At 38.5% G+C, this 288358-nt stretch overlaps 7 protein-coding genes and 1 pseudogene across 13 annotated transcripts in view; 6 read left to right on the top strand and 2 right to left on the bottom strand.

Moving 5' to 3' along the window:
• The window catches only part of LOC137239531 (uncharacterized), a 114697-nt gene extending 40293 nt beyond the window's left edge, over positions 1-74404 (top strand). Inside the window, exons 3-7 of one of the 2 annotated variants that reach the window (XM_067764950.1) lie at positions 23630-24081; positions 24164-24259; positions 61733-62142; positions 62212-62628; positions 68602-74404. In XM_067764950.1, the coding sequence (XP_067621051.1) occupies positions 23641-24081; positions 24164-24259; positions 61733-62142; positions 62212-62628; positions 68602-69025 (1788 nt within the window). In that variant the 5' untranslated portion in view covers positions 23630-23640 and the 3' untranslated portion in view covers positions 69026-74404. The remainder of the gene's footprint in view (positions 1-23629; positions 24082-24163; positions 24260-61732; positions 62143-62211; positions 62629-68601) is intronic. The other variant, XM_067764949.1, reaches the window with a different exon arrangement.
• A 16530-nt stretch (positions 74405-90934) lies between these two features.
• Positions 90935-92429, top strand: LOC137242048 (putative nuclease HARBI1; annotated as a pseudogene).
• Positions 92353-94776, bottom strand: LOC137242047 (uncharacterized). The gene is made up of 3 exons (XM_067769411.1): positions 93783-94776; positions 93513-93711; positions 92353-93453 (listed from the first exon to the last, which is right to left on the bottom strand). The coding sequence occupies exons 1-3, from the start codon at positions 93848-93850 to the stop codon at positions 93190-93192; spliced, it is 531 nt and encodes a 176-aa protein (XP_067625512.1). The 5' UTR covers positions 93851-94776; the 3' UTR covers positions 92353-93189.
• A 2342-nt stretch (positions 94777-97118) lies between these two features.
• Positions 97119-189829, bottom strand: Ifrd1 (Interferon-related developmental regulator 1). 2 transcript variants are annotated; one of them, XM_067764946.1, is made up of 5 exons: positions 188284-189829; positions 109146-109842; positions 108836-109079; positions 103068-103286; positions 97119-102998 (listed from the first exon to the last, which is right to left on the bottom strand). In XM_067764946.1, the coding sequence occupies exons 1-5, from the start codon at positions 188312-188314 to the stop codon at positions 102915-102917; spliced, it is 1275 nt and encodes a 424-aa protein (XP_067621047.1). In that variant the 5' UTR covers positions 188315-189829; the 3' UTR covers positions 97119-102914. The 2 variants fall into 2 exon arrangements, with proteins under 2 accessions (XP_067621047.1, XP_067621046.1); XM_067764945.1 differs by lacking the exon at positions 188284-189829 and adding an exon at positions 141737-141828.
• LOC137239530 (uncharacterized) lies at positions 105300-106613 on the top strand. The gene has a single exon (XM_067764948.1). The coding sequence runs from the start codon at positions 105453-105455 to the stop codon at positions 106299-106301; it is 849 nt and encodes a 282-aa protein (XP_067621049.1). The 5' UTR covers positions 105300-105452; the 3' UTR covers positions 106302-106613.
• Positions 158329-159954, top strand: LOC137242046 (uncharacterized). The gene is made up of 4 exons (XM_067769410.1): positions 158329-158861; positions 158926-159036; positions 159129-159397; positions 159578-159954. Exons 1-4 carry the CDS (start codon positions 158816-158818, stop codon positions 159686-159688), a joined length of 537 nt encoding a protein of 178 aa, XP_067625511.1. The 5' UTR covers positions 158329-158815; the 3' UTR covers positions 159689-159954.
• Positions 189830-204643: 14814 nt separating the features above from the next.
• On the top strand, positions 204644-249026 carry LOC137239528 (acyl-CoA-binding domain-containing protein 5). 2 transcript variants are annotated; one of them, XR_010949404.1, is made up of 5 exons: positions 204644-204941; positions 205003-205070; positions 241318-241852; positions 243481-244104; positions 247535-249026. XR_010949404.1 is itself a non-coding variant. In XM_067764944.1 (4 exons), the coding sequence occupies exons 3-4, from the start codon at positions 241385-241387 to the stop codon at positions 244039-244041; spliced, it is 1029 nt and encodes a 342-aa protein (XP_067621045.1). In that variant the 5' UTR covers positions 204644-204941; positions 205003-205070; positions 241318-241384; the 3' UTR covers positions 244042-249026. The 2 variants fall into 2 exon arrangements, 1 of the variants encoding a protein (XP_067621045.1); XM_067764944.1 differs by having other exon boundaries at positions 243481-249026.
• Positions 249027-250184: 1158 nt separating this feature from the next.
• On the top strand, positions 250185-268641 carry Cks30A (Cyclin-dependent kinase subunit 30A). 4 transcript variants are annotated; one of them, XM_067764940.1, is made up of 4 exons: positions 250185-260284; positions 262544-262753; positions 262818-262890; positions 266887-267024. In XM_067764940.1, the coding sequence occupies exon 1, from the start codon at positions 256091-256093 to the stop codon at positions 258002-258004; it is 1914 nt and encodes a 637-aa protein (XP_067621041.1). In that variant the 5' UTR covers positions 250185-256090; the 3' UTR covers positions 258005-260284; positions 262544-262753; positions 262818-262890; positions 266887-267024. The 4 variants fall into 4 exon arrangements, with proteins under 4 accessions (XP_067621041.1, XP_067621044.1, XP_067621043.1 ...); XM_067764943.1 differs by lacking the exons at positions 250185-260284; positions 262818-262890 and adding an exon at positions 262178-262428 and having other exon boundaries at positions 266887-268641; XM_067764942.1 differs by lacking the exons at positions 250185-260284; positions 262818-262890 and adding an exon at positions 262178-262428 and having other exon boundaries at positions 262528-262753; positions 266887-268641.
• The last annotated feature ends 19717 nt before the right edge of the window (positions 268642-288358 follow it).

The following is a 288358-nucleotide window of genomic DNA, read 5'->3' as shown; positions in this document are numbered from 1 at the left end:
AAAAAATAAGTAATAACTTTTCCCTCGGATTTACGAATTAGACAGAATAATTCCAGTTAGAGTTATCAACACTCTTCCCATTTTCGCTTAAGGTTTTGTTTAAGTGTGTGCCAAAATTCTAAACACCAAATTAATAAGAACAACAAAACTTCTAAAAGTAACATTTTCATAGAAATTTCTTATTAAAGGAGCTTTATATTTGTATTGTATTTGTATGATATGTACAAACCGTGCACTTAATTATATTTATTTGTTTCCAAACTGCTAATATGTTCTATCGTACACTGTCACAAAACCAGCGTTGGGAGCAATGCAATAAATTTTGAGCGACAATACTTCTCCAACTTAAGTAGGCTGAGATTTTAGGCCGAGCTTCTCTTCCAATTTGCGTCGTGCTCCTCTTGACTTTTACCTACAAATTGGCATGTTTTATGCCGACTCCGAACGGTATCTGCAAGGCAGATGAAATTGCACTCAGAGCTTTTCATGGCAGAAATACACTAGGAGTGCTTGCCAAACACTGCCGAAGGGCGATCCCGCTAAGAAAAATTTTCTTCTAATTGAAAAAACTTGTTTGAGTTTGTTTTTTTGTTTGACTACTTTTAATGTTTTTTTTTAAACTTCAAAAATAGGGGGTCCAGCAAGCACTCGGCCAACCAAAAAAATTTGTTCGTGGGAATTATGTGCTTGTTATGAGCTCCAACATAAGGTACGGTTTGCCAGGAAAAACAAAGGGGTAAGGGGGGGGGGGGGGGGGGGGGGGTATAGCTCCAAGCGACAGAACCGAAACGGGATATGTGAAGAATTTTGTGCTCATGAGTTCCATTTCATGAAAATGAAATGGTATATTAATTTCGTCACGAAACCCAAAATTGTAAGTCCTTAAAGGAAAATAGATAGACCCACCATTAAGTATACCGAAATAATCAGGTTGAAGAGCTGAGTTGATTTAGTCATGTCCGTCTGTCCGTCTGTCTGTTTGTATGCAAACTAGTCCCTCAATTTTTGAGATATCTTGATAAAATTTGGCGAGCGGGTGTATTTGGGTGTCCGATTAGACATTTGTCGGAACCGGCCGGATCGGACCCCTATAGCATATATCCTCCATACAACCGATTTTTCAGAAAAAGAGGATTTTTGTAATATCTTATTCAATTTAACAGATTGAAGATTCAAACTTCACCATATACTTTCGTATATTGCACATATTGTTGCCTGAAAAAATTGATGAGATCGGTCGTATATATAGTATATATATCGCCCACAACCGATTGTTCAGATAAGAAACTTTTCGTAATTACTGCCCTATTTTAAGAGCTAGAGGCTTCAAATTTCAACGTATGTAGAATATATATGGTGGTATATATAGTATATATATAGTATATATATATATAGTATATATATAGTATATATATATTTTTTTTTTCGCAATTTTAGCCCTATTTTAACAGCTAGAAGCTTCAAATTTCACCGAATGCTTACGTATATAGCATATATTGTTGTCTAAAAAATCATAGAGATCGGTTGTATATATAGTATATATCTCATTCAACCGATTGTTCAGATAATAAACTTTTCGCAATTTCTATCCCATTTTAACAGCTATAAGCTTCAAATTTCACCGATTGCTTACGTATATAGTATATATTGTTGTGTCAAAAAGTCGTAGAGATCGGTGATATATATAATATATATATGATGGTATATATAGTATATATATTTTTTTTTGCGATTTCGGCCCCATTTTAACAGCTATAAGCTTCAAATTTCACCAAATGCTTACGTGTATAGCATATATTGATGTCTGAAAAAATCATTGAGATCGGTGGTATACATAGTATATATCTCATATACATAGTATATATCTCATCTTATTCAGATAAGAAACTTTGCGCAACTTCTGCCCCGTTTTAACAGCTAGAAGCTTCAAATTTCACCAAATGCTTACGTGTATAGCATATATTGTTGTCTGAAAAAATCATAGAGATCGGTGGTATATATATTATATACCCCATATAAACTGTATTTTTGTTGCCCCTTTTTTACGGCTAGAAGCTTCAAAATTCATCAAATTTCATCAAAAAATTACGTTTACGTCATATATTGTTGAAATACGTGATTTGTAGTCATAGTTTATACACGCAGACCACAAAAAACCTGAAACTTTGCATCCTCACACAAAGTACCTACCTATTTTTTATTTTATATTTATCTTAAAAATCGTTTAGGTATGTAGATCTGTTCATTATATATTTCTTATCTTATGCATCCGATTATTCGGAGATTACGAACGGCATAAGATTATTGTTCAACCCCATTCATGAAAGGTATGCAGTCTTCGGCACTGCCGAAGACAGTCCCGTCCTTACTTGTTTTTTGACTACGTTTAATGTACGTTCAAAAGTGGGGTGGGGGGGAGGGGGAACCAACTGGACGTCCAGGTTAAAAAAGAACATTAAACGTTTTCAAAAAAACTAGTTCTGTTTGGAACAATTGAGCACATAAATAGCATATAATTCCAACGTTCAAATTTTTTTGTTTGACCTCTCTTTTATAACGAAGCCATGAGTCGTCGTCGGTAACACGCCGATAATAAGTTGATTAAATTGTACAAATAAGAAATCGATAACAAATCTGTACATTGTTGATAAAAAGCCGATAATTTTTCGACAACACGCCGATAACAAATCTAAAAATTTCCGAAAACAAATTGAAGTCCTTTTAATACCATATCTACAACTTTTCGGTAGGTAATCGATAACTTTTTGAAAACAAATCGAACAGTTTTTGATAACACTCCGATAAGAAAATGATAAAAATTCGATAACATGTTGATATTTCTTCGCTAATAAATTTTAAACTTTCAACAAAATGATTTTCGACCTCATTCTAAAGTCATCTTTCGGAAATATTTAATGCACCTGGTCGGCTCCAATAGTTTCTGAAGATGACTTCAGAATCAAGTCAATATATACAGGTATCAAGAATAAAAAACCTGACGAACATATGTTTGTATAAAGAAATTTTGTGGTTTTTACCTCTCTGAGGTTGGAAAGACAACTTTTACGTGGAACAAAATTACCTATTGGGGAAATTGCCGTGAATTTATCTGTGAAACAAAAAAATTTGCCGTTGCCATATTTTCACGTGAAGTTAGCGTGCCACCCTCAGAAAACCACCTTAGAGACCAGCTAGGAAAATAATTCTTGCACACGAATTTGCCGTAGATAAGTGGCATATTTTATAAAGTCGAAAAAAAATAACTTTTTTTATGGTGCACCGCCAACTTCATGTGGCGTGCCACCCGATATTTATTAAAATATTGCCGCGGCAAATTTTTTTGTTTCAGGGATAAATTACGGCAAATTCACGGAAATTTTCCCAATAGTTAATTTTTTTCCACGTAAAAGGTGTCTTGCTAACTTCAGAGAGGTACGCAAAGGACCATCAATGTCGATACTACTCCCCAAAACCTTCACTCCCGAAGGTAGCGTATCGTCACAACAACAACAAAATACTAATTATTGTTACTTTATCGGCCTTCAAATATTTAACGAATAATCTAGACCAAACCAAATATATGAAATGAAAAGAACAAATGATTTTTATATAAACACATATTCGTCAGCTTTTTTATTGCTGATATATCGACTTGATTCTGAAAGATGACTTCAGAATGAAATCGAAAATAATTTTGAGGTTTACTTTTAATATATTTGGTAGAACTTGTTTATTCGTTAATTATAAAATAAACTAAAATTAATCTATTTTTAAACCGCCGAGTTATCCGTCAATCGAAAGTTTGAAATTTATCAGCGAAAAAATATCATGTTATCGAATTTTTATCAATTTCTTATCGGAGTGTTATCGATTTGTAATCAAGAAGTTATCGATTTCCTACCGAAAATTTATCGATATGGTATCAAAACGACATCAATTTGTTTTCGGAAACTTATAGATTTGTTATCGGAGTATTACCAATTTTTTACCGGCGTGTTATCGGTTTTTTTATCAACATTGTACCTATTTGTTATCGATTTCTTACTTAATTGGCGCTCAACCGTTTAATCGATTATGGCCGTTCAACAAGCTGCGCCAGTCGGTCATCCTCTGCCAACCGGCGCCAATTGGTCACACCAAGGGAGTTTAAAACGACTTCCACTTGGTCCATCCAGCGGAGTTGCGGCCGCCCTCTACCCCTCTCCTTCACCTTTCATCCGCATAACATGGCCTAGCCCTCGCAGCCGCTGCGTTTTAATTCGCTGGACTATGTTGATGTCTGCGTAGAGCTCGTACAGCTCATCGTTAAATCTTCTTAGGTACTCGCCATTGCCAACGCGTAGAGGTCCATAAATCTTTCAAAGAAGTTTTCTCTCGAACACTCCCAGAGCCGCTTCATCTGATTTGTCACGGTCCATGCTTGTGCACCATATAGCAGGGTGGGTACTTTACTTTTCAATTGCCTACCTAGTCCAAAGTAGCACTTATTGTCAAGAGTGATTCTTCGCTGGATTTCTGAGCTAATGTTGTTGCTAGTGTTGATGCTGGCTCCCAAATAAACGAAGTATTTTACTATTTCGAAATTATGGCTGCCAACAGTAGCGTGGTTGCCAAGGCGCATATGCGTTGACTCTTTGCTCGATGACAGCAGGTACGTCGTTTTGTGCTTATTCACCATCAAACCCCTCTTTACCGCTTCTTTTTTCCAGCTTGGAGTAAGCAGAACTAACGGCGCAGGTGTATGCCAGTAATTGCACGCTCTTATAGAATATTGTTCCAGAGCGGTTAAGTTCTGCAGCTAGTAAAATTTTCTCCAGCATCAAATTAAAGAAATCGCGCGATCGAGGGTCACCTTGTCTGAAACCTCGTTTAGATTCGAACGGCTCGGAGAGGTCCTCCCGAATTCTGACTGAGCTGATGGTGTTGCTCAACGTCATTTTGCAAATTCAGACATAGCGGCATATAGGCAGCTCCTTTTCGTACTGTCGAAGGCGGCTTTAAAATCGACGAAGAGGTGATATGTGTCGATTATTTTTCGCGGTTTTTTTCGACTTATTTGTAGAATTAAACCAATTTGCTATCGGCGTTATCGACGACGACTCATGGGTTTGTTATAAAACATATACCTACTACTTTACTTCAATATTTAATCGATGAGACAAGTTGATAAGGAAGCCTTTTTCGATCCTGATAGTTTTAATATCAGGAAGTCTAAATCTGTCTCCTTTATGCGATTACCTACGACCGTTATCCAATCAAAGTTACTATACTCCTGTGCACAAGTAAACGCTGTGTATAAAAATTGTCTAGACCCGACCTAAATATAATTTATCTAGGCCAATATACTCAGAGTTACTAATAATTAGAAAGTAATTTCACACTCTTGCAAGAACATCCAAAAAATCCAATTTATTTTTAAGAATATTATGGGTAGTGGGTAGTAAGGATGTTTTATTTGAATGAATGTAAACTCGATTTCTATATTCCTATAGAAGCCGTATAAAACTCACTCAATTTTACGAATATGTGTAAGATGAACTGAGATTTAAATTCATAACAAATTCAGGCCTCATTAACACTTAGAACAAGATCTTGATTATGTCAGCCTTTTCCGAGAAGTGTTGTTGCTCAAAATTTATTGCACTGCTCCCAACTCTGGTTTTGTGACAGTGTACGATAGATCATTAGTAGTTTAGAAACAAAAAAAAAAAAAAAAAAACTAATTAACTGCACGCTTTGTACATATCATAAAAATATAAAAAGCTATCATAAGAAATTTCTAGAATGTTATTTTTCATCATTAAATAGTTCACAACATATTTAAAAAATTCGAAAAAAAAATTTAACTTGTTTTTATGGTGCACCTCCATCTTCACGTGAAGTTAGCGAGCCACTTCTCGAAAGCCACCTTAGAGACCAGTTTCCCCTGCAGAAATTATTTCTTGAACTGGTTTCCAAAGTGGCTCTCGAAAAGTGGCACGCTAACTTCACGTGAAATTGACGGTGCACCATAAAAAAAGTTAATATTTTTTTCGAATTTATAAAATATCCCACTTATCTACAGAAAATTTACGGCAAATTCTCGTGCAACAATTTTTTTCCTAACTGGTTTCTAAGGTGGTTTTCTGAGGGTAATAGATCTCCAAATTAATAAAAATTAAAATTGAATTGATTATTAAGATTATTAAATATGTATAATGAATCAAAACAAAAAAAATATTTTGAATACAAAAATTTTCATGAACAAAAGTATACATGATAAAATCGTATATATTATTTCTAATTGCTGTTTTTATGTACAGGTCTGGACGTCCAGCTAGACCCCCCACTTTTGAAGTTTTAAAAAATCATTAAAGTTGTCAAAAAACCGAATTCTTTTTGGCACTATTGAGCACGTAAATAGCACATAATTCCCATATTTAAATTTTTTTGTTTGACCTAGTGCTTATGAGGGTGTGGGTCTAGCTGGACGTCCAGCTGGACCCCCCACTTTTGAAGTTTTAAAAAAATCATTAAAAGTTGTCAAAAAACCGAATTCTTTTTGGCACTATTGAGCACGTAAATAGCACATAATTCCCACATTTAAATTTTTTTGTTGACCTAGTGGTTATGTGGGGGACGTCCAGCTAGACCCCCCACTTTTGAAGTTTTAAAAAAATCATTAAAAGTTGTCAAAAAACCGAATTCTTTTATGCACTATTGATCACATAAATAGCACATAATTCCCACATTTAAATTTTTTTGTTTGACCTAGTGCTTATGAGGGGGGGGGGGGTCTAACTGGACGTCCAGCTGGACCCCCCACTTTTGAAGTTTTAAAAAAATAATTAAAAGTTGTCAAAAAACCGAATTCTTTTTGGCACTAGTGAGCACGTAAATAGCACATAATTCCCACATTTAAATCTTTTTGTTTGTCCTAGTGCTTATGAGGGGGACGTCCACGCAGACCCCCCACTTTTGAAGTTTTAAAAAAATCATTAAAAGTTGTCAAAAAACCGAATTCTTTTATGCACTATTGAGCACGTAAATAGCACATAATTCCTACATTTAAATTTTTTTGTTTGACCTAGTGCTTATGAGGGTGGGTCTAGATGGATCCCCCACTTTTGAAGTTTTAAAAAAATCATTAAAAGTTGTCAAAAAACCGAATTCTTTTATGCACTATTGAGCACATAAATAGCACATAATTCCCACATTTAAATTTTTTTGTTTGACCTAGTGCTTATGAGGGGGACGTCCAGCTAGACCCCCCACTTTTGAAGTTTTAAAAAAATCATTAAAAGTTGTCAAAAAACCGAATTCCCACATTTAAATTTTTTTGTTTGACCTACTGCTTATGAGGGGACGTCCAGCTAGACCCCCCACTTTTAATGTTTTAAAACACATTAAAAGTTGTCAAAAAAACGAATCGTTTTTGGAACTATTGAGCCCATAAATAGCACAAAATTCTGCACCTATCCCGTTTCGATTTTTTCGTCTGGGGTTATATGCCCCCGCTCCCCCTTGTCACCCCTCTGTTTTTCTGGACAGACCGTAGCTTATGTTGGAGCACATAAATAGCACATAATTCCCACATTTAAATTTTTTTGTTTGACCTAGTGCTTATGAGGGGGACGTCCAGCTAGACCCCCCACTTTTGAAGTTTTAAAAAAATCATTAAAAGTTGTCAAAAAACCGAATTCTTTTTGGCACTAGTGAGCACGTAAATAGCAAATAATTCCCACATTTACATTTTTTTGTTTGACCTAGTGCTTATGAGGGCGGGTCTAGCTGGACGTCCAGCTGGACCCCCCACTTTTGAAGTTTTAAAAAAATCATTAAAAGTTGTCAAAAAACCGAATTATTTTTGGCGCTATTGAGCACGTAAATAGCACATAATTCCTACATTTAAATTTTTTTGTTTGACCTAGTGCTTATGAGGGTGGGTCTAGATGGACCCCCCACTTTTGAAGTTTTAAAAAAATCATTAAAAGTTGTTAAAAAACCGAATTCCCACATTTAACTTTTTTTGTTTGACCTACTGCTTATGAGGGGACGTCCAGCTGGACCCCCCACTTTTAATGTTTTAAAACACATTAAAAGTTGTCAAAAAAACGAATCGTTTTTGGAACTATTGAGCCCATAAATAGCACAAAATTCTGCACCTATCCCGTTTCGATTTTTTCGTCTGGGGTTATATGCCCCCGCTCCCCCTTGTAACCCCTCTGTTTTTCTGGACAGACCGTAGCTTATGTTGGAGCACATAAATAGCACATAACTCCCACATTTAAATTTTTTTGTTTGACCTAGTGCTTATGAGGGGGACGTCCAGCTAGACCCCCCACTTTTGAAGTTTTAAAAAAATCATTAAAAGTTGTCAAAAAACCGAATTCTTTTTGGCACTATTGAGCACGTAAATAGCACATAATTTCTACATTTAAATTTTTTTGTTTGACCTAGGGCTTATGAGGGTGGGTCTAGATGGACCCCCACTTTTGAAGTTTTAAAAAAATCATTAAAAGTTGTCAAAAAACCGAATTATTTTATGCACTATTGAGCACATAAATAGCACATAATTCCCACATTTAAGTTTTTTTGTTTGACCTAGTGCTTATGAGGGGGACGTCCAGCTAGACCCCCCACTTTTGAAGTTTTAAAAAAATCATTAAAAGTTGTCAAAAAACCGAATTCTTTTTGGCACTAGTGAGCACGTAAATAGCACATAATTCCCACATTTAAATTTTTTTGTTTGACCTAGTGCTTATGAGGGGGGGCGGGGGGTCTAGCTGGACGTCCAGCTGGACCCCCCACTTTTGAAGTTTTAAAAAAATCATTAAAAGTTGTCAAAAAACCGAATTCTTTTTGGCACTATTGAGCACGTAAATAGCACATAATTCCTACATTTAAATTTTTTGTTTGACCTAGTGCTTATGAGGGTGGGTCTAGATGGACCCCCCACTTTTGAAGTTTTAAAAAAATCATTAAAAGTTGTCAAAAAACCGAATTCTTTTTAGCACTATTGAGCACGTAAATAGCACATAATTCCCACATTTAAATTTTTTTGTTTGGCCTAGTGCTTACGAGGGGGGGGTGGGGGGTCTAGCTGGACGTCCAGCTGTACCCACTACTTTTAATGTATTAAAACACATTAAAAGTTGTCAAAAAAACGAATCGTTTTTGGAACTATTGAGCCCATAAAGAGCAGAAAATTCTGCACCTATCCCGTTTCGATTTTTTCGTCTGGGGTTATATGCCCCTGCTCCCCCTTGTCACCCCTCTGTTTTTCTGGACATACCGTAGCTTATGTTGGAGCACATAAATAGCACATAATTCCCTCATTTAAATTTTTTTGTTTGACCTAGTGCTTATGAGGGGGGGGGTCTAGCTGGACGTCGAGCTGGACCCCCCACTTTTGAAGTTTTAAACAAATCATTAAAAGTTGTCAAAAAACCGAATTCTTTTTGGCACTGTTTAGCACGTAAATAGCACATAATTCCCACATTTAAATTTTTTTGTTTGACCTAGTGCTTATGAGGGGGGGGGTCTAGCTGGACGTCCAGCTGGACCCACCACTTTTGAAGTTTTAAAAAAATCATTAGAAGTTTTCAAAAAACCGAATTCTTTTTGGCACTATTGAACACGTAAATAGCACATAATTCCCACATTTAAATTTTTTTATTTGACCTAGTGCTTATGAGGGGGACGTCCAGCTAGACCCCCCACTTTTGAAGTTTTAAAAAAATCATTAAGAGTTGTCAAAAAACCGAATTCTTTTTGGCGCTATTGAGCACGTAAATAGCACATAATTCCCACATTTAAATTTTTTTATTTGACCTAGTGCTTATGAGGGGGACGTCCAGCTAGACCCCCACTTTTGAAGTTTTAAAAAAATCATTAAAAATTGTCAAACAACCGAATTCTTTTTGGCGCTATTGAGCACGTAAATAGCACATAATTCCCACATTTAAATTGTTTTGTGTGGCCTAGTGCTTACGAGGGGGACGTCCAGCTAGACCCCCCACTTTTGAAGTTTTAAAAAAATCATTAAAAGTTGTCAAAAAACCGAATTCTTTTTGGCACTATTGAGCACGTAAGTAGCAGATAATTCCTACATTTAAATTTTTTGGTTTGACCTAGTGCTTATGAGGTTGGGTCTAGATGGACCCCCCACTTTTGAAGTTTTAAAAAAATCATTAAAAGTTGTCAAAAAACCGAATTCTTTTTGGCACTATTGAGCACGTAAGTAGCAGATAATTCCTACATTTAAATTTTTTGGTTTGACCTAGTGCTTATGAGGGTGGGTCTAGATGGACCCCCCACTTTTGAAGTTTTAAAAAAATCATTAAAAGTTGTCAAAAAACCAAATTCCCACATTTAAATTTTTTTGTTTGACCTACTGCTTATGAGGGGAGGTCTAGCTGGACGTCCAGCTGGACCCCCACTTTTGAAGTTTTAAAAATATCATTAAAAGTTGTCAAAAAACCGCATAGCTTTAACACATAATTGCATACGAAGTATGCAATGTGTAAAAGATTAAAATATGCAAAAAGAAGGCAATTGGGAAAAACTTTACAACAACTAAGGCATGACGTAGCTGAATGCGTTTATAACCATTTCAACTATCGTAGGAGTGCGAGTTCGACTCCCACTCACGGGAGAAAAGGCTTTGAAGAGATTTACAAGGTATAATCGAAACAGCTGTCGCCTTGTCCGTCCTGATGCCACGTTGTTTAAATTTTTCCCAAATTATTAAATAAATTATAAAAAATTAAAAAATTGCTTCAAATAAATGTTTTCATACATTTAAAAAAAAAAAAAAGCAATATGGGCAATCCCCGATTATTAAAATCATACAAACCGAATTCTTTTTGGCACTATTGAGCACGTAAATAGCACATAATTCCTACATTTACATTTTTTTGTTTGACCTAGTGCTTATGAGGGTGGGTATAGATGGACCCCCCACTTTTGAAGTTTTAAAAAAATCATTAAAAGTTGTCAAAAAACCGAATTCTTTTATGCACTATTGAGCACATAAATAGCACATAATTCCCACATTTAAACTGTTTTGTTTGGCCTAGTGCTTACGAGGGGGACGTCCAGCTAGACCCCCCACTTTTGAAGTTTTAAAAAAATCATTAAAAGTTGTCAAAAAATCGAATTCTTTTTGGCACTATTGAGCACGTAAATAGCACATAATTCCTACATTTGAATTTTTTTGTTTGACCTAGTGCTTATGAGGGTGGGTCTAGCTGGACGTCGAGCTGGACCCCCCACTTTTGAAGTTTTAAACAAATCATTAAAAGTTGTCAAAAAACCGAATTCTTTTTGGCACTGTTGAGCACGTAAATAGCACATAATTCCCACATTTAAATTTTTTTGTTTGACCTAGTGCTTATAAGGGGGGTCTAGCTGGACGTCCAGCTGGACCCACCACTTTTGAAGTTTTAAAAAAATCATTAGAAGTTTTCAAAAAACCGAACTCTTTTTGGCACTATTGAACACGTAAATAGCACATAATTCCCACATTTAAATTTTTTTATTTGACCTAGTCCTTATGAGGGGGACGTCCAGCTAGACCCCCCACTTTTGAAGTTTTAAAAAAATCATTAAGAGTTGCCAAAAACCGAATTCTTTTTGGCGCTATTGAGCACGTAAATAGCACATAATTCCCACATTTAAATTTTTTTATTTGAACTAGTGCTTATGAGGGGGACGTCCAGCTAGACCCCCCACTTTTGAAGTTTTAAAAAAATCATTAAAAATTGTCAAAAAACCGAATTCTTTTTGGCGCTATTGAGCACGTAAATAGCACATAATTCCCACATTTAAATTGTTTTGTATGGCCTAGTGCTTACGAGGGGGACGTCCAGCTAGACCCCCCACTTTTGAAGTTTTAAAAAAATCATTAAAAGTTGTCAAAAAACCGAATTCTTTTTGGCACTATTGAGCACGTAAATAGCACGTAAATAGCACATAATTCCTACATTTAAATTTTTTTGTTTGACATAGTGCTTATGAGGGGAGGTCTAGCTGGACGTCCAGCTGGACCCCCACTTTTCAAGTTTAAAAAATATCATTAAAAGTTGTCAAAAAACCAAATTCCCACATTTAAATTTTTTTGTTTGACCTACTGCTTATGAGGGGAGGTCTAGCTGGACGTCCAGCTGGACCCCCACTTTTCAAGTTTTAAAAATATCATTAAAAGTTGTCAAAAAACCGAATTCTTTTTGGCACTATTGAGCACGTAAATAGCACATAATTCCTACATTTACATTTTTTTGTTTGACCTAGTGCTTATGAGGGTGGGTCTAGATGGACCCCCCACTTTTGAAGTTTTAAAAAAAATCATTAAAAGTTGTCAAAAAACCGAATTCTTTTATGCACTATTGAGCACATAAATAGCACATAATTCCCACATTTAAATTTTTTTGTTTGACCTAGTGCTTATGAGGGGGACGTCCAGCTGTACCCACCACTTTTAATGTTTTAAAACACATTAAAAGTTGTCAAAAAAACGAATCGTTTTTGGAACTATTGAGCCCATAAATAGCACAAAATTCTGCACCTATCCCGTTTCGATTTTTTCGTCTGGGGTTATATGCCCCTGCTCCCCCTAGTCACCCCTCTGTTTTTCTGGACAGACCGTAGCTTATGTTGGAGCACATAAATAGCACATAATTCTCACATTAATTTTTTTTTGTTTGACCTAGTGCTTATGAGGGGGACGTCCAGCTAGACCCCCCACTTTTGAAGTTTTAAAAAAATCATTAAAAATTGTCAAAAAACCGAATTCTTTTTGGCGCTATTGAGCACGTAAATAGCACATAATTCCCACATTTAAATTGTTTTGTTTGGCCTAGTGCTTACGAGGGGGACGTCCAGCTAGACCCCCCACTTTTGAAGTTTTAAAAAAATCATTAAAAGTTGTCAAAAAACCGAATTCTTTTTGGCACTATTGAGCACGTAAGTAGCAGATAATTCCTACATTTAAATTTTTTGGTTTGACCTAGTGCTTATGAGGGTGGGTCTAGATGGACCCCCACTTTTGAAGTTTTAAAAAAATCATTAAAAGTTGTCAAAAAACCAAATTCCCACATTTAAATTTTTTTGTTTGACCTACTGCTTATGAGAGGAGGTCTAGCTGGACGTCCAGCTGGACCCCCACTTTTGAAGTTTTAAAAATATCATTAAAAGTTGTCAAAAAACCGCATAGCTTTAACACATAATTGCATACGAAGTATGCAATGTGTAAAAGATTAAAATATGCAAAAAGAAGGCAATTGGGAAAAACTTTACAACAACTAAGGCATGACGTAGCTGAATGCGTTTATAACCATTTCAACTATCGTAGGAGTGCGAGTTCGACTCCCACTCACGGGAGAAAAGGCTTTGAAGAGATTTACAAGGTATAATCGAAACAGCTGTCGCCTTGTCCGTCCTGATGCCACGTTGTTTAAATTTTTCCCAAATTATTAAATAAATTATAAAAAATTAAAAAATTGCTTCAAATAAATGTTTTCATACATTTAAAAAAAAAAAAAAAGCAATATGGGCAATCCCCGATTATTAAAATCATACAAACCGAATTCTTTTTGGCACTATTGAGCACGTAAATAGCACATAATTCCTACATTTAAATTTTTTTGTTTGACCTAGTGCTTATGAGGGTGGGTATAGATGGACCCCCCACTTTTGAAGTTTTAAAAAAATCATTAAAAGTTGTCAAAAACCGAATTCTTTTATGCACTATTGAGCACATAAATAGCACATAATTCCCACATTTAATCAACTGTTTTGTTTGGCCTAGTGCTTACGAGGGGGACGTCCAGCTAGACCCCCCACTTTTGATGTTTTAAAAAAATCATTAAAAGTTGTCAAAAAATCGAATTCTTTTTGGCACTATTGAGCACGTAAATAGCACATAATTCCTACATTTGAATTTTTTTGTTTGACCTAGTGCTTATGAGGGGGGTCTAGCTGGACGTCCAGCTGGACCCACCACTTTTGAAGTTTTAAAAAAATCATTAGAAGTTTTCAAAAAACCGAACTCTTTTTGGCACTATTGAACACGTAAATAGCACATAATTCCCACATTTAAATTTTTTTATTTGACCTAGTCCTTATGAGGGGGACGTCCAGCTAGACCCCCCACTTTTGAAGTTTTAAAAAAATCATTAAGAGTTGCCAAAAACCGAATTCTTTTTGGCGCTATTGAGCACGTAAATAGCACATAATTCCCACATTTAAATTTTTTTATTTGACCTAGTGCTTATGAGGGGGACGTCCAGCTAGACCCCCCACTTTTGAAGTTTTAAAAAAATCATTAAAAATTGTCAAAAAACCGAATTCTTTTTGGCGCTATTGAGCACGTAAATAGCACATAATTCCCACATTTAAATTGTTTTGTTTGGCCTAGTGCTTACGAGGGGGACGTCCAGCTAGACCCCCCACTTTTGAAGTTTTAAAAAAATCATTAAAAGTTGTCAAAAAACCGAATTCTTTTTGGCACTATTGAGCACGTAAATAGCACGTAAATAGCACATAATTCCTACATTTAAATTTTTTTGTTTGACATAGTGCTTATGAGGGGAGGTCTAGCTGGACGTCCAGTTGGACCCCCACTTTTCAAGTTTAAAAAATATCATTAAAAGTTGTCAAAAAACCAAATTCCCACATTTAAATTTTTTTGTTTGACCTACTGCTTATGAGGGGAGGTCTAGCTGGACGTCCAGCTGGACCCCCACTTTTCAAGTTTTAAAAATATCATTAAAAGTTGTCAAAAAACCGAATTCTTTTTGGCACTATTGAGCACGTAAATAGCACATAATTCCTACATTTACATTTTTTTGTTTGACCTAGTGCTTATGAGGGTGGGTCTAGATGGACCCCCCACTTTTGAAGTTTTAAAAAAATCATTAAAAGTTGTCAAAAAACCGAATTCTCTTATGCACTATTGAGCACATAAATAGCACATAATTCCCACATTTAAATTTTTTTGTTTGACCTAGTGCTTATGAGGGGGACGTCCAGCTGTACCCACCACTTTTAATGTTTTAAAACACATTAAAAGTTGTCAAAAAAACGAATCGTTTTTGGAACTATTGAGCCCATAAATAGCACAAAATTCTGCACCTATCCCGTTTCGATTTTTTCGTCTGGGGTTATATGCCCCTGCTCCCCCTAGTCACCCCTCTGTTTTTCTGGACAGACCGTAGCTTATGTTGGAGCACATAAATAGCACATAATTCCCACATTTAAATTTTTTTGTTTGACCTAGTGCTTATGAGGGGGACGTCCAGCTAGACCCCCCACTTTTAAAGTTTTAAAAAAATCATTAAGAGTTGTCAAAAAACCGAATTCTTTTTGGCGCTATTGAGCACGTAAATAGCCCATAATTCCCACATTTAAATTTTTTTATTTGATCTAGTGCTTATGAGGGGGACGTCCAGCTAGACCCCCCACTTTTGAAGTTTTAAAAAAATCATTAAAAATTGTCAAAAAACCGAATTCTTTTTGGCGCTATTGAGCACGTAAATAGCACATAATTCCCACATTTAAATTGTTTTGTTGTGCCTAGTGCATACGAGGGGGACGTCCAGCTAGACCCCCCACTTTTAAAGTTTTAAAAAAATCATTAAAAGTTGTCAAAAAACCGAATTCTATTATGCACTATTGAGCACATAATAGCACATAATTCCCACATTTAAATTTTTTTGTTTGACCTAGTACTTATGAGGGGGGGTCTAGCTGGACCCCCCACTTTTGAAGTTTTAAACAAATCATTAAAAGTTGTCAAAAAACCGAATTCTTTTTGGCACTGTTGAGCACGTAAATAGCACATAATTCCCACATTTAAATTTTTTTGTTTGACCTAGTGCTTATGAGGGGGGGTCTAGCTGGACGTCCAGCTGGACCCTCCACTTTTGAAGTTTTAAAGTGCTTACGAGGGGGACGTCCAGCTAGACCCCCCACTTTTGAAGTTTTAAAAAAATCATTAAAAGTTGTCAAAAAACCGAATTCTTATATGAACTATTGAGCACATAAATAGCACATAATTCCCACATTTAAATTTTTTTGTTTGACCTAGTGCTTATGAGGGGGGTCTAGCTCGACGTCCAGCTAGACCCCCCACTTTTGAAGTTTTAAACAAATCATTAAAAGTTGTCAAAAAACCGAATTCTTTTTGGCACTATTGAGCACGTAAATAGCACATAATTCCCACATTTAAATTTTTTTGTTTGACCTAGTGCTTATGAGGGGGGGGTCTAGCTGGACCCCCCACTTTTGAAGTTTTAAAAAAATCATTAAAAGTTTTCAAAAAACCGAATTCTTTTTTGCACTATTGAACACGTAAATAGCACATAATTCCCACATTTAAATTTTTTTATTTGACCTAGTGCTTATGAGGGGGACGTCCAGCTAGACCCCCCACTTTTGAAGTTTTAAAAAAATCATTAAGAGTTGTCAAAAAACCGAATTCTTTTTGGCGCTATTGAGCACGTAAATAGCACATAATTCCCACATTTAAATTTTTTTATTTGACCTAGTGCTTATGAGGGGGGGTCTAGCTGGACCCCCCACTTATGAAGTTTTAAAAAAATCATTAAAAGGTTTTTTGACACCGAATTCTTTTTGGCACTATTGAGCACGTAAATAGCACATAATTCCTACATTAAAATTTTTTTGTATGACCTAGTGCTTATGAGGGTGGGTCTAGATGGACCCCCCACTTTTGAAGTTTTAAAAAAATCATTAAAAGTTGTCAAAAAACCGAATTCTTTTATGCACTATTGAGCACATACATAAATAGCACATAATTCCCACATTTAAATTTTTTTTGTTTGACCTACTGCTTATGAGGGGGACGTCCAGCTAGACCCCCCACTTTTGAAGTTTTAAAAAAATCATTAAAAATTGTCAAAAAACCGAATTCTTTTTGGCGCTATTGAGCACGTAAATAGCACATAATTACCACATTTAAATTTTTTTATTTGACCTAGTGCTTATGAGGGGGACGCCCAGCTAGACCCCCCACTTTTGAAGTTTTAAAAAAATCATTAAAAGTTGTCAAAAAACCGAATTCTTTTATGCACTATTGAGCACATACATAAATAGCACATAATTCCCACATTTAAATTTTTTTGTGTGACCTAGTGCTTATGAGGGGGACGTCCAGCTAGACCCCACTTTTGAAGTTTTAAAAAAATCATTAAAAGTTGTCAAAAAACCGAATTCTTTTATGCACTATTGAGTACATACATAAATAGCACATAATTCCCACATTTAAATTTTTTTGTTTGACCTAGTGCTTATGAGGGGGACGTCCAGCTGGACCCCCCACTTTTGAAGTTTTAAAAAAATCATTAAAAGTTGTCAAAAAACCGAATTCTTTTTGGCGCTATTGAGCACGTAAATAGCACATAATTCCCACATTTAAATTTTTTGTTTGACCTAGTGCTTATGAGGGGGGGCGGGGGGGGTGTAGCTGGACGTCGAGCTGGACCCCCCACTTTTGAAGTTTTAAACAAATCATTCAAAGTTGTCAAAAAACCGAATTCTTTTTGGCACTGTTGAGCACGTAAATAGCACATAATTCCCACATTTAAATTTTTTTGTTTGACCTAGTGCTTATGAGGGGGGGGGGGGGGGGGGGGGTCTAGCTGGACGTCCAGCTGGACCCACCACTTTTGAAGTTTTAAAAAAATCATTAAAAGTTTTCAAAAAACCGAATTCTTTTTGGCACTATTGAACACGTAAATAGCACATAATTCCCACATTTAAATTTTTTTATTTGACTGCTTATGAGGGGGACATCCAGCTAGACCCCCCACTTTTGAAGTTTTAAAAAAATCATTAAAAATTGTCAAAAAACCGAATTCTTTTTGGCGCTATTGAGCACGTAAATAGCACATAATTCCCACATTTAAATTGTTTTGTTTGGCCTAGTGCTTACGAGGGGGACGTCCAGCTAGACCCCCCACTTTTGAAGTTTTAAAAAAATCATTAAGAGTTGTCAAAAACCGAATTCTTTTTGGCGCTATTGAGCACGTAAATAGCACATAATTCCCACATTTAAATTTTTTTATTTGACCTAGTGCTTATGAGGGGGACGTCCAGCTAGACCCCCCACTTTTAAAGTTTTAAAAAAATCATTAAAAATTGTCAAAAAACCGAATTCTTTTTGGCGCTATTGAGCACGTAAATAGCACATAATTACCACATTTAAATTTTTTTATTTGACCTAGTGCTTATGAGGGGGACGGCCAGCTAGACCCCCCACTTTTGAAGTTTTAAAAAAATCATTAAAAGTTGTCAAAAAACCGAATTCTATTATGCGCTATTGAGCACGTAAATAGCACATAATTCCCACATTTAAATTTTTTTGTTTGACCTAGTGCTTATGAGGGGGGTCTAGCTGGACGTCCAGCTGGACCCCCCCACTTATGAAGTTTTAAAAAAAATCATTAAAAGTTGTCAAAAAACCGAATTCTTTTTGGCACTATTGAGCACGTAAATAGCACATAATTCCTACATTTAAATTTTTTTGTTTGACCTAGTGCTTATGAGGGTGGGTCTAGATGGACCCCCCACTTTTGAAGTTTTAAAAAAATCATTTAAAAGTTGTCAAAAAACCGAATTCTTTTTGGCGCTATTGAGCACGTAAATAGCCACATAATTCCCACATTTAAATTTTTTTATTTGACCTAGTGTTTATGAGGGGGACGTCCAGCTAGACCCCCCACTTTTGAAGTTTTAAAAAAATCATTAAAAATTGTCAAAAAACCGAATTCTTTTTGGCGCTATTGAGCACGTAAATAGCACATAATTACCACATTTAAATTTTTTAATTTGACCTAGTGCTTATGAGGGGACGTCCAGCTAGACCCCCCACTTTGAAGTTTTAAAAAAATCATTAAAAATTGTCAAAAAACCGAATTCTTTTTGGCGCTATTGAGCACGTAAATAGCACAAAATTCCTACATTTAAATTTTTTTGTTTGACCTAGTGCTTATGAGTGTGGGTCTAGATGGACCCCCCACTTTTGAAGTTTTAAAAAAATCATTAAAAGTTGTCAAAAAACCGAATTCTTTTTGGCGCTATTGAGCACGTAAATAGCACATAATTCCCACATTTAAATTTTTTTTATTTGACCTAGTGCTTATGAGGGGGACGTCCAGCTAGACCCCCCACTTTTGAAGTTTAAAAAAAATCATTAAAAATTGTCAAAAAACCGAATTCTTTTTGGCACTATTGAGCACGTAAATAGCACATAATTCCTACATTTAAATTTTTTTGTTTGACCTAGTGCTTATGAGGGTGGGTCTAGATGGACCCCCCACTTTTGAAGTTTTAAAAAAATCATTAAAAGTTGTCAAAAAACCGAATTCTTTTTGGCGCTATTGAGCACGTAAATAGCACATAATTCCCACATTTAAATTTTTTTATTTGACCTAGTGCTTATGAGGGGGACGTCCAGCTAGACCCCCCACTTTTGAAGTTTTAAAAAAATCATTAAAAATTGTCAAAAACCCGAATTCTTTTTGGCGCTATTGAGCACGTAAATAGCACATAATTCCCACATTTAAATTTTTTTATTTGACCTAGTGCTTATGAGGGGGACGTCCAGCTAGACCCCCCACTTTTGAAGTTTTAAAAAAATCATTAAAAATTGTCAAAAAACCGAATTCTTTTTGGCGCTATTGAGCACGTAAATAGCACATAATTACCACATTTAAATTTTTTTATTTGACCTAGTGCTTATGAGGGGGACGCCCAGCTAGACCCCCCACTTTTGAAGTTTTAAAAAAATCATTAAAAGTTGTCAAAAAACCGAATTCTATTATGCACTATTGAGCACGTAAATAGCACATAATTCCCACATTTAAATTTTTTTGTTTGACCTAGTGCTTATGAGGGGGGGTCTAGCTGGACGTCCAGCTGGACCCCCCACTTTTGAAGTTTTAAAAAAAATCATAAAAGTTGTCAAAAAACCGAATTTTTTTGGCACTATTGAGCACGTAAATAGCACATAATTCCTACATTTAAATTTTTTTGTTTGATCTAGTGCTTATGAGGGTGGGTCTAGATGGACCCCCCACTTTTGAAGTTTTAAAAAAATCATTAAAAGTTGTCAAAAAACCGAATTCTTTTATGCACTATTGAGCACATAAATAGCACATAATTCCTACATCTAAATTTTTTTGTTTGACCTAGTGCTTATGAGGGTGGGTCTAGATGGACCCCCCACTTTTGAAGTTTAAAAAAAATCATTAAAAGTTGTCAAAAAAACGAATTCTTTTTGGCGCTATTGAGCACGTAAATAGCACATAATTCCCACATTAAATTTTTTTATTTGACCTAGTGCTTATGAGGAGGACGTCCAGCTAGACCCCCCACTTTTGAAGTTTTAAAAAAATCATTAAAAGTTGTTCAAAAACCGAATTCTTTTTGGCGCTATTGAGCACGTAAATAGCACATAATTCCCACATTTAAATTTTTTTATTTGACCTAGTGCTTATGAGGGGGACGTCCAGCTAGACCCCCCACTTTTGAAGTTTTAAAAAAATCATTAAAAGTAGTCAAAAAACCGAATTATTTTTGGCACTGTTGAGCACGTAAATAGCACATAATTCCTACATCTAAATTTTTTTGTTTGACCTAGTGCTTATGAGGGTGGGTCTAGATGGACCCCCCACTTTTGAAGTTTAAAAAAAATCATTAAAAGTTGTCAAAAAAACGAATTCTTTTTGGCGCTATTGAGCACGTAAATAGCACATAATTCCCACATTAAATTTTTTTATTTGACCTAGTGCTTATGAGGGGGACGTCCAGCTAGACCCCCCACTTTTGAAGTTTTAAAAAAATCATTAAAAGTTGGTCAAAAACCGAATTCTTTTTGGCGCTATTGAGCACGTAAATAGCACATAATTCCCACATTTAAATTTTTTTATTTGACCTAGTGCTTATGAGGGGGACGTCCAGCTAGACCCCCCACTTTTGAAGTTTTAAAAAAATCATTAAAAGTAGTCAAAAAACCGAATTATTTTTGGCACTGTTGAGCACGTAAATAGCACATAATTCCTACATCTAAATTTTTTTGTTTGACCTAGTGCTTATGAGGGTGGGTCTAGATGGACCCCCCACTTTTGAAGTTTAAAAAAAATCATTAAAAGTTGTCAAAAAAACGAATTCTTTTTGGCGCTATTGAGCACGTAAATAGCACATAATTCCCACATTAAATTTTTTTATTTGACCTAGTGCTTATGAGGGGGACGTCCAGTTAGACCCCCCACTTTTGAAGTTTTAAAAAAATCATTAAAAGTTGTTCAAAAACCGAATTCTTTTTGGCGCTATTGAGCACGTAAATAGCACATAATTCCCACATTTAAATTTTTTTATTTGACCTAGTGCTTATGAGGCGGACGTCCAGCTAGACCCCCCACTTTTGAAGTTTTAAAAAAATCATTAAAAATTGTCAAAAAACCGAATTCTTTTTGGCGCTATTGAGCACGTAAATAGCACATAATTCCCACATTTAAATTGTTTTGTTTGGCCTAGTGCTTACGAGCGGGACGTGCATCTAGACCCCCCACTTTTGAAGTTTTAAAAAAATCATTAAAAGTTGTCAAAAAGCCGAATTCTATTATGCACTATTGAGCACATAAATAGCACATAATTCCCACATTTAAATTTTTTTGTTTGACCTAGTGCTTATGAGGGGGGTCTAGCTGGACGTCCAGCTGGAGCACCCCCCCCCCCCCCCCCCACTTTTGAAGTTTTAAAAAAATCATTAATAGTTGTCAAAAAACCGAATTCTTTTTGGCACTATTGAGCACGTAAATAGCACATAATTCCCACATTTAAATTTTTTTGTTTGACCTAGTGCTTATGAGGGGCGGTTTAGCTGGAGTCCAGCTGGACCCCCCACTTTTGAAGTTTTAAAAAAATCATTAAAAGTTTTCAAAAAACCGAATTCTTCTATGCACTATTGAGCACATAAATAGCACATAATTCCCACATTTAAATTTTTTTGTTTGACCTAGTGCTTATGAGGGGGACGTCCTGCTAGACCCGCCACTTTTGAAGTTTTAAAAAAATCATTAAAAGTTGTCAAAAAACCGAATTCTATTATGCACTATTGAGCACATAAATAGCACATAATTCCCACATTTAAATTTTTTTGTTTGACCTAGTGCTTATGAGGGGGGTCTAGCTGGACGTCCAGCTGGAACCCCTCCCCCCCCCCCCCCCACTTTTGAAGTTTTAAAAAAATCATTAATAGTTGTCAAAAAACCGAATTCTTTTTGGCACTATTGAGCACGTAAATAGCACATAATTCCCACATTTAAATTTTTTTGTTTGACCTAGTGCTTATGAGGGGCGGTTTAGCTGGACGTCCAGCTGGACCCCCCACTTTTGAAGTTTTAAAAAAATCATTAAAAGTTTTCAAAAAACCGAATTCTTTTATGCACTATTGAGCACATAAATAGCACATAATTCCCACATTTAAATTTTTTTATTTGACCTAATGCTTATGACGTCCAGCTAGACCCCCCACTTTTGAAGTTTTAAAAAAATCGTTAAAAGTTGTCAAAAAATCGAATTCTTTTTGGCACTATTGAGCACGTAAATAGCACAAAATTCTGCACTTATCCCGTTTCGATTTTTCCGTCTGGGGTTATATGCCCCCGCTCCCCCCTTGTCACCCCTCTGTTTTTCTGGACAGACCGTAGCTTATGTTGGAGCACATAAATAGCACATAATTCCCACATTTAAATTTTTTTGTTTGACCTAGCTTATGAGGGGGGTCTAGCTGGACGTCCAGCTGGACCCCCATTTTGAGGTTAAAAAAAAGTATTTAAATTTTGAGCACAAAATTTTTTATTTTGGGAACAAATTAGCACATAAATAGCACATAATACCTGGCCTACCAAATTTCGAATCCATCGTGGGGGTCCAGCTTGACGGACCACAATATTGAAAATGACAAAAAAACCAAAGTATCGCTAACTTGATTGATGATAGTTTTGAGTATTTGAGGGGCACATAATAAGTGCTCATACTTTTAGAATCTCCGTCTCAAAAACAACATTCAGTTTAAATTCCATAGCGTTTCAGCGATGCCTCAAAATGTTATCGAAAAATTAAAAAAAAAAAAAATCAAGGGTATCGCTTGAAAAAGTGTAAAAATCTACGTTTTTTACGTTTCGAAGTTCTGCAAAAACTTACTATCAACTTTCTTGATATTTAAAATCATCAGATCGGATAGTCAAAAGATCAAATTTAATGTCCTTGTACTTTTTTCTGGCCCTAAGTTTTTTGTCCGTGTATAAAACCGGAGTATCCAAAAAAGTAAAAGTTTTTGGGATTTGCCCCATATGTACAAATTCATTACCGAAGTCTATGAACGACTCGATGTTTTTTGTGCACTCAACAGAAACCAATCAATACACCTTCCCATTTACCCTGTAATAAAGGCATATAATGTTTTAAACAAATAAAAAATGGTATGAAATATTTCAAAATTACTTAAACTTAACATTTAATGATGTTATTAAATATACGTTTCTGCATTGTTGTTTAAACGGTTATTCAAATTTTAATGATTTTTTATTTTATTTTTTTTTTCATTCTCTTTTACATCTAGTTCGGCATAGAATGCTATCCAATTTTCACAAATTAATGCGGTGCTCTTCGAGCGTATTGCAATCAACCACAACTAGAGGCGCCGCTCTCTCTGGCGACAGTTTATCCACCACCAGTACACTATCCTCACACTTTAATATCAACCATGATGATCCAAATATGGCCACTTGTTCGGGACGCGGAGATTGCCTCAATGGCACATGCCTCTGTGAGATTCGTTATGCGGGCGATGAATGCAGTGGCTTCAATCTCCCCTATTATGCAGGCATATCGGCTGTTTTCTATTTCGTAGCCTTAGTTTCCGTAGTGCAACTTTTTGTTTGTATTATTGCGGAATATCAACGTTTGAAACAACCATCGATTTTGCGTGCCTGTCGTTTGACAACACAAAAAGCTTTATATTTTATAGTATTTGTGGCAGCTTCATTGCGTGGTGCATTTTTCACCACACCAGTAAGTACAAATTACGCAATATATATATATATATTTTTTTTTTTTAATTCGTTTATTTATTTATTTATTTTTTTTTTCACAGCTGGATCTACAACCGCAATGGGCCATTACACTTATGTCTGCGTATTATCCGCTCTTAATGACCTGCGCATCGTTGATTGTTTGCCTGTGGGCTGAGGTGAGTTATACAAACAAAAAATTATTAGAATTCCGGAATTAATTATTTGTTGAACTATGAACCACCTTTTTTTCAGTTCCTGTCGGATTTTAGGTATTTCCATGCTTGTATCCTTTTCTAAAGTTTTCTTTGGTTTTTGCTGTTGTTATGTTAACAGTGTTTTGTCCCATTCACGAGGTGAGACCACTCACAAATCATCATCAAACTTCTGTAAAGGGAGTCTAAGTAAACCAGCAGTTTTAACAGGGTTTCTGTTAGAGGCGTAGTTTCAATATTGCAATTGAAAAGATGGTTGGTGTCAGGAGGGCACATCGCATTCAGGACATACATTAAGTATGTTGGGGTTGCTTTTGGATAAGTAGGAGTTGGAACCTGTTACAGTATATAGCATCAAGTTGTGTCAGTAGACACGAGTCACTACCTCGGTAGTCTGCTTTCCTCTTCTGCAAGGGTTGGATATTGTATCAGTGCTTTGCTCCATTAACGAGGTGCGACCGCTAATAACTCATCATCAAGGTCCTCTAACGGGAGTCTGAGGAAACAAGCAGTTTTAACAGGGTTGAACCATAGGGATGCTGATGTTAAAAGCGTAATTTCAACATTGCAATGGAAAGATGGTTGGTGTGAGGGGGGACACATCGATTGCATGACATATATAAAGTATGTTGGGGTTGATTTTGGATAAGTAGGAGCTTAACCTGTTACAGTATATAACAAGCGTGTGCCCTCGGGAGGGTGGGGCCGTGTGTAGAAGTCCACGAAAGTGGGGAAAGCTTCTGACCGCCATTCACCTGGGAATGGCCAGAGCGATTCTTTTGCATGCGGTTCAAGCAGCTCACTACTGCCGGTCGCTTGCGGCCAAGTATCCTCTGGGTAGCCGCTAAACACCCGTTTAGCGGTGAGCTAATGTGAGAAGGCGACAACCTGGCTAGGCCACTCTGACATAATCGGTTTAAGGGCTAGCCGGGGGAGATTTCATCGGCAGCGTCTGTACACCTCTAGGTGCGGCTGCAAGCGGGCGTCTGTCTTGGAGCAAGCGGCTCGCTATATAAACGTGCCAAGTAATATTTTCACCCCCGCTGAGCGGGTTGTGCGCTGGGCTTGGGACCCGCCACGTAAAACCATACTCCAATGAAATATAACAACAAGCCTCGGATAAATACACTCTCTATTGATGACGACCATGGCAAACGTTTGAAGGACAATGAATTGAGGGCATGCACCTGGAACGTCCGCTCCCTGAATGGGATTGGTGCAGATGCCCGGCTGGTTGATGTCCTCGTCAAAGCAAAATCTGACATCACCGCCATCCAAGAAATGCGTTGGACGAAGCAAGGAAGAAAGAAGATCAAAAATTGTGACATATATTGGAGTGGCCATGCGAATAAGCGCAGTTTCGGCGTCGGATTCGTGGTGGGAGAGAGACTTTGTCGCCAAGTCCTGGCGTTCACGCCTGTGGACGAGCGTCTCGCCGCTATTCGAATAAAAGCAAAATTTTTTAATATATCATTCATCTGCGCCCATGCGCCGACAGAGGAGAAAGACGATGAGGTGAAAGACACTTTTTATGAACAATTAGAACGCACATACGAGCGCTGCCCCCGTCATGATATAAAAGTCGTGCTTGGCGACTTTAACGCCAGGGTGGGCAAAGAAGGTGTTTTTGGCCCTACAGTCGGAAAGTTCAGCCTACACAATGAAACTTCTCCTAACGGACTGAGGCTGATTGACTTTGCCGGTGCTCGAAACATGGTCATATCAAGCACGAGGTTTATGCATAAAAAGATACATCAAGCTACATGGCTGTCTCCTGATCGAAATACTCGCAATCAGATCGATCACGTTGTGATAGACGGACGGCATGCCTCCAGTGTTTTAGATGTGCGAACGATCCGAGGACCTAACATCGATTCGGACCATTATCTCGTTGCAGCCAAAATACGCACCCGCCTCAACGCGGCTAAAAACAAGGAACAAAAAACACAAGGAAAGCTAGACGTCGAAAAGCTTCAATCACAACAGACTGCCAATGATTTCGCAACTCGACTCTCACACCTGCTCTCTGAGGGCACAACTCATCCTGAAGGAATACAGGAGCAGTGGGAGCATATCTCCAAAGCACTTCATACTGCCGCCGAGGAAAAAATTGGTTACCGGCGGCCACGAAAAAACAGCTGGTATGATGAAGAATGCCGCGTTGCAACCGAAAGAAAAGACGCTGCCTACAGGGCTACGTTAAAAGCGAGCGCGACAAGAGGAGTGTGCGAACGCTATCGTGAGTTGAAAAGGGAAGCGAGACGCCTTTTCAGGAAGAAAAAAGCAGAAGCAGAAAGGCGTGAGTGCGAGGAGCTTGAGCTGCTAGCCACCAGGAATAACGCCCGAAAATTCTACCAAAAAATACGGCGACAGACGGAAGGTTTTAAGACCGGGGCAAACTCCTGTAGGAATGAAAACGGCGACCTTGTAACTGATGTCCAGAGAGTGCTTAGATTATGGAGGGAACACTTCTCTGCTCTCCTAAATGGGGGCAGCAATTCACCGCGCAGAGATGAAGAACCCGATCCCGCAATCGATGATGATGGAATATATGTCCCCCCGCCCGATTATGACGAAGTTAGAATAGCAATAACCAGATTGAAAAACAACAAGGCCGTGGGCGCTGATGGATTGCCTGCGGAGCTATTCAAGTTCGGCGGCGAGGAGTTGGTAAGGCGCATGCAGCAGCTTCTTAGCAAAATATGGGCGGACGAAAGCATGCCCGACGGTTGGAATCTAAGTGTTCTTTGCCCAGTCCACAAGAAGGGGGATACTGCAAAATGCACCAACTATCGTGGAATCAGCCTTCTTAATATCGCATATAAGGTCCTCTCAAGTGTATTGTGCGAAAGATTGAAGCCCACCGTGAACCGGCTGATTGGACCTTATCAGTGCGGCTTCAGACCTGGTAAATCTACCATCGACCAGATTTTCACAATGCGCCAAGTCTTGGAAAAAACCCGTGAAAAGAGAATCGACACACATCACCTCTTCGTCGACTTTAAAGCCGCCTTCGACAGCACGAAAAGGAGCTGCCTATATGCCGCTATGTCTGAATTTGGTTTCCCCGCAAAACTTATACGGCTGTGCAAAATGACGTTGAGCAACACCATCAGCTCAGTCAGAATTGGGAAGGACCTCTCCGAGCCGTTCGAAACTAAACGAGGTTTCAGACAGGGTGACCCCCTATCGTGCGATTTCTTTAATTTGATGCTGGAGAAAATTATACTAGCTGCAGAACTTAACCGCACTGGAACAATATACTATAAAAGCGTGCAATTACTGGCATATGCTGATGACATTGATATCATCGGCCTAAACACCCGCGCTGTTAGTTCTGCTTACTCCAAGCTGGAAAAAGAAGCGGTAAAGATGGGTTTGATGGTGAATGAGGACAAAACGAAGTACCTGCTGTCATCGAGCAAAGAGTCAGCGCATATGCGCCTTGGCAACCACGCTACTGTTGGCAGCCATAATTTCGAAATAGTAAAAGACTTCGTTTATTTGGGAACCAGCATCAACATTAGCAACAACATCAGCACTGCACTGGAACATCCACGTCAATGGCACTACGCTACCGACTGTCTTATACCCCAAAATCTTGGGTGTGACGTTCGATCAGGATCTACATTTTGGTGAGCATGCAGCCGCAATTGTACCGAAAATCCGGAGCCGTAATAAAATCCTCAAATCTCTTGCTGGCAGTACTTGGGGAAAAGATAAAGAATCGCTCATTACCACTTACAAAGCAATTGGCCAGCATACTGCATGCAACAGGTCCCCGATATAGGCGCCAAGCCTAAAGACTACTCACTGGAAGAAGCTACTGGCCTGCCAAAATACTGCCCTCAGAACCGCCACGGGTTGTCTTCTTATGTCCCCAGAACACCATCTAAGTAATGAGGCGATAATACTCCCCATCAGGGAGAAAATTGAAATGCTAACCAAACAGTTCCTGTTGAATACCCAGAAACCTGGGCATCCCAACAGACATCTGATTGATGAGCCAACACCGCCTAGGGGGTTAAGGAGTCATCTCCGTAAGCATTATGAGGAATACGGCACCTAAGAATACAGCCGTATGAAGCCAAAAAACACAAGCAGGTCCTCTGTGAACTCCACAAACAGGCGTCGGACCTTTATGTCAGGAATATCCCGGTGAATCCTGTGCTCAAAGAAAAATACCCTAAGCTTGCAGAAGAGGAGCGCACACTCCCTAGGGAAAGTCACTCTAGCTGAACTTCCATCTGGATACTGTAACAGGTTAAACTCGTACCTATCCAGACCTAACCTAACCTTGCAATGTATCCCCCACATGACACCAACCATCTCTTCAATTGTAATGTGGAACCAACGTCTCTAACACCCCTCTCATTATGGTCCACCCCTGTTGAAACAGCAAGTTCCCTTGCACTCCCGTTAGAGGATATTGATGACAATCTCTGATCGGTCACACCTATTGAATGGGGCGAAGCACTGCTACAACAACAACAGACCTCAGAGTGTAAGTTTTTCCTCAGCGGAATTTGTCAAAAGGATTGTAAAACTCTTTATGTACTTTGTTGTTGGTCTTTTGATAATGGTGGTTTTCGACCACTCAAATTCAAGGAATATGGCAATCCAACAAGGTTGGACCATAAAGAAGTTTCTGCTAGAGACGTTGCCTATCTAATTACAATGGAATATATGGTTTGTGTCATGTGGGTACTAATCACGAGGAAAGCATACATCTTGTACGTCAGGGGGATTCTGGATAGTTAAGAGCTTAACTGATTACAATATACAAATTAACTTAGGCCAGGGCGAGATCTTGTCACCTGAGTCTAGTTGCACGGCAAAGACGGTTTTGTGCAGCTTAGGCTGAAAAGTTTTGTCCGATTGCTAGACTTCCACCCGCGGGTATGAAGCGAGGCGAAGCCGAATAGATTAGCAGAAATACACTCCTTCTTCTTCTGCTTGTAGCGATAAGGAGACCCCTCGAAGGTTTTGTGAAGTTTGATGTGGCCACGTTGAAGTTACAAAAAATGAAAAGTGGAAAATTAGCTCTTTAATGGATATCGGGCGCTTAGGGATACACATGCCTGGACATCTTATGTCGGGTAGAACAATAACGGGGAGAAGATAGATCTGGACATGCTTACTAAGAGGTATGAGGTCCCATCGTGGGATTCAAAGGGTTGATAAGCGCACGACAAAGCTTTATAGCTTCAAAGCTCTCGGAACCCAATTGTCAACCTCACCAACGCGAAGAGAATCCTATTACAAATATTGATGTATCATACACATATTTAGCAGGTGAAGCTCTGGCGACCCAAAGTACCTCATGAACTAGGGGGTGGGGGCGGGATGGCCTAGAAGGTTTAATGTGGTCATATTAATCGTTCCCGATATGGTCGGGCTAGTACCTTAATGGTGCCTTGTTACCGGAACATACCGAATCTATATCCTGTAAAGGACCATCAACATCGATAACACTCCCCAAAACCTTCGCGCTCCTTTTAATTTTTTTCTACAAATTGGCGGGATGGGACCTACATGTTTTATGCCGACTCGGAACGGCATCTGCAAGGCAGATGAGTTTGCACTGAGAGCTTTTCATAGCAGAAATACACTCGGAGTGCTTGCCCAAACACTACCGAAGAGCGACCCCGCTAAGAAAAATTATTTAATTGAAAAAAATTTTTTCTAACATTTTGATGTCGGTTTGCCCAGGGCGTGAACCGAGGATACTCGGTGTGCTAGACGGAGCGCGTTACCATCACATCACGGCGGCCGCTGGAATTAAAAGAAAACAAAAATTAGTTACAATAATACAAAATAAAAATAAAATATTAAAATAATTTTTTTTTTGTAAAACAACTCAATTTATTTAAAAAAAGCAAAATAATATTAAATAAAAAATATTAAAATAAATAATTTTAAAAATATTTTTATTTGCCTTCAAATATTATAATTTATTAAATTTTGATGAGCTCGAGGCAGTTTAAAAATTTGAAACAGTTTAAATGTTTGTATTTCTAATTATATTTGGTCGATATTTCGATCTCATACCGTCGGTAAAACATATAAATATCGACCAAATATAATTAGAAATACAAACATTTAAACTGTGTTTCAAATTTTTAAACTGCCTTGAGCTCATCAAAATTTAATAAATTATAAAATAAATAATGCTTTTCGTAAAATAACTCAATTAATAAAAAAAACGCGATGTTATTACCGTAGTAGCTTTAGCAACAAATTATTTATAAATTGTTTATAACAATTGAACAATACTGATATATACCCGTTGGTAAACCCCCGGATAACATTTATGCCAAATTTCAGAGCTCAACCCCTTTAGTTTCCGAATAAAATGAAATTGACCCCTAATGTATAGCCAACCATTCTATTTTACTTTATTTTGTTTTAAATTTATTTGTTGGATATTATTTTATCTTATATTATTTTGTTTTATTCTGCCTTTGTTATATTTTAATATTTTTCCTTCGGTTTATCGATACCTACAGTCAATTTGTGTATATCTTTTGAAACAAGCCGAAAGGCAAAGTTTTTGTTTTTACAATACAAAGGTACTTAATTGTATTTCGCTTCGTTTAAGACAGCAGTTATCGATAAACCGATTAACCCTCGTAGTGCCTTAACCGTTAATGATGAAACCTTGAGTCAAATTGTGCATTAATCTACATTGGGTAGCTATATGAATGCAAAACAATTTAAATTTTGCTTTGTTCGAGAGATAAACACAAAAATCATTAAGTAATCAGCACTGATCGAACAATCGATTACTCGCACATAGAAATTGATGATAATGAATGATAAAACTTCAAGCCAAATTGTGGATCAATCTACAAGTAGGTGGCTGTATAATGCAAATAATCGTAGTAGATTAATCCACAATTTGATATAAAGTTAACTAATAACCATTCAGGGCAAAAATGGGAATTTATCGGTAAACAAATGAACCACCCCTAAATGGCCCTATATCTCCTGAACCAATCAAGATTTTCTAAACTCTTGCTTTGTATTATATAACCACCTACTTTTACATTAATCCACAGTTTGATATAAAGTTCCATCATTAACCCCTAAAGCAAAAATGGGTATTTATCGGTACAAAAATGGCGCACCACCTAAATTGTCCTATATCTCTTGAACCGAGCAAGATTTTTTAAACCCTTGTTTTGAATTATATAGCCACCTACTTTTAGATTAATCCACAATTGATATAAAGTTCCATCATTAACCCTTCTAGGCAAAAATGGGAATTTATTGGTACACAAATGACCCCACACCTAAATTCCCCTATATCTCTTGAACCAAGCAAAAGTCTTCTTTACTTTCTATTTGCATTTTAAATCCACCTACTTGGAGACTGATACATAATTTGGCTTTTTTCAAAAGACACAAATGGACAATACTTATCGAAAAGCCGATTAACCCACTTAGCGTCTTAACCGTTAACGGTAGAGCCTTGAATCAAGTCATGCCTTAATTTACAAGAAGGTAGCTACATAATACAATAAACGAAATTTTGAATTTTTGCTTGCTTAAAGAGATATACACAAAAATCAGTTAGTAGGCGGCTGTGATCGACCAACCGATAAATCGCACGTAGAAATCGTACCGTGAACCTTCAATCAAATTGTGGATTAATCTAAAAGTAGGTGGCTATATAATACAGAACAAGAGTTTAGAAAACCTTTCTCGGTTTAAGAGATATAGAGCAATTTAGGTGGTGGGTCATTTTTGTACCGAAAAATTCCCATTTATGTCTTGAAGCGTTAATGACGAAACTTAATATCAAATTGTGGATTAGTCTACAAGAAGGTACATTTATATTGAAAGTTCAAAAGATATACACAATTTGGCAGTAGTTATCGATAAACCGATTAACCCATGTAGCACCTAGTTTCATATTCTTTGAATTGAATGAATTCATACACGGTTGAAAATTTTGGTTTAAATCTTAAACTGTTTGGTCTACATTTTTTTTAGTTTTAAATGCAGACCTTTCAAAGTTTAAAACGAAACGAGTTCATGTGACTGGTTTTCAATCGAAACAATATGGTTTAGATTTAAGTCCAGAAAATTTACAATTTTCCAACTTCTAGACTAAAACTTAACCCTAATATATTAAAAATGTATCCTCCTATAGTTTGTAATATAGACCAAGAAGGTTTAAAAACGCGGTACGGGTAATACTTTTTGGTTTTAATTTAAAACTTTTCATTGAAACCAAGATATCTTAGAAATAGCTCAAAACTATTTAGTGATTTTAAAAGTAGTATAAAAAAGCTTAAAATCAGCAGTGTACATATTTATTCATGCCATTTTTTTGTTGTTCTAAATGCATTTCCTCATGCTATTTACTTATTATGTTTTGTCATCTTTCCACCAGCAAGCAGTTGCTTTAAACAATCTTAAGTACATATTTATTTGAATAAGTGCATTGTTGATTAGTATGTCAACAACTTGAATTATTTTGGTTAGGAGCAATGATGCACAACGTCAGCAAAGCCTCGCATAGGTTAGGTTAGGTTGAACTGGCCGGTCAATAAAGACCTCACCTAGACTGAATGTGTCCATAGTGTTACCAGAATTTGTTTGACGACCAAACGGAAGAACCCCAATCAGGTGCCGGGATATACGATATAGAATAACTCCGTCCTCTTGGCAAATACTAGTAGTTTTCTAGAACCCACCTTAATTGCTGCCTTCAGATTTGGCAACTCTGCCGCCATTAATAGCTGGAGCCTTGACACACTTCCTGCACTTGCTGTTACTGACGAGGCCTAACTTATAAGCATGTGACGCCAGAAGGCAGTGCCCAGGCAGTATGCCCATCGTGAGTCTTTTTAAGTCTTCTCTCTTCAGAGATATGAGCCACTTTGTGATAATATCGGAGGCTTTGCACATGATCTTAGAAATTTTGCAGCACCGCGATTTTGTCCAAGCCTTTCCTGCTTGATGGATCGTATGCAACTCCTGTCTCCTTTTGATTTCTCCCAAGCGGATTAGGACGTCTATCGTCGACTCAGCGAAAGTTGCACCGTCGTTTGCCAACTCAACGGCATTTTCGTTACCTTCTATCTCTTTATGACTGGGAACCCTGTAAACATGTATAGTCCGACCTGATAAAAGTTTTTCCAATTCTTTTTTTCATTCCAGAACACTTCTTGATGAAGTACTGTGTGAGATTATTGCTTTAATTGCAGCCTGACTATCAATATATATATTGACGCGACTGCAGCTTAAGCACTTCCTCCAGAATTTCCGCAGCTTTCTTCATTGCTATAATTTCCGTCTGAAAACCGCTGCAGTAATCTGGCAGCCTGCTTACTTATTTCTGGGTCGACACAGTAAACAGCAGACCCAACCCCTTCCACTAATTTGGAGTCATCCGTATACACGTGTATAGTATGTTCTGCCATTTCTGCACCCCATCACCAACCCTCCGGCTCAATTGTGACCCCAATATCTCTTACGAAGCTCAGGCACGGGACCATATATTCAGTTTGCCCGATATTAGATGGCATTATACTGCTATGGCCATACAAACGGCCTGCACTAAAGCTGACCGAGGCCTTAAGCCTTGTTGCAGTAGCGAACGCGATATTCTTGGCAATTAGGGTTGGAGGCGGGATGTGCAGAATAGTATGCAATGCTGCTGTCGGGGTACTTTTAGGGCTCCCGTTATGCTAATCATAAATACTCTGCATACGCTTTGCTATACATATGTACGTACTTTTTTGTGTGGCTGTCCACCAAACAATAACCCCATAGTAAAGTATGGGTTTGATAATTTCCGTAAATATCTAATGAGAGAGTTTGGGTGATAGGCCCCTCGTGCACCCTAGCATCCTCCTGCATGCATACAGTGCCGCGGAGGCTTTCTGTGCTCTGTCTTCCAGATGGAGTTTCCACGACAACTTACTATCTAGTATAACTCCTAGATACTATGTACTATATTTTTCTTGCAGTGTTACTCCTCCTTAGGCTTAGTCCAATTGGGGACCTTGTACTTCCTAGTAAATAATACTAGATCGGGGTTTTCCGCGTTGTCGGTTAACCCGACTCCAAATGCCCAGGCATGTACATCCCGAAGTGCCTGATCCATTAGAGAGAGAGCTAATTGTTGTTAGGTATCTTCCGCTTATGATTAAAACGTCATCTGCATATGCCGTAAGTTTGACTGGGCCTCCGTTGAACCGCCTCAGCAATTCGTTTATAACCAGCGCCCACAGGTTTCGTTGCCTCGCACAGACCCCATACTACAGTTTAACATGGAGCCGATCCAATTTACTAAAGCTGGATGAACGTCAATCGAGTTGAGACTCTATTATTGATCTTTTCGAGACATTGTTGAAAGCTCCGGCAATGTCCAGAAAAACACCAGGGCATATTCCTGGTGTTCCAGGGCCTTCTCTATATTAATAACCACCATATGCATGGTGTAAGCATTAGGGGTGGGACTATCCGAAAAAAATTATTCGAATAATAAACTCTTTTATTCGCCAGGTATTCGTAATCCGAATAATATTTATTCGGATTTTTTATTCGTTTATTCGGATAGTACTATCCGGATAGTGCGCACTATTCGGATACTTCGAATAGTAAAATAAAAGACATTGCGTTTATGTTACGCTCATCGCTTGTGCAGATGAGCATGCACATATATTTATACGTACATATATTTATGTGTGTATAGATGCATATATGCATATATTTTTGTTTGTTTGGGGTTGCTTTGTTAATATTCATTTATTTAGTTAAATATATTTACGTAACCAAAGTTGTGCTTGAGGCTTAAGCTAGAAATAGTTATCGCGGTCGTTTACAACTGTATTGATCATAGAACTTTGTTTATTAGTAAACAGGTGTGGAAATGGTAATATGGTAGGGATTTTTGTTTCCCATATACATACATATATACATATGTATGTATGTAAGTTGTATGGAAAATTTTTGTTTTGATATCTTTTGGTTTCTATAAACATCTAATTGGTCACCATTAAAAAAATAAGTTTGTATGTCATTGTCAACATTTTTTGCGAAGTCTGATGGATCAAAAGTTATTTAAGGTTAATAAAAACTTTGGAAAAAAATTTCCTAAAATAAAGTTTGAAGCGATCCATTTTAAACGTAATAAAATTCTAGTGGAATTAGTGACTAGTTTCAAAAACGGCTGTCTGTCTGTTTTTGCCGCTCCTTAAAATTTTGATTGTCCTTGAACGTGTTAAACGCTCTAATATAAATACCCAAATGTGCATATAAGCATATTCTAACATATGTACATATTGTATTCTTGCAGATTCCTTTGAATCTAATTTAAATAACTTTTGATCCCTCAGACTTCGCAAAAAATGTTGACAATGACATGTAAACTTATTTTTTTAATGGTGACCAATTAGATGTTTATACAAACCAAAAGATATCAAAACAAAAATTTTCCATACAACTTACATACATACATATGTATGTATATATGTATGTATATGGGAAACAAAAATCCCTACATTATTACCATTTCCACACCTGTTTACTAATAAACAAAGTTCTATGATCAGTACAGTTGTAAACGACCCCGATAACTATTTCTAGCTTAAGCCTCAAGCACAACTTTGGTTACGTAAATATATGTAACTAAATAAATGAATATTAACAAAGCAACCCCAAACAAACAAAAATATATGCATATATGCATCTATACACACATAAATATATGTACGTATAAATATATGTGCATGCTCATCTGCACAAGCGATGAGCGTAACATAAACGCAATGTCTTTTATTTTACTATTCGAAGTATCCGGATAGTGCGCACTATCCGGATAGTACTATCCGAATAAACGAATAAAAAATTCGAATAAATATTATTCGGATTATTTGAAACGAATAAATTTATTCGTTTATTCGTTTATTCGAATAACGTTTATTCGAATATAATTCGAAAATAATCCCACCACTAGTAAGCATGTTGTGCTGAAGAGAATATATCCTCGTTCATTTTTGATTTTATATACACAATCTATTAATCTCTCTAGGGTTTTGAGTAGAAAAGATATCAAACTAAAAGGCCTGTAGTTTTTGGGTGCAGATGACTGGCTTTCCCCGCTTTCGGTATGAAAACTACTCGAGCCGCTCTCCAAGATCGCGGGACGTGGCTCAGTTTTATGCAACCCTCAAAGATTATTCTTAGCCATTCTATAATCATTCCACCGGCCATCTGCAGAATGGCATGGAATATCCCTGAGCTATAGCAAACGTTTTATTGCTCATTCAATTTTGGCATTTTTCTTCAATCCTGGCACCTCTCGCTCCATATTAGGACTGTAGGCATGGATTAATAACTTTTCCGCATCATCTCCTGATGGGAAGTGTGTTTTAAGTAGTGCCTCAAGGGACTCTTCACTATTGTGTGACCATTCCCCGTCGTCCTTTTTTATCATTCCCTGGACTGTATCTCCTTTAGATAGGACTTTCCTCAGTCTCACCGTTTCGCTGGAGCTTTCTTTGTCGGCACAGAAATTCTTCGATGAAACCCGCTTTGACCTGTTGATTTCACGTTCATAGATCCTCAACAGATCCCCGTATTCGTCCCAGCACTCCTCGCTTTCCGCAACTTTTGCCAGCTTAAACATCTTTTTTACCTACCCTCTAAGAAGACTCAGCTCCTTACTCCACCATGGTGGCTTTGCTTTCCCCTTGCATCTTCTTAGAGGACAAGCTCTATTGTACGCAGTTGTCATCGCCTATGATAAGAAGTTGTTGCACTCCTCCAACTCCTCTACGGTGGCAACTTATTTAGGCTGCCCCAGTCTTCCTGCTACACATTTATGAAATTTGTACCAGTCCGTTGCCGTAGGGTTTCTAAAGGTTTTCGCCTTCTCTACCCGCTTTAGGGGGATTCTGAAGCTGATATGTGCATGGTCTGAGAATAATGGCCTGTCAAGGACTCTCCATTCATATCCCGATATATCCTGCTCAGAGCTCAGTGTGAGCTCATTGCTTGACGTAGGACCAGCATATGTAGGCACACTACCCCTGTTGGCCACCTGTAGACTACTTTGTAGTATGTGACAAAACAGGGACTCACCTCTATCATTAATATCGTCCCCTCCCCCACTCCTCTGGTGGGGCTTCCACGTTATGGGTCATGTAGCAGGATGCCAGGATAATGTATGGTTCCTTCCCTCTATTGCGACTACCGCTAGGTCTGCGGTACTGAGATAGCATGCACGAGTATAGGTGTTTTCTTACCATGACTGCAGCTTTAACCCTGCTCTCCATCTTTGGGTAATAAACGCTGAATCCGCGAGCGCGAAGTCCAGAAACCTTTCCTCCAGATGAAAGCCATGGCTCCAATATCAGCGCCACATCAAACGAACTCTCCTCAAGAGTCTGGAGGAGCCCGCTCGATGCCACTTTATTGTGTTGGAGGTTTATCTGTAAGACTCACAGCGCTAATGAGCTATTTGTCTCCCTCCAAATTATCGGCCACTGCACTCACGCAATGGATTTTTTCCGCTGTTTTCCGAATCTGGAGGTCCGTTTCTTCCTCTCCTGTTCGAAACGTCTTTGTTAGACTCGCAGCATCGTTGAGCTGTTTGCCCACTTCCAAAACCTCCACCTCTACGCCTCTTACTCTTGTCTTTTTCTGCTACTTCCAGGCCCTCGTGGTCCCTTTCCACCTCTCCTGCTTTCAGCATGTTTTGATTCTTCTTAAAGTTCTCAGCATTGATCGTGCACCTCTACCACTGCGCCTTTTCCCCCGGCATTTGCCGCTACTTTCAGGTTCTCCAGTTCCTTTTCCACCTCCCCTGCTTTAAGCCTATTGTGGTTATTGTCCTGAGGGCTCCTCTTTTTAAGGCGCATAAATATACTACCTGTGACCCACGACATTTTCCCAAGCTGTTAGAGACAGATCCTCCGATTCCTTATCAATTTGGTGGATGTAGAACTGGCCCCCCTCCACTGGTCGGGATTCGTGGAGTCCCTTCCAATCCCGAGTTGGTATGTTCGGGTTCTGCCGCTGCAGCATGTTAAGCGTGCCTTCCGCCTTTACCACTCGGGGTATCCAAACCATGGTCTTTGGTATCGTGGGGATCAGTGCCGTCTCTCCCACCTTGCGGCTTCCTGTTTTTGAAGGTCTGGAAACTCTCTGCAGCCATTCTAAAGTCGCGATATTGGTGCAGGTCATCAGTTTAACCCCATTGTGCCGCAGCTGTTTCAAAGGCTGGTAGCGGTGTGTTCGGTTCATCATTTGATCATGCTCCCCTTCTACGGATCTCAACCTTTCGGCTGACATCTGCCTATTTGGGACGCTGCAATCTAGTAGTGCAACAGTCAGGGACTACTTCGCAATTTCGCTCATCTTCTCGGTGAAAACCGGAGTATCAGTGTTAGCTCCCTTTAGTATCATCGATTATGCTGGAGTCTTATTGTTTTCTCCCTTTAGCTTATAAACATTTGAGCCTTTGCTTCTCAAGCCATTATTGCCTTCCTCCTAATGTATTACAGCTTTTGAGGTACATGGCTTTCCAGTACTTTTAATTCTCTCTTCGATCTGCTTGCAGATTTTGAGGTTTGGTTCCTGTCATTCCGGCTAGTTCGCCTCCTGGTTCTTGGACTGGGGCTTTTACCCTCCCCCTTCTGCCTCTTAAAAGCAGGCTTGTCAGGTTCAGCCCATCGCTGCCTCTTTCCTCTCGGGGCTTCTTCATCTTCGATGGGATTGCAAATTTGAGGGTTGCTTGCAGAAAAGTTTTCGTCGGTGAACTATCTTCGACATTATTCCACTGTCTCACGTTCCCATGCCAAGCGTTCGCTCTGATCGTTGGTTGGATGAACCACTGGGCCCAAGCGCTGCATAATTTTTAATGCAGTCCGATATTTTGAGAGCGTTATTTTAAACTCCCTCTCTCGTTTTTCCCGTTCTAACATTAGTTCTTTGTCCTGGCTAGTATGCCGCTGCTTTACCGAGGGCACTGACTACACACTATCATCGCTATCCGCGTCCGAGTCATCGCTGATATCGATTTCCTCTTTCCCGGTTTGCGACACCATCGCCTTTTCTTTCTCCTTACTTTCTTTTAAAATTTTTGAGTTCATCTTGGTCGTACGACCGCCTGTCCACAAGGCGGGCTCAGCGGTCTAGTGTTAAAAATGGGAATAAAAACCGTCCGCCACAACACCGCCCCTTAATGTGGTATGGCCCTCATTACTTCCTAAGGCTGCCTGGTATCGGGAAGGCTCCGTTCCAATACAGCCGAATATATCCCCTCCCTGAAATAGGCATGATCCCCATAACACCTTGGATTAGGGGGTTAGCAGTTCTTGGTCGTCACCGGCATCCCGCCGCCCTCCTATGAAGCGAAACGGCGTAGATGCAGGCCCTAAACCGCTCAGCCCCATAGTCGGGCGCTATGGAGTTCGGCTAATCCCTCACACAAGGTGCCTGCTATAGTGAGGGGAATCATCATTGTCTGATTGGCGCTTAAACACCTAAGGGATTTTGGTCGTTTCGTAAGAAGTCACGCTAGCTATCCCTGTTACGCGATCACTGACGCGAATTGAGAGCACAAAGGACTTCGCCCACCTACCTTTCCCAACTCCGTGGAGGTATCCCCTTCCTTCCAAACCGCAGTGTCGACTAAAATACTTAGTCGTAACGTCTTCGTCCATTCGCATAACATGACTAAAGCAGCAAATCTTTTGGGTTTTTATTCGCTGCTCTATCCATATCTGCGTAAAACTCATGCATTAGACCCCCTTCTACACTTACTAAATCGCTCGGCATCATAAACAGGTTAATAAATTTTCCTGAGAGCTTTTCCAAGAGCCATCTAATTTTCTCTCGACTGCGTCCATGATTCCGAGCCATACATCAGGACAGGTATGATGAACGACTTGTAGAGCGTAATTTTTGTTCGTGGAGAGGGGACTTCACTTTTCAGTTGCCTATTCAGTCCACAGTAGCACTCGTTGGCAAGAATTATTCTCCGTTTGGTTTCTAAGCTGATATTCTTTTCGCTGTTGTTGCTGGTTCCCAAATAGGAGAAGTTCTTCAGAGTCTCGAATTTATATCTGTCAAAAGTAACGTGACTGGCAAGGTGCGAATGCGCCGCTTCTTTCGTGGACAACACACCCACTTTTTTGCCTTTTTATCTAATCCAGAGAAGGTAAAACACACTCAATATCAGCAGCATACGCCAGTAATTGCACGCTCTTATTTTAGATTCTACCATCACGGTATTCTTCTACTGGTATGATTATATTCTCCAGCATTATGTTAAAGAAATCGCACGAAAAGGAGTCGCCTTGTCTGATGCCTCGTTTGGTTGCGAACGGCTCGGAGAGGTCCTTCCCAATCCTTACGAAGCTAATGGTGTTGCTCATCGTCATTTGGCAGACCCTTATTTACTTTGCAGGAAACTTTAATTCAGACATAGCAGCATACAACAAGCAGCTTCTTTTCCCGTTTTCAAAGGCTACTTTGAAGTCGATTCTCTTACCGTGAGTCTCCCCCAGGTCTGAAGCCGCACTGATAAGGTCCAATCAGTTCGTTTGCTATGGGTTTCATTATTTCACACAGTACGCTAGATATAACCTCATACGCGATATTAGGCAGGCTAATCCCACAGTGATTCGCGCGGTTCGCGGGCCCGCGTTTTTGCGGATTGGGGAGAGCATACTTAAATCCAATCTGGAGACATGCGCTGATCCGGCCATATTTTGCATAGGTGTTGATGCATGCTCTTTACCAACTCTTTGCCACAGTGTTTTGAACAGCTGGGCGGGTAGTCCGTCATTGCCTGGCGCCTTATAATTTTTCGCCGGGATATTGCCAATCTCACTTCGCCATAGTCGGGTGCTGGAGTTTAATATACAATAGTGTTTTTCATCATCGCTGGCCATTCTCACTTCGCCATAGTCGGGTGCTGGAGTTTAATATGCAATTGTGTTTTTCATAATCGATGGCAATATCCCGTCGAAAAAATTATATGGCGCCAGGTAATGACGGACTACCCGCCGAGCTGTTCAAAACACTGTGGCAAAGAGTTGGTAAAGAGCATGCATCAACACCTATGCAAAATATGGCCGGATCAGCGCATGTCTCCAGATTGGAATTTAAGTATGCTCCCCAATCCACAAGAAACGCCGGCCCACGAACCGCGCGAATCACTGTGGGATTAGCCTGCCTAATATCGCGTATGAGGTTCTATTTAGCGTACTGTGTGAAATAATGAAACCCATAGCAAACGAACTGATTGGACATTATCAGTGCGGCTTCAGACCTGGGGGGGACTCACGGTAAGAGAATCGACACTCACCATCTTGTCGACTTCAAAGCAGCCTTTGACAACGCGAAAGGAAGCTGCTTGTTGTATGCTGCTATGTCTGAATTAAAGTTTCCTGCAAAGTTAATACGGGTCTGCCAAATGACGATGAGCAACACCATTAGCTTCGTAAGGATTGGGAAGCACCTCTCCCAGCCATTCGCAACCAAACGAGGCATCAGACAAGGCGACTCCTTTTCTTGCGATTTCTTTAACATAATGCTGGAGAATATAATTCTACCAGTAGAAGAATACCGTGATCGTACAATATAAAATAAGAGCGTACAATTACTGGCGTATGCTGCTGATATTGAGTATGTTTTAACTTCTCTGGATTAGATCAGGCGGCAAAAAAGTGGGTCTGTTGTCCAAGAAAGAAGCAGGGCATTCGCACCTTGGCAGTCACGTTACTTTTGACAGATATAAATTCGAGACTCTGAAGAACTTCTCCTATTTGGGAACCAGCAACAACAGCGAAAAGAATATCTGCTTAGAAACCAAACGGAGAATAATTCTTGCCAACGAGTGCTACTGTGGAATAGGCAACTGAAAAAAGTGGAGTCCCTCTCGACGAACAAAAATTACGCTCTACAAGTCGTTCATCATACCTGTCCTGGTGTATGGCTCGGAATCATGGACGCTGTCGAGAGAAAATTAGATGGCTCTTGGAAAAGTTCTCAGGAAGATTTATTTACCTGTTTATGATGCCGAGCGATTTAGTAAGTGTAGAATCTTCTAATCTATGAGTTTTACGCAGATATGGATAGAGCAGCGAATAAAAACCCAAAAGATTTGCTGCTTTAGTCATGTTATGTGAATGGACGAAGACGTGACGACCAAGTATTTTAGTCGACACTGCAGTTTGGAAGGAAGGGGATACCTACACTGAGTTGGGATGGGTAGGTGGGCGAAGTCCTTTGTGCTCTAAATTCGCCTCAGTGATCGCGAAACAGGGATAGCTGGCGTGACTTACGAAACGACCAAAATCCCTTAGGTGTTTAAGCGCAAATCAGACAATGATGATTGTATGCGAGGGCTCCCCTCACTATAGCAGGCACCTTGTCGTTGGTGTGAGGGCTTAGCCGAACTCCATAGCGCCCAACTATGGGGCTGAGCGGTTTAGGGCCTGCATCTACGCCGTTTCGCTTCATAGGAGGGCGGCGGGATGTCGGTGACGACCAAGAACTGCCTACCCCTTAATCCAGGATGTTATGGGGATCATGCCTATTGGACGATTTGCAGGGAGGGGATATATTCGGCTGTATTGGAACGGAGCCTTTCCGATACCAGGCAGCCTCGGGAAGTAATGATGGCCATACCACAGCAAGGGGCGGTGTTGTGGCGTACGGTTTTTATTCCCATTTTTAACACTAGACCGCTGAGCCCGCTTTGTGGGCAGGTCGTACGACCAAGATGAACTCAAAAATTTTAGAGAAAGTAAGGAGAAAGAAAAGGCGATGGTGTCGCAAGCCGGGGAAGAGGAAATCGATATCAGCGATGCCTCGGACGCGGATAGTGATGATAGTGTGTAGTCAGTGCGCTCGGTAAAGCAGCGGCATACTAGCCCGGACAAAGAACTAATGTTAGAACGGGAACAACGATATATGTAGCTTAAAATAACCCTCTCAAAATATCGGATTGCATTAAAAAGTATGCAGCGCTTGGGCCCAGTGGTTCATCCAACCAACGATGAGAGCGATCGCTTGGCATGGGCCCGTGAGACAGTGAAATAATGTCGAAGACAGTTCACTTACGAAAACTTTTCAGCGAGCAACCCTCAATTTTGCAATCCCATCGAAGAGGAAGAAGCCCCGACAGCAAGAAGCAGCGATGGGTTGAACCTGACAAGCCTGCTTTTAAGAGGCAGAAGGGGGAGGGTAAACGCCCCAGTCCAAGAACCAGGAGGCGAACTAGCGGGAATGACAGGAGCCAAACCTCAAAATCTGCAAAGCAGATCGAAGAGAGAATTAAAAGTACTGGAAAGCCATGTACCTCAAAAGCTGTAATACAGGACAAGGAAGGCAATAATGGCTTGATAAGCAAAGGCTCAAATGTTTATAAGCTAAAGGGGATAACAATCAGACTCCAGCTTACTCGATGATACTAAAGGGAGCTAACGCTGATACTCCGGTTTTCACCGAGAAGAAGAGCGAAGTTGCGAAGCAGTCCCTGACTGTTGCACTACTAGATTGCAGCGTCCCAAATAGGCAGATGTCAGCCGAAAGGTTGAGATCCGTAGAAGGGGAGCATGATAAAATGATGAATGATGAACCGAAGACACCGCTACCAGCCTTTGAAACAGCTGCGGCACAATGGGGTTGAACTGATGACCTACACCAATATCGCGACTTTAGAATGGCTGCAGAGAGTTTTTCCAGACCTTCAAAACAGGAAGCTGCAAGGTGGGAGAGAGGGCACTGATCCCCATGATACCAAAGGCCAAGGTTTGGATACCCCGAGTGGTAAAGGCAGAAGGCACGATTAACATTTTGCAGCGGCAGAACCCGAACATACCAACTCGGGATTGGAAGGGACTCCACGAATCCCGACCAGTGGAGGGGGCTAGTTCTACATCCTCCAAATTGATAAGGAATCGGAGGATCTGTCTCTCACAGCTTGGGAAAATGTCGTGGGTCACAGGTAGTATATTTATGCGACTTAAAAAGAGGATCCCTCAGGATAATAACCACAATAGGCTTAAAGCAGGGGAGGTGGAAAAGGACCTGGAGAACCTGAAAGTAGCGGCAAATGCCGGGGGATAAGGCGTAGTGGCAGAGGTGCACGATCAATGCTGAGAACTTTAAGAAGAATCAAAACATGCTGAAAACAGGAGAGGTGGAAAAGGACCACGAGGGCCTGGATGTAGCAGAAAAAGACAAGAGTAAGGGCGTAGAGGAGGAGGTTTTGGAAGTGTGCAAACAGCTCAATGATGCTGCGAGTCTAACAAAGACGTTTCGAACAGGGGAGGAAGAAACGGACCTCCAGATTCGGAAAACAGCGGAAAAAATCCATTGCGTGAGTGCAGTGTCGGATAATTTGGAGGGAGGCAAATAGCTCATTAGCGCTGCGAGTCTTACAGATAAACCTCCAACACAATAAAGTGGCATCGAGCGAGCTCCTCCAGACTCTTGAGGAGAGTTCGTTTGATGTGGCGCTGATACTGGAGCCATGGCTTTCATCTGGAGGAAAGGTTTCTGGACTTTGCGCTCGCGGATTCAGCGTTTATTACCCAAAGACGGAGAGCAGGGTTAAAGCTGCAGTCATGGTAAGGAAACACCTATACTCGTGCATGCTATCTCAGTACCGCAGACCTAGCGGTAGTCGCAATAGAGGGAAGGAACCATACATTATCCTGGCATCCTGCTACATGACCCATAACGTGGAAGCCCCACCAGAGGAGTGGGGGAGGGGACGATATTAATGATAGAGGTGAGTCCCTGTTTTGTCACATACTACAAAGTAGTCTACAGGTGGCCAACAGGGGTAGTGTGCCTACATATGCTGGTCCTACGTCAAGCAATGAGCTCACACTGAGCTCTGAGCAGGATATATCGGGATATGAATGGAGAGTCCTTGACAGGCCATTATTCTCAGACCATGCATATATCAGCTTCAGAATCCCCCTAAAGCGGGTAGAGAAGGCGAAAACCTTTAGAAACCCTACGGCAACGGACTGGTACAAATTTCATAAATGTGTAGCAGGAAGACTGGGGCAGCCTAAATAAGTTGCCACCGTAGAGGAGTTGGAGGAGTGCAACAACTTCTTATCATAGGCGATGACAACTGCGTACAATAGAGCTTGTCCTCTAAGAAGATTCAAGGGGAAAGCAACGCCACCATGGTGGAGTAAGGAGCTGAGTCTTCTTAGAGGGTAGGTAAAATAGATGTTTAAGCTGGCAAAAGTTGCGGAAAGCGAGCAGTGCTGAGACGAATACAGGGATCTGTTGAGGATCTATGAACGTGAAATCAACAGGTCAAAGCGGGTTTCATCGAAGAATTTCTGTGCCGACAAAGAAAGCTCCAGCGAAACGGTGAGACTGAGGAAAGTCCTATCTAAAGGAGATACAGTCCAGGGAATGATAAAAAAGGACGACGGGGAATGGTCACACAATAGTGAAGAGTCCCTTGAGGCACTACTTAAAACACACTTCCCATCAGGAGATGATGCGGAAAAGTTATTAATCCATGCCTACAGTCCTAATATGGAGCGAGAGGTGCCAGGATTGAAGAAAAATGCCAAAATTGAATGAGCAATAAAACGTTTGCTATAGCTCAGGGATATTCCATGCCATTCTGCAGATGGCCGGTGGAATGATTATAGAATGGCTAAGAATAATCTTTGAGGGTTGCATAAAACTGAGCCACGTCCCGCGATCTTGGAGAACGGCTCGAGTAGTTTTCATAACGAAAGCGGGGAAAGCCAGTCATCTGCACCCAAAAGACTACAGACCTTTTAGTTTGATATCTTTTCTACTCAAAACCCTAGAGAGATTAATAGATGTGTATATAAAATAAAAAATGAACGAGGATATATTCTCTTCAGCACAACATGCTTACACCATGCATAGGGTGGTTATTAATATAGAGAATGCCCTGGAACACCAGGAATATGCCCTGGTGTTTTTCTGGACATTGCCGGAGCTTTCAACAATGTCTCGAAAAGATCAATAATAGACAGTCTCGACTCGATTGAAGTTCATCCAGCTTTAGTAAATTGGATCGGTTCCATGTTAAACTGTAGTATGGGGTCTGTGCGAGGCAACGAAACCTGAGGACGCTGGTTATAAACGAATTGCTTAGGCGGTTCGACGGAGGCCCAGTCAAACTTACGGCATATGCAGATGACGTTTCAATCATAAGCGGCAGATACCTAACAACAATTAGCTCTCTCTCTGATGGATCAGGCACTTCGGGATGTACATTGCCTGGGCATTTGGAGTCGGGTTAACCGACAACGCGGAAAAACCCGATCTAGTTTTATTTACTAGGAAGTACAAGGTCCCTAATTGGACTAAGCCTAAGGAGGAGTAACCCTGCAAGAAAAATATAGTACATAGTATCTAGGAGTTATACTAGGTAGTAAGTTGTCGTGGAAACTCCATCTGGAAGAGAGAGCACAGAAAGCCTCCGCGGCACTGTATGCATGCAAGATGGTGCTAGGGTGCGCGAGGGGCCTATCACTCAAACTCTCTCATTAGAAATTTACGGAAATTGTCAAACCCATACTTTTCTATGGGGTTCTTGTTTGGTGGATAGCCACACAAAAAAGTACGTATGTATACCAAAAAACTTGAGAGGGTATGCAGAGTATTTATGATTAGCATAACGGGAGCCCTAAAACTACCCTGACAGCAGGATTGCATACCATTCTGTACATCCCGCCTCCAACCCTAATTGCCAAGAATATCGGGTTCGCCACTGCAACAAGGCTTAGGCCTCGGGCAGCTTTAGTGCAGGCCGTATGTATGGCCATCTAATATCGGGCAAACTGAATATATGGTCCCGTGCCTGAGCTTCGAAAGAGATATTGGGGTCACAATTGAGCCGGAGGGTTGGTGACGGGGTGCGGAAATGGCAGAACATACTATACACGTGTATACGGATGGCTCCAAATTAGTGGAAGTGGTTGGGTCTGCTGTTTACTGTGTCGACCCAGAAATAAGTAGATCCTACAGGCTGCCAGATTACTGCAGCGGTTTTCAGACGGAAATTATAGCAATGAAGAAAGCTGTGGAAATTCTGGAGGAAGTGCTTAAGCTGCAGTCGCGTCAATATATATATTGATAGTCAGGCTGCAATTAAAGCAATAATCTCTCACAGTACTTCATCAAGAAGTGTTCTGGAATGAAAAAAAGAATTGGAAAAACTTTTCTCAGGCCGTTCTATACACCTTTACTGGGTTCCCGGGCATAAAGGGATAGAAGGTAACGAATATGCCGATGAGTTGGCAAAGGAGGGAGCAACACTCGCTGAGTCGAAGATAGACGTCCCAATCCGCTTGGGAGAAATCAAAAGGAGACAGGAGTTACATATGATCCATTAAGCAGGAAAGGCGTCGACAAAAGCGCGGGGCTGCAAAATTTCTAAGATCATGTGCAAAACCTACGATATTAGTCTCACAAAGTGGCTCATATCTCTGAAGAGAGAAGACTAAAGACTCGCCGAAGAAACGGTTGAGCATGTTCTGGGTTCGTGTCCTGCGCTCGCCTGGTGAAGGTTCCAGCTATTAGGGGCGGCAGAGTTGCCAGATATCCAGGCAGCAATATGGCTGGGTCCTAGAAAACTACTTCTATTTGCCAAGAGGACGGAGTTTTTCTATAACGCAAGTCTTGGCACCTGATTGGGGTTATTCCGTTTGATCGTCAAACAAATTCTGATAACACTATGGACACATTCAGTCTAGGTGAGGTCTTTATTGACCGGCCAGTTCAACCTAACGTAACCTATGCGAGGCTTTGCTGACCAAAATAAGTCAAGCAACTGTTTGCTGGTTGAAAGATGGCAAAACATATAATAAGTAAATAGCATGAACAAATGCATTTAGAACAACAAAAAAATGACTTGAATAAATATGTACACTACTGATTTTAAGCTTTTTTATACTACTTTTGAAATCACTAAACAGTTTTCAGCTATTTCTAAGATATCTTGCTTTCAATGAAAAGTTTTAAATTAAAACCAAAAAGTATTACCCGTACCGCGTTTTTAAACTTTCTTAGTCTATATTACAAACTATAGGAGGATAAACCCAATTTTTAATAATTTAGGGTTTAAGTTTTAGTCCAGAAGTTTGAAAATTGTAAATTTTCTGGACTAAAATCTAAACCAAATTGTTTCGATTCAAAACCAGTCACATGAACTCGTTTCGTTTTAAACTTTGCAGGGTCTGCATTTAAAACTAAAAAAAATGTAGACCAAACAGTTTAAGATTTAAACCAAAATTTTCAACCGTGTGTGAATTCATTCAATTCAAAGAATATGAATCGAGGTGCTACATGAGTTAATCGGTTTATCGATAACTACTGTCAAATTGTGTATATATTTTGAACTTGCAATATAAAGGTACCTTGTTGTAGATTAATCCACAATTTGATATAAAGTTTCGTCATTGACCCTTCAAGAAATAAATGGGAATTTTTCGGTACACAGATGACCCACCAGTTATATTGCTCTATATCTCTTGAACCGAGCAAGACTATCTAAATTTTTGTATTGTATAGCCACCTACTTTTAGATTAATCCACAATTTGAATCAAGGTTCTATCATTAACGGCACGACTTCTATGTGCGATTTATCGGTTGATCGATCACAGCCGCCTACTAACTGATTTTTATGTATATCTCTTTAACCAAGCAAAAATTCAAAATTTCGTTTAATGCATTATGTAGCTACCTTCTTGTAGATTAAGGCACGACTTGATTCGAGGTTCTACCGTTAACGGTTAAGACGAAAAGTGGGTTAATCTGTTTTTCGATAACTACTGTTCATTTATGTAGATCTCTTGAACCAAACCAAATGACAAAGTTTTTTTTGTTTCATTATGTAGTTACGTACTGGTAGACAATTTGACTGAAGGTTCTATTGCTAACAATTGAGTCGCTAGGTGGGCTAGTTGGTTTTTCGACAATTACTGTCTATTTGTGTATATAGAGCGGTACGCAGATCACAAGTAATTGCTCAAGAAAAATTTAGCCTTCTTTCTTCTGTGAAAAATAGTAGTATGGAAGTAATTTTAACGTTTAAAAATCCACGGTGAATAGTGAAACAAGCAAGAAGAAGAGCACATAAACAAAAGGAATGTAAAGAATGTCACTTCCCTTATAAGTGCCCGTTTCTCCTCCGCCGTGAAATTTACTATGCGCTTTTTGCGTTTTGGTGCTGCAGCTATTGTTATTTCCATTTTTGAAATAAAATAATACTTATTTATTGCAGAAAAATTAAAAAACCGTGTGCTTACCTAATTTTTCCAGTTTGTTTACCTCTTTTCTTCAAGAAATATATGGCATTTGACATATTTCTTGCGGAAACCGGTGTTGCCGTATGCAAATTCGATGGAAAAATAGTAGTAAAGTAGCGTACTAAATTTCTTATAAACTGCGTACTACCTCAAGAAAATTTACCCCAAGGAATTTTCTTGAGCATTTCTTGAGCGTTTTTTTATATGGAATTTTTACTTTCTTGTGATCTGCGTACCGCTCTTATCTTTTAAACCAAGCCAAGTAGGTGGCTTTATAAGGCAAATAAAAAGTTAAGAAAGCTTTGCTTGGTTCAAGATATATAGGGCAATTTAGGTGTGGGGTCATTTGTGCACCGATAAACTCCCCTTTTTGCGAAGAAGGGTTAATGATGGAACTTTATATCAAATTGTAGATTAATCTAAAAGTAGGTGGCTATATAATGCAAAACAAGAGTTTAGAAAATCTTGCTCTGTTCAAGGCGGATTGGGAAATTTAGGAGCTGGGTCGTTCGTATACCGATAAATTCTTATTTTTGCCTTGAAGGGTTGAAGATAGAACTTTATATCAAATTGTGGATTAATCTAAAGTAGGGTGATATATAATGCAAAACAAGAGTTCCGAAAATCATGCTCGGTTCAAGAGATATAGAGAATTTAGGTGGTGGGTCATTTTTGTACCGATAAATGCCCATTTTTGTCTTGAAGTGTTAATGATGGAACTTTATATCAAACTATGGATTAATCTAAAAGTAGGTGGCTATATAATACAAGAGTTTAGAAAATCTTGATTGGTTAAGGAGATATACGGCCATTTAGGAGGTGGGAGATTTGTTTACCGATAAATTCCCATTTTTGCCCTGAAGGGTTATTAATGAACTTTATATTTAATTGTGGATTAATCTACATGTCTAATCTAATCTATTATTTGCATTATACAGCCACCTACTTGCAGATTGCTCCATAGGAATGTATGCAAAAAATATTTTGCCGCGTTGTGCATATATTTAATTGAACAAACCGACATGCCATACGAAAACTAGCACTTGAATTTTTTTTTTACTTGTATGAATTTTTAAGCGGGGATTGCCCTTATTGCTTTAAATATATGAAAACATTTATTTGAAGCAATTTTTAATTTATTTAATAATTTGGGAAAAATTTAAACAACGTGAGATCAGGACGGACAAGGCGGCAGCTGTTTCGATTATACCTTGTAAATCTCTTCAAAGCCTTTTCTCCCGGGAGTGGGATTTGAACCCGCACTCCTACGATGGTTGAAGTGTTACAAACGCATTCAGCCACGCCATGCCTTAGTTGTTGTAAACCTTATCACAATTGCCTTCTTTGCACATTTTCTTTATTCATAGTCCATACTTCGTATGGCATCATATGGTAAAATTATGCGTTGGTAAGGCGGTTTTCAAAGAAACTTGGTGTTTTTTTTGTTCTATTTATAGAACTACAACGAATTAACCAATGTTGTCTATCTGTATGAATTTTAAGCGGGGATTACCCTTATTGCTTCATGGACCGGCCAGTTCAACCTAACCTATGTATGAAAACATTTATTTGAAGCAATTTTTAAATTTTTCCCAAATTATTAAATAAATTTTTTTTTTATATTGAACCCCAAAATTTTTAATGTGCTAGTTTTCGTCGAGAACGTTGTAACATGAATTAACGGAACAAAGAAATAACGGAACGTAGCGCAACCAAAGGAAACACATGGCTACATGCCATAATAGAAATCGAAATATGTAGCTCTTTGAACAAATAAGAGAAAATTCTTGTAATTGGTGATGGTGCTATAATTCATAGAAATGGGCCAAATAAATCGAAATATTATAAATATAAGTCAAAGCGTAAAAAAGAAGATAATGAAAAAATGTTGTAATAATGTTTTATGCTTTTTTCGTGTTCATAGGTGTATATATCGGAAGAAACGGTTTATTATAAAAGGAATGCAATCCTTAACATTTCTGCATGCTTTTTTGTGAAACATTTTTGCTTCATAAATAGATAGTGTGGCGAATGTTAGCATCACTATGCTGTTAGTAAATAAATGCACAACAACAATAAAGCAAGCAGCCACACTTGTGTACATGAACACATCAAAGTAATCCTTATACACATTTACATAGAAGGCGACGAAGAATATTAAAGCAAAGAGAATGTTTCACATACACATTTGTAGTCATCAGCTAAGAGCAGAAGTTGTTACTCACACATACACACGCATATAGCTAAATAAACAAGTATGCGATACAACTGTTCCATGTTCGTGGAAAGTCTAGACCTTAGGAGAAATATGTGAACGAGGCAACAGAGAGTATAAAAGCAGCGCAAGCTGAGGAATAACTAATCAGCTTGATTAAAACACGCTATTGTGAAGTATGATTGTACTACTCCCAAAGTAGACTAAATAAAGATCATTTTGCAATACTGAATATTGGAGTTATTTATTCGACAGTTCAGCGATTCGAACGTTAGCAGAAGTTGTATAATTATCTGAATTCGTTACAATAGATTAGATAGTTAAGTGCACTTGTACTGATAGGTAAGTGCATTTGCACCCATTTGTTTATGACGAGATAAAATTTGAATTATTATTATTATACATTTAGGCTTAAAATACATTTATACCGATTAGTAGACCATAACAATAGGTGATATAAAGTTTATCAATGTTAGGTACAAATAGAACAATGATAACGGAACGTTGGAGTGCTAATTCTAACAGAACGGAAATATGAATCAAAGAGTGATTCAATAAGAATAGCTCGATATCAATACAGTTACATAGGGACCTGCGGTTCAGAAGTACTTCAAACAAAAGTTGAGTTTGATCATATAATATCTTGTTGGACGGCCATAACCGTTTAAACAGTTAAGCGCCACTTAAGTAAGTAAAAATTAACGGAAAGCAAAAACGACGAATATGAGCCTTAAAAGGGAGAGCTCGATCTCAAGCGGGAAATTAAAGGTCCAATGCAGAACAAGAATTTTAATTTCAAGGAAATATGAATAATTAATTAGTTTCAAGGAAAGAGATTGCAATTGGGTCGGTACTCATACTTAACAAAAAAGATTATTGACGACCTGGAACAATGTCATGAAATCGCGGAAGAGTATCTGGGAGGCTTGTAACACGAAAGCTAGGGATCGGCTTTATACGGTCCCGAGACCCAACATTATGTAAACGAAGCGTTAAGAGGTAGGTTCATGGAGCAGAAAATATAAAGCGGCAGAGGTTTTACAGCAATTGTGCTTCAAAAAATCAGAGCTTATAGCAATTCATTGGTGGCAAACAAGAAATATGTGGCCTATCAAAACTTTATTTTAAACAGCTCTGGCTGGCCGTGGAAATGTTTAGACAAACATGAAATGGCAGTATGATCAAACACGACAGTCATGAAGGGTTGCGAGATTCTAAATCCTTTTTGATTTAAAATCTAACTTCAAATCAAAGATACTTTGTATTTTTTATTTGACTGGGCATCCAAATAAAAAATATTTATTTGTTATTTGATTCTTCAGCCAAATCAAAGATACTTTGTATTTGATTCGGCATCCAAATCAAGGATACATAAAAAGTCACGAAATGACCCCGACGGGATCCCGAAGATTATCCAGAAATGATCCCTGAAGGGTCCCCAAATGATCCCGAAATTAACCTGACGGGATCCTCCACCGATTCCGACATCCATTCAGATATGATGCCGGAAGGGTCCCCAAATGATCCCGAAAAGTCCCGAAATTACACCTGAATAGACCCGAAATAACTCCGACGAGATCCTGGATGGATCCCGAAAACTATCCAGAAATGATTCCGACATAGTCGCGAAAAGTCCCAAAATGGCCACAACGGGATACCGGACGTATCCCGAAAACCATCCAGAATTGATTTTGTTTTTGTTGTAGCAATGTTGTTGTTGTAGCAGAATTGATCTCTGAAGGGTCTGCAAATGATCTGGAAATAGTCCCGAAATTACCCCCACGGGATCCCAGACGGATTACGAGCGGAGTGAGGCTGGGGCAGAGAGTGTCACTGATTGCTTTGAAAGCCCTCGAGTTATTTGACCCATTGAGTTTGTAATATTGGTGAAGGTCAGTATACTTTAAGTTATAATATGTAAAAATTATTAAAAAGTAATTCTTCGAGGGGTCGTCGACCGCCTCCCTTTCCATTTTCAAAAAATTTTGGTAGTAGTGCAGTTTAGGGGCCCCACCCTAAAGTTGGGCCAAGATTTCGAGTGAGGCGTTTTTACGTCTAGATTAAGAATCCGAAAGCGGAAGTTAACTTTTTCCACCCGTTTAAAAGTTATTCGCGAAAAACTGGTTTGTCTGGTACATATTGCTCCCGCATATTTACAATCTTTTAAGCGCACAAATCATTTTACTTTTGATATTTAGTATATTAATATTGTGACGAATATTAGCAACACTAAGGCATCTCTAATCCGATACTAAGCAGTCACTTGTATCTACATAAACGAATCATTATATCTACACATATGTACATACAAGAAGCGGAAAGATATGCACAAAGTCATGCATACATCTAAGATACTCACAAAAGTATGCAATCATCGGTGGGAGTATCACTCACATATACACGCCCATATAAGAAGCTATAAACGTGCATCTGAAGAACGTGTCTATAGTAACTAAATAGTAAATTCTAGAAGAAGAAACGCCTAGAAGTATGCGAACGAGGAAATCGACGAGTATAAAAGCAGCACAAGCTGAGGCATGAGCCATTCAGTTTGATTTAAGCAAGCTATTGGTTGTGAAGTATCAGTGTTATTGTGAAGTACTTTAATAAAGGCCATTTTGCATTATTGAATATTAGAGTTATTTAGTCAACAGTTTAGCGATACGAACGTTAGTAGAAGGTTGTAAATAAGCGGAATTGCACTTAATTCGTCACAATATAATCTAAATTGCACGAATTAACGAAAAAATAATGTTAAATTTCACTAATTTACTTATAAAATGTCAAAACAAATATTACAAAAGATTCTGTCGAAATGAACACACATGAAAATGCACAGTGTTGCCAGCTCAGCAGCGATGGAAATTATTTTTGTTGTTCTCTGTTAGGATTAATACAAGGCGGTGGCGGCTCAACATAAATGCAAATAAACATACAATTACATTGTTTTTGTAATTCACTGAATAATTTGAATTTAATATATTGAAAGAGAACACGTTTTTAATTTATCAAAATAATGTGACGCTGGAAAATATTTGGAATTTTCATTTTTATTTAGGAACAGTCTTCTCTTCTCCCCTCTTGTATTCTCTTCTCGTATCTTCACTTCTCTTCTCTTTCCTTCTCTTCTTTTCCCTCCGCTTCCATCACGCGATTTTTAATTGCAAATTCTTTCTTGAAAAGAGATACCAGAGCTTAAAAAAGTGAAAATTTGGAATAGCTTTTTTCGCCTGCGGCGCTTTTTTGAACACTGTAAAAATTTTAGTTTACCTTTAATACCAATTTGGTGTTTATATATAATAATTCCAGAAATTATAATATTAAAACCGTGCTGGTTTTAGCAAAGAGAGGGAAATTCATTCAAAAATTCTCTCTGAAAAACAAACCATGGGACTAATTTCTATACATTTCATGGTTTTAAAATAAAACTAAAATGGTTTTGGATCTATCCGTGTACCGAAATAGATTTAATAATAACTGGAATTAAAGTTAAGTCAAAATAGAATTGGATGTAGTACATTATTGGTATTAAAATAAACCCATAGTTGATATTTTAATGCTAGAGAGGTATTGAATCCAAGGCAAAATTGTACTGGATTTAGTACTTTTTTGGTACTGAAATAAGCCCATAAATGTTATTTTAATGCTAAAAAGGCATTGAATCCAAATCAAAAATGTAATTGAATTTAGTAAATTTTTGGTATTGAAACCAACCGGGAGTTTTTTTAAACGTACACTGGTCAACAAAATTATAAGCCCATGCATAGTCCTCTTCAAGTAAAATTTAGAAGAAATTCTACCGAAATCTTTGAAATTTGATATTTATTAAAATGAGTATTATTTTGAAGAGTGCTGAAAATAAAAACCCAATTTAATTATTTAAATAGAAATGCATGTTTTATTTATATAAATTATATAAGTAATACTAAATTTATATATAAGTATAACTAAATTTTATTCTATTATTTCACAGGGCATTAACAAAAACATTTTCGAATGTATATTGTGGACTTCAAATGGTCTTACATTTTTTAGGCTATATAAACCAACTACTTCTAAATATTCTGTTGAAGAAATTTCATAGCACTCTAAGATGGAATTAAATTTCTTACTGACAAAAATTTCTAAACTTAAGTAAATTTCATTCTCGATAAGATATATTTTTTTTATTTGTCTGAATGTAAGAATTAGGTTTCTTTTCTTAAATTTAACATAAATTCTGGCCTATCAAAATATCCATATTTACATTTAAACTTTTTTATTATTAATATCTGAGGCATTTTATTTTTATCAAATGTCTTAGATAAAAACTTCTGTGCACTTAAATCTAAATCTTCAAAAATTAAATTAGATAGTGGATCACAAATAATTTCATTCTCAAATGCCATACTTTCCCATTTAATACTCATTTTTGTTTGATATCTATTAGCAAAGGATTTATATATATTTTTGTAATTATTGATAACTGAATTGTTCTGCGGATTATAGAATAAATCCTGATATTATTTTTAAGGTTAATAGGAACGTTTTAGCGCAGTATTAAGAGTATTATTTTGTACTTACAATTCCTCCAAACTTCCTGTTAGTAACCTTATAAACTGGAAAAAGACGTATCACTGATTCAGCTAGTGCAATTTTTTCCTCACGCTTAGGGTAATTTCCACAATGCTTTCGTAAAAAGTTGGTACACTCGCGCACTAAGGAACATCGGGAGCTGTCACTTAAATTGTTCGTTTTTTTGTATTCCTCAAGAATGCAAGAGAAATCTCCACATCGGAGGTAGTTTTGCAACTCCTGGTGAATACTATAAACTTTGGCATTTATTCTTATACTTACCTCGTGATTTAAACTCTTAGCAACTGGTGGTCCCTTCTTTGGCAAATTTTCATTTATTTCCAATAAAAACTAGCTACAGCTTTTATATTGGCAAATAATTTCCACAAAAATTTCAGCTCCATCGCGGTCTCTCAATGTTATTGCACAATCGATATTAATGTTTAATTGCTCCACAACTGGCAAGAAATACAATTTACTTTTGCAAAATTTCATTAATTATTTACATTACTTACTTGATACAATTGCTTCGTTCGTCGAGAACTCTGGACTTTCAGGATTTGTGATTTTAATGAAACGCAATTGTCCCTCGTGTTAATTTTCAGAAACATCGTGCACATGACGCTTTCCCAATAGTCGGACAAGTGATACTGGTTTTACTTTTAAGCCAATAGTACTAATGTGCAGAGTGCAATGACGAGGTTCGAAATTGTCCCTAAAGGAGAATAGATAGATCCACCGATAAAAATACGGACATGATCTGAATTGATTTGAGCATGTCCGTCTGCCTGTTCGAAGGCAAACTAGTCCCTCAATTTTGAGATATCTTTATGAAATTCGGTGAGTACATATGTGTATTGGTTTCAGATTAAAACTGTATCGGAAACGACCGGGTAGGACCACTATAGCATATGGTCCTTGGCGGAGCTCTCTGGCCTCGTCATAGCTGATCCCCCTAGCCGAGCCGATTATGCTAGGCAGCTTGGCTAGGCCGATCAGTCCTAAGTAAAAATAACAAAATTTCTATTGGACCTGAGATTTTGCGAAGTTATAGACTTTCAAAAAACAAGAACACACCATTTTCGTACTATGCAAAAAATCTTCTGTTTTTATATGCAACTGCGAAAACGGGTTTCAACCCATTAAATATCTTCGGTCACCCTAACACCCCGCCTTATTTATTCAAGAAGTAGAGCTTTATTAAGATTCGTATAGTACTAAAATTGATATTTGCAAAAGAAAGGCTTGATGAGCACGGTTTAGATCACATTCGCAATTACGGGTTTTATCGAGTTGCTCTTTCTGGATCTCACAAATTCGATAAAATAAAGGCACGTATTTTAAGTCTTGGGCTTCAAAATATTTCCAGGTCAATGATAAACTTGGCCCTGAATGAGAGAGAAAAGGGATACCGATGGAAGTTGAGACCAGTAGGGAGATCAGGTTACAGGAGGAAGGAAAAGGTCGCAGCTCGAAATCGCATCAGAAACGTCAACAGGTGTTACCGAGCATGGAGGTAAGGTGCAAGTACCTACAAAAACAACCGTCGACGTTTTGGGATAAAGCTGACGTGTAAGGCTAGACATCTCCATCTAACACACCCAAAATAATAAGAAGTCTTTGATTTGGATGCCGAATTAAATAAACAATAAAAAGTATTTGTGATTTGGCTGAAGAATCAAATAAAATATAAAATGTGTTTTTTATTTGGATGCCGAATCAAATAAAAGATAAATAAATATAAAATAAAAAAAATTTCAAGCACATCCTTTATATAAATAGACAAAAATCAGGGAAAAATGTCTCCTTATATAAAGACATATTCTTGCTAAACTTTGATTTTTAATTTTGACATAGAAATTCCAAAAATATTTATGAGAAGTAAAAATATAAAAGTGGAGCGCACATTACTTGGACTGAAAAGTTGGTAGGAAAGGAGATAAATATGTTTGCAATTTCTATGTATTAACCTATCTGTTAAGTTTTACGCTTGTAGCTCAATGAGAACTTACATAAAAACCAATCCCAAAATTCCCTCCGTTCCGTTTGATTTTTCTAAATATCTCAGTCCGTGCACCCCTAGCGAAACTTTTTGTATTGTGTCATCGGCTGTCATCGACCTCTGAATTAAGCTCTAAATTTTTAGCCTCTAGCTCATCGAGAAGTTACTTAAACCACGGTTTCAAATTTCCAAATTATCTAATTTTTTTCGATCCGTGCGCCACCTAACGGATTTTTTCTCCTTTTGTTACTTTGTCACGGTGTCTTAACCTGTCTCTGAGGTTTCATGTTTGTAGCCCAATGAGAAGTTACTTTAAAATCGATCTCAAAACACCAAATTTCCAAATTCTTACCTAAATATTTCGATCCGTTCGCCACCTAACGGAATTTTTTTCTCCTTTTCTTAAATTTTCTCGGCGTCTTATCCTATCTGTGAAGTTTTGCAGTTGTAGCTCAATGAGAACTTACATAAAAAGCAGTCCCAAAATTCCCCCCGTTTCGTACGATTTTTCTAAATATCTCATCCCGTGCGCCCCTAGCGAATCTTTTTGGATCATGTCATGGCTGTCATCCACCTCTGAATTAAGTTTGAAATTTCAAGTCTCTAGCTCATCGAGAAGTTACTTAAAATCTGGTTTGAAAATTTTCAAATTCTTATCTAATTATTTCGATCCGTGCGCCACCCAACGAATTTTTTCCTTTTGTTGCATTGTCACGGGGTTCTAACCTATGTGTAAAGTTTCACATTTGTAGCTCAATGAGAAGTTACTTAAAAATCGATTGCAAGATTTGTATGAAAAGCGGACAAACATTCAACCGACCTAATATAAAGGAAGTAAAAATACATTTTATTTTTGGATCGTGATTCATTCGAATAAGAATCACGCAACCCTGCAGTCATGCTTCCGACTTTCTCCGTCTATACACCTGCCTCTCCTCTGGCTAAACCTTTTCATTCTCTCTTATTTCCACTCCACTTTGCATTTTCTAGTCTACCTTAATCGGCCCATTCAACTTGCCTATCCTTTTCATTCTTCCGTAAATCTTCCCATTTTTCCTCTTACTCTTCCTGCTCTTGCTCTTATCCAAGTCATCACTATTACTAAACCTCTTTTTGCTAATGTCTCTCAAACTATTATCCTTATTCTTACTTTTACTCTCACTCTCCCTCTGTGTATGCGTGGCTTTCGTTATCTGATGCTGACATTGTCGTTGTTGCAGCAGCTTTTGTTTATTAGTGGCAGCGTTGACAGTTTGACGACGCCGTTGTCATTTTGACGATTTTCAACTAGAATGACGCTTGGACGATTCTGTTACGAAAAATGACGATTTAAGCCTGCCTTCTATGTAAGATTTATATTAAATATTTAAACACCAATAAATAGATCCAATAATGTTGATTTTAGAGGGACACTACAGTAATAAATATTAAAGTGATCAACTTAGCTCGTGAAAACGTCGGAGTGGTGATGATATATTTGCCTCCGCATTCCACTCATAAAATGCAACCGCTAGACAGTAACGAATTAAAGCGTTTTATGAGAGAAAAGTTACTAAATTCCAAAGCGTATTAAAAGGTTCAGACTGGCCACGTCGCAGTTAACGGTTTCAGATGTACTGGTATATACCTATTCGATCGAAATGTTTTTACTGATACAGACTATATTGCTGCAAATGATATGTATGACCACCTAACTGCCGAAAACTCTGAAGTTTCCGAGCAAAATAATACAACTTCGGAGACTGGACGTACTCTTACTTCACCGACATCTAATACAAATCGAGTGACTTCTCCAGAACCTGTGGTATCAATCAGTAAAGGAGTCATTTCACCATGGAACCTTCAAAAAACCAGCAGCGAAAAGCTAAATGTGAAGAATTAACCAATGACTCCGAAGTAAGCGTCGCCTACGCAGAATCGAACCAAGGGGACTTTGTTGAAAAGCCTCCAGACGGAGCAATTTGCTCCTTTTGCGAAAAGTTATGGAAGGACGAAAGAAATATATCAGAATGGATTGCTTGTTTACAGTGCGATACGGTTTGGGCTCATAACGTCTGCATTCCCAAAAAAAATCTAATTTTTATTTGCGAGACTTGCACAAATTGAAGTTTTTAAGCAATTTTGATATTTCCAATAACTTATTAATTTTTAATATCTACGAGCCAAGGAGGTATTTTATTTTATCTTTTCAGAAGCTATTTATCTTTTATTAGTAAAATTGGTAAATTTTAAAAGAAGTTATTTAATATTTTCTTTAGTAAATTAAAATTAGCCTACGTTTGCGTACCACATTACCCGCCAATTTTTGGGGAAGCGACATTTCGAGCTCACCCGAATTTCGTCTTATAAATTGTAAACTGTTGGTGGTATACAACTTTTGATAAAGTACGCTATAGATGATATTTCACAAAACAAAATGTGACGAAAAAGAGGTGAATTGGACTTTTGGTTAGGCCAAAATTACCCAAAAACTAAACGCTATACCACAAATGCCGCAGTTCCTCTATTTTTAAGACATTTCTAAGGTTCCTCCAGAAGTTTTTTGGAAAATATCAAAAGAGCTGACTCTACATACGCTTTTTTTAATTTATGTGCATTCGTTGCAGATCTAATGTGCTTGCCACACCCTTCAGCGAATGTAGAACGAACTTTTTCTAAAATAAATTTAAACAAAACAAAAATCCTAAACCGTCTGGAATCTGATACATTAAAAGGAATATTGCTAGCCCAAGATTATTTAAAATTGAATAACTTTTCCTGTTATAATATTAAACCGCAAATAAATATGCTAAAAAATGAACGCGAAAATGTATAACTAAGAAACTAAAATGATATAGGAGGTTCGATTCGAGCGCAAAGCAAAAAAATAATAATTGTTAAAATGACTGAAAACAAGTACCTTTTGTATATAATACAAAATTTATCTTTTAAAACGTTTTTGTTATTTATAAAATAAAACGAAATGAATTTAAAACGATTTTATATGTTGTATGTGGCAACAAAAAATAACAATCAAAGGCGCTTCTAAAGTTAATATTGTTGAATGAAATCCGGCGGTCTCATTTTGGTTTCCGGCGAATACAGTCGTACGTCCCCTGGTAATAACCAAAATTCGTCCTAACTCAAGTTTGGTTGTTATTGGTTGTTGCCATAGATATGACGATTCTTGACGATTTTGTTTGATTAGTGGGGAAAGTTTAATAAATTCCACGATGTTCTACTTTTTCCGAGAGAAGACTTTACTTTCAATTGCCTACTCAGTCCAAAGTATCATTTTTTGGAGTGCACTACATTTTTCGATGATTACTTACTAAAATATCTGGCAACCTTAATTATCAAAATTTTTCTCTTTATCTTCTATTTACAGATCTTCCATCTACGCGACATTCGTTGGGAGCGTTCACAATTTTTGTCCAAAAGTTTTCTTGGCTTTGTCGCATTCAACGTATTCCTCTACAGTCTTTTCAGCATTGAAGTATTCTCTTCACTAGTCATCAACGATCGACGAAATTATGCGCACATTTTTAATGGATGTTATGCTGTCTTGTTGCTAATTGTGGTCGTATTCTTTTTAATTTATGGCGTCGAGGTGTATTTTAAGCTACGTGGTGGCTTTGTCTACGATCAAACTGGCAGAATACTCGGCCCATGCGATGCAATTGTAAATGCCTCACAATTACATCAATCACGTTTAGGATTATTATCGCAAGCGATTATGCTTATTGTGATTGTTGGTTTCCTAACATCGGAAACTTTGGGCGATTTCTGGAAAACTAAGTAAGACTAGTATTGATTTTTGAAAGTTTTTAACGCGAGACTAAAATGTTATTTCTTTAACTTTTTCAGAGTACCAGTTTATTCGCGTAATTGGCATGACATTGTCTTCCGCATTGTAGAAATGGGTGTTGCTGTTTGGTTTCCTTGCTGCCTGTGGAATTCAATGGCACCTGAACAGTTGTGGATATTAAATCCACGTAAATTGCTGTCACGTCAAATCGACCCATCAATACCGACTACATCAGCTGAAAGTACATCACTCTCACCCGAGGAAGGTCAATCATTTTTGACGAAAAAAGACTGTTGGATTTGTTATGATAGTGACAAACCTGAGCCACTTATACAACCATGTCGCTGTACTGGTGATGTCAGTTCGGTGCATCATGAATGTCTCAAACGTTGGTTAGTTGAGAGCTGTAGTACATCCGAAGCGCAGCTGTCGTGTAAAGTGTGTGGCTTCCCATATGAAGTTGAGAAATCGAAAAAGTAAGTATTGAGTAGTGTTTAAAACATGTGTGATTCCAAATTCCGGAAAACGTTGTTGCTTTGCTCGAATGAATAAGTCCGTAGTGTTACCAGAAGTTTGTTTAACGACCAAACTGAAATCAGTACCTATGCTTTAAAATAACTCCCCCTCCTCTTGGCAAATACTAGAAGCTTTCTAGGACCTATGCCACTTGCTTCTTCTAGATCTGACAGCTGTATCACTCTTAATAGCTGGAGTCATAGCCTGGCACGGGCAGGGCACGAGCACACAACGTGCTCGATCGTTTCCTCCTCCAACCCGCACTTCCTACACCTGCTATCAGTGACCAAACCTAATTTAAGGGCATGTGACGCCTGAAGTCAATGTCCAATCAAAATACCCGTCATGAGTCTACAGTCCTCTTTTTAATGGTAGAAGCAACTTTGTTAGTTTGAGGTTGTAAGACCTACACATAATCTTCGACACTTAACAGTCCCGCGGTATGAGGCAGATAATCGACTATTTACACAATTTTGTTTCAGTACTTGAACATTTCGTATTAAAATCTTTTTGTCGAGTTTCAAGGGTACCGATATTCAAATCCTTAGATCAGTAGCATTCGTATTTTTATCCGCTAGTAAAATTATATATGTTTGATGATAAGGAGAATTCATTCATTCATTGACTGTTCTTTAGATTTGCCCTTGAAATGGCACGGATTTAAACGCAAAAGCATGAAAAATATCTATTTTTGTAGTCGGTTTTTAGGTAAACAGATTTCAGCTTACATAATTTTTAAATTTCGAAAGAATAAATTCTAAATTGCGTCTTAAAAACTTAATATAACACGGATAGATATTATCTGCGACGTTCTGCACAATAAACGGAGACGCCCCCACACGTATGGTATGAAGCTGTCACAGTTCGCCGGATATTTCAATCGTGAGCGCAGAACTCGTAAACTGCGTCAACTGGCAGCCGATGGTAACATTGCCATCCAACCACCTGCCTATACATATTTCGCTCGAGCGTACCGGCGACTTCATCGTCACAGAAAAACGCAGTTTCATAAACTTTAAAAAAAGAAAGTGGGGCGAATACAAATCCTTTACAGACAGCCGCTTTGCTGCCCTCCCTATCCCGACTGATGCCCGCCAAGGGGAGCGTGCTTTCCGCAAGGTCACTGAATCCGCCTCGGCACGTTTCATTCATTTAAGACAGCTCTATCCTGGCGACCCCCAAATAAGAGAAATAAACCAACGCATCAGATTGCTTGTGGATGAACACAAGCGGGCGAAATGGGAGGAGCACCTAAGCGGTTGTAACCTCTCTGCCGGTGTAGGTAAACTTTGGTCCACCGTAAAGTCCCTATCGAATCCGTCTAGGCACAATAACAAAGTTTCCATCGCCTTTGGCGATAAAGTGCTGTCGGATGCGAAAACATGCGCCAAAGAGGTTGAGGATGCCATCGGTCATGCTAAACCATCCAAGGCAGTGGGCCCAAATGCCATAGCCATGCCGATGTTTAAAAGCCTAGGGAAAGAGGGTTTCAAATATTTAGCACATGTCTTCAACCTGCCTCTTTCCACCTTTGTTATACCTGAGAAATGGAAAATGGCCAAGGTGGTCCCGCTACTAAAGCCTGGGAAACCAGCTAACATGGGAGAGTCGTATCGCCCGATATCTCTCCTATCGCCAGTAGCAAAGACACTTGTAGCCATTTTGCTTCCCTACTTCAAAGCAAATTTGGAGCTAGCCTGTCATCAGCATGGCTTCAGAAAACTCCATAGCACCACCACCGCACTAAATGCCATCAGCACCCAGATAAATTGCGGTTTAAATCAAAACCTCCGCCATAGAACAGTACTCGTCGCGCTAGACCTATCAAAAGCTTTTGATACGGTCAACCATGGCACGTTACTGCAAGACCTGGAAGGGTCTACCCTTCCCCTATGTCTTAAAAGGTGGACCGCAAATTATCTGGGTGGTCGGCAGTCGTCGGTGCAATTTAGAAATGAAACAACAAAACCAAGAAGAATTAAACCAGGGGTGCCACAGGGTGGTGTCCTATCCCCACTGTTGTTTAATTTCTACATATCTAAGCTACCTTTGCTACAAGAAGGAGTTACTATCGTTTCCTACGCCGATGATTGCACAATAATGGCCACAGGCCCAGGCCCACAGATCGATGAGCTTTGTAACAGAATAACCGGCTACCTCCCTGATTTCTCCAGTTTTTTCGCCTCGTGAAACCTGGCATTATCACCGACTAAATCCTCCGCGACCTTATTTACAACATGGACGTCCCAAATGTCGACCATTTTGAACATCCACGTCGATGGCACTACGCTACCGACTGTCCTACACCCCAAAATCTTGGTGTGACGTTTGATCAGGATCTACATTTTGGTGAGCACGAAGCCGCAATTGTTCCGAAAATCCAGAGCCATAATAAAATCCTCAAATCCCTTGCTGGCAGTACTTGGGGAAAAGACAAAGAAACGCTCATTACCACATACAAAGCAATTGGCCAGCCGATTGCGTGCTACGCGTCCCCTATATGGTCGCCAAGCCTAAAAATTACCCACTGGAAGAAGCTAGAGGCCTGCCAAAATACTGCTATCAGAATCGCCACGGGCTGTCTTCTTATGTCCCCAGAACACCATCTACATAACGAGGCGAGAATATGGGAGAGAAATGAGATGCTAACCAAACAGTTCCTGTTGAATACCCAGAAACCTGGGCATCCCAAAAGCCATCTGATTGATGAGCCAACACCGCCTAGGGCCTTAAGGAGTCATCTCCGTAAGCATTTTGAGAAAATACAGCACCTGAGAACTCAGCCGTACACAAGCAGGTCCTTGGTGAACTCCACAAACAGTCGTCGGACCTTTATGCCGGGAATTGCCCGTCGAATCCAGTACTCAAAGAACAGTACCCAAAACTTGCGGAAGAGGAACGCATACTCCCCAGGGAAACGCGAGTCACTCTAGCTCAACTTCATTCTGGATACTGTAACAGTTTAAACTCTTAACCGCTTGCAATGTGTCCCCACATGACACCAACCATCTCTTTAATTGTAATGTGGAACCAACGCCTCTGACACCCCTTTCATTATGGTCCACCCCTGTTGAAACAGCAAGTTTCCTAGGACTCCCGTTAGACAACTTGTGACAATTTGTGATCGGTCGCAACTATTAGGTGGAGCGTAGCACTGCTACAACAACAACAACAACATTTGCGGGCCTCTTCTTCTTCATACGAAAATAAAAAAAAGTTCAGATAGCAAAACCTTTTGTTTTGAAATTCTGACTAACCCAAGCTATAAGCCATTTTGAATGACGCGGTATTATTATGGAGAATTCTTTTCCCTTTAGAGATTATAAAAAATCAGATGCGAAGGAAAAATGAACTTCGAAATTCGCCAAAAAAATTATGCTTTTTCCCAAAAACGTTGTTCTCTATGCCAAACGAAAATGTTGATTTGCATTTTGAAATTTTAATAACTTTTCAAAAAGTTAACCTTCTCCTTTTGCACTGCTGTTAAATTTCCCAAAGCTTTAAATGCGAATTAACTTGACTTTCGAAATACCAAAAGTTTTAATTTATCTTTCAAAAAATATTAGCTCTGATAATTTTTATAAAAATTTTTATAAAAATTTGTTTTCGAGCTCTAGGCCAAACAAATTTTTATAAAAATTTACAAAATAAAGGCCGAAATAGAATAAAAGTAATTAGCTCTGATATTTAAAGCATTTCTTCCTTATAAAAATTTAAAAACAAAAATCCAGATATACAGCCCAATTCTAAACAAAAATTTCGTGCGAGTTTTTTCCCTTCTCCCATTTCTCGTATTCGAAATAAAAATCCCTTTCCTCCTATTCTGAACAATGTTCGAAAAAGCGGAAACCGGTTTTGGGAGAAAAGTAGATATTATGAATGTGAGGGATAGGGAGATTTCTCTGCCATTTCATAGGAGTTTTTCACTTGTTAAATTAAAGGGAATGCATCAAAATAGTTAAAGAAAATTGGTTCTCTTAAATTTGTGCTAAAATATGTACGTTCTACTACAATATTCTTTATTTAAGTCGAAAAGTATATATAAGCAAAGGAAGAGCTCTTGGTATATTTGATGCAGCCATCCAGAAATTACGCAAGTATTTTTTAAGAAGGCTTAAATAAATTTTGGCACATGAAAGACGAATTCAACTCGACTTGGCTGCCAGAAAATTGCTTTGCTGAATGGAAGCAGGCAACTCCGGCGGATTTGTGTTATCCCGCCGTGTTCTTATTATGCTTCTCTGTTGATGTTGCTGTGGCACCAATTCATTACTCATTTCAGTGAATACCACATGAAATGCAATACTGTGCATTGTTTATATTTTATTTCTTAATTTCAAACAAATTCGCAACAATAATTAAACTTTTCTATTTTTTAAACAAAATAAGAAATGCGCAACGAAATTTCAATTGACAAAACAGCTGACTTCGAAAATTCGAAATTCCTATTCCCCAATTATTGTACTCCCAAGGAGAAAAGAATTGGAGGATTTTTTCCGCGGGAATAAAAAAATCCGCGAGAACAAAATTCCGAGGGAATATTTAGAACTGGGCTGATAAAAATTTCGTTTCGAACTTAAGAAAAATGTATTTTTGTTCCAAAATAGTTTCTGAAGAAAACTGCACCTTTAATAAGAAAATATATTTCCCAAGTAATTTTTGCAAATTTTTTTCCACTTCAAATTTGGAGAAAATAAGATCTCGAACTTCCAAGAAAAATCTTCCTTACCTCAAAACATGTAGATTTTGACATCAGAGACCAAATTCGAAAAAACGTTCTTTACCCCAAAAATATGTAGATTTGAATCCGAAACAAAAATCTCTTCGAAATTTCGAAAAAAATGTTCTGCATTCAAAGCTTTAAAATTTTCCAATAAGAGATCGAAATAGAAAAAGTGATTCCGAAATTAAAAAAAAAAACGTTTTTTACACCAAAACATGTTGAAAAAAAACGTATTTGTCAAAAGTTAAAATTTTGACCAAAAACCGTTTGAATACTTTCGAAAACTTTTTGAGCAAAATAAAAGCTGGCTTTCGAATTTTCTTTAAGTTTAAAAGCCTTTATGGAAAGATGTTAAACTTTAAAAATGCCATTTCATTTATAAAAATATTCAAAAAAATATAACCTGCAACCTTAAGTCCGATTTTCGTTTTCGAAAATAAAATAAAAATGTAAATGAAAAGTTTAATTTTATCGAAATTTCGAAAAAATCATTTATTGCACTTTTCGTCATGTCAAGGCTTTCGAGAACCAAAAAGTGTACTAGAAAATATTTTAATTTCGAAAACGCAAAACTAGATATACAAGAGTCGAACATATTGCGCTTCAAATTACTGACCAAGAGGTCGTTTCAACACTTCTTTCAAGAACTTGTTGAGCAAAATAAACCGGCTTTGGATTTTCTTAAGGATCAAAGCCTTTATGGAAAACAAACTCTTTATAAACGCCATTTTAATTATAAAATAGTTCAATTCAATATAACCTGCAACCTTTAGGTTCATTTTCGAAAATAAAATAAAAATGTATAGAAAAGTATTATTTCTTCGAAATTTCGAAATTCTAAAAAAGGTTCCACTTTTTGCCAAGAAAATTATTCTGAGATATTTTAACGGTTTTGTTAATTTTTTCGAAAGCTTGTCATTAAAGAAATGTCGAAACGGATTTTCGAAATATCGAAAAAAAAATGTTCAGCACAAGACTGCTTTTGAATAACCATTTATTCAGTTGAAACTGTTTGCCAAAAAAAGTTATTCTTTGACACATTTTAACGCTCTTCGATTTCGAAAATTGTTAATTGGAGACTCTTGTAAAATATTTGTCCTTGGCAAGATACAAGCAACTAAACTTTTCAGAATAGAAACCAGTACGTCATTTAACAAATGCTTTCGAAAATGTCTCAAATCAATATTTATCTTTCTTATGCACTTTTCAGGCTCGAATGGGAGAAAGGTTTCAATATGCAACATTGGTCTAAAACAGTCATTCTAATAACATTGATGTGCGTTGCTGGTGCTAGTGCTTGGGTGGTCATACAACTGTATGTTGATCCACTTGTACGTGTACTCACTGTTGGCATTGCTGTGCTCATTGGCTATGTGTGCATTAAGTGTTTGGGCGAGAACACTGTGGTGGCATATCAACGTGCCAAAGTCAGCTCAATTAATATAGTGACCAAATCGGAAATGGAAAAATTACATACCATTTGTGAAGATATAGGTGATCGGCTGACAACAACTAAAGCTGCAGCGACGTACGCTACTTCAGCACTATCAACATCAACGGCATCATCACTCACACCATCAACATCAGTTTCAGTATCACCCACAACATTAACGATAAGTACAAATGTGCCATGATTATAACCAAGTGAAGAGAATATTATGCAGTCGGAGAGTGTGTGCTTGTTAGATGATGGTGAGGAGCAACAACAGCAGCGCCAACAGCAATGGATGGAGTTTGAAAACTTGCAGGAGAGGATATCAGAAGCAAAAACGAAGAAATCACCACCGAATACGATTATTACAGTTACTAATATTTCATAGAAGAAACAAACTGAGCATGACTTGAGCATCATTTGAAAAATATAACAGAGGGTGCAGGTAAATTTGTATCAGCTGTGCAAAGGAGAGAATTAGCGCGCTGCTAAAAGATCAATCAGTAAGAATACATTACTGCGTCAATTAGCAACTAATTAATTTATATGAATATAAAAATCAAAAATTAAGTGCTACTATGATTGGTTCAAATAATAATGTAATCAAAATATTCCGAAATTTCTGGTTTACTTGGAGGTCCATAGAAAATATGAGATTTTGAATTCTGATGATCTGTTGGAAAAAGTTTTGAAACAATTTCTTTTTTCGAAATTATATATTCGAAACTGTTTTTAATTTCTGAAACTCCTGAAACTCCCTTCAAAAATCTGTTACTCAACTAGCATTGCACTTTTCGTCATGCAAATGCTTTCGAAACCCAGAAATAGGGTATTGAAAGTGTACAAGAAAAAATTGTAATTTCGAAAACGCAAAACTAGATATAAATGAGTGGGGCATATTTTGCGGTGCAAAGGCGAGTATCTAATTTTTTAAACAACACATTTATTTTCAAAATTTCATATTCGAAAAACTTGTTAACTTTGAAACCAAAATTTTAAAGTTCGTTACTCAAATAGAACTGCACTTTTCTTCATGTAAAGGCTTTCGAAACCGAAAAATCTGGTATTGAAAGTGTACAAAAAAAACTAATTGATTTCGAAAAAGCAAAATTAGATATACAGATGCGAACATTTGCGCTGCAAAAGCGTTTCACTAAAAGTATTTTCAACGTCTCAATTCGTTATGCAATTATTTTTAGTAGTAATTGAATGTACATTTCAATACGATTACTAAAACAGCGAAGGCCAAATCGTAAAAAATCGATTCTCATTTTTTTTTTTTTTTTTTTTGAAAACTAGCACACATTTGATAGTCTATGTGAGTTCAAAACTCAATTGAAACCACCAAAATTGGAAAAATACCTAAATTAAATTAAGAGCTGTTGTTGTTCAGGAAGTTGCCTAAAAATAAGCTGAACAGAAAACATTAAATTCGAAAACTGCTAAGATCTAAAATGACTTTACTAAAGCTGTAACGAGTTTTTTCAATGGTGTTATCAAAATTTTTAAACCTTCGATTTGAAAAACATAAATGTCAAAAATTCTGCTAAACTCACATAGTCGAACTTTACAGCCTATTTTACAGTAATATTATACTGATGCTTATAAGAAGCATGCTTTCAGTAATCTTCCAAAAAATGTTCACTTGGAAAAAAAATGACTTAAATTTCGCATATATACACCTCTGCTTGCACACATTATATACTTGTAAGTAATTACAAATATAATAAGTACAATTTTCTAAATTTAAATAAATTGAAAACTATTTTGTTTTTGAAATGTTATATTAAATTAAAATCATCATAAATATAATTATGGATAAAACAAGTTCTAAATTTTGTCGAAATTTTAAGCAATAAGTACAACCTTCTAAAATGAATTCGAAACTTCATTCGAAAATCATGTCGTCATTCATATACACATAATATATTTATTTATAAAATAAGGTAACATCATTATTTAAATATTACTATATCTTATATATCAAAATATCTTAGTGTACATGGAAATAAAAAAAATTTAAAAATGTATTATATGCCAAATTCTTAAAATCATAACAAGAGATTTATAAATTCAGGATTTGTAATTTAAAAAAAATTGTTGTGTTCTCAAATGTAAAGAATTCACAAATTTCAGAAAAAAACGGTTTTCAAAAAAAAAAAAAAATTTGTATTGAAATTATCAATTACCACCAGTTCATTTGATTTGAGAAATTTATAGCACTTTCAAATTTTCGTTGAATTCAAAAACCTTTACTTGGCTTATACATTCTGAATTTATAAATTCTGCAATTTAAAATATTATTAAAGCCATGAGCTCATAATACATAACAACAACAACATAACTACATAAGTCATTGTGTACACACGTTTTTTTTTAACAAACTTGTATCTATTCTTAGTTACTATGCAAATGCTATTTTACGAAAGCGAAAACCTAACATCAGTATCATTATAATTGAGATTATTTAAGAAAACTGCACCATAATAATATATTATTTAAGATATACATATATACATACCTAAATAGTATGCAGTGCAAAAGTAGAAAACCAACTGACTTTAGAAACCGTCATAATTATGTAAAAAAACTGCGACTTAATAATGAGATCGCATTTAGTTTGAGAACACTATGTTTCTCCAGTTTTATTTGGATAAGAAAGACCCTACAAATTTGAGAAGGCGCGTGTTGCGAGAGTTACTCTTCCATTCGAAAGCAATATATTTTGTGAAAACTCATAAAATTTCGTAATTTTAGTTTATCAAAACGTGTGTTCTATACTATTAAAAAAAACTTCAATATTAAAGTTAAAGGTTTTCAAAATATCAAATTAAAAAAAAAAAATTATAAAATATGCAACTTGTAACTTCGAAAACCCTAAGGCAAGGCGAATCCAGTATCAGGTGTTGTTATCCCAACAGCTGATTGCTTTTTTTATTATTTTCAATACAACTCATTGTACTTTAATATGTCAGTTAATCGAAATCAATTAAAATTTTTTTTACTTGACATTCTTCTGCACGGCGAATTGGTTGAATTCGCTTTGCCATCTCCTGGTATGGATTCGCCTTGCCCTAAGGAGATTTTCGACGAAATATATTGAATAGGTGAGTTTATCCACTCGTTATCGAAGTGGACGACGATTTTTGGGACTTAGTACGCATCGCGAAACTTAACTGAATAAAATTTATTTTGCACTCATAAGAGAATATGAATCCAATCGTTCCCTGTTATGTCTATACTATCCTTAAACTCAATGGCAATATCTGCAGCAGTTTTAAATGTGCTCAGAAGAGCTATCTTGATGATATCCTTATCATCGCGTTCTATGGCCTTTCGTGGTTATCCGCTTTGAAAATGATGGTATTAAGTCTCCGAGTCTATATATTTCATTCAGAATCTCCTAAGGGCTGATTCAATTAAATGTACTTCACCTACACTATTCTCATTTCGGGTTATTTGCGGTTTGTAGACATTTATTTAAATTCATTTTTTAAGGATATCACAATTAATTTTATTAAATATCGTTGCTCCTAAGAAAACTGCTAGGGGCTTACTAACTTTTTTGTCTTAACATATCACCAAATGAGCTAAGGTATTACCAATATTGGCCACAAGAACTAAAAACGTTCTTTGCTAAGCTGTAGTGACCGTAGAAATACTGTAACAAGGAAACAATTTTCGTCGGGGTTTGTTTTTGACCGTAGATTCAATTTCGAAACAAAAATCACTTCGAAATTTGAAAAAAAAAATGTTCTTCATTCCGAAGCTTTAAATTTCCAATTAGAGATCGAATTAGAAAAAAGTAATTTCAATATTTAAAAAAAAATTAAAAAAAAAAGTTTCTTACACTAAAACAAATAAATTTTGAAAAAAACGATGTATTTGTCAAAGTTAAATTTCTGACCAAAACCCGTTAGAACACTCGGAAAAATTTATTGAGCAAAATAAAAGTTGGCTTTCAAGTTTCGATTTTCTTTAGAATCAAAAGCCATTATGGAAATATGTTAATCTTTAAAAACGTCATTTCAGGTATAAAAATATTCAAAACAATATAACCTGCAACTTTATGTCCGTTTTACGTCCGTTTCGAAAATAAAATAAAAATGTAGATAAAAACTATTACAATTAGTGTTCGAATAATTCTGCATACCGGAAAAGCAAATATATCTGAAAACTTTTAAAACGACTGATCCCGCTTTTCAAAATAAAAGCAAAAAAAAATTGATTCAGAATTTTTTTTATTTTTAAAGTTTTATATTCAAAAAAATGTTTAATTTCGAAAAGTCCTACAACTAAAAAATGTATTGCTCAAATAGAATTGCACTTTTCGTTATGTAATTTCAAAAACGGAAAACTAGATATACAATAGTCGAATATATTGTGCTTCAAAGGCGAGTTAAACTACTGACCAATTGGTCGTTTCAACCCTTTTTTAAAAACTTGTTGAGCAAAATAAACGGCTTTGGAATTTCGATTTTCTTTAGGATCAAAGCTTTTATGGAAAACAAAATCTTTAAAAATGCTATTTTAATTATAAAATAGTTCAATTCAATATATAATATGCGACATTGCAATTTACTACATTCGAAGAGATGTATTATTATAGCATGTTTTCACTATAGGAACATAGTAGAGTTACAAATACGTTCCGAGTTTTATGAAGCACATGAAATTCGAACTCCTCGAGCAAATGCAATACCGAACGTGTTATAGGATAGGGTCTTCGTAATCTTGCTGCATAAATCGTTTAAAATCATCACATTATTTTCAAGAATAACACATTTATAAGAATATATACATACTAACAAACGTAAATACGCATAATACATAGTTTATTTAGAAATACATATTATATTTAAGTCATGTTTTAAGATAACGATAATTAACATTAATTTGAATATACAAATCAAATGCAATACACACCACACCGTACACAGAAACTTATATATATTAAAATTACAAAAAAAAAAATAATTGTAATTAATTTGTAAAAAAATATTGTGATAGAATTCAGTAAAAAAATATATGTGTATATGCATGTAAGAACTTTTACAAAATAAAAGGATGAAAAAAGGTTCACTCTATTTTTAATTGGTACAAAAGGAATAAGAACGTAAGTATAGTCACCGTTACTACACTCTAGCGTAATGTGGGAGCAAGGTACGTGGTATAGTTGATATGACCGAAATCGCACAGAAACTCAAGGCAAACATGCACGTAAAAAAAAAAACAAGTTTATGAGGATATACACAAACATGAGAAAATGTGTGATTTTTATTACTGATACCAAAAGTGTTTACAAAAACAAAGCACGTGGTTAGGTATTCAGGTTTAAATTGAAATTAGTTTCTTTTTAGGGTTTTGTTGGTTGTAACATCTTTAATATTAGTTGGCTAAATTTATATGAAAAGCAAGAAAAAAGTTAAATAATTTAAATAAAGTATAGTTCAGTTAATTAAAAAAATCACATTAACTACAAAAAAAAAAAAATAAATTGAAGTTAAAAAATAAATAATATAAAATAAAAATAAATGAAATTTAATAAACGGAAATAAAACAAAATGAAATGTATGATTTAATAATCGGGGATTGCCCGTATTGCTTTTTTTAAATGTATGAAAACATTTATTTGAAGCAATTTTTTTTTTTTTAATTTTATAATTAATTTAATAATTTGGGAAAAATTTAAACAACGTGACATCAGGACGGACAAGGCGACAGCTGTTTCGATTATACCTTGTAAATCTCTTCAAAGCCTTTTCTCCCGGGAGTGGGAGTCGAACTCGCACTCCTACGATAGTTGAAATGGTTATAAACGCATTCAGCTACGTCATGCCTTAGTTGTTGTAAAGTAGAAAAAAAAAATAAATAAAAATATGATAAAAAAATTTTAAGGACTACCTTTATATAAATGGACCAAAAAATAGGAGGCAATTTTTCCTTTAATACAGACATAGTCTTGTTGAATTTTGACTAAAAAACTTTAACAATAGCTCTTGTAAAAGAATTTAATTATCCAATCAAAGTTAATATATTCTGTGTGCAAAGCGCGCTGAGTATAAAAATGAAAAAACATAAAATAAAATAAATTAAAATTAATAAAAAAAATAAAAAATAAAATTAAATGAAATTTAATAAACGGGAATAAAACAAAATGAAATAACGTAGGAAAAAAAAAACAAAAAATAAACTTTCACGTTGTTTAATTTTTTTCCAAATTATTAAATAAAAATAAAAATTTAATTGAATTAAATTAAATAAAGTTAAAGCAAACTAAGTTAAATTAAGCTAAACTAAATTAAATTAAATCGATGAGTTATCCGTTTCGTATCGAAAATTTTTAGATGTACATGTCATAGAAAATGATCGATATTTTATCAATATTATCGGATTGGTAAAAATTTTTTATTGGAGTGTTGTCGAAATATTATCGACTTTTTATCAAAAAGTTATCGATATAATACAAAGGATATCATTTTGTTTTAGGAAACTTGGACCTAGTTTACATAGGTATAGCGAGATTATCTTCATTGTCGTACTTAACTCCTAAATGTTAATTATATAACTAGATTTTCCATATAAATTTTACGCTTGGACAATCGGTAATTAGGATAAAAATTTTAGATGTGCGGGTTTTTTTATAGAAAAGTTCCATCTCTAGAGTGTTATCTCTAATTGGAAGCACAAAATAAAAAAGAAAGATTATCTATTGACGATTTACTGCAGATTAGAGCATATATAAACGTGATCTTATAGGTTTTTATCGGAGTGTTACTAAAGTTGTTGTCGGCGTGTTTTGAAGAAGTCATCGATTTCTTAGCGGAGTGTTACCACAAACTGGTAACATCGGCCCGTTACCGATTTATTACCGACGACTCATCGGTTTTTTATATTACAGATACCTTTAAAATTTTAATATAAAATCGATGACAAATGTGTAACTAACTCTTCTATGCCAAGAACCCTTCTAAGAAACCAAAAAGAGACCGATGACTCGGCAATAACAAGTTCTTACAAACATAAAATTCTAGAGAGTGAAAGAAAAATATAATCAGAACTAAAAATAATTTTTACTCAAATAAATAAAACTCAATTGACCGCATTCAAAAGGTGGCGACCGACGAACTAGACAAGGTTCCTAAAAAGGACATTTCCGACTCATTTCACAAATTGTATTAGAGTGCAAAGAAGTGTATCGAAGTAAAAGGAAAGTAAATATATTGAATAATAAAAAATAATTTTCTTAAAATGTACACTGGTTGTTTTTATTTTGAAAAATTTCGGTTATTTTTGGAACAGAGAGTGTAGAAGCCTTAAACTCTAGTTTGACTGCTATGCGTTCAGTGAGTAAGTCATTGCAAAGTGAAAAAGCAGATTTGCAAACGTGTGCTTTTTTGTACGGATCGTTAGAAAATAGTTTAGTTTCATTCCGTGAAAAGTTCAATGATTTCGAGGAAAAAACAAAATAATTATTACCTGGTGTTGCTTATACAGAAATCATAAAACGTAATCGTCGTAGAAAAAAACAAGCTAATGACGGAAATGATCCAGAGTTAGCCGATGTATTTCCTAACACAGAAATAGCTCTTCGGATTTTTTTAACATTAATGATCACAAATTGTCCTACCGAACGATCCTTCTCTTAATTAAAAAAATCATAGCTGCTGAAAGAGCTACAACGCGAGAAGAGCGACTCGAGATGTTAGGTATACTTTGCATTAGGCCCCGCTGAGGGTTAATCCGGCTCGGAGCCGATTACAAACCGATAAGTCGACGATAGTTATTTGTTATCGATAGTAAACCAATAATAAAACCATATGGGTAGTTACCAATCACAAATCACCTAACCAGATTGCGCATTCACGAGTTGAAAATTGGTTCGTTCTGAGCATCTACGTCACAGTTGACTGCTTGAGCGAATTAAAGAAAGAGAGAAAAAAACAAGAGCGAAAGGAAAATGACATATGAATTGCCAATAAAAACAGCTCATCTTTTGTTTACATGTGCAAAGCGCAATCTTCTGTGTGTGATTTGTGGTTACCAATAAGAAAACGACGAAGCTCTTCTCAAAAACCTCGAAACTATTTGTTTCTGGTAAGTTTACCTCTGCTGTGGGTTAACTTTAACCCCCGAGCTCTAGTTAACTTAAAAACACTAGTTTCCTAGACGTACACCTGTATGCTTACACATCGAACTTTAAGAGTACTTGCTACTGATGCCTTCTTTTTGGTAGAGATTAATCCGTAAGCTAGCCTCCAAATCATAGATATTGGCTTTCGAAATTAGAAATTGTACCCACCCTTTAATATGGATATTCGAGGAGATTTGAGGATGCTTTGCTGCAAATTAGCAGAAACGGAGTAAGCTTCGTGGCCTTATCTGTTCACCGTGGTACCAACTTAAATAGCTTAGGTCAAACTAATAAGAGGACATAGGGTTTTGCGACGGCTGCCATAAACACTCAGGTCTGAGAACGAGCGCATTTCAAAATATCAGTAAATCGAGCGGTTCATGATATCCCGTTCTCATCCCTACTTTGACCTCTAAGAGTGTCCAATTTACCAGGGTTCTTTAAAGTTTTTCAGTTTACACAATTTACACTTTGTAAATCAGGCAAGAAAAGCAAGTGTTCTAAAACTATGCCACAAATTTCAGTTTTCTTTTACGAGTTTATTTCTTTTAATAAAATTGTTAACGTTTTTGTGGAAAATTTGTGTAAATCTTGCATTTAATAAAAAAAATGTCTGCAAATTTGGTGTAACAAAGTTGCTTAGCGAATCTATAATCGTCTTGGATAAAAGGCAACTTAACATATTAAAAAATGTCTTTAGAAACAACATATCAAAATGATTTCCGACCCTATAATCTTCGTTATGGGTTCCTAAATTATCCGAAATTCGAACAACAGCTAACCAAACAATATTGTTACGAATATTAGCAAAACTGAGGAGTGCTGCCATCTCCAGGCCGATGCTAAGCAGTGACGTGAATTCACATCAATAATTCAATCATTATGTATCTACATAAACGAATCAATAATTGCGTCTACACATATGTACACATTCCGACGAGCAACATTTACATACAAGGCAGCGAGAGATGAGATGTCACACACCGATGAATTTACTTATACGCTTATGTGTGTGCCGGAGACTGTAAACTACAAACACATGCATATATCTTATCTGAGTTGTCACAAGAGAGAGCAATAATTTGTGCACGTAGTTGTGGCTGGCGATTTTGTAGCCGAAACAACTAGTAAGTTCTGGAAATCGAAGAGCCTAGAAGTATGCAGCGTAAACTATAAAAGCGGGGCAAGCGAGTAAGAAGAATTCAGTTTGATTTGAGTTGTCAAGCAGTTGCGATTAAGACGCTATCTAGCGATCAATAGCAGTATTATTTTGAATAGTAGAGTTTCATTGAGCTATCAATCAGTGTGGTTATTAAGCAAGCTATTCGTTGCACAGTTTGAGTGTATTGTGAAGTACTTTAATAAAGGCCATTTTGCATTATTACAAATTGGAGTTATTTATTCAACAGTTTAGTGATTCGAACTTAGCAGAGGATTGCAAATAAGAGGATTTGCAAGTAAATTCGTTACAATTGGTGTCAGAAGAGGAATTGTTGAATAAATTCCGAAGACTTCGAATAAACTTGGACATGGCAAAGTTAAGTGAATTGAAGATCCCGCAACTGAAGAAGGAGTTGGAGAGCCGTGGATTGAATACAAGCGGCGTTAAACTCGAACTTCAGGCACGGCTACCAGAGGCAATGGAAGCAGAAGGAATTGATGTGGAAGAGTATGTCTTTCATCTTGATGGCGAGGAGACAACAAAAATTGAAGAGAAAAACGAAACATCGCAGACGGTTACCAGTACAGACTTGAACATGATATTGGCTGCAATAGCTGCTCAAACATCGACAGTAACAGAAATGGCGTCGCAAGTAACATCACAATTGGAAGAACAGAAAACGTATATGTCATCACAGATGGAATCCCAAGAGACACGAATAACATCGAAGATGGAAGAACAGAAGACGTATATGATATCCCAACTGGAATCGCAGGAAACTCGTATAACATCACAATTGGAAGAGCAGAAGACATATATGGCATCCCAGCTGGAATCACATGAGACACGTATTTCAGAAATGTCGACACAGATTACATCAAAGATGGAAACACAACTGAAAGAACAAGAGGCGCGTATATCATCAAAACTCGAAGCGCGTATGGACGAGAAAATAACGCAGTTTGAAGAAAAATTCGAGGCAGAGGTGGATGCGTTGAGAGGTCGTATACAGGAATTGCAACTTAATCGGCCGGCTGCTTCAGCGAGTAATCCAAAGGTAAAGACACCATCCTTTGACGGTTCTGTTCCTTTTCAGGTCTTTAAGCTACAGTTTGAGAAGACCGCAGCAGTGAACCAATGGAATGCTGAAGATAAAGTTGCAGCTCTGTTCGTGGCACTGAAAGGTCCTGCCGCGGAAATCTTACAGACGATTCCAGAGTATGAACGGAACAGTTATGAAACATTGATGGCTGCTGTAGAACGACGTTATGGAAGCGAGCATAGGAAACAAATATTCCAAATTGAGTTGCAAAACCGTCACCAAAGAGCGAATGAGACTTTGCAGGAGTTTGCCTCGGATGTTGAAAGGTTAGCTCATCTCGCAAATGCGGACGCACCCGTGGAATACACTGAAAGGGTAAAGATTCAGAGCTTTATAAATGGCATACGGGACGTCGAAACAAAGCGAGCTACATACGCAAACCCAAAGCCAACATTCGCAGAAACGGTGTCACAAGCTCTGATTCAGGAAACAGCGTCGCTTCTGTGTAAGCCAGTTTTCAAAGCACGCCGTGTGGAAGTAGAAAGGCCAGAGTGGGTAGACGCAATATTGGAGGCACTGAAAGGATCGCAAAAGCGAAGTGAAAAAGTTATCAAATGCTTCAAATGCGGGAAGTCCGGTCACATAGCACGTCATTGCGATCTTGGTCTTAATAGTTCCAACAATGTGGGTGGCCGTAAACGCAAAGCTGGAGGAGATGAGCAAGAGCGAGTAAGAGGTAGAGAGCTAGATCCAGCTATTGAATGCCCTGTGATATCTGTGTCGCAAATTGGAAGGAAATCAAGCAGTCTTACCGTCAGAGGGAATGTGGATGGCAAAGCACGAATACTGACTGTAGATACGGGCGCATCTCATTCCTTGATCCAATCTGACTTGGTCAACAGGAGAGTAAAACCGTTACCTGGAGCAAAGTTGCGTACGGTCACTGGCGAGTATAACCAAGTTCAGGGAGAAGTGATATGTGAAGTATTGATTGGGAAGGTCATGGTCCTACACAAATTTGTTGTGGCGGAGATTGTTGATGAAGTTATATTGGGAGTAGATTTCTTGGTTGACCATGACATCAAGATCGATATGCAGAGAAGGGTGATGCGTTATGAGGACCAAGATGTGCCACTTAACTTTAGTTTGGAAAAAGGGTTCAGCAGTAATCGGGTACTGGTGGAGAATGCTCGACGAAGGCAACGAAATTCAAAGGTAAAGGTTGATGGAATAAATGGGCCAAACAAATCAAAACCGAAGGTACCTATGAGAGAAACACTGGTATTGAAAAGCCCTAACGGACGCACTAAAATGACTGAAAGAATTTTTCAGAAAGAATGCAAGGATGGTTTCAAGCCAGCGCGCACTTTTGTTGGGAAACGTCGGAACGATACTGAGTATGTGAAGCCAATCCGTCAAGAACAAGCTCTACAAAGTAGTTCTTCATTGGCCAAGCAACAGAGTGCGAGAGAACGATCCAGAATAATGAGTAGTAAGATGGAACACAGGTACGACAGGGAAAATAATTCGGAAGGTTTCCGGAATGGAGATTTGGTACTGTTAAACAACCCTCACCGGCAGAAAGGTGTTCCAGCCCAATTTCGGTGCAGTTGGGAAGGCCCGTACAAAGTTGTGAAGAAGATCAGTGATACCATCTACCGCATACAAACACTGGGAAACCACGGATTAGAAGGGTGGTACATTTGGAGATGCTAGCGGCGTTTAGATTGGGAGATTTGTCTGATCGGGACGATCAGACTTAGGTGGAGGGCAGTGTTACGAATATTAGCAAAACTGAGGAGTGCTGCCATCTCCAGGCCGATGCTAAGCAGTGACGTGAATTCACATCAATAATTCAATCATTATGTATCTACATAAACGAATCAATAATTGCGTCTACACATATGTACACATTCCGACGAGCAACATTTACATACAAGGCAACGAGAGATGAGATGTCACACACCGATGAATTTACTTATACGCTTATGTGTGTGCGGGAGACTGTAAACTACAAACACATGCATATATCTTATCTGAGTTGTCACAAGAGAGAGCAATAATTTGTGCACGTAGTTGTGGCTGGCGATTTTGTAGCCGAAACAACTAGTAAGTTCTGGAAATCGAAGAGCCTAGAAGTATGCAGCGTAAACTATAAAAGCGGGGCAAGCGAGTAAGAAGAATTCAGTTTGATTTGAGTTGTCAAGCAGTTGCGATTAAGACGATATCTAGCGAGCAATAGCAGTATTATTTTGAATAGTAGAGTTTCATTGAGCTATCAATCAGTGTGGTTATTAAGCAAGCTATTCGTTGCACAGTTTGAGTGTATTGTGAAGTACTTTAATAAAGGCCATTTTGCATTATTACAAATTGGAGTTATTTATTCAACAGTTTAGTGATTCGAACTTAGCAGAGGATTGCAAATAAGAGGATTTGCAGCAAAATCGTTACAATATAATTGGCGAACTCAGCCCAGAAGAGATTTGCCTTGGAGACGACATATTGCTAGTACAAACTTAGACGAACAAATAGCATAGAATGGATTTCGATGCCCAATACGCAATACATGGATCCACGATTCGCCACAAAGTCTGAGTTTGAGAGTATGCAAAAATGCTATGAAAGAGAAACGAGTGGAGCTCGAGTGGTGACGTCTCAGGGATCGCTCAATGATCATTATAACAAAGTGCGTTTCGCACCATGTCAGTTCATTTATCCGAATGATAAGAATATACCAACCCAAACCCAAGTTGATTTCTTTCAAAGGACGAATCCACCACATGTGCCAAGTGTTAAATTTTCAAGTCCTTCGTAGTACATAAAAAATTGGATTAATAAAATATGTAGATCAAAATTTCCTCTTGTGGTGGTGGAGACTGAAAAGCCTAATCTGCTTCATGCCGATCATGTGGTATTTGTTTATTGGTTCAAATTTTTTTTCTTTTTCGAAATAAAATTAGATGTTTGTGTGAATGATGTAATTAAGCTTCCGAGGCTCAATTCAACAAAAAAAAGCCCTGTCACAGGCAACTGCAGCTCAATGACAATCTTCAATTCGGAGTTAGGGCGTGTACGAGCTTCAGTTTTTGCAGCAATGTTACTTTTAATGACAACGCAACACGTTCTTCGGCAAAACTTGATCAGCTGTGGCAACGTCGCGTGTTTGTTGTATGAACTGTTGAAAATCTATTGATCGTCACCATGGCAAAGAGGATAAATAAAATAAGAGCCGTCACTCGTTATTTTGTGGCGAGTATCTCGCTGGAAATTGAAAAAATTGATGCCGAATGTTTTCTGAGAGGGACATTTTTAATTGTCTCGCATTTATCCATGGCGTGTATGCCCCTTGTGCAACTGTGATCTTTGGAAAGAGAATTAAATAAATTAATTAAATACAGTCGAAAAATAAACACAAATACCCCACAAAAATGTATAGAAGACATTTATAAACATCTCGCCCAAAAAAAAAGTAGCGACTACCTCTCAGTATACATCGAGTAAATGCCAAAAAAATAACGAGTGACGGCTCTTATTGTATTTATGTATATGCTCTTCTAATATAAAAATAACAACCTTAATCAGAAGATCCCCCAAACATCTAGACAGTTGAATTCATGATGTATTACTAATGTCACCAAGTTATTATTTACCAAAATATATCAGGGGATAGACTAGCCCAGTGGCATTCGGCCTAGAACGATAAGATGCTGATCCGAAGCGAGCTGGATTCATATATTCTAAATTACAATCTTTAAGTGTAACATTCCTGTCATCTTAGTGTTCTGATTTTTAGGGCCAAACATACCACTGTTTAGCCGAAGTTTTTTCAAAATAAGGTATAATACGACAATTTTGGGGTTCTTGTAGGAATGAGAAAAACATTCTTCGAAAGTCTTCACTAATACTGTACAGGGGAAAATCCTTGGTTGAATATGACATGAATGCAAATAGTTTGTTTTAACAAAATCCTTTTTAAATTTTTTTGGGAACAAATTAACACATCGTTAGCTTAATGTGAAAATGTGCTAAGTCACTTTTTTTGAAAAATTGTATTTTAATGCAGTTTTAAAACTGAATTCAAAATACATCGATCACAAAAACAAAATATTTTTATTTTTCATTTTTACGTGCTGTGGGCAATGATGTGTAAATGTGCTAAGTCGTCAGTTGTTAAAAAGAACGTGCTAAGTTAACCTGTCAATAATATCAATCTGAATTACTAGTCATTTCTTTGTGCGCGCATGCTTTGTTGTTGTTGTATTAACGATAAAGACACTACCCGAATGCTTTGGGGAGCCTTACCGATGTTGATGGTCCTTTGCGTCTCGGTAACAAAGCACTATTAAGGTACTAGCCCGACCATCTCGGGAATGATGTATATGACCACATTAAACCTTCTAGCCCATCCCGCCCTCCCCACCCCCTAGTACCATGAGAAGCTTGGGGTCGCCACCGTGCGTGATGGTAGCGTGCTCCGCCTACCACACCGTATGCCCTGGGTTCGCACCCCGGGCAAAGCAACATCAAAATTTTAGAAATAAGGTTTTTAAATTAGAAGAAAATTTTTCTAAGCGGGGTCGCCTCTCGGCAGTGTTTGGCAAGCGCTCCGGGTGTATTTCTGCCATGAAAAGCTCTCAGTGAAAACTCATCTGCCTTGCAGCTGCCGTTCGGAGTCGGCATAAAACATGTAGGTCACGTTCGGCCAATTTGTAGGGAAAATCAAGAGCACGACGCAAATTGGAAGAGAAGCTCGGCCTTAGATCTCTTCGGAGGTTATCGCGCCTTACATTTATTATTTTTATAATATAAAAGCAACTTTAAAAATGTTCTTTATGCTCATTTTAGTTGAAACCATTATACTTCTTGAGTTTTCGCCATCAATATGTATGAGTGTATACAATGTTTTGTTATTGAATTTAATTATTTGTTTATTTTAGATACTAGTAAATTACGATACTTCTCTATGTTTAATGTGATAATTTAACCTACATAACCCTCTGTTATGACTTTTGTTCTTTTTTACATTGCGATTTATCTTTTTGTTGTACTATAAAAGATCCTAGATCTTATTGTACTAATACTATTTTTGCAATAAATGATGATGATGATGATAATTGAGACATGCCTTTGATGTTTGATAAATGCTTTGCGCTAACCATAATCTACTTCAATTCTTACATGTCGATAAATACATGCTTTCTTACAGACTAGTTAAAAATAGAAAACAATTCAAGCTTAAACTTATATGAGCTGTTATTAAAATTAATAACACTACTAAATCAATTTGCTAAATGTATATTCCTAGTTATAGGTTCATTCATTCATTCGTTTTATGAGTTATTTCGATAAATAATCTATTATGCCGAAAAGATGACGCAGTGGAATATTTGGAATGGACAAATTAGATAAATCAGAGCAACTCGTGCTAAAGTTTATTACATTATAGGCAATTATGAGTGAGATAAAAGTTCTTCTGTCATGCAAAGCCTGAAGACCAAGCAATTTGGAGGCCGTCTGGTCAGTGAAGCATACGTAAAGCAATTTTTGTAAAATTTTTTTGAACTTTCTCAATTTATAGGAGTTAGATTCATAGAAAGGATTCCATATTATTGAGCAATAATCTAGACCACTTCTGACCAAAGATATATAGTGACTTCAACGTCATAGGATCCTTAAAGTCACTGGTATTACGTGTACTGAACTCAACCATTGCAACAAATTTTGAAACAATAGAGTCAATGTGACTAGAAAAAGGGAGTTTGGAATCAAAAATTACACCCAAGTCTTTACTCTCTTGACAACGATTAAGAGATATTTAGCACTTAGTTTGTAGATAAAGTATGTGGCAGTTGTCTTTATGGAATAAGACACAACACAGCATTTGTTTGAATTTAAAAATAAATTATTGTCTGCGCACCATCCTGCAAAAGAGTCCAGATCAGAACCATTAGAAATAGTTTGAGAAATAAATAGTATTTTTTGTGAAATATATAGTTTTAGTGTTATATTTCAATCGCTGAAGGGGAGGAGTGATGGGGAAACGTATTGAGTAAAAAGTGCTAAGTCAGGAGAAAAAATTTGTTTTGAGTGCGGAAATTGTGCTAAGTCATAAAATAGCTGCTGGGTTAGCATACATGATTTTTATTTTTTCTTTTTCAAAGCTTCTCCACTCAAAAGTATTGCAACTAAGGTATCTTCATTCACAGTTTAAAAAAAAAAGAGGTTATTTCCATGGTTCAACTATATACAGGTTGGCTCATCTGTAAAGCAACAAAATATGTCTGATCAAATTGTCAAAATCTGTGTATTGGTGTTGGTGCGAATGGTATGGAATGGAAATATAAAACTTAGCAGTTTTTGTAAGTGTAAGTAAAATGTTGCCAATGTGTTGGTTTCATTTTGAGTTTGCCATCTCCTTTTGACAATCCCTTCGACCATGCAATGACATAAATAAAGTCAGCTGATGAGATGAGCCAACCTGTACATAATTGAACCATGGTTATTTCACAAATTATTAATTTTTTTTCGTCTCGTGTAAAATTCGTAAAAAGTGACCTAGCACATTTTCACATTAAGCTAACGATATGTACATATATAATGATAATATCAAAAACATGGAAGTATTAGTTTAGCACGACCTTACGTATGGAAGAAAACACCAAAGATACCTTAACTGATGAATTTTTGTAATTAAATCCAGTAAAGGTCCATCGATATTCATAGTTTATGTCAAAAAAGTACTAAAAGTGGCATATGACAGAACAAAGAAGAATTTAGAACGAGACAATTGACGGCTTACTTCACCTGGTTATTCCACCATGGGCGGAACCATACAAGGTGGCAGCACGGGACAGCTGATTATAAAATTTTTTTATTTGATTTGATACATCAACTTCCGGCGTAGTACGATTTTTGACATTTTCCATCGAATTTACAAAAACAAAGTACATGGAACTTTTATTTATGTTTGAGGTATGTCACCATGCTGCCACCTTGTATCGTTCCGCCATGATCGTCACTAGCAAATCAAACACAACATAAAAATGTTTACTGCGTTATTGGAATAAGCAACATTACATCAATTAAGTAGCACTTTAGCAGTAGTGCTGTTATTATTTGGCGGCTCGAACACACCCTTAAATATAGCTGTTACCTGTTTGCAGTGAACAAATTAGTTTTTGAAAAACCCGCACAAGGTCTGTTGATCCTACCTTAAAGAGTAAAAACAGCTGACCATTTAATAATTTGGACATTTGAGATAACTACTAATGGTTCAGGATAAACGTGTAACGCACTTCTTTATTGATCAAGTGTACGACAATTTTATGTGAGCTATCTACTGGACTCCTGCCTTACATTTAGGGTCAGTGTTGATGTGATTTGGCATGATCCAGTGATTTTCTAAAAAAACAGCGTGCACTGTCACTTTTTCTGCCTTTCCTCAATGACAGACGTCTTAAACGAAACTCAGTTTGACACTGTCGAGGTGCAATAAAGTGCTAATCAAAATACGGACCAATACGGACCAATACGTACTTCTGTAAGTAAGTGACGGCACATCCAACTGAAACTCAAAGAATATCTCAGGCATTACTAAGACTCACAGGAACCTTATTTAATCCTCATAGAGTGAAGTAAATTTAAGGACTGATATATTGTTTATGCGTTAGATACCTAGTCAGGTAAACGTAGGTGATTCAAGCGCAAAAAAAAAAAGCTTTTAAGGTGGACAAAACATGGCTTAACTATGAATTATGGTTACAGTCAGCCACATAACTGTTGATATATATAAATTCGAAACTGTGAAGCACCACTCCGTCTGCTGAGAACCAGCATTAACAGTGAAAACAATGTCTGCTTATAAATCGAACGGAGAATAACTCTTGCCGAAAAGTGCTGCTTGTTTCACTGAGTGAACAACTGAAAAGTAAAGTCCTCTCTCGACCTGTTCTGATGTATGGCTCGGAATCAAGGACGATGTCGAGAGGAGATGGAATAGCTTTAAGAGTGTTCAAAAACAAACGTTCTCCGGAAGATGTCCTCCGTGACGCCGATGGCGAGTATCGAGCGAGAAATAATGATGAGCTGTATGAGATTTACTCAGATATCTGGACAGTGTAGCGAATAAAAGCCCAAAGGCCTAGCTAAGTCATGGTATGCGAATAGACGAAGACGCTCTCACCAAGAAGGTATTTCTATCTACACCCTTATTTGGAACATACGAAGGGAGAGACCTCTACTGAGTTTAAAAAGGCATTTGATCTCCCTTGGTGCTCTCAGTTGGGGTCAGTTATTACGAAACAGTGATAGATGGTGCCAAAATCGCATATGCGGTTAAACGGCAATTAATGATGGTGGTTATGGTATCAGGAGAAGTTATATACAATCTATATAGAACACTAATCGATCAAGAAAGTTTGGCAGAACAATGAACAAAACCAGGCGATAGGCATGTATTCGCTTCCAGTTGGACACAACGAGTACAAACCCCAAAATATCTAAAGTTAACTATGCACGAGGAAAAACTTCACACAATCCTAGTAAAAAAAAATTTTGTGTTATGTAGACCATGATAGTAGGTAGTTCCATTTAGTGTGACATTAGCCACTTGACTTTTACGGGGACAAAGACAATTTCACCAAAAACAAGCTACCATATTGAAAAATGTTGCCAATTTTTCTAATTTTGATGGATTTCATTTTAACGAAGTCGACTAAATTACTTTCATAGTTATTTTAAATAAAAAAGAAAAAAATGAGTCTTGGAAATATTTTAATACGAAATATCAGCCAAGAAAAGAAGGTTTTTAATAAGTTTTTCGAGCTCCTGAAAATTGTTTTGGTGGAAGAAACATGGATCGAAGTATGCAAAGCAAGTGAATATAGCGTTCTTAAGTGTCCGTACGTTTGCTCAGAACATTTTACAAAACATACGCGTTTATCAATTGCTTGCTCAAAGGAGGTCCTTATAAATCGACACCGCAATTTCTTGATAAATTGGCTACAAGTCCAAATTTTTTATTTCTTTATTTTTTGTATAATTCAAGCGTTGCGCTTTAGGAGGGAATTGTCAAACCATTTTTTAAGGAGAACATTACCCTGTAGCTCTGCAGGTTAGCCACTAGTTATGAGAGTGTTTTTGCCTGTTGTACCAGGGGTCACCTTGGTCACCGCCTATACACATTATGTGCCATTTTAGCATTGACATAGATGTGCAGACTTTGGAGGTACACTTTTTCTCAACATTCCTTGAGAAATATCCACTGTAGGGGCATGATAATAGGGCAATGCTAGAACAACAGGTTTTTTTGTGTATTTTTTTTTCTGTCTACGGGTCAAGCTGCCATAAATATATGAGTCATTAACCAATATATGAGTCATTATCCACTATTTTTCAATCAAATTGCATGTTTTACTTTATTCTCAATCGATATATATACACATAAATCGTGCTAAGGCTTATTATTATTGTCTCAGATGACCATTGCGTTTTCATCCTAAAGGAAATTTCCATCTCGAAAAACCACAATTTCGCCTTAAACAGTAACGGTATGGCAACGCTTCTGACAAAACAACAACAATTATGAAACTTCAAAAATCCCCAAATACGTCAAAAAATTTTGAGTGGAACTACCTTCTTTTTTGTATCATGATGTAGACCTAAGTAAACGATTGACACAAAATTCGTTATGCAAATCCGAAAGCGCAAACTGAAAATTTTATTTCTATCGAGAGATAACTATTTGCAAAAGAAATTGAAAATTTTCGTACGGTTGTTGTAATTTTGATGATGTTGTTGTACCCACAATAAGAAATTGTAAAGAAATGTTTGCACGGATATAGTTTTTATCTCGAAACCGGTGTTGGACCCACCCGGGGTAATTTTTTACAAGCGCGGCCGAAGGCCCGCAATACAGAAAGGTGTTCTACGCAAAAATACTATAGATACCGGTTTCGGAGCGGTGCGCGCCAAAATTCTCAGTTTTTTTCGGCTTCGTGGTCCTAGGTCCAAAGCGCACTTTTGACACCTCTCCCGATATTTTTGGAATAGTTTTAGCAGTTGTAAGCTAAAGAAAAGAATTACCCTCATTTCCACGATGTTTGGAGCTAGGTCTGTAATCTGAAAAAGTGCAATCCAAGATGCAAGACATTGGAGAGTGCTTTTAAAAGAACTGAAGCAATAATAGTCATGCTATAAATATTATTTTAACAGATGTATATTCCTATGATGTAATTATTCCATTTCATTTCTAAAAAAATATCAAAACCAGAAATCATAGTGCAATCATTGTGACAATCAAGTAAAAAAAAGTGATCAAAATCAAATTTTGGCCAAAAAATAAAAATTTTTCCATGTGATACTGAAGTCGCCCCAATATAGACGTACCAGATTATAGTTAATTCCCGAAATGAATGTATCACTTCAATATTTTATAAAGAAAGCGCAATGTGCAACAGATACAACAACTACAAGAACTGATTATATATCACATGATACCAGGAGATATTAAAATCTTGAAAAGGCAGATCCGCAGTTAGTGAAGGAAAAAGAAATTTTGGAACACAAATGTACTACGCACCCCTATAGGAAGCAAATTGAGATTTGGAAATAGAAACTCCATAACAGAAACTGCGAATTTTGCCTTTACATGTAACACCCGAACAATATCGAGGCTTTAACGATAATAAAATATTGAATTTGGATGCACGAATTTCGAATCGATTTTACACAACATCTTGTATGAAGAGACGATACCCAGAATTGCATAGAAAAATGAGCGCAGAGAACGAAAAGCTTTCTTGTCATTTTATATTGTGAAGAATATTGGCATCACTAAGTGAGTAAGTACAAACTACAAATATACAAGTGTATGGCTTGTAACCAAGCAAGAAATTCAGGAAATTACTAGACCTTAGGAGAAATGGTTGAACGAGGAAACCGAGAGTATAACCAAGCATGAAATTTGCGAAATTACTAGACCTTAGGAGAAATGGGTGAACGAGGAAACCGAGAGTATAAAAGCAACACAAGCTGAGGCATGACTAAGCAGTTTTGATTTAAACACGCAATTAGTTGTGAAGTAAGAGTTATTGTGAAGTACACTCAAAGTAGTCTAATAAAGACCATTTTGCATTATTGAATATTGGAGTTATTTATTCAACAGTTTAGCGATTCGAACGTTAGCAGAAGGTTTGGAATAAGCGGAATTCACCGAAATTCGTTAGAATATGATATTGACAGTATAAAGAATTTCGGCATTTAAAAAAAAAATCGAAGCTACTAGTTGTGGATACAGGAGGGATAAGGGCTAATGCAGAGTTTAAATTAAGCATGGAAATGTGCAAGCCCCCTATTGCGAGTGTCGATCGACAATGGATCCTGTCGTCGTCTTTATATTGTGCAAAATTACTCGTTAAAGCTTTGGGCCACTAAAAATTATAAACTTAAACGAGATCTCTGACTTTTTGCTTTACTTATGCATACAACATTAATTTATTATCAGAACAATCGGTTATTGATTAGCGGCCGACTATTTCCGACGATCGACACACGAAATAGGGGAAAATGTTATAAGCTTTGAGTTTTACGAAGTCAGGGGGCCTACTCTGTATTGCGATGCGAAAGGCAGTGCGATGCGAAAGGTAATTGGAACTCTGTAGCGCTATCGCATCGCTAACAATGTCGCTTTTTTATTTTTCGCTAATTTTTTGCTTGAGTATGCATCACTGACCAAACGTCAAAGAAAGAGAGCAAAAGAAACAAGGCGATTACAATTTCGGCAAACGATTAATTTTTGTTGAACAAATTAAAAAATGGATTCTGTAGCATTATGGGACGATTTAAATGAAGAAAGGATTGATAGGAGGATTATAAGAGACAACTCCAACATTATGAGTCTCAGCGATCAAAGGTAATTTAAACGTTACAAAATTACTCATACATATACTATTGCTTTATGTTCTATTCATTAGTTTTGTGCAGAATTTTCGGCTTAATAAGGAAGCCTTTTTGTATGTGCTAAATAGCATTAAAAGTGAGTTGAAAACTCCACGGAGAGCAACGGCAGTTCCTGAAATAATAAAAGTTTCTACAACGTTGAAGTTCCTTGGTCAGGGTGCATACCAACACTTGATTGGCCAAGACCGTCACGCAAGATTAGCACAGCAAACCGTTTCGAGTTGTATTTTGGAAGTTTGCAGTGCAATTGAAACGATATTGTGTCCAAAGCATATAACTTTTTCAATTAGCAATCGCGAAAAACAGGATGCCAACCGTAGGTTTTATGCTAAATGCGGAATTCCGGGTGTGATCGGAGCTGTGGACGGAACGCACATCCAAATGATAAGGCCATCAAAAGACGAACATCTATTTTTTAACCGAAAGCTTAAGCACAGCATAAATGCGTAAGTGTATTTCGATTAAATAAGATTACTTTTATTGTGCCTACATGTTTTGTTCTATTTTAGATATGTGATCACAAAATGCAAATAAGAGCGGTAAATGGTAAATTTGGAGGTGCATCGCATGATTTGCACATATGGAACTTGTCCGGTGAGCGCGAATATTTAAGGACTGCCTATGAAAATGGAGATACTGGCCAACGAATTCTCGGTAAGCTTTTTAATATATCGATTTAATGTAATGGTAGCATACACGCATTAACATATTTACTTATGTAATATATAACCCAATATATATACATATAATAAATGGTAATGAATGCTATTCAGCTAAAAATACCTTTATGTTTTTGTTATCTGCAGGTGACTCAGGATATCCGTTGTAGCCATGGATTCTTACCCCATACAGGAACTCTACGGAGGATTCCGACGAGAATTTTTTCAATCAAAAACATTCAAAGGGAAGGTCTCTCATTGAGAGAGTTTTTGGTGTTTTGAAAGGTCGATTTCGATGCCTTTTGGCCTCAAGAGAGTTGCATTATGTTCCAGCAAAAGTGGTGCAAATACTAAATGTTTGTTGTGCCCTGCACAATATTTGTATAATGTTCAATGTTGAAAATTTTCCCAGTTCAGAAATTGAACCGGAAGACGTGACAGTGATAAATACAGAAAACGTGGAAAATTATAGAATGGGAAATATTGCTAGTTGTATCAGAGACCAAATAAAAAATGACATGATTTCCAATAGAAATGCTTTATAAAAAAGTGGTTTAAATTTAATGTTATTTATTTATGTATTTTTACGGCTGCTAAGGCCTACAACTTAAACTACTAAATATAATTCATTATTATTTAAATTCACGTTTTCAGTCTTTTATTTAAGTAGGGGTTACAAAATGTGTATATATATAAAAAGTAATACTATTTATGTATTTTACGGCTGCTAAAGCCTACAACTTAAACTACTAAATATAATTCATTATTTAAATTCACGATTTCAGTCTTTTATTTAAGTAAGGGTTACAAAGTGTATATATATATATAAAAACTAATACTAATTGTATATAAATAACATACATACTCAATGTTTCAGAATCATTGTGAAAAGTGCCCCAAACTATACTTCGGTAATGCACTGTGTATGTGCAGGTACATACGTAAATAAATATAAAATAAAAAGGAAATTTCATTACAAAAACTAAGCCACTTGTAGTACATAAATTCTGTGTATACATATCTTTAAAAAAAAAATTGTGTGTATCTGTTACTACTTTTTGGATATTGCTTTGTTGGCCTGTAACTCCACATCCAACATTTGTTTTTTAATTTCTAATTTGTTTAATTTTATTCTTAAATTTTCACGGTCCATTCTTTTTTTATGGACAAATTGTTCTTTGGCAAACTTTAACTTTTTATTTTTTATTTTTAATGTAATTCTCATTGTTCTGGCAATGTTGTTCAAATTGTCATTAATCGCATTTAGCACTTTTATTGAGTTCCTTTGGTATTCAATTTGGTTGTCCACTTGCTTTTCCAAAAGACTCTGCTTCTTGCGTGGAGTAGGTACCGATCGGCTGCAGGAAGGTTCCTGTTGTTGTTGTAGCAAGAAAGGTTCCTCGTTCTCCTCTTAACTCATTTCAACTGAATCGCTGTCGTCATTAAAAGTCGCTTCCAAAATTTCAGTTGGTACTTCCGTCATAGCCTGAAGCGCACCAAACTCCCGCGTACCAGCTATCCCGTCGACTGCTTGGTTTATCGATAGCAAGTCGCTAGCTTGCTGTTCCAATGGGGTGAGTGCGGAGTAAACAGATGGGCCGCCCCCCGTACCAGCAATATTAGTTTTGTTGCGATGCATTTTGGCCTTCAAATGGACTTTGTAGTCAGCCCAAACCTATAAATTATATTAATCCCATTATAGAATTAAAAGTACACATATATCACCCAACCTACTTTTTTCCAGCCGGTGATATCACGCGTCGGTGGTCCAGCTGCATTTAGTTGGCAAGTTACCCTCTTCCATAAATTATTGGCCGTTGTTTTCACGTTGGGTGTTTTGAGTAACCCTTTGGCCAAATCTGGGTGTATTGCCATGAAGTCCACTAGGATTTCAAATTGTTGCTTTTGTGCCTGTTTTGTTTTTTGAGTTGTCCTATATATTTTTAAAAGAATGTACAATGAATATAAAGATATCAATTTATAAAATCATCAATTAATACTTACATATTTGAACAATGCGAATGCCTATTACTTGTAGCAAGAAAAATGCGAAAATGAATGCTGTTTGACATTCGCTTTCGCTATACAGAGTGCTGGCAATGCGAAAAGGGAGAAAAATTGCGAATGGGCAAAATGTGAATGCGAAAGTCAAAATATGCATGCGAATGTTAAGATACAGAGTACCGATTTTGCGATTTCGCGTATTTTTTCTTTCGCATCGCAATACAGAGTAGGCCCCCAGACAATTTTAAATAATGCAAAACAAAATTCCATGGAGAAATTCGTTAAATATAAAAAAAATGGGATAAACAGTTATAAATACAAACAAATATTAAAATTTCATACAAAACTATAGATTCTACCCCTATAAATCGTTAGCTTACAGCTGGAGACATTGGTGCTTTATCGGTAACCGTATCTGTAACCTTATAACAGCTGATTCGACCAATCTTATGAGAATCAATGCAATCGATTATTGGTGCCACTAAGGTCGTAACCGTATCGTAGCCAACCAATTGGGTTTTGGTTTACCGTCGTAACGATAAACAGCTGATTACGTTAGGGATACGGATACAGCGATACGACATACGGCACCAATGACTCCAGCTTACCTCCCTCTTGCGAGTGTCGATTGCAGTAGATAGTCGAATGCTGAGCGATACACATCGGAAGGTTGAAAATATATCAATATCTGTTTCGTCTACGATAACTTGTAATAATGATCGAAAGATCTCACAATCAATTTGCATAGTAACAAAATTGAATGGAAAAGTTGTAATCAACAAATAGTCGATTTTATTCTGAACAACTCTCCCAATATGGGGGTTAATCGAAAAAGTTGTCGATGCTCTTCCTTTTTTCTTGTTATATACATATATTGTGGCGAATGTTATTAATGTCGAAGCGTCACTGCGCGGTTAGTAAATAAATGCTATACATATACACACATACATAGAAGGCAACGAAGGATATTTCACACACATAACCAGCAGTTGAAGCGAATAGAATATTTCACACACACATAACCAGCATCTAATAGTGGAGAGAATATTTCACACTTATAGACGGCAATAAAACATATGGCTTTACATAAACTACAGATATACAATGTATATAACTAAATAACCAAGCATGAGATACAACTGTTCTAGAAGGCATATTCGTGAAACGTCTAGACCTTAAGAGAAATGGACGAACGAGGTAACAGAGTACAAAAGCAGCGAAAGCTGAGGAATCAGGGATCAGTTTGATTTTAACACGCTTTAGTGAACTACGGTATAATTGTGAAGTACTACTCCCAAAGTAGTCTAAATAAAGAACGTTTTGTTATACTGAATGTTTGAGTTATTTATTTGACAGTTCGGAGATTCGTTAACGTTCGCTGCGAAATAATCAGTAATTTCCCAAAATTTTTTACGATTGGTGTCAGAAGAGAAATTGTTGAATAAATTCCAGAGGACAACAAGGACATTGCCAAGTTCAGCAACTAAAAAAGGAGTTGGAAGCCCGTGGATTTAATACTACTGGGAATAAATCCAGCTACAAATACGACTAATGGAAGCTATGGAATCGGAAGGAATCGACGTTGATGAACACATTTTTCATCCTGAAGTGGAAGAGTCAGCGACTAAAATGGAGAAGATAGAGACTCCGAATCCATTGGCAAATATCAACCGATATGTCAGCGCAGCTCGAAGTACAGGAGACACGTATAACATCCAAGATAGAAACACAACTGGATGAACAGAGGACATATGTACATGGCATCCCAACTAGGATCACAGGAGGCACGTATTTCAGAAATGTCGTCGCAAATGTTATCTCAACTGGAAGCGCAAGAGGATGCAAAAATTTTACAATTCGAGGACAAAATTGATGCCGATAGAAAGGTTAGGAGGTCGTATCCAGGAGTTGCAACTTAATCTCCCGGCTGTTTCAGCGAGTAATCCGAAGGTAAAAACTCCACCTTTTTACGGCTGTGTTCCTTTCCAGGTATTTAAGTTTCAGTTTAAGAAGACCGCAACAGTGAACAACTGGAATACTGAAGATAAAGTTGCTGCACTATTCGTGGCATTGAAAGGGCCTGCAGCTGAAATCTTACATACTACTCAAGAGTACGAGCGGAAACAGTAGCAGAAGTGTTTACAAACAATTTGGATGCAAGGTATGGTGTACCAATGGAGCTACATTCTACATATTCTACAAGGTAGGAATTTTAAATCAGATGTGTTCCAAGAAATGTGTAAGACAGTGTGCATTCGAAAAACACGGACAACTGCATTTCTTCCAATGGTATGGTTGAACGATTCAATAGAACCTTGGAGGAGCACTTAAGTAAAGTAGTGGACAAGTTCCATAAAGAGTGGGATATACACATATCCTTATTCTAGATGGCTTACCGTTCGGCAGTGCATGAGACAACGGGCAAACTCCCACAAAGGTAATTTTTGGCAATGACCTTCGACTGCCAGCTGATTTGAAGTATGGGATAGATGCCGATGCGGAGAGAAATGTAAAGAAATCCACTGTTATCTTGGAAGAAGAGCTGAGAGAGATACACGATCTGGTAAGGCAACGAGCAAAGATTAGGAATGAAGATGAAAGCGAGGTACTATAAAGCAATTAATTCGGAAGGGTTTCAGGAAGGAGATTTTGTGCTGTTATACAACCCACCACGATCGAAAGGTTTGTCCCCAAAATTTAAGGCCCATACAAAATTGTAAAACGGATCATTACCAGCAGCAACACAACAAACCAACGACAATAAAGCATATGGCCTTACATAAACTACAGATATACGTGCATATAGCTAAATAACCAAGCATGAGATACAACTGTTCTAGAAGGCATGTTCGTGAAATGTCTAAACCTTAGGAGAAATGAGCGAACGACGTAACCGAGAGTATGAAAGCAGCGCAAGCTGAGGAATCAGGGATCAGTTTGATTTTAACACGTTTTAGTGAACTACGCGTTAATTGTAAAGTGCTACTAACAAAGTAGTCCAAATAAAGAGTATAACAAACTGAATATTTGAATTGTTTGTTCGACAGTTCCGAGAATCGAACATTAACAAAAGCTGCAAAATAATCAAGAATTTCCCCAAATTCGTTACAATATATAACAAATTTTCTAACCAGTAACCATCGATAATCGGTTAGTGGTCGACTGTCGTTTGTGATAAACACTCGCAATAGGGGAGCAAAATTGTTTATGGAATTCACACTACAAGCCTGTCCGGTGAAAAAAAGTATTGTTGGTTAATATGCTATATTCCACTTCTGATTTTTTTTTGCTAGAAAAAAATAGTATAAACACCCCCATATCAACAATAAATCAAGCTTTTGTGGTTTTTCACCCGTTTGGATTTATCTTTATTTAAATTTGCTTTATTTCAAATTATACAGTTGATTATCCTTTTCTTGCGTGCATTTTTCTTAAATTTTTTATTAGGTAGTTATGTACAAACAGCCAAATGAATAAAGTTATTATTGACTGTTAATTATATTATTATGTTTTCATACATAAATGGGTATTTTAAAAAAGATAAATACATATACATATATATATTGATTATTTCTGTTGTATAATGTTGATATTATAATAAAGGTTGTTAATTATTAAGAAAAAAAAACAATTTTTTAATTGAAAGGAAAATAAAAAAACAGAAACGTAAATAAACATATTTTTGCTTCCTAATATTAAATTTAGATTTACAGCCATAATTGTAAACGAATGCCACTACGGGAGGGTGTAACTAGTATTTTCTTATACTTATGCATATAACTTTTGTTTCAAAACTCTATTTTATAATTTCTCAGTCGTATTTATAAAACGCGAGCTTTTTTTGAGCTTACAAAAAACAAAACAAAAATGTTTTTTTTTTTATATAATCATAAGCCCTTTAATGAAATGTTATTGTTGACTCACTCTACGTTTACGCTCTAACATACATATTTATTATGTGGAATTATAGTCACGAAGGACGAACACATCAAATTGAACAATATCGACTTAAAAGCTAGGTTTCCATACTTATTTCTAATTATTGGTTTTCATTTCAACTTTTTTTAATGAGCTCAAATAAGAAATAGCTTGTATTAAGCATCACAAGTTACTGTGAATTTTCAGCCATTGAATGGCAGTACAAATAAGTTTTATATTGTTTATACTGTAGTATAATAAATTATTTAAAGAGTTAAAAGCTGAGGGTATCTTGGGGCAGAATAAAACGGGAAAATTACTAATATATATCTGTATGTTTGCTGGTAGCTACATATATTTATTTAATATTATAAATACTCTATTTACATACATATTTATGTACAAATGTACTGAATTGAAAATAATATCTTATTTAGTCTGAAAACTATGCTATATATACCGAGACAATGCAAAGAAAATTGAGACTAGAATCAATTTTTAGCATACGCGAACATATGTATATTCAACAAAATTGCTTTAATAATTAAATAAATGAAATAAATATCTAAAAATTAGCATGAGTCAAAATTGAAGACACAATCGGTAAAGAAATCTATAATAAATTTGTATATAGATTCTTAAGTTCAGATTTCTAAACCACCCAAAAATTTCTTAATTTAACTAATGTAGCAAGTAAATGTAAATAATTATTAACAGAGGCTTGACAAAAAAATTGGAAGAGTATAAAAACCAGTTGAAAACATAAGTTATAGAACTCCTCTTTTTGAAATATTCTAGGGTTATTTTGGTATCCTATATACTACTATATATTTACTAATAAAATGACTATTGAACAAATTTTTCAGAATTGATCTTATACCACTACCAAAAACGCTGCTCAAAACGGTCATGCCAATTTAAGCATAATTTAAATCAAGAGCATAATTTAAATCAAGAGCAGGGACCCGTTTCAGAAAAAATCTAGTCCCATAGCACAACTAAATTTCTCCGGACTCCAAATCGTGCAAAGGCCTGCCAAAACTATAATTCCAAACCTAAATTATAAATATTTTTGTTTTCTAAACTACAATTTAATGCTTAGGTAAATATTATTTTTCCATATGCTTAACAAAGCCCTGTCCCCATACAAAGCGCTTTGAGAAGGTCCCACGCCCACTTGTTTTTTGTATTGCTTAACTGAGTAATATGAATATATATTATAAAATATTATTTTAATAAATAATTTGACATATATTTACCTTGTTTTGGCTATTTTATTTTGTGAGTCAAATGTGACTCATGTATGTAGCAAAAACAATTTTGTTTACCACGTTCAATGAGTCTTATGTGAACATATATGACCATATGAAATAATTTGCATGACAGATAAGTTTTCGAGTCACAATAACGGTAAACTGATATATACATAAATGTCAAAAGCGTGTATTAGTGTGACATTAGTGAGATTGAAATATTAGCAACAAACTCGTACAAAAAATATGCACTGGGTGCTACATCAAATTGAAAAATCAGAGAGAATTGGCTAGGAAGCAAAGCAAGTGCATACTGAGTGCATAATGTGTAAAAAGGCCTTTTACTTTGAATGCTATAACGAAAGACACGCTTGATTTTATTAATTTAAATGAACATAAACATTCTCTTTTGTATTTAATTATTATATATTTCCTGTTTCTTTTACCGAACAAAAGGCTATTATCAAAAAAAAATTTCGAAATTTTTTTTCATTTTCCCAAAGTTTAGGTCTTCTGATATACATACGCTCACATAGAATTAACAAATACATATATAACGACTCATTCATAGCATGAAAGCTTCTCTAAGTTGTATAAATAAATGAGTCACATGTGACTCATGAACTTATTCCAATACGCTCTCGTGGGGCACATATGACTCATTGGACAGAGAAGTTGTTAACTATAAAAGATCTCAATGTAGACGCTGATGCGAAATCAATAATTACAAAAACTAATTTGTTGAAACATTTTGTGAACTAAGTGCAACATATGATTACAAAAATTCTATTTTCTTAGATATAAGTTCACGTATATCTACGTTATATTCATAATAACGTAAATATTTTAGTCTATGCATTTATTTTCTCAAGCAACGTTTACCTTTGCCATTTAAAAGCAGACAAACTTTTGCTTTTTGCTGCACACTACAATTTAATAATTTTCATTTCTTAAGTTTTTATTAGTTGTTTTATTAATTTCAGTTATTTATACTTTTAATACTAAATTCAGCAACAAAATATTTAATCAAAAGAAGTTTTAAACAAAATATGTATGTATGTATATATAAAAGAAATTTTTAGGTTTAATATTTTGTGAATTTGTGCAGTGTCAAACTTTTTTATAAATATTCGTATGTACAAATGTGAGATTTAACATATTTTATAAAATTCGTACAACAACTGCACTTGTGTTTTTGAGTTTATAATATTTAAAAACTAAATAAAATTCAACTAGCATTTTTATTACTCATAAGTATGTGTATGATTTCTTTTGCGGAATATTATGTAAGTATATTTTTGTTTTCATATATCCTAAAATAGCTACATTAAATTTAAAGTTTTATTTATAAGATAAGCAACCATATTTATAAATGGTGCACAAGATTTCGTTGCAAGATAAATTTAAGTAAAAAAAATGAGCGCAAATGAAAAATACACAACTTTTTAAATATAACAAAGCATCAACCATTTTCAAATGTATAATTACATCCCAACGCTATTTATATTTATGCAAACGTATCTTACAATTATTTCGTAACACAGCGGTCTTATTGTGTAACTCGATTCGTAAGTCAATAGCATTTAAGACTTATAAAGAAAGTCGCCGGATTTTAAGCAATCTATATTTACTATTCATTCATTAATTATTATTTGAGTTTCAAATAAGAAACTAGAAAATCAATAAAATGAATACGTGCATATCAGTTTGAAACCATGTTACAAAACAGATTCATAGAACTGCTAACAAGCATAAGCGAGATTTTTACATTATACTACGTTTCCAACTCCGAGTTTGCCAGTTTCGACAGACTGCTTAAACACGTCTAAAAATATCTGAAGAGATATCAAAAGAAGTGTTTTAAGCTCGGTATCAATAAACCGAAAGCGAAATTCAAAAATTTCTTTTCTGTCAAGAGATATTTTGCATCAAACAGTTGGCAAACACGTAGGTTGGATTTGGTATAAACCACATATGTAATACTTCTATATCACTACTACTGAACTGTCCAGCCTGTCAAACATTACAGTACAGATATACAAGGAGAGGAGACAAAATCTCAAGGTTGTCGTTAAATTTTTGTAAAAAAGGGGCGCTTAAATATATGTATGTATGTAATTAGCAAATTTAATATCAAAAATGTCGAAGCGTTGTTTTTTGTGTGATAAAAAGAGAGACAAATTTAATAATATAGGCTTGCATTCGTGAGTATTTTGCAGAAAGTGAATTAGTTAAATTGTGCAATTTTTGTTTTAACTTGTTATTGGGCTTTTCATTTAAACCCCAGCTTTCCAAAAGATGCAGAAACTTTCGAGAAATGGGTTGAGGCATGCGGCCTAACCACAAGTGATGATTTGAAAAATATGCGTATTTGTAGCAACCATTTCCAAGTGAATGACTTCAAGGCCGGGTCAAGCAATAGTATAGGTCGATTAATGAAAGTCACATTTCCTTCAATAGACGTTTGTATTTCAAGCCGAAATGTGCGCTCTTCATGTAAGTATATTTAATACTTTTAATTGAAAGTGGGAATTGTACCTTCGAAGGCGTATCCATTCTAGAGGCGTCATCAGGGTCTACTAGTATTCTTAAAAAAATAGCGAGGTAATAGATTTCAAGTTAGTAAATGTTTATGTTAATACGATGTGGAGATTGTCTGCATATGTGGACAATGTTGTGCGTTATATTGCTGGCTATGTTGCTTGGAAGGTACAAAAGAAAATAAAATGTTCCACATGTCAAGGGCAATTGATAGCTGAAGTGCCTTTACTTACAGCGCACAAAAATAAAGGTCCGTTTGTCGCACCATCTGTGGACGTATGTAATATTTGTATAGTGTCAGAGAAAGCTTTAAGACAAGTTCTCAAGGCATGCTCAATTAAGTTTAATAAATAAAATGTTTCAAAATACAAGTGATGCATTCTCCAGTAGTATCATCGACGATCACATAGCCATCGAAAATTTATTTAGCAATGACATCTTTAATAATCACCGGACACAGCTGTGTAAGGAAGCAATAAGTTTTTATTTGGATATTCGTTTGTTTTTTGAAATAAAAAAAGCACGGACGAAGAAGAGTATGTTAAAAAAAATTTACAAAATTGATATTATTTCAACACCAATAGCAGCCAGCCCAGTACTCATATTTTGTTTACTTCATCAAAAATTTACTTCATTAAAAAACTCAAAATAAGTAAAATTTTGAAAACGTTTATATATCGTTTGTTCAAGCTAATTCACTTTAAATTATTTTTAAAAACGTTTAAAGAAATGCTTGTTGCGATGTATGTATAAGTATATTTTTATTCATGTATATTTGAATTTTTTTCATTTCAAAAATATGAATTCTTCACCTTGCTTTTTTTTTTTTTTTTGTTTACTATTTATGTAAATAATGTACTTTGTATGGTTGCAGCCCATGTTTAAATACTATATACATCAAGCCTTGTATTGTATTTGTTGGCGTTTTCATTGTTTAATCGACTAAACTGAGATTTTAGAACAATTAGTATGCAGAAGTTGGGTAAAGGGGATAGTGACCCGTTTGTACCCCTTTAATACTTTTTTTACACACGCTACTACAATTCACTAACACTAACAAAGCCCGCGCATGCGCGGAACATACATTTGCACAGTTTCAGCAAATAATGATTGACAGAAAATTGGCACATTAGGAAGATAAGAAGGTATTGATATAGAAGTATTATATATATGGTATAAACGTAGTATTACTAAATGAATGCCGCAAAAACACAAACACCTACACTTGTAAGCTGAAACTTAATAATAGACTTCTAATGGGTCTGCAGCGTTTTTTGTGGCAACTTCGATCACTCACATAGCCGCGTTCATCTTCGATCGCTTTCCGACATTACCATCCGCTTACCATCAATGTTTTCTTTTTGTTTATTCCAAAATGCTTCAATTTAATCTAAAGTGTATATTTATCAATTGGATTGGTTTAATAATTATAGCTGCAACGTTTATCCCGATTTTTGCCACGTGTTATTGTGCGTGCTTTGAAGGCTGCTGCGTTTAATAAATGCTACAAGAAAAATCGTGGATTGAACTTATTTACTGAACGAATATTTTGCAACACAATTTTAATACTTACGCGTTCCAATTTGGATTGTTTAGTTTTCCCATGCCCATCATCAACAAGTTTAGCACCAAGTTGAAAAATGTCGCGTATAAAATCGTTTTCCTGTAGTTGGCACGTCATACCGGGACCCATTATAGTGCATAAAGCCGAATATTGATGATGTATAGCCCAGGAGTCTAGAAGCAGACATTCAGTTCCAAATCGTATGTTGATTTCAGGTGACGTATCTTCCTGTTTTACCAAGCAAAAATATTCAGTTTTTGAAGAATTTAGATTAAATGAATCTTATGCTGGGTATGAAAGGAATGTGTACTATTTAAAAGCGCTCGCAACCACCTCAATCTTCTTATTATTCTTCCTTAGCTTGTCTCTATATATCGTCATCTATCTTTACTGATAGCTCTTTACCGATCTCTCTAGATTTCTTTCTTCTTGCTTTATTTATTTTATATTGACACCGTTCTTCTGTAATTTTCCGAGCAGTTATTTTATCGTCAAAGCGGTCAGCTTAAACTTTATAACACTGCGGTGCGAAACCAAGCATTTTAAAGACTTCATAAATTGTTTAATACTCCAACAAAGTCCTCCGTGTGGTTCTTTATGCAATAACAAAAACGTACCGGGCTCCCGATAGCTTTAAAAGTTGCTTTAAAGTGCGCCCGTAAGTTCTCACACGAGTTCTTTCTTTGGATGAGGAACGCTGATCACATCCGATATACTAGCTTGCATAGAAAAATAGTCCGCACCAATACAGGTTATCAGGCAAGTTTGCGTATGCATTCTCCGCTTCACTTATTATTATGGTTAACAAAATACTTGCATAACCTTTTTTTATAATTTTTTTTATACTCAGCGTGCTTTGCACACAGAGTATATTAACTTCGGTTGGTTGTACAGGTATAAAGGAATCGAGATAGATATAGACTTCCATATATCAAAATCATCAGTACCGAAAAACAAATTTGATTGAGCCATGTCCGTCTGTCCGTTAACACGATAACTTGAGTAAATATTGAGATATCTTCACCAAATTTGGTACACGAGCTTATCTGTACCCAGAATAGATTGATATTGAAAATGAGGGAAATTGGATGATTACCACGCCCACTTTTTATATATATAACACTTTGGAAAACACAAAAAACCTGATTATTTAGTAAATAATACACCTAGAATGCTGAAATTCGACATGTGGACTGATATTGATACTCATGATAAAAATTTGAAAAAAAAAAATGTTTAAATGGGAGCGGCACCGCCCACTTGTGATAAAATCAATTTTACAAATATTATTAATCATAAATCAAAAACCGTTAAACCCATCGTAACAAAATTCGGCAGAGGTTGCCTTTACTGTAAGGAATGCTTTGAAGAAAAATTAACGAAATCGGTTAAGGACCACGCCCACTTTTATATAAAAGATTTTTAAAAGGGCCGTTGGCGAATGAAATAAGCTATATCTTTGCAAAAAAGAGATTTATATCAATGGTATTTCATTTCCCAAGTGGATTTATAACAATAAATAGGAAAAACTTCAAATTTTAAAAAATGGTCGTGGCACCGCCCCTTTTATGACTAAGCAATTTTCTATGTTTCGGGAGCCATAACTCGAAGAAAAATTAACGGATCTTAATAAAATTGGGTACACAAATTTTCCCTATAGCAAGAAATATTTCTAAAAAAATGAACGAGATCGGTTAAAGACCACGCCCACTTTTATATAAAAGATTTTTAAAAGAGTCGTAGACGCAAATAATAAACTATATCTTAGCGAAAAGAGCTTTGTATAAATAGAATTTTACTTTCAAAATTGAATTATAACATTAAATTGGAAAACACTTAAATTTGAAAAAATTGGTGTGGCACCGCCCCTTTTTGGTCTAAGCAATTTTCAATGTTTCGGGAGACATATGTAACTCGAAGAAAAATTTACATATCGTAACAAAATTGGGTACACATATTTTCCTTATAGCAGAAAACGTTTAAAAGGGTCGTAGACTAGAATAATAACCTATAACTTTGCAAAAAATAGTTTTGAATCAATGATATTTCACTTATCAAGTTTTATTGTAAGAGGAAATGGGGACATTTTTTTTTTTAACGGGCGGTGCCACGTGTTATGTAGAAAAGTAATTTATCGAAATCAAATGTGCTTAGACGTCTTTACTTGTTTTTTTTTTTTTGAAACTGCTCTAACACGAAATTTCAGTCACTCAATATGATTATTTTGTCACTTTACAAAACTCGTATTAAAATTCTAAATACACAAAAAAAAAAACACAATTTCTACTAATTTACTTGCAAAAATTTCTTGTTCTATTAAATAAAAAACTTATAAAAACAGCAAAAATTTTTAGTGGAAAAACAGTGAGTGCTAAGATATTATAATTTCACAAAATGCTAGTCACCACCTATCAGCACGATTATGTGCCACCCTACACCCGGCGCTATGATTTTGTCAAAAAGTTTAACAAAATTGAAAAAGAGAAAGAGGAATGCCAATGTATTGAGACTGCCAACATCGAAATACCAAAAGCAGCACAAGAAAACTGTGAAAGCGCTGCTGAGTGGACTGGCATCGCGCCAATGGGGCGCCTCGTTGATCCACGTATTATACCAACTAAATTGACACCTGAACAAGTTGATAATTTAGCAAAAGATCCAGATATTGATTGTTTTAAAGCACAACCTAATCGTTTTTTGCAAATTTTACGCACCGCATATCCTGATCTTTATGATCGACTCAAACAAATGCCAAAAGATGAATTGAATCGCCGTTTAGAGCGGCAACGCCTTTTTACCACCTATCAAATAGATTATGGTAATATGAAAGAATATCCAGAGGGTATTTATGAGAGTCTCAAAGAGAAGGATGATACAGCTAAGCTCAATGCTACAAAATTATTGCAAAAAGAAGCCGCATGTGATGTATTTCGTGCTAATGTTATGAAAGAACTAGATAATCAAGCTAAAAATCCTACAATAACCGATCCATGTGAACATGCTTATAAACCATTTAAGATTTCATTTACCGATAGCGCGCGCTTCATCAATAGCGGTAACAATTCACATTGGCGCAGTAAAGCATTTGTTACACGCACCAATTTTTCTGAATATATGGAAACAATTAGTCGTAATGGTTGTGTTATAATGAAGAATAACATTCACGATCACAGCAAATGTGGAAGTAATGGAAAGCATTGCCGTCATCCACTTTTGAGCGCTTGCATTAACAATGTGCGTTAAACGGGGAAAGCCTGTAGTCACAACGATAAGGCTAATTCCCATTTTCAATTATATTGTATGCTAATTACGCAAACAGGTATGGTGAAACTGTCAGTGTTGTCACTATTTTCGGAGTGCTGGTGAAAAAATCACGAGCTAAGAAAATTGTTCTAAGGTACTTGGTGGCATAACATAAGAGTGTGTAAACTTTTCACGCTATGTTACATTGGTGTATTCTTCTTTAACTACTCTGCTTTATTGTTATGACAAAAGCAATTTTTTGTAACATTTTGATCTTCATTATTTTCAACAAAAAAATAAATTTAGGGTACAAATTTTGTAATAAATTGTTTCAATTTGAATAACTTTTTTGATAGAGGTGCCGAGGGCTCGGCTCGATTGATTCGTGAGTGGGGAACAAATGTAGTAAACTAGCTTTTTATTTGTCTACAATCCTTTTATGTTATTACAATCCTACCAGAACATATCGCCAACTACAATAAAACTAAGCTTTTGGGGTTGGTTGGCGCCCGAGCAGGAACTCGTGAGTCACTTAACATTTGCCGTCTTTTAGTGAGTTTTACAGCTCCGGCTCACGCTGAATTCTCACGGGAATGCTCTGGATCATTGAGAGACTTGAGAAGCAGATGTCGTGAAATTTTCGCACACGTGACATGTGATAGGCAGATGTCGCCGCTGTTTTTCATTTAACTCATACGGCGAAAGGCTAAGCAGGGACATCTATTTTTGAAAAAGTAGGTATATTAAAGGCCGCGTTGCCAACCTAAAAAGAAGTAATTAACAAATTATCTGGCTCATAAATTGAACCAGACTTCTATCTGGATTTATCTGGCTCAAATCGTTGGTGTTGCATTTACATGCAAAATTATTTAACTGGCTCAGGATTTTGCCACCGCATGATACTATTATGTTTATTTCGTTTATGTTTCTAAGCAGAAGTTTATCTGGACAAATCTATGACTATGACGAAACTTAACTTGTTCTGTTTGTTTCACGGCCGAGCAGCCAGCACTGAACGTATCCCAAACTATGACGAAGGGATCCAATAGTCTTTAATTTATTTCGTTGATTTATTAAGACAGCTCAACTTCGAACTGGATATTATAAACGGTTAGACTCTTACTCATCCAGAATCAACCCCGACATACCCAATATATGTCTTGCTTGGAACGTGTGCCCGCATGACACCAACCATCTTTTCAATTGCAAAGTGGAACCAATGTCTCTAACACCCTTATATCTCTGGTATAACCCTGTTGATATTGATGATAATTTGTAAGTGGTCGCACTTATTTGGTGGGGCGAAGCGCTGCTACAACAAAAACAACAACAACAATAACTAAACTAATCCAGAATGTTTCCAAGATATTTCTAAGTTGAAATTTATAAATGGATTCGACAAAAAAATCGTTCGGATTTGTACAAAAAAATATGTGATTTGAAAGCTTTCGAATCGCATTTCGTTCGAATCGAGTTACATAAGTAGGCCCCAGAAGCTATGCTAATTTTAAACACAAAATTCCCTATTTTGATTTACTAAGAAATATATAAATTTTGAAAAATATAGCAGTCCATTCCAAAAAAAATGTCGGCTGAAGTTTTCTTAAAGGGTCCTATTTTCTTTTGTTGTAATGGTATTGAAATTTCCAGATTGTCTTGGTATTGCAAATTCTTCTTTTTTTTTTGCCGACACCGGAAAGAAGCCGCACCGAATGTTTATGAGCACTTATCGCCGAAGCCTGAATTTTCACTCTTTCTTTGTCCGAATATTTCTCTGGCTGTTTTTCTTCATCTTAATAAAAATTAAACATCAGCTCTGAAATCCAGCGAAGAATTACTCTTGCCAATAAATGCTACTTTGGACTAGGTAGGCAATTGAAAAGGAATCATACTCTACAAGTCACTTATCGTACCTGCTATATGGTGCATGGACCATGACAGCATCAGATGAAACGGCTCTGGGAGTGTTCGAAAGAAAAGTTCTTCGAAAGATGTATGGACCCATACGCGTTGGCGATGGCGAGAACCGAAGAAGATTTAACGATGAGCTGTAAGAGCTGTACGCAGACATCAACACCCTCAAGAAAGTGTTTCTATCGGAATCCGCTTATTGCAGCAGAGGTAGAGGGCGGCCACCACTCCGCTGGAAGGACCAAGTGGAAAACGATTTAAACATCCTGGCTCGACTGGCGCACCTTTTTGGACGGCCATAACCGTTTAAACGGTTAAGCACTAATTAAGTAATTAATAAAAATTCTTAATTGGAAATGTTAATGTTTTCACGTAAGCTTTTGAAAATGTTCAGTTCGTTTTCGTAAATAAACGGAAACTTTTTTTATAAAAGACCACAATGTTACCGTTAACATCCCGGCAATATCAGTTGCTTAATCATAAATCGCAGCTTAATAATTTCACATGAATATTCACAAAACCTACTAAGATTTAGTTAACTTTCTTCTTCCATCGCTACTTATTTCTTCGTTTGAAATGAATGTGCGGTCGTGCAAATATTTGATGAGTGAATGGTCACTTACCTCTAAATAATGTAGCACATCACGGAATGTTGCACGTTGAGCTTTGCGATCACGTTTAGCACGATATTTGTGTGAGTCAGTAGCCAATTGTTTAACAGCATCAATTAAATCACTCAAATACTCTTCCAAAAAATCTTTATCATGTGCACGTCCAGATTCGAGTATCAATGCCAAGGTTTCGCCAGCAGCAATGCGTACATCCAAATGTGGAGATTGCAATAAACCCATAAGTTTTTTTACCGAGCTATAAGCGAAAGAGAAATTATTATTACGATATCAATTTACAAACGAATGAAATTAAAATATTCACGGCAACATGGGTTGTCCATTGGTGATAAGTGATACAAAATCACCAGATGGTATGAGTGTCAATAGCAATCCCCATGCAGATAATGCCTCAGCATGTAAAGCGCCAGCTTCAGCATTCACCGAAACAGGTGTTTTGTCATCGCCACGCAAATAGCTACCACTGAATATGCCTTCAAAGAATTGCATCAAGGTAATAAGATCGCCAATATCTTCGCCACCAAGGAAATTCAACAGACCCAAAGCAGTGCAACATTTAGCGCGTGCATCAAACGAAACTGCTTTATCCTGCACAGTGGTGAGCAGACATTGATTCAATTCTTTTGAGATTTCAACATCACCACCCAATTGCAAAACGACCAACGGTGCCAAACGTGCAGCATTCGATTGTTCAGCACCTTTGCCACGGCGTATAGACTTTTCAATGCAGTCGATTAATGTGACTTTACGATCATCTACAAAATCGGGCATAAAACGATGCATTAGAATTTCACAAATGCTTTGTAAAGCTAGAGTGCGTGTCTGTGCTGATTTTTCAGTAGCATTTTCGAGTGCTTGCATAAATTTCTCTTCATAACGCTCATTTGATGACAACTCATCCGTATCATTTACAGATGAGGGAGCATTGTCCGAAACAAATGAATACACACTGGCATTATCGTTTAAGGATTCATCCTCAGAGTTGGAATCGCCAACACGGCCTGAAATGGAAAATGGGGGAAATTAATTAGTTACTATACAATTACATTACCACTACAATAATATTATTTTAACATAGTAATAATAATTACATTACAATCCTAATTACACTTCTAATTAATGCTAGCAATAAGCAACGAACTGTATAGAAACATTTTACAATTATTTCAGTTAGTTAAAGAAGTATTTGAAAAATAAAATTGCATTACTATCACATATTTTAATTTAAAAGGAATGAAAGATTATTTCTGCGGTTGTCAATAAAAAAAGTAATTGCTCTGCTATCGACTTAAGTAATACTATGTACAAACACACACCAAATTGGCAATTTATACCATTTGGGCAATTTATTACATATAATAAATTGCCAAATTAAAAAAAATTGCGTAATTGTTTGAAACTGCAAATGCAACCTTGTAAAGTGTGTTTATTGAGTAGATTTAAACGTCAGTTACGCTTGGCTCAACTATATGGTTGGCTCATCTCATCAGCTGATTTCTTCTATTTTCTTCATTTCATTGGAGTAGGGACTGCCAAAAGAAGATGGCGAACTCAAAATGAAACCAAAACATTGAAAACATTTTCTTAAAACACACAAAAATTTCAAAGTTTTATGTTTTTATTCCATTCCATTCGCCTAGTACCAACACGCACATTTTGACAGTCTGAACAAAGGTATGCTGTTGCTGCAGAGATGAGCCAACCAGCTATCAAATTACTATTGTGTAAGCTAAATGGAGTTGTGGGAACACCACTCAATTTAAATCCAAATCGCCTCAATTTATTTTTCTGTTTGAACATAGTAGTTAAGTAATACTATGTACAAACGAACACCAAATTGGCTATTTATACCATTGGGGCAGTTTATTACGCAATTTATCATATAACAATTTGCCAATTTAAAAAAAAAATTGCGTAATAAATTGTTTCAAACTGCAAATGCAACCTTGTAAAGTGTGTTTATTGAGTAGATTTAAACGTCAGTTACGCATGGAGCTCTGTGAAGTTGGCACCTGCTTGGGCGAATAATTAAAAAAACCATATCTCATTCGTTTGTCCACCTTTTGTTAAAAAGTTATAACAAAAATTTTTTCCGCTTTCTTGTGCTAAATCGCATGTCCATCGTTTGCCCATGTTGTTGTTTTGTTGTTGTAGCAATGTTTCGCCCCACCTAATAGCTGCGACCGATTACAAATTGTCATCAATATCCTCTAACGGGAGTCAAAGGAAACTTGCTGTTTCGACAGGGGTGGACCATAATGAAAGGAGTGTTAGAGGCGTTGGTTCCACATTACAATTAAAGAGATGATTGGTGTCATGTGGGAACACATTGCAAGCGGGGCATACATTTTGTATGTCGGGGTTGATTCTGGATATGTAAGAGTTTAACCTGTTACAGTATCCAGAACGAAGTTGAGCCAGAGTGACTCGCGTTTCCCTGGGGAGTATGCTTCCTCTTCCGCAAGTTTTGGGTACTGTTCCCCGAGTACTGGATTCACCGGGCAATTCCCGGCATAAAGGTCCGACGCCTGTTTGTGGAGTTCACCAAGGACCTGCTTGTGTTTTTTTGCTTCATACCGCTGAGTTCTCAGGTGCCGTATTTCCTCAAAATGCTTACGGAGATGACTCCTTAAGGCCCTAGGCGGTGCTGGCTCATCAATCAGATGTCTGTTGGGATGACCTCTCTGAAGTTGGCAAGACAACTTTTACGTAGAAAAAAATTACCTATTGGGAAAATTGCCGTGAATTTATCCGTGAAACAAAAAAATACAAAATACAGGGTGGCACGCTAACTTCACCTTAGAGACCAGGTAGGAAAATAATTCTTGCACACGAATTTTCCGTAAATTTGCCGTAGATAAGTGGCATATTATATAATTTCGAAAAAATAAAATTTAACTTTTTTTATGGTGCACCGCCAACTTCACTTGAAGTTAGCGTGCCACTTTTCGAAAACCACCTTAGACACCAGTTAGGAAAAACCACCTTAGAGGCCTGCTAGGAAAATAATTCTTGCACACGAATTTTCCCGTAAATTTGCCGTAGATGAGTGGCATATTTTATAAATTCGAAAAAAAAACTTCACGTGAAGTTGGCGTGCCACCCTGTATTTTCTAAAATATGGCCACGGCAAATTTTTTTGTTTCACGGATAAATTACGGCAAATTCACGGCAATTTTCCCAATAGGTAATTTTTTTCCACGTAAAAGTTGTCTTGCCAACTTCAGAGAGGTGTTGGGATGCCCAGGTTTCTGGGTATTCAACAGGAACTGTTTGGTTAGCATCTCATTTCTCTCCATGATGGGGAGTATTCTCGCCTCATTATGTAGATGGTGTTCTGGGGACATAAGAAGACACTCCGTGGCGGTTCTGAGCGCAGTATTTTGTTAGGCCTGTAGCTTCTTCCAGTGGGTAGTTTTTAGGCTTGGCGACCATATAGGGGACGCGTAGCACGCAAACGGCTGGCCAATTGCCTTGTATGTGGTAATGAGCGTTTCTTTGTCTTTTCCCCAAGTACTGCCAGCAAGGGTCTGAGGATTTTATTACGGCTCTGGATTTTCGGAACAATTGCGGCTGCGTGCTCACCAAAATGTAGATCCTGATCAAACGTCAACCCAAGATTTTAGGGTGTAGGACAGTCGGTAGCGTAGTGCCATCGACGTGGATGTTCAAAATGATCGACATTTGGGACGTCCAGGTTGTAAATAGGGTCGCGGATGATTTAGTCGGTGATAATGCAGGTTTCGCGAGGCAAAAAAACCGAGATCAGGGAGGTAGCCGTTTATTTTGTTGCAAAGCTCATCGATCTTTGGGCCCGGGCCTGTGGCCATTATTGTGCAGTCATCGGCGTAAGAAACGATAGTAACTCCTTCTGGTGGCGAAGGTAGTTTTGATATGTAAAAATCAAGCAAAAGTGGGGATAGGACACCACCCTGAGTCACCCTCGTTTAATTCTTCTTGGCTTTGATATTTCGTTTCTGAATTGCACCGATGCCTGCCGACCACCCAGATAATTTGCGGTCCACCTTTTAAGACATGGGGGAAGGGTAGACCCTTCCAAGTATTGCAGTAACGTGCCATGGTTGACCGTATCAAAAGCTTTTGATAGGTCTAGCGCTACGAGTACTGTTCCCTGCCAACCATGACTACCCACTTTTAACCACTTTCCCCTGAAATTCCAACACCTTCAAACATTTTGGTGTCAAAAAATTCAAGTTTTTGGGATATTTTTGAGGGTGGAAAAAATGTCCCATAAATATAATGAGTGCGAATGAAATGACGTTTACAAAAAACGCAAAAATGGGAAATAAACAAAAATTATTTGACGTGCCATTGTCGTTGGAAATTTTCTAAAATTCAAGCGATATATTTGCAATTTTGATTGAAATTATTAATTATTTGAGTTTTAATTGTGAAAAATATCAAAAAAAGTGAACAAACGGTGAAGCACTCTTGCTTTTCATAAAACAATAGTGGCACGGACGACCATATTTCTAAGAACTACCGTTTTCATCGGCGCCATACAGTAAGTACTCCAAAAAAATTTGTATTATCCTAAATTTATATATTATTATGTCCAACATAATATAGAGATGCAACTGCGCTGATGCATCTATATATTATGATGAATACCAAAACAAGTGAAGTGCTAAGTCCCTGACAAATTTCAGGAAGATTTTATGGTCTCATCATAAAATATATCTGTACATGCGCTGGGATATATATATGCATAATGGTGTATATCAAAACGGGTTCAGTGCTAGGCCCCTGACCAAGTTCATGAAGATTTCATGATGTTATCATAAAATATATATATGCATGCGCCTGTACATATATCCATAATAGTGTACATCAAAACCAGATCAGTGCAAGGCCCCTGACAAAGTTAAGGAAGATTTTATGGTGTTATCATAAAATATATATATGCATGCGCCTGTACATATATCCATAATAGTGTACATCAAAACCAGTTCAGTGCAAGGCCCCTGACAAAGTTCAGGAAGATTTCATGATGTTTTCATAAAATATACATATGCATGCGCCTGTACATATATGGATAATAGTGTATGTCAAAACGGGTTCAGTGCAAGGCCCCTGACAAAGTTCATGAAGATTTCATGATGTTATCATAAAATATATATATGCATGCGCCTGTACATATATCCATAATAGTGTACATCAAAACCAGTTCAGTGCAAGGCCCCTGACAAAGTTCATGAAGATTTCATGATGTTATCATAAAATATATATATGCATGCGCCTGTACATATATCCATAATAGTGTACATCAAAACCAGTTCAGTCCAAGGCCCCTGCCAAAGTTCAGGAAAATTTCATGATGTTTTCATAAAATATACATATGCATGCGCCTGTACATATATGGATAATAGTGTATGTCAAAACGGGTTCAGTGCAAGGCCCCTGACAAAGTTCATGAAGATTTCATGATGTTATCATAAAATATATATATGCATGCGCCTGTACATATATCCATAATAGTGTACATCAAAACCAGTTCAGTGCAAGGCCCCTGACAAAGTTCAGGAAGATTTCATGATGTTATAATAAAATATATATATATGCATGCACCTGTACATATATGCATCATAGTGTATGTCAAAACGGGTTCAGTGCAAGGCCCCTGACAAAGTTCATGAAGATTTCATGATGTTATCATAAAATATATATATGCATGCGCCTGTACATATATCCATAATAGTGTACATCAAAACCAGTTCAGTCCAAGGCCCCTGACAAAGTTCATGAAGATTTCATGATGTTATCATAAAATATATATATGCATGCGCCTGTACATATATCCATAATAGTGTACATCAAAACCAGTTCAGTGCAAGGCCCCTGACAAAGTTCAGGAAGATTTCATGATGTTTTCATAAAATATGTATATGCATGCGCCTGTACATATATGGATAATAGTGTATGTCAAAACGGGTTCAGTGCAAGGCCCCTGACAAAGTTCATGAAGATTTCATGATGTTATCATAAAATATATATATATGCATGCGCCTGTACATATATCCATAATAGTGTACATCAAAACCAGTTCAGTGCAAGGCCCCTGACAAAGTTCAGGAAAATTTCATGATGTTTTCATAAAATATATATATGCATGCGCCTGTACATATATGGATAATAGTGTATGTCAAAACGGGTTAAGTGCAAGGCCCCTGACAAAGTTCATGAAGATTTCATGATGTTATCATAAAATATATATATGCATGCGCCTGTACATATATCCATAATAGTGTACATCAAAACCAGTTCAGTGCAAGGCCCCTGACAAAGTTCAGGAAGATTTTATGGTGTTATCATAATATATATATATGCATGCGCCTGTACATATATGCATCATAGTGTATGTCAAAACGGGTTCAGTGCAAGACCCCTGACAAAGTTCAGAAAGATTTTATGGCGTTATCATAAAATATATACATGCATGCGCCTGTACATATATGCATAATAGTGTATGTTAAAACGGGTTCAGTGCAAGGCCCCTGACAAAATTCAGGAAGATTTTATGTTGTTATAATAATAAAATTTTGATGTTGCTTTGCCCGGGGTGTGAACCCAGGGTATTCGGTGTGGTAGGCGGAGCACGCTACCATCACACCACGGCGGCCACCTACATGCATTAGGTTCACCTGATTTGTAATCCCGTCGGCATCATTGCGGGACCCTTCCGTGATAGTTTCTGGATGATTTTCGGGATTCGTCCGGGATCCAGTCAGGCTCATTTCGGGACTTCGGGATCCTCTCAGGGTCATTTCGTGGCTTTTATGGATCTTTTGGAGACCCTATCAGGTTATCACCTTATTATTTAATTCTTTTTTTTACTCTATTACAAAAATAAAAAAATTAGACAGAAAAACATTTTTAAACATAACTTCATAAGCAGGCTAACGTTAATAGCCCATATATTTCTAAACAGATAACTTTATAATCAGGCTAACGTGAATAGCCCATATATTTTATTTTCTCCTTGCGGACGGGGCCGCGGATAAAGACTAGTAAAGTATATATTATTAATAGATATATTTGTAGGCTTCATTACTTATCCTTTTTAGAAAGGAAAAGCTGATTACTTAAAAAATGATTTAAAATTAGTGCACTTAAAGTATTTTGTTGAAACAAATGCATACATACATAAAGAAAAGAGAAAAATTGGGCTTTAAAGAGAATTTTCCATTGATTCCAACGGTATATTTTTTTTGTTCTGCAAATAGAAGCTTTGGGGATAATTCTACGTCAAACGTTCAAACCATCGTTTTTTAAAATTGAAATATTTTCAAAACTAGTTAACGAATTTTAACATGATTACAACTCCAAAGTAGCTTCTAAAAATACCTTCGAATTGATATATATTTATTTAACCACTAAAATCCCCATTTACTAAAAAATTGCAACAAAAAATAACTTTTTATTTCCAGTTCTTTTGAGCAGCACACTGCAGAAGAGCACAACAAAACAGGATAACACCTTTTGGAAGGAGCAGGACCTAAGGGATTGCCAATGGACCCCACAACAGGGAACTAGTAAGTATTATACTTTTTCAAAGAGTAAATTTTTGTATTTTGGGATTGAATATAATTTTTACTTTAAAGAATTTGATTTTCTTGAAAGTTTAGAGCGAATTTCAGAAGATGTGGGAATAGATGGGCTTAAAGTTTTCAAAAGTTCTAACAGGGTATTATGGCCAATTTTGGGCCACGTTGTAGATTTCCCCAATTCGGAACCATTTTTGATAGCTTGTTATTCTGGGATGAGTAAGCCCAAGATCTAAATGATTTTTTAAAAGAATTTTGCGAGGAGACAGGCACTTTAGCTCAGAATGGGGTGGAATTGGGATCTATACAATTGTTAAAGGAATTTAGTGTTAGGCTATTTACTTGTGAAAAGAAAGGGTAAATAAAGCCCGTCTCTGAAAGTTATGTTGAATCAATAATTAATTTTGTCTTTTATTTTTTCTATTTTTCCAGCAGCAAATATATCTTAGGGAGCATAAAGAACAGCATGAAAACCACTTACGGTGATATGGATCTGCTGAGAACGGAGAAGATATTTTTTTGCATATTAGTTAAACTTATATAGCTAGAAATAATGTTAAGAAATTGTATAAAGTTGTAACGAAAGTGAATATTTTTCACTCATTGTAAACGAGTAATTAATGCTAGTATATATCAAAAGAAAGGTAATTTGATTACTTTTATTTCGATGCTACTATCGTTTAAATCTATATCCGATTTTTTAAAATTTTTGGAAAATAAGAGATACATGTATATAGCTAGGGAAAACTTGGTAAAATTAGGTAAAGTTGTAAGAAAAGTGTATGTTTTTTACTCCTTGCAAATGAGTTTCAAGTTTAAGCATATACCAAAAGAAATATAATTAAATTATTGTACTTTTGATAGTACTGTCAATAGAATCAAGAAGTTGTATCCCAAAATTTTGTATATTTTAGAAAAACACCTCTGTAGTAAGAAATTTGTTTGCAAAGTTATACAAGTATTTTTCATTCATTTGTTAAAAATAACTGACTGGCTCTCTGATAAATATCAAAGTTTATTAAATCGAGTGTGTTTAAGCCGCCAGACGGCGGCGAAATTCTTATGCGCAGCCGTGCGCGGCGAGTGGAAAGGCGCAAATTCACAAGAACTGCCATCGTCAGCAACGATCCTTTTTCCAACGAGTCAGTCAAGCATTATTACCCGGCAATCGCGGACGCGCTCCTTTTGTATAGTTATATACACAACATTCATATTAAATTCCTTTAAACATATGCGTTTGTTTTTGAAGTTTGAAATTAAAGTAATATAAACTAAATTGAATTTGGAAAATTATAACGTTTTAAAGAAAAACAACCATCTTTTTATTTATTGAATTGGAGTGTAGCGAAGAAAGACCAAGTTTGTTCAGAGTGATCAAAAAGCTAATAGTTCCTTTATTAAGTGATAGAATTAAAAAGATACTTATCACAATAATCCTTAGTTTTAATTGATTTGAAAAATTTAGCTTATCGATTGATTGGTTTTTAATGGAATTGCCCTTTTGAAAGCTCGATACTTTATCAGCTTTGATACTAATCAATTATCGAATTAATTACTTTGATAAATAAACAAATGTCATTTTAATGTCAAAAATCCGAATATTACCCTGTTATTCAAAATTATTTTATTTCAATGTTATTTGTATTTACTTTTAAATGTATATAAAAAATATTATAGTTTAGTAAATACTTAAAAAAAAGTTGTGATTACAAATAATTTATATTTATGTTATTTAATAACTTTAAGACCGTTTTATCTTAAAAAGTATGTGCGATGAAGACAAATTTAATGTAAAAAGTCCTTTTAACAGATGTATTCTTAACATTTTATGATAAAACGGCCTTTAGAACAATTGTAAATGATTTTTTATATTATTAAATAAACGTTTTCATTAAAAATTAAAAAAAAGTTTGGAGATTTTTTTGGGTATTTTGGAGTTTTTTTTAGGTATTTTGTGGCTATTTGGTAAAAATTTTGGGCATTTTTTAGATATAAAATTTTTCCGATTTGGCATCTCTACAAAAATACAACCCTGTGTTATGGGAAATTTTCAGTTAGAGAGGAGCAACTATGCATTTTTCCTTATGGCACTTTGGTATAAGTGCGAGAAGAATGCGCGATCACACGTACACGGCTCGCTCAAGGGGAAAATGGATAAAATCCGCACACCGCCTATACAAAATTATCCATTTTTTTATCCACTTTTTTACTCAGTCATTATCCAGTTTTTGACGCAGTTTTGGTTGGCAGGGTTTCCATGGTGGGGCTTCTGATTTAAACCACAATTTATCTGGGTGCTAATGGCATTCAGAGCGGTGGTGGTGCTATGGAGTTTTCTAAAGCCATGCTGATGACAGGCTAGCTGCAAATTTGCTTTGAAGTGGGGGAGCAAAATGGCTTCAAGCGTCTTGGCTACTGGCGATAAGAGAGATATCGGGCGATATGACTCTCCTATGTTAGCTGGTTTCCCAGGATTTAGTAGCCGTACCACCTTGGCCATTTTCCATTTTTCGGGTATGACACAGGTGGAAAAAGACAGGTTGAAGACATGTGCTAAATATTTGAAACCCTCTTTCTCTAGGCTTTTAAGCATCGGCATGACTATGCCGTCTGGGCCCACTGCTTTGGATGGTTTAGCATGACCGATGGCATCCTCAACCTCTTTGGCGGTGATGGTAATTGGTGACGCGCTGAACTTATGTTTACGTGCGTGTCTGCTGGCCCTCCGTCTATTTTTGTCGACCGTAGAATGCATTATGTACTGTCGGCAGAAAGCGCTCGCGCATTTTTTCGCATCCGACAGCACTTTGTCACCAAAGGCGATGGAAACTTTGTCATTGTGCCTAGACGGATTCGGTAGGGACTTTACAGTGGACCAAAGTTTACCTACACCGGCAGAGAGGTTACAACCGCTTAGGTGCTCCTCCCATTTCGCCCGCTTGTGTTCATCCACAAGCAATCTGATGCGTTGGTTTATATCCCTTATTTGGGGGTCGCCGGGATCGAGCTGTCTTATAAGGTCACGTTCTTTAGCTAAACTTGCGGCCTCCGCCGGGAAGTGGGGCCGAATTTCGGGAATTCTAGCGGCGGGAATAAAACGAGCCAAGGTGGATTCAATGACCTTGCGGAAAGCACGCTCCCCTTGGCGGGCATCAGTTGGGATAGGGAGGGCAGCAAAGCGGCTGTCTGTAAAGGATTTGTATTCGTCCCACTTTCCCTTTTTAAAGTTAATGAAAGTGCTTTTTTCTGCTACGATGAAGTCGGCGGGACGCTCGAGCGAAATAAGTATAGGCAGGTGGTCGGATGTCAATGTTACCAACAGTTGACGCAGTTTACGAGTTCTGCGCTCACGATTGAAATATCCGGCGAACTGTGACAGCTTCCTACCATACGTGTGGGGGCGTCTCCGTTTATAGTGCAGAACGTCGTTTCTTCTATTTGATCCGCTAACATCTCACCCCTACTGTCCACCCGCAAGTTTGAATGCCATAGATCGTGATGGGCATTGAAATCGCCTAAGATAATGCGATTGTTTCCAGTGAGTACGCCGCTGATATCAGGGCGGTATCCACTGGGGCAACAGGTGACAGGAGGGATGTAGATGTTGATGATTTCTAGATTTGCATCGCCTGACCGGACAGATAATCCTTGACGTTCTAAGACACTGTCCCTGGGGTCGATGTCGGGATCAAATATATGATATTGCACAGTGTGGTGTATGATAAACGCGAGGCCGCCTCCATTTCCGCTCTCGCGATCTTTCCTGTGGACATTATACCCAGAACAGGTCTGCAATGCAGATCTTGCTGTGAGTTTAGTCTCTTGAATCGCAGCAATGCGGATGTTGTGCCGCTTCATGAAGTCGACTATCTCCGTGATCTTCCCAGTTAATCCATTACAGTTTAACTGCAGAATTCTGAAGTACATAGGGGGAGACGTCGTTACTCTAGGAGTAAGTGACGGGTGAGGCGCAGACTACTGGATGTCCTAGGACGTGAAGAGCAATGAGCCACAAAAGATTTATAAAAGTTACGTGGACGTCTGGTTTTGGGGTCTAGCCCAGAACAACCTGTCCGATGCAACCATCCCTTACACGAGACACACTGACAAGAGTATGACCGTCCTAAAAAGATTCTTTTCAGGCAGATGCAGCAAAACCATTTCTCAGGACCGGGGTCAGGAGACGGACCCGGTTTGGGTTCCGATACCTTCCCGGAGCAAGAGAATATGGAGCAGTCCCGCTGCAAGGAGCTGCTGGGAGGATGAAAATTTGTGGGAGGGACGCAACATTTTTTGTTTTGCTTTATTGTACTAAATCGTATGTCCACCTTTTGTTAAAAAGTTATTTCAAAAAACAAAAATTGTGTGTGAAGTTGGCAACTCCATTTACGAGTAATTAAAAAAACCAAATGCCATTCGTTTGTCCACGTTTGTGCTGGAAAAATTTTCATTTGTCCACCTTTTGTTAAAAAGTTATAACAAAAATATTTTTTTTTTTTTCGAAAAAACCCCAAAATTTTTTGTTTCGTTTTATTGTGCTAAATCGTATGTACGACAAACGAAAATTTTTCATTTGGTTTTTTTAATTACTCGTAAATGGAGGTGCCAACTTCACACACGATTTTTTTTTTTTTTTTTTTTTTTGAAATAACTTTTTAATAAAAAGTGGACAAACGAAAATCTTTCCTGGACAAACATGGACAAACGATGGGCAAACGACGGGCATACGATTTGGCACAATAAAGCAAAACAAAAAATTTTTGGGGTTTTTTCGAAAAAAAAATATTTTTGTTATAACTTTTTAACAAAAGGTGGACAAACGAAATTTTTTCATTTGGTTTTTTTAATTACTCGTAAATGGAGTTGCCAACTTCACACACGATTTTTTTTTTTTTTTTTTTGAAATAACTTTTTAATAAAAGGTGGACACACGAAAGTTTTTCCTGGACAAACATGGACAAACGATGGGCAAACGGCGGACATACGATTTAGCACAATAAAGCAAAACAAAAAAATGTTGGGGTTTTTTCGAAAAAAAATATTTTTGTTATAACTCTTTAACAAAAGGTGGACAAACGAAAATGTTTCATTTGGTTTTTTTAATTACACGTAAATGGAGTTGCCAACTTCACACACGATTTTTTTTTTTTTTTTTTTGAAATAACTTTTAACAAAAGGTGGACACACGAAAGTTTTTCCTGGACAAACATGGACAAACGATGGGCAAACGGCGGACATACGATTTAGCACAATAAAGCAAAACAAAAAATTTTTGGGGTTTTTCCGAAAAAAAAAATATTTTTGTTATAACTTTTTAACAAAAGGTGGCCAAACGAAAATTTTTCCTGAACAAACGTGGACAAACGAAGGGCAAACGAATGGCATTTGTTTTTTTTTTTTAATTACCCGCAAATGGAGGTTCCAACTTCAAACACGATTTTTTTTTAAATAACTTTTTAACAAAAGGTGGACAAACGAAAATGTTTCCTGGACAAACGATTGGCATTTAGTTTTTTAATTACTCGCAAATAGAGTTGCCAACTTCACACACGATTTTTTTTTTAAATTTCTTTTTAACAAAAGGTGGACAAACGAAAATGTTTCCTGGACAAACGTGGACAAACGATGCGCAAACGAATGGCATTTGGTTTTTTTTAATTACCCGCAAATGGAGGTGCTAACTTCACACACGATTTTTTTTTTTTTTTTAAATAACTTTTCAACAAAAGGTGGACAAACGAAAATGTTTCCTGGACAAACGTGGACAAACGATGGGCAAACTACGGACATACGATTTAGCACAATAAAGCAAAACAAAAAATTTTTGGGGTTTTTTCGAAAAAAAAATATTTTTGTTATAACTTTTTAACAAAAGGTGGAAAACGAAAATTTTTCCTGGACAAACAAAGGACAAACGAATGGCATTTGGTTTTTTTAATTACCCGCAAATGGAGGTGCCAACTTCACACACGATTTTTTTTTTTAATAACTTTTTAACAAAAGGTGGGCAAACGAAAATATTTCCTGGACAAACGTGGACAAACGATGGGCAAACAACGGACATACGATTTAGCACAATAAAGCAAAACAAAAAATTTTTGGGGTTTTTTCGAAAAAAAAATATTTTTGTTATAACTTTTTAACAAAAGGTGGACAAACGAAAATGTTTCCTGGACAAACGTGAACAAACGATGGACAAACGAATGGCATTTATTTTTTTTATTAATCGCAAATGGAGTTGCTAACTTCACACACGATATTTTTTTTTTTTAAATAATTTTTTAACAAAAGGTGGACAAACGAAAATGTTTCCTGGACAAACGTGGACAAACGATGGGCAAACGAATGGCATTTGGTTTTTTTAATTACCCGCAAATGGAGGTGACAACTTCACACACGATTTTTTATTTATTTTTAAATAACTTTTTAACAAAAGGTGGACAAACGAAAATTTTTCCTGGACAAACGTGGACAAACGAAGGACAAACAATGGCCTTTGGTTTTTTTTTAATTACCCGCAAATGGAGGTGCCAACTTCACACACGATTTTTTTTTTTAAATAACTTTTTAACAAAAGGTGGACAAACGAAAATGTTTCCTGGACAAACGTGGACAAACGAATGGCATTTGGTTTTTTTAATTACTCGTAAATGGAGTTGCCAACTTCACACACGATATTTGTTTTTATGAAGTAACTTTTTAATAAAAGGTGGACACACGAAAGTTGTTCCTGGACAAACATGGAGAAAAGATGGGCAAACGAGGGACATACGATTTAGCACAATAAAGCAAAACAAAAGATTGTTGGGGTTTTTTCGAAAAAAAAATATTTTTGTTATAACTTTTTAACAAAAGGTGGACAAACGAAAATTTTTTCTGGACAAACGAATGGCATTTGGTTTTTTTTAATTACCCGCAAATGGAGGTGCCAACTTCACACACGATTTTTTTTTTTTTTTAAATAACTTTTTAACAAAAGGTGGACAAACGAAAGTTTTTCCTGGACAAACATGGACAAAGGATGGGCAAACGGCGGACATACTATTTAGCACAATAAAGCGAAACAAAAAATTTTTGGGGTTTTTCCGAAAAAAAATATTTTTGTTATAACATTTTAACAAAAGGTGGCCAAACGAAAATTTATCCTGGACAAACGTGGACAAACGAAGGACCAACGAATGACATTTGGTTTTTTTTATTTACCCGCAAATGGAGGTGGCAACTTCACACACGATTTTTTTTTTTTAAATAACTTTTTAACAAAAGGTGGACAAACGAAAATGTTTCCTGGACAAACGATGAACAAACGAATGGCATTTAGTTCTTTTACTTACTCGCAAATGGAGTTGCCAACTTCACACACGATTTTTTTTTTTAAATAACTTTTTAACAAAAGGTGGACAAACGAAAATGTTTCCTGGACAAACGTGGACAAACGATGGGCAAACGAATGGAATTTGGTTTTTTTTAATTACCCGCAAATGGAGGTGCCACTTCACACACGATTTTTTTTTTTAAATAACTTTTTAACAAAAGGTGGACAAACGAAAATGTTTCCTGGACAAACGATGAACAAACGAATGGCATTTAGTTTTTTTACTTACTCGCAAATGGAGTTACCAACTTCACACACGATTTTTTTTTTAATAACTTTTTAACAAAAGGTGGACAAACGAAAATGTTTCATTTGGTTTTTTTAATTACTCGTAAATGGAGTTGCCAACTTCACACACGATTTTTGTTTTTTTTAAATAACTTTTTAACAAAAGGTGGACAAAAGAAAGTTTTTCCTGGACAAACATGGACAAACGGCGGACATACTATTTAGCACAATAAAGCGAAACAAAAAAATTTTGGGGTTTTTCCGAAAAAAAATATTTTTGTTATAACTTTTTAACAAAAGGTGGCCAAACGAAAATTTTTCCTGGACAAACGAATGGCATTGGGTTTTTTTAATTACCCGCAAATGGAGGTGCCAGCTTCACACACGATTTTTTTTTTTTTAAATAACTTTTTAACAAAAGGTGGACAAACGAAAATTTTTCCTGGACAAACGTGGACAAACGAATGGCATTTGGTTTTTTTTAATTACCCGCAAATGGAGGTGCCAACTTCACACACGATTTTTTTTTTTTTTAAATAACTTTTTAACAAAAGGTGGACAAACGAAAATGTTTCCTGGATAAACGTGGACAAACGATGTGCAAACGGCGGACATACGATTTAGCACAATAAAGCAAAACAAAAGATTGTTGGGGTTTTTTCGAAAAAAAATATTTTTAAATAACTTTTTAACAAAAGGTGGACAAACGAAAATTTTTCCTGGACAAACGAATGGCATTTGGTTTTTTTTAATTACCCGCAAATGGAGGTGCCAACTTCACACACGATTTTTTTTTTTTAAATAACTTTTTAACAAAAGGTGGACAAACGAAAATGTTTCCTGGATAAACGTGGACAAACGATGTGCAAACGGCGGACATACGATTTAGCACAATAAAGCAAAACAAAAGATTGTTGGGGTTTTTTCGAAAAAAAATATTTTTAAATAACTTTTTAACAAAAGGTGGACAAACGAAAATTTTTCCTGGACAAACGTGGACAAACGAATGGCATTTGGTTTTTTTTAATTACCCGCAAATGGAGGTGCCAACTTCACACACGATTTTTTTTTTTTTTTTTTTTTTGAAATAACTTTTTAACAAAAAGTGGACAAACGAAAATCTTTCCTGGACAAACATGGACAAACGATGGGCAAACGACGGGCATACGATTTGGCACAATAAAGCAAAACAAAAAATTTTTGGGGTTTTTTCGAAAAAAAAATATTTTTGTTATAACTTTTTAACAAAAGGTGGACAAACGAAATTTTTTCATTTGGTTTTTTTAATTACTCGTAAATGGAGGTGCCAACTTCACACACGATTTTTTTTTTTTTTTTTGAAATAACTTTTTAACAAAAAGTGGACAAACGAAAATCTTTCCTGGACAAACATGGACAAACGATGGGCAAACGACGGGCATACGATTTGGCACAATAAAGCAAAACAAAAAATTTTTGGGGTTTTTTCGAAAAAAAAATATTTTTGTTATAACTTTCTAACAAAAGGTGGACAAACGAAAATTTTTCATTTGGTTTTTTTAATTACACGTAAATGGAGTTGCCAACTTCACACACGATTTTTTTTTTTTTTTTTAAATAACTTTTTAACAAAAGGTGGACACACGAAAGTTTTTTCTGGACAAACATGGACAAACGATGGGCAAACGGCGGACATACGATTTAGCACAATAAAGCAAAACAAAAAATTTTTGGGGTTTTTCCGAAAAAAAATATTTTTGTTATAACTTTTTAACAAAAGGTGGCCAAACGAAAATTTTTCCTGAACAAACGTGGACAAACGAATGGCATTTGTTTTTTTTTTTAATTACCCGCAAATGGAGGTTACAACTTCAAACACGATTTTTTTTTAAATAACTTTTTAACAAAAGGTGGACAAACGAAAATGTTTCCTGGACAAACGATTGGCATTTAGTTTTTTTAATTACTCGCAAATAGAGTTGCCAACTTCACACACGATTTTTTTTTTTAATTTCTTTTTAACAAAAGGTGGACAAACGAAAATGTTTCCTGGACAAACGTGGACAAACGATGTGCAAACGAGTGGCATTTGGTTTTTTTAATTACCCGCAAATGGAGGTGCTAACTTCACACACGATTTTTTTTTTTTTTAAATAACTTTTCAACAAAAGGTGGACAAACGAAAATGTTTCCTGGACAAACGTGGACAAACGAAGGACAAACAACGGCCTTTGGTTTTTTTTAATTACCCGCAAATGGAGGTGCCAACTTCACACACGATTTTTTTTTTTTTAAATAACTTTTTAACAAAAGGTGGACAAACGAAAATGTTTCCTGGACAAACGTGGACAAACGAATGGCATTTGGTTTTTTTAATTACTCGTAAATGGAGTTGCCAACTTCACACACGATTTTTTTTTTTAATTTCTTTTCAACAAAAGGTGGACAAACGAAAATGTTTCCTGGACAAACGTGGACAAACGATGGACAAACGAATGGCATTTATTTTTTTTATTAATCGCAAATGGAGTTGCCAACTTCACACACGATATTTTTTTTTAATTTCTTTTCAACAAAAGGTGGACAAACGAAAATGTTTCCTGGACAAACGTGGACAAACGATGGACAAACGAATGGCATTTATTTTTTTTATTAATCGCAAATGGAGTTGCCAACTTCACACACGATATTTTTTTTTTTAAATAACTTTTTAACAAAAGGTGGACAAACGAAAATGTTTCCTGGACAAACGTGGACAAACGATGGGCAAACGAATGGCATTTGGTTTTTTTAATTACCCGCAAATGGAGGTGACAACTTCACACACGATTTTTTATTTATTTTTAAATAACTTTTTAACAAAAGGTGGACAAACGAAAATTTTTCCTGGACAAACGTGGACAAACGAAGGACAAACAACGGCCTTTGGTTTTTTTTAATTACCCGCAAATGGAGGTGCCAACTTCACACACGATTTTTTTTTTTTTAAATAACTTTTTAACAAAAGGTGGACAAACGAAAATGTTTCCTGGACAAACGTGGACAAACGAATGGCATTTGGTTTTTTTAATTACTCGTAAATGGAGTTGCCAACTTCACACACGATATTTGTTTTTATGAAGTAACTTTTTAATAAAAGGTGGACACACGAAAGTTTTTCCTGGACAAACATGGAGAAAAGATGGGCAAACGAGGGACATACGATTTAGCACAATAAAGCAAAACAAAAGATTGTTGGGGTTTTTTCGAAAAAAAATATTTTTGTTATAACTTTTTAACAAAAGGTGGACAAACGAAAATTTTTCCTGGACAAACGAATGGCATTTGGTTTTTTTTAATTACCCGCAAATGGAGGTGCCAACTTCACACACGATTTTTTTTTTTTTTTTTAAATAACTTTTTAACAAAAGGTGGACAAACGAAAATGTTTCATGAACAAACGATGGACAAACGAATGGCATTTGGTTTTTTTAATTACTCGTAAATGGAGTTGCCAACTTCACACACGATTTTTGTTTTTTTGAAATAACTTTTTAACAAAAGGTGGACAAACGAAAGTTTTTCCTGGACAAACATGGACAAAGGATGGGCAAACGGCGGACATACTATTTAGCACAATAAAGCGAAACAAAAAATTTTTGGGGTTTTTCCGAAAAAAAATATTTTTGTTATAACATTTTAACAAAAGGTGGCCAAACGAAAATTTATCCTGGACAAACGTGGACAAACGAAGGACCAACGAATGGCATTTGGTTTTTTTTATTTACCCGCAAATGGAGGTGGCAACTTCACACACGATTTTTTTTTTTTAAATAACTTTTTAACAAAAGGTGGACAAACGAAAATGTTTCCTGGACAAACGATGAACAAACGAATGGCATTTAGTTCTTTTACTTACTCGCAAATGGAGTTGCCAACTTCACACACGATTTTTTTTTTTAAATAACTTTTTAACAAAAGGTGGACAAACGAAAATGTTTCCTGGACAAACGTGGACAAACGATGGGCAAACGAATGGAATTTGGTTTTTTTTAATTACCCGCAAATGGAGGTGCCACTTCACACACGATTTTTTTTTTTAAATAACTTTTTAACAAAAGGTGGACAAACGAAAATGTTTCCTGGACAAACGATGAACAAACGAATGGCATTTAGTTTTTTTACTTACTCGCAAATGGAGTTGCCAACTTCACACACGATTTTTGTTTTTTTTAAATAACTTTTTAACAAAAGGTGGACAAAAGAAAGTTTTTCCTGGACAAACATGGACAAACGGCGGACATACTATTTAGCACAATAAAGCGAAACAAAAGAATTTTGGGGTTTCCGAAAAAAAAATATTTTTGTTATAACTTTTTAACAAAAGGTGGCCAAACGAAAATGTTTCCTGGACAAACGAATGGCATTGGGTTTTTTTTAATTACCCGCAAATGGAGGTGCCAGCTTCACACACGATTTTTTTTTTTTAAATAACTTTTTAACAAAAGGTGGACAAACGAAAATGTTTCCTGGATAAACGTGGACAAACGATGTGCAAACGGCGGACATACGATTTAGCACAATAAAGCAAAACAAAAGATTGTTGGGGTTTTTTCGAAAAAAAATATTTTTGTTATAACTTTTTAACAAAAGGTGGACAAACGAAAATTTTTCCTGGACAAACGAATGGCATTTGGTTTTTTTTAATTACCCGCAAATGGAGGTGCCAACTTCACACACGATTTTTTAAATAACTTTTTAACAAAAGGTGGACAAACGAAAATGTTTCCTGGATAAACGTGGACAAACGATGTGCAAACGGCGGACATACGATTTAGCACAATAAAGCAAAACAAAAGATTGTTGGGGTTTTTTCGAAAAAAAATATTTTTGTTATAACTTTTTAACAAAAGGTGGACAAACGAAAATTTTTCCTGGATAAACGAATGGCATTTGGTTTTTTTTAATTACCCGCAAATGGAGGTGCCAACTTCACACACGATTTTTTTTTTAAATAACTTTTTAACAAAACGTGGACAAACGAAAATGTTTCCTGGATAAACGTGGACAAACGATGTGCAAACGGCGGACATACGATTTAGCACAATAAAGCAAAACAAAAGATTGTTGGGGTTTTTTCGAAAAAAAATATTTTTAAATAACTTTTTAACAAAAGGTGGACAAACGAAAATTTTTCCTGGACAAACGTGGACAAACGAATGGCATTTGGTTTTTTTTAATTACCCGCAAATGGAGGTGCCAATTTCACACACGATTTTTTTTTTAAATAACTTTTTAACAAAAGGTGGACAAACGAAAATGTTTCATGAACAAACGTGGACAAACGATGGACAAACGAATGGCATTTGGTTTTTTTAATTACTCGTAAATGGAGTTGCCAACTTCACACACGATTTTTGTTTTTTTGAAATAACTTTTTAACAAAAGGTGGACAAACGAAAGTTTTTCCTGGACAAACATGGACAAAGGATGGGCAAACGGCGGACATACTATTTAGCACAATAAAGCGAAACAAAAAATGGTTGGGGTTTTTCCGAAAAAAAATATTTTTGTTATAACATTTTAACAAAAGGTGGCCAAACGAAAATTTATCCTGGGCAAACGTGGACAAACGAAGGACCAACGAATGGCATTTGGTTTTTTTTATTTACCCGCAAATGGAGGTGCCAACTTCACACACCATTTTTTTCTTTTTAAATAACTTTTTAACAAAAGGTGGACAAACGAAAATGTTTCCTGGACAAACGATGAACAAACGAATGGCATTTAGTTTTTTTACTTACTCGCAAATGGAGTTGCCAACTTCACACACGATTTTTTTTTTTAATAACTTTTTAACAAAAGGTGGACAAACGAAAATGTTTCCTGGATAAACGTGGACAAACGATGGGCAAACGAATGGCATTTGGTTTTTTTTAATTACCCGCAAATGGAGGTGCCAACTTCACACACGATTTTTTTTTTTTAAATAACAAAAGGTGGACAAACGAAAATGTTTCCTGGACAAACGATGAACAAACGAATGGCATTTGGTTTTTTTAATTACTCGTAAATGGAGTTGCCAACTTCACACACGATATTTGTTTTTATGAAGTAACTTTTTAATAAAAGGTGGACACACGAAAGTTTTTCCTGGACAAACATGGAGAAAAGATGGGCAAACGAGGGACATACGATTTAGCACAATAAAGCAAAACAAAAGATTGTTGGGGTTTTTTCGAAAAAAAATATTTTTGTTATAACTTTTTAACAAAAGGTGGACAAACGAAAATTTTTCCTGGACAAACGAATGGCATTTGGTTTTTTTTAATTACCCGCAAATGGAGGTGCCAACTTCACACACGATTTTTTTTTTTTTTTTTTAAATAACTTTTTAACAAAAGGTGGACAAACGAAAATGTTTCATGAACAAACGATGGACAAACGAATGGCATTTGGTTTTTTTAATTACTCGTAAATGGAGTTGCCAACTTCACACACGATTTTTGTTTTTTTGAAATAACTTTTTAACAAAAGGTGGACAAACGAAAGTTTTTCCTGGACAAACATGGACAAAGGATGGGCAAACGGCGGACATACTATTTAGCACAATAAAGCGAAACAAAAAATTTTTGGGGTTTTTCCGAAAAAAAAATATTTTTGTTATAACATTTTAACAAAAGGTGGCCAAACGAAAATTTATCCTGGACAAACGTGGACAAACGAAGGACCAACGAATGGCATTTGGTTTTTTTTATTTACCCGCAAATGGAGGTGGCAACTTCACACATGATTTTTTTTTTTTAAATAACTTTTTAACAAAAGGTGGACAAACGAAAATGTTTCCTGGACAAACGATGAACAAACGAATGGCATTTAGTTCTTTTACTTACTCGCAAATGGAGTTGCCAACTTCACACACGATTTTTTTTTTTTTAAATAACTTTTTAACAAAAGGTGGACAAACGAAAATGTTTCCTGGACAAACGTGGACAAACGATGGGCAAACGAATGGAATTTGGTTTTTTTTAATTACCCGCAAATGGAGGTGCCACTTCACACACGATTTTTTTTTTTTAAATAACTTTTTAACAAAAGGTGGGCAAACGAAAATGTTTCCTGGACAAACGATGAACAAACGAATGGCATTTAGTTTTTTTACTTACTCGCAAATGGAGTTGCCAACTTCACACACGATTTTTTTTTTTAATAACTTTTTAACAAAAGGTGGACAAACGAAAATGTTTCATTTGGTTTTTTTAATTACTCGTAAATGGAGTTGCCAACTTCACACACGATTTTTGTTTTTTTTAAATAATAAATAACTTTTTAACAAAAGGTGGACAAAAGAAAGTTTTTCCTGGACAAACATGGACAAACGGCGGACATACTATTTAGCACAATAAAGCGAAACAAAAAAATTTTGGGGTTTCCGAAAAAAAATATTTTTGTTATAACTTTTTAACAAAAGGTGGCCAAACGAAAATTTTTCCTGGACAAACGAATGGCATTGGGTTTTTTTTAATTACCCGCAAATGGAGGTGCCAGCTTCACACACGATTTTTTTTTTTTAAATAACTTTTTAACAAAAGGTGGACAAACGAAAATGTTTCCTGGATAAACGTGGACAAACGATGTGCAAACGGCGGACATACGATTTAGCACAATAAAGCAAAACAAAAGATTGTTGGGGTTTTTTCAAAAAAAAAAATTTTTGTTATAACTTTTTAACAAAAGGTGGACAAACGAAAATTTTTCCTGGACAAACGAATGGCATTTGGTTTTTTTTAATTACCCGCAAATGGAGGTGCCAACTTCACACACGATTTTTTTTTTTTAAATAACTTTTTAACAAAAGGTGGACAAACGAAAATGTTTCCTGGATAAACGTGGACAAACGATGTGCAAACGGCGGACATACGATTTAGCACAATAAAGCAAAACAAAAGATTGTTGGGGTTTTTTCGAAAAAAAATATTTTTGTTATAACTTTTTAACAAAAGGTGGACAAACGAAAATTTTTCCTGGACAAACGAATGGCATTTGGTTTTTTTTAATTACCCGCAAATGGAGGTGCCAACTTCACACACGATTTTTTTTTTAAATAACTTTTTAACAAAAGGTGGACAAACGAAAATGTTTCCTGGATAAACGTGGACAAACGATGTGCAAACGGCGGACATACGATTTAGCACAATAAAGCAAAACAAAAGATTGTTGGGGTTTTTTCGAAAAAAAATATTTTTAAATAACTTTTTAACAAAAGGTGGACAAACGAAAATTTTTCCTGGACAAACGTGGACAAACGAATGGCATTTGGTTTTTTTTAATTACCCGCAAATGGAGGTGCCAACTTCACACACGATTTTTTTTTTAAATAACTTTTTAACAAAAGGTGGACAAACGAAAATGTTTCATGAACAAACGTGGACAAACGATGGACAAACGAATGGCATTTGGTTTTTTTAATTACTCGTAAATGGAGTTGCCAACTTCACACACGATTTTTGTTTTTTTGAAATAACTTTTTAACAAAAGGTGGACAAACGAAAGTTTTTCCTGGACAAACATGGACAAAGGATGGGCAAACGGCGGACATACTATTTAGCACAATAAAGCGAAACAAAAAATGGTTGGGGTTTTTCCGAAAAAAAATATTTTTGTTATAACATTTTAACAAAAGGTGGCCAAACGAAAAATTATCCTGGGCAAACGTGGACAAACGAAGGACCAACGAATGGCATTTGGTTTTTTTTATTTACCCGCAAATGGAGGTGCCAACTTCACACACGATTTTTTTCTTTTTAAATAACTTTTTAACAAAAGGTGGACAAACGAAAATGTTTCCTGGACAAACGATGAACAAACGAATGGCATTTAGTTTTTTTACTTACTCGCAAATGGAGTTGCCAACTTCACACACGATTTTTTTTTTTAATAACTTTTTAACAAAAGGTGGACAAACGAAAATGTTTCCTGGATAAACGTGGACAAACGATGGGCAAACGAATGGCATTTGGTTTTTTTTAATTACCCGCAAATGGAGGTGCCAACTTCACACACGATTTTTTTTTTTTTAAATAACAAAAGGTGGACAAACGAAAATGTTTCCTGGACAAACGATGAACAAACGAATGGCATTTAGTTTTTTTACTTACTCGCAAATGGAGTTGCCAACTTCACACACGATTTTTTTTTTAATAACTTTTTAACAAAAGGTGGACAAACGAAAATGTTTCCTGGACAAACGTGGACAAACGATGGGCAAACGAATTGCATTTGGTTTTTTTAATTACCCGCAAATGGAGGTGCCAACTTCACACACGATTTTTTTTTTAAGTAACTTTTTAACAAAAGGTGGACAAACGAAAAATTTTCCTGGACAAACGTGGACAAACGAAGGACAAACGAATGTCATTTGGTTTTTTTTAATTACACGCAAATGGAGGTGCCAACTTCACACACGATTTTTTTTTTTTAATAACTTTTTAACAAAAGGTGGACAAACGAAAATGTTTCCTGGACAAACGTGGACAAACGAATGGCATTTAGTTTTTTTAATTACTCGGAAATGGAGTTGCCAACTTCACACACGATTTTTTTTTTTTTTAAATAACTTTTTAACAAAAGGTTGACAAACGAAAATGTTTCCTGGACAAACGTGGACAAACGAATGGCATTTGGTTTTTTTTTAATTACTCGCAAATGGAGTTACCAACTTCACACACGATTTTTTTTTTTTTAATAACTTTTTAACAAAAGGTGGACAAACGAAAATGTATCCTGGACAAACGTGGACAAACGATGGACAAACGAATGGCATTTGGTTTTTTTAATTACCCGCAAATGGAGGTGCCAACTTCACACACGATTTGATTTTTTTTTTAAATAACTTTTTAACAAAAGGTGGACAAACGAAAATGTTTCCTGGACAAACGTGGACAAACGATGGACAAACGAATGGCATTTGGTTTTTTTTAATTACCCGCAAATGGAGGTGCCAACTTCACACGCGATTTTTTTTTTTTAAGTAACTTTTTAACAAAAGGTGGACAAACGAAAATTTTTCCTGGACAAAAGTGGACAAACGAAGGACAAACGAATGTCATTTGGTTTTTTTTTTAATTACACGCAAATGGAGGTGCCAACTTCACACACGATTTTTTTGTTTTTTAATAACTTTTTAACAAAAGGTGGACAAACGAAAATATTTCCTGGACAAACGTGGACAAACGAATGGCATTTAGTTTTTTTAATTACTTGCAAATGGAGTTGCCAACTTCACACACGATTTTTTTTTTTTAATAACTTTTTAACAAAAGGTGAACAAACGAAAATGTATCCTGAACAAACGTGGACAAACGATGGACAATCGAATGGCATTTAGTTTTTTTAATTACTCGCAAATGGAGTTGCCAACTTTACACACGATTTTTTTTTTTTAAATAACTTTTTAACAAAAGATGGACAAACGAAAATGTTTCCTGGACAAACGTGGACAAACGAATGGCATTTGGTTTTTTTTAATTACCCGCAAATGGAGGTGCCAACTTCACACACGATTTTTTGTTTTTAAATAACTTTTTAACAAAAGGTGGACAAACGAAAATGTTTCCTGGACAAACGAATGGCATTTAGTTTTTTTAATTACGCGCAAATGGAGGTGCCAACTTCACACACGATTTTTTTTTTTTGAAATAACTTTTTAACAAAAGGTGGACAACCGAAAATGTTTCCTGGACAAACGAATGGCATTTAGTTTTTTTAATTACGCGCAAATGGAGGTGCCCACTTCACACACGATTTTTTTTTTTTTGAAATAACTTTTTAACAAAAGGTGGACAAACGAAAATTTTTCCCTGGACAAACATGGACAAACGGTGGATAAACGAATGAGATATGGTTTTTTTAATTACTCGCCCAAGTAGGTGCCAACTTCACACAGCTTACGCATGGCTCAACTATATGGTTGGCTCGTCTCATCAGCTGATTTCTTCTATTTTCTTCATTTCATTGGAGTAGGGATTGTCAAAAGATAGCAAACTCAAAATGAAACCAAAACATTGAACACATTTTCTTAAAACACACAAAAATTTCAAAGTTTTATGTTTTCATTCCATTCAATTCGCCTAATACCAACACGCACATTTTGACAGTCTGAACAAAGGTATGCTGTTGCTGCAGAGATGAGCCAACCAGCTATCAAATTACTATTGTGTAAGCTAAATTGAGTTGTATGAACACCACTCAATTTAAATTTTAATTGCCTAAATTTATTTTTCTGTTTGACATAGTATAATTTACTTGTAATTATAGCTACATATGATTCGTAATTTTATTTATTTATTTATTTATTGACAGCCATATGGCCTATAATCCTTTTCATTTTATATAATTCGTATTAAATATATGTCTTACAATAATTATATAATAGGTTTTTAAATTTCTTCAAATTATTGCACGTTTTAATATCTACAGGTAACTCATTAAACATTTTCAAGCCTTTATAGTACAGATCTAGCTTTGCATTTTCTGTGTGGCAACGTGGTAAAGTGAAATTGTGTCTATCTCTAGTAGGATAGGTGTGTGTATCACTGCTGTAGCTTAAGTTCTCTCTCAGGTAGTCCGGAAGTGCTCCTGTCTTAATGTTGTATATATATTTCATTGTGTGAAAGGAGATTAGTTGCTCTACGTTCAGCCATTTAAGAGTGTTCAGCATTGATGAAATACTTGTGTCGTACCGCGCGTTGAGTATATGTCTCATTGCTCTATTTTGCATTTTTTGCAACTTGTTTATTTGTGAGTCCGATGTGATAAACAAAACAAAGTAATTAAATTTTCAAAGTAATTACAACAATCAAACTCTGTTTATAAAGTGATTCAGAAGGAAATATAAAAGCATACAATTCATTTTACTAATACATTAAGCACATTAACAGTACATTAATGAATTGCAGATGTCGTCAGCCTTACATTAGTCATTAATGTGACTACACACAACAGTTACTCACAGTCAAAATGAAAAGGTACATTTTCATTATTTTGTTCAAGATACACTATAATAATAAAGCGGGTATTCGCCCGAAGCTTTCAGGAAGAATATTTTTGATGTTTAGTTAGTGTTGATATGATCGCTATCAGGCACCGAAACAGTTAATCGATATGAACGAAATTACAAAATCAAACTCGATGAAAAAGCAAAGGAAAATAGGTGAAGAGGAGAGTAGAGGAGAAAAAAGTAATAAAAGGTAGGGGAAAAAAGGAATGGTGAGGAAAAGACGGAAGGGAAAGGTAAGACAAATACTAGCACGGAAACCGGACAGAAACTGGGATCGAAATCAGAACTGAAACCGGATAGAGACGCCACCCAATCCAGATCCGAGATTCTAGCTGATCCTTTTTAGAAAATATGGGATTTTTTTTAGATTTTCCCTTGGACAATACTCACTGTACATAAAGGATTGCATCAAAAACTAAAATTGGGGTTTCAACCTGTTAAAAATAAAACAGTTTGAAATTAAATCCTAGCTGCGCCAGTTCTTGATAAAATGCAAACCAAAACTTAAACTTGACCCGACAACGGAAACGAAACCAGCCGAACCCAGATCTATGGCCAATTCGGAACCAAACTCGAAAACGGAACTGCCACCGGAACCCAATCCAAAGCCGAAATCAGAACCATATTCGTACCAGAAACCAGATGAAAAGATCATCAAATCCAAGATCAAAATAGGACGAAAAACGAATTAAACCAGAATCAAAATGAGAAAACAACAAGCTACTTATAAGTGTTTCTACTGCTTTAGTCACGGCCACTACTTCCGCCTGAAAAACTCGACAGTGATCTGGCAGCTTATAGAATTTGTCTATCTCCGGTTCTGCGCATTATACCGCAGACCCTACTCTTTACATTACGTTAGAACTATCCTTAAACACGTGTTTTGCCTCGCCTGCCATATGAGCGCACTTGTGCCAACTTTCACCTTTATCGTGGCTCTAAGAGACCCATCGAAGCGTAGGTAGGGATCTATGTAGTCTGTCCGTACAATATTCGATAGTCGTTAACGCTATGTTCTTTGCCTCCAGGTCTAGTTACAGGTGGAATGTGCAGAATGGCATACAGTACAACCGCCGGGGTTGTCTTCAGGACTTACGTTATGTTAAGCATTGATAGCCTACATGCTCCCTTTAATTTGTGAGGTACGTTCTGTTTTGTGTGGCTATCCACCAAACAAAGACTCTATAGTAAAGGATGGGTTTCACAAATCTCTGTATTCTACATGCATAAAGTGCCGTCGAGGCTTTCTTCACTCTATCCTCCACGTTGAGCTTCCACGAAACAAGACATATTTTTTTGATTTTTTGTTTTCTTTTCAGTCATTTTTCATCCGGGCGAAAAGGGAAAAGTGTAGCGGATCGACCGACTCTCATAAAATATTGTGAGAATATTTAGTAGTTCTGAGAATCGAATCTTATCTTTTTTTCATACCCCAATTTTTTTTTTCTTTAGACAAAATTTTTAATTTTTTTATGAAACTGCATTTAAAAATACGTACAACCCTCTGGGACTGGGAGTAAAGGATGGAGAATAAAAAGAACTAGAGAGAAGAAAAACCAGGAAAGGAGAAAGAGAGAGTCGAAGAAAGAGAGATAGGGATATATGGAGCAGAGGAAGAAGTAGAGGGAGCTACAGAGAAAAAAGGGAAGAAAGGAACGCTGGAGGGGGAGGGGAGGGATAGTAAAAGGCAAAAAGTTATGCAGCTGAGCCAAAGTTTGAATAGAACAAAGTCTGCCGAGTCTGCTAGTATATATCAGGTATGGGGTTGTGTATTAATGCACCAGCCTTGTGTCATAGTTGAGTGGTAATGCAAAAAATATCAGCCTCAGTCATCTATAGTGGTATATTATCAGCTTAAGCTTAGTCACCAAAAATTTTTCTTCACTCAGCTGAGTGGTAGAAAAAAAATGCACAAGTACTATCACTATAGTGATAAAAAAAAGTGCACACTCAAATTTTTTCATTATAGTGTAATGCACTACCCCCAACTCTGGTATATATCTATACATATAAAGGGAGATCAGGATTTTATGCAAATGGTCTAGCATCATTGCATTGGAAAACTAAAATAAATAAAATAAATGTAAGGCGCGATAACCTCCGAAGAGATCTAAGGCCGAGCTTCTCTTCCAATTTTCGTCGTGCTTCTCTTGATTTTCCCTACAAATTGGCCGGACGGGACCTACATGTTTTATGCCGACTCCGAACGGCATCTGCAAGGCAGATGAGTTTTCACTGAGAGTTTTTCATGGCAGAAATACACCCGGAGCGCTTGCCAGACACTGCCGAGGGGCAACCCCGCTTAGAAAATTTTTTTTCTAATTGAAAAACCTTATTTCTAAAGTTTTGATGTTGCTTTGCCCGGGGTGTGAACTCAGGGCATACGGTGTGGTAGGCGGAGCACGCTACCATCACACCACGGTGGCCGTGGAAAACTGGTTTAGTATATTTGCACGATACACTAACAAAATTCATGACTATGCTTTTGCCACGTCATTGTAAATACACAATTTCGAAACCCTTAGTATTGTAACGATTTTACTGCAAATCCTCTTATTTGCCCTTCTGCTAAGTTCGAATCACTAAACTGTTGAATAAATAACTCCAATATTGAATAATGGAAAAATGGCCTTTATTAAAGTACTTCACAATAACACTTATACTTTGCAACTAGCTGGCTTAATAACCAAACTGATTGATAGCTCAAATGAAACTCACTTTCAAAATAATACTGCTATTGCTCGCTAGATAGCCTCTTAATCGAAACTGATCATAGCGCCTCTACCGCTGGTGCTTTTATACTCTGTGATTTCCTCGTGGCATCTTCTAGGCGCTTCAAGAATTTGCTTAGTTGCCGTCATATAATTATAACTACAGATGCACGTATATAGCTTCTCATATGCGTGTATTTGTGAGCGACACTTCAACAATTACAATTGCATACTTTTGGGAGCATCTCTTCTCTGCTGCGTGTACGTACATATGTGTAGACATAATGTTTTATTCGTTTATGTAGATACATAATGATTGATCTATGGATGTGCATGCAAGGCGCTCCTTAGCATCGGCTTAGAGATGGCAGCACCCCTTAGTTTTGCTAATATTCGTAACAGTATTTTTTTTTAACTCTGAATAGCAATTGAACAACTGTCAATACCAAGGAAAATGTGAAAAGAAAAATTTCAAAATTAGAAAATTTGTTCACGTTCCGTAGCTTACATTTGCTACGACAACGCTTGTAATATCAAATGCACACAACTCTGAACTGCCTTATAAATTTATACTGTACCATTTTAACTTCAAATGACTGTATATCTACTTTTCATACCGAACTCTGAACATCACTACATAATAAAGGGTCCTTTACCCATACTTAGCATAGACTTGACTTGACTTGATAACTGTCACTTACAGTTCTGTTAAATGAACATTGCATGTTACTGATTACTCAAAACTTGCCAACACTTAACTTGACTTAGAAGTCTGTTGAATTTTGATTTTCTATGTAAATTCTAAGTGACTTTTACATTTTGAGTTACCATTTGTTTGTTTCCATTTCATTTTGACATTTTATCATACAAATTAACATTTATTTAAAAATAAATTTCAACCCTGATTATGATGCCAGATTGTATGCGCTAAGTGGAGTATAATCGTGGCTAAGTTGCCAAGTTTACGCCAAGTCAAGTCAAGTCTATGCTAAGTATCAGTAATGGGCCCTTAAGAAAAGTAACCCAGCATACTGAAATTGTGCTATATTTAGAAAAAATCATCTGATTTGCAACACCAAAAGAAACCCACACAACCACATGAAAGAGAACAAACTCTTCTCCAACAAACAAACAAGCGAAAACGAAGAAGAAAACAAGCACGCGGAATATAAGCAACACTAGTGAATATAAAATGTGTGCATTATTGACTTTACGTGCATGTTGCTCAACAACAACAAACCCATATTCGAGAAATGTTTAGAATAGTATGGAAGGTAGAAACGTAGAAACTAAAGAGATGATTATGAATGAATCATCGCCACAGCAACCCACAGTAAATCGATGTGGCGCCTAGAAACCTAACTCAAACTAATGACTGATGTGGCAGAAAAATAGAAGATAAAAAATGTGTTAGGAGGAACGTCAAAAAATTGATGTGGACAATGCCAATAATCAAAGTATTGTTATGAGTATTAGCAAAACTAAGGAGTGCTGCCATCTCTAAGCCGATGCTAAGCAGTGACGTGAATTCACATCCATAGATCAATCATTATGTATCTACATAAACGAAACAATAATTGCGTCTACACATATGTACCATGTACGTATACGAGCAGCGGAGAGTCAATGCACAAACACATGCATATATCTGAGATACTCCTATAAGTATGCAATGCGAAAAACTATAAAATTGTGCAATTGTAGTTACAGCTGAGAAGTTTGAGAGCTGCTGGACTAGTAGATTCTGGAAGCGCCTAGAAGATGCGAATGTTGAAATCAAAGAGTATAAAAGGCGGCAATTGTAGAGGCGCTGGAATTCAGTTTGATTTGAGTTGTGAAGCAGTTTCGACTAAGACGCTATCTAGCGAGAAAGAGCAGTATTATTTTGAATAGTAGAGTTTCATTTGAGCTATCAATCAGTTTGGTTATTAAGCAAGCTATTCGTTGCACAGTTTGAGTGTTATTGTGAAGTACTTTAATAAAGGCCATTTTGCATTATTACAAATTGGAGTGATTTATTCAACAGTTTAGTGATTCGAACTTAGCAGAGGATTGCAAATAAGAGGAGAGTAAATTCGTTACAGTTTGTACTTACTTCTATAAATAGCTCAAATTAAATTGGAAGCGGAGTAACTTCTAACGCCTTTTTATTTTCAACAAATGTATGTAGGTGCAGAAAAAACGGAATAAATAAATAGTAAAACTGAAAATGTAAACAGGTTATATATTAACGTGGATCCATTTGTATGGACGAAAGTTAACCGATATCGCGCCATCGATTTTTCGATAGGATTTGGGCTCAGGAAAATAGGTTCACTACGCATACCCAAAAAAATAAATTTCGAGCCTGGGAAATTTCATTTTTTGACTTTTTTTCGACTTTGATTTTTAAGGTTTTTTTCATGACCTACTAAAAAATGTTCATAGGTATACCCTGTCCGACCCAAAAATGTTGGCGATAACAGTTTAAAAAAAAAAAAAATTTTATTTTCAAAAAACTGTTACCGACAACATTTTTAGCGAACACTTTTGGGTCGGGACAGGGTATACATGAAAATTTTACAATCAAATGAAAATTTTTTAGTAGGTCATAAAAAAAACCTTAAAAATCCAACGCGAAAAAAAGTCAAAAAATTAAATTTCGCAGGCTCGAAAATTATTTTTTTGGGTATGTGTAGTGGAACTTTTTTTTCCTGAGCACAAATCCTATCGAAAAATCGAAGGCGCGATATCGGTTAATAAATCGGCCCAGTCTATTATATATAGCAGCTTTTAAAATTGTTTCAATTTTATAAGAAACTAGCTTCACCAGGCGCACGTTGTAACGCCCGAGATCGAATGGATGTTGCGTTATTTTTTCTGTTTTGTTTGTTGATAATTTAATTTACTGTTCTGTAAATTGAATTGAATTTTGTACGCATATTTTGTGAAATTTTCTATTAAAACATTTTATTCTTGTATCTTATTGTATCTTATTTTATATTATTGTATTGCTTTTACCGCTGATGATTGTTGCTTTGATTACATTCCGAAGAAGCATGACTGGTGAGCCAATTTTCAAAGTTGACATATTGCAGGCATTCCTTTTGGTTCTAAGGAGTATAGAAATTATTTTGAATAATTACAATTTTATCTTCATCTGTAACTGTGTCGATCGATTTATATTTCGTCACTTCACCAGGAAATTGATTTTGAAAGCGATCATTGATTTTGTTAACATGATCATTTTTGGGAGCTAAGATAGTTCTTTCGCATAGCCAACAAACAAAAACATTTTAATTTAAAATTCTTAATTCTGAAATATGAAAAACTTTCGTCTTGATCGAAGGAACCTCGAGCCAAAATTTGGTGATGATTGAAGTATAGCAAACACGTTTTCATAGGGAACACACACACAGAATTTGATTTTTATAGAAGATGTAGATAGACTGAAACTAAACAATTTTTTTAACAGCGGCAGATTACTAAAAGTCCAAAATGCATAACAGCTAAACTCAACAACGCAGTCAAACTTTAGGTGTTAAAATAACTTAAGTTTGTACGGCAGCCATAGTTTTTCCCCATTCAACATTTTACTGGAGGTTTTAGGACTTAACGTCACATAGCTCCTTACCAATTTTTCAGTTTTTCGAGATTTTTCGAATTTCGATTTTTCGCTTTCGCTGTCCAGCATTAATCCTGGTTACTTTAATCGTAGATTACCATAATATATAAAGAAAAGAATACTTAAAAATCATTTTCTTACATTTTTTTGTTATATAAATAAAATTGATAAAAAAAAATTTTATTTTTGAAAATTTTTTTTTCAATTAAATAAAAAAAAAATCAGCCCACTCCGGTATTAGTGGGGATGATTGCAGAATTGATTGAAGTTTTTTATGAGAAAATAAATATGGCGAAATTCGAAAAATCTCGAAAAATCTCGAAAAACTGAAAAATTAAAAAAAAAAAGCTTTAAAACTTTTTTTGTATTTTTTCCGAAAAGTACATTTAAAAACAAATTAAAAAAAAAACGATCCCAAACGGTAAATTTTTGAAAAAGTTATAGCATTTTGAAAACAAAAACGGTGTTTTCTTAAAAATTCATAACTTTTTTTGAGTTGGATGAAAAAATTTGAAAAAATTCTGAAAAACGTCTTTCGTAAGCTAGAAAAAGAAGAAAAACTTTCAGCCAATTCTAAAGGGGTCGGGTTCAAAATTGGTCGAAATGGGATGGAATACCCCATATATAAATAAAAGAAAAATTGCTACAAACTACTTTTATATTTATTACACTTTAAGACCACGTTTACAAATGTAATAAACAACAATAAAACCTCAATAGCATTGTGAATTCATACAAGTGAAAAATATTTCTATTCCTCCATTGCCATACCTACCTGTCAAATTATAACTGACAGGGAGAAGGGCTTTCGCGAATGGCCAGAGAATGGAAGAAAGGTTTGTTTTTTGCTCGCAGGTATTAAATTGAAGCGCCATGAATTGCCCATTTGTGTTCCAAATCAGCTTTTCTTTTAAATTTGAATTTTGACTACGTAATAATGTTAATTTCTAAAATCTAGTTTATAGATTAAATTTGAGCAACCAGTTAAGCAAACATTTTAAAATATGTAAATAATGCAATATATCAGTCGTCTACAAAAATTTTTGAAAAACGCTATTCAGCAAATGATTTATGTAATCGAACAGCGATTAAACAGGTGATCGAGACTGTTTACTATTGTGACGTTTTTTTCAAACATTCGCCACTTGTATGAATTCACAATGCTCAACAGACAATCTACACGTTTACATATGTATGTTCCATCCCTATCTGTCAAGTTTTTATTGATCGGTTAGATAAGCCTATATGTAATTTTCCAGACAGCTTGGAAGGAATCTTTTCCTATCCTACTCCATAAAAAAAAGGTTTCAAGACGTCCATTGAAAACTAACGTGGTATAGCAAAGCTCTTACGCTATCCGTAAGTTATTCGAAGTACTCGTTACTTATCACCTTACATTTTCGATTTCCACATTGATTGATAGTTCTCAGCATGGGTTTTTTAGGGTAGAACCACAACTCACATCTCAAATGGTTTTAGAAAAAATGATCGCACCGACGTTAAATACACTGATTTCAGAAAAGCACAAATAATAGAGGTAGTTCCATTTCTTCTTCTTGGCCGTCATTGCCCCTATTTGACATACAACATAAAAAATAGCGCCTTACAGCCTGATTCTAATGTGGTAACAACTTTCTTCACCACGGCAACTTTCTTCATGTGGTAACTTTTGTACCCTTTTGGTATTCTGCCCACGAAAGTAGCAGGATAATTGTTTACCCACTAACGAGCCGATTCTGAGCGTTACCGGTAAAATAGTACCCAGAACATTATGTAACCGAAAATCGTTACCAGTTCTTTTATTCGCGATTCTGGCCAAAGTGGAAACGCTGTCATCACCGAGGAACTCACCAATGTCTGTGGTGAAATTTAAAAGTTGGTTTTCTTCGCTTTATCCATGGCGGAACGATACAAAGTGGCAGAATGCGACAGCTGAATATAAACTTTTTTATTTGATTTGATACATCAACTTCCGGCGCAGTACGATTTTGACATTCGTCCATCGAATTTACAAAAACAAAGTACATGCAATTTTTATTTATGTTTGTAGGTATTCACCATGCTGCCACCTTGTATGGTTCCGCCATGGCTTTACCGAAAATGTGTCACTTGTAGATACGAGGTTAACGAAAAAACGAGACGATGTGTATATATGTACATACATGCATAAGATTTTACATAGTTATATTGTAATTTATTCTGTGAAAGAACATAATGTAAACAAATATATAATATATAGCAAGAGGCAAAACTTTTTTACTATTATCTTTACTTATTTGCGCTTACAATTCTTTATTTTTCAGTTTTGCCTTTGTTCAAATAAAAATTGAACATGCATATACACATGTGAACAAATATTAGTAATATAATCCGTAGATATTTTTGAGAAGTAATATTGATACGTAAACTGATATTTCCAACAAACACATGTACATACATATATTTAGCAAACGATCACTTCGTTCACAACACATAAAAATTACAAATGTTTACATACATATACAAATATACCTTAATCATTTTACTGTCTGACATTTATAGCCAAACACAAGATACGTTTCTTATCTTAGTTTTAAAATGTTTGCCTACTTGTAAATGCTACAAATGCCCACATCACGATTATAAAAATCAAGAGGCTAGCATTAATCAAATAATAAATGAATCTCTACCATCATACATATAAACAATCACACATACACATATAATTAGTTTTAGGAACATATTTTTAAGATTTTCTTTATAAGCTATTGTAAATATCTTTACAAGTCAGAATTTAAAATATTCTCAAACGACAACATTGCTTTTATTTACCCCTCAACATTTGGTCCATACGAGCCGCCAAATTGAGCTCCAACGAATGTGGAAATAAGCTGTATAATATAAAAAAATATACGAAATTAAAGTGATTTTTAATCAATCGAAGGAATACATCAGCTGTGAGTCGAGGCACAGCAAGGTCAACCGGGCGACCAAACCAATTTCCTCCAACGATTCCTTTGGAGAAAAACAAGTCAAAATAAAAAGTGACGTGTTTTAAATAGTGCTCACTGTTTATTTTTGAATAGTGAAAAAAAAAGTCCTTGAATACCAGATGGACATAAGTGAAAAAGTACTGCAGATGTACAATAATGTTGCAGAAAAAAAAGTAACTAGGTCGAAGGCCGAGGAGGTGATAAAAGCAATAGAAAAGCTCCAAAAAGAATTGGACGCCAACAACGAGAAACTTTTGGCGGATGGCGTTGGCAATGAGGATTATTTCACGCAGGTTAAATACAGTGCCATAAGAATGCAAATTGACGAAGTACTTCAAGGGTTCAAACAATCCCTTAGTGATGAAGTGTCATTTCAACCAAGAAGATTGCATACTTCTTTAGCAGATAACCGCATGCCACAAACACCAACAACAGCAGCACAAACTACAAGCATGGGTAAAAATGACCCAAAAATTTAATTTTTCATGAAGAAAATTCAAACAATAACAAACAAAATGACTGATATGCGCTTCGAGAGCACGATCGGTAATAATCAAATAAAATATTTAGAAAGTTTATATATCGACATCAAAAATGCGTACACAAATGATTTTTCAAAATACTACAATGCTGAAATAGAAGATGCCTATGCCAAGGTAGTTGCAGAATATTTTGCAAATCTGGGGCATCAGGAAAGATGTCTAGTGAAAGAAGAGCCAAAAATAAATTATCGCCCTAATTTGGAATTAGAAAAATTAAAAATTCCAATATTTTATGGCGAGATAAAAGAATGGGCCAATTTCTACAATGTGTTCCAGGATATGGTCCATAAAAATGAGCAATTATCAAGCTCAGAAAAAATGCTACGCCTTCGCCTTTGTTTGAAGGGTGAAGCTGCAAGGTTAATACAACACCTGCAAATATCAACCGAAAATTATGAATCAGCGTGGAGTCTGCTTAAACAAAGATACGATAATAAACGTATTTTATTTACAACACAGTGGGATAGGATAATGGATCAGCCGCCCATAAATAGTGACAATGCTGAAAGCGTAAGGCAATTGCTCGATACTACAAATGAGTGCCTTAACGCAATACAGCCACTAGGAATACAAATTGAAAACGCATATCCATTTATTGCTCGAGTCATAGTTCACAAATTGGACAAAGATGGACTCAAATTATATGAAAAAACGGTTAAAAAGACAAGAGAGGTGCAGACATTATCTGATATTAGAGATTTTCTGGATCAACACTTCCAGACATTGAAAGCTGTAGCCGAAAAGGAGCAAGGTTACAAAATCCGAAAGCAGCAAATATTTAAAGCAAATCACACGTCAACCAACGCGAGGAAACCATTTAGGCAGTGTACTTACTGCAAAATACCAAATCATATCATAACCGAATGCAGAAGTTTCAAGAGCATATCAACGGATGAAAGGCATAAATATGCCAAAGACAATAAAATCTGCTACAGATGTCTGCTTCACAAATTAGGAGAAATTTGTGCTAGTAATATGAAGTGTAAAATATGCAACTTCAGCAGTCATCATGAGCTCCTTCATTTCGATAACGTTCAAAAGAAGGCAGCAATGTCCACAAAAGCAGGTCTAACAACGGTAATTATGGCCACAGCCCAAGTGAGAGCAAAATCTGCGAATGGTGAGCACAAATTATTAAGGGCTCTTATTGATCAAGGGTAACAAATAACATCAATTTCCGAAGAGGCAGCACAGATATTAGGTGTACCAAAGAAAAAAGTGATGACAAAGCTTCATGGTCTAGGAGATGTTGTGGTTGGTGAATCGAAGTTTAAAATTAAAGTGCAAATTACACCACGTTTTCTGAGCCAGCACGTCGAAGAAGTGGATGCCATAGTTTTATCAACACTTACAACTGCGCAACCTGATCAATCCTTCTGGTTCAACTTTAAAAAATGGGAAAACTACACTCTTGCTGACCCATTATTTAACAAAGCTGATAGAATTGACATGGTGATTGGTGGTGATATATTTGGCAGAATAATAGAAAAAGGCATAAAAAACACAATGGAGTTCTTGCACAAGCTACGAAGTTTGGCTGGATTTTGTCTGGAATAATTAAGCAAAACAAACCAAGCAAAGTCACATCGGCAGTAACCAACCTTGAGAGATTTTGGGAGCTAGAGGAAGAACAGGATGAAGAAGCTAAAGTAGAAGACGAAATGTGTTTGAAAAAGTTTGAGGAAACCACTACACAAGATGCAGATGGGCGATTCATTGTGGAAATTCCATTTAAAGATGACATGGAGCTGGGTGACTCTCGTAAACAGGGAGTTGCTCGGTTGCTATCCATGGAAGCTAAATTCAAAAAGAGTGAAAAGCTTTGCAATTATTACAAGGAGTTCATTCACGAATACCAAAACCTTGGGCACATGATAAAAGCAAACGAGAAGGTAAATGGGAAGTATTATTTGCCACACCATGCTGTTATACGCGAGGATAAATTAACTACAAAACTTCGTGTTGTTTTCGATGCGTCAGCCAAAACTTCAAATGGAAAATGCCTAAACGATATCATGTTAACAGGACCGAAACTTCAAAGGGATGTGTTTGATATCATCCTCAAGTGGAGACTATGGAAAGTGGTAATCACAGCAGATGTTGAAAAAATGTTGCGGCAAATAAAAATTTCGGAGAAAGATCAAGTGTATCATCGAATTTTGTGGCGGGGACATCCTTCAAATAATATAGAGGAATACGAGTTGACAACAGTGACATATGGTACCGCTTCAGCACCATATTTAGCAGTGTGTACATTATTTGAAATTGCCAACAAATGCTCAAGTGAAAACAATTGGCTACAAAAAATCATAAGGGAAGATTTTTATATGGATGATCTAATGACTGGTGGAGATACGGTTAATCAATGTATTATGATCCGGAAAGAAATCAGCAAGCATCTTCAGTTATTTGGTTTTCATTTGAGGAAATGGCTATCGAATTGCGACAGTATTACCAAAAATATCACCACTATGGGAGAAAATGAAGCAGTGAAAACACTTGGGCTATACTGGGATCCAAAGAAAGATGAGTTCCAGTTTAAAATTAATTTGGGAATGCCGAAGAAAATAACAAAAAGAAGTATTTTATCACAAATCGCCCAAATATTTGATCAGTTCGGCTGGTTATCGCCAATCACTGTGGTTGCAAAACTATATATGCAAAAACTTTGGATTGAAAAGGCTGGATGGGACGAACAGCTTTCTGATGACCTACAAAACGAATGGAAGCTTTTCATTGACACTGTTAGCATATTGGAAGAAGTGCGAATTCCACGCTGGATTGAAACTAGCATGGAATGTGAAGTAGAAATTCACGGATTCGGCGATGCTTCCGAAAAGGCGTACGCTGCAGTAATTTATGCAAAAGTTGGCGATTCCGTAAAGCTTTTAACTGCCAAAACGAAAGTTAATCCACTTAAAAATCGGAAAACTTTACCAAAACTGGAACTCTGTGCTGCTCATTTATTGGCAAAATTGTTGAATAAAGTGTGCGCGATCATTGCAAGGGATCATAAAGCTTATGCATGGAGTGATTCAACAATAACCCTGGTCTGGATTGCAAATCCGAAGAACAAAGATAAATTTATCAGAAATCGGGTAGAAGACATTCAAAAACTTATACCACAAGTAACCTGGGGACACGTGAACACGAAAGACAATCCAGCAGATGTGGCGTCAAGAGGTATTCCATCTCCAAAATTATTAAATATGGATATTTGGTGGAATGGATCCAAGTGGCTATCGTCAACAGAAGATCAAGAGTCAACAACGATAAATGCATGCAACAAAGTAACGGTTTTATTGACGTCCAGAGACCAAGATTCTTTTATGGACAATTTAATAAACAAATATTCAAGTTGGCTAAAATTACAAAGAGTGGTAACATACATTTTACGCTTTCGTAAAAAGAAAGAAACGCGCAAATTTTCACATTTATCGGCAGAGGAGCTTCAGACAGCTACATTAACGGTCATCCGACAAACACAGAAGAACTTTTATAAGGAAGAATTAAGTAAACTTCTTGATGGAAAAGAAGTCAAGAGTTCAAGCAAATTAGCAAGCCTCAACCCCTTCTTGGATAAAAATGGCATAATAAGGGTTGGAGGCAGGCTTACAAATTCAGAGCTACCTTATAACGAAAAGCACCCAATAGTCGTACCAAAATCAAACTTGGCCGGATTAATTATTAAAGATGCTCATCATGCGACAATACATGGTGGAAATCGGTTAACAGAAGCAGTCGTCAGGCGACAATACTGGATAATCGGATTAAAAAATGCAGTGAAACATTGCATACGTATCTGTTGTAAATGCATACGATTCAAGCAAGCTGCTGCAACGCAGCTCATGGGTGATCTTCCATCAGCCAGAGTGTCGATATCCAGTCCCTTTACATATACTGGAGTAGACTCTTCCGGACCTTTTCAAATGAGGTGTTCTAAAGGGCGAGGACAAAAATCGTTCAAAGGATATGTCGCAGTATTTGTCTGCCTTTCAACCAAAGCTATACATTTAGAAGCCGTCAGTGACTTGTCAACAGAAGCATTTTTGGCAGCACTAAGAAGATTTTTTGGCAGACGAGGAAAATCTCTACACATTTACTCCGACAATGGAACTAATTTCGTGGGTGCAAGCAGATGGCTCGACAAAGACTTTAAAAAAGCAGTAAAACAAAATTGTGAAGTTGCACCAATCTTAGCCAATGAGCAAATTACTTGGCATCTTATTCCCCCGGCAGGACCACATTTTGGTGGAATATGGGAGGCTGGTGTAAAAGGAATGAAATATCATTTGAAACGAGCTATCGGAGACACAAAACTAACATTTGAGGAGATGTCTACTGTTCTAGCACAGATCGAGGCATCATTAAACTCATGCCCACTATATGCCATTAATGATGAAAACGGAATGGATGCTTTGACCCCAGGCCATTTTCTAATCGGGAGACCATTGGTATCGATATCATCTTCAGAAGATGACAACAATATATCATCTTTGAATAAATGGAAGCTGATACAAAAAATTCAGCGAGATTTTTGGAAACGTTGGAAGGATGAATATCTACACACCCTTCAACAGAGAAATAAGTGGAAAACACCAGCAGAAGATATGAAAATAGGTGACATAGTCATAGTAAAGGATGAGAATACCCAACCAGCTAAATGGCCTCTTGGTAGAATAATAGAATGCCATCCAGGACTTGATGGTAGAGTTCGAGTCGCCACATTGAAACTACAGAATAGTACGCTGAAACGACCGATTCAGAAGTTATGTCCGCTAGTTATATCACCAGACACTAATCAAGAAGAGCGAGCGGATGAATAACTAGCGCAGGTACTAACTACATTTAAATCAAGTAAACTGGCAAAGCACAGACCAAGTACAAACATATGTGCACTTCTACTTATGGTTCTGTTTGTATTACACCAATAAATGGATTCAAAGCAGTCAGCAGTCAAACAGGAAGCAATGGAGTAGTTGCTCAACTTCCAGATAACACAGCTATCTATTTGGATTCACTGGGAAAGATGGACGTCATAACTTCAAATTGGAATTTGGTAATCTATTATGATCTCCATTCATATTTTGAACAAATGAATATGATGCCAGGCTGTCTACATCGAATAAAAAATCACTGCAATCTGTTGTCAGATTTCGAGGAAGCATGCACGGTTATATCGCTGTCACTAGGAAGGCGGTATGAAGCGATAAAAAGTAGTCACGATTTAATCGTGTCCAATAAAAGACAACGAAGGGCTCCCTTTGAATGGATTGCCTCTATTTATAATATGCTTTTGGTCTAATGGATGCTGACAGCGAAGAGCAAATAGAATCCAACTTCAGATTACTACTGAATAACCAGCATAACATCAAAGAGAGACTAAAGGCTCAATTTTCAATAATAAATTCCACGGCAAACATAATAAATAAAAATGTAAATGAGGTCAATATAAAAAAAAAAAAAAATTTACAAAAATAACCAGTCAAATCAACAGGTTTCAGTCAGAATTAATAAAAAACATTAACAAAGATAAAATGGCCATCCAATTTCAAATGTTAGTAGCCCAAGTCACCATTTTATTGAGCGAATGTGAGACTATTCAAAAGTCTATAATTGAATTATTGATAGACTTGAACCATGGACGAATTAATCCAACTCTTATCACTCCAACACAGTTGAACAAGGAATTGGTACTGATTAAAGAAAAACTTCCATCAAAACTTCAAATACTTCAAATACAATCTTATGAGAGCAAATGGACTCATAATCGACAACAAGCTGGTAATTAAAGCAGAAATACCACTTATGCACAGCGAATCGTCAGAAATATACAAACTGATAGCGATCCCATTTGAGTACAAAGGAAAAATCATAAAGATAAAACAAAAAAATAATTTCTTAGTATACAACTTCGGGCTGCACTTGTATTTTTTGATTTCTCAAGCAGAACTGAATAAGTGTACTAGAGGTTTAAATAGCCATCTCATATGCAAAGGAAAAACACCGTGGAAATCTGCTTTGGATCAAACCTGTGAACTGTCACCACTTTTAAAAGGCAGCCAAGCAGATTGCCAGTATGAGGAAACAAAGAAAACTCCATTATGGGCAGAACTATACCAAGACAATAAGTGGATTTACAAAGTATTTAAAAATTCCACGTTACATTTAGACTGCGGTAACAGCAAAACCGAAATAATGGAAATTCCAGCCCAAGGAATTCTTTCCATCAAATCCGGTTGCACTGCCAGGCACGAAGGTATAACCATATCAGGTTTACAAATATTTAAAATGCAGAGCACAATCAATACAGAACAGGATCCAATAGCCACAGCCATACACAACATTTCTGAGGACAACATAACTCCACTACAAATCAACAATATAAGCAGTAACAAGGAGTTAGACAAACTCAAAAGGGATATTGAAAAATTGGCCAAAAATGAACTAAAGATAAGCAACCTAAAATTAAAAAATCATAGCGGACATTTGTCTCTAATACTAATAATTTTACTTATCATTTGCCTTTTAATATTTTATGTCATATACAAATGCAAATCAAAAGATAAAATCACTATAAATCTTTCACGTCCACAAACATAAAAATATAACAAGTAAGGAAGGCTAAGTTCGGGTGTAACCGAACATTACATACTCAGTTGAGAGCTATGGAGACAAAATAAGGAAAATCACCATGTAGGAAAATGAACCTAGGGTAACCCTGGAATGTGGTTTTATGACATGTGTATCAAATGGAAGGTATTAAAGAGTATTTTAAGAGAGAGTAGGCCATAGTTCTATGGATGGACGCCATTTAGGGATATCGCCATAAAGGTGGACCAGGGCTGACTCTAGAATGTGTTTGTACGATATGGGTATCAAATGAAAGGTGATAATGAGTATTTTAAAAGGGAATGGGCTTTAGTTCTATAGGTGAACGCCTTTTCGAGAAATCGCCATAAAGGTGGACCAGGGGTGACTCTAGAATATGTTTGTACGATATGGGTATCAAATGAAAGCTGTTAATGAGTATTTTGAAAAGGAGTGATCCTTAGTTCCATAGGTGGACGCCGTTTCGAGATATCGCCATAAAGGTGGACCAGGGGTGTCTCTAGTTGTACGATATGGGAATCAAATGAAAGGTGTTACTGAGCATTTTAAGAGGGAGTGGGCATTAGGTCTATAGGTGGACGCCTTTTCGAAATGTCGCCATTAGGGTGGGCCAGGGGTGACTCTAGAATGTGTTTGTATGATATAGGTATCAAATGAAAGATGGTAATGAGTATTTTAAAAGGGAGTAATCCTTAGTTCTATAGGTGGACGCCTTTTCGAGATATCGCCATAAAGGTGGACCAAGGGTGACTCTAGAATGGTTGTACGATATGGGTATCAAACGAAAGGTGCTACTGAGCATTTTAAGAGGGAGTGGGCATGAGGTCTATAGGTGGCCGCCTTTTCGAGATATCGTCATTAGGGTGGGTCAGGGGTGACTCTAGAATGTTTGTACGATATGGGTATCAAACGAAAGGTGTTACTGAGCATTTTAAGAGGGAGTGGGCATTAGGTCTATAGGTGGACGCCTTTTCGAGATATCGCCATTAGGGTGGGCCAGGGGTGACTCTAGAATGTTTGTACGATATGGGTATCAAACGAAAGGTGTTACTGAGCATTTTAAGAGGGAGTGGGCATTAGGTCTATAGGTGGACGCCTTTTCGAGATATCGCCATTAGGGTGGGCCAGGGGTGACTCTAGAATGTTTTTGTACGATATGGGTATCAAATGAAAGGTGGTAATGAGTATTTTAAAAGGGAGTAATCCTTAGTTCTATAGGTGGACGCCTTTTCGAGATATCGCCATAAATGTGGACCAAGGGTGACTCTAGAATGTTTGTACGATATGGGTATCAAACGAAAGGTGTTACTGAGCATTTTAAGAGGGAGTGGGCATTAGGTCTATAGGTGGACGCCTTTTCGAGATATCGCAATTAGGGTGGGCCAGGGGTGACTCTAGAATGTTTGTACGATATGGGTATCAAACGAAAGGTGTTACTGAGCATTTTAAGAGGGAGTGGGCATTATGTCTATAGGTGGACGCCTTTTCGAGATATCGCCATTAGGGTGGGCCAGGGGTGACTCTAGATTGTTTTTGTACGATATGGGTATCAAATGAAAGGTGGTAATGAGTATTTTAAAAGGGGGTAATCCTTAGTTCTATAGGTGGACGCCTTTTCGAGATATCGCCATAAATGTGGACCAAGGGTGACTCTAGAATGTTTGTACGATATGGGTATCAAACGAAAGGTGTTACTGAGCATTTTAAGAGGGAGTGGGCATTAGGTCTATAGGTGGACGCCTTTTCGAGATATCGCCATTAGGGTGGGCCAGGGGTGACTCTAGAATGTTTTTGTACGATATGGGTATCAAATGAAAGGTGGTAATGAGTATTTTAAAAGGGAGTAATCCTTAGTTCTATAGGTGGACGCCTTTTCGAGATATCGCCATAAATGTGGACCAAGGGTGACTCTAGAATGTTTGTACGATATGGGTATCAAACGAAAGGTGTTACTGAGCATTTTAAGAGGGAGTGGGCATTAGGTCTATAGGTGGACGCCTTTTCGAGATATCGCAATTAGGGTGGGCCAGGGGTGACTCTAGAATGTTTGTACGATATGGGTATCAAACGAAAGGTGTTACTGAGCATTTTAAGAGGGAGTGGGCATTATGTCTATAGGTGGACGCCTTTTCGAGATATCGCCATTAGGGTGGGCCAGGGGTGACTCTAGATTGTTTTTGTACGATATGGGTATCAAATGAAAGGTGGTAATGAGTATTTTAAAAGGGAGTAATCCTTAGTTCTATAGGTGGACGCCTTTTCGAGATATCGCCATAAATGTGGACCAAGGGTGACTCTAGAATGTTTGTACGATATGGGTATCAAACGAAAGGTGTTACTGAGCATTTTAAGAGGGAGTGGGCATTAGGTCTATAGGTGGACGCCTTTTCGAGATATCGCAATTAGGGTGGGCCAGGGGTGACTCTAGAATATTTGTACGATATGGGTATCAAACGAAAGGTGTTACTGAGCATTTTAAGAGGGAGTGGGCATTAGGTCTATAGGTGGACGCCTTTTCGAGATATCGCCATTAGGGTGGGCCAGGGGTGACTCTAGAATGTTTGTACGATATGGGTATCAAACGAAAGGTGTTACTGAGCATTTTAAGAGGGAGTGGGCATTAGGTCTATAGGTGGACGCCTTTTCGAGATATGGCCATTAGGGTGGGTCAGGGGTGACTCTAGAATGTTTGTACGATATGGGTATCAAACGAAAGGTGTTACTGAGCATTTTAAGAGGGAGTGGACATTAGGTATATAGGTGGACGCCTTTTCGAGATATCGCCATTAGGGTGGGCCAGGGGTGACTCTAGAATGTTTGTACGATATGGGTATCAAACGAAAGGTGTTACTGAGCATTTTAAGAGGGAGTGGGCATTAGGTCTATAGGTGGACGCCTTTTCGAGATATCGCAATTAGGGTGGGCCAGGGGTGACTCTAGAATGTTTGTACGATATGGGTATCAAACGAAAGGTGTTACTGAGCATTTTAAGAGGGAGTGGGCATTAGGTCTATAGGTGGACGCCTTTTCGAGATATCGCCATTAGGGTGGGCCAGGGGTGACTCTAGAATGTTTGTACGATATGGGTATCAAACGAAAGGTGTTACTGAGCATTTTAAGAGGGAGTGGGCATTAGGTCTATAGGTGGACGCCTTTTCGAGATATGGCCATTAGGGTGGGTCAGGGGTGACTCTAGAATGTTTGTACGATATGGGTATCAAACGAAAGGTGTTACTGAGCATTTTAAGAGGGAGTGGACATTAGGTATATAGGTGGACGCCTTTTCGAGATATCGCCATTAGGGTGGGCCAGGGGTGACTCTAGAATGTTTGTACGATATGGGTATCAAACGAAAGGTGTTACTGAGCATTTTAAGAGGGAGTGCGCATTAGGTCTATAGGTGGACGCCTTTTCGAGATATCGGCATTAGGGTAGGCCAGGGTGACTCTAGAATGTGTTTGTACGATATGGATATCAAATTAAAAGTATTAATGAGGGTTTTAAAAGCGAGTGGCCCTTAGATGTATATGTGAAGGCGTGGTGGACCAGGTGATCCAGAAAATCATCTGTCGGGTACTGCTAATTTATTTATATATGCAATACCACTAACAGTATTCCTGCCAAGATTCCAAGGGCTGTTGATTTCGCCTTGTAGAACTTTTTCATTTACTTCTACTTAATATGGTAGGTGTCACACCCATTTTACAAAGTTTTTTCCAAAGTTATATTTTGCGTCAATAAACCAATCCAGTTACCATGTTTCATCCGTTTTTTCTTAGTTGGTATAGAATTATGGCATTTTTTTCATTTTTCGTAATTTTCGATATCGATAAAGTGGGCGTGGTTATGGTCGGATTTCGGCCATTTTTTATACCAAGATAAAGTGAGTTCAGATAAGTACGTGGGCTAAGTTTAGTTAAGATATATCGGTTTTTGCTCAAGTTATTGTGTTAACGGCCGAGCGGAAGGACAGACGGTGGACTGTGTATAAAAACTGGGCGTGGCTTCAACCGATTTCGCCCATTTTCACAGAGAACAGTTACCGTCACAGAATCTATGCTCCTACCAAATTTGAGAAGGATTGTTAAATTTTTGTTCGACTTATGGCATTAAAAGTTTTCTAGACAAACTAAATGAAAATGGGCGGAGCCACGCCCATTTTGAAATTTTCTTTTATTTTTGTATTTTGTTGCATCATATCATTACTGGAGTTGAATTTTGACTTAATTTACTTATATACAGTAAATATATTAAATTTTTTGTTAAAATTAGAATTAAAAAATTTTTTTTTTTAAAAAGTGGGCGTGTTCTTTATCCAATTTTGCTAATTTTTATTTAGCACATATATAGTAATAGTAGTAACGTTCCTGCCAAATTTCATCATGATATCTTCTACGACTGCCAAATTACAGCTTGCAAAACTTTTAAATTACCTTCTTGTAAAAGTGGGCGGTGCCACGCCCATTGTCCAAAATCTTACTAATTTTCTATTCTGCGTCATAACATCAACCCATCTACCAAGTTTCATCGCTTTAACCGCCTTTGGCAATGAATTATCGCATTTTTTCGGTTTTTCGAAATTTTCGATATCGAAAAAGTGGGCGTGGTTATAGTCCGATATCGTTCATTTTAAATAGCGATCTGAGATGAGTGCTCAGGAATCTACATACCAAATTTCATCAAAATACCTCAAAATTTACTCAAGTTATCGTGTTAACGGACGGACGGACGGACGGACGGACGGACGGACGGACGGACGGACGGACATGGCTCAATCAAATTTTTTTTCGATCCTGATTATTTTGATATATGGAAGTCTATATCTATCTCGATTCCTTTATATATGTACAACCAACCGTTATCCAATCAAACTTAATATACTCTGTGAGCTCTGCTCAACTGAGTATAAAAACATGTAGTACACACACAGTAAAATAGCAAAATACATACAGTCCACATACATCCATTTCAATAAAAACATACCTAGGCCTAAACGATAATTTTCCCCTCGGCAATATGTTCAAATAAAAATTGAACATGCATATACACATGTGAACAAATATTAGTAATATAATCCGTAGATATTTTTGAGAAGTAATATTGACACGTAAACTCCCACTAAACCAAAGCTTCCGATTTTTTCGGAAATCAGTCTTTTCTAAACAAAGTCGAAAGTCTACCAATCTAGCTTAACGAATTCGCAACGATTGGCCAAACCAGAATCTCCGAAGTTGTCGGATATCAGACTTGTCTGAAGAAAATCTAATATTTTCCGATTTTACTTAACAACTTATCTATTTCGAAAAGAGAAAAACGTAAATAGATGTTTAAACTCAGTAGGCGTTGAAACATTTTTAAATTTCAGATCTTTTCAGATTGTGAGTAGCAAAAAAAGTGTTGTGCATAAAAATTAAATAATAAAATTTATACATATATTTGCTGCAGTGAGTGAAATATAAAAGTAAGTGCGAGTAAAATCATGTCGCGTCAAGCTCAACACAAAAGCATTAAAAGAGAAACAAAAAAATACTGGACTCCATTTTTAACAACGAAACTGAAAATCTCGCTGAAAATGCGCAGAAATATAGCACAGACATTTTTGAAGGCGTGCAAGTCGAAAGTGCAAACAAAATGGACATTGATAGTGATTTTGACTTGCTATCTGTTTGCCAGAGTTCTTCGCAAGTCAAAGAACCAGAACCAGGAAACGAACCTGAGAGTCTAAAGAGTTTCCTCAAGTCTTGGACAATCAGACACGGTATTTCGCAAATACCGGTAACGAACTTCTCAGTAGACTTCATAAAGTCGAAGGGCATGATGTGCCATGCGATGTACGCACTTTGAGAGGAACTTCCAGAGAAACTCAAATTGCAAGCATGGGTAGCGGATCATATTACCATTACGGATTAAAGAATTCTCTCACCGATTTCTTATACAAAATATAAAATTGCGCAATTCGAATACAGACACTTTAGAGTTAAACTTCGGTATCGACGGATTACAGATATTTAAGTCATCAAAGCAAACTGCTTGGCCTATAATGATGAGTGTTTCTAATTATGAAGACGTTTTTTTGGTTGAGATAATTATTTTTGCGTTAATAAAAGGGTCTATATTTTAACAAAAATAACAGCGATCAATAATGACATATGCATCTTCGCAAAGGAAGTTAAAAACCTCCAACGTAATGACTTTGAATCCAGAAGTTGGGTTCTGAATATTTACGAGGCAAATTGGTTGCTAATTTCTGACAACGAAGAGAAGTTTAATCTAACTAACATCGACTGTAAATATCTTTATTTTTATATAGAAGGGTATTCAAAACACTGCTTTATACCACTGCTGAAAAATGAGTAGCCATTACACAAATGTCCCCGTAGAAGGTGAAGAAAGTGGTAAGTTTTATCACATGTGCTCCTATAAACATTTAATTTATGAATGGAATTTATATTTCTGCAGCTATTTACCCCGGCAATGAAGTAGTAATATTAACACAAGAGGAGCAATGCATTCCTTCTTCAATGGGGCAAACTCAAGGATATACGGAGAATATCACTGAGAACAAACCATGTGAGTCACTTATCTACTTATAAAAACTTAACTTTACTTGGTACTAGTGCAGTGGCAGAAATTTTAAGATTTTATTTTTTATAATTTTGCAGATAGCGAACATTTGTTAGAAGTTATTGTAAATCAAAATAAGGAGCTGATAGAAGAAAATAAAAAATTTCGCGAAGTCAACAATAAAATTTATGAACACTTTGCAGAAGAATTTGTCGGTTTAAAACGATCAATAGACAAAACTTTAGCTGCCTTTAAACGCCAACGCACTTTATGTTCCAAGCTGCCAAACCTTCCCTTCAACGATGTGAATGAAATATTGGATTTTGAAAAAATTTTGCGAAACGATGAAGAAATGCGACAGGAATTGGTAAATATGATAAGTAGTTTAGTTGAAAATGTAAGCCGTTAGAGGTTTAGAAGACAGTATTTTTCAACGCCTTTCTCAGGCAATTGAAGTTATTATCACAGGACTATAATCACACCTCTTTACACCCCTTTTAACTACTAACTACATTAAAATGTTTTTTCCCTTTTTTTGGTTCAACAGATAACGAAGTTCGCTAGACAACCGACAGATGACCTCAAAAAATTTATCGTTGCGAACTTGAAATATATTGTTACGAATATTAGCAAAACTAAGGAGTGCTGCCAGCTCTAAGCCGATGCTAAGCAGTGACGTGAATGCATATCAATAATTCAATCATCATGTATCTACATAAATGAAACAATAACTGCGTCTACATATATGTACCATGTACGTATACGAGCAGCGGAGAGTCAATGCACAAATACATGCATATATCTGAGATACTCCTATAAGTATGCAATGAGAAAAACTATAAAATTGTGCAATTGTAGTTACAGCTGAGATGTTTGAGAGCTAATGGACTAGTAGATTCTGGAAGCGCCTAGAAGATGCGAATGTTAAAATCAAAGAATATAAAAGGCGACAGATGTAGAGGCGCTGGAATTCAGTTTGATTTGAGCTGTCAAGCAGTTTCGATTAAGCGCTATCTAGCGAGCTATAGCAGTATTATTTTGAATAGTAGAGTTTCATTTGAGCTATCAATCAGTTTGGTTGTTAAGCAAAGTATAAGTGTTATTGTGAAGTACTTTAATAAAGGCAATTTTTCCATTATTCAATATTGGAGTTATTTATTCAACAGTTTAGTGATTCGAACTTAGCAGAGGATTGCAAATAAGAGGATTTGCAAGTAAATTCGTTACAATATATTTATTGACGATTATTTGGCACGCAAATTTTCATGGACAAATGTCAATAACAATATTTCTGTGAAGGATTTTATATGTATTAAACTTCTTAAAGTTACGTTATTAAACTTATTCAGCAAATTCCTAATTCATTTATGTACTAATTATAGAGTCGGCTATGGAAAACATACCCCAAACAAACTACACTAAAATAGACGAGACTTTGAAAAATTTTTTTAATAGTGCCAAGGACCGGTTCGCAAAATTATCGAAAAGAACAAGTACACAACTTGAGGGAGATAAAAGCCAAAAAATGTAGCTAAAGAATTTTAGCCATTTATCTTTTTTATTTTATTAATTTTTATTATATTTTGGCTTAAACTTGGGTTTAAAAATATCGCTTAATATGAGGAGTGCCATCGAAGCTAAAAGCTAAAAAAAAGTATTAACGCAGCTAAAGAATTTTAGCCATTTATCTTTTTTATTTTATTTTATATGCAATTTTTGAATGGTTAGGAAATCTCTGATTTTTTTTCTCAATATTGAATTCTTATACATATATGTATATTTATATGTAATTTAATTTAAACTATTTAAACATAATAAATTAAATAAAAAAAAAAAATTGTATTTAATTGGATATTTAGATAGATTTCTTTAGGAAATTTCTTCAAGATTGTGTAAGCACAAAGCTTCACGAACTCTTGAGACATTTCTTAAAGATGTCGTAACGATCGTACTTTACGAAATCGGTAAGACATTTCTTAAAGATTTCGTGAAAATATTACTTTGCGAAATCGTTAAGGCTTTCCTAAAAGATTTCGTAAAGAAAGTTCTTAACAAAATCGCTACGACGTTTCTTTACGAAGTCGCGTCAACCCTGTCATACAAATTTCTTTACTACTTCCAAAGAAAATCGGTTCCGATTTCGGCAAATTCTTTAGACACAACTTAACGATTTCGAAAAAAAGTCGGAACAAATTGTTGTTTATTTCCAACAAACACATGTACATACATATATTTAGCAAACGATGACTTCGTTCACAACACATAAAAATTACAAATGTTTACATACATATACAAATATACCTAAATCATTTTACTGTCTGACATTTATAGCCAAACACAAGATACGTTTCTTATCTTAGTTTTAAAATGTTTGCGTACTTGTAAATGCTACAAATGCCCACATCACGATTATAAAAATCAAGAGGCTAGCATTAATCAAATAATAAATGAATCTCTATCATCATACATATAAACAATCACACATACACATATAATTAGTTTTAGGAACATATTTTTAAGATTTTCTTTATAAGCTATTGTAAATAACTTTACAAGTCAGAATTAAAAAATATTCTCAAACGACAACATTGCTTTTATTTACCCCTCAACAGCCGGGGCGTAAAATAGGTGGTAACATCGATGTAACCACACAAAAGCTGTTGTTTTGAAAGAGGCAATACTGAAAAATAAAGAATTGTGAGCGCAAATAAGTAAACACAATAGTAAAAAAGTGTTGCCTCTTGATATACATATTTGTTTCCATGTACTTTCACAGTATATATTACAATATAGCTATGTAAAAACGTATGCATGTATGCACATATGTAGGTATATACACATCGTCCCGTTTATTCGTTAACATCGTATCTACGAGTACACATTTTCGGTAAAGTCATGGCGGAACCATACACGGTGGCAGCATGGTGACATACCTACAAATATAAATAAAAATTCCATGTACTTCGTTTTTGTAAATTCGTTGGACAAATGTCAAAATCGTACTGCGCCGGAAGTTGATGTATCAAATTAAATAAAAAAAGTTTATATTCAGCTGTCCCATGCTGCCACCTTGTATCGTTCCGCCATGGGTAAAGCGAAGAAAACCATCTTTTAAATTTCACCAAAGACACTGGTGAGTTTTTCGGTGATGACAGCGTGACCACCAGTGTTGCCAGGTTAGCCTTTTCGAGACTAGATTTAGCCTTTTTTTGCCTTTAGCCTAGAAATTTTGGGTTTAGCTTCGTGACTTTTTTCTAGCCTTTTTTACTCCGAATGTATTTTTAATAATTTCTAAAATAAAATAATTTCAGTAGTTCCTGTGAACACCTAATACCTAATAATATGAGTTCTCTTTCTTTTTCTGCTGAAAATTCGTTGAAAGTTTCAAAGCCAGATGTATTTTCTTACTTGGAAAAAGAGAAGTATAGTTATTCTTCAAGTCAAATAGCATTAATAGAGCTGCAGTGGCGAAAACTTATAACAATACAATGGAAAAATGTACACTCCACCTTGGAATTTTGGTCGGAAGTCCGAGAACATAAAAATGCATTAAACGAACCTCCTTTTTTAGAACTTGTCGAAATCATATTTAGTTTTTTAGTATTACCACTCAGTAACGCGGAGGTTGAAAGAATTTTTAGTGGCATGAAAATTCTGAAAACTAAATTAAGGAACAAACTAAAAATTAAAATGCTTAATGCGCTGCTTAATATTAGATGCTCGTTAAAACGCTTATCTAAATGTTGTAAGGATTTTGAAATTACCGATGATCTCATATTTATAGTAAATAGCCAAACTTTATACGCAGACTTAAGCTCTTCTGATTCTTCATACGGGGAATATTTTATATAAATAATTAGTTTGTAATATTTTTTTTATGTACTATATACACATATGCAATCATTTAAAGTAATTACATGTGTAGTCAAGGAAAATGTGCCTGATATGTTTTGAAACAAGAAGTTATGTTTAAGTTATGTTTATAAGTCTTTATTTACAAATGTGTAAACTAAAATATAAAAAAAAATTTTATGAATTAACCAAAAAAATTACTGGCCGTTTTTTAGCTTTTTCTAACCTTTTTTTTTGCCAATCTAGCTTCTTGTTTTGTCATCACCTGGCAACACTGGTTACCACTTTGGCCAGAATCGCGAATAAAAAAACTGGTAACGATTTTCGGTTACATAATGTTTTGGGTACTATTTTACCGGTAACGCTAAGAATCGGGCCGTTAAAGTAAAATTTTTTGTTTGCAATTATCCTTGCCTATTTCTTATATTAAGAGCAAGTGGGAAACATCTGGCAGCTGCCACGAATGGATCGATACGATAAAGGGAGGTAACAAAGAGACTCCAGTATACTCATAAATTCTAAAGAGCAGAAAACGCTGCGACTCCGATTGCTTCTAAGAAAATGAGCGAAACGACGAAACAGTGTCAGTTCCTGGGTTTCAAGGGGTTGTGTAGCGCAACCCTCTCAAGGGGTTGCCAGCGCAATACATGGCTTCTCCAACCCAATTGTCAACCTCACCCACACGCGGCGAATCCTGTTTCATTAACATACGAGGCTCTGGCGATCCCAAGCTCCTCATGGAACTAGGGGGTGGGGAGGGAGGGATGGCCTTGAAGATTTAATGTGGTCATATAAATCGTTCCCAAGATGGTCGGGCTAGTACCTTAATGGTGCTTTGTTACCGGAACGTACCGGATCTATATCCGGCAAAGGGCCGTCAACATCGATAACACTCTCCAAAGCCTTCAGGGAGTGTCTTTATCGTTAATACAACAACACCAACAACAACAACAGTGTCAGTTCCTGACTGTGCCGATAATAGATCGAAGGTGTTCCTAAGGGCATATATCTATCGAAGAAAGGAAGATGCTTGCGGGACAAACCAAATAACGCTACACCTCAACATAGTTAAAGGGAGTTTGCGAATGCAAGGGCTGAATCTTATTTGTGGTGAAGTAAGACGCGCTGAACCTGTTGCAGTATCCGATCAGTAATATACGGAAACGGCATTGAAAGGGGCTTCGCCTGTATCTGCCCTCCAAATAAACAAGGAGGCGGAGTATGTGTTTTACCCATAACAAAAAGAAGAGCTAATCAGAATGCCCGAAATGTTGGATTGGGAGTAAAAAATCAATGTTGCGGCGAGTCTTAAAGATAACCTCCACCACGGTGAAGTGGCGTCGAGCGAACTCCTCTTAACTTTTAAGGAAGTTTAATGCGGTGAAAAATTGTTCAGCTTCACTGCCACTATAGCTGAGTGAGGCTGATATTTTTTTCATTACCACTCAACTGTGAGTCTCTGTCTCTGAAGCAGACACAAGAAGTCGTTTCCTCGAACTAACCAACATCGAATTCACCCGAGTAGCTTTATCAGAACAACCACGTTCCGAAGTCGTCTCTGCTCTGTCGCATATTGTGTACATACGACCAAAAAATGGCGAAGAAAATAATTTGCGCAATCAATTCATGAGTATTCGTGTTTATAAATAGTATGTGTTTGTTTTGCGTGGCATTTCGTTTTCATATTGCTATGTGTATTTGGCACAAGGTGATTTCCGATTCAGCTAAATACAAGCATATGTACCAGAAACTACTGCATAGCAACATAACATTGTTACATACATATGTATATTGGATAGGTTAGGTTAGGTGGTAGCTGCCCTGATAAGGAAAACTCACTTGGAGAACATGAAAGTTCGTTGTGAATAACGGTGACGTAGCTATAGCTCTTTGAAGAACTGTTTCGAATAAGACCGATTACAACCTTGGATAAATCCTCCGGAGATCGAAGTGAGTCGCGACCGAAATACTTTCGCATAGTTCTTGCAAATGCTGGGTAATCAAGCATAAAGTGATTCGATGATTCCACCTCATCATCATCCATACAGCTACAGCAGGATGGGGTTTTCAGTATATTGAGAGGTACCGCATGGGTTCTCATTGGACAGTACACTGTCAAAACCCCAATGACCATTGATATATGAGCATTAGTGAACCCAATTATTTCGACAGACCTCTTGCCATCAACTTCCGGTCAGAAAGATCTTGGTACCCTGCAAGTGGTGGTGTCCGCTCAACGCTTGCTGATGGCAAAGCGAGTTCAACCAATTCGCCTTGCAGCAGAATGTCAAGTCAAAAGAAAGCTTTCATTGATTTCAATTAACTGGCATATTGTTTTACCAAGGCGTTGTATGGAAAATAATCAAGAAGAAACAATCAGCTGTTGGGATAACAGCACCTGGTACTGAATTCGCCTTGAATCTTATCAAAAAAAATTTCGAATTATTTTTCAGATTTCCTTCCATATAAAATTTATGAAGAAAATCACACTTCGGAAAAAAAGCTGCAAAAATCAATGTGAAATATTTGAAATTTTTTTATTTGAATTTTATTTTTTTCGATTTGTAAATTTAATAAGGATTTATTTTTAATTTCTGTTTTTTTTTTTAGATTCTTCGATTAGTTTTTTCTTGATTTTTCTTTTTTTTTAATTTTAAAATAAATTTTGAAAAAAAAAATGCCTTAAATTTTAAATAAAATATATTAAAATTACAAAATTTTAATGATGATTAAAACATTTCTCGAATTCTCGTTTTTATTCGAAAACGCTTTTGAAATTGGTGAACATTGTTTTCGTCACGCAATTCATTAGCATTCTTTCTAAAATTTGCGAAAAAAAAATAAAGAAGAAAACTTATAAAATTTATTAAAAGTCTTCGAAAACTTTTTTGAGCACAAGGTCTTATTTAAATGAAACAATGTATTTTGTATTTTAATTTAAGTGTCAATATTCCGACTTCACTCTGAAGTCATCATCAGAACCATGTGAATTTTTTTTTGGCGAAAAAAAAATTTTATAATTTTAACGGCTATTTTTTCGTTCACGACTGTATTGTATACAAATTCTCATGATTTATTTGGAACTGCAAATCACCAATGGCATACAAAGAAACTTACAAGAAACCTGTTTTATCAACACCCAAATCAAAATCTGCAGACGGGAAATATACCAACAAAATCCAAAAAATACTGAAATACCAAAAATGCCTTTCACAAAATTGCAAACAGCTGACTGCACCCAATCGCCGGATAGACAACATCACTTAATGAAAAAAAAACAATGCAACAGCGTTAACACGGGTATACTGAAACAGTCAGACATACTGGCCTTCGGAACGCGGTAATAAAATGCAATTCACACTGCCGTAATTGGCGTTTGGAGCTCTTGTAATTTGCTTATGTGTATGTGTGTATGTTTATTAAATGAAAGTTGCTTGCCTGGTTGTGATTTTGGTCAAATCTTGTTTTAGCTGATGAACGAGAGTTTGGGATTGGTTTGACAAGTAGCTAGGCATTAACGATTAGAGGCCATTCGACCGTAACTTAAGGTGCATGAGTAGCACAATATGTTTTATAGATATTTGTACGAACAATAACAACAACAACAACAAAGAAAAGTGAAATGTAATTGTTGTGGCAGAAAAATAGCTTGGGCATAGATAATGGGCCATAAAAAACGAAAAATATGAAAACTCTATTGCATAAGTGGGGTAATAGCCGAATTAAGTGGGTCATTTACTTATATAATGTTCGACAACACTTTCACAAAATTGTTGGGGAGTTGACATAAAACCGGCACTAATTTGTAGGAACTCAATGTCGTTTGAGCTTAATTAAGTGGTGTTTGTGTGAAAGCTTCATTAGTGCTTTTCTCCAACAAATAAACGTTCTTAAGGCAAATCATAGTCCTGAAAGATCATTTCCGCATTCAGGCTAAGCCGATCGCCCTTTCCAGACAGCCTAATCTCATTCGTCACCTTGGTGAATGAGTGCAAGTGGAAGAAATGGGTGGATTCTAATACTAATGAAATTCAAACCCATATCATTTTCTAATCGTGCTTATTTCATTGGCCATGAGTGTATGTAAATATGAAAAATTAGCTATGTTGTTGTTGTTGTTGTTGTAGCAATGCTCGCCCCACCTAACAGCCGCGACCGATCACAAATTGTCATCAATATCCTCTAACGGGAGTCCAAGGAAACCTGCCCTTTCAACAGGGGTGGACCATAAGGAAAGGGGTGTTAGAGGCGTTGGTTCCACATTACAATTAAAGAGATGGTTGGTGTCATGTGGGGACACATTGCAAGCGGGGCATACATTTTGTATGTCGGGGTTGATTCTGGATAGGTAAGAGTTTAACCTGTTACAGTATCCAGAACGAAGTTGAGCAAGAGTGACACGCGTTTCCCTGGGGAGTATGCGTTCCTCTTCCGCGAGTTCTGGATATTTTTCTTCAAGTACTGGATTCACCGGGCAATTCCCGACATAAAGGTCCGACGCCTGTCTATGGAGTTCACCAAGGACCTGCTTGTGTTTTTTCGCTTCATACGGCTGGGTTCTCAGGTGCCGTATTTCCTCAAAATGCTTACGGAGATGACTCCTTAGGCCCCTAGGCGGTGCTGGTTCGTCAATCAGATGTATGTTGGGATGCCCAGGTTTCTGGGTATTCAACAGAAACTGTTTGGTCAGCATCTCATTTCTCTCCCTGATGGGGAGTATTCTCGCCTCATTATGCAGATTGTGTTCTGGGGACATAAGAAGACAGCCCGTGGCGATTCTGAGAGCAGTATTTTGGCAGGCCTGTAGTTTCTTCCAGTGGGTGGTTTTTAGGCTTGGCGACCATATGGGTGACGCGTAGCACGTAATCGGCTGGCTAATTGCTTTGTATGTGGTCAAGAGCGTTTCTTTATCTTTTCCCCAGGTACTGCCAGCAAGGGATTTGAGGATTTTATTACGGCTCTGAATTCTTGGAACAATTGCGGTTGCGTGCGCACCAAAATGTAGATCCTGATCAAACGTCACACCCAAGATTTTAGGGTGTAGGACAGTCGGTAGCGTAGTGCCATCGACGTGGATGTTCAATATGGTCGACATTTGGGGCGTCCATGTTGTAAATAAGGTCGCGGAAGATTTAGTCGGTGACAATGCCAGGTTTCGCGAGGCGAAAAAACTGGAGAGATCAGGGAGATAGCCGTTTATTTTATTGCATAGCTCATCGATCTCTGGGCCTGGGCCTGTGGCCATTATTGTGCAGTCATCGGCGTAGGAAACGATTGTGACTCCTTCCGGTGGTGAAAGTAGCTTAGATATGTAGAAATTAAACAAAAGCGGGGATAGGACACCACCCTGTGGCACCCCTTGTTTAATTCTCCTTTGTTTTGATGTTTCGTTTCTGAATTGCACCGATGCCTGCCGACCACCCAGATAATTTGCGGTCCACCTTTTAAGACATGGGGGAAGGGTAGACCCTTCCAGGTCTTGCAGTAACGAGCCATGGTTGACCGTATCAAAAGCTTTTGATAGGTCTAGCGCTACGAGTACTGTTCTATGGTGGGGGTATTGATTCAAACCGCAATTTATCTGGGTGCTAATGGCATTTAGCGCGGAGGTAGTGCTATGGAGTTTTCTGAAGCCATGCTGATGAGGGGCTAGCTGCAAATGTGCTTGGAAATAAGGGAGCAAAATGGCTTCAAGCGTCTTTGCCACTGGCGATAGGAGAGATATCGGACGATATGACTCACCTACGTTAGCTGGTTTCCCAGGCTTTAGTAGCGGGACCACCTTGGCCATTTTCCATTTCTCGGGTATGACAAAGGTGGAAAGAGATAGGTTGAAGACATGCGCTAAATATTTGAAACCCTCTTTCCCTAGGTTTTTAAGCATCGGCATGGCTATGCCGTCTGGGCCCACTGCTTTGGATGGTTTAGCGCGACCAATGGCGTCCTCAACCTCTCTAGTGGTGATGGTAATTGGTGACGCGCTGAATTTGTGTTTTTGTGCGTGTCTATTGGCTCTCCGTCTATCTTTGTCGACCGTAGGATGCATTATATATTGTCGGCAGAAAGCGCTCGCGCATTTTTCCGCATCCGACAGCACTTTGTCGCCAAAGGCGATGGAAACTTTGTCTTTGTGCTTAGTCGGATTCGATAGGGACTTTACGGTGGACCAAAGTTTACCTACACCGGTAGAGAGGTTACAACTTCTTAGATGCTCTTCCCATTTCGCCCGCTTGTGTTCGTCCACAAGCAATCTGATGCGTTGGTTTATATCCCTTATTTGGGGGTCGCCTGGATCAAGCTGTCTTATAAGGTCGCGTTCCCTCGCTAAGCTCGCGGCCTCCGCCGGGAAGTGGGGCCGGATTTCGGGAGGCCGAGGCGGATTCAATGACCTTACGGAAGGCACGCTCCCCTTGGTGGGCATCAGTCGGGATAGGGAGGGCAGCAAAGCTGCTGTCTGTTGCAGATTTATATTCTTCCCACTTTCCTTTTTTGAAGTTTATGAAAGTGCGTCTTTCGGTGACGATGAAGTCGGCGGTACGTTCGAACGAAATAAGTATGGGCAGGTGGTCGGATGCCAATGTTACCATCGGCTGCCAGTTGACGCAGTTTACGAGTTCTGCGCTCACGATTGAGATATCTGGCGAGCTATGACAGCTTCCTACCATACGTGTGGGGGCGTCTCCGTTTATTGTGCAGAACGTCGTTTCGTCTATTTGATCCGCCAACATCTCACCCCTACTGTCCGCCCGCAAGTTTGAATGCCATAGGTCGTGATGGGCATTGAAATCGCCTAAGATAGTGCTATTGCTGCCAGTGAGTAAGGCCTCGATATTAGGGCGGTATCCACTGGGGCAAGAGGTGACAGGAGGGATGTAGATGTTGATGATTTCTAGATTTGCATCGCCTGACCGGACAGATAGGCCTTGACGTTCTAAGACATTGTCCCTGCGGTCGATGCCAGGATCAAATATATAATATTGCACAGAGTGGTGTATAATAAACGCGAGGCCGCCTCCATTTCCGCTCCCGCGGTCTTTCCTGTGGACATTATAATATAAAAATTAGCTATATATATTAGACGTATAAAGACGACTGTTGCTTCGTTCTGGCATTGGAAATATTTAATTAAATATATGTACCTACATACAAACCAATTTTTTATACTCAGTTGAGCATAGCTCACAGAGTATATTAACTTTGATTGGATGACGGTTGGTTGTACAGGTATAAAGGAATCGAGATAGATATAGACTTCCATATATCAAAATCATCAGGATCGAAAAAAAATTTGATTGAGCCATGTCCGTCCGTCCGTCCGTCCGTTCGTTAACACGATAACTTGAGTAAATCTTGATGAAATTTGGTATGTAGGTTCCTGAGCACTCATCTCAGATCGCTATTTAAAATGAACAATATCGGACAACAACCACGCCCACTTTTTCGATATCGAAAAATTCGAAAAACCGAAAAAGTGCGATAATTCATACCTCTCTGAAGTTGGCAAGACAACTTTTACGTGGAAAAAAATTACCTATTGGGAAAATTGCCGTGAATTTGCCGTAATTTATCCGTGAAACAAAAAAATTTGCCGTGACCACATTTTAGAAAATACAGGGTGGCACGCCAACTTCACGTGAAGTTAGCGTGCCAGCCTCAGAAATCCACCTTAGAGACCAGCTAGAAAAATAATTCTTGCACACAAATTTGCCGTAAATTTGCCGTAGATAAGTGGCATATTATATAATTTAGAAAAAATAAAATTTAATTTTTTATTATGGTGCACCGCCAACTTCACGTGAAGTTAGCGTGCCACTTTTCGAAAACCACCTTAGACACCAGTTAGGAAAATAATTCTTGACGTTGAATTTGCCGTGAATTATTCGTGAAACAAAAAAATTTGCCGCGGCCATGTTTTAGAAAATACAGGGTGGCACGCCAACTTCACGTGAAGTTAGCGTGCCACCCTCAGAAAACCCCCTTAGAGGCCAGCTAGGAAAACAATTCTTGCACACGAATTTGCCGTAAATTTGCCGTAGATAAGTGGCATATTTTATAAATTCGAAAAAAAAAATTTCAAATTTTTTTTATGGTGCACCGCCAACTTCACGTGAAGTTAGCGTGCCACCCTCAGAAAACCACCTTAGAGGCTTGCTAGGAAAATAATGCTTGCACACGAATTTGCCGTAAATTTGCCGTAGATAAGTGGCATATTTTATAAATTCGAAAAAACAAATTTTCAATTTTTTTTATGGTGCACCACCAACTTCACGTGAAGTTAGCGTGCCACCCTCAGAAAACCACCTTAGAGGCCAGCTAGGAAAACAATTCTTGCACACGAATTTGCCGTAGATAAATGGCATATTTTATAAATTCGAAAAAAAGAGGCCAGCTAGGAAAATAATTCTTGCACACGACTTTGCCGTAGATAACACGTGAAGTTGGCGTGCCACCCTGTATTTTCTAAAACATGGCCGCGGCAAATTTTTTTGTTTCACAGATAATTCACGGCAAATTTACGGCAAATTCACGTGCAAGAATTTTTTTCCTAACTGGTGTCTAAGGTGGTTTTCGAAAAGTGGCACGCTAACTTCACGTGAAGTTGGCGGTGCACCATAAAAAAAAGTTAAATTTTATTTTTTCGAAATTATATAATATGCCACTTATCTACGGCAAATTTACGGCAAATTCGTGTGCAAGAATTATTTTCCTACCTGGTCTCTAAGATGGTTTTCTGAGGGTGGCACGCTAACTTCACGTGAAGTTGGCGGTGCACCATAAAAAAAATTTGAAATTTTTTTTTTCGAATTTATAAAATATGCCACTTATCTACGGCAAATTTACGGCAAATTCGTGTGCAAGAATTGTTTTCCTAGCTGGCCTCTAAGGGGGTTTTCTGAGGGTGGCACGCTAACTTCACGTGAAGTTGGCGTGCCACCCTGTATTTTCTAAAATATGGCCACGGCAAATTTTTTTGTTTCACGGATAAATTACGGCAAATTCACGGCAATTTCCCCAATAGGTAATTTTTTTCTACGTAAAAGTTGTCTTGCCAACTTCAGAGAGGTATAATTCATTACCAAGGACGGATAAAGCGATGAAACTTGGTAGGTGCGTTGACCTTATGACGCAGAATAGAAAATTAGTAAAATTTTGGACAATGGGCGTGGCACCGCCCACTTTTAAAAGATGGTAATTTAAAACTTTTGCAAGCTGTAATTTGGCAATCGTTGAAGATATCATAATGAAATTTGGAAGGAACGTTACTCCTATTACTATATGTATGCTTAATAAAAATTAGCAAAATCGGAGAACGACCACGCCCACTTTTAAAAAAAAATTTTTTTTAAGTCAAATTTTAACAAAAAATTTAATATCTTTACAGTATATAAGTAAATTATGTCAACATTCAACTCCAGTAATGATATGGTACTACAAAATGCAAAAAAAAAGAAAATTTCAAAATGGGCGTGGCTCCGCCCTTTTTCATTTAATTTGTCTAGGATACCTTTAATGCCATAAGTCGAACAAAAATTTACCAATCCTTGTGAAATTTGGTAGTGGCTTAGATTCTGGGACGGTAACTTATTTCTGTGAAAAAGGGCGAAATCGTTTGAAGCCACGCCCAGTTTTTATACACAGTCGACCGTCTGTCCTTCCGCTCGGCCGTTAACAAGATAACTTGAGCAAAAATCGATATATCTTTACTAAACTCAGTTCACGTACTTATCTGAACTCACTTTGTATTGGTATAAAAACTGGCCGAACTCGGACTATGACCACGCCCACTTTTTCGATATCGAAAATTACGAAAAACGATAAAAATGCCATAAGTCTATACCAAATACGAAAACAGGGATGAAGCATGGTATTTGTATTAGTTTAATGACGCAAAATATAACTTTAGAAAAAAACTTTGTAAAATGGGTGTGACACCTACCATATTAAGTAGAAGAAAATGAAAAAGTTCTGCAGGGCGAAATAAAAAACCCTTGAAATTTTGGCAGGAATACTGTTCGTGGTATTATATATATAAATTAATTAGCGGTATCCAACAGATGATGTTCTGGGTCACCCTGGTCCACATTTTGGTCGATATCTGGAAAACGCCTTCACATATACAACTACCACCACTCCCTTTGAAAGCCTCATTAATACCTTTAATTTGATACCCATATCGTACAAACACATTCTAGAGTCACCCCTGGTCCACCTTTATGGCGATATCTCGAAAATGCGTCCACCTATAGAACTAAGCCCCACGCCCTTTTAAAATACTCATTAACACCTTTCATTTGATACCCATATCGTACAAACACATTCTAGAGTCACCCCTGGTCCACCTTTATGGCGATATCTCGAAAAGGCGTCCACCTATAGAACTAAGTCCCACGCCCTTTTAAATACTCACTAACACATTTCATTTGATACCCATATTGTACAAACGCATTCTAGATTCACCCCTGGTCCACCTTTATGGCGATATATCGAAAAGGCGTTCACCTATAGAACTAAAGCCCACTCCCTTTTAAAATGCTCATTAACCCCTTTCATTTGATACCCATATCGTACAAACAAATTCTAGGTTCACCCCTGGTCCACCTTTATGGCGGTGTCTCGAAACAGCGTCCACCTATGGAACTAAAGATCACTCCCTTTTAAAATACTCATTAACACCTTTCATTTGATACGCATATTGTACAAACAAATTCTAGAGTCACCCCTGGTCCACCTTTATGCAGATATCTCGAAAAGGGGACCACCTATACAACTACCACAACTCCCTTTTAAAACCCTCATTGATACCTTTAATTTGATACCCAAAGCGTACAAACACATTCTAGTCACCCCTGGTCCACCTTTATGGCGATATCTCGAAAACACCTATAGAACTAAGCCCCACGCTCATTAACACCTTTCGTTTGATAGCCATATTGTAGAAACGCATTCTAGAGTCACCCCTAGTCCACCTTTATGGCGATATCTCGAAAAGGCGTCCACCTATAGAACTAAGTCCCACGCCCTTTTAAAATAGTCATTAACACCTTTCGTTTGATACCCATATCGTACAAACACATTCTAGAGTCACCCCTGGTCCACCTTTATGGCGATATCTCGAAAACACCTATAGAACTAAGCCCCACGCTCATTAACACCTTTCGTTTGATAGCCATATTGTAGAAACGCATTCTAGAGTCACCCCTAGTCCACCTTTATGGCGATATCTCGAAAAGGCGTCCACCTATAGAACTAAGCCCCACGCCCTTTTAAAATAGTCATTAACACCTTTCGTTTGATACCCATATTGTACAAACACATTCTAGAGTCACCCCTGGTCCACCTTTATGGCGATATCTCGAAAAGGCCCTAAATGGCGTCCACCTATAGAACTATGGCCCATTCCCTCTTAAAATAATCTTTAATACCTTTCATTTGATACACATGTCATACAAACACATTCCATGGTTACCCTCGGTTCATTTTCCTACATGGTTATTTTCCCTTATGTTGCCACCATAGTTCTCAACTGAGTATGTAATGTTCGGCTACACCCGAACTTAACCTTCCTTACGTGTTATACATACATATACATAGATAGTACGCATATAGCTACAAACTAACAGAGTGATTACGACTAAGTATAACTTCACGTGAAGTTAGCGTGCCACTTTTCGAAAACCACCTTAGACACCAGTTAGGAAAATAATTTTTGCACGTGAATTGCTGTGAATTATTCGTGAAACAAAAAAACTTGCCGTGGCCATATTCTAGAAAATATAGGGTGGCACGCCAACTTCACGTGAAGTTGGCGGTGCACCATAAAAAAAATTTGAAATTTTTTTTTCGAATTTATAAAATATGCCATTTATCTACGAAAAATTTGTGTGCAAGTATTATTTTCCGGAGTATAGTTTCACGGATAAATTACGGCAAATTCACGGCAATTTTCCCAATAGGTAATTTTTTCCACGTAAAAGTTGTCTTGTCAACTTCAGAGAGGTATGCTGATCAAACGTCACACCCAAGATTTGTGGGTGTAAGGCAGTCGGTAGCGTAATGTCATCGAAGTGGATGTTCAACGTGGTCGACATTTGGCGCGTCCATGTTGTAAATAAAATAATTTAAAAAAAATTTTAAGTTAAACGGTTTTATTGAAAACAATACTTACATGAAGTAATAATAATACTAAAAGCTAGAAAATAATTAGGTAGGTCCTAGGCACTAGTCATCACACTCCTCATCAATCTAGGGCATTGATCAGACAATTAAATAAAAGCGTTTGACACGTAAAATTTCTATTGATAGTCATAAGTAAGACCAACTGAACCTTAATCAGGTTATACTACGCCTCACATTTTTAGAAATTTTGTGATGACTAGTTCCTAGGACCTACCTAATTATTTTCTATCTTTTAGTATTATTACTACTTAATTGCTTAATGCTTTCAATAAAACCGTTTAACTTAAACATTTTTTTTTATTTATTTTATTATACTGAAATTTCACTAGCAAAATTTGAACTTATGTGCTCCAAAGTATTTTGACGTCTCTTCTAACGGGACTAGAATTTTTTACAGAAATTTCACTAACAAAATTTGAACTTATGTGCTCTAGAGTATTTTGATGTCACTTCTACCGGACTGTATATAATATTTGTCCAAAGAGCCAAATCGGACAGACAAGTACGAGTTTTTTGAATATCTCAATTTTTGCGACACCTAGCGTGAATCTTTTTTACTAAAGCGGTTTCCTTTTCTGTATGTCAAATATGATTTACAAATATGAGCCAAATCGGACCACAAATACGATTTTTGTGAATATCTCGATCCTTGCGCCACCTAGGGGCGCTTTTTTTTCATAGGTCGCTTTATATTCATGTATGTATTACGTGTTCCAAATATGAGCCAAATCGGACCACAAAAACGATTTTTGTGAATATCTCGATTCATGCGCCACCTAGCGGCGAATTTTTTTTCATAGGTCGCTTTCTATTCTTGTATGTACTATGTGTTCCAAATATGAGCCAAATCGGACTTCAAATACGATTTTTGTGCATATCTCGATCCTTGCGCCACGTAGCGGCGATTTTTTTCTTATTATTGCATTGTCATCGGGTTCTGAACTATATTCCAAGTTTCACCACTCCCTTTGAAAGCCTCATTAATACCTTTAATTTGATACCCATATCGTACAAACACATTCTAGAGTCACCCCTGGTCCACCTTTATGGCGATATCTCGAAAATGCGTCCACCTATAGAATTAAGCCCCACGCCCTTTTAAAATACTCATTAACACCTTTCGTTTGATACCCATATTGTACAAACGCATTCTAGAGTCACCCCTGGTCCACCTTTATGGCGATATATCGAAAAGGCGTTCACCTATAGAACTAAGGCCCACTCCCTTTTAAAATGCTCATTAAGCCCTTTCATTTGATACCCATATCGTACAAACAAATTCTAGGGTCACCCCTGGTCCACCTTTATGGTGGTGTCTCGAAACGGCGTCCACCTATGGAACTAAGGATCACTCCCTTTTAAAGTACTCATTAACACCTTTCATTTGATACCCATATTGTACAAACAAATTCTAGAGTCACCCCTAGTCCACCTTTATGCCGATATCTCGAAAAGGGGACCACCTATACAACTACCACAACTCCCTTTTAAAACCCTCATTGATACCTTTAATTTGATACCCATAGCGTACAAACACATTCTAGTCACCCCTGGTCCACCTTTATGGCGATATCTCGAAAAGGCGTCCACCTATAGAACTAATGCCCACTCCCTTTTAAAATACTCATTAACACCTTTCGTTTGATACCCATATTGTACAAACGCATTCTAGAGTCACCCCTGGTCCACCTTTATGCCAATATCTCGAAAAGGCGACCACCTATACAACTACCACCACTCCCTTTTAAAACCCTCATTAATACCTTTAATTTGATACCCATATCGTACAAACACATTCTAGAGTCACCCCTGGTCCACCTTTATGGCGATATATCGAAAACGCGTCCACCTATAGAACTAAGCCCCACGCTCATTAACACCTTTCGTTTGATAGCCATATTGTAGAAACACATTCTAGAGTCACCCCTAGTCCACCTTTATGGCGATATCTGGAAAAGGCGTCCACCTATAGAACTAAGCCCACATTCTAGAGTCACCCCTGGTCCACCTTTATGGCGATATCTCGAAAAGGCCCTAAATGGCGTCCACCTATAGAACTATGGCCCATTCCCTCTTAAAATAATCTTTAATACCTTTCATTTGATACACATGTCATACAAACACATTCCATGTTGTTGTTGTTGTTGTAGCAATACTCGCCCCACCTAATAGCCGCGACCGATCACAAATTGTCATCAATATCCTCTAACGGGAGTCCAAGGAAACTTGCCGTTTCAACAGGGGTGGACCATAAGGAAAGGGGTGTTAGAGGCGTTGGTTCCACATTACAATTAAAGAGATGGTTGGTGTCATGTGGGGACACATTGCAAGCGGGGCATAGATTTTGTATGTCGGGGTTGATTCTGGATAGGTAAGAGTTTAACCTGTTACAGTATCCAGAACGAAGTTGAGCAAGAGTGACACGCTTTTCCCTGGGGAGTATGCGTTCCTCTTCTGCGCGTTCTGGATATTTTTCTTCAAGTACTGGATTCACCGGGCAATTCCCGACATAAAGGTCCGACACTTGTCTATGGAGTTCACCAAGGACCTGCTTGTGTTTTTTCGCTTCATACGGCTGGGTTCTCAGGTGCCGTATTTCCTCAAAATGCTTACGGAGATGACTCCTTAGGCCCCTAGGCGGTGCTGGTTCGTCAATCAGATGTCTGTTGGGATGCCCAGGTTTCTGGGTATTCAACAGAAACTGTTTGGTCAGCATCTCATTTCTCTCCCTGATGGGGAGTATTCTCGCCTCATTATGCAGATTGTGTTCTGGGGACATAAGAAGACAGCCCGTGGCGATTCTGAGAGCAGTATTTTGGCAGGCCTGTAGTTTCTTCCAGTGGGTAGTTTTTAGGCTTGGCGACCATATGGGTGACGCGTAGCACGTAATCGGCTGGCTAATTGCTTTGTATGTGGTCATGGGCGTTTCTTTATCTTTTCCCCAGGTACTGCCAGCAAGGGATTTGAGGATTTTATTACGGCTCTGAATTCTCGGAACAATTGCGGTTGCGTGCGCACCAAAATGTAGATCCTGATCAAACGTCACACCCAAGATTTTGGGGTGTAGGACAGTCGGTAGCGTAGTGCCATCGACGTGGATGTTCAATATGGTCGACATTTGGGGCGTCCATGTTGTAAATAAGGTCGCGGAAGATTTAGTCGGTGACAATGCCAGGTTTCGCGAGGCGAAAAAACTGGAGAGATCAGGGAGATAGCCGTTTATTTTATTGCATAGCTCATCGATCTCTGGGCCTGGGCATGTGGCCATTATTGTGCAGTCATCGGCATAGGAAACGATTGTGACTCCTTCCGGTGGTGAAGGTAGCTTAGATATGTAGAAATTAAACAAAAGTGGGGATAGGACACCACCCTGTGGCACCCCTTGTTTAATTCTCCTTGGTTTTGATGTTTCGTTTCTGAATTGCACCGATGCCTGCCGACCACCCAGATAATTTGCGGTCCACCTTTTAAGACATGGGGGAAGGGTAGACCCTTCCAGGTCTTGCAGTAATGAGCCATGGTTGACCGTATCAAAGGCTTTTGATAGGTCTAGCGCTACGAGTACTGTTCTATGGTGGGGGTATTGATTCAAACCGCAATTTATCTGGGTGCTAATGACATTTAGCGCGGAGGTAGTGCTATAGAGTTTTCTTAAGCCATGCTGATGAGGGGCTAGCTGCAAATGTGCTTGGAAATAAGGGAGCAAAATGGCTTCAAGCGTCTTTGCCACTGGCGATAGGAGAGATATCGGACGATATGACTCACCTACGTTAGCTGGTTTCCCAGGCTTTAGTAGCGGGACCACCTTGGCCATTTTCCATTTCTCGGGTATGGCAAAGGTGGAGAGAGACAGGTTGAAGACATCGCTAAATATTTGAAACCCTCTTTCCATAGGTTTTTAAGCATCGGCATGGCTATGCCGTCTGGGCCCACTGCTTTGGATGGTTTAGCGCGACCAATGGCGTCCTCAACCTCTCTAGCGGTGATGGTGATTGGTGACGCGCTGAATTTGTGTTTATGTGCGTGTCTATTGGCTCTCCGTCTATCTTTGTCGACCGTAGCTGGCAGACGGTGCAAACGGAGGTAGGGACTAAGAGTCTGCTTCCCTGACCTGCACGATTGCTGCCAGAAAAGAGGGGGGGGGGGGGGAGAAGAAGACGGGGGCAGGGGCTGATGCTCAGCATTGCTACCAGCTCTACTACGAAGGTAGTAGTTATGAGTGGTATCAGCTGTTTGAGTTGTTGGCGCCGTGGGGCGCGAGCAGCAGCGGGTACTTGTTGTGGCTTGCTGAGCAGCGAGGCTGCTGGAAGGTAGTGGAGGGGCGCTTAGGCGTAGACTACGGGACGCCCTTGGGCGTGAGCAGCAAGGAGCCACAAAAGATTTATAAAAGTTACGTGGACGTCGGGTTTTGGGATCAAGCCCAGAACAACCTGTCCGATGCAACCATCCCTTGCACGAGACACACTGAACAGAGTATGACCGTCCTAAAAAGATTATTTTCTGGCAAATGCAGCAAAACGATTTCTCAGGACCGGGGTCAGGAGACGGACCCGGATTGGGTTCGATACCTTCCCGGAGTAAGAGAATATGTAGCAGTCCTGCTGCAAGGAGCTGCTGGGAGGATGACAATTTGTGGGAGGGACGAAACAAATTAAATGGGGTCACACTGAAATGACAGTCCTTGGTCGGGAAAAATCCCGAGTCGCTCCGGTACATAGAACCGACTGCCTTGGGAAGCGAAACACATTCCATGGTTACCCTCGGTTCATTTTCCTACATGGTTATTTTCCCTTATGTTGCCACCATAGTTCTCAACTGAGTATGTAATGTTCGGCTACACCCGAAACTTAACCTTCCTTACTTGTTATACATACATATACATAGATAGTACGCATATAGCTACAAACTAACAGAGTGATTACGACTAACGGGCCGATTCTGAGCGTTACCGGTAAAATAGTACCCAGAACATTATGTAACCGAAAATCGTTACCAGTTCTTTTATTCGCGATTCTGGCCAAAGTGGAAACGCTGTCATCACCGAAGAACTCACCAATGTCTGCGGTGAAATTTAAAAGTTGGTTTTCTTCGCTTTATCCATGGCGGAACGATACAAAGTGGCAGCATGCGACAGCTGAATATACACTTTTTTAATTGAATTGATACATCAACTTCCGGCGCAGTACGATCTTGACATTCGTCCATCGAATTTACAAAAATAAAGTACATGCAATTTTTATTTATGTTTGTAGGTATGTCACCATGCTGCCACCTTGTATGGTTCCGCCATGGCTTTACCGAAAATGTGTCACTCGTAGATACGAGGTTAACGAATAAACGAGACGATGTGTATATATGTACATACATGCATAAGATTTAACATAGTTATATTGTAATTTATTCTTTAAAAGAACATAATGTAAACAAATATATAATATATAGCAAGAGGCATTACTTTTTTACTATTATCTTTATTTATTTGCGCTTACAATTCTTTATTTTTCAGTTTTGCTTTTTTCTAAACAACAGCTGTTGTGTGGTTATTTCGATGTAACCACCTACTTTTGTGGGTAAAAAATTATCCGGCTACTTTCGCGGATAGAATACCAAAAGGGTGTAAAAGTTTCCACACGATTTCGTTACCGTGGTGAAGAATGTTGTTACCACACTAGAATCGGGGCGTAAGTATAACTTCACGTGAAGTTAGCGTGCCACTTTTCGAAAACCACCTTAGACACCAGTTAGGAAAATAATTTTTGCACGTGAATTGCTGTGAATTATTCGTGAAACAAAAAAAATTGCCGTGGCCATATTTTAGAAAATATAGGGTGGCACGCCAACTTCACGTGAGTTGGCGGTGCACTATAAAAAAAATTTGAAATTTTTTTTTCGAATTTATAAAATATGCCATTTATCTACGGAAAATTTGTGTGCAAGTATTATTTTCCGGAGTATTGTTTCACGGATAAATTACGGCAAATTCACGGCAATTTTCCCAATAGGTAATTTTTTCCACGTAAAAGTTGTCTTGCCAACTTCAAAGAGGTATGCTGATCAAACGTCACACCCAAGATTTGTGGGTGTAAGGCAGTCGGTAGCGTAATGTCATCGAAGTGGATGTTCAACGTGGTCGACATTTGGTGCGTCCATGTTGTAAATAAAATAATTTAAAAAAAATGTTTAAGTTAAACGGTTTTATTGAAAACAATACTTACATGAAGTAATAATAATACTAAAAGCTAGAAAATAATTAGGTAGGTCCTAGGCACTAGTCATCACACTCCTCATCAATCTAGGGCATTGATCAGACAATTAAATAAAAGCGTTGTACACGTAAAATTTCTATTGATAGTCATAAGTAAGACCAACTGAACCTTAATCAGGTTATGCTACGCCTCACATTTTTAGAAATTGTGTGATGACTAGTTCCTAGGACCTACCTAATTATTTTCTATCTTTTAGTATTATTACTACTTAATTGCTTATTGCTTTCAATAAAACCGTTTAACTTAAACATTTTTTTTTTATTTATTTTATTATACTGAAATTTCACTAGCAAAATTTGAACTTATGTGCTCCAAAGTATTTTGACGTCTCTTCTAACGGGACTAGAATTTTTTACAGAAATTTCACTAACAAAATTTGAACTTATGCTATTGCTGGCCGTTGAATAAGGTCGTCGATGATTTTGTCGGTGACAATGTCAGGTTTCGCGAGGCGAAAAAACTGGTATCGGTACAATGCCTGATGATTCGTTTTGGAGGCCAAAGGCTTTGCAAATATAATACATACAGCTATGGCCTAAATAATTGGAGACGGTGTGATATATGCATGCATCATTATTGAACAGCATTTCTTAGTACAAAAAAAAACTTAAAGGATAAAGCATGGGTATCAAATGAAAGGTGTTAATGAGTATTTTAAAAGGGAGTGTGCCTTAGTTCTATAGGTGGACGCATTTTCGAGATATCGCCATAAAGGTAGACCAGGGGTGACTCTATAATGTGTTTGTACGATGTGGGTATCAAGGGTTGAGGGTTTTAAAAGAGATGGTGGTAGTTGTATATGTGAAGGTGTTTTCGAGATATCCACCAAAATGAGGACCAGGGTGACCCAGAAAATCATCTGTCGGGTACCGCTAATTTATTTATATATGTAATACCACGAACAGTATTCCTGCCAAGATTCCAAGGGCTTTTAATTTCGCCCTGCAGAACTTTTTCATTTTCTTCTACTTAATATGGTAGGTGTCACACCCATTTTACAAAGCTTTTTTCTAAAGTTATATTTTGCGTCAAAAAACCAATCCAATCATCATGTTTCATCCCTTTTTTCGTATTTGGTATGTAATTATGGCATTTTTTTCATTTTTCGAAATTGTCGATATCGAAAAATTGGGCGTGTTCATAGTCGGATTTCGCCCATTTTTAATACCAAGATAAAGTGAGTTCAGATAAGTACGTGAACTAAGTTTAGTAAAGATATATCGATTTTTGGTCAAGTTGTCGGCCGAGCGGAAGAACAGACAGTCAAATGTGTATAAAACTGGGCGTGGCTTCAACTGATTTCGCCCATTTTCATGCAAAGCTTTTAAATTACCTTCTTTTAAAAGTGGGTGGTGCCACGCCCATTGTCCAAGATTTTACTCATTTTATATTCTGCGTGATAAAGTCAACCAACCTACAAAGTTTCATCGCTTTATCCGTCCTTGGTAATGAATTATCGCAGTTTTTCGGTTTTTCGAAATTTTCGATATCGAAAAAGTGGGCGTGGTTTAGTACAATTTCGTTAATTTTAAATAGCGATCTGAGATGAGTTCCGAGGAACGTACATACCAAATTTCGTTAAGATACCTCAAAATTTAATCAAGTTATCGTGTTTACGGACGGACGGACGGACATGTTTAAAGAAGAATTTTAACAGCTATTCTTACAGGACATTGTATCGATCAGCGGAGGCGGCAGAACACATCATTTGGAACGCGATACAATCTCAAGACGAAGGGCTAAGTTTTTCAATCCCTCAAGCCAACAGAATTACTAGGCTTTATCACGAAAGTTGACTGGGATGAGGTGCTTTAAAGGATTTAAGGGCACAATAGACCAATGGTCGCAGTGCTATCCCCCACAATTATCTATCTATCTCGTAAGGAACTTGGAATCGCAAAAACCTCGCCTGCTAATTATGTATACTCACACTTTCATAAAACTTTTTGAATCCCTACAACCGGGGCACCGGGTTCGTGGGAGATTACAATTTTTGTAACACTATAAAGTATGAAATAGCTTTTGGTGAGAGCATACTGAAAAAGAATAACTGGTGTCAGATCATTGCACTGAGCCAAACTAAACTTGTTTAAGGTGGGTATAAAATAAAGGGTAATCCACCCTTGAAATAATGTCGATTTTGTTTGTGGAATGCATTGAAGAGAATACCTTCGTTGGTAAGTCACGCTGCCGATTTAAACATTTTAATACATTTTTTTCGTACGCCAAGGTTGTTGTTGTTGTAGCTATAAGGTTACACCCCGAAGGCTTTGGGGAGTGTTATCGCTGTGATGGTCCTTTGCCGGATACAGATCCCGTGCGCTCCGGTAACACAGCACCATCTCGGGGACGATTTATATGGCCACATTAAACCTTCAGGCCATACCCTCCCTCCCACCACCAAGTTCCATGAGGAGCTTGGGGTCGCCAGAGCCACGTCTGTTAGTGAAACAGTATTCGCCGCGGATAGGCGAGGTTGACAATTGGGCGCTTCCCAAGGCAGTCGGTTCTATGTACCGGAGCGACTCGGGATTTTTCCCGACCAAGGACTGTCATTTCAGTGTGACCCCATTTAATTTGTTTCGTCCCTCTCACAAATTGTCATCCTCCCAGCAGCTCCTTGCAGCAGGACTGCTCCATATTCTCTTACTCCGGGAAGGTATCGAACCCAATCCGGGCCCGCCTCCTGACCCCGGTCCTGAGAAATGGTTTTGCTGCATTTGCCAGAAAAGAATCTTTTTAGGACGGTCATACTCTGTTCAGTGTGTCTCGTGCAAGGGATGGTTGCATCGGACAGGTTGTTCTGGGCTTGATCCCAAAACCCGACATCCACGTAACTTTTATAAATCTATTGTGGCTCCTTGCTGCTCACGCCCAAGGGCGTCCCGTAGTCTACGCCTAAGCGCCCCTCCACTACCTTCCAGCAGCCTCGCTGCTCAGCAAGCCACAACAAGTACCCGCTGCTGCTCGCGCCTCACGGCGCCAACAACTCAAACAGCTGATACCACTCATAACTACTACCTTCGTAGTAGAGCTGGTAGCAATGTTGAGCATCAGCCCCTGCCCCCGTCTTCCCCCCCCCCCCCCCTCTTTTCAGGCAGCAATCGTGCAGGTCAGGGAAACATACTCTTAGTCCCTACCTCCGTTTGCATCGTCTGCCAGCACAGAATATATAGGTTTGCGACATCCGCTCAATGCTGCTCCTGCCTTGGATGGTGCCACTTTCCTAGATGTTCTGGTCTCCGCGACGGCAACCCCTCGACGGGTTTCATCGCGCCATGTTGCCAGGTCGCAAACCCAAATCATCCGGGTACCCCAATGCTTGCCCAAGGGCGCCCAGTCCCATGGCCACAACAGCAATTGCGTCCTGGCCTTCCACAACCTAGGCGTAGTCACCCGTCACTTACCCCTAGAATGGCGGCGTCACCCCTCATGCACTTCAGAATTCTGCAGTTACACTGTAATGGACTAACTGGGAAGATTACGGAGATAGTCGATTTCATGAAGCGGCACAACATCCGCATAGCTGCGATTCAAGAGACTAAACTCACAGCAAGATCTGCATTGCAGACCTGCTCTGGGTATAATGTCCACAGGAAGGACCGCGAGAGCGGAAATGGAGGCGGCCTCGCGTTTATTATACACCACTCTATGCAATATCATATATTTGATCCTGGCATCGACCGCAGGGACAATGTCTTAGAACGTCAAGGCCTATCTGTCCGGTCAGGCGATGCAAATCTAGAAATCATCAACATCTACATCCCTCCTGTCACCTGTTGCCCCAGTGGATACCGCCCTAAAATCGAGGCCTTACTCACTGGCAACAATCGCATTATCTTGGGCGATTTCAATGCCCATCACGACCTATGGCATTCAAACTTGCGGGCGGACAGTAGGGGTGAGATGTTGGCGGATCAAATAGAAGAAACGACGTTCTGCACAATAAACGGAGACGCCCCCACACGTATGGTAGGAAGCTGTCATAGCTCGCCAGATATCTCAATCGTGAGCGCAGAACTCGTAAACTGCGTCAACTGGCAGCCGATGGTAACATTGGCATCCGACCACCTGCCCATACTTATTTCGTTCGAGCGTACCGCCGACTTCATCGTCACCGAAAAACGCACTTTCATAAACTTCAAAAAAGGAAAGTGGGAAGAATATAAATCTGCAACAGACAGCAGCTTTGCTGCCCTCCCTATCCCGACTGATGCCCGCCAAGGGGAGCGTGCCTTCCGTAAGGTCATTGAATCCGCCTCGGCACATTTCATTCCCGCCGGGAGAATTCCCGAAATCCGGCCCCACTTCCCGGCGGAGGCCGAGGGAACGCGACCTTATAAGACAGCTTGATCCAGGCGACCCCCAAATAAGGGATATAAACCAACGCATCAGATTGCTTGCGGACGAACACAAGCGGGCGAAATGGGAAGAGCACCTAAGAGGTTGTAACTTCTCTACCGGTGTAGGTAAACTTTGGTCCATCGTAAAGTCCCTATCGAATCCGACTAAGCACAAAGACAAAGTTTCCATCGCCTTTGGCGACAAAGTGCTGTCGGATGCGGAAAAATGCGCGAGCGCTTTCTGCCGACAATATATAATGCATCCTACGGTCGACAAAGATAGACGGAGAGCCAATAGACACGCACATAAACACAAATTCAGCGCGTCACCAATCACCATCACCGCTAGAGAGGTTGAGGATGCCATTGGTCGCGCTAAACCATCCAAAGCAGTGGGCCCAGACGGCATAGCCATGCCGATGCTTAAAAACCTATATAACTGTCTCTCTCCACCTTTGCTATACCCGAGAAATGGAAAATGGCCAAGGTGGTCCCGCTACTAAAGCCTGGGAAACCAGCTAACGTAGGTGAGTCATATCGTCCGATATCTCTCCTATCGCCAGTGGCAAAGACGCTTGAAGCCATTTTGCTCCCTTATTTCCAAGCACATTTGCAGCTAGCCCCTCATCAGCATGGCTTAAGAAAACTCTATAGCACTACCTCCGCGCTAAATGTCATTAGCACCCAGATAAATTGCGGTTTGAATCAATACCCCCACCATAGAACAGTACTCGTAGCGCTAGACCTATCAAAAGCCTTTGATACGGTCAACCATGGCTCATTACTGCAAGACCTGGAAGAGTCTACCCTTCCCCCATGTCTTAAAAGGTGGACCGCAAATTATCTGGGTGGTCGGCAGGCATCGGTGCAATTCAGAAACGAAACATCAAAACCAAGGAGAATTAAACAAGGGGTGCCACAGGGTGGTGTCCTATCCCCACTTTTGTTTAATTTCTACATATCTAAGCTACCTTCACCACCGGAAGGAGTCACAATCGTTTCCTACGCCGATGACTGCACAATAATGGCCACAGGCCCAGGCCCAGAGATCGATGAGCTATGCAATAAAATAAACGGCTATCTCCCTGATCTCTCCAGTTTTTTCGCCTCGCGAAACCTGGCATTGCCACCGACTAAATCTTCCGCGACCTTATTTACAACATGGACGCCCCAAATGTCGACATATTGAACATCCACGTCGATGGCACTACGCTACCGACTGTCGTACACCCCAAAATCTTGGGTGTGACGTTTGATCAGGATCTAAATTTTGGTGCGCACGCAACCGCAATTGTTCCGAGAATTCAGAGCCGTAATAAAATCCTCAAATCCCTTGCTGGCAGTACCTGGGGAAAAGATAAAGAAACGCTCATGACCACATACAAAGCAATTAGCCAGCCGATTACGTGCTACGCGTCACCCATATGGACGCCAAGCCTAAAAACTACCCACTGGAAGAAACTACAGGCCTGCCAAAATACTTCTCTCAGAATCGCCACGGGCTGTCTTCTTATGTCCCCAGAACACCATCTGCAAAATGAGGCGAGAATACTCCCCATCAGGGAGAGAAATGAGATGCTGGCCAAACAGTTTCTGTTGAATACCCAGAAACCTGGGCATCCCAACAGACATCTGATTGACGAACCAACACCGCCTAGGGGCCTAAGGAGTCATCTCCGTAAGCATTTTGAGGAAATACGGCACCTGAGAACCCAGCCGTATGAAGCGAAAAAACACAAGCAGGTCCTTGGTGAACTCCATAGACAGGCGTCGGACCTTTATGTCGGGAATTGCCCGGTGAATCCAGTACTTGAAGAAAAATATCCAGAACTCGCGGAAGAGGAACGCATACTCCCCAGGGAAACGCGTGTCACTCTTGCTCAACTTCGTTCTGGATACTGTAACAGGTTAAACTCTTACCTATCCAGAATCAACCCCGACATACAAAATGTATGCCCCTCTTGCAATGTGTCCCTACATGACACCAACCATCTCTTTAATTGTAATGTGGAACCAACGCCTCTAACACCCCTTTCCTTATTGTCCACCCCTGTTGAAACGGCAAGTTTCCTTGGACTCCCGTTAGAGGATATTGATGACAATTTGTGATCGGTCGCGGCTATTAGGTGGGGCGAGCATTGCTACAACAACAACAACAACAACAACAATTGGTTTTGGAGAGGCTACATATTGCGCTGGCAGCCTAAAGGGTTGCGTTACACAGAACCTTGAATCTGGTATTTTAGTCGCCTCTTACGACAGGCATACCTACCGCGGGTATAATCAGACCCCCTAACCCGCTGGGTATTACGCCAAGGTCGTAAGTTATTATAGAACACAAGAGGACACATTAGATCTAAAATCGCAGTGCCTTTGTCTAATGAGTAGACATTTGACAAATCAGTCAGTCAGATATGTACACTGGATTAAACTGATTAGCAACAGCGTGTGAAAAAGCAACTCGCGATGAAGTGAATGATTCACTGCTACAACAACAAATGAATGGTGATATTTCACGATGCTTAAAAACGTACCTTTACAGATAAAGAAAAAACTTGTATAAATAAATACACATGTAGGAAATATTGTATAATTCACTCTTTAAATACACTTACCTTTTCCACCCTTCTTATTGCGACGCGGCATCTTTTTGTCTTTATTAGACGTCTTGCGTTTGGATTTTGGTGATAAAGCGGAAATTTTGAATGAATACAAAGAGTCCGTTGTAGAATTAAAAGTTCTCGTAATGCCGCTTGTTATACCCGTGGTTTTAGCATTTATTATATACCTCTTCTTAAACGAAGACCTTGACAATTTTGTGGATGTGAAATATACAAAATTCGATGACAAGGATAGGAACGACGTGCTATCGTTTATAAACCCTATATTAATTTCTGATATCTATGTGGCAGCTGCTAAAAGCGGGTACGATTAAAGATTCCTTAGCTATTTCGTTTGTTTCTACTATGCTACGGACGAGAAACAGAAAGAAAAAGCAATGATGAAGAACTGGCTATTGAGATTAACGTTGACTCACGACTATGAGAGAATTGATGACAGCACGGCACTTTTTTTATACGTTTCACTTCAAATGGCTTAGGTAATTTTAATTTATTTATGTGTGTAGGAAAATTACTAATATTATATATTTTTAACTATCGCTCACTTTTTCACAATTTTATTTTTTAGAAAAATTTGTGAAGTTTGATTTTAGTTTATTTGTTGGTTTACTTAAATTTTTTTGGTTTTGGGTCTCCGAAAGTGTTTATTTAAAGTTATTAATTTGTTTACAAATGGGGCATTAATCTTTGAGAGCTGCACTAGATCAAGACGCAGATATGCAAAAGTTATGATTTTTCCAATTTTTAAAAATAGTGGAAAACTTTTTATATTCTTGTTGTTGCTGTTGTTTCTTAACTTTCGCAAATTTCACTGCACCACACAAATTCACGTTGTTCAATGTTCCCAAGTTGAGCGCGTGTAAATTATTTATACGTTTCGATTCTTGTTGTTGCTCTTCAGCTTTAGTGAATTTCAATAAATGCTTTATATGTTGTAGTTGATATTTTGTTGTTGCAACTAATTTCATGTTTAAAAGCAAATTTCAAGTTATTGATAAATTTCTCTTCTGCGCTGTTGCTTCTACTTAAAAGATAAGCGAACTTTCGATTGTTTTTCACTGCAATTGTGAAATACAAATGGCGATATTCTTCGTATCGACCAACAAACGTGTCCCACCTTGCTTCGTTGAAGGGGCGTTAACGCGAAATTTTCAACAATGGTAGGTAAAATTGTAATATTTGTTAAAATCACACTTTAATTCTCTTTTCACAACTTTATTATAAATTTATTACTTAGAACGATGCAGTTGCAATTTTCTGTTGGAATTTATTGCTGAAAAGGTAATCGCTGTAATGTCTTTTATGTCATCGAAATTTTTCACAAGGTCACCGCTCGAGTCTCCTCGCCTTTCACTAACTTTATACGTTGTGAAATGCGAAAGATTTTGTTTTCCGCCGTTTTACCGTAATGGGGTTAACAATTTTATAATTGTTTATTTGTATTTGCTTAAATTTTTTCCTCAATGATTTATATACAGTCGCGAAGTAAATTTTCAGACGTTGTTCACAAACTCATTTCATTTACACGAATGTCATCTGTGACACGAATGAAGCACGAAGCCATTTCATCAAAGATGACATTTCATCACGCGCTTGATGAAACAGTATGGAATGAAACGGTAGATTTCGTGATTTTGGTAGAGTGATTATTTGTGAAACACTAAAAAGTATCTCTTCGTCAAATTGCCTAAAACATTTCCTTTTTGGAAAATGTATCCACATTTTTTTTATATCGTGTTTTAGATTGCAATCAGCTTATTAAATAAAACAAATTTTCTCCTTTAAATCTTGCTTGAGCGCAGGCCTGATTGAGTTCTTGCTTGATAAAAGTACTGATAAAAACAGTGACGTATGAAAAATATTTTCCGAGGGGCTTTTTAAAAGTGAAACTCCATACCATGGTACAATAACCAGGTAAAAGCATCAGAGTTGCATTTTACATGTTTTTTCATTCGAAGGTGATCATAAAATGTCAAACTTTGTTTATGTTTACATTTTTTGTTTATTTACTTTTGATGTGAAAATTTATTATGTAATTTTTTACTTTAGCTTACAACTACTAAAACTCGTCCAAAAATATCGGGAGAGGTGTCAAAAGACGCGCTTTGGACCCAGGACCACAAATCCGAAAACGGAAATTGAAAATTTTATTTCTTTCCAGATATATTTACAAAGTTGAAAATTTTCATGTGGCTGTTGTAATTTTGACGGTGTTGTGTACCCACAAAAAAAACTGTGGGTAAAGGTGTTTTGCGCTGTTATAGATTTGGTCTCCCATGGTAATTTTTTATAAACGCGGCCGAAGGCCGCCAACGCAGAAACGTGTTCTGCGCAAAATTACCATGGATCCCACCCCGGTTTCGAAGGTACCCGCAGGTCTTTTTTCGGTTTTTCGTTAATATCTTTTGAACGAATTAAAATTTTTATTTTCCGCCTTCGGATTACTAATGCTGATGTCAAAACGCGTCGTTTGACACCTCTCTTGATATTTTTGGTAGCGTATTAGCAGTCGACCCCTCAACTAGACTATTACCTGCGCAAAAATACTATGGAATCCACCCCCGGTTTCGGAGCGCTCCGGTGCCATTTTTCAGTTTTTTGGGAATATTTTTTGACAGGATTCGTCGTCCCGAGTCCAAAACGCATTTTTTTGACACCTCTCCCGATATTTTTGCACGAGTTTTTGCAGTTGTGAGCTAAAGTAAAGAATTACCCCGCAAGATCAAGGAAGAGGAAAAATTGGGAAAAAGCTTGTGGCGTTAGCTTCCCTAAAATGGCTTAATTTTTTCGCTGCATTTTCAGGCCTGTGACCTTATTGTGGGAGCTCAGAGAGTAAATTTGATGCCCAACTTCACTTCATCGCTATATTTACCGTCTTTGATGTAAATATTGTTTCCCGAATGTTGTAAGATAAAAAATATAATATAGTTTTATGTATGACTTAGCAGTGCTAATCAAGAGTTTGTAAAAAAGGGAAGTTGTCTCATCGTCCCCAACGGTCATTGCTACAGTTTTCTACCAAAATATCGGGCAATACTTTCGCCGCTACAATGTGAAGGAAGGACGAAGGATAAATAATAAAGTCCCTTCTACATGTTTGCTTTTTTTTAAGTGACACCGTTGGAGCGAAAGGTCAATACTTCGCACGGAACAGCTGCAGCACACAAACGGATATGCATGATGTACCACGAATAAGTCGTGAAACCCAGACGCAGTAACCTCCCCTAGTTCCAGGGCCACCATTAGTTTACAAAGAGCGAAAATATACTATACAAGTATACGCAAAACGGCCCTTATCAGGGCCACCTCTAGTCAACAAAGAGAAAAAAATGCTAAACTATTATACCTACGAAAAGCGACCCTTATCAGGGCAACAAACAGTTTGCGAAGAGAAAATATTGCTAGACAATTATGTTTTACATGCTATAGATTTACTTTTGGATTATTTATATCATCCATATGATAACAAGAAAAAACTGAAGTATAACCGATACTGGAGTTGAAAACGGAAATATTCCAAGCCGAACTTTTACCGTAGCAGGTACCGATACCAGATACAACCTAAAGCCGAAATTGCTATAAAAGCCTCCTGGCTAGAGCCAGAAGGAAAACCCGGAACCGTAATTGAAGTCAGTACTACAACCGAACTAGTATCCAAAAATTAAACCGAAAGCAAAATCGGTTCCGAACAGAGGAGCCAAAAGAAAGATTGGATCAAAACAACCATGCAATGGCGCTGAACCCGAAAGTTCTGCGGCATAGCGACTCATTTAAAATTTTCAACACAACCGTGCTTTTTTTAATTAAAAAAGATTACATCTAAAGACATGGAGTACATATCCTTCAAAGATATCTGCACCTCAAATACCGACACGACGAGTTTCCAACGTTAAACGTTATTATGTATATATGTATCTTCGATATTTATTAGGTTACTAAGTTACTTAATTTTTACTTTACAAAACACATGAAATTTTAAAATAAATCAGTACTTATTCATGAACATACTATTAACTCAGCATTTTATATACAATCTCATCCCAAATTTTCAACATCTCTTGGAGACAGTATCATTAGTATTCATACATACATGTATTGAAAATAAGGTCCACTACAAAAAACATTTAGCAATAGCATTTTCCAATATAATTTTAATACTACAAAATAACGACCTTAGGCAGATAAAGTAGGAACAATAAAATTCTTAAAAATTGTATCTCACTTTACATTAAACTGCTTTGGAATATAAATACATACACTAAAAGATGCATACAATACAAAACGGTCCCTTATTTATATATCATAAACAAAATTAATGTTGCGCCCATTGGATATTTTTCAAATCAATTGGTTCTAGAACCATCTCCCATAATGGAGACATTTCACGTAAACGTTCGACATGTTTGATGCAGGTATCGGTAATATAATCAACCTCTTCAATGGTGGTAAAACAACCAATACCAAATCTATAAAAATTTAACAATAAATTACTTTCAAATTAACTAAACAATTCAGTACGGTAAACTCGTATACCTTATTGAACTATGTGCCAAATCCTCATCAGTTCCAATCGCACGTAGGATCCAGTGATGCAGAAGTACATGCTGAGGCACTAGACAACGCCACATCTTTTAAGGCCATAAGTAATGATAAATTTAATAAACCACTATACATTTGCTCTGGATCACCATTACATATACCATGTGATAATCTTGAAGTGATGCGATCATATAAACGTTTCGACAGAAAATCTATAAATTTCTTATCATATTCCATTTCTTTGAGTGCAAGATAACATGCAGCACAATTTTAGCTCGTTCAAAAGATATTCCCAAAAAACCGAAAAATGACCCGGAGTGCTTCGAGACCGGGGTGGGATCCATAGTATTTTTCCGCTGGCGGCCTTCGCCCGCGCTTATAAAAAATTAATCTGGGTGGGTCCAACACCGGTTTGGAGACCAAAACTATATCTGCGCAAAACACTTATGTCCACAATTTTTTTTGTCATCAACATTACAGCGCGCACATGAAAATTTTCAATTGAAAATTTTCAACTTCTTTTGCAAATATCTCTTGTCCAACACAAAATAATTTACCTCCGCCTTCTGATTATTGTTGTCGAGGTCAATGCGCGTCTTTTAACACCTCTCTCGATATTTATGGACGCATATTATCAGTGTCATGCTGTCGTATAGAATTACCAAGAGTTGATGCCCTGGAAACGTTGAAGAAGTGATTCAGCTGCTATATGTAAATAAATAATAACAATAAATTAAATATATATCATTTAAAAATCAGCTAATTACCTTTATTTTCCATTAAAAATGCCTTTTTCCTCCTTCCTTCATCAGCAAACCAACTTTTTTGTTTTTTTGTTTTGGCTTTGTTGACGAAAATTACATGTGACATTTTTCTTCTTCCATAACTTTTGACAGAAGAAACTGAAAGAACGATTGACAGTTTATGTACAATCGGCAACAACAAAATACACGGGAGGGTTGCATTTTCGCTAATGCTTCTACCTGGTAATTGTACCATACTCCATACGTAGACGTGACCGAACGGAAAGAGCAGGCAAAAATTTACCACAAATTAGTTCTAAATATTCTCCTGCGAAAAAACCGACCATCTCCATAGTACGTATTTACATACTTCTGAAAGGTCAAAACTGTTTGCGGTTTCGCAGATGCATCTGGTAAATTTTTAATTATAATGAAATACAGCCAATTGATGGACCTGTTATGGATACGCATCTTTGATGGATGCAGTAAGGAAGACGGTCGGCATGATGTTGCGGCGCACAGTGGCTAGTCATTGTCGGCTGGGGCGGGTCCTTGCCAACCTTACTGTTCCTGCGCCATAAACAGAAAAAATGTCATATCATGCCTTTCAAACTCAGCTGTCAAATTTAAAATAAACTGACAGAAGCGCAGAGACGACTCAAAACGCTTATAATTCAAAATAAAACAACATCCGGCCGAACCGGATGTCACGGATAGACCGTTAACATTCAAAGGATTTAAACTTCAAAAAAAATCAAACGCAAAAAAAATTACCGAACCGGACACGGCCGGTTACTAAAGCTGAAATTCAAAAGAACAAAAAAAAAGCTGAAAAGTAAAAGAAAGGGAAAAGGGCCAAATATATAGAGGGGCGCCGCGGGTGGTCTTGCGACGCCCGGTGCTTTATCCCAACCTCAAAATCCATGGCCACCGACGCACATATTTTTCGGTGGCCCCTTACCTGCAGACCTTACGTGCCTTCTAAATAAAAGGCGACGCCAGCATTCACATTTTAAATACTAATTTATTTATAATTCATTTCTATTAACGTATGTAAACAACAAAAAAAATAAGATAATGCAGGTTTCTTAACCGGGGCTACAGCATTGTTGAAATACGAATAGCTAATTACGCTATGAAAATGTGGGTAAATGTGTGTGGTGTATAAAGTGAGAGAAAAAAAAATGATCCAACAGATCACACTTTATTGGGCCGAAATCGAAACAAAATCTAATATGAATACTTAAGTCTGACTAAGCTCGTTCTGTTGGGGGTTCTTCTCTTTTCTCTTACTTTTGCTCGTAATATTTTAAATTATACAATTATTTATGTCTCCTCTTTTTTTTAATCGTTATAAACGCTATGTGTGAGAAAAATATGTAATTAAATGTACTTATGTATTGTAAATATACTACCTACAAAGTAAGAATTTGGTTGAATTTTTTTTTTTTCATTCACATTCACAAAACATATTTTAGGACTATAAAGTTTGGATACAAATTTCGATATTTGGGGCTCTCTTACAAAATTATTATGTTGTTGTAATAGAACTTATTTTTGAGTGTCACAAAATATCAATTTGGTATAATGGCATAGTATAATGAGAATAATATGTAATATGTACTAAGAAAATTTGTTATAAAAGCAATAAAGATAAAATTGTGATAGTACTATGTATTATATGCACGTATATTATTTTTTTCTGGTTGTTCGAACGATATTGCTAGCAATATTAATTCAAATGTATATATATATATATACATATATATATATTGTATTTGTATGATATAAGAAAAAAAAGTTTAAATCTTTTAGCCAATTCGTGCATAATCGACCAATGGCTGCGGCCGCAAATTTTTTTTTCTCTTTTAATGTTTTAAAAAAATTTGTTTCCTGCCGAATTTGTGTCGTTGGTATGAGTGTGTGAGTGAGTGAGTTGGAGGACCCCAGCTCATCCCACGTCTCTGGTGGCAACCCATAGTGCCACCTGGATTGTGACGGGTTGAGCTGGGATTCAAAGTGGCACTCCTCCCTGTCCCACCAGACTGGGGGAGCGGTTCCGAAACCGCTCTACCCACTGCGGCGGAGGCAGGAGGGGTGTCCAGTGAGAATGGACGGGAGGCCTCAACACCCCTAACCAGTCCCAGGGGCGAGCCCCTGGAGACTGCCCCTGCATTGCGGCTGGGCGTGTTGAGACCAACCCGTGTGTGCCTGGTACCGACCCTAGTGGCCCCAACCAGTCTCGGAGGGGGCCTTAAGACCCCCTCGCACTGCGGTTGGGAGCACTAGGGACAAGTATGAATGAATTTATGTGATTTTTCTGTTGTACCCAGTGCCTTCTGGAGGAATCGACCCATCAGCATTCCCATTGACTGTACAAAATATATAACTAATCAATTTTTTTTTGTGCAGCCTTGACTTTTTCTTTTCGTTAGATACGGCTATCTATTTTAGTGTTTATGCTTGCGAGTTTTTTTTGGTATTTCCTCGCGCACTTTTTTTATACCTATATATAATTTTTTTTCATTTTTAAACCAACCCATCGTTTAGGGTATAAGGTGAAGGGGGAATTCTGTCCTTTTTTTTTTTTTTTTGACCCCTAACTGCATTAGGCGGCAAAAGTTTTTTATCAACTACCACATAACAAGTTACATTTTTTTTTCACGGACTATGTCACGCGAGCAGTCGTACGGCCAACCGGGCAGAAATACTCCGTTCGGGAGTGCGGGAAGCTTTCAGGGGAGCCAGAACCGGGGCGGTAATAATAGGGGGGCTTTCTCCAAGGCCAGGCGTCCCTTGGTGGTGCACACCCTAGTAGGTGGACTATATGCAGATCCCGCGGGAACGAATATGGGCTCGGACCTGAATGACCCTCGCGATAAACTGGACAGACCTGGAAGCACCAGTAATCCGAATGCGCCCCTATTAAACGCGCATGATATCTCGGGGCTAATGACCAATGTGTCGACCTACGCTCCAGATGGAGCTGGTGCTTTACCACCTAATTATGGAATGGGAAATATAAGAGAAGCTGCAAGTGACCGGACGAATACTCCAGGGATCCAGAACGAAGCTACTCGTGGAGGCTCGTGGGTGGACGTGCTACACCAGCTGTTCCAGGCTTCGCAGGAGGAAATGCGGAGAGAGATGGGGTCAATCAGAAACAATATGGACCAGCTCAACGCCGCTCTCGAATCTGCGCAGCAATCAGCGAATCAGAACCGGAACGCAAATAGGATGGACCGTCACCCGCTCCAAACAGTAGTACCACCAATGTACCCTGCACCGAGCAGCATAGTAGTGAAACCGCAGGAGTGGAAAATCTCGTTCGACGGCACTGGGAGCGTAGCCGATTTCCTTTTTAAACTGAACACCTTGTGTGAGTGCACACAATGCACGGACGAACAAATAATGGCTAGTTTCCACCTGTTTCTTTCCGGGCGGGCCGAAGAATGGTACTAGCTGTTCACGAAACAAAACCCAAATGCGACATATGCCTTTCTGTGCTACTCCTTGAAAAGAGAGTTTGGCACTTAGAAAACTGACCACGAGATCATGATGGAGATCTCCATGCGAAAGCAAGTGAGTGCTGTGACGTGTTCCACACGGACATAATCTCCTTGAACGCACGCTTAAGAGAACCCATGTCGGAGCTTCTACTGATTGACATAATAAAAAGAAACGTCAACAGTAGCCTTAAGCTGATGCTTTTCAACGCAGATGTAAGGACCCTTCATGGTCTACGCGATGTAGCACGCAGAGGTGAACAAGTGCTGAAAGAAAGCAAGCTGTTGGGAGCCACTTACCCAGGACGGCATGCAAACGAAGCACGCGCGACAACCCCAGACATGAGGAGGGAAAGCGAGGACGGCGAAATTGATCCACAGATAGAGGCGCTGGAATATCGACGCAACAGGAGACCAGACTATTCGGGAATCCAATGCTGGAATTGCCAGGCAATGGGCCACTCCTATATATACTGTGAGGAACCCGTTAGGAATCCTTTTTGTTTCAAATGCGGCCATAGGGGAGTATTAACTCCAAAGTGCCCAAAGCGAGAAGGCGGGGGAACCTCTTTCGGCTTCATAGCTCCCACACCAGCCGGTGCTCGAGGTGTCGTCCCGTGCACCGAACCACAGGGTGAATCTCTGCATGGAGGTGATGAGCTTCCGAGGTGCAGTAGTACCCTGGCAAAGGAACACCCAAAAGTGATAATAACTTACCCTGACAGTACGGACAATTCTAATAGTTCTGAATCCGAGAGTCAAACGTCCTCATCAGCGATGGGCGAACCGACCAGAATTCTGCAACGCCAGCATAGGGACGTCGCTTGCCAAACGCAATTTTCACCAAACCTAGAAGAAAGGGAACATAGGTATGAACAAATAAGACATACCATTTTCGAACAATACCCGGTATCGGACAATATTTTGAAGTGTAGGAAGAGATACCACAGGAGAGTACAGGAGCATAGACTGCTGCAAGCCACCACGTTAACGCTTACAGAGGATGAAAGGCCTCTCGTAAAGGCTAAAATTAAAGATAGTTTTCTTGTAGGGCTGTTGGACTCGGGAGCCAAAGTCTTCATCTTAGGAAAAAATGGATTAGAATTCCTAGAGGATAACGGCTTCGAATATCAGCCCTTACATGCGTTCGTATATACCGCGGGCGGCAACAAGCAAAAAATTTTAGGCTCAGTATCTCTACCGGTCACCTTTAAAAATATCACAAAGGTTATTCGTTTTTACCTTGTCCCTTCACTTCTCCAAGAAGCCTACTTCGGGGTAGATTTTTGGAGAGCATTTGCTTTAGCTCCCGAAATATTCCGTAGAGTGCATAGAGGCTAGACTTGAAAAGGAAGAGGAACTTAACCTCCATGAATTGTCACCAGACCGGAATTTAGAATTACAAAAGGTCATCGAGACGTTTCCTTCGTACGAGAAATTAGGCCTAGGGCAAACTAAATAAGTGGAGCATCACATCGACACCGGTGATGCCGTTCCCATAAAAAGCAAACATTTCCTTCTTTCGCCACCGAGGCAAGCCGAAGCTTTTAGCGAACTAGACAGGTTACTCGAATTAGGAGTTATAGAAGAATCAAACTCCCCGTGGTGTAGTCCTGTAGTACTGGTCCGCAAACCAGGTAAAGTTAGGCTGTGCATAGATTCGAGGAAGGTCAACGCGGTGACTAAGAAGGACTCATAACCCTTCCTCATATCAACGGCTTATTGAGCAGACTAAAGGATACGCATTTTATTAGTGGCATTGATCTGAAGGACGCGTTCTTCCAGATCAAATTGACAGAGTCCTCCAAGGAAAAAACAGCATTCGCAGTTCCGGGGAGGCCTCTGTACCACTTCAATGTAATGCCATTTGGTCTGTGCAACGGACCGCAGACTATGAGTAGGCTGATGGACAAGGCAATCCCTTCGCGTTTGCGAGAGAACGTCTTTTTGTCAGAAGGAAATACGCTACTTAGGGTACCTGATAGGCAGCGGGTGTTTGAAAGTGGATCCGGGAAAAATAGAAGCAATGCAAAACTACAGGGCGTTTATTACCAATTTTGCTGACTTGGCAGGTCCCTTGACCGACTGTCTCCGTAAGTCATCAGGCCCGTTCAAGCTTAGCCCTGAAGCTATAGAGGCCTTCGAAAAACTAAAAGTAGCTTTGAGTTCCGGTCCTGTCTTGGCCCAACCTGATTTTTCCAGAGAATTCGTAATCCAATGCGACGCGTCTAAAATAGGTGTTGGCGGAGTGTTGTTCCAGGTCGATGACGAGGGCGCTGAGCATCCAATCGCGTTTGTGTCGAAAAAGCTGAATAATGCTCAGCGCAATTACACGGTAACCGAGCTGGAATGTCTCGCCGCCATAATAAGCGTGAAGCGTTTCCGACCTTATGTTGAGGGATTACCGTTTCGTATCATCACGGACCACTCCAGTCTCAAGTGGTTAATGACACAAAAGGACTTGAGCGGGAGGTTGGCGAGGTGGTCGCTCTTACTACAAAGATACGACTTTAAAATGGAACATCGTAAGGGCACCCTGAATGTAGTACCAGATGCGCTGTCGCGGTTTGATGCCGATGAGTTGCCTTTCACTACCACACCCGGGGAAATAGATTTAGTCTCTCCCGAATTTAGCAGCAACGAATATTTAGACTTGATTCGGACCGTCACCGAAAACGAGGAATCGCTTCCGGATTTACGAGTGGTGGACGGGGTAATTTTCAAACGAGTTAAATTTCGTAAGGGGGTGGAACGGGAAGAAGACTCGCTGTGGCGATTATGGTTGCCGAAAGGGTTGACTGAGGAAGCAGTGAGACTAGTACATGACGCTAACCGGAGTTACCATGGCGGGTGGCAGAAAACCTTAGAACGTGTTAGGCAGAAGTACTTCTGGCCGCAGCAGGCTAAGGACGTCAGGGACTACGTCCAGCGTTGTGATACCTGGAAATCGGTAAAACCTACTAACCAACAGTCGAGGCCACCTATAGGGAGTACCTTCGAATCCGAGAGGCCATTTCAGCCATTATATTGCGATTTCCTAGGACCGTATCCGAGATCTAAGCGGCGAAATCAATTTCTTTTTATAGTACTAGACTATCTTTCAAAATACGTTTGGCTAAAGCCCATGCAGAGAGCCACCACTGTTAACGTTATAAATTACTTCGCTTCAGAAATTTTTCCAGCTGTAGGGGTCCCTGAATTTATTCATAGTGACAATGGCAAGCAGTTTATCTCGAAGGAAATGAACCAATTTTTAGTAAATTGCGGGGTGACGCACGTGAGGACGGGGTTATATTGTGATGAGAACCCTTGGTATCCCCAGATAAACCCCTTTCTCTACGTCTACGAAGTACACTACCACCTTTGGAACAGCGTCCGGCACCATCTCCGCCTCCAGGGCCAGCACTACGCTGCAGCGTAATACAACGAACGCCCAATTAGCACCAAGTAATACAGGTCGTAAAAGTCAACACGAAGTTTTATTGCAACCAGGTTCACTCGATCACCTCGGACCAGAGCGCAACAACCACCAACAGTACCAACACAGCGCGCCCAAGACCGCGCACCACAACCAACAACAGCGTCAATTTCACCAGCAAAATCAACATCACCAGTAACCACGCCGGCAGAGGCCCACGGTACGTACTCTGGCGGCCATGTAAGTACCAGCCATGTATGAACTTCAAAATAATTACCCTACAAAAAAATGTTGGTCTAAAAACTTACCCACACCCATGCAAATGTGACTAGGAATATAACCTATGACTGTATAATAGCTAGTCAAATGACGTGGAATGACGAGAGCGTTTTTGCAGGGTAGTTAAAGAAACTTCTAAGTGGTACTTAGAGGGTTTTATACAGTCCGGTTGAACTATTTAACAAGGGTCGATTTTTTTTCGTCAAATTTTATTATTGAATACTTGAAATTGTTAGCTTTACAACAAAGGGCATACATTTTTTATATCATTTTAATAATATATTTTGTTGCTTTAAAATGACTGAAGTTAGCTCTATAAATTTTATTCATAATAAGCCGTCTTCATCACGTGGAACGTTTTAGCGATCCATTTTTGGAGCTAAACCATAAATTGTTAGAAAAAAAAAAATTTGCGACCGCAGCCATTCGTCGATTATGCACGAATTGGATAAAAGATTTAAACTTTTTTTCTTATATCATACAAATACAATATCGTTCGAACAACCAGAAGAAAATAATATACGTGCATATAATACATAGTACTATCACAATTTGATCTTTATTGCTTTTATAACAAATTTTCTTAGTACATATTACATATTATTCTCATTATACTATGCCATTATACCAAATTGATATTTTGTGACACTCAAAAATAAGTTCTACTACAACAACATAATAATTTTGTAAGAGAGCCCGAAATATCGAAATTTGTATCCAAACTTTATAGTCCTAAAATATGTTTTGTGAATGCGAATGAAAAAGAATAAAATTCAACCAAATTTTTACTTTGTAGGTAGTATATTTACAATACATAAGTACATTTAATTACATATTTTTCTTACACATAGCGTTTATAACGATTAAAAAAAAAGAGGAGACATAAATAATTGTATAATTTAAAATATTACGAGCAAAAGTAAGAGAAAAGAAAAGAACCCCCAACAGAACGAGCTTAGTCAGACTTAAGTATTCATATTAGATTTCGTTTCGATTTCGGCCCAATAAAGTGTGATCTGTTGGATAATTTTTTTTTTCTCTCACTTTATACACCACACACACTTACCTACATTTTCATAGCGTAATTAGCTATTCGTATTTCAACAATGCTGTAGCCCCGGTTAAGAAACCTGCATTATCTTATTTTTTTTGTTGCTTACATACGTTAATAGAAATGAATTATAAATAAATTAGTATTTAAAATGGGAATGCTGGCGTCGCCATTTATTTAGAAGCCACGTAGGGTCTACAGGTAAGGGACCACCGAAAAATAGGTGCGTCGGTGGCCATGGATTTTGAGGGTGGGATAAAGCACCGGGCGTCGCAACACCACCCGCGGCGCCCCTCTATATATTCGGCCCTTTTCCCTTTCTTTTACTTTTCAGCTTTTTTTTGTTCTTTTGAATTTCAGCTTTAGTAACCGGTTCGGTAATTTTTTTTGCTTTTGATTTTTTTGTGAAGTTTAAATCCTTTGAATGTTAACGGTCTGTCCGTGACATCCGGTTCGGCCGGATGTTGTTTTATTTTGAATTATAAGCGATTTGAGTCGTCTCTGCGCTTCTGTCAGTTTATTTAAATTTGACAGCTGAGTTTGAAAGGCATGATATGACATTTTTTCTGTTTATGGCGCAGGAACAGTAAGGTTGGCAAGGACCCGCCCCAGCCGACAATGACTAGCCACTGTGCACCACAACATCATGCCGACCGCCTTCCTTACTGCTTCCATCAAAGATGCGTATCCATAATAGACCCAAGGCGAATTCATTACAGGTGGTGTTATCCCATCAGCTGATTGCTTCTTCTTGATAATTTTCCATACAAAGCCTTGTACAACAAAATGTCAGTTTATCGAAATCTATGAAAATTTTCTTTGACTTGACATTCATCTGCACGGCGAATTGATTGAATTCGCTTTGCCACCACCTGGTATAGATTCGCCTTGGATGGACCTTTACCGGATTTAATTGCAGAGATTCATCATTTGGGTATCTTTGGTGTTGGCTTCCATATGTAAGGTCGTGTGCTTATAACAGCTGATTCGACCAACGTTATGGGAATCAATGCAATCGATTATTGGTGTCGCTAAGGTCGTAACCGTATCGTAGCCAACCAATTGGTTTTTGGTTTACCGTCGTAACGATAAACAGCTGATTACGTTAGGGATACGACTACAGTGATACGACATACGGCACCAATGACTCCCGCTTTAACATGCAAACGCAACAACAATGCATCCGTATCTGGTTCATGATGGAGTATGTATACAAAAAATATAGCTATACTCTTTGCTCATACTCCTCGCGGGTTGGATTTTATATAAGGTGCCACGATTTTCAAACTTTTGTTGATTAGTAGGGGAAGAGGGGGTCCTAAAAATCACCAAAATGAAATCCGCAGCTCTAGGAAACTCTTATATCGTTTCCTTTTCTGGCTATAGCGTTACGTTTTTTATACGCCGCGCAAGGGTTGTTGTTCTATTCTAAAAAACAAGCACCGCCTTTACGGGGTATTTCGTTCTTTTGTGAAAATTGTTGCCTGCTCGCAACGCAAAGGCGTTACACTTTTACCCTGTATAAAATGGCGGTGTGGCCGTGCAACTCTGTGAAACCAAAGAGGATAAATACAATAAGAGCCGTCACTCGTTATTTTGTGGCGAGTATCTCGCTGAAAATTGAAAAAATTGATGGCGAATGTTTTCTGAGAGGGACATTTTTAATTGTCTCGCCTTTATCCATGCCGTGTAGGCCCCTTGTGCAACTGTGATTTTTGGAAAGAGAATTAAATAAATTAATTAAATACAGTCGAAAAATTAACACAAATACCCCACGAATATGTATAGAAGACATTTATAAACATCTCGCCCAAAAAAAAAAATTTCCGACTACCTCCCAGTATACATCGAGTAAATTCCAAAAAAATAACGAATGGCGGCTCTTATTGTATTTATCCTTTTTGGTATGCACTATAAATGTTGACAATTTTCTGGGGTAGTAGTAACTCTATTAAGGCTTTACCATTTACTTAGGCAACAATTTATTTCAGAAAAGAAAACGCTATTAGTTTATGAAATATAAGCTTTTTAATTTCCAAATTTAGTATAAATTTCAACTTAAGTCCTGCACTTAAAATTCGGGTCGCACATGTCGATAGCGGTACCAAAAGACGCGTATTTGCGTCAAGATTCATAATCCGAAAGCAGAAACAATATTTTTTTATCTCGTTTAAAAGTTATTCGCGGAAAACCCGTCGATACTATTGTCGCTTTTTTCGTTGTTGCAATTAAACAAACGAAAACAAATGAAAGTGGTGAATGGTGTTACCAGCTCCGCAACACTATCTTTTTAACTTCGTAGAACATTATAAGGTGGTGACGCGTCGACATAAATTCAAACAAACATACCCTATCAATGTATTTTGATTTTGTAATTCTCTTAATAATTTGTAATTAATGTATTTAATTTACCGGAACTTGTTTTTACTAAATTTGGAAATTAAAAAGCTTATATTTCATAAACTAAGAGTTTCCCAGAGTTGCGGATTTTTTTTGCAGTTTGTGATTTTTAGGACCCCTCCGCCCCTCGAAAAAAAAAGTTGGAAAATCGTGGCACCTTATTCAAAATATTCCCCTCCTCGCGTTCCAATTAATAATGATCCGGATACCTCTAAAAGTTTAACATGCAAATGCAATAACAAATTGATCCATATGGATCACTGTTCATTGAAACGTAAGGACTGATACAGAGGCGTGCCGGCTCCAAGCCCTCTTTCCCTCAATACATGCTTTTCTAAATCAACCTTGCTTTACTAAATCAACCCTGTGTTTGACGGAAAGAGTGATAACAAAAATAAAAAAAAAAACATTTTGGTATGTCAGAGCAAAAAAGATCGCAAATTATTAGTATTGATGTTTAGTTGAATTAGAAATTAAGTGAATTAAGCAAGTAAATAAAAAAAAAAAAAACAAAATAGTAAAGTAGTAAAAGAACTTTGAACTTAAAGGAAACTGCTAAATTTTATATTTTAAACCCGAGGTCGCTGTGGCTAGAAATTTTCTATTGGATAACGACATCAATACCAACCACGAAAAAACTAAAACGAAACAATAAACTCATTTTTACGATAAAAACACCTACATCAGTTAAAGGAAAATTTTAAATACAATAAAAGGTATTTCAAACATTTAAATATTGTTAGTTGAGACTGTAACTAAAAGTCTTATATTTTATAGGAATACTGAAGGAAAGTTCTAAAGGAGTGGTCACAGCAAATTGGGAAGCCCAACAAAGGATTGGAAAGGTATATTTACAAACATATACATTAAACTTACAAATATATATGTCTTGCTGTGCCATTTTCTATCTTGAATGCCTTGTCGAGGAGCCAAAGGTTGCTGCTTATCTTAATAAGCGATTGTAGCGAAGTAAAACAAAGGTCAATAAAACATTTTCATTTCTCGCTTTAACTATAAAATCAATACAAATCGGATAATTGATTTTAAAAGTAGTATAAAAAAGTAAGGAGGGCTAAGTTCGGGTGTAACCAAACATTACATACTCAGCTGAGAGCTTTGGAGACAAAATAAGGGAAAATCACCATTTAGGAAAATTAACCTATGGTAAGCCTGGAATGTGTTTGTATGGGTATAAAATGGAAGGTACTAAAGAGTATTTTAAAAGGGAGCGGGCCTTAGTTCTATAGGGGGACGCCTTTTCGAGATATCGCCAGGGGTGGCTCTGGTGTTTGTACGATATGGGTATCAAATTCAAGGTATTAATGAGGGTTTTAAAAGGGAGTGGTCCCTAGACGTATATGTGAAGGCGTTTTCGAGATATCGACCAAAATGTGGACCAGGGTGACCCAGAACATCATCCGTCGGGTACCGCTAATTTATTTATATATAAATGCCACGAACAGTATTCCTGCCATGATTCCAAGGGCTTTTGATACCGCCTTGCAGAACTTTTACAATTTCCTCTAATTAATATGGTAGGTGTCACACCCATTTTACAAAGTTTTTTCCAAAGTTATGTATACTTTGCGTCAAAAACCAAACCAAGCACCATCTTAAATCTTTTTTTCGTATTTGGTATAGAATTATGGCATTTTTTTCATTTTTCGAAATTTTCGATATCAAAAAAGTGGGCGTGGTCATAGTCGGATTTCGCCCATTTTTAATACCAAGATACAGTGAGTTCAGATAAGTACGTGAACTAAGTTTAGTAAAGATATATCGATGTTTGTTCAAGTTATCGTGTTAAGGGCCGAGCGGAAGGGCAGACGGTCGACTGTGTATAAAAACTGGGCGTGGCTTCAACCGATCTTTTTTTTAAAGTGGGCGTGTTCGATTTTGCTAATTTTTATTTAGCACACATAAAGTAACAGGAGTAACGTTCCTGCCAAACTTCATCATGATATCTTCAACGACTGCCAAATTACAGCTTGCAAAACTTTTAAATTACCTTATTTTAAAAGTGGGCGGTGCCACGCCCATTGTACAAAATTTTACTAGTTTTCTATTCTGTGTCACAAGGTCAACCCACCTACCAAGCTTCATCGCTTTATCCATCTTTGTTAATGAATTATCGCACTTTTTCCGTTTTTCGAAATTTTCGATATCGAAAAAGTGGGCGTGGTTATAGTCCGATCTCGTTCATTTTAAATAGCGATCTGAGATGAGTGCCCAGGAACCTACATACCAAATTTCATCAAGATATTTACTCAAGTTATCGTGTTCACGGACAGACAGACGGACGGACGGACATGGCTAAATGAATTTCTTTTTTCGCCCAGATCATTTTGATATATGGAAGTATATCTATCTCGATTAGTTTATGCCGTTACGGGGTACCGTTATGCGAATAAAATTAATATACTCTGTGAGCTCTGTTCAGCTGAGTATAAAAATTGCTGTAATAAATAAATGGAGATAGGGCGCCATTACTGTAAAATGCATGAACAGTGAGTAAACAGCATGAGTCGATGTAGAAGATAAGTAGTACAACAATAAGTACTGAAGCCAATGGAAGTCAGCAGTTGTGATAGCGTTAGGCTTCATTTGCTTTTTCTTTGTTAACTTTGTAATATATTTACATACTCTCTTTTCGTAATCCATTCGCTTTCCAAAAGGGTTTTTCAACAATCGTATCGCAGTTTGTTTAAGTTTATTTTAATATTCTCTATTATTTGTGTATGTATATTTGAATGTATGTATATGACCGTCGTTTGATTGTTAGGAAAACTTGTTGAGCGACTATTTTTCATTGCAATCAACTGCTCTTGCACAATGCGTTTTTAGTTAGACAGATGAGCGCACGCATCTTGCCGGTTTGTTTTTATTAGCTTTAAAAAAATCCATAAGGAAAGCAGACCATCCGTTTCCTTCAAAATGCACTAATACATAGAGTTCGTTAAGCGGAAGTAATACGGTTGTTGCTGTTGTAACGGCTCCGACGCTGCGTAATAAATTTTGGCCGCGCGTAATTTGTTTTTATAATTTAAGAGCCGCAACAAAATACTCAGTACATTCTGCAGCATTTCCAACGAAAAAGAAAACAAAGTTGTGAAACATTAAAAAAGTTGTACACTTTTTTTTTTGGGCATCCCAACAGACATCTGATTGATGAGCCAACACTGCCTAGGGACTTAAGGAGTCAGCTCCGTAAGCATTTTGAGGAAATACGACACCTGAGAACTCAGCCGTATGAAGCAAAAAAACACAAGCAGGTCCTTGGTGAACTCCACAAACAGGCGTCGGACCTTTATGCCAGGAATTGCCCGGTGAATCCAGTACTTAGGGAACAGTACCCAAACCTTGCGGAAGAGGAACGCATACTCCCCAGGGAAACGCAAGTTACTCTGGCTCAACTTCGTTCTGGATACTGTAACAGTTTAAACTCTTAACCGCTTGCAATGTGTCCCCACATGACGCCAACCATCTCTTTAATTGTAATGTGGAACCAACGCCTCTAAAACCCCTTTCATTATGGTCCACCCCTGTTGAAACAGCAAGTTTCCTCGGACTCCCGTTAGAGTATATTGATGACAATTTGCGATCGGCCGCAGCTATTAGGTGGGGCGAAGCATTGCTACAACAACAACAACATTAAAACAAGTAAGGACGGGACTGTCTTCGGCTATGCCGAAGACTTCATACCTTTCATGAATGGGGCTGAACAATAATCTTATCCCGTTCGTAATCTCCGAATAATCGGATGTATAAGATAAGAAAGTTAACGGAAGCCTGCATTCATTAAAGTTTCAACTACATAATCAGGTTACGCTCCTCGATCAGATGTGTGTCCTGTGTTTCCAGTTCGTCTGGCTCTACTTTCATTTGTTGCTCGTATATACCGCCCAATAGTGGTGATTGCTTATATAATGGTCATGTGGAGAACATCGTTAATTTATGCGAAACTCATACTGATGCCAACTTCTGTATACTTGGAGACTTCAATCTACCAGATATTGTCTGGTCAGATTTTCAATATAATGGAATTTTGACACCTACCAATGTCACGCGTTCTAATGAAATTAGCCTTATAGATAATACCTTAAGTTGTAATTTGATTCAAATCAATAATTTATTTAATACTCTCTCGAGGTTATTTGATCTTATATTCGTCGACGAGAATTTAATATATCAACTCTCTGAGAGTACTTTTCCTGTATGTCTATCTGATAGGCATCATATACCAATAGCTATTCATCTACATAAATTTGATGCTATCCCTACGTCACCTGCTTTAGATAATTCCTCTTTCAACTTTCGATCTACTGATTTCGGCGAGCTGAACAATGTATTATTTGAAATTAACTGGGAAAACATATTTCCCTCTAATGACGTCAGTGTTTGTTATGATATTTTCTTATCGAATTTGACTGAAACATTTCAAAGTATAGTGCCTCGTTTTGGGCCCAGGCTTCATAAATTACCATGGTATAATAAAACTCTTAAGAGGTTGAAAAATAAGCGTAACAAACTCAATAACTTATTCAAGGCAGATTCAGATAATATCCTTCTCAGAGAACAGTTCACTACCAGTGTGCGTCAATTTAATGTCCTTGACAAATTCTTTACAATCGCTATATGGGTAGGCTCGAAAATGAGCTTAAAGAAAATCCTAAAGCCTTTTGGAACTTTATCCGATCCAAACGTGGTTCGACGAATATACCGATCTGCATGAGCTTTAATGGTGTACGCTCCCAGTCCCTACCAGAAACAGTTGAGATGTTTGCTGATTTCTTTAAATCAAACTTTGATGATGCTACTGTAGATCTGAATGACTCTTATTCGCGATCCGGGCTCTATGATCGTCTAGATTTTGGCTCCCTCGTGATCTCCGGCGATGACGTCAGCAATGCTATATCCTCCCTTAAACTCTCGTTAAAATGTGACAGTGACGGCCTCTGTGCCTTTGTCTTGAAGTTCTGTAGTTTATCTTTGTGCATACCTCTTCGGCATATATTCAATTTATCCCTGTCTTCCGGAACTTTTATCGATAGGTGGAAAAAAGTTCCATTTGTCCAATCTTTAAAGCTGGCAATAAAAATGACGGCTCTAGTTATAGGCCTATCGCCAAACTAACAGTCTGCTCGAAGCTTTTTGAGAAAATTATAAAAGAGAAGCTAACTTTATTCATCAAAAGCGTCATTGAGCCGTGCCAACATGGGTTTGTGGCTGGTCGCTCGACTGTTACGAACCTAGTGTCGTTTTCTGATTTCTGCATCTCTGCATTTCAGGATGGTTGCCAGGTAGATACTGTATACACCGATTTCACGAAGGCTTTCGATAAAGTATCTCATAAAATCTTATTATTTAAACTGGAATGCATTGGATTTCACTCTGTTTTCCTATCATGGTTAAAATCTTATTTGTCGAATAGGTCCTTGTGCGTCGAAATTGAAGACTGTAAGTCCCAACCTTTCTTGGCAACATCCGGGGTACCTCAGGGTAGGATTCTTGGTCCTCTTTTATTTGTTGTTGTTGTTGTTGTAGCGATTAGGTTACTCCCCGAATGCTTTGGGGAGTGTTATCGATGTGATGGTCCTTTGTCGGATACAGATCCGATACGCTCCGGTAACACAGCACCATTAAGGTGCTGGCCCGACCATCTCGGGAACGATTTATATGGCCACATTGAACCTTCAGGCCATCCCTCCCTCCCCACCCGCAAGTTCCATGAGGAGCTTGGGGTCGCCAGAGCCTCGTCTGTTAGTGAAACGGGATTCGCCGCTCGGAGGTGAGGTTGACAATTGGGTTGGAGAAGCTATATATTGCGCTACACAACCCCTTGAATCCCCTATCTTTTATTTGTGCTCTTTATTAATGACATTGGTTCCTGCTTTAATTCGTCTGATTTCCTTTTATATGCAGACGATCTTAAGATTTTTCGTAGAATTAATGGCCCGTCAGATGCAGTGCTCCTACAAAATGATCTAAATAATCTTGTTGCTTGGTGTAATGCCAATAGTCTCTACTTAAATGTCAAAAAATGCTTTCAAATGTCTTTTTCCAAGTCGTATACCCTGCATACCACGCCCTACGATATTTCAGGTGTTCCACTGGCTTCTGTCAAAGAAGTTATTGATCTAGGTGTTGTCTTCGACACCTCTTTCTCCTTCGTTAGTCATATCTGTTATGTCCTTCCGAAGGCTTACAGAAACCTTGCCTTCCTTCGCAGATATGCAAAAGGCTTTAAGGATCCCTATACCAGGAAGGCACTTTTTATCTCTTTAGTTCGCTCAAAATTAGAATACGCCTCAGTTGTCTGGAATCCTATCTATAGTGGCCACTCTGCCAGAATAGAGAGGGTTCAAAGAAAATTCATTAGATTTTGCTTAATTTCTATTAACTTTGACGATCCAACCCCATCCTATTACTCGCGATGCATACTTATCAATCTCCAGTCTCTTGAAATCCGGAGAACTGCGCATCTACTAATGTTTGTTTATGATCTCATCACTGGCTCTTTGGATTGTTCAGCTCTTCTAGCTAAAGTTAATTTTAATGTACCTAATAGGTGTCTTCGTACTTTCTTGCCCTTTTACTTGCGTGTCGGTAGAGCTAACTATTGCATGTTTGACCCAATTTTCCGCGCACTTACCGTATTTAATAGACTCTCAGGGAGTTTCCTTCTTGATTTCTCTTTGTCGAGAAGTACGTTCAAGTCTTCTCTGGATTTGTGGCTGTAATTTATTTTTATTATTTATTCATCTCATTGTTATCTTTTTTCTTTTTTATTATTTACACGGTAATTACATATATAAGTTTGACTATATAGTTTTTATATCTTTCTATTCATTTGTATCTAGTCTGTAAGGTTCTTTTCGATCATAGACTTAATAAACATATACATATCTAGTGAACAGATCTACATACCTAAACGATTTTTAAGATAAATAAAAAATAAAAAATAGGTAGGTACTTTGTGTGAGGATGCAAAGTTTCAGGTTTTTTGTGGTCTGCGTGTAAAAACTATGACTACGAATCACGTATTTCAACAATATATGACGTAAACGTAACTATTTGATGAAATGTTTTGAATTTTGAAGCTTCTAGCCGTAAAAAAGGGGCAAAAAAATACAGTTAATATGGGGTATATAATATATGTACCACCGATCTCTATGATTTTTTCAGACAACAATATATGCTATATACGTAAGCATTTGGTGAAATTTGAAGCTTCTAGCTGTTAAAACGGGGCAGAAATTGCGCAAAGTTTCTTATCTGAACAATAGGTTGTATGAGATATATACTATATATACCACCGATCTCAATGATTTTTTCAGACAACAATATATACTATACACGTAAGCATTTGGTGAAATTTGAAGCTTCTAGCTGTTAAAATGGGGAAGAAATTGCGCAAAGTTTCTTATCTGAACAATTGGTTGTATGAGATATATACTATATATACCACCGATCTCAATGATTTTTTCAGACAACAATATATACTATACGAGTAAGCATTTGGTGAAATTTGAAACTTTTAGCTCTTAAAATGGGGAAGAAATTGCACAAAGTTTCTTATCTGAACAATCGGTTGTATGAGATTATATATACCACCGGTCTATATGATTTTTTCAGACAACAATATATGCTATACACGTAAACATTTGGTGAAATTTGAACATATCTAAACGATTTTTAAGATAAATATAAAATAAAAAATAGGTAGGTACTTTGTGTGAGGATGCAAAGCTTCACGTTTTTTGTGGTCTGCATGTAAAAACTACGACTACGAATCACGTATTTCAAAAATATATGAAGTAAACGTAACTATTTGATGGAACTTGATGAATTTTGAAGCTTCTATCCGTAAAAAAGGGGCAAAAATGACAGTTTGTATGAAGTATATAATATATATACACCCGATCTCAATGATTTTTTCAGACATCAATATATGCTATACACGTAAGCATTTGGTGAAATTTGAAGCTTCTAGCTGTTAAAATGGGGCCGAAATCGCAACAAAAAAAATATATATATATACTATATATACCATCATATATATATTATATATATCACCGATCTCTATGATTTTTTGACACAACAATATATACTATATACGTAAGCAATCGGTGAAATTTGAAGCTGTTAAAATGGGGTAGAAATTGCGAAAAGTTTCTTATCTGAACAATTGGTTGTATGAGATTGTTGGATACATTAATAGAAAAAAGAACTCACTACATTGACTTTAGTGCATTAACAATAAATAAAAACTCAACACGATTGAATTTTGCTGCTAATATCTTTTGTTTTGTTCAAAGTAGTGATGGTTAACGAGTAGTGCTGATGAATAATTGATATTAAGATTAATCGATAAATTTTAGGAGTAGGGTTAGTAAAGTACAAGGTGAGATAAGTACAATGTGGATAAAACGAAGTAAGTAAGTTGATGAAAACCAAACATTCTCCCCCACTAAGAACGACTGTTCTTGAATTCCTTAGGTGTTATCTTGTGGTTCAGGTTGTTCCTGGTCCTTGTTGGTAGACTCCATTATTGGTAGCAGACACACCTTGGATATCGGACGTTTCAGCAGTTTACCGTTGAGTAACAGTGTAACAACCTTACCAGTCTATCTGTCCCAGGATGGGTTTGATGTACTCTCGCTAAGGGCCAGTACCCTGGTGCACTTCGTTCGTGCTGCACTAAAACAATGTCGCCAACTTTGCTCCATCTCTTCCAAAAATGCTGTTTAAGTCGTTCAACTAACTTCCAGCGGCTTAAAGAATTTTCCTCGTAAGCTAGTAGATCATATTCAGATACACAGGTTGTTGGTTCACCAACAAGAAAATGTGCGGGAGTTAGCGCGTGGTTGTCGGCAAGTTGGCCGGATAAAGGATACAGTGGTCGTGAGTTCAAGCAGCTATCAATTTGGGCTAAAAGCGTGGTTAATTCTTCAAGTGTAAGTCTTTGATCACGCATAACACGTTGCAGATGATGCTTTACGGATTTTACACCCGCTTCCCGTAAACCACCGAAGTTAGGTGAGCCGGGCGGAATAAAATGCCAGGTGGTTCCTTCGTTGGCCAGTCCAGCTGCCAAATACTCGGGTAACTCTAATTTTTGAATTTCGAAGCAAATTTTAAGTTCTGTTTCGGCTCCAATGAACGTTGAGCCGCAATCAGAATACAAGTCTGTGCAACGTCCTCTTCTTGAAATAAATCTTCGGTAAGCTGCCATGAAGACCTCCGTAGTTAAGCTGGATACTTCTTCAAGGTGAATAGCTTTCGTGCACATGCAGACAAAAATGCAGATATAAGCCTTAACAGCTGGCGCTTTACGTGATGTAGAATTTCTTATTAAAACGGGCCCAGCATAGTCTAGTCCGCTGTGTTTGAATGGTCTGGTAGGTTGAAGTCTCTCTGCTGGTAGATCACCCATCTTTTGTTCATGCATTTTCGCAACATATTTGAAACACACAAGGCAGTGTCGAAGTACTGATCTAGCCAGGCTTCGGGCAGGATCCAAAATCGACGCATAACGTATGCCATCATTTGTTGCACTCCACCGTGAAGTGTTTGATTGTGAGAATCTCTAAATATGAGTAACGATATTGGATTTTGCTTAGTTAGCACTATTGGATGTTTACTGTCGTAGGCAATGTTGGCCTTAGACAGTCGGCCTCCGACTCGAAGTATATTGTTGTCGTCGAGAAATGGAGCAAGTTGTAGGAGGCGATTGGTTTTGCCTAACGTGTTCTTCTTTGATAAACAGTCGATTTCAATTGCAAAGTCGACACGTTGGACTACTTTAACGATAGTGATAAGTGCTCGCTTTAACTCGTACGATTTTAAAAAACCTGTTTCGTGGCTTACACTCTCTTGCATTTACTGTTTGCGTTTGTTGGCAGCTGATTTAAGCGTATTATAAAACCGAAGAATGTACCCTGTAATGCGAAGAAGTTTCGAAAGAGTAGAGTATTTGGTAATTAAAGAAAAATATTCATGCTTATCTGAGGTTACAGCAGTGTTGTGAAAGTTGACCGTAGTCTTTCGTTCTTCAAGCTCAGTATTTAAATTCAAATTTTGTGTCGGCCAGCGAGATGGAGTTGCTATCCATGGTGGTCAATTCCACCACAGCACATGTGTACGAAGTTTTGAAGGTGTTAGACCTCGTGTTAAACAGTCGGCGGGATTTTCGCTAGTTGAAACGTATTTCCAATGAGATGTGCTGGATTGCCGTTGAATCTCGGCAACCCTATTCGCGACATATACTGTCCACCGATTCGAATGACTTCGAATCCAACTTAGAACAGTGGTGCTGTCGGTTCAGTAATAAGTAGTTCTAAGATTTGACGTGAAGTAAGTTTTTACTATGGCCATTAGTTTTACCAGAAGTGTTGCTGCACATAATTCAAGTCGAGGAATGGATACGGCTTTCAGCGGCGCTACCTTTGTTTTCGATTGTATTAATGTTGATGAGAGAACGCCATCTGTACATACTACTGCATACACTACAGCCCCGTAAGCGGCTTGAGAGGCGTCACAAAACCCGTGTAAATCAACTGTACTTGTTTGTTTGCAGCCCTCCATCTTGAAATCTTGATTTGCTCTAGCTCTCTCAAAGAGTGACGATATCGAACCCATTCTGAATGAAGTTGAGGTGGAAGCGGATCTTGCCAATCCAGTCCTTCTAACCATAATTTTTGAAATATAATTTTTGCAATGATAATGGTAGGTGCTAGCCAACCAAGTGGATCAAAGAGCTTGGTCGCTTCAGAAAGAAGGCTGCTCTTAGTTACGGTGGCAGAAAATTCAAAGTTAATTTTGAAGTAGAAATTATCATCTTTTGTTTCCCAATGAAGTCCAAGCGCTTTAACAAAATTTTCGGAAGTTACCTCGAATGAGTGATGCTGATCAATGTGGTCTAGTGGAATAGATTCCAGCAACTCTGCCGAGTTAGAGTTCCACTTCCTTAGGTTGAAACCACCACTTTTGGTAAGCATCGTCAGCTGTTAGTATAATTCGGTTACCTCTTGAATAGAGTCTCCACCTGAAAGTATATCATCGACGTAGCTGTCAGTTAAGAGGATCTTACTTGCAAGAGGATATGAGCTCCGCTCATCATTTGCTAGCTGATGTAGCACACGTATAGCCAAGAAAGGCGCTGAAGTAGTACCATAAGTAACTGTGCAGATTTTGTATATTTTTATTGGTTTTGTAGGAGCGTCTCTCCAGAGTATACATTGGAACAGCTGGTGTTCTTCACAGATATTGATCTGTCGAAACATTTTTTCTACGTCGGCGGTAAAAGCTATGCGATGTAGTCTCCATCGAGACAATATAAGCGGCAAACTATTTTGTAAAGCAGTTCCTGCAGCGAGTTCCAGGTTAAGGGAGTTTTGGTTTTGATGATGATTTCCGCCATCGAATACTACTCTTAACTGAGTAATACTGCTGCTGTCTCTCAAGACACCGTGATGACATAGGAAATATGAGTTAGCTGGAAGATCTTGCGGATAGTTTCCGATTTCCTTCATGTGACCTAAACGAACGTACTCCTCCATAAAGTCTCTATAAAGCCTCGAAAACTCAGGTTGAGATCTGAATCGTTTTTCGAGCTGATTCAGTCTTCGAAGGGCGTTAAAATTGGTGTGACTGAACAAGTGGACTTGATATCGACCAGTGTCGTCACGAGAGTGAGTTTCCAAAAAATGTTTCTCTACTGCAGCTTCCTCAGTAGAAATTAACGGAAGATCCACCATATCTTCTTGTTCCCAAAACAGACGCAGTTGGTTATCGATGGAATCGATTGACGATAAATTTGCAGAAAGATTTCACTCATTAAAATTGGGTTTTACAGGACCTTAAATCATCCACCCAAAGTAGGTTTCTTGCAGTAGTAAAGCATTTTCACATTTTATCATTCCCGAGAGCAAAATGTTACAATAAAGCTCAGCACCCAAAATAAAATCGACTTTAGATGGAGAATTGAAATCTGGATCTGCAAGGAATACGTTTGGTAAATCCTTCAGGTAATTGGGATCGATTGCAGTAGGAGAGTATGTTATAACCCTTGGCAGTAAAAGAAATTGGCATTCTAGATTAAAGTGCTTGTTGTAAGCTGACCGCAAACTTATGTGGGCAGCCCTTCTTGTTGTAAAAAATTGAGAACCTCAAATACCCGAAATATTTACAGTAACGTTACGTGTATTTAATCTTAGCAATTGAGCTGCATCCTCAGATATAAAAGACGCTTGAGCTCCTTGATCTACAAGAACCTTGAAACAAATTTCCTACTGGGCGTTTCGACTATTACGCGAACGGTAGCTAGGAGTACTTGTGTACTAATATTATTGGACAAAGTGTGAACGTTGGTTGACTGCACGGTCGCAGCTTTAGAGGTGTTAGATACGCCAGATTGGTGAGAGTTGTAAGTTGAGTTTCCAATTGAGGAATCGCTGTGAAGTAATGTATGATGCATGCTTCCACAGACTTTGCATCGTGATGTTGTTGTACAGTTACTGTAGGTGTGACCCTTACCTATCAATTTTTTGAGTTAACAAAAACATAAGGATTGGATCCCCGTTCGAGGTGTCCACCTCTAATGTTCTTAAAAGCGCCAAGTAATTGCGTGTTATGTCTAGCAATTGTTGTATAGTACGAAGACGTCCGTCTGTGTTTTCAGCATTAACCAATTTTCTTAGAATTTGGTCAACGAGTTTGCGTTTGTTGTGACACCGATTCGCGAACGCAGCCCAAGCTGGTTCATAACTGGTATTTGTAGCTGGATACTCCTCTACCATTTTTCTGAGAGTTACAGTACACGAACCCTTTAAATAAAAATATTTTTGCACCTGCGTTAGGTTGGTATTGTTGTGTACGAGCGACAGAAACATGTCGCGGAACGGAATCCACTCCAAGTAGTCCCCTGAGAACGTAGGAATATCGATTTTAGGCAAGCGAGCGGCAGCTGAAATGGTATCGTTGCATGAATTAGTGGCGGCGAATGTACTGTTTGTACCAGGTGTCGTAGGCAAAGCAAGTTCCAATTGTAAGTCTAACAGTTTTGCTTTGAAACTGATAAAAAGATCATAGCAGTTGTAAAAGGTCTCATCTTTTAGGTAAGGAACGTCGGCATCAGCAATAGAGTTTGCTCGTACTTCCGCGCAGATGTCGTCGTGGCCTTGCTTAAAAGTACGGAACAGCAATTCAATTTCTGTAAGAAGGCCTTGTATAAGACCCGCAGTTTTTGATGCAGCGGGTTTTTCGTCAAAATTTTTTTGGAACCTTTGTAGTTGCTTGTATGTCTTTCGCTGGTCCTCGATCATCGAATCGACGGTGGCCATTTTAGAAATTTTTATTAAGTGTATAGATATAAAGAGGTTATGTAATCCACGTAATTACTTTTCTTTACTTAGCTGGTAAGTTTGGCAATTGATGTGGGATGATTGTAGAATCAGTTATTCCCGGGTTTCGGCACCATTTAATGTTGGATACATTAATAGAAAAAAGAACTCACTACATTGACTTTAGTGCATTAACAATAAATAAAAACTCAACACGAGATGAATAATTGATATTAAGATTAATCGATAAATTTTAGGAGTAGGGTTAGTAAAGTACAAGGTGAGATAAGTACAATGTGGATAAATCGAAGTATGTAAGTTGATGAAAACCAAACAGAGATATATACTATATATACAACCGATTTCTATGATTTTTTCAGACAACAATATATGCCATATACGTAAGCGTTCGGTGAAATTTGAAGCTTCTAGCTGTTAAAATGGGGCTAAAATTGCGAAAATATATATATATATACTATATATATATACTATATATACCACCATATATATACTATATATACCACCGATCTGTATGATTTTTTTCAGACAACAATATATGCTATATACGTAAGCAAGCATTCATTGAAATTTGAAGCCTCTAGCTTTTAAAATAGGGCAGTAATTACGAAAAGTTTCTTATCTGAACAATCGGTTGTGGGGGATATTTACTATATATACGACCGATCTCATCAAATTTTTCAGGCAACAATATGTGCAATATACGAAAGTATATGGTGAAGTTTGAAGCTTCAATCTGTTAAATTAAGTAAGATATTACAAAAATCCTCTTTTTCTGAAAAATCGGTTGTATGGAGGATATATGCTATAGTGGTCCGATCCGGCCGGTTCCGACAAATGTCTAATCGGACACCCAAATACACCTGCTCACCAAATTTTATCAAGATATCTCAAAAATTGAGAGACTAGTTTGCATACAAACAGACAGACGGACATGGCTAAATCAATTCTGATTATTTCGGTATACTTAATGGTGGGTCTATCTATTTTCCTTTAAGGACTTACAATTTTGGGTTTCGTGACGAAATTAATATACCTTATTTTCATGAAAGGTATAAAAAGTGGAGTGAACGAAGCTGAAAAATTTTCAGGAGCAAAATGGTGGGCAATGCAACTAAAAAACTGATCTACTTTGCACGTTCGGTGGCACTCCTAATTTCGAAAATCTTTTCTTTTGAAGAACATATTACCAAGGTCATTGTTCAATGCTTCGAAGAAATCGTTTCCACGACAGTTGGGGTAGTATGAAAACATGCTAGTACCAGACTCAGATCCTGAGCAACTCCTTTAAATCGCCGATAAGATTTTGTCGTTTCAACAACTACAAGGAAAGACCCATTAAAAACACATCACTCAACTCCCCCCAGCGGGTTATGGGGGCTTAGAATATACCCGCGGCAGGTATGTCTGTCGTAAGAGGCAACCAAAATACTAAATTGTTTAAAGGGGTCGTGTAGCTTGTCCAACCCAATTGTCAACCTCACCTACCCGTGGCGAATCCTGTTTCTTTAACAGCCGAGGCTCTGGCGACACCAAGTTCCTCATGGACCTAGGGGGTGGCAGGCCGTATGGCCTGGAAGGTTTCATGTGGTCGTACCAAATCATTCCGGAGATGGTCGGGCTAGTACCTTAATGGTGCTTGTTACCGGAATGTACCGGAACTGTATCCGGCAAAGGACCACTAACATCGATGACACTCCCACTCACTTTTTCGCCTCGCGAAACCTGGCATTATCATCGACTAAATCCTCCGCGACCTTATTTACAACATGGACTTCCCAAATGTCGACCATTTTGAACATCCACGTCGATGGCACTACGCTACCGACTGTCCTACACCCCAAAATCTTGGGTGTGACGTTTGATCAGGATCTACATTTTGGTGAGCATGCAGTCGCAATTGTACCGAAAATCCGGAGCTGTAATAAAATCCTCAAATCTATTGCTGGCAGTACTTGGGGAAAAGATAAAGAAACGCTCATTACTACTTACAAAGCAATTTGCCAGCCGATTGCATGCTACGCGTCCCATATATGGTCGCCAAGCCTAAAAACTAATCACTGGAAGAAGCTACAGGCCTGTCAAAATACTGCTCTCAGAACCGCCACGGGCTGTCTTGTTAAGTCCCCAGAACACCATCTACATAATGAGGCGAGAACAACAATACTCCCCATCAGGGAGAGAAATGAGATGCTAACCAAACAGTTTCTGTTGAATACCCAGAAACCTGGGCATTCCAGTAGGCATCTGATTTATGAGCCAACACCGCCCAGGGGCTTAAGGAGTCATCTCCGTTAGCATTATGAGGAAATACGGCACCTGAGTACTCAGCCGTATCAAGCCAAAAAACACAACCAGGTCCTCAGTGAACTCCACAAACAGGCGTCGGACCTTTATGCCGTGATGTGCTCGGTGAATCCAGTACTCAAAGAACAGTACCCAAAACTTGCAGAAGAGGAACGCACACTCCCCAGGGAAACACGAGTCACTCTAGCTCAACTTCGATCTGGATACTGTAACAGGTTAAACTCTTACCTATCCAGAATCAACCACGATATACAAAATGTATTCCCCGCTTGCAATGTGTCCCCACATGACACCAACCATCTCTTTAATTGTAATTTTTAACCAAGGCCTCTAACACCCCTCTCATTATGGTCCACCCTTGTTGAAACAGCAAGTTTCCTTGGACTCGCGTTAGAGGAATTGATGACAATTTGTGATTGGTCGCACCTACTGGATGGGGCGAAGCACTGCTACAACAATAACAACAACATAACACTCCCCAAGGCCTTCGGGGAGTGTCCTTATCGCTACAACAACAAAAAAAACACTCAGAACTACATTTCCACAGCGAGGAAAAGTTCCGCAGAGCTGAATACAATTTCCAGAATATCCAGATATACACCTTAACCGGTGCACCAATAGGCTATTATTGGCATTTACTGAGAGTCAGTTAATTCGATTGTCTCTTCACGTTTTTTTGAAAGCGTTCGTGAACATGACGTTCATTACACCAGCGGTTAAGTAGCTTAGAATATACCCGGAAGGTCCAAAGTGCTAGTCTAAGCAGCTGACATTAATGGGCGGTATCGGATTCAAATCCGGGTAAAAATTTCCTTATATGAATGTTATGTGTAAGCAACTGAATCAGCCCTGTACATGACCCCGACTACTTTTGATTATCAGACTAAAGTGTCATAAGATGAATTTCATATCAAAACCGATATGCATTGAGATTTGTTGAGCCATTCCGTAGTTATCACAGCTCAAAAGTACCATAATATTGTAACGAATTTGCTGCAAATCCTCTTATTTGCAATCCTCTGCTAAGTTCGAATCACTAAACTGTTGAATAAATAACTCCAATATTGAATAATGGAAAAATGGCCTTTATTAAAGTACTTCACAATAGCACTTTTACTTTGCTACTCGCTGGCTTAATAGCCAAACTGATTGATAACTCAAATGAAACTCTACTATTGGCCGCCAGATCGCGTGCTTAAGCAAACTGATTGATAGCTCAACTCAAACTGAATTACTTTTTACTCGCTTGCGCCACTTTTATAGTTTACGCTGCATACATCTAGGCTCTTCTATTTCCAGAACTTACCAACTATTTCGAGTGTTTATAGTTCTCATATAGTTTCTACTTGTTTACAATTTTCTACTTTTCATCGTCTCGCAGATGTATGTGAGTTTGTAGTTTACAGTCTCTCGCACACACATAGGCGTATAAGTAAATTCATCTGTGTGTAACATCTCTCGGCTGCTTATATGTGTGTATACATGATTTGATTATTGACGTAAATATCGCTTAGCATCGCCTTAAGGCTCCATTACTGATACTTAGCATGGACTTGACTTGGATTGCGAACTGTCACTTACAGTTCTGTTAAATGAACATTGCATGTTACTGATTACTCAAAACTTAACTTGACTTAGAAGTCTGTTGAATTTTGATTTTCTATGTAAGTTCTAAGTGACGTTTACATTTTGAGATGCCATTTGTTTGTTTCCATATCATTTTGACATTTTGTCATACAAATTAACATTTATTTAAAAATAAATTTCAACGCTGATTATGATGCCAGACTTTATGCGCCAAGTAGAGTATAATCGTGGCTAAGTTGCCAAGTTTACGCCAAGTCAAGTCAAGTCTATGCTAAGTATCAGTAATGGGGGCTTTAGTGATGGTATAGCTTAGTGATGCTAATATCCGTGACAATATCAAAAATAAAGAGATGCATTTACTTAATTGGCGGCCACCGAGGTGTGATGGTAGCGTGCTCCGCCTATCACACCGTATGCCCTGGGTTCAACTCCCGGGCAAGCAACATCAAAATTTTAGAAATAAGGTTTTTCAATTAGAAGAAAATTTTTCTAAGCGGGGTCGCCCCTCGGCAGTGACTGGCAAGCGCTCCGGGTGTATTTCTGCCATGAAAAGCTCTCAGTGAAAACTCATCTGCCTTGCAGATGCCGTTCGGAGTCGGCATAAAACATGTAGGTCCCGTCCGGCCAATTTGTAGGGAAAATCAAGAGGAGCACGACGCAAATTGGAAGAGAAGCTCGGCCTTAGATCTCTTCGGAGGTTATCGCGCCTTACATTTATTTTTTTTTTATTTTATTTACTTAAAATTAAAAAAAAAGAAAAAATACGCCATTTTAGTTTTTGGATATGTTATATATATGAAATAGACCTTTCTAAAAAAAATTAATTTTATTTTAAAACGCTTGGCCTTTGAAGTTTTTTTTTCAGTTTAAAATTATATTTTAGAAAAACAAATGTTTCAGTGTATTCAAAAGTTGATCTGAATACCTTTCCAATGGTACCAAGATCTTTGAAATCGGTTGAGCCATTCCATAGTTATCACAGCTCAAAAGTACCTATTACCGTCATTTTTCACGCATTTTTCACAACTTTGACACCTTGCACGCCCACAATTTTTCAAAAATGCAATTTCTAAAAACGAGGTGGTGTTTTTATAGGTAAAGTGTACCTCTATGCAAAATTTCATCAAAATCGGGTTCAAAAGGTGCCTTTTTTTATAGGTTTTGATATGAAATTCATCATAAGTAATCGCAGGCAATATAAATGCATTCAATGCTTAAATATGAATGGCAAATTTGTAGGAATCATTGGGATCCGTGGTATGAGCACATCCTCAACTTTGCTTTTACTGCTGATGATTGTTGCTTCGATTACATTCGGCATTAATTTCTTAACGCAACGATCATTGCACAATTCGATCGATTTATATTTCGTCGCTTCACCAGGAATTTGGTTTTGAATGCGATTATTGATTTTGTTAACATTATCATTTTTGGGAGCTAAGATTGCTCGTTCGCATAGCCAAAAAAAAAATTTTAATTTAAAATTCTTAATTCTGAAATATGAAAAACCTTCGTCTTGATCGAAGGAACCTATTGCCAAAATTTTGTGATGATTGAAGCGTGAGAAATGCGTTTCCATAGGGATTTATATATATATAGATGTAGATAGACTGAAGCTAAAAAATTTTTGTAACGGCGGAAGATTACTAAACGTCCAAGTGGAATAACAGCCAAACTCAACAATACAGTCAAACTTTAGTTGTTAAAATAACCTAAGTTTGTACGGCAGCCATAGTTCTGAAAAATCCCATTTGTAGGGAAGCTGCCACGCTTCTTTTTCCCAATTCCACATTTTACTGGAGGTGTTAGGATTTAACGTCATATAGCTCCTTACCAATTTTCATTATCCTACCATTACTACAATCATTGTAGGGAAGGTGTCACGCCCCCTTTTTCCAAAATCCACATTTTCTTGGTGGTGTTAGGGATTGACCTCTTATAATTTTGTATTTATATTTATTAGGCAATTCATCCCAGCACAACAATTTGGCAAAAATTATTTTATAGTGCTAGTCGGTAAAAGACATAAAATAGTGTAACGAATTTACTTGCAAATCCTCTTATTTGCCCCTTTTGCTAAGTTCGTATCGCTAAACTGTTGAATAAATAACTCCAATAATGAATAATGCAAAAATGGCCTTTATTAAAATGCTTCACAATAACACTCAAACTGTGCAACGAATAGCTTAATAACCAAACTGATAGCTCAAATGAAACTCCACTATTCAAAATAATACTGCTATTGCTCGCTAGATATCGTGTTAATCAAACTGCTTGACAACTCAAATCAAACTGAATTACTTCTTACTCGCCTGCACCGCTTTTATAGTTTACGCTGCATACTTCTAGGCTCTTCGATTTCCAGAAGTTACTAGTTGTTTCGGCTACAAAATCGCCCACAACTACGTGCACAAATTATTGCCCTCTCTTGTGACCACTGAGATAAGATATATGCATGTGTTTGTGCATTGCCGCTCCGCTGCTCGTATACGTACATACATATGTGTAGACGCAATTATTTATTCGTTTATGTAAACACATAAAGATTGAATTATTGATGTGAATGTTTGTAGTTTACAGTCTCTCGCGCGCACATAGCCGTATAAGTAAATGCATCTGTGTGTGACATCTCTCTGGGCTGCCTTATATATGTGTATACTTGATTTGATTATTAACGTAAATACTGCTTGGCATGGCCTTAGCATCGCCTTAGTGATGGGATAACTTAGGGGTGGTAATATCCGTGACACTGCCCTCCACCTAAGTCTGATCGTCCCGATCAGACAAATCTCTCGATCTAAACGTTGCCAGCCTTTCCAAATGGACCACTTTCATTTTGGTTCGTGGTTTACCGATGGTTTGTATGCGTTGATCCGTTTTACAACTTTGTATGGGCCTTCCCAATTACACTGCAATTTCGGGGACAAACCTTTTTTACGTTGTGGGTTGTATAACAGCACCAAATCTCCTTCCTGAAAACCTTCTGAATTAATTGCTTTATCGTATCTGGCTTTCATCTTGTCACTCATAATCTTTGTTCGTTGCCTTATCAGATCATGTATTTCTCTTAGCTCTTCTTCCAAATCACTAGTGGATTTCCTGACATTTCTCTCCGCATTGGATCCTATCCCAAACTTCAAATCAGCTGGCAGTCTAAGGTCATTGCCAAAAATTACTTTTGCAGGGGTTTGGCCCGTTGTCTCATGCACTGCTGATCGGTAAGCCATCAAGAATAATGGTATGCGGGTATCCCATTCTTTATGGTACTTGTCTACTACTTTCCTTAAGTGCTCCTCCAATGTTCTATTGAATCGTTCTACCATACCATCGGATTGAGGATGCAATGCAGTTGTCCGTGTTTTTCGAATGCCCAATGACTTACACATTTCCTGGAACACAGCTGATTCGAAATTCCTGCCTTGGTCAGAATGTAACTCCATTGGTACACCATACCTTGCAACCCATTCGTTTTTAACCACTTCTGCTACTGTTTCTGCTTCTTGGTTTGGGATTGGGTATACCTCTGGCCATTTACTGAAATAATCCATAACCACCAGTACGTATTTGTTTCCGCGGTTACTAGTAGGAAATGGACCTGCGACATCCATGGCGATCCTTTCAAATGGCGCACCTGAGTTATATTGCTTCATCTGGCCATGACTTCGTGTTCTGGGCCCTTTCGCTCTGCTGCAAACCTCGCAGTTCGCAATCCACTCAGTGACCGACTGACGGCAACCAACCCAATAGAATCTCTGTTTAATCTTCTCGAGCGTCTTCGTGATTCCAAGATGACCTCCGCTTGGACCATTATGCAGCTCGCTGAGCACGTCAGGAATCCTCTTTCTGGGAACAACTATCAGTTTATTCTTGTATTTACCATCCTCACTCTCCCATACTCGATGAAGGCAACCGGATATCAATTCTAAACTGTTCCACTGTGCCCAATATGACTTCGCAATGGGACTCTCTGCTGACATCTCTTCTCTGTTTGGTCTTTCATTTCGTTCGAGCCCTTGCATAACACGTGACAGATCTGCATCTTCTAGCTGGCACTTTCTTAGCTGTTCCTTGTCCCATTCATCTGTACATGTTATATTCATTAGCCGGACATCTATAATGTCTTCTTTAGCCTCGGCTTTTGAACAGTGCTTGCATTCCAAACTACATGGTCTTCGTGACATTGCATCAGAATTTCCATGGGTACTACCTTTTCGATGCTCAATGGAAAAGTCGTAGCTTTGTAGTCGCTCGATCCACCGTGCCAATTGTCCTTCCGGATTACGGAACTGCAGAAGCCATTTCAACGCTGCGTGATCTGTCCTGACACGGAATCGCTGGCCGTAGAGGTATTTGTGAAAATGTTTAATGCAGTCTACCAATGCCAACAGCTCTCTCCGCGTAACACAATAGTTCCTCTCTGGTTTTCCAATCGAACGGCTGTAATATGCAACTACCTTCTCCTGTCCATCGACCAGTTGTGATAAAACGCCTCCTATAGCATATCCACTCGCATCTGTATCCAGAATAAATGTTGCTCCTGGAATCGGATATGCTAACATTGGGGCAGTGCACAAACGCTCCTTCAATGTTTGGAAAGCTTGCTCCTTCTTCCATTCAAAAGCTTTGTTTTTTCTTGTAAGCTCATGGAGGCTATGGGCTACGCTGGAAAAATTTGGTACCAATCGGCGGTAATATGTGCATAGCCCAAGAAAACTTCTCAATTCATGTAGGTTCTGTGGTCTTGGCCAATCCTTTACAGCCTCTATTTTTTCGTTCGCAGTGCAGATGCCCTCTGTCGTTACCTTGTGACCCAAATAATTGACTTCCTTTTTAAACAGCGCACACTTTTTGGGACTTAACTTCAGACCAGCGCCAGCTATTCTCTGGAAAACTTCCTCCAAGTTCTTAAGATGTTCATCAAAGTTCTTGCCCAATACGATGATATCGTCCAGGTACACCAAGCATGTTTTCCAATGTAGTCCTTTCAGTACCAGTGAGTCTCTCAAAAGTAGCTGGTGCATTACAAAGTCCAAAAGGCATCACTGTAAATTGCCAAAGACCATCACCGACACTGAAGGCTGTTTTCTCTTTATCTTCCTCCTTCACCTCCACTTGCCAGTAGCCGCTTTTCAAGTCCAGCGTGGAAAACCATTTCGTACCAGATAGCGAGTCCAGAGTGTCGTCAATTCTTGGCAATGGGTAGCTATCCTTTTTCGTTACGTCATTCAACTTCCGGTAGTCCACGCAAAACCTCATTTTTCCATCCTTCTTTTTTACAAGTACTACCGGTGAGCTCCATGGACTAGCTGATGTTTCGATGACGCCGCTGTCGCTCATTTCTTGAATGATTTGACTCACAACTTCCCGCTTCGCCAGTGGAACACTACGTGGAGGTTGACGGATCGGCCTCGCATCTCCAGTGTCAATTTGGTGTTTCACAACGTTGGTGCGGCCTGGTTTAGAATCATCCTGGTCAAATATGTTCGCGTACTTTAGGAGCAGTTGTTTTGCCTTACTCTGATAGGCTTCCTCTAGCCCATGCGTCCATGCCGTGATATCATTTGAAAGATCAGTATTACTAGATGAAACGTATTCATGGAGCTGTTCACAGTTAATAACTACTTCGGCCTCTTGGCATATTCCCAAAATAGCTCCTTTGGTCAAATTGAATGGTGACTTGAACTCATTGAGTACTCTTACCGGAATACGTCCATCCTGTTTTGTCATAGCCAGGGTTTTTCCTACAAGTATGTTCAGTGCTGATTTATTTGCTGCTTCGACAACCCACAATTCCCATCTACCTTTGCCCAGATGACTGCTTCTGATTTTGGTGGTATTTGCTGACTCTCTTCCACCAGCACTCGTTTACTGCTGTAGCCTCTCTCGTAGCCGAAATTAAGTGGCACATCCATGTTCTTATATCGCATCGTCTTGCTTTGCATATCGATCTTGATGCCTTGGTTGATTAAGAAGTCCACTCCAATTATGATTTCATCAACAATACCTGCCACTATAAAATTGTGAAGTACCGTGACGTTCCCAATTGCTACTTCACATTCTACTTCTCCAATTACCTGGCTGTCCTCTCCCGTGGCTGTACGTAATCTTGCTCCAAGCAATGGTCTTATCTTCTTGTTGACTAAATCCGCTCGAATTATGGAATGAGATGCACCCGTATCTACAGTCAGTAACCGTTCCTTTCCGTCCACATGTCCTCCAACAGTAAGATTGCTTGACCTTCTTCCAATTTGCGAGATAGAGATTATGGGGCATTCAATTGAGGGAGCCAGCTGTCGCCCCTTGCGGCTGACTCGCGTTAGTTTAACGATTGAGTGGATTTGGAGATTTGCTCGTCTCCTTCAGCTCTGCGTTTACGGCCACCCACATTGTTGGAACTATTGGAATTGCTACTGCAATGACGTGCAATGTGACCTGGGTTACCGCACTTTAAACATTTCATAACTCCGGCATTTTTCTGTTGTGATCCCTTCAGAGCTTCCAAAATTGTATCTACCCACTCCGGCCTTTCTACTTCCACACGATGAGCTTTGTATGCTGGTTTACTCAATAATGACGCCGTTTCCTGGGTCAATGCATGGGATACCGTTTCAGAAAATGTTTGCTTTGGGTTCGCGTATGTGGCTCGCTTCGTTTCGACGTCCCGTATGCCATTTATAAAGCTCTGAATCTTCACTCTTTCCGTGTATTCCACGGGTGCATCCGCATTTGCAAGATGAGCCAATCTTTCAATGTCCGAAGCAAACTCCTGCAAAGTCTCGTTAGCTTTTTGGTAGCGGTTTTGCAATTCTATTTGAAATATCTGTTTCCTGTGTTCGCTTCCGTATCGCCGTTCTACAGCAGCCATCAATGCGTCATTATATCAACATTCAAGTTGATATTTTAAAAAACTTTTATTTTTGTTTGTAATATAAAATTTATTTTTGTTTATTTTTGAGTTTAGATATTTTCAAACTAATTAGAATTTTCTTTTTTTGAAGTTATTCAAAATTTTAAGTTAACACGAAAACTCAATTAAAATTATTTTAAAAATTAAAGTAAAGAGTACAAAGTAGTTAACACTATATTTACTCCCCCGCCAATATATATAGTAATAACTATATATTTTAATAAATCTTTGTTTATAACTTAATTTAAATGTCCTTACATTTTTAATTTTTAAAATAACTATCAATAAAATTTTCATTTTGAAATAATATACAAAATAAAATAATTCAAAAATAATTTACAAAAATAAAGTATATTTAACTCAAGTAGAAAACCCTACAGTCATAACTGTTCCGTTCGTACTCTGGAATAGTCTGTAAGATTTCCGCGGCAGGCCCTTTAAGTGCCACGAACAGAGCTGCAACTTTATCTTCAGCATTCCATTGGTTCACTGCTGCGGTCTTCTCAAACTGTAGCTTAAAGACCTGAAAAGGAACAGAACCGTCAAAGGATGGTGTCTTTACCTTTGGATTACTCGTTGAAACTGCTGGGCGATTTAGTTGCAACTGCTCGATACGTCCTCTCAAAGCATCCACCTCGGCCCCGATTTTATCCTGTCGACCACTGAAGCCTTCATGAAACTGGGTTAGTTTTTCTTCCATATGCGCTTCCAGTTTAGATGATATACGGACTTCCTGCTCTTCTAGTTGTGTGGAGATCTGAGATGATATCTGTGCTGAAATTTGTGAAATACGCGTTTCTTGTGCTTCAATTTTCGATGTTATTTCTGACGACATTTCTGCAATACGTGTCTTCTGTTCTTCCATCTTGGATGTTATACGGTTCTCCTGGGATTCTAGTTGAGATGCCATATTTATCTTTTGTTCTTCCAGTTGAGATGCCAGTTGAGATGTTTTATCTGTCTTTTGCGATTCCAGTTGAGAAGCCACTGTCGATGTTTGAGCAGATATTGCAGCCAAAATCATGTTCAAGTCTGTGCTCGTAACTGTCTGCGATGTTTCGTTTTTCTCTTCAATTTTTGTTACTTCCTCGCCATCAAGATGAAAGTCATACTCTTCCACATCAATTCCTTCCGCTTCCATTGCTCTCGTAGCCGTGCCTGAAGTTCAAGTTTAACGCCGCTTGTATTCAATCCACGGCTCTCCAACTCCTTTTTCAGTTGATGGATCCTTAATTCACTTAACTTTGCCATGTCCAAGATGTATTCGCAATCCTCGGAATTTATTCAACAATTCCTCTTCTGACACCAATTGTAACGAATTTACTTGCAAATCTTCTTATTTACCCCTTTTGCTAGGTTCGTATCGCTAAACTGTTGAATAAATAACTCCAATATTGAATAATGCAAAAATGGCCTTTATTAAAATGCTTCACAATAACACTCAAACTGTGCAACGAATAGCTTAATAACCAAACTGATAGCTCAAATGAAACTCCACTATTCAAAATAATACTGCTATTGCTCGCTAGATATCGTGTTAATCAAACTGCTTGACAACTCAAATCAAACTGAATTACTTCTTACTCGCCTGCACCGCTTTTATAGTTTACGCTGCATACTTCTAGGCTCTTCGATTTCCAGAAGTTACTAGTTGTTTCGGCTACAAAATCGCCAGCCACAACTACGTGCACAAATTATTGCCATCTCTTGTGACCACTGAAATAAGATATACGCATGTGTTTGTGCATTGCCGCTCCGCTGCTCGTATACGTACATATGTGTAGACGCAATTATTTATTCGTTTATGTAAACACATAAAGATTGAATTATTGATGTGAATGTTTGTAGTTTACAGTCTCTTGCGCGCACATAGCCGGATAAGTAAATGCATCTGTGTGTGACATCTCTCTGGGCTGCCTTATATATGTGTATACTTGATTTGATTATTAACGTAAATACTGCTTGGCATGGCCTTAGCATCGCCTTAGTGATGGGATAACTTAGGGGTGGTAATATCCGTGACAATAGGAACAATTTAAACTTGAAACTTAAAGCTAATGACTATGACTAAGAAAATGTTACAATAAATAATCTATTTATGAGGTGGGTTTTGTCTAAGGCTGGGGTAACGCTCAGTCAATCCAGAGTCGAGTAAAGGTCCCACAAACCCCTACTGAATAAATACACGATATTTATGTGTTACGAACACACGCACACACGGCTGGAGATATTAGGCGGGCAGCGGCTTTCCGTCGCAAGATGGCGAGGGGTCGGAGCGGCGGCTAACGGTCGTTGGAGTAGAGGAGGTTCGGTAGGGCGGTTGAGCGGTCGGGTGACAGACGGACTCGTACGGCGGTACGGAAGCAGCGGCGGGATAGAAGCAGCGGCTTAACGGCGGTAGGATGGCAAGCGGCCAGTGGCTAGTGTAGCAACGGCGGGATGGATGCCTCGGTTTAACGGCGGCAGGGTGGCAGACGGCCATCGGTAGTCGTGGCAGCGGCGTGACGGATGCAGCAGCTTAACGGCGGTAGGACGGCGAACGACCAACGGTCGTCGTAGCAGCGGCGAGATTATGGGGCATTCATTTGAGGGAGCCAGCTGTCGCCCCTTGCGGCTGACTCGCGTTAGTTTAACGATTGAGTGGATTTGGAGATTTGCTCGTCTCCTTCAGCTCTGCGTTTACGGCCACCCACATTGTTGGAACTATTGGAATTGCTACTGCAATGACGTGCAATGTGACCTGGGTTACCGCACTTTAAACATTTCATAACTCCGGCATTTTTCTGTTGTGATCCCTTCAGAGCTTCCAAAATTGTATCTACCCACTCCGGCCTTTCTACTTCCACACGATGAGCTTTGTATGCTGGTTTACTCAATAATGACGCCGTTTCCTGGGTCAATGCATGGGATACCGTTTCAGAAAATGTTTGCTTTGGGTTCGCGTATGTGGCTCGCTTCGTTTCGACGTCCCGTATGCCATTTATAAAGCTCTGAATCTTCACTCTTTCCGTGTATTCCACGGGTGCATCCGCATTTGCAAGATGAGCCAATCTTTCAATGTCCGAAGCAAACTCCTGCAAAGTCTCGTTAGCTTTTTGGTAGCGGTTTTGCAATTCTATTTGAAATATCTGTTTCCTGTGTTCGCTTCCGTATCGCCGTTCTACAGCAGCCATCAATGCGTCATTATATCAACATTCAAGTTGATATTTTAAAAAACTTTTATTTTTGTTTGTAATATAAAATTTATTTTTGTTTATTTTTGAGTTTAGATATTTTCAAACTAATTAGAATTTTCTTTTTTTGAAGTTATTCAAAATTTTAAGTTAACACGAAAACTCAATTAAAATTATTTTAAAAATTAAAGTAAAGAGTACAAAGTAGTTAACACTATATTTACTCCCCCGCCAATATATATAGTAATAACTATATATTTTAATAAATCTTTGTTTATAACTTAATTTAAATGTCCTTACATTTTTAATTTTTAAAATAACTATCAATAAAATTTTCATTTTGAAATAATATACAAAATAAAATAATTCAAAAATAATTTACAAAAATAAAGTATATTTAACTCAAGTAGAAAACCCTACAGTCATAACTGTTCCGTTCGTACTCTGGAATAGTCTGTAAGATTTCCGCGGCAGGCCCTTTAAGTGCCACGAACAGAGCTGCAACTTTATCTTCAGCATTCCATTGGTTCACTGCTGCGGTCTTCTCAAACTGTAGCTTAAAGACCTGAAAAGGAACAGAACCGTCAAAGGATGGTGTCTTTACCTTTGGATTACTCGTTGAAACTGCTGGGCGATTTAGTTGCAACTGCTCGATACGTCCTCTCAAAGCATCCACCTCGGCCCCGATTTTATCCTGTCGACCACTGAAGCCTTCATGAAACTGGGTTAGTTTTTCTTCCATATGCGCTTCCAGTTTAGATGATATACGGACTTCCTGCTCTTCTAGTTGTGTGGAGATCTGAGATGATATCTGTGCTGAAATTTGTGAAATACGCGTTTCTTGTGCTTCAATTTTCGATGTTATTTCTGACGACATTTCTGCAATACGTGTCTTCTGTTCTTCCATCTTGGATGTTATACGGTTCTCCTGGGATTCTAGTTGAGATGCCATATTTATCTTTTGTTCTTCCAGTTGAGATGCCAGTTGAGATGTTTTATCTGTCTTTTGCGATTCCAGTTGAGAAGCCACTGTCGATGTTTGAGCAGATATTGCAGCCAAAATCATGTTCAAGTCTGTGCTCGTAACTGTCTGCGATGTTTCGTTTTTCTCTTCAATTTTTGTTACTTCCTCGCCATCAAGATGAAAGTCATACTCTTCCACATCAATTCCTTCCGCTTCCATTGCTCTCGTAGCCGTGCCTGAAGTTCAAGTTTAACGCCGCTTGTATTCAATCCACGGCTCTCCAACTCCTTTTTCAGTTGATGGATCCTTAATTCACTTAACTTTGCCATGTCCAAGATGTATTCGCAATCCTCGGAATTTATTCAACAATTCCTCTTCTGACACCAATTGTAACGAATTTACTTGCAAATCTTCTTATTTACCCCTTTTGCTAGGTTCGTATCGCTAAACTGTTGAATAAATAACTCCAATATTGAATAATGCAAAAATGGCCTTTATTAAAATGCTTCACAATAACACTCAAACTGTGCAACGAATAGCTTAATAACCAAACTGATAGCTCAAATGAAACTCCACTATTCAAAATAATACTGCTATTGCTCGCTAGATATCGTGTTAATCAAACTGCTTGACAACTCAAATCAAACTGAATTACTTCTTACTCGCCTGCACCGCTTTTATAGTTTACGCTGCATACTTCTAGGCTCTTCGATTTCCAGAAGTTACTAGTTGTTTCGGCTACAAAATCGCCAGCCACAACTACGTGCACAAATTATTGCCATCTCTTGTGACCACTGAAATAAGATATACGCATGTGTTTGTGCATTGCCGCTCCGCTGCTCGTATACGTACATATGTGTAGACGCAATTATTTATTCGTTTATGTAAACACATAAAGATTGAATTATTGATGTGAATGTTTGTAGTTTACAGTCTCTTGCGCGCACATAGCCGGATAAGTAAATGCATCTGTGTGTGACATCTCTCTGGGCTGCCTTATATATGTGTATACTTGATTTGATTATTAACGTAAATACTGCTTGGCATGGCCTTAGCATCGCCTTAGTGATGGGATAACTTAGGGGTGGTAATATCCGTGACAATAGGAACAATTTAAACTTGAAACTTAAAGCTAATGACTATGACTAAGAAAATGTTACAATAAATAATCTATTTATGAGGTGGGTTTTGTCTAAGGCTGGGGTAACGCTCAGTCAATCCAGAGTCGAGTAAAGGTCCCACAAACCCCTACTGAATAAATACACGATATTTATGTGTTACGAACACACGCACACACGGCTGGAGATATTAGGCGGGCAGCGGCTTTCCGTCGCAAGATGGCGAGGGGTCGGAGCGGCGGCTAACGGTCGTTGGAGTAGAGGAGGTTCGGTAGGGCGGTTGAGCGGTCGGGTGACAGACGGACTCGTACGGCGGTACGGAAGCAGCGGCGGGATAGAAGCAGCGGCTTAACGGCGGTAGGATGGCAAGCGGCCAGTGGCTAGTGTAGCAACGGCGGGATGGATGCCTCGGTTTAACGGCGGCAGGGTGGCAGACGGCCATCGGTAGTCGTGGCAGCGGCGTGACGGATGCAGCAGCTTAACGGCGGTAGGACGGCGAACGACCAACGGTCGTCGTAGCAGCGGCGGGACGGATGCAGCAGCTTAACGGCGGTAGGATGGCAGACGGCCAACGGTCGTCGTAGCAGCGGCGTGACGGATGCAGCGGCTTAACGGCGGTAGGATGGCGAACGGCCAACGGTCGTCGTAGCAGCGGCGTGACGGATGCAGCGGCTTAACGGCGGTAGGGTGGCGAACGGCCAACGGTCGTCGTAGCAGCGGCGGGACGGATGTAGCGGCTTAACGGCGGTAGGATGGCAAGCGGCCAACGGTCGTCGTAGCAGCGGCGGGACGGATGCAGCGGCTTAACGGCGGTAGGGTGGCGAACGGCCAACGGTCGTCGTAGCAGCGGCGTGACGGATGCAGCGGCTTAACGGCGGTAGGGTGGCGAACGGCCAACGGTCGTCGTAGCAGCGGCGGGACGGATGCAGCAGCTTAACGGCGGTAGGATGGCAGACGGCCAACGGTCGTCGTAGCAGCGGCGTGACGGATGCAGCGGCTTAACGGCGGTATGATGGCGAACCACCAACGGTCGTCGTAGCAGCGGCGTGACGGATGCAGCGGCTTAACGGCGGTAGGGTGGCGAACGGCCAACGGTCGTCGTAGCAGCGGCGGGACGGATGCAGCAGCTTAACGGCGGTAGGATGGCGAATGGCCAACGGTTAGTGGGGCAGCGGCGGCACCAGCAAGGCGAAATGGGCACGGCAGTAGTATGGCGGACAGCCAACGGTCGGCGTAGCACCGGCGGGATGGAAGCAGCGGCGGCACCAGAGGGGCGACGATGCGACGGCAGCGGCGGTGCGCTACGGAGCGCGTACCAGGGCCGGGGAGAGAGGGGAAGTAGGCTGGCGATGGTGTTTACCTGGACAGCGGCGGCTCGTTCCGGGCGGGCCGGTTGACGGTATCGGCGGGATGGGATTGATCGGTAGCTTTCGGCAGGATCGGTAGTCCGCGGGGTCGGTCACCTGGGGAAGAGACTGTGAGGACTCGTTAGTGCTGGTTTCACCGCTGGACACTCCCGCCTTCCTACTTGCACACTAGTAGAAGGTGCGTAAGAGGGGCGGAGTTGTACCAGCCAGGGCACCGTGGGTCGACCCGTGGGAGGAGGGGAAGTGCACCTTAACAGCACAGCGGTAGCCCCTGTGCGCACGCATCGGCTCACGGCTGAAACCAGAGCTATGGAGAGGGGTTGTGCGGTCGTTCGGGCATCGGGCCATTCCTTACCAGACCAGGGCGACGGAGGGAAAAGTAGCCCGAAGACACCACTCTCGTCGTCCTGGTGCAGCAAGGGGTGACTCGCGCCACGGCCGCACCCTCTTCTCCCTAGCTAACTAGTGGGAGTGGTCCCACCGCTCCGGCCAGCCTATTAAACCAGAGCTGAGGGGGAGGGGTGCTTTGGGTCATTGAGGCGGCGGGCCGCTCAAGCACCAAGGTGGGCGACGGAGGGAAAAGTAGTCCGAAGACACCACTCGCGTCGTCCAGCCCTGGTGGAGGGTGACCCGCGCCATGACGGCGCCCCTGCCACGCAGCCCGTGCTGAGGGGGGAAGGGGGTATTTGGTCATTGAGGCAGCGGGCCGCTCAAGCACCAAGGTGGGCGACGGAGGGAAAAGTAGTCCGAAGACACCACTTGCGTCGTCCAGCCCTGGTGGAGGGTGACCATGACAGCGCCCCTTCCACTCAGCTAGCTAGCCGAAGTGGTTATTTTGTTTTTAAAAAGACAACCACTCCCGCTGGCTCACCTGTGAGGACTGAATTGCAAAAATGCAAATTTGATGTTTATATGGGTGGTACCGCAAACTGGTTGAGAAGTCAACACACCATTATTGTGATTTTCATTGTTTTGCTATCAGTGGTTGTTGACTATGCTATAAAAGAATAAGTACAAGTGGTTGTTGGTTATGCTATAGAAAAATAAGTACAGGGAGGTTCAGGTTTAAGTGAATAAGGAAATATAGAGGGTTACGTTATTGTAACGCTTACATATTTCATAAGTAATAAATAAATAAATAAACGAATGATAGAGTACATTTGCTTAGACAGAAATCAGTATTTTAATTGTCTAGGTTATTATAGAAACTTGTTAATTCTTTATTAAAGAGCAGAGCATTGCTTATAAGCCTAAGTCTAGAAGGGAGCGAGTTCCAAAGACGTATGGAAGTAATGAAGAACTGGCGATCAGATATTAGCATACGATGTCTGAAGTGGGTAAGGAGAAAATTTATCCTCCGATACAGATAGTCAGGTTCCTTCATATATGTATATTAATTTATGTAGCGTAGTGAGCGTTTTAAGTTTAACAAGGTTATCGAAAGAAATGTTTAGCAACCTGTAAGCATGATGAGAGACGTGGTCAAGTCTTTTCAACCCAGAGACGTATCTAGAAATGTTGTTATAAACAACATTAAGTTTCCTATTACATACATAGTCACAATTAGAGTAAATCTCACAACCATAAAGGAGCGTAGGTATCAAGTACGCTTTTGCTATTAGTAGACGAATATGTAACGGAGTAAAATATTGTGTCAGCCAGAGTGTACTAAGCATCCCATACACTTTTCCCACTGTGCGGAAGATGTTATCTTTCCATGTCAAGGTTTTGTTAAAAACTACACCTAGATTTTTTTTGTCGTGTCAACGTATTCTATAAAGTGTTGTCTAAAATTAAATTTTCCATTCCACTTTTATCTAGTGACCTTCTATGAATGACTATACATTTCGACTTCTTAGGGTTAAGACATAAGCCGTTCATAGAAGCCCACGTACCAATTTGACACAAATCGTAATTTAAGTTATTAATACACGAACTGGTACGATCACTAGGACATCACATATACAATTGTACGTCGTCAGCATAAATGTGAATATTACAATACTTGAGAACACCAGGCAAATCGTTTATATACAAAACAAATAGCAGGGGACCAAGGATTGAGCATTGTGGGACGCCTCTTAAAACACTGACGAAGTCAGACTTTCTGCTACCAACACTTACTGCCTGAGTTCGGTCGGCCAAATACGATCTGATGAGGGCTGTTTCACAGTTGGAGAAATTTAATAGGTTGTCCAGCTTCTTGCAGAGAACGATGTGGTCGACCGAGTCAAACGCTTTTGAATGGTCGAAAAGAGTTAGGAAAGCAGTAAAATTTGTGTCAACTTGTTCTCGAATATCCTCTATCACCGATAGGAGCGCCGTTTTACAGCTACGATTTGACCTGAATCCAGACTGGGAATCTGTGAGAAGCTTATTATCCTGCACATAAGTATTTATCTGGCAGTGCAAAATTCGTTCGACGACCTTGGAAAGGAAAGGCAGAATAGCTATAGGTCTATACTCCTTGTTTTGCTTGGGGATTGAGATTACCTTAGCAACTTTCCAACATTTGGGAAATACACAGGACGTCAGCACAGAGTTAACCAAGTAGGTTAAGTGAGGAAGGATTTTAGGAAGAATTATTTTTAGAAATTTCGGACATATACCATCAAATCCCATAGCATTAGACTTTACTGAAAGAATGGCTAGAACGGCATCACAATCATCGACACTAGCAAACTCAAGAGGACCAAAATCAACATTAGCGCGAATACAGTAATTGTCAGCACATATATTGTCAGTTGAGATTGGCAGATTTACAAAATTTATATTTATCTCGTTAATGTCTACATCAGGGAGGACAGAAATATCACATTTGGATTTTCCGATACCAATATCTTTAATCGACTTCCAGGTTTCCTTCGTACTCAAAGCAGCACTAAACTTGTTATTATAAAATTTCTGCTTAGCTGACCTAATGGCTTTCTTTGCAGCGATCCTAGCTGCTTTGAGGCAGTTGAGCCTCCAGGGTTTTGTATCTTTTCCATCGTGAGTAAGCAAGGTTACGCTGGTGAATTAAGTGTTTTAGATTAGCACTAAACCAAGGGGCATTATAGTGTGTAGCAGCTTTGAGTTTCACTGGCACATGGTTTTCGAAAAGCCTAATAATATGGTTCTGTAGGAATGAGGCCTGATCATCGACCGATGTCAGCGTAGGAATCAAAATCTAAAATCAAAAATCTAAAATCTAAAGGAACATTAGCTGCGTGACGTTTGAAAGTTGTAACTAAGAAATATCAGATCGTATTTTGAAAAGCAAGATGCAGGCAATTGATCGTAGTGGAGCAATTTCAGGGGATCATTCACAAAAAATAAATCCAACAAAGAAGAATTTGAGTCAGTAAAGTGTAGGTGAAGTTAAATTGGTGGGAAAAAGTCCAAGAGACTCCATACTTAGCTTTAGAGTTGAGTCGACGAGAAGGTTGGAGTTGTAATCCCCAGCGACGATTATATTATCATAACTTATAAGTAGAGGCTCGAGAAATTCAATAAAACCAGAGAAGTCAACTCCACGATTAGGTCTGTATGCACAGCCGATAAGAAGCCTTTCATTATTTACAGAGAACACGTCTACGAACACATATTCGACAAAATCACTTGGACTAGCACTACAGCAAAGTTTACAGGATAAACTACTTTTAACATATATAGCAACACCACCACCAGTACCACGTCTATCAGCCCTGAAAAGTTGATATCCATTTAGTTGCACCAAATCATTTTTGTGACATGAAGAAAACCAGGTTTCGGAAATACATATAACATCTATATCAGAACCTTCAGATATGAATCTCATTCATCCAGTTTTTTATATAGGCTTTGCGCATTGAGATGGATGACTTTGAGCCCTTTAGTACGTTTGCTGAATACGCGCAACAGTGTATGTAAACAGTCTTTGGAACTAGACAACCTATAGTCTAGGACCATCACTATGAGGTATAAATGCTCTGCGATGCGTAACAATAAAGACAACATAAATGAATGTTTACAAGTATGATAGAGAGAGATAAAGACGGAAACGAAGAGACGGAAGAACTTAAGTAATATACCATACATAGAAATTAACTTATTGATCATTATTCGTTGGCGCATCATCATCTCGAAAGGAACTAGCGCTTTCTTCGCCGGTATTCTCAAGACGATCTAGAAAATCCAAGCTATGTATTGCTTCAGGGCTGGCGTTGGCTTTTCTTCTGATATGTACCAGACCCTTCTTAGAAAAAACCGCTACTACCTTTCTTTTCTTCTTTAGACGGATCGCTGCCTTGAAGATCGCATAGTTTTGCCTGGACAGCGAAGCATTTACATAAATCGGAGCTTTTGAATTTATGCCCACATGAACTAATTGCAGACCCTGATGTTTGGATTGTTTTGGCGCCTAAAGGTGCCTATACTTTTTAGCAATTTGTTTCTGTCTGTCGGCGACTGAAATTTTATTATTACGGCCGGATCTGTCACGCTGTTGTCTAGTTTCCGTAGCCGAAAAATGCTCTTTATAGGAATTGGTTGCAATCTAAGAGTGGAACAGAGGTGATGAAAGACACTTGTTAAGTTTTCTCCTTCCTTAAAGGGAATTCCGTGTACACGGACTTCACTTGCGGCAATGTGGCTCTCTTGCTTCGACGCATTGTTTTTGAGTGTTTTTACTTCCTCTTCGAGATAACCAACGCGCTCGAACACGCTCTCCAGCTGAGTAACTCTTGCATTAAGCTCACTGACCTCTTTCTTCAGCACCACAAATTTGTCTTCTAGTTTTTTGCATACGAATTCAATGAGCCTTTTTTCCGAGTCCAAAATTTGCTTAGAAATCAGATCGTTGAACTTAGCAAATCGCTGATCCATGCTTTGCACTAAACTAGGACAGAAGTCGCTGATCCGTGCCAGCTTTTTGGCGCTATCAACCTCGTTATTAAGGTCGTCACCACGACGCTTACCATTGACTGGATCCATAGTTCGAAAAAAGCAAGTTTAGCATAGACGCAAACCACAAAATTAAGCTTGAATCACAAACAAACTTCAGTGACTATAAAACTTTTGGCGGGAAGATACACAGTTGATGAAGGTGGCAAAAAAAATCAAGTCGACTGACAACAACAAAGCAGGAGCACCAATTGCAATATACTGCCAAGTTAGTAAAGTTGAATTGGAGATCACCTGGACAGAAGATCTTAATTTAGAAGCGGGTTGTAAGAATTAAGGCTCACAATAAACAATGAATTTGAAAATTTAAAGAGGAGCACAAATTACTTTAGCTTTCACACACCAGGGTTGCCAACTATACTGAATTTCAATGTTCTGGCATTTATACCTTCAGAGTTATGCAGTACCAAAAATTCCATTTGTATGGGAGGTGCCGCGCCCCTTTTATATATCGAAATTATTTTTAGCCTAAAACTTTCGTGTCGATCGAAGGAACCTATAGCCAAAATTTGGTGATGAATGAAGTGAGGGAATTACGTTTCCATAGCGAAGACACACACACACACAGAATTTGATTTTTATATATAAAGATGTAGATAGACTGAAACTAACAATTTTTTTAATGGCGGCAGATTACAAAACGTCCAAGTGGAATAACAGCCAAACTCAACAGTGCAGTAAAACTTTAGGTGTTAAAATAACCTAAGTTTGTACGGCAGCCATAGTTCTGAAAAATCCCATTTGTAGGGAAGGTGCCACGCGCCTTTTTCCAATTCCACATTTTACTGGAGGTGTTAGGACTTAACGTCATATAGCTCCTTACCAATTTTCATTATCCTACCATTACTACATCCAGAGATATGCAGTATGATATATGCCATTTGTGTTGGAGGTGCCACGCCCCCATTTTCCCAATTCCACATTTTCTTGGTGGTGTTAGGGATTGACCTCATATAATTCCTTACTGTATTTCAATGTTCTGGCATGTATACCTTCAGAGTTATGCAGTACCAAAAATTCCATTTTATGGGAGGTGCCACGCCCTTTTTATATATCGAAATTATTTTTTGCCTAAAATTTCGAGTCGATCGAAGGAACCTATAGCCAAAATTTGGCGATGAATGAAGTGAGGGAAATACGTTTCCATAGCGAACACACACACACAGAATTTGATTTTTATATATATTATATGTGCCGATTTGTTAGACTAATCTACCTATTAGTTTAAAAAAAATTTAATCTCGGCGATAACACTATGCATGCTTACATAAAAGTCAGACCTATAACAATGATAAGAAGTAGCTAATTTACTTTAGATTCCGATTTAATTCTATATTAATCAGAGCGGTTATTAATCAACTTTTCAAATTTCGCAAACTTTTCAGAAAATCAACAAAAACGTAACAACGCCTTAAAAATACAAAAACGATTTACTGCCACTAACGCTACGCTATGGCTTCAATTGTGGAGCGTTTTCAAGCCGCCGTCAATGTAATCAAAGGCCTACCAAAGCATGGTCCATACCAACCTAGCACAGCCATGATGCTCAAATTTTATGGTTTATATAAGCAAGCAATAGAGGGTCCCTGCCATCAAAAACGTCCTGCTTTCTGGGATGTTGTTGGCAAAGCTAAATGGGATGCTTGGAATGATAATCGTCACTTAACGAAACAACAAGCAATGGAACGTTATGTTGATAGTTTACGTGAAATTATAGAAACAATGTCATTTACGGAGAATGTGCAAAATTTTGTTGGTAGCATAAGTGGTTTGGACAATATTAATTTGGATGAATTAGATATGGTTGTACCGGGAATGCGCGAATTAGCTGAATCGCATCCAAATTCACCATTCAATTCGCGCACGAATAGTCCACAGCATGGCGCAAGCTTACATGGAAGTAGTGGTGAAGAGGATGATGTAAGTACCCCCAGCGGGTTAGGGGGCTTAGAATATAACCGCGGCAGGTATGCCTGTCGTAAGAGGCGACTAAAATACCGAATTGATTCAAGTGGTTGCCAGCGCAATATATAGCTTCTCCAACCCGATTCTTGTTTCTTTAACAGCCGAGCCTCTAGCGACCCCAAGTTCCTCGGGGTGGTGATTGTCACCGAAACGTACCAGATCTACATCCGGCAAAGGATCATTAACATCGATAACACTCTCCGAGGCCTTTGGAGAATGTCCTTATCGCTCCTCCAGCGGGTTAGGGGGTCAGAATATACCCGCGGTAGGTATGCCTGTCGTAAGGGGCGACAAAAACACCAGATTCAAGGGGCTGTGTAGCGCAACCCTTCAGGTTGCCAGCGCAATATACAGCCTTTCCAAACCCAATTGTCAACCTCACCTATCCGCGGCGAATCCTGTTTCACTAACAGACGAGGCTCTGGCGACCCCAAGCTCCTCATGAAAGTTGGGGGTGGGGAGGGAGGGATGGCTTGAAGGTTTAATGTGGTCATATAAATCGTTCCCGAGATGGTTGGGCTAGCACCTTAATGGTGCTGTGTTATCGGAGCTTACCGGATCTGTATCCGGCAAAGGACCATCACATCGATAACACTCCCCAAAGCCTTCGGGGAGCAACCTTATCGTTACAACAACAACAACAACAACAGTGTCCTTATCGCTACATCAACAACAACTACAAGATGCTGTAATTAAATGCTTCCAGCTTGCGAACTATAGAATTCTTTGTTTTTTTAATAAAATGCACAATAGTTGTAACGGCTAAGGTCGAGAAATACCTTGGCCAATCCACCATAAGTTATGAATACGATCCCAAAATAAGGTTCGGCCTGTTCCGGCAAAATGTGAAGCCGTGTCGTGCAAATAACACAACCGCAAGTAAGAAACACAAACTCAGCTGTACATACTTCGAACCAAACAAGTCTTCACGATGAGGAATCCTCATGCTCTTAGGACACACTAATACCAATTCTCTGTTCAGCAAATGGTTGCTAGGTAACCCAAAGGCACCAGTAGATAAGAGGAAAAATTATCACATTCCTAGATATTAACGAGGTTCCATACGAAGTTGTATCACCAACAAAGCTTGAAGCTAACTCAAATTCAAAAAAACCTTTAAATTCAAAGTATCTAACTTCTCCTAAATCTAGGTTCTCAGCAGCTGGCACTTATGCTATTTCCATCAGTCTAGCGAAAGAAAGATCTGGCTAGTCACTCAACTATGTGACCTAAAGTGACCCGACTCCTCAACGCGATTTGATGCTGGTGATGTTGTTGTTGTAGCGATAAGGACACCTGCTGTTGATTTAGAGTAATGCGTTCTCCTAAGCTTTTTCTGGCAGCTGACTAAATACTACAAACCTAGCATGAGCCCGTAGTGTGTCCGAATCTGTCTATTGCGAAAAGAGAGCCTAAATCACCCTAAAGCATGCAGTAAATACCTTACTTTACCCCCTAATGAGAAAATGTATCTATATATTTCACATTTTTAGGCGCAACACATAAGATAGCTGCGTTGGAATAAATCCGCCCCCTCAAAAAACCTTAGTTAATTTATAAATATTTGTTTATCTTCCACATAGTTAATTCCTCCGGGCCAAATGAATGGACATATTAAAACAGCAAATCATCTGGGCCTTAACAGTAGCCTATTAAATGGCTCATCGGTACACGATACTGTTACAGCAACTTCAGCAACACAATTACATGCGCCAATCGCTGTAATGCCCGCAACAGCAACAAACACCACAACAACCCAAACCACATATGCAATATCCAATGGCACAGTCGATCAATCCGATGATGAATATTGTGATCCATCGGATATGAATATGGATTTCAATGAAGCAATGCAACGTAATACCGATTTGCTTAAGCAAATTCAAACAACTGTAATGCGTATGAATACCGATATGGCAACAGTAAATCAGCGTATTAGTAATATGGAAAAAGTAGTAAATGATGTGCGTACAAGTGTGGCGTCGCAAAAGTCTGGCAAGGGCAATGGGCGTGGCGGTGGACGCGCATATTCATCCTGGTGGCCATTTGAAGATATTTCGCCTCTTTGGTTTGCATTGCTTCTATTGTGGCCTTTTGTAGTGGGACGTTTGTCGCGCGCTGTCACAGCACCACGACGAAAGTGAAGATACAAATATATGTATGTCTGTGTTTAGTGGTGAACAAGATTACAGTAATAATTCAAACTGGTAAGTTAAAAATGCGGGTTATTCCATGTCAAATCCATCTAAAGCTAGAATCGGCCCATCGGATATGAATTGATTTTGGGCGGAGCTTTATTTTTACCACTATGGCTGTTAAAAAAAGTTTAAAACAATTTTCAAAACCGGCATAAGGGCATCATTCTGTATTGCGAACGATTGGTATTCTCTGTCACTTTCATCATCTGATAATTGCTGAGGCCTTCCTCTTTGACATGACGTAAGAAAAAAAATAAAGGTAGTTTTTTAATGCCCAGGAAATTATCAAAACAACATGTACTAATAAAAATATTTAAATACATAATTTTCACATCTTTTAAAGCTTGAAAGCTTTTTATTCTCAGCTGAGCAGAGCTCACAGAGTATATTAACTTTGTTTGCAATCCGTAACGGCATAAACTAATCGAGATAGATATAGACTTCTATATATCAAAATGATTTGGGCGAAAAAAGAAATTCATTTAGCCATGTCCGTCCGTCTCTTGATGAAATTTGCTATGTACGTTCCTGGGAGCTCATCTCAGATCGCTATTTAAAATGAACGAAATCGGATTATAACGACGCCCACTTTTTCGATATCGAAAATTTCGAAAAACCGAAAAAGTGCGATAATTCATTACCAAAGACGGATAAAGCGATGAAAGTTGGTAGTTGGGTTGACCTTATGACGCAGAATAGAAAATTAGTAAAATTTTGGACAATGGGCGTGGCACCGCCCACTTTTAAAAGAAGGTAATTTAAAAGTTTTGCAAGCTGTAATTTGGCAGTCGTTGAAGATATCATGATGAAATTTGGCAGGAACGTTACTCCTATTACTATATGTGTGCTAAATAATTAGCAAAATCGGATTACGAACACGCCCACTTTCTCAAAAAAAAAATTTTTTTTTAAATTTTTTAACAAAAAATTTAATATCTTTAAATTATTTAAGTAAATTATGTCAACATTCAACTCCAGTAATGATATGGAACAACAAAATACAAAAATAAAAGAAAATTTCAAAATGGGCGTGGCTCCGCCCTTTTTCATTTAATTTGTCTAGAATACTGTTAATGCCATAAGTCGAAAAAATTTACCAATCCTTGTGAAATTTGGTAAGGGCATAGCTTCTATGCCGATAACTGTTTTCTGTGAAAATGGGCGAAATCGGTTGAATCCACGCCCAGGTTTTATACACAGTCGACCGTCTGTCCTTCCTCTTGGCCGTTAAGACGATAACTTGAGCATAAAGCGATGTATCTTTACTAAACGTAGTTCACGTACTTATCTGAACTCACTTTATCTTGGTATTAAAAATGGGCGAAATGCGACTGTCACTTTTCGATATCGAAAATTTCGAAAAATTAAAAAAATTCCATAATTCTATACCAAATACGAAAAAAGGGATGAAACATGGTGATTGGATTGGTTTTTTGACGCAAAATATAACTTTAGAAAAAACTTTGTAAAATGGGTGTGACACCTACCATATTAATTAGAGGAAATTGTAAAAGTTCTGCAGGTCGAAATCAAAAGCCCTTGGAATCATGGAAAAAATACTGTTCGTGGTATTGTATATATAAATAAATTAGCGGTACCCGACAGATGATGTTCTGGGTCACCCTGGTCCACATTTTGGTCGATATCTCGAAAACACCTTCACATATACGACTACGGGCAACTCCCTTTTAAAACCCTCATGAATACCTTGAATTTGATACCCATATCGCACAAACACATTCTAGAGTCACCCCTAATCCACCTTTATGACGATATCTCGAAATGGCGTCCACGTATAGAACTATGGCCCACTCCCTTTTAAAATACTCTTTAATACCTTCCATTTAATACCCATGTCATACAAACACATTCCAGAGTTACCCTAGGTTCATTTTCCTAAATGGTGATTTTCCCTTATTTTGTCTCCAAAGCTCTCAGCTGAGTATGTAATGTTCGGTTACACCCGAACTTAGCCTTCCTTACTTGTTTCCACTTGACAATCTTACAAACAATTAAACAAAACTATTAAAATCAAATTTGACAGTTTTGAAAATTCCGAAAATCCTATAAACTACAAGCATTTCCCCTCATAATTTAATTATAATTTAAAACGATAATATTTCTTGCATTTTAAAAATTTACAAAGACTTATTTATAAGAAAATAAAAGTTAGCTTAAAATGTGTTCCTTTTTTTTCAAAAACATAAATTTTCGTTTATCTCGAAATAGATAATTTTTGTTTCCGAATTATTTTTATATTTCGGTAAATCGAATTACTTTTGTATAACTTCCATGTTATTAAAAAAAATGTTCAAAAACTGTAAAGGCTTGGTTTCCTCCAAAAGCGGTACCGCTATGTTACGACCGCTAAAAAGCGGCCGGTATACTCACCGTTTCTAGCGGCAACGCTTTGTTGGAACCTACGAACTGTTACGGCAGACGAGTTGCAAAAGTTAATTTTACATTTTTTTGCATGTTTTTTTTTTGGTTTTTTTATAATTTTTCTTTTAATAAACTCACAAGAAAAAAATTTCAATTCAAAAATGTTGTTTATTTTAAAAATAATTTGAAATATTCACCGCTTTGGCAATAGCGGTGGGAAAAAACAGTGATGAATGAGTTTCTACTGTTATGGCGGCAGGGTTGTTTTATGCCCGGCCACTATATTACGTTACGGTGAACTTCACCGTCTTCTTAGTTTCCACATAATTACTTTTACATTGCTATGTAACGGCCGGCTTTCGAGGAAACCAAGCCTTCAGGATGGTTTAACTTCTAATATAAATCCTGAATATATATTTCTTGTTTATTTTAAAAGTTGCAGGAATTTTTCTATATTCCAAAAGTAAAGTTATAACCACAATTAGTAAAAATAGAAGGTGCAGTGTTTTGACATGGAACTAACCGTATTTACATAGGATATAATATATAATATACATTAACGTGGGTCGATTTGTATGGACGAAAGTTAACCGATATCGCGCCATCGATTTTTCGATAGGATTTGTGCTCAGGAATAAAAGTTCCACTACGCATACCCAAAAAAATAATTTTCGAGCCTGCGAAATTTCATTTTTTTAACTTTTTTTCGACTTTGATTTTTAAGGTTTTTCTCATGACCTACTAAAAAAATTTTCATATGTATACCCTGTCCGACCAAAAAATGTCCGCTAAAAACGTTGGCGATAACAGTTTTTTCAAAAAAAAAATTTTACAATCAAATGAAAATTTGTTTAGTAGGTCTGAAAAAAACCTTAAAAATCAAAGTCGAAAAAAGTCAAAAAAATTCATTTTTCGAAAATAATTTTTTTGGGTATGCGTAGTGGAACTTTTTCCTGAGCCCAAATCCTATCGAAAAATCGATGGCGCGATATTGGTTAATAAATCGACCCAATCTAATATACATACTAACCATTTTAATTACAATTTTCTTTCACAGCGACTTTTCTTCCTTCTTAACTGACTACTTGTGCGTTATAGGGCTAACGCTGCTATACGAGTTTAAAGATATATACATTATTAACCGATTTCGCGCCATCGATTTTTCGATAGGATTTCCGCTCAGGAAAAAAAGTTCCACTACGCTTACCCAAAAAAATAATTTTCGAGCCTGCGAAATTTAATTTTTTTGGCCTTTTTCGACTTCGGTTTTTAAGGTTTTTTTCATGACCTACTAAAAAATTTTCATTTGATTGTAAAAAGTTTTAATGTATACGCTGTCCGACCCAAAAATGTACTGTTATCGCCAACGTTTTTAGCGGAGATTTTTGGGTCGGACAGGGTATACATATGCACAAATCTTAAAAATCAAAGTCAAAAAAATGAACTTTCGCAGGCTCGAAAATTATTATTTTTTGGGTATGCGTACTGGAACTTTTTTCCTGAGCCCAAATCCTATCGAAAAATCGATGGTGCGATATCGGTTAACTTTCGTCCATACAAATCGACCCACCCTAATATACATATAAGTAAGGTGCGCGTAACAGTGACGTTTCTTGCAAAGCTTGTTGCTTTTTTTCGCAAAGTGATCTGCTTTTTCGCTAATCGAATTTAAATATGTAATCACAAGACATGGAGGGTATATCCTCATGATAGAACAAGTTTTTGATATATTATAAATGGGAGCGGGTAATGTGGAGCTGTATAGTTATTTAATTTTAAGATTTTATTTTATAGCTTCAGGATTTTGTTGTTATTTGAAAGTAAACTTTGAGCAAAATTTATATTTTGAAAAAAAAATTTTATATACTATATATTTAAATAATAATAAATTTTATATATTTAAATTTTATGAGAATACGTTTTTTTCGCTCCACCTAAATATGCAAATAATATATATTAGCTCTTTTTAATTTTACATTCCACTAGCGCAATAGACAATTTATTAGATTAAACTGTGAAAAGAGATTTAAAAATTTATTAAAAATTTGAGTTTTTTTGTTTTTTTTTTTTTTTTTTGTTTAGATTGTTTTTTGATACTTTTTAATTTAGTTAACTTTATTGTTTATATATCTTACATGTATTTTGTTAATCCACTTTATTTTTTGTTTAACAAGTTTTGTAATGCAATCAAAAAAATTTATTAAAAATATTGTTTTAGTTTTTCGGTAAAAAGTGCTTGGTGAAGTGAGTGATTAGCTATTCGGTATGTTCTATGTATATCCTATGATTTTTAAATATAAATATATTTCATGTAAAATTGCATTTATATATTCCTTAAAGCATAAATAATTTTTCAGACTTGCTAACTGTAGATAAAAAACAAAAAAACTAAAATATTTACAAAAATGTGAAAAATTCAACTTTTGTTGTAAAACAGTTACACTTTCATTGTTTTAACTTACGTATACAATACATATGTACTGTAATGTTTGCACATATTTTGATTACTATTTTCCTTAAATAAATAATTTAAAAAATATCAAAAAGGATGCGATACACTTTTTTCACTACATACTTTCGTTATATTAACTAGCTGGCATTAAGGGTCTGACAAAGTTGACATAGTCATAACTCCATAGTCTTAACCATATGTTAACCATATCTATTGGCATCGGTTATTGCCGCCCTAAACTGAAAAAAAAAATTGAAAATTTCATAACAAAGAAAAAAAATTGCCTAAAATTAGTAATAAGTTCCACAAATAGAGACTTATTATTTTCAAAACGTATCCAAAAGAAAAAATAAAATCATGCATAGGTTCTGATATAGCGTAAAACTAAAAACGAATTGGTTGGCTATGGTATTTTTATAGCTACGGCGGTATAGTATGGCACCATTGACCGATTACATTGATTTCCATGCGATTGGTGGGATCAGCTGTTTTATATGGATATGGATATTGCAAGTTTGCCTTGAGCTTTAAGACCCTGGTAAAGTTGACATAGTCATAACGCCTTAAGGGCCAATTAATGGTGACTTATCCATAGCCAGATAAATCAGCTGATCGAACCAACTTTATGGAAATCAATGTAATCGATTAATGGTGTCATACCATAACGCTAACGCCATAGCCAACCAATTGGATTTTGGTTTTTCGCCATATCCATAACCTAAAAATATTTGAGTTGGAGAATTTATTAACTTTTTGTAGATTTTATTTATTGTTTTGGATACGTTTTGACTAAGAGATTTATTTTTAATGGTATGTGTTTGTAATTTTTTGCGTTTTCTCCATTTTTATGAAATTTTCACGATTTTTAGGTTAAGGCACAAATAACTGATGCCAATTTGATATGGATAAGTAAAACTATGGTTCTGACTATGGCGTTAGGGTTAAAGGGCCAATTAATGGTGACTTATAACCGTAAAATTATAACCAGATAAAACAGCTGATCGAACCTATCTTATGGAAGTAAATGTAATTGGTCAATGGTACCATACCATAACGCCAACGTCATAACCATATCATAGCCAACCAATTGGTTTTCGGTTTGTCGCCATATCTATAACCTAAAAATATTTGAGTTGGTGAATTTAATAACTTTTTGTAGATTTTATTCATTGTTTTTGTGGAATATGTGTGTAATTTTTTGCATTTTCTACATTTTTAAGAAGTTATCACGATTTTTAGATTAAGGCACCATTAATTGAGCACATTACAGATGGATATGGATATATGTATGGTTACGACTACAGCGTTAGGGGAAGGATGTTTAATTGGCCCTTTATCCTTCCGCGTTGAGAAGCTTTCAGAATAAGCGTTTATTATTGATGTAACCTGCCCCACTAAACGCGTGCGAAATCGGAATTACCCGCTCTCCTTAAGGAAACAGGCAAACTCCTAGTTATGATGGCAAAGACCATAACGATGGCTTGCAAACAGAAAGGGAAACCGCGCCTGATCCCTGATGTCGTCGCACCCGATGGTAAAGCACACTTACCTGTTTGGCCCTTAACTGTTTAAACTGATCTGGGCGTCCAACAAACCGTGACAATCACTACTGCTATATTTTCCAACTGGTGTTCGTTGGAAATTCCAAGGAATTTTCTATAACTCCTTACTTGGTCCAATGGAGTATGGGGTTTTCTCTTCCTTTGTTATGGTCCACTTGGGGGATTCAACCTTGGAACGTACCAGTTGGCTAGTGATAGGGAAAAAGGTAGGATTCACCCTCACTCATGTCTGCCTGGGGTGGTTGAAACAAAATTTTGTTAATTTCGCGCAGGTGGCATCACGAAATAATCCAACGATGTGGGAAAATTCCCAATAACGGCAACCACCATGGCGTAACTATACAAGGTGACAGCTGACTAGTAGGTTCATACGAAGTGACACATTAACTTTCAGCGCAGTATGATTCGAACTTTTAATGATGGCTGCAGGATTGTCACCGCGACTACCACCTTGTATGGTTCTACCATGGCAACCACAGTTAAATCATGCGATTTAACGGCGCCGTTCCACTGCGCAGTCGCAATAATGGAACGAAAGTTTTCCACAATGCCATGGCGCGGTCGGCCATTTTGGGCAGAAAATCAGAACTTAGATTGCAAGCGTTGGTATCGGTTGGGCTTTGCCAGGGGTAATAAAGTCGCCCGGAAAATTAACAAAAATTGTGCAAAATATAGTGTTCGTGCACGCTATAATAATACATTATTGAAATATAACCTCCATTATATACGGGTTTATGCCGAATTATTTCGCGCCGTACTACAAATACTAGAAAAGGAAGATATTCCCAAAAAAAAAATGAAATATGCGGAAAAGGCAAAATCAAATTTGTTTAACTAAAATTTCTTTCCCTGGGCAAAACCTACAAAAATTGAATAAGTAAAGTGCATTGAATGTGGCGGCGGCTAAATTTATTGCTCCCGTGAAGAAGAAAATGGCGTGCGTCGTGGTAGGTGGTAGTCGGTTCATTTCGGTATGTGTGAAATAGTGTTCCAATCTGGAAGTTGGGAAAATTTGGGTAAAACGTACCTTAAGCATTAAAAAAAAAGACGTGTCCGAAGAAGAAAAGCAAGCGTTGCCTAAAATCGAAGTAAAACTTGCGAATTGTCCGCATTGGTAAGGGCCTCCAACATAAGTGATTGTGCGTGTGTTATGAGCAAAAACTCCAATATGGAAAACCAATAAAAACTTGGAAAAAAATTATGTATTGCTAGTGCGAAACACAAAAACAAAGAAAAATTATTTTTGAAATGATCCATTCGATGTGAAAATCTAATTTCGCGGTCTAGCCATCGTTCATTAAAGTGCGCCTTTTGAGAATCATGAAAGAAAAGTGAGTGGAGAAGCTCCGGTGGTGGTCGCGAATTCCTGAACGGATGTGGAGGTTCACCGCGCTAGTTTACACAAAAAGAAAAGAAAAATTAATCAAAGAAGATTTTGCAAAGAAAATCGATTAGCGACGGTGCCTGAAAAATATAAAAGCAATAAGCAAGGAAATGCTCGTGGAACACCATATACGTAAAGAGAATATGTGGAAAATCGTGTGATTATGATGATCTTAAAATGGTTCCGAACAATGTAATGAAGAAAAGGTTGCAAGTGAAATAGTGACAACGGAAAGTGATTGGCATTTTCGGAGTAACCAGTTAAAATACTGAATTGACGACGACGACAAATACTTCGAGTGATTCGACATTGCATACGTTGTGTTGTGAGTGCCTCAGCTGGACCATTGTCTTTTTTTTCTTTTTTGTGGCGACAGAGACCTGAACCCATACTTCCCTGCGTGCGGGCATTATCCACCGTGTAACATCAAAATCGCCTATTCATTCCATGCGCATGCCTGCGTGTACATACATAAATTGTCTTTAGACCGTTACAGAAAGAAACCCACCCAACTGATAATATTTTGAAAACAACAACTACTTACTGTTGCACCGCACTAGCACCAACACGCGCGCTATCCTCATCTACTGCGCCATCTTCGAGCGCAACAACCACCAGCGCGCCACACTGCGCACGCTCCTATACTCGACTGCGCCATCGTCGAGCGCTAAGACCACCAGCGCGCCACCCCACGCGCGCTAAAATCACCGACTGCGCCATTTTCGAGCGCAACAACCACCAGCGCACTACACTGCGCACGCTACCATACTCGACTGCGCCATAGTCGAGCGCTAAGACCACCAGCGCGCCACACCACGCGCGATAAAATCACCGACTGCGCTATTTTCGAGCGCAACAACCACCAGCGCGCCACACCACGCGCGCTATAACCATCGACGGCACCACCGCGCGCACGCTACCATACTCGACTGCGCCATCTTCGAGCGCAGCAAACACCAGGTACACCAAACACACCACAAATTCCATACGCAGCAGCATAGGATACAACACCAACGACAACCACCATCAGGGCCGCCCCATATAGGCCTGCTGCAACATCAGCTATATTAACAACAACCAGCAGGGCCGCCTCATATAGGCCTGCTGTAACACCAACTTAGGCGACAACAACCAGCAGGGCCGCCGTATATAGGCCTGCTGCACAACCCAACTAACAGCAACAACATCTAAGCGGTGAGTTCGTTCCGGATACGGAAGTTATTTTCAAAACCAGAAAAATGAAAAATTTCTGATGTATTTTTTTTTGTCACTATTAGATCTACAAATCTTTATCTAAGCTTAAAACTTTACCTCTACCCTGATTTTGCATTGTCTAATTCATTTCGGCCCAGACCGGTATAGCACTTAATTTAGACAATTTTTTTTTCTCGAAGGCATCGGTAGATTTTCTTCCATACAATGTATGTAAAATTAAGTTTTTTTTTAGGGGAGAAAACTTGGAATACTCTTTAAAAGGGATGGGCAAAGAAAAATATATTCTTGATTAACGAACTAACATTAATTGGACTGGAACCCTGCACACTAAAAGATTCTTGAAATTCCAAGTAAATGCTTGGAAACGGTTTGAAATTATCTAAAATTTTATGTAATCTTTCGAACTTTTCGAAAACACGTTCGAAAACGGGTTTAATACAAAAAAAAAGCTTCTTGAACTTCAAAAATTTTTCTCGGAAATTCTCAATAAAAGATTCCTTTTGTGAATCCTCTAACTTTTCTAAAATACTAGAGTTAGTTTATAAAGATTTCGGTATTAAAGAATCTTTCTTTTACTAACTAAAATAAAAGAAAGAACTGATAAAATTTCGAAATCATTACTGTTGAAAATCGTTGACTCTTCACATCTTCAACAGACGTATGTGAGAATGTGAGAATCGAAAGATTCCTTGTAACTTGAGCAGAACGAGTTGCTTCCAAACGGCTTAATGTTGCCCAAGTCTTATGCTTCCCAATACTCTACCGGGTGTTTTCCTTTGCAGCGCGATTATGAAAGAATATCGCTAGTGTTACAAGTTTTCTCCCTCGATAGCTTATAAAAGAGCTCATACGAACCACAGCATCAGTTAAGTATATAATGATAATTTATAGTAGCTTTACTTGAGCTTGTAAGTAAAAACTTTTTAACACAATGTTAACCAAACTCTGATTTGACGAGGTCTTAACAATCAATTGCTAACTTACGTAAATGATAAAAAGAAATATATGACAGTCTTGTTTATTTAGCACAAATTTGAATTTAAAGAAAAGAAAACGTTCCTCTGTAAATATATTACGTAGTTATTCTTAATTTGCTATATTATTTATGTATCTATATTATTTTGAAACCTTATTAAAACCCGAACAACACTACTTACCAGAATTATACAAGAAAAAAATAGAAAAAGAAGGAACGTAAGGTAAAATAAAATAAAATAAAATAGAATAATAAAACAAAACTAAGTAGAATTGAACTGGAATCAAATAAATTTAATTTAACCGGAACCAAGATAGAATAAAATAAGATAAAATACGACAAAATTAAATTAAATGCACCAGAAATAAAAAATAAGGATAAAATAAACTTTAATAAAACGATAAAGATTAAAAATAATAATAATAACAATAAAAGAAAAGGAATCACAGTAAGCTTAACCTAAATAGTCAAGAAAGCATAAACTACAATAAAATAAAATAACATCAAATAAAATAAAATAAAACACAATAAAGGTAGAATAGGTAGGAAGTTGAGGAAACTTTTAAAGAGGGAGTACAGCTACGCGTCGGGATGGTACCCCTACTAATCTAGCGTAAGAAAGAAATAGAAAAACTTAGATTAGCAATTTTCTTAGGAGCCTTTGGGTTGTACTCGCCGTAGAAAAGAATATCCAATTAGGTCAGATACTCTCATATCTTAAAATACACTTACCCTTGAGTTTTCATTTGCTTAGGATTTCCCTTATAATAATTTTTCATAAGCCTTAGTATAGCTTTAGTTATATAGCCTGTAATGCTATGTATATAAGGAATAAGTTTTTACTGAAATGTTTTGATAATGAATTATAAATAAATTAATATTTAAAAGGGGAATGCTGGCGTCGCCATTTATTTAGAGGGCACGTAGGGTTTACAGGTAAGGGGCCACCGGAATTTTAGGTGCGACGGTGGCCATGGTTTTTGAGGGTGGGATAATGCACCGGGCGTCGCAACACCACCCGCGGCGCCCCTATGTATATTCGGCCTTTTTGTTTTCCTTTAATTTTTCAGCGTTTTTTTTTTATTTTGATTTTCAGCGATTAGTAACCGGTCATGTCCGGTTCGGTATTTTTTTGCGGTTATTTCTTTTTGCATTTTAAATTTTTTTGAGTCGTATAAGCGTTTGAACTTAGGTTGCGTATGTAAGGGATCTGGTAACACTTACAAGAAAAGACAACTCTGAGGTCGATCAGCTGATGAGGGAGATTGGGAATGTTGAATAATTGAACTTTTGAGATTATTCTGGTTTATACTGTCATAGAAGAAACATAAACGCCTACAATTAATAAGGCCATATTTCAATATAATTAAAATAAATTACAAGTTATCTCTTTTAGATCAGAAGGGGATCTTTACCCAATAATTTTTAATAGTACATGACAAGCAGCTGAATAAAGAAATACACCGTACACGAAGGTACGGGTATATATGTATTGAGCAGCAAACGAGAGTCACGGAAAAAAAGCAGGTGAAGCAACAATAGAAGCTTCTAGAATTTAAGGCAACAACGCTATATGAAGCAACGAATCTGTAACAGAACGTTACGAACGATAGGATAGTGGCAACAACGACGATTGAAAAACAAATTGTGTCAACGAGAACGGGCGGCGGAAAGTCTAACGAGTAGAGGGAGAATTCGAAATCAACGAAAAAAAAAGAGACGTGCAACAAGAAAAAGCGTGTACATTCCTGAATTAGGTCTGACGTAATTTGGGAAGTCTCAAGTAATTTGGTTTGAAAATGAAAGTAAAATTAGAAACTCTGAGCGTACCGCAATGGAATAAGTTGTTGCGAAGAGAAAATTTTACCACGGCGGGCAATAAAACGGCAAAAATTGCCACGTTAATCGATGCATTGGGCGATGATGAAATAGAAATGGAGGAACTAGAAGAGATGGAACCATGGCTCAAGTCAATCAATGAATTATAAGACGTCGTATCAACTTTGGCAAAATCCTTAAATGACATGAGAGCGAGTATGCAACCACAAGTACCGACTGGGCAAGCGGAGGTGGCACAAAATCTGAGGGAGACATCAAATTCAACACCAGCAATGATGCCAGCGCAAACGCAATCAAATATGCGTGACATAGTTGGTATTTTACCGGAATTCGAGCCATTAAAAAAAATGTTGACATCCAATCAGTTTGTGGCTAAAGTTGAGCAACTACAACGTATGTATGGATGGAGTGAAGAAACGGTTTTGTTCGCGGTGCAGCACAAGATAAGGGGCATTGCAAAAGATTGGTTGGACGCACAGCCCGTGTTCCAATCATGGGCTAGTTTTGTAAGTATGTTGACGAAAGATTTTCCTTGTACGGTTAATGCTGCCGATATTCATAGGGCATTGGCGCAACGGAAACGAAAAGTTGGGGAATCTCTGATGGAATACTACTACGTTGTTCTTGCAATTGCCAGACGAGCATCTCTTGATGATGTATCAATAAACTCCTACATAATAAATGGTCTTAATGATATACAACTGACTCGAGCTTTGTCAGCAATGAACTTCAATACTACGAACGAGCTATTACGGTCATTAGAGAACGTGGCTATTGCCCAACCGACAAAGGTGCATTTACAGTACATAGCTAAGCCAGCTGAGGTAACGAGTGAGGGCGAACCTAAGCAAACAAATCAACGAGGACCGAAATGCTTTAATTGCAACGAGATGGGGCATATAGCTATGAAATGTCCACGCCCGTCCAAGAAACTGCGATGTGATAAATGTTCAAAAGTAGGCCATGAGGCGAAGGACTGCAAAGTAGGTGTAAAATTGTCAGTAGCTGAAGTTAACACGAACAACAACGAGGACAAACTGGTACCTCCAATTGTAGAGAACGTTCAGGTTAGAGGCGAATTACTTAAAGCGTTAATTGACACGGGAAGTGATCATTCGCTGATCAAACAATCAACGGCGGCGAGGGTAGAAGGTAAACGTATCCCATGTGTCAGACGTTTCGAGGGTTTCGGTGGCTCCCTAGTAGAATCAACCGAAAAGATTGAAGTCGAACTACACTTTAGTAACGAAACATTGAATGCACAGCTACATCTAGTACCAAGTGATGTGTTAAAATATGACATCTTGTTGGGCAGGGACGTTCTCTGCAACAAGAACAATAGAATGGTTATTGATGCGGGGGTTTTACAGCTACAAGTTAAAAAGAATGATTTGTTTAACGTTAACGAGAGTTTTCAAGAAACCAAACGCCAGGAGGTCTACAACTTGCTGTGCCAATTTTCCAAGTGTTTTGCAGAAGATGTAACTGCGTTAGGTAAATGTAACAGTACATCAATGAAGATCGAAGTGACGTCAGATAAGCCGATAGTAGGCAAACGGTATCAAGTTCCATTAGCACGACAAGAGGAATTGACACAGATTTTAAACAAATTGTTGGAAAACAAAATTATTCGGCGAAGTGCGTCACCGCATGCGGCATCGGTCATTTTGGTCAGCAAGAGCAACGGAGAAAGTCGAATGTGCGTTGATTATCGGGCACTCAATGCCGTTACCATAAAGAAGCAATTCCCGATGCCTACCGTTGAAGAGCAGCTAGCGAAACTATCCGGCGGACGATATTTTACCACCCTGGATATGACGGCTGGTTACTATCAAATACCATTAGAGGAGGACAGTAAGAAGTTTACAGCATTCCTCACGCACGATGGTCTCTTCGAACACGAAGTAATGCCTTTTGGTCTGGTCAACGCACCCATGTATTTTCAAGAGATGATACTTCACCTAATCTCAGGCCTTAAGAATAGAAAACGAATTATTAGCTACGTGGACGAGGTAATAATCGCCACAACAACGGTAGATGAAGGAAAGGAGGTGTTGAAAGAATTCCTAGAAGCCGTACCTAACCCTACGACCTTCTAAGTGCATGTTCTTACAAGAAGAGGTAAAATTTTTGGGACACGTTGTGAACGGGAACGGCATACATCCGGGTAGAGAAACAATTGAGAAGTTCTCCCGACCAAAAACAGCAACGGAGGTCCGACAATTCTTGGGTCTTACCGGGTTTTTCCGAAAGTTTGTGAAACGGTATAGCCACATTGCAGAGTCATTAACTAAGCTTCTTAAAAACGGCACACCATTCGTATGGGAGCAGAAGCAAGAGGAGGCATTCCAGCAATTAAAGTCAGCGATTTCCAGCAAGCCAATACTAGTTGTGTATAACATCAAGAAGAGACATGAGGTGCACACAGATGTAAGCACCCTTGGGTTGGCAGGCATGCTGTTACAGGAAGACACGGATGGGTGGAAGCCCGTGTCGTTTTACAGTCGGCAATGTAGCGATGCAGAAAAGAAGTATGCAAGCCATGAACTGGAAGTTCTGGCCATCGTAGAGACCTTGGACAGATTCCGCATGTATCTCCTGGGGACGCAATTTAACGTTATTACGGACTGCAAGGCAGTTGCAACAACTAAAGCAACAACACCTCTCCCACCTCGAATAGCAAGGTGGTGGCTACGGTTACAAGAGTACAATTTTGAATGCCATCATCGACGTAGGGAAAAGATGCAGCACGTTGACTGTCTAAGCCGGTTACCATCATTACCACCGAAAGAGCCGATAACAGTGGCAGAACAGGTGTTATTGCTAGAGCATAAGGGCGAAGATTGGGTTTATGCTATCCAATTACAGGATCCGGAGCTTAGGGAGATTGCTCAATCACTGGGGAAAGCAGGGTCACCAAACGAGGCTCAAACGCAAAATGACTACGAAATCCACGCTGGACGGTTAGTCAGGAAACTGGGCAAGGAACGAAGATTGGTGGTGTCACGGACCATTAGGTGGCGAGTCACGAAATCATGCCACGATGATGCTGGCCATTTTGGGGTGGATAAGACTCTGGAACGCCTTAGGAAGCACTTTTGGTTTAAGCGTATGAGACGCTACGTAAAGTCGTACATCGCTTCGTGTCCGGAATGCTGTCTAAACAAAGTGAAAGGTGGGAAACAAGACGGCCAAATGCACCTAATGGAAGTGTTGCCTATCCCGTTTCGGTCAATTCATATAGATCACCTGGGTCCACTTCCACGAAGCAAACGGGGCAACCAACACATCATAGTACTAGTATGCAGTTTCACGAAATATACGCTTTTGGAACCAGTGAGGAGTACTAAGACTTTAGGCGTAATTACCTTACTGCGTAGGGTGATGTCTATCTTTGGACAGCCGCTGAAGATTACCACAGACCGTGGAACGGCTTACACATCGAAGGAATTTCAATCATTTATAGAAACATACGGTATACAACATGTGAAAAACGCAGTTCGAACTCCAAGGGCCAATGGACAATCCGAGCGTGTGAACCGAACAATTCTTGCAGCTATGAGAAGTTCATTGGAAAAGTCAAACGAGTGGGACATGTTACTACCCACCATCCAGTGGTCCATAAACTCCGAATGTGACTCTACTACGAAAGTCAGCCCGAACGAACTGGTATTCAATTTCAATCTGCGTAACGTAAGCGAGAATCGGTTAATTCAAGCTATTCATGACGATTCATCATTATCAACTGAACAAGAACAGGAAACCAAGAAGGAAGTGGCTAAAGCTAACATCGAAGCTGAACGGCTCAAGTGGAAGCAACGATATGACCATAAGCATCAACGACCATACCAATACCACGAAGGGCAACTGGTCGTCATTGACCATGTTCCAGGAGCAACAGGCGAAACTCACAAGTTGGAACCGAAGTATAAGGGTCCGTACATCGTTACTAAAGTTCTGGATTATGATCGGTATGTCATCGAGGATCTACCTGATGCACAACGCACTAGTCGACGGTATGCTAACGTATTCTCTAGTGACCATATGAAGCCATGGTGCTCGACGTCACCAGATCTGGACCAGGACAACCAGGCAAATGAATCCCAGTCTGACGACGACTCGTCCTAGAGGACGAATGTCAGGACCGGCCGAGCTGTAAGGTGCTGCCACCTTGTATCGTTGCGCCATGGCACTATGAAACCGAATTCTATCCCTGATTTCTGAGCGTGCAGGGCTGGGATAAGCTACCCTACAAGAATACTGACTATCATATGACTATCATCTGATTGTCAGCAATGTCAACCTAACGATCAGCGCCTCATACAAACTTTCTATCACAAACTTAAGGGGACTTGCGCAAATGTGATATAAACAACTGTGTACGTGTGAGTTTTTGTCTCCTTCTTATACACCAACATGGCCTACTGATTAAGTATATAGCCGTACTGCTCACTCTCATTCCTTTTCCTGGTGCTGGCACTCTAACTATCAAAAAGTGTCATAAATGATAGTTTACTGTATATATCAGGTTTGACTGTTATACTATCATAAATGACCATTGTTATATTCCGCCAAAAATGAAACAATGCTTTTTGCTTTTTATTTACTTTATTTCATTACGTTTTTAATTTTGTACGTGATAAAAGCATACGTGTTTCTTATTTTTTTTTAAATAAATAGTTTTATAAGAATTCGAGTTCAGAATGTTCAATTTAAATTCAGAAAATAACAAAACAACAGAAGAGCGCTTTCCTCATGCGGAAACACATTTAAAAATTAATCACCTCTAACCACTATTATTTTTCGCGTATCAATTTTTTGAGTGCGCCCCATACATTCCGACAGCTTTTGGTATTTTTTAATATTATTTTCGATTTTTTTTCTTTTAGCATGGAGCTTTGAAATGCTCTCCTTTTCATTTTTTAAACTTATTTTTTATATGGGTTTCGTTGGTTGAAAATGGCGGAATTTAAAAAATAACAAGACAACCGTGATAATCATTTGATTGTCATATGACAGTCAGTAGTGACAACATGATTAAATCGGATAAACTGTTCTCGCATACATAAATTTCCATTGAGAATTATGTATCTGTCTCACATGCATAATGGTATCTGCTGTATGTTCTTTTGTTCTGTACCAGGTGTTCGAAGCTTTCCCAGTTTGAGTCCTTTTTCATGATTATAGGCTGTCATTGGGAAAATGCGGACATGTATGAGCGAACAAAGGAACACACATAAATTTGAGTATCAATGTTTACGTCATCGCAGGATCAGCATTGTCAATTATAAGTGTGAGTGTATTAGTAAAACTATCAGCGTTTCTTGTAGGGTACTGTGAGAAAAATAAGGGCAATGGAATTAAGGTGTAATTAAACTTCCTTAACTCTAACGCCATAGTCGTAACCATACCCATATCCATAACCATCTCGAATGTGATCGATTAGTGGTGCGTTAACCTAAAAATCGTGAAAATTTCATAAAAATGAAAACGCAAAAAATTACAAACATATTCCACAAAAAATAAGTCTCTTAGTCATAACGTATCCAAAACAATGAATAAATTCTACAAAAAGTTATTAAATTCACCAACTCAAATATTTTTAGGTTATGGATATGGCGAGAAACCTAAAACCAATTGGTTGGCTATAGCTAGAGACATTGGTGCTTTATCGGTAACCGTATCGGTACGCTTATAACAGCTGATTCGACCAACCTTATGAGAATCAATGCAATCGATTATTGGTGCCGCTAAGGTCGTAACCGTATCTTAGCCAACCAATTGGGTTTTGGTTTACCGTCGGAACGATAAACAGCTGATTACGTTAGGGATACGGATACAGCGATACGACATACGGCACCAATGACTCCGGCTTATGGTATGGTTATGGCGTTTGCGTTATGGCATGGCACCATTAAGGGATAATTAGACTTCCTTAACCCTAACGCCATAGTCGTAACCATACCCATATCAATAACCATCTCCAATGTGATAGATTAATGGTGCCTTAACTTAAAAATCGTGAAAATTTCATAAAAATGAAGAAACAGGAAAAAATTACAAACATATTCCACAAAAAATAGGTCTCTTAGTCAAAACGTATCCGTAACGGCGTTAGAGTTATGGTATGGCATAATTAACCGATTACATTAATATCCATAATGTGGCTCGATCAGCTGTTTTATCTGGTTATGGTTTTATGGTTATAAGTCACCATTAATTAGCCCTTTATGCGTCGCAGTGCGTTACTTTTTAAACCATTCACTTAGAACTTTTTTCAACCAAAATTTTTAGTTTTTAAAACAAATATTATGAGTTGTTTGCAACCCTGCGTTGAACAGCTGCCTCTAGTTGCCCACTAGAGTCCGCTGCTGTATCGACACAAATGTATTTGACACAATGCCTATCTCACTCTCACTAATCGTGTCTTTCGCCAAACAAACGAAAGAAAAAATTTGAACGGAAAAACGATCGACGCCTGATTTGCGCCGGAATTCAATTCATATATTTTTTTCAGCAAAAAGTAAGGAAAAAGATTTGTATATTGCGAATTCGTGAAAATATTAAATTAAAAAATTAAAACTCTTGAGTGAAAACAAAGCAATTATTTTATTATTTAAAGAAATACAATTTATCAGGCCATAAAACAGTTGGATATTTGAAGATAAACGTGGTTAAAACAGGATCTACAGGTTGCGGCGAACATCTGCAACAGCTGCAAAAACGCCAAAGAACATTGCCAAATTTACAATTACTTACTAGAAGCTTCCGCCAACAAAAGCTGCAGCCGCCATGAGCAAGGATATATACTATTCGGATAAATATTACGATGAAAAATTTGAATATAGGTAAATATATCAAATTACTTTGTTTTTATTTTAGCTAATTTGCTTTATTGTTATCTTATACGAGGGCTGCCGTGGTGTAATGGTAGCGTGCTCCGCCATGGTTCAACTCCTGGGCAAAGTGCCATCAAAAGTTTATGGTAAAAGTGTAGAACAGCGGTGGACTGCTAATATGCGTCCAAAATATCGGGAGAGGTGTCAAACTACGCACAATAATTTGAAGGCGTACCTCTGTCCGTTATAGTTTAAGTTTGCAATTATCATGTGGTTGTATTATTATACATAGGAAAATATTTTGCGTACAGAGCATATATGTTATACTTTCGGCTATTCCTAAATTAAATTAAAGGTAGTAGTGCAGTTTAGGGGCCCACCCTAAAGTTGGGTCAAGATTTTCGAGTGAGGTATCAAAAGACGCGTATTAATCTCGAGAACAATAATCCGAAAAGAAAAATTGTATCTCTGTTCGGAGATATTTGCAGTTGAAGTTGGCGATTTTCATGTGGTTTTTGTTGTGGTTGTACCCACAAAAAAAATTGTGCATCACCGTGGCGGTAGCCACGGTTATACCACACACCCGGACTTGGCATGCCGTAGCCCAGGGTTATTTTTTAGGTAATAGTCTAGTTGAGGGGTCCACTGCTAATACGCTACCAAAAATATCGAGAGAGGTGTCAAACGACGCGTCTTGACATCAGTATTAATAATCCGACGGCGGAAAATAAAAATTTTATCGCGTTCAAATATTTATTAACGAAAACCCGAAAAAAGACCCGCGGGTACCTCCGAAACCGGGGGTCGGATCCATAGATTTTTGCGTTGGCGGCCTTCGGCCGCGCTTATAAAAAATAACCCTGGGCTACGCCATGCCAAGTCCGGGTGTGTGGTATAACCGTGGCTACCACCACTTTGGTTTCGCAGCTATCTCTAAAATAGAACTCGGCAAGTTATGTTCAAAAGCAGTCTCTCAGAGTTGATAGAAGTAACTTCTGGTGTGCCTCAGGGTAGCCATTTGGGTCCATTACTTTTTACCCTCTTTATAAATGGCTTACCAATGGTTATCTCGTATTTCCGTGCTCTAATGTATGCAGATTATGTTAAACTATGCTATACATACTTGCCTTCTGAGTTCTCGTTTGGATCTACTTCAGGCCGATTTGGACTCATTTCAATTATGGTGTACAGTAAATCTATAGGTTTTGAACTGCTGCAAATTTAAACTAATGACATTTCACAGAGTCAACCCAATTTTAAAATCCTATATGCCAGATGGTGCTCCCTTGGAGAGTATATCTGTAGTATGTGACCTAGGTGTTCCTTTTGATGCGATTTTGAGCTTTAACATGCATATTTCATCTATCGTAAACAAAGCATCGGGTGTACTCGGATTTTTAAAAGATGGGCTAAAGAATTTGATGGTCCTTATTTAACCAAGAACCTTTACACATCATTGGTACGCCCAATACTTGAGTATTGTTCCTGTATTTGGTCCCCGGGGTATAAAAATCATATAGATCGAATTGAATCGGTAAAGAAGCAGTTTCTAATCTTCGCTTTACGTGGTCTTAACTGGGTATCAAATCATCATCTTACGCCTTATAGAAATATACTTCTTCTCATTACTTTGCCAACCTTAGAGAATATAAGAACATTACTCGGGGTAATGTAAATGTCATTAGCACCCAGATAAATTGTGGTTTAAATCAGAAGCCCCACCATTCAACAGTACTCTTAGCGCTAGACCTATCAAAAGCTTTTGATTCGGTCAACCATGGCACGTTACTGCAAAACTTGGAAGGGTCTACCCTTCCCCCATGTCTTAAAAGGTGGACCGCAATTTATCTGGGTTGTCGGCAGGCATCGGTGCAATTCAGAAACGAAACATCAAAGCCAAGAAGAATAAAACAAGGGGTGCCACAGGGTGGTGTCTTATCCCCGCTTTTGTTTAATTTATACATATCAAAACTACCTTCGCCACCGGAAGGAGTTACTATCGTTTCTTACACCGATGACTTCACAATAATGGCCACAGGCTCGGGCCCACAGATAGATGAGCTTTGCAACAGAATAAACGGCTACCTCGCTGATCACTCCAGTTTTTTCGTTTCGCGAAACCTGGCATTATCACCGAATAAATCATCCGCGACCTTATTTACAACTTGGACGTCCCAAATGTCGACCATTTTGAATATTCACGTCGATGGCACTACGCTACCGACTGTCTTACACCCCAAAATCTTGGGTGTGACGTTTCATCAGGATCTAAATTTTGGTGAGCACGCAGCCGCAATTGTTCCGAAAATCCAGAGCCGTAAAAAAATCCTCAAATCCCTTGCTGGCAGTACTTGGGGAAAAGACAAAGAAACGCTCATTACCACATACAAAGCAATTGGCCAGCCGTTTGCGTGCTACGCGTCCCCTAAAGGTCCAAGCCGAAAAACTACCCACTTGAAGAAGCTACAGGCCTGCCAAAATACTGCGCTCAGAACCGCCACGGGCTGCCTTCTTATGTCCCCAGAACACCATCTATATAATGAGGCGAGAATACTCCCCATCAGGGAGAGAAAAGAGATGCTAACCAAACAGTTCCTGTTGAATACCCAGAAACCTGGGCATCCCAAAAGACATCTGATTGATGAGCCAACACCGCCTAGGGACTTAAGGAGTTGTTGTTGTTATTATTATTGTTGTTGTTGTTGGTGTTGTTGTTGTTGTAGCGATAAGGTTGCTCCCCGAAGGCTTTGGGGAGTGTTATCGATGTGATGGTCCTTTGCCGGATACAAATCCGGTACGCTCCGGTACCATAGCACCATTAAGGTGCTAGCCCGACCTTTATGTGGCCACATTCAACTTTCAGGTCATTCCCTCCCTCCCTTCCCCAAGTTCCATGAGGAACTGTCTGTTAGTGAAACAGGATTCGCCGCGGATAGGTGAGGTTGACAATTTGGTTTGGAGAAGCTATATATTGCGCTGGCAACCTGAAAGGTTGCGCTACACAGCCCCTTGAATCTGGTATTTTAGTCGCCTCTTACGACAGGCATACCTACCGCGGGTATATTCTGATCCCCTAACCCGCTGGGGTGGACTTAAGGAGTCATCTCCGTAAGCATTTTGAGAAAATACGGCCCCTGAGAACTCAGTCGTATGGAGCAAAAAAACACAAGCAGGTCCGTGGTGAACTCCACAAACAGGCGTCGGACCTTTATGCCGGGAATTGCCCGGTGAATCCAGTACTCAGGGAACAGTCCCCAAACTTGCGGAAGAGGAACGCATACTCCTGAATACTGTAACAGGTTAAACTCTTACATATCCAGAATCAACCCCGACATACAAAATGCATGCCCCGCTTGTAATGTGTCCCCACATGACACCAACAATCTCTTTAATTGTAATGTGGAACCTACGGCTCTAACAACTCTTTCATTATGGTCCACCCCTGTCGAAACAGCAAGTTTCCTTGGACTCCCGTTAGAGGATATTGATGACAATTTGTGATCGGTCGCAGCTATTAGGTGGGGCGAAATGTTGCTACAACAACAACAACAAGTCGGGGTAATGTTCCTTCATAAACTGATTATTGGTGAGATAGACTCCACTGACCTTGTGAGCAGACTGAATTTCTTGTACAAAGGGATTTTGCATGGATTTGATTTTGATCCCATACTACTGGGTGACCGGCCAGGATGATTTCAGCGTACAAATACTATAGATCGCACCCATGTTGAATCGGAGGGCCGCTTCAATTCTTCGTTTTTTCGTGAATATCTTATTAACGTAGCTCCTCTCCCAATACTTATGGACACGTATTAACAGTCAACCGTTGTTTTAAGACTAAACAAATATAGAAGAAAAAAAAAATTTTAATTAGAAAAAAATATTTTCTATTCGGAGTCGCCCCTCGGAAGAGATTTGACAAGTACTCCGAGTGTTTTATACCAGGAAAAGCTTCTCAATGAAAATTCATCTGCCTGGCAGATGCCGTTCGGAGTCGGCATAAAACATGAAGGCCCATCTCGCCAATTTGTAGAGAAAATTAAAAAGAGCACGACACAAATTGGAAAAGAAGCTCGGCCTAATTCTCCTCGAAAGTAAATCGCGCCAAGCATTTATTGTTTTTTTTATATACATATTTGCAGACACGTTGTGCTGCCAAAGGAACTTTCAAAATTAGTGCCAAAAACACATTTAATGACCGAAGCGGAATGGCGAGCAATTGGTGTACAACAATCACGCGGTTGGATTCATTATATGATACATAAACCTGAACCACATATACTTTTATTTCGTCGTCCGATAAGTCAGTAAATTTTGTTTGTATCAAATATGTATTAAAAAAAAAAAAAACAAAGCCCACCGTCAGCCATAATCAAACAGCGGCGCTGGTTGTGCGTGTATTTTGAAAGTTTAAGGCCAGGAGATGTCGCGTGAAATATCTGTGCCAGAATAGCAGCATCAATATAATCATTATTCACTACGCACCTCACAACTCACAGCTCTATTGTGCATCTATAATGGCATTGGGGCACTCATGAACGCATTCTTAAGGGGCAGAAAAAATCTTAGCATTACCATACCAGACGGCGTGAGCGGTTCAGACGTTTTGGTACTTCATTTCTGATGGCTATGTGTATGAAGTAGTTGACAGAAGGGAGAGGAATCGTACAAAAACTGAAAATTTCAACCTGTTATGATGTTTTGGCTTTATAGGTTTTCAGCTTTGCAACTGTTTGCGTGGGTACCATTTAACGAAACGATACACTGCCTAATTATTATCCAAAGTTCTCAATTGGGCTATCAAAAGAAGTTTTAATAATCCGAAAATTAAAATTTTTATTTCTGTTAAAATATGTTTGAAAAAAAAAAAGTCAGTTTATCGTCTTGTAAAATGGTACATACCTTATCTTATTGTCATATTAGTCCAAGAGCTGTCTGCGTATTTTTTACACCATATACGTTTACTAACAGGCTAGTCATAACTTTCCTGCTTTATCTCATAAGATGGTGGAGCAATATCAAGGAGAGAGTGTTGTTATCGCTAACGTGTAGCTATTATCAAGAATTTACTAACTAGCGGCAACAGGAGTGCATACTGATTAAAAAACTAAGGCATTTGTTTTCTATAAAAAAATATTTTAAAATAATGGTTGTTTTAGTTTGAAATCAGAATTTGAGTTGAACAGATCAGTTCTAAGACCACACTGTCGTTGAAGTTTAAAAATTCTAGCCTGCTAATACGTATATTGTATAACATAAATCATTGTTAGCTCTTGGACAATAATCTCTTAATGCTACTAACTTGTAAATATGTTTAAGAAAAAGGGCGAAAATTAGGAAATATGTTGTCTATTGTCCTGAGCCAGTCGCCTGTTTTTGATGATACGTCTATGTGCTTCAATAACTTCTATACATTGATATATTTGTATTCTGTTTATGATTTTATGATGCCATACACAAATGTATTTTAAAAATTTGCCATTAAGGTTTGCAGATATTTTCAAGTTTTTGAGCAAACAGCTGTAATTTAAAAACGTATGTATTATTATAATTAAGTTCATTTATTCGGATTATATGCTGTTGCGTTTAATCTTTTTTCAATTACTTTTAAGATTTTATTAACTAAGTTTTATATTTTATTTTGGTTTTTCTAATGATGTATTTAAGTATTTAAGTATTTTTTTCTACAATTCATTACTTTACTTTTCGGCCCACAACAGCAGCATGATTATATACGATTCGAATTCCCTCTTGGCTAGTTAGCTTATTAAGATTTTACGTATTTCCATATAGATATATTAAAATAAAATACACTAAAAATAATATTTTTGTGATTTTTCAATAATAATAGTGAATATAATAAAATAAGTTTGGCATTAACTTCTTAAATTATGAAATGTAAATTTTCTTTTTACTTCCCAAAGTTTACTTCAATTTTGCTAGTTTAGGTTAGGTTTAAATGGTTCATAAGGTCCTTGACACTGTCGTAATCAATCCGTTGTGAAATCAATAAATCTATCTGTCGCAGATGATGTAACTGTTGACTTGATGTTCCATTAGCTGGAGCCTTAATCTGGCAAGCTCACTTTCTACGTCTGTTGTCACAAAGACCAACAGGCAGAACCCATTAAAAACGTATTCTCTATAGTGATGAGACTACGCCAGGTTCTACATATGTTTTACGTTCAGGAATGTTACGATCTTTATCTCAGCCATTCCGATTATGATTCATGAGGTTGATAGCGCAATATGAAGCTTTATGGCTTCACAGCTTCCGCAACCCAAATGTCAACCTCACCTGCCCAAGGGATATCCTGTTGTTGTTGTTGTAGCGATTAGGTTACTCCCCGAAGGCTTTGGGGAGTGTTATCGATGTGATGGTTGTTGTTGTTGTTGTTGTAGCAATGCTCGCCCCACCTAATAGCCGCGACCGATCACAAATTGTCATCAATATCCTCTAACGGGAGTCCAAGGAAACTTGCCGTTTCAACAGGGGTGGACCATAAGGAAAGGGGTGTTAGAGGCGTTGGTTCCACATTACAATTAAAGAGATGGTTGGTGTCATGTGGGGACACATTGCAAGCAGGGCATACACTTTGTATGTCGGGGTTGATTCTGGATAGGCAAGAGTTTAACCTGTTACAGTATCCAGAACGAAGTTGAGCAAGAGTGACACGCGTTTCCCTGGGGAGTATGCGTTCCTCTTCTGCGAGTTCTGGATATTTTTCTTCGAGTACTGGATTTACCGGGCAATTCCCGACATAAAGGTCCGACGCCTGTCTATGGAGTTCACCAAGGACCTGCTTGTGTTTTTCCGCTTCATACGGCTGGGTTCTCAGGTGCCGTATTTCCTCAAAATGCTTACGGAGATGACTCCTTAGGCCCCTAGGCGGTGCTGGTTCGTCAATCAGATGTCTGTTGGGATGCCCAGGTTTCTGGGTATTCAACAGAAACTGTTTGGTCAGCATCTCATTTCTCTCCCTGATGGGGAGTATTCTCGCCTCATTATGCAGATGGTGTTCTGGGGACATAAGAAGACAGCCCGTGGCGATTCTGAGAGCAGTATTTTGGCAGGCCTGTAGTTTCTTCCAGTGGGTGGTTTTTAGGCTTGGCGACCATATGGGTGACGCGTAGCACGTAATCGGCAGGCTAATTGCTTTGTATGTGGTCAAGAGCGTTTCTTTATCTTTTCCCCAGGTACTGCCAGCAAGGGATTTGAGGATTTTATTACGGCTCTGAATTCTTGGAACAATTGCGGTTGCGTGCGCACCAAAATGTAGATCCTGATCAAACGTCACACCCAAGATTTTGGGGTGTAGGACAGTCGGTAGCGTAGTGCCATAGACGTGGATGTTCAATATGGTCGACATTTGGGGCGTCCATGTTGTAAACAAGGTCGCGGAAGATTTACTTACTTACTTACTTAATTGGCGCTTAACCGTCTAAACGGTTATGGCCGTCCAACAAGGCGCGCCAGTCGCTCCTTCGCTCCGCCAACCGGCGCCAATTGGTCACACCAAGGGAGTTTAAATCGTTTTCCACCTGGTCCTTCCAACGGAGTGGGGGCCGCCCTCTACCTCTGCTTCCATAGGCGGGTTCCGATAGAAACACTTTCTTGGCCGGAGCATCATCTTTCATTCGCATAACATGGCCTAGCCAGCGCAGCCGCTGCGTTTTAATTCGCTGGACTATGTTGATGTCTGCGTATAGCTCGTACAGCTCATCATTAAATCTTCTTCGGTACTCGCCATCGCCAACGCGTAGAGGTCTATAAATCTTTCGAAGAACTTTTCTCTCGAACACTCCCAAAGCCGCTTCATCTGCTGTTGTCATGGTCCATGCTTCTGCCCCATATAGCAGGACGGGTACGATAAGTGACTTGTAGAGTATGATTTTCGTTCGCCGAGAGAGGACTTTAATTTTCAATTGCCTACCTAGTCCAAAGTAGCATTTATTGGCAAGATTGATTCTTCGCTGGATTTCAGTGCTGATGTTGTTGCTAATGTTGATGCTGGTTCCCAAATAAACGAAGTCTTTTACTATTTCGAAATTATGGCTGCCAACAGTAGCGTGGTTGCCAAGGCGCATATGCGCTGACTCTTTGCTCGATGACAGCAGGTACTTCGTTTTGTCCTCATTCACCATCAAACCCATCTTTACCGCTTCTTTTTCCAGCTTGGAGTAAGCAGAACTAACAGCGCGGGTGTTTAGGCCGATGATATCAATGTCATCAGCATATGCCAGTAATTGCACGCTTTTATAGTATATTGTTCCAGTGCGGTTAAGTTCTGCAGCTAGTATAATTTTCTCCAGCATCAAATTAAAGAAATCGCACGATAGGGGGTCACCCTGTCTGAAACCTCGTTTAGTTTCGAACGGCTCGGAGAGGTCCTTCCCAATTCTGACTGAGCTGATGGTGTTGCTTAACGTCATTTTGCACAGCCGTATAAGTTTTGCGGGGAAACCAAATTCAGACATAGCGGCATATAGGCAGCTCCTTTTCGTGCTGTCGAAGGCGGCTTTAAAGTCGACGAAGAGGTGATGTGTGTCGATTCTCTTTTCACGGGTTTTTTCCAAGATTTGGCGGTTCACGGTGGGCTTCAATCTTTCGCACAATACACTTGAATACACTTGAAGATTTAGTCGGTGACAATGCCAGGTTTCGCGAGGCGAAAAAACTGGAGAGATCAGGGAGATAGCCGTTTATTTTATTGCATAGCTCATCGATCTTTGGACCTGGGCCTGTGGCCATTATTGTGCAGTCATCGGCGTAGGAAACGATTGTGACTCCTTCCGGTGGTGAAGGTAGCTTAGATATGTAGAAATTAAACAAAAGCGGGGATAGGACACCACCCTGTGGCACCCCTTGTTTAATTCTCCTTTGTTTTGAATTGCACCGATGCCTGCCGACCACCCAGATAATTTGCGGTCCACCTTTTAAGACATGGGGGAAGGGTGGACCCTTCCAGGTCTTGCAGTAACGAGCCATGGTTGACCGTATCAAAAGCTTTTGATAGGTCTAACGCTACGAGTACTGTTCTATGGTGGGGATATTGATTCAAACCGCAATTTATCTGGGTGCTAATGACATTTAGCGCGGAGGTAGTGCTATGGAGTTTTCTGAAGCCATGCTGATGAGGGGCTAGCTGCAAATGTGCTTGGAAATAAGGGAGCAAAATGGCTTCAAGCGTCTTTGCCACTGGCGATAGGAGAGATATCGGACGATATGACTCACCTACGTTAGCTGGTTTCCCAGGCTTTAGTAGCGGGACCACCTTGGCCATTTTCCATTTCTCGGGTATGACAAAGGTGGAAAGAGACAGGTTGAAGACATGCGCTAAATATTTGAAACCCTCTTTCCCTAGGTTTTTAAGCATCGTCATGGCTATGCCGTCTGGGCCCACTGCTTTGGATGGTTTAGCGCGACCAATGGCGTCCTCAACCTCTCTAGCGGTGATGGTAATTGGTGACGCGCTGAGTTTGTGTTTATGTGCGTGTCTATTGGCTCTCCGTCTATCTTTGTCGACCGTAGGATGCATTATATATTGTCGGCAGAAAGCGCTCGCGCATTTTTTCGCATCCGACAGCACCTTATCGCCAAAGGCGATGGAAACTTTGTCTTTGTGCTTAGTCGGATTCGATAGGGACTTTACGGTGGATCAAAGTTTACCTACACCGGTAGAGAGGTTACAACCTCTTAGGTGCTCTTCCCATTTCGCCCGCTTGTGTTCGTCCACAAGCAATCTGATGCGTTGGTTTATATCCCTTATTTGGGGGTCGCCTGGATCAAGCTGTCTTATAAGGTCGCGTTCCCTCGCTAAGCTCGCGGCCTCCGCCGGGAAGTGGGGCCGGATTTCGGGAATTCTCCCGGCGGGAATGAAATGTGCCGAGGCGGATTCAATGACCTTACGGAAGGCACGCTCCCCTTGGCGGGCATCAGTCGGGATAGGGAGGGCAGCAAAGCTGCTGTCTGTTGCAGATTTATATTCTTCCCACTTTCCTTTTTTGAAGTTTATGAAAGTGCGTTTTTCGGTGACGATGAAGTCGGCGGTACGCTCGAACGAAATAAGTATGGGCAGGTGGTCGGATGCCAATGTTACCATCGGCTGCCAGTTGACGCAGTTTACGAGCTCTGCGCTTACGATTGAGATATCTGGCGAGCTATGACAACTTCCTACCATACGTGTGGGGGCGTCTCTGTTTATTGTGCAGAACGTCGTTTCGTCTATTTGATCCGCCAACATCTCACCCCTACTGTCCGCCCGCAAGCTTGAATGCCATAGGTCGTGATGGGCATTGAAATCGCCTAAGATAATGCGATTGTTGCCAGTGAGTAAGGCCTCGATATTAGGGCGGTATCCACTGGGGCAACAGGTGACAGGAGGGATGTAGATGTTGATGATTTCTAGATTTGCATCGCCTGACCGGACAGATAGGCCTTGACGTTCTAAGACATTGTCACTGCGGTCGATGCCAGGATCAAATATATGATATTGCACAGAGTGGTGTATGATAAACGCGAGGCCGCCTCCATTTCCGCTCTCGCGGTCTTTCCTGTGGACATTATAACCAGAGCAGGTCTGCAATGCAGATCATGCTGTGAGTTTAGTCTCTTGAATCGCAGCAATGCGGATGTTGTGCCGCTTCATGAAATCGACTATCTCCGTAGTCTTCCCAGTTAGTCCATTACAGTGGAACTGCAGAATTCTGAAGTGCATGAGGGGTGACGCCGCCACTCTAGGGGTAAGTGAGGGGTGACTACGCCTAGGTTGTGGAAGGCCAGGACGCAATTGCTGTTGTGGCCTTGGGACTGGGCGCCCTTGGGCAAGCATTGGGGTACCCGGATGATTTGGGTTTGCGACCTGGCAACATGGCGCGATGAAACCCGTCGAGGGGTTGCCGTCGCGGAGACCAGAACATCTAGGAAAGTGGCACCACCCAAGGCAGGAGCTGCATTGAGCGGATGTCGCAAACCTATATATTCTGTGCTGGCAGACGGTGCAAACGGAGGCAGGGACTAAGAGTCTGTTTCCCTGACCTGCACGATTGCTGCCAGAAAAGAGGGGGGGGAGAAGAAGACGGGGGCAGGGGCTGATGCTCAGCATTGCTACCAGCTCTACTACGAAGGTAGTTGTTGTTGTTGTTGTAGCAATGCTCGCCCCACCTAATAGCCGCGACCGATCACAAATTGTCATCAATATCCTCTAACGGGAGTCCAAGGAAACTTGCCGTTTCAACAGGGGTGGACCATAAGGAAAGGGGTGTTAGAGGCGTTGGTTCCACATTACAATTAAAGAGATGGTTGGTGTCATGTGGGGACACATTGCAAGCAGGGCATACATTTTGTATGTCGGGGTTGATTCTGGATAGGAAGAGTTTAACCTGTTACAGTATCCAGAACGAAGTTGAGCAAGAGTGACACGCGTTTCCCTGGGGAGTATGCGTTCCTCTTCTGCGAGTTCTGGATATTTTACTTCAAGTACTGGATTCACCGGGCAATTCCCGACATAAAGGTCCGACGCCTGTCTATGGAGTTCGCCAAGGACCTGCTTGTGTTTTTCCGCTTCATACGGCTGGGTTCTCAGGTGCCGTATTTCCTCAAAATGCTTACGGAGATGACTCCTTAGGCCCCTAGGCGGTGCTGGTTCGTCAATCAGATGCCTGTTGGGATGCCCAGGTTTATGGGTATTCAACAGAAACTGTTTGGTCAGCATCTCATTTCTCTCCCTGATGGGGAGTATTCTCGCCTCATTATGCAGATGGTGTTCTGGGTACATAAGAAGACAGCCCGTGGCGATTCTGAGAGCAGTATTTTGGCAGGCCTGTAGTTTCTTCCAGTGGGTGGTTTTTAGGCTTGGCGACCATATGGGTGACGCGTAGCACGTAATCGGCTGGCTAATTGCTTTGTATGTGGTCAAGAGCGTTTCTTTATCTTTTCCCCAGGTACTGCCAGCAAGGGATTTGAGGATTTTATTACGGCTCTGAATTCTTGGAACAATTGCGGTTGCGTGCGCACCAAAATGTAGATCCTGATCAAACGTTACACCCAAGATTTTGGGGTGTAGGACAGTCGGTAGCGTAGTGGCATCGACGTGGATGTTCAATATGGTCGACATTTGGGGCGTCCATGTTGTAAATAAGGTCGCGGAAGATTTAGTCGGTGACAATGCCAGGTTTCGCGAGGCGAAAAAACTGGAGAGATCAGGGAGATAACCGTTTATTTTATTGCATAGCTACGAAGGTAGTAGTTATGAGTGGTATCAGCTGTTTGAGTTGTTGGCGCCGTGGGGCGCGAGCAGCAGCGGGTACTTGTTGTGGCTTGCTGAGCAGCGAAGCTGCTGGAAGGTAGTAGGGATACGCTTAGGCGTAGACTACGGGAGGCCCTTGGGCGTGAGCAGCAAGGAGCCACAAAAGATTTATAAAAGTTACGTGGACGTCGGGTTTTGGGATCAAGCCCAGAACAACCTGTCCGATGCAACCATCCCTTGCACGAGACACACTGAACAGAGTATGACCGTCCTAAAAAGATTCTTTTCTGGCAGATGCAGCAAAACCATTTCTCATGACCGGGGTCAGGAGACGGACCCGGATTGGGTTCGATACCTTCCCGGAGTAAGAGAATATGTAGCAGTCCTGCTGCAAGGAGCTGCTGGGAGGATGACAATTTGTGGGAGGGACGAAACAAATTAAATGGGGTTACACTGAAATGACAGTCCTTGGTCGGGAAAAATCCCGAGTCGCTCCGGTACATAGAACCAACTGCCTTGGTTGTCGGATGTGATGGTCCTTTGTCGGATACAGATCCGATACGCTCCGGTTGTTGTTGTTGTTGTAGCGATTAGGTTACTCCCCGAAGGCTTTGGGGAGTGTTATCGATGTGATGGTCCTTTGTCGGATACAGATCCGATACGCTCCGGTAACACAGCACCATTAAGGTGCTGGCCCGACCATCTCGGGAACGATTTATATGGCCACATTGAACCTTCAGGCCATCCCTCCCTCCCCACCCCCAAGTTCCATGAGGAGCTTGGGGTCGCCAGAGCCTCGTCTGTTAGTGAAACGGGATTCGCCGCTCGAAGGTGAGGTTGACAATTGGGTTGGAGAAGCTATATGTTGCGCTACACAACCCCTTGAATCCCATACGCTCCGGTAACACAGCAGCGTTAAGGTGCTGGCCCGACCATCTCGGGAACGATTTATATGGCCACATTAAACCTTCAGGCCATCCCTCCCTCCCCACCCCCTAGTTCCATGAGGAGCTTGGGGTCGCCAGAGGCTCGTCTGTTAGTGAAACGGGATTCGCCGCTCGAAGGTGAGGTTGACAATTGGGTTGGAGAAGCTATATATTGCGCTACACAACCCCTTGAATCCCGGGATATCCTGTTACAAATATATCATACATATATTAAGCAGGGGAGGCTCTGGCGACCCCAAGTTCCTCATGGAACTAGGATGTGGCTGGGATGACCTAGAAGGTTCAACGTGGTCATATTAATTCATTATTGAAATAATGGAGCTAGTACCTTATTGGTGCTTTTTACAGATCTCCACTTTCGATAGACATCTGCCTTTGGGGACTGCTGCAATCAATTAGCGCCACAATTCGGGGCCGCTTCTCCACGTGATTAGAAGAAAGCTGAGTCTTGACGTAACCTCCGTTTACCTTATCTCCCACTTTCACAAAAGTGTTCTCTGAGGGCAAGTCTATGCAGTAACAGGGCTACAGATATGGGCAGAGTTTATGCCGGGCTCCTGTATTCTCCAGTACCAGCAGCTCCTGGTACTAAACACTTCCGCCCAAATCTTTGGGTTTGTAGATTTTAGTCTTTTTTTGCGACAAACATACATACATATTGCTTGAGAATTCTAATCGTTTAACCCGCTAGGTAGTCCAACACACTCCATGTATCGCTTTGATCTTAGCGCAGTCGTTGCTGGGACAGTGTCTGACTATTAGCGTCATTAATTTCGTTTACCAATTCTAGTCGTTAAATACTGTAAGAGAAATTCCGTTTCCACTTATAGCAGAACAGAAAAGTATCTTTTATCCGTCAGACTAAGCCTTTATTTTTTTTTTATCCCGATTGAATCCTGCGAAACCTAGATTAGGTTAGGTTGCGAGGGCTGAGCTGGACACTATGGTAACAGCTCACAACTTAGACCATCAATGGGCCCATTGTAATACCTTATACAGTCTCAAAGCGGACCCCTACCCTGCCTAAAGCGGGTCAAACCACTTCGTGGAATTTGTATATTTTGCTAGAGCCTTGACTACATAGCTAGAGACCTCAGCAAGGTCATGTAGAAAAGGTTTACCAAGGATGGCCAACCTACGCCTACTAAGTGCTGAACAATGACAGAGAAGGTGCTGGGCACTCCTCCTTTTCTGTACATCTGCAGCTGGGAAAATAGTCGAAGGTCGTTACCCCCATTCTAGCACCATGCGTGCCTATTAAACAATGCCCGGTTAGAACCCTTATCAGGGACGATAGAACTGATTTGTTTAAAATCAGAAGCGCCCCTTGTCATATGAGGGCCAGGTTAGCCTGGATGTCACACGATGATATGGCTGACCATAGTCAATTTGCAATTCTTATAGTGCTTATGTTCACACGAAGCCTGAAAGTAACCATGGGTATACCTACCGCTTCCCAAGGCAGTCGGTTTTATGTACCGGAGCGACTCGGGATTTTTCCCGACCAAGGACTATCATTTCAGTGTGACCCCATCTAATTTGTTTCGTCCCTCCCACAAATTGTCATCCTCCCAGCAGCTCCTTGCAGCGGGGCTGCTCCATATTCTCTTACTCCGGGAAGGCATCGAATCCAATCCGGGTCCGTCTCCTGACCCCGGTCCAGAGAAATGGTTTTGCTGCATCTGCCGGAAAAGAATCTTTTTAGGACGGTCATACTCTGTTCAGTGTGTCTCGTGCAAGGGATGGTTGCATCGGACAGGTTGTTCTGGGCTTGATCCCAAAACCCGACGTCCACGTAACTTTTATAAATCTTTTGTGGCTCCTTGCTGTTCACGCCCAAGGGCGTCCCGTAGTCTACGTCTAAGCGCCCCCCACTACCTTCCAGCAGCCCCGCTGCTCAGCAAGCCACAACAAGTACCCGCTGCTGCTCGCGCCCCACGGCGCGAACAACTCAAACAGCTGCTACCACTCATAACTACAATCTTCGTTGTAGAGTCGTAAGCAATGCTGAGCAACAGCCCCTGCCCCCGTCTTCTCCCCCCTCTTTTCCGGCAGCAATCGTGTAGGTCAGGGAAACAGACCCTTAGTCCCTACCTCCGTTTGCACCGTTTGCCAGCACAGAATATATATGTTTGCGACATCCGCCCAATGTAGCTCTTGCCTTGGGTGGTGCCACTTCCCTAGATGTTCTGGTCTCCGCGACGGCAACCCCCCGACGGGTTTCATCGCGCCATGTTGCCAGGTCGCAAACCCAAATCATCCGGGTACCCCAATGCTTGCCCAAGGACGCCCAGTCCTAGGGCCACAACAGCAATTGCGTCCTGGCCTTCCCCAACCCAGGCGTAGTCACCCGTCACTTACCCCCAGAGTGGCGACGTCTCCCCTTATGCACTTCAGAATTCTGCAGTTAAACTGTAATGGACTAACTGGGAAGATTACGGAGATAGTCGATTTCATGAAGCGGCACAACATCCGCATTGCTGCGATTCAAGAGACTAAACTCACAGCAAGATCTGCATTGCAGACCTGCTCTGGGTATAACGTCCACAGGAAAGACCGCGAGAGCTGAAATGGAGGCGGTCTCACGTTTATCATACACCACTCTGTGCAATATTGTATATTTGATCCTGGCATCGACCGCAGGGACAATGTCTTAGAACGTCAAGGCCTATCTGTCCGGTCAGGCGATGCAAACCTAGAAATCATCAACATCTACATCCCTCCTGCCACCTGTTGCCCCAGTGGATACCGCCCTAATATCAGGGCCTTACTCACTGGCAACAATCGCATTATCTTATGCGATTTCAATGCCCATCATGATCTATGGCATTCAAACTTGCGGGCGGACAGTAGGGGTGAGATGTTGGCGGATCAAATAGAAGAAACGACGTTCTGCACAATAAACGGAGACGCCCCCACACGTATGGTAGGAAGCTGTCACAGCTCGCCACATATCTCAATCGTGAGCGCAGAACTCGTAAACTGCGTCAACTGGCAGCCGATGGTAACATTGGCATCCGACCACCTGCCCATACTTATTTCGCTTGAGCGTAACGCCGACTTCATCGTCACTGAAAAACGCACTTTCATAAACTTCAAAAAAGGAAAGTGGGAAGAATATAAATCCTTTACAGACAGCCGCCTAGCTGCCCTCCCTATCCCGACTGATGCCCGCCAAGTGGAGCGTGCCTGCCGGGAGAATTCCCGAAATCCGGCCCCACTTCCCGGCGGAGGCCGCAAACTTAGCGAGAGAACGTGACCTTATAAGACAGCTTGACCCAGGCGACCCCCAAATAAGGGATATAAACCAACGCATCAGATTGCTTGTAGATGAACACAAGCGGGCGAAATGGGAGGAGCACCTAAGAGGTTGTAACCTCTCCACCGGTGTGGGTAAACTTTGGTCCATCGTAAAGTCCCTATCGAATCCGACTAAGCACAAAGACAAAGTTTCCATCGCCTTTGGCGACAAAGTGCTGTCGGACGCGAAAAAATGCGCGAGCGCTTTCTGCCGACAATATATAATGCATCCTACGGTCGACAAAGATAGACGGAGAGCCAATAGACGCGCACATAAACACAAATTCAGCGCGTCACCAATCACCATCACCGCTAAAGAGGTTGAGGACGCCATTGGTCGTGCTAAACCATCCAAAGCAGTGGGCCCAGACGGCATAGCCATGTCGATGCTTAAAAACCTATGGAAAGAGGGGTTCAAATATTTAGCGCATGTCTTCAATCTGTCTCTTTCCACCTTTGTCATACCTGAGAAATGGAAAATGGCCAAGGTGGTCCCGCTACTAAAGCCTGGGAAACCAGCTAACATAGGTGAGTCGTATCGTCCGATATCTCTCCTATCGCCAGTGGCAAAGACGCTTGAAGCCATTTTGCTCCCTTATTTCCAAGCAAATTTGCAGCTAGCCCCTCATCAGCATGGCTTCAGAAAACTCCATAGCACTACCACCGCGCTGAATGCCATTAGCACCCAGATAAATTGCGGTTTAAATCAATACCCCCACCATAGAACAGTACTCGTAGCGCTAGACCTATCAAAAGCTTTTGATACGGTCAACCATGGCTCGTTACTGCAGGACCTGGAAGGGTCTACCCTTCCCCCATGTCTTAAAAGGTGGACCGCAAATTATCTGGGTGGTCGGCTGGCATCGGTGCAATTTAGGAACGAAACATCAAAACCAAGGAGAATTAAACAGGGGGTGCCACAGGGTGGTGTCCTATCCCCACTTTTGTTTAATTTCTACATATCTAAGCTACCTTCACCACCGGAAGGAGTCACAATCGTTTCCTACGCCGATGACTGCACAATAATGGCCACAGGCCCAGGCCCAAAGATCGATGCGCTATGCAATAAAATAAACGGCTACCTCCCTGATCTCTCCAGTTTTTCGCCTCGCGAAACCTGGCATTATCACCGACTAAATCTTCCGCGACCTTATTTACAACATGGACGCCCCAAATGTCGACCATTTTGAACATCCACGTCGATGGCACTACGCTACCGACTGTCCGACACCCCAAAATCTTGGGTGTGACGTTTGATCAGGATCTACATTTTGGTGAGCATGCAGCCGCGGGAGAATTCAGAGCCGTAACAAAATCCTCAAATCCCTCGCTGGCAGTACTTGGGGAAAAGAAAAAGAAACGCTCATGACTACATACAAAGCAATTAGCCAGCCGATTACGTGCTACGCGTCACCCATATGGTCGCCAAGCCTAAAAATCACCCACTGGAAGAAACTACAGGCCTGCCAAAATACTGCTCTCAGAATCGCCACGGGCTGTCGTCCCCAGAACACCATCTGCATAATGAGGCGAGAATACTCCCCATCAGGGAGGGAAATGAGATGCTGACCAAACAGTTCCTGTTGAATACCCAGAAACCTGGGCATCCCAACAGCCATCTGATTGATGAACCAGCACCGCCTAGGGGCTTAAGGAGTCATCTCCGTAAGCATTTTGAGGAAATACGGCACCTGAGAACCCAGCCGTATGAAGTGAAAAAACACAAGCAGGTCCTTGGTGAACTCCATAAACAGGCGTCGGACCTTTTGCCCGGTGAATCCAGTACTTAACGAAAATTATCCAAAACTTGCGGAAGAGGAACGCATACTCCCCAGGGAAACGCGTGTCCCTCTTGCTCAACTTCGTTCTGGATACTGTAACAGGTTAAACTCTTACCTATCCAGAATCAACCCCGACATAAAAAATGTATGCCCCGCTTGCAATGTGTCCCCACATGACACCAACCATCTCTTCAATTGTAATGTGGAACCAACGCCTCTAACACCCCTTTCCTTATGGTCCACCCCTGTTGAAACGGCAAGTTTCCTTGGACTCCCGTTAGAGGATATTGATGACAATTTGTGATCGGTCGCGACTATTAGGTGAGGCGAGCATTGCTACAACAACAACAACAACATGGGTATGCCTACTGAATCATTTCCCGGAAGGATATGGTCGGTAGTGCTTCTTCTGGCCAGCTCGTCTGATCTGCTGTTGCCTTCAATATCCCTGTGCCCAGGTACCCATATAAGGCTGATACTGAAGTGTTGAGCCATCTCGTTAAGAGATCTGCGGCATTCAGTGACCGACTTTGCGTTGTCGACGAATGAGTCCAGGGCCTTTAATGCGGCTGGCTATCTGCGAAACCTAAGTTGAATTGCAAAATAATTTTTTGTGGGTAGACCGTTTTCATTCGGACGGCTAACCTATGGGGAATAAGCTCTTTGGGAATCGCCTGGTCGATTGAAAATCTTATTACATAAAACAAAAGGCGAATGCTGCCTTCTAAGAGTTTGGAGAGATTTTACCGGAAATTTTCTAGCTTCCTAAAACAATTTACGCATCTTACTTCTTTAAAAAATAAATAAATGTAAGGCGCGATTACCTCCGAAGAGATTTTAGGCCGAGCTTTTTTCCAATTTGCGTGGTGCTCCTTTTAATTTTTCCTAAAACTTGACCGGACGGGACCTACATGTTTTATGGAATCTGCAAGGCAAATGAGGGGCAACGCCGTTTAGAAAACTTTCTTCTAATTGAAAAAAAGTGTTTCTTAAATTTTGATGTAGCATTGCCCGTGGGGTGAACCCAGGATCTTCGGTGTGGTAGGTAGGCGGAGCACGCTACCACCACACCACCGCGGCCGCTTTACGTTCAACCTGACGAACTTAAAGTTCTATTTTATGACATGGAAATATACAAAAATAGTAATTTCGTTTGTATGTGTATAAAAACAAATTAAAAATATTCAGTGAAACGCTTTGTATGTTCCCATCAGCGGGTGGGATCGTGGACCTTAGCAGCTCTGACCAACACACAAGAGCTTATGAGTGGATATGTATGTAGAGTGCTTGGTTAATCCCAATGTGGTTCACTGCTACAACAACAACAACAACAACAACAAACCCTATGTATGTCAAATTATATATTATACCTTATGCGACACCTACAAACATTTTCCCAGTTCCATCCCCTAACAAAAATTTCATAATGATGCATATATAAACATGTTTCTGCATACATATATATTTTTTTTAAACCGGATCTGTCCATCTTAATTTAATTGTTTTTTGAATATTAACAATTACCACTTCTCAACACCGCGCAATTGACAAATTTATTCGCATTTTGATGCTAGAAGTCGCAAATTTCGGCAGCTAAAAAATCAGTGTGATCCTCATCGAACTAGTAGATGACCGGTTGCCAATGGGATTTGAGTTCCTGCTTGCAAGAAAACTGAACTTATGTATCCATCTATAACATATATATATATAAGTAAAGGACTGAAGGTCCGTGAACAACAAAAAAATGAAAGGGCCAACTTGCCCTGAAATGAAACACAGAAAAGTTAGATTTACAGTAATTTACAGTAATTTATTGAAATAGAACAAGCGGGTTAGTAGTCCACGATGCAACTGCCACTTTGATGCGCGCTGCTTCCTTATATAGAATTGTTGCTCTGCTGCCTTGGGGTGCGCAGTATTTGGTACGCTGGCTTAGGCCCTAGCTTCTCACGGTTGACATGCACTGAGAGCATGCGCAAATATTTCACAATCGTGTGAAACATTATTTGCTGACGCTACTGTCTGGCCCTGTCGGTATGATTCTTGTTGATGTGCAAGTATTTCACAATCGTGTGAAACATAATTTGCTGACGCTACTGTCTGGCCCTGTTGCTATGGTTCTTATTGCGTAAACATTAGTACGTGGTACCAATCATGAACTTGGTTTCCCACAGGTGTATATGGTGAAATATCATTGGCCTTGCATTAGGGTGTTGGGTTGCAAAATGGTATGACTGCAATTATGCTGATACAGCGGCACGCGTACAGGTAGAGTGTGGGAATGGAATGTGTTGGGTGCCGCAGCGTGTTAACTCCTCCCCCTTTAAATATCTGCGTCCCGCAGATTAGATGGCGAAGGGGGTTTCTCGATCCTTGGACTAAGTCGGTTCTCGATTTTTATATCGGGTAAGTGGATCCTTGCTGTGAGTTTCCTCCAGATAAACCAAATTAGTACCATAAGTAGTAGTAGTCCTGATCCCTCGGATAGCATGAACCAATTCGTCTCATACTTAAGGAGTTTCAATATTTTCAAGTCGTCTATTGCCATTCCATGTACCAGATCGAGGTTTAAAGCCATGGTGTGGTTCGTGACACTAGTTAGGATTGGTGGGAGCACCTGAACTCCTGAGGTTGTAATGCTTGAATATGTCTGGTTGTTGATCACTACCGTCTCATTGTCTACCTGTAGAATATAGGATCCGTTAAGATTAGCAGTGGTTTTACCTGAACTTATGGTGCCAACGAAATTGTCCAGGAAAATTGTATCCTCTTTGATTATTTCGATGGTGGATGCGTTGCTTGTTAGGTAAGGGCAACTTGTTTCTTCGCCTTTGAGGAGGCACGCCAAACAACCGGCCTCCGGTAATAATTCCAAGGATTTCTTTTCGCATACCATTGCAGAGGATAGGAGCAAGCAATCTCCCTTTATGCCATACGTCTCGCGTTTGCTTGTAAGAATAGTTTTGTAGGCCAATTCTATCCGGTGGCCCCTCCGAATATTAGCTCGTGTGATAAGACGGGTGAATCTTTCTTCTGTGACTTTAGGCAGAGATAAAACATACAGCAATAGCGTGTTGTTAGTGTAGATCGGGGGTTTACTATACTCGATGGCTTCGATGGCATTACTGTAGGGAAGGATGACGATCTCGCCAACAAGCTGGTTAACTTCTTCCTTGCTTAAAAGATTACTGTTGACGATGCCAGCCTTGGCCATTTGGCCGGCGCGTATCAGCTCGTTTATATCTTCCTTTAGGATGGTTATTTTACTTTGGACATCTTGTTCGAGCCTTTCCTTGGTTCTCCGCTCAACGACGTCATTTGTTATCGTCACAATGGTGTTTAGCTTCTGCAATAATTCGTCAGTTTTCTTGAAGATTGCATTATTTACCTTGTATTGTCTGTTATTATTTTGATTAAGGGAGTTCTCGTTGCTGAGGACCTTATCCCGGTCGGTGGCATCTGGTGATCCAGCTACCCATTTCCAGGCAGACCCTATCCAATTAATGGATCGCTTCGATCTCGCAAGGTTGTGGCCTCTTAGCTCGTTTAAGTGCATGTGAATTCTATTTAGTTGGAACCTCCGTTGTTGTTGTTGTTTCATTGAGGTTGATTAATAAACGCTCCAGTTGAGCCGTTGCCAAGTCATAGCGCTCCAGATCTATTATATGAATGAGCTTAAAGTGTCCATCGATGATCCAACCGTACCCATCTCGTATAGAAGCCAATGGTGAGTCTATTTTAAATATCTCATAAGAGTGCGCGGTTGCGCAGAGGCAGATGCTATGAATTATAGTAATGTTAGTAAAAATTGTATCATCTTAGTGTCTATTTTGTTAAGCTAGTCTATGAAATTTCAAACAGTCGTTCATTCATACAATAAATTTTTTAAGAATATTCTAGGAACTTATCCTAATTCGAGTTGCATAGTGGAAGGTGAATTAGTAAAAGTTGGTGAAGTCTATTATGTTAAGAAGGTTTTTCTATTTCCATTAGTTGGGGACCCAGTAGTGAAGTAGTTGGTTATATTAGTTGCAAGTTTCTAATTCGACTAGTGTTATTGGTTATGGAAAAATTTAGAATTGTTAATTTATTAGTAAATTTCATGCAAAAGAATTTTTTTCTTTTTCTTTTTTTCTTTTTTTGAGAGAGAATCTCCATTCTCCTTCTTTTTTTTTATTATATTTTTTCTTTTTTTTTTCCTTTTTATTTTATTTTATTTTTTATTTTTTTTTTATTTGTTATTATTTTTTTTATTTTTTATTTTGGCGTTTCTTTTTACGCATGTTTGCCGCCTTTTTCGCAGCTATTACTTGCATTTATTTTGCAATTTGTATCTTGTGACGCATATTTTTTCATTTGCATTGGAATATAGGTGTTAACTTGACTATGGAAGGTCCGCGTTGATCCCTTTTATTCGTAAGCGTTTATAATTGCAAACGATCTATTCATGGCACGGATGACTTCACGCAAGTAAGCAGAAGATCATTTTGGGGGAATTGAACCCCTCCGAATCAGATATCCCACACCAGTGAGAAAAAGGGAATTGAACCACTATAACTTCAACGGCTACAGGCGCATTAATGCTCGCATCCGGACCTCCGGATTCTAATGATCTTAAGCTTCTCATTAACCTCTTGACCAATGTTATCTTATACGGTCTTTACATCCACTTTGTGGAATTTTTTTCCTTTTTGTATATGCCACGAGGAGTGGTGTATAATATTAAAATTTCATTAAGCATTATTTGCTCTCAGATATGTTTTTCAAAAAAATTTACTGCATTGGAATATAGGCGTTTTTACTCGGCTGATGGAAGGCTCATGTTGACCCCTTTTAGCCTCAAGCGTTAATGATTGCAAATGACCTACTCATGGCACGAGTGGCTTCACATCAACTAAAGCGATAGAGACCTCCTTGTGGAGTTGAACCACTTGATTGGGCTTTTTACACCTTCTCAACTACAAGATAGAAGTTGCATCCCGGACCACCGGAAGAGGATCTATGCAAGAGTTTGCCCTTTTATTTGTTTATTGGCTATATATAGGCCATCCCCGGATTCAAAGTTTCGGGGCTCTGTACGACGTGCGTTAAGCCTAGAATTCCTTGTTTCCTGCTCATGCAATAGGTTTGTTAATGGCTTAGCTATTTTGGCATAATCCTGAATGAACTTCCGATAGTAGGAGGTCATTCCCAAAAACTTTTTAGATCCTTCAAATTGCATGCTGGCAAAATTGAGTTCATGGTATCGACCGTTTTGGATCGGGACGTACTCCTTCGGGAGTGATGATGTACCCTAAAAATTCAATCTCAGTCTGCAGGAAATGTGTTTTTTCTAAATTCAATTTAAGGTTGGATCGTAGCAATTGAGAAAATACCATTTCGACATTCTTCAAATGATCATCAACATCCCTACCAAACACAATGATATCGCCTATGTAAACATATCAGATTTTGCCGATATATTGTTTCAATACGTCATCGATCATGCGTTGAAAAATGGCCGGTGCGTTTTTAAGGCCGAAAGGTAATCTCAAAAACTCATACTTTCCGTTCATCGTTGAGAAAGCAGTTTTTGGTATGTCGGATTCCTTCATGGGGATTTGATGGAACCCAGAAGTCAAAACAATAGTTGTGAAGTAGCGAGAGTTGCCAAGACTACACAAGGTGGCGGTTATATCCGGAATAGGGTAGGTGTCAGGGATCGTTACAGCGTTAAGCCTTTTGTAATCTATCACCATTCGGTACTGTTTCTCCCCATTGGGCTTAGGTTTCTTAGGAACCACCCAAATAGGACAGTTATATGGGCTCTTTGATGGTCGGATAACTCCTTCTTCTAACAACTCGTACACTTGTCGGCCGACCTTCTCCCTCATACAAGAAGGATAGGGATAGCTTTTGCTATAAATGGGTTCGGGGGTTGTTGTCTCAATTTCAGCTCGTACGCAACTGTCTACTAATTCCGTCCCGTATAAGATTACACAATTTCCCTTCTGTCTAAGGAGGGAGATCTTTAGACAACGTATAATTCACTTGCGTAGACGTGCGAGCTTTCAATGGAATTTTGTATTTGTTTACTTTCAGGATGTTCGATTTCCTATCAACTATAGCGCCTATATCACTAAGCGTGTTGTTGTTGTTGTTGTTGTAGCGATTAGGTTACTCCCCGAAGGCTTTGGGGAGTGTTATCGATGTGATGGTCCTTTGTCGGATACAGATCCGATACGCTCCGGTAACACAGCACCAATAAGGTGCTGGCCCGACCATCTCGGGAACGATTTATATGGCCACATTAAACCTTCAGGCCATCCCTCCCTCCCCACCCCAAAGTTCCATGAGGAGCTTGGGGTCGCCAGAGCCTCGTCTGTTAGTGAAACGGGATTCGCCGCTCGAAGGTGAGGTTGACAATTAGGTTGGAGAAGCTATATATTGCGCTACACAACCCCTTGAATCCCTCCCTAAGCGTGTGGTCTCCTATAGTCCCGTCATATGACGTCAATCTTGGGAGTACAAAGAAGGTTGTCTCAAAGTCATTACTTATGTCTTTAAATAGTTTTAAATTAATTTTTCTTTTATGAGAATATTTCCGCCAGCTGATTTTACGGGGAAAGGGTTTTCGACCGGGTTACCTTGCTTTACGACCATTCGGCTGATGAAATTTTGTTTGGCACCGGTGTCGATGAGAAAATCTAGGATGCGGCCGTCAGGGAGTACGTACTCTATGAAAGGTACGCTAGATGGCCGTAGGATAAACAATTCTCCTCCTGTGCATCTTGTGCCTTCTGTAGGTAGTTATTCACTTCGTCGTTGGTGCTTTCTGTTTCTATGTTGAACAGCCTTTGCTGTTTCCGCGGAAGATTGGCTGACTTTACACCTTGTTTAAAAGGATTTGGTCCATTCATATAATTTACCTTACGGGACTGGGTATATTCGTCTACGTCCATTTTCTCGATGGGTGGCTGAGAGGTTGTTGGAGGATTTCGTTTTGGTACGGTGTATTTACTCGTTTTTCAAAGGGATATCGACGCTCCTGGGGACGATATGTCGTCCTAGGTGGTAGCGGAGGTGCCTTGTTGCCCTCTAGGCCATGCATGCGTTCTGGCATGGTGTTCATTGGTGCGATGATGCGATTATTGAATCGCGTAGTATGCACCGTGTAATTTCTTAAGTTTGTATTTTGTAATTCGAGGCACCTTGAATATGCCTCGGGTAGAGTCTTTGGACGCTGAACCAGGAGCATCTTCGAGAGATCGCCATTCAATCCGCGGATGAACACATCCAGCGCGCGGTTCCTGTACGTGTCTATAAGTACCCGCACTGTATCCGGAGAATATTTCTCAG

This window comes from Eurosta solidaginis, chromosome 2 (genome assembly GCF_040869045.1).
Source record: "Eurosta solidaginis isolate ZX-2024a chromosome 2, ASM4086904v1, whole genome shotgun sequence".
In the NCBI taxonomy this organism is placed as follows: domain Eukaryota; kingdom Metazoa; phylum Arthropoda; class Insecta; order Diptera; family Tephritidae; genus Eurosta; species Eurosta solidaginis.
Note: the sequence above shows the minus strand (reverse complement) of the source record. Positions and strands in the feature narration are given on the sequence as shown.

Bases quoted from the DNA above. Each gene is read 5' to 3' on its own strand.
- LOC137242046 (XM_067769410.1), top strand. From the start codon at position 158,816: ATGAGTAGCCATTACACAAATGTCCCCGTAGAAGGTGAAGAAAGTG. The intron at 159,037-159,128 runs GTGAGTCACTTA...ATAATTTTGCAG, and splicing joins TATCACTGAGAACAAACCAT to ATAGCGAACATTTGTTAGAA. The intron at 159,398-159,577 runs GTAAATATGATA...TTGGTTCAACAG, and splicing joins AAGAAATGCGACAGGAATTG to ATAACGAAGTTCGCTAGACA.
- LOC137242047 (XM_067769411.1), bottom strand. From the start codon at position 93,850: ATGTCAAACAGCATTCATTTTCGCATTTTTCTTGCTACAAGTAATAGG. The intron at 93,712-93,782 runs GTAAGTATTAAT...AAAAATATATAG, and splicing joins CATTCGCATTGTTCAAATAT to GACAACTCAAAAAACAAAAC. The intron at 93,454-93,512 runs GTAGGTTGGGTG...TATAATTTATAG, and splicing joins ATATCACCGGCTGGAAAAAA to GTTTGGGCTGACTACAAAGT.
- Cks30A (XM_067764940.1), top strand. From the start codon at position 256,091: ATGAGAGCGAGTATGCAACCACAAGTACCGACTGGGCAAGCGGAGGTG.
- LOC137239530 (XM_067764948.1), top strand. From the start codon at position 105,453: ATGCTAGTCACCACCTATCAGCACGATTATGTGCCACCCTACACCCGG.
- LOC137239528 (XM_067764944.1), top strand. From the start codon at position 241,385: ATGGCTTCAATTGTGGAGCGTTTTCAAGCCGCCGTCAATGTAATCAAA. The intron at 241,853-243,480 runs GTAAGTACCCCC...TCTTCCACATAG, and splicing joins GTAGTGGTGAAGAGGATGAT to TTAATTCCTCCGGGCCAAAT.
- Ifrd1 (XM_067764945.1), bottom strand. From the start codon at position 141,806: ATGTCAACTTTGAAAATTGGCTCACCAGTCATGCTTCTTCGGAATGTA. The intron at 109,080-109,145 runs GTGAATATTTTA...TTTCGCTTATAG, and splicing joins AATGGACAACCCATGTTGCC to CTCGGTAAAAAAACTTATGG. The intron at 103,287-108,835 runs GTAAGTGACCAT...TTGGTAAAACAG, and splicing joins ATGTGCTACATTATTTAGAG to GAAGATACGTCACCTGAAAT.